At 45.8% G+C, this 229,693-nt stretch overlaps 1 protein-coding gene across 1 annotated transcript; it reads left to right on the forward strand.

Annotated features, from left to right (window-relative positions):
• Nucleotides 1-13,615: 13,615 nt before the first annotated feature.
• Nucleotides 13,616-184,280, forward strand: STAC2 (SH3 and cysteine rich domain 2). Its single transcript, XM_069237460.1, has 11 exons — nt 13,616-15,246; nt 148,412-148,715; nt 150,653-150,750; nt 156,220-156,304; nt 157,343-157,455; nt 157,549-157,621; nt 162,501-162,556; nt 162,647-162,756; nt 167,329-167,380; nt 168,565-168,702; nt 179,160-184,280. The coding sequence occupies exons 1-11, from the start codon at nt 15,157-15,159 to the stop codon at nt 179,259-179,261; spliced, it is 1,221 nt and encodes a 406-aa protein (XP_069093561.1). The 5' UTR covers nt 13,616-15,156; the 3' UTR covers nt 179,262-184,280.
• The last annotated feature ends 45,413 nt before the right edge of the window (nt 184,281-229,693 follow it).

The following is a 229,693-nucleotide window of genomic DNA, read 5'->3' on the forward strand; positions in this document are numbered from 1 at the left end:
TTAAGCAAATGGAAGCACCCAAGCCTGCAGTACCAAGAGTGCATTGATTATCACACACAAGCCCAGGGCTGAAAACAGTGCCAGCAGTGACATGGAGTGTGGTGGTAACACTAAACTTAGCCAATGTGCATGAAGCCTGTTTCTATGTTGTCTTGGGGCATGACACCCAATGACAGATCAGCCAAGAGATTTGTGACCAGCTTTCATTTTAGTAAGACAAGCGGTCCCAGATATATCAAAACTACCCATAATGTAGGGCTCAGTAAATGTTTTTCCAGCAAAGGAGTGAATAGGAGTGCTTAAAAGAACCCAGGACTCTACCTTCAGCACAGAGGGTGTCACAAATGTGTGCAATCATATGGGAGAGCGCCTAATTCCTTCAGTAGTGAGGATAGGAGCGGTTAGCCCGGGTGCTGTGTGATATTCTATGGTCCCACCACGGAATCCTTTCTCTCTCCTCTCCCACACGAGTGTGAGTCTTAGTTTTTGTGATAGGCACACTGCATATAATGCCATCAATCTTGACTTCTGTTATCGTAGCCACTGGACAAAATCCTGAGATAACACTCCAAAAGTGTCCCTGTAATCCAGGGGTGTAGGTACCGCTCTGCCTTAGCCTCTTTGACTAAAATAGATCCCCTTCTGATCTGGGAAACTTGTTTCACAAAGACACTTTCCATAGTGTTGCTGGACAGCGCTGTGAGAAAGTAGCCTCTTTCTAGCCTTGTTACCCCCACTTTTGGCCTGTTTTGAGTGTATGTCAGGGTGTTTTCACTGTCTCACTGGGATCCTGCTAGCCAGGGCCCAGTGCTCATAGTGAAAACCCTATGTTTTCAGTATGTTTGTTATGTGTCACTGGGACCCTGCTAGTCAGGACCCCAGTGCTCATACGTTTGTGGCCTATATGTATGTGTTCCCTGTGTGGTGCCTAACTGTCTCACTGAGGCTCTGCTAACCAGAACCTCAGTGGTTATGCTCTCTCTGTACAAATTGTCACTAACAGGCTAGTGACCAATTTCACCAATTTACATTGGCATACTGGAACACCCTTATAATTCCCTAGTATATGGTACTGAGGTACCCAGGGTATTGGGGTTCCAGGAGATCCCTATGGGCTGCAGCATTTCTTTTGCTACCCATAGGGAGCTCTGACAATTCTTACACAGGCCTGCCACTGCAGCCTGAGTGAAATAACGTCCACGTTATTTCACAGCCATTTTACACTGCACTTAAGTAACTTATAAGTCACCTATATGTCTAACCTTTACCTGGTAAAGGTGGGGTGCTAAGTTACTTAGTGTGTGGGCACCCTGGCACTAGCCAAGGTGCCCCCACATTGTTCAGGGCCAATTCCCCGGACTTTGTGAGTGCGGGGACACCATTACACGCGTGCACTACATATGGGTCACTACCTATATGTTGCTTCACAATGGTAACCCCAAATATGGCCATGTAACATGTCTATGATCATGGAATTGCCCCCTCTATACCATCCTGGCATAGTTGGCACAATCCCATGATCCCACGGGTCTCTAGCACAGACCCTGGTACTGCCAAACTGCCTTTCCAGGGGGTTCACTGCAGCAGCTGCTGCTGCCAACCCCTCAGACAGGTTTCTGCCCTCCTAGGGTCCAGCCAGGCTTGGCCCAGGAAGGCAGAACAAAGGACTTCCTCAGAGAGAGGGTGTTACACCCTCTCCCTTTGGAAAATGGTGTTAGGGCTGGGGAGGAGTAGCCTCCCCCAGCCTCTGGAAATTCTTTCATGGGCACACATGGTGCCCATTTCTGCATAAGCCAGTCTACACCGGTTCAGGGACCCCTCAGCCCTGCTCTGGCGTGAAACTGGACAAAGGAAAGGGGAGTGACCACTCCCCTGACCTGCACCTCCCCTGGGAGGTGCCCAGAGCCCCTCCAGTGTGCTCCAGACCTCTGCCATCTTGGAAACAGAGGTGCTGCTGGCACACTGGACTGCTCTGAGTGGCCAGTGCCAGCAGGTGACGTCAGAGACTCCTTCTGATAGGCTCCTTCAGGTGTTGCTAGCCTATCCTCTCTCCTAAGTAGCCAAACCCTCTTTTCTGACTATTTAGGGTCTCTGTCTTTGGGAATTCCTTAGATAACGAATGCAAGAGCTAGCTCATCCGAGTTCCTCTGCATCTCTCTCTTCACCTTCTGCCAAGGAATCGACTGTTGACCGCGCTGGAAGCCTGCAAAACTGCAACAAAGTAGCAAAGACGACTACTGCAACTCTGTAACGCTGATCCTGCCGCCTTCTCGACTGCGTTCCTGGTGGTGCATGCTGTGGGGGTAGTCTGCCTCCTCTCTGCACTAGAAGCTCCGAAGAAATCTCCCGTGGGTCGACGGAATCGTCCCCCTGCAACCGCAGGCACCAAAGAACTGCATCACCGGTACCCTGGGTCTCCTCTCAGCATGACGAGCGAGGTCCCTTGAATCCAGCAACTCTGCCAAAGTGACTCCCACAGTCCAGTGACTCTTCAGTCCAAGTTTGGTGGAGGTAAGTCCTTGCCTCCCCACGCCAGACTGCATTGTTGGGAACCGCGACTTTTGCAGCTACTCCGGCCTCCGTGCACTTCCGGCGGAAATCCTTTGTGCACAGTCCAGCCTGGGTCCACGGCACTCTAACCTGCATTGCACAACCTCCTAAGTTGTCCTTCGGCGGTGTGGGACTCCTTTGTGCAACTTCGGGTGAGCACCGTTTCACTCCACTTTGTAGTGCCTTTTCCAGCACTTCTGCGGGTGCTGCCTGCTTTTGAGAGGGCTCCTTGTCTTGCTCGACGCCCCCTCTGTCCCCAGACGCAATTGGCGACATCCTGGTCCCTCCTGGGCCACAGCAGCATCCAAAAACCCTAACCGCACGATTTGCAGCTAGCAAGGCTTGTTGGCGGTCTTTCTTCAGGAAAACACTTCTGCACGACTCTCCACGGCGTGAGGGATCCTTCCTCTAAAGGGGAAGTTCCTAGCCCTTGTCGTCCCTGCAGAATCTTCAGCTTCTACTGTCCAGTAGCAGCTTCTTTGCACCCACAGCTGGCATTTCCTGGGCATCTGCCCATCTCCGACTTGCTTGTGACTTTTGGACTTGGTCCCCTTGTTCCACAGGTACCCTCGTTTGGAAATCCATCGTTGTTGCATTGCTGATTTGTGTCTTTCCTGCAGAATTCCCCTATCACGACTTCTATGTCCTTTGGGGAACTTTAGTGCACTTTGCACTCACTTTTCAGGGTCTTGGGGTGGGCTATTTTTCTAACCCTAACTGTTTTCTTACAGTCCCAGCGACCCTCTACAAGGTCACATAGGTTTGGGGTCCATTTGTGGTTCGCATTCCACTTTTGGAGTATATGGTTTGTGTTGCCCCTATCCCTATGTGTCCCCATTGCATCCTATTGTAACTATACATTGTTTGCACTGTTTTCTAATACTATTACTGCGTATATTGGTATTGTGTACATATATCTTGTGTATATTTGCTATCCTCATACTGAGGGTACTCACTGAGATACTTTTGGCATATTGTCTTAAAAATAAAGTACCTTTATTTTTACTATATCTGTGTATTGTGTTTTCTTATGATATTGTGCATATGACACTAGTGGTACTGTAGGAGCTTCACTCGTCTCCTAGTTCAGCCTAAGCTTCTCCGCTAAGCTACCATTATCTATCAGCCTAAGCTGCTAGACACCCTATACACTAATAAGGGTTAACTGGGCCTGGTGCAAGGTGTAAGTACCCCTTGGTACTCACTACAAGCCAGTCCAGCCTCCTACATTGGTTGTGCAGTGGTGGGATAAGTGCTCTGTAACTACTTACCACTTTTGTCATTGTACTTTTCATAAGAGAAAAATATACAAAACAAGTTCAGTGTATGTACACCTAACCAAAAAGTTTTGCATTTCTTTTCTCACTTCTTTTCTAAAGTGCTGAAAAGTACCTCTAACTTTCTAAAAAGTTCTTAAAAAGTTTTAAAAGTTTTTTTTCTGTCTTTCTAAAAGTTCTGAAAAACTTTTTTTCTTTTTCTATCACTTAAACACTTTCTAAAAATGTCTGGCACAGGCAAAACTGTTGATCTGTCCAAACTTGCTTATGATCACCTTAGCTGGAAAGGAGCAAGGAGTCTCTGCATAGAAAGAGGTTTAAGTGTAAGGAAGAATCATTATAGAGAACTGTTAGTGAATATGCTTGTTGAACAGGATAAGGCCACAGCTGGCACTCCTGTTGAAAAGTTAGCTGATGGTTCCCACTCTGACTCTGGGGCACCCCTAGCTAAAGAAGTGGGAGGGGAACTTCCAAGCCTGCCCCCTAGCAGACAACCTAGCATAGTTGGAACTGATGTTGAGTCACATCATACAGATAGTGTGGTCTCACATCACAGTAAGAGTATTCCTTCTCATCATTGTAGAAGTGCTGTTTCTGTGAGCCAAGCTGTTAGGGTGCCATCTGTTAGGGACAGGTCAGCTTCTGTTCTATCTCAGCATACTTCTGTCTCTAGACATGCCTCACCCACCCACCCTGATGACAGAGTGTTAGAAAGGGAGCTGAATAGATTGAGAGTGGAACAAACCAGACTGAAGCTCAAGAAGCAACAGCTGGATTTGGATAGGCAGTCCTTAGAGGTGGAAAGGGAAAGACAGAAATTGGGTTTAGAAACCCATGGTGGCAGCAGCAGTATTCCCCATAGTCATCCTGCAAAAGAGCATGATTCCAGGAATCTGCACAAGATAGTTCCTCCTTATAAGGAGGGGGATGACATGAACAAGTGGTTTGTTGCACTTGAGAGGGCCTGTGTTGTACAGGATGTCCCTCAAAGGCAGTGGGCTGCTATCCTATGGCTATCATTTAGTGGAAAGGGTAGGGATAGGCTCCTTACTGAGAAAGAAAGTGATGCCAATAATTTTGCAGTTCTTAAGAATGCACTCCTAGATGGTTATGGCTTAACCACTGAACAGTACAGGATGAAGTTCAGAGAAACCAAAAAGGAGTCTTCACAAGACTGGGTAGACTTTGTTGACCATTCAGTGAAGGCCTTGGAGGGGTGGTTACATGGCAGTAAAGTGACTGACTATGAAAGCCTATATAACATAATCCTGAGAGAGCATATACTTAATAATTGTGTGTCTGATTTGTTGCACCAGTATCTAGTGGACTCAGATCTGACCTCTCCCCAAAAATTGGGAAAGAAGGCAGACAAATGGGTCAGAACAAGAGTGAACAGAAAAGTTCATACAGGTGGTGACAAGGAGGGCAAGAAGAAAGATGGTGAAAAATCTCAAGATAAGCATGGGGATAAGGGTAAAACCAAAGATCCCACTTCAAATCTTAAACACTCTTCAGAGGGTGGGGATAAAACAAATTCTTCCTCTTCTTCTCAACCTACACAATTTAAAAAGCCTTGGTGCTTTGTGTGTAAAAACAGAGGCCATAGGCCAGGGGATAAGTCCTGTCCAGGTAAACCCCCTGAGCCTACCACCACTAATACATCAAGCTCTAGTGCCCCTAGCAGTAGTGGTACTGCTGGCAACAGTCAAGTTAAGGGTGTAGTTGGGTTCACTTATGGGTCCATAATAGAAACTGGGGTAGTTAGTCCCAAGACAGTTTCTGTCACACCTAGTGGCATTGGCCTTGCCACACTGGCTGCTTGTCCCCTTACAATGGATAAGTACAGGCAGACAGTTTCAATAAATGGTGTTGAGGCCTTGGCCTACAGGGACACAGGTGCCAGTATCACTTTGGTGACTGAAAACCTAGTGCATCCTGAACAACACATCATTGGACAACAGTATACAATTATTGATGTCCATAACTCCACTAAGTTTCTTCCCTTAGCTATAATTCAGTTTAGTTGGGGTGGAGTTACTGGCCCTAAGCAGGTGGTGGTATCACCTAGCTTACCTGTAGACTGTCTCTTAGGTAATGACCTAGAGGCCTCAGGTTGGGCTGATGTAGAGTTTTATGCCCATGCAGCCATGCTGGGCATCCCTGAGGAATTGTTCCCTCTCATTTCTACTGAAATGAAAAAGCAAAGGAGAGAAGGCCTGAAAACTCAGGATCCCTCTCCATCAACAGGTAAAAAGGGTATCACAGTATCCCCTAACCACCCTACCATTCAGGATACCATTCCTGTGGTGGGAGAAACCTCTCCTGGGGTGGCACCTGTTCCAAGGGAATCATCAGCTGGCAAAGCTGGACTCCCTGAGGTAGAGGTACCTCTCTGTGGGATAACTAACATTGGTGAGAAAAAGAGCACCATTTTAGTTAACATGGAGCATCCCTCCAACCCTCCCAGAGAAACTTTAGTGCAGAAACCCTGCACTGCCTCACAACACTTAGGACAGCATCCCTGCCCTAGTGTGGAGCTCATAGGACAGCATCCCTGCCCTGCTCCAACTCAAGAGAAACAGCATTCCTGTTCTCTCTTCCAGCCATATGGACAAAGTTTTTGCCCAGCTATGGCTTTTCTGAGACAGCATCCCTGTCTGGCATTTCCATCACTACAAATAGGTTCAGTGGACAATTCCCACTGCTCTAAACTAAAACTTACTGATAGAAACTCTGAAAATACATCTTCACATTGTTGCTTAGCTAAAAAACTTCAAACAGGGTGGTTTACATCCCCACAGGGAAGTAACCATATAGTGGATGATAAAGGGAGTAACCAGTCTATTGCAGAGCTACTCTCTACTTATCACCACTTAGACAATAAAGTCTCAACTGGCCAAGGTTAGCCTTATTGTCCTTCGTTTGGGGGGGGGGGGTTGTGTGAGAAAGTAGCCTCTTTCTAGCCTTGTTACCCCCACTTTTGGCCTGTTTGTGAGTGTATGTCAGGGTGTTTTCACTGTCTCACTGGGATCCTGCTAGCCAGGGCCCAGTGCTCATAGTGAAAACCCTATGTTTTCAGTATGTTTGTTATGTGTCACTGGGACCCTGCTAGTCAGGACCCCAGTGCTCATAAGTTTGTGGCCTATATGTATGTGTTCCCTGTGTGGTGCCTAACTGTCTCACTGAGGCTCTGCTAACCAGAACCTCAGTGGTTATGCTCTCTCTGTACAAATTGTCACTAACAGGCTAGTGACCAATTTCACCAATTTACATTGGCATACTGGAACACCCTTATAATTCCCTAGTATATGGTACTGAGGTACCCAGGGTATTGGGTTTCCAGGAGATCCCTATGGGCTGCAGCATTTCTTTTGCCACCCATAGGGAGCTCTGACAATTCTTACACAGGCCTGCCACTGCAGCCTGAGTGAAATAACGTCCACGTTATTTCACAGCCATTTTACACTGCACTTAAGTAACTTATAAGTCACCTATATGTCTAACCTTTACCTGGTAAAGGTGGGGTGCTAAGTTACTTAGTGTGTGGGCACCCTGGCACTAGCCAAGGTGCCCCCACATTGTTCAGGGCCAATTCCCCGGACTTTGTGAGTGTGGGGACACCATTACACGCGTGCACTACATATAGGTCACTACCTATATGTTGCTTCACAATGGTAACCCCGAATATGGCCATGTAACATGTCTATGATCATGGAATTGCCCCCTCTATACCATCCTGGCATAGTTGGCACAATCCCATGATCCCACGGGTCTCTAGCACAGACCCTGGTACTGCCAAACTGCCTTTCCCGGGGTTTCACTGCAGCTGCTGCTGCTGCCAACCCCTCAGACAGGTTTCTGCCCTCCTGGGGTCCAGCCAGGCTTGGCCCAGGAAGGCAGAACAAAGGACTTCCTCAGAGAGAGGGTGTTACACCCTCTCCCTTTGGAAAATGGTGTTAGGGCTGGGGAGGAGTAGCCTCCCCCAGCCTCTGGAAATGCTTTCATGGGCACACATGGTGCCCATTTCTGCATAAGCCAGTCTACACTGGTTCAGGGACCCCTCAGCCCTGCTCTGGCGCGAAACTGGACAAAGGAAAGGGGAGTGACCACTCCCCTGACCTGCACCTCCCCTGGGAGGTGCCCAGAGCCCCTCCAGTGCGCTCCAGACCTCTGCCATCTTGGAAACAGAGGTGCTGGCACACTGGACTGCTCTGAGTGGCCAGTGCCAGCAGGTGACGTCAGAGACTCCTTCTGATAGGCTCCTTCAGGTGTTGCTAGCCTATCCTCTCTCCTAAGTAGCCAAACCCTCTTTTCTGGCTATTTAGGGTCTCTGTCTTTGGGAATTCCTTAGATAACGAATGCAAGAGCTCATCCGAGTTCCTCTGCATCTCTCTCTTCACCTTCTGCCAAGGAATCGACTGCTGACCGCGCTGGAAGCCTGCAAAACTGCAACAAAGTAGCAAAGACGACTACTGCAACTCTGTAACGCTGATCCTGCCGCCTTCTCGACTGCTTTCCTGGTGGTGCATGCAGTGGGGGTAGTCTGCCTCCTCTCTGCACTAGAAGCTCCGAAGAAATCTCCTGTGGGTCGACGGAATCGTCCCCCTGCAACCGCAGGCACCAAAGAACTGCATCACCAGTACCCTGGGTCTCCTCTCAGCACGACGAGCGAGGTCCCTTGAATCCAGCAACTCTGTCCAAGTGACTCCCACAGTCCAGTGACTCTTCAGTCCAAGTTTGGTGGAGGTAAGTCCTTGCCTCCCCACGCCAGACTGCATTGCTGGGAACCGCGACTTTTGCAGCTACTCCGGCCTCCGTGCACTTCCGGCGGAAATCCTTTGTGCACAGTCCAGCCTGGGTCCACGGCACTCTAACCTGCATTGCACAACCTCCTAAGTTGTCCTTCGGCGGAGTGGTACTCCTTTGTGCAACTTCGGGTGAGCACCATTTCGCTCCACTTCGTAGTGCCTGTTCCGGCACTTCTGCGGGTGCTGCCTGCTTCTGAGAGGGCTCCTTGTCTTGCTCGATGCCCCTTCTGTCCCCAGACGCAATTGGCGACATTCTGGTCCCTCCTGGGCCACAGCAGCATCCAAAAACCCTAACCGCATGATTTGCAGCTAGCAAGGCTTGTTGGAGGTCTTTCTTCAGGAAAATACTTCTGCACGATTCTCCACGGTGTGTGGTATCCGTCCTCCAAAGGGGAAGTTCCTAGCCCTTGTCGTTTGTGCAGAATCTTCAGCTTCCACTGTCCAGTAGCAGCTTCTTTGCACCCACAGCTGGCATTTCCTGGGCATCTGCCCATCTCCGACTTGCTTGTGACTTTTGGACTTGGTCCCCTTGTTCCACAGGTACCCTCGTTTGGAAATCCATCGTTGTTGCATTGCTGATTTGTGTCTTTCCTGCAGAATTCCCCTATCACGATTTCTATGTCCTTTGGGGAACTTTAGTGCACTTTGCACTCACTTTTCAGGGTCTTGGGGTGGGCTATTTTTCTAACCCTAACTGTTTTCTTACAGTCCCAGCGACCCTCTACAAGGTCACATAGGTTTGGGGTCCATTCGTGGTTCGCATTCCACTTTTGGAGTATATGGTTTGTGTTGCCCCTATCCCTATGTGTCCCCATTGCATCCTATTGTAACTATACATTGTTTGCACTGTTTTCTAATACTATTACTGCATATTTTGGTATTGTGTACATATATCTTGTGTATATTTGCTATCCTCATACTGAGGGTACTCACTGAGATACTTTTGGCATATTGTCATAAAAATAAAGTACCTTTATTTTTACTATATCTGTGTATTGTGTTTTCTTATGATATTGTGCATATGACACTAGTGGTACTGTAGGAGCTTCACTCGTCTCCTAGTTCAGCCTAAGCTGCTCTGCTAAGCTACCATTATCTATCAGCCTATGCTGCTAGACACCCTATACACTAATAAGGGATAACTGGGCCTGGTGCAAGGTGTAAGTACCCCTTGGTACTCACTACAAGCCAGTCCAGCCTCCTACAAGCGCACTCTGGAAGCCACTTAGATCTCAATTACTTTCTTGACTGATATCACTTCTGTGTGTATGTCAAAGAATTCTCCCATAGTTTCTTGCATTTTGAATTTGAGTATTGACTTGCAGTTCTTTAGAATCTTCGGTCTCGTACCTGTAGAATATATGCAGGTGGTTGTTGATGTCTATATCCGCCTCATGCTTTGATTTTTCACATTTCTTTGTGGCAGCCCATGAATGTGGATTTACTATGTTTTAAGTCCCTAGTGTACCTTTTCTGAGCGAGGCAAGCACTTTTGTGTGCTAAAATCTTCTTGAGTGCAACAGAGTTTACAAATCTCCAAAGAAGAGGAGTTTTTGAGTTAACCCATGTGTTAATCAATGACACAAAGATGACATTAGGAACGTTCTCAGGATGTGCTCAAGATCTAACTTTTGTCCCACCTCTAGATTTTCTTCCAGCGCACTGAAACCTACAAGAAATCCAGGCATAATCAGTCCTTGGCAAGAACTCCAACTCTTTGTTCTTCGAGGACACACATTCTGAGGTCAGTACCTATCTAAGACATTCCCATGTATGTGATTGGGACTTGCTAATCATTGTGTAAGTCACACAGCCACCAAATGGCTCGGAAAGGACCTAACCCTTATGTTGCAATTCTGTCAGTCCCAGGAATCACAGTCAGCCATAACCATTATGACTGATTATGCCACATTAACCAGTTTATCAGTTCTGTGGACTTATCTTCATACACAGAACTAGCTCCATTGACACATACTATCATCCAGTTACATTTTACAGCTTGGCTTGATTGATGCCCAGACATACCAACCCTAAATGAGGCTTTCCTGAAATATTGATAAAAGAATATTTTAAATGAAAAACAAATTACAATCAAGTGTTTTCATTCTCAAGCGTAGGCCTGTAACAAATAAAGTAGAACCAACCATTGTGAACATATTGTATTCTGTCAACACAGAACTAATAATCGGTTTGTAGTAGAGAATTGTGACTATTTTCTGCAGCCCTAAAATATTGTTCACTTTTACACATTATATAGTTGATGTTCTTTTGGAACCTGAGATGCATACCCTGACCACTCAAACCCTCTTTAGTGTTGTTACTCTCCGGTTACTTTGCACTATTTTAACCAGTATCAGTATTAATAATACCAATATTTCTGCTGATACCAATATTTAATTCAACGTAAGTACACTATTCGTTGTTACAGCCTACACCTTCTTTTCCCAGGTAGTGGAGGTAGTTGCGACTGTTATTCATTGGACCTTTCGAAGGACTTTGCAAATGCGACTGCAGTTGGTTCTCAGAAATTGCTCTCTCTTGAAAGCAGAGTTGTCTCTACTGCATTTGTCCTATGAGTGACCTTAGTAAATGACGCGCTACATGTTTGTGATATTAGCTAGGTTGGGTGTGGGTGTGAGAATCTGCAAAATCCAACGCTTTGCAGCTTTGTGTCAACCTTTAAAGTTCTGCTAGCTGCTCCCAATGTTATCATAACACTTGGCTGGCACTCAGGGCTGAAAGCCCCCACACTGTTGGGGTTAGTACCCCTCTCCCGAGGAACTGAACTTCCTGTTTTCTGGAAAACCGATGTGGCTCGTAATTATGGCCGCATTTCCCCAGGGCCACTCATGTCTAAGGACAGCTCGTAAGTGGAAGGGGACAGGGGAACTCGCCTCAATGGGCAGCCTGTTTCCTGCAACATGAAATCTAGCCCTTCCTAGCTGGGACAACTGGCCACAGGGGCTCACAGTCATGTAACGGTAAGCTTCACCCTGGAGAGGTGGGGCTGAGTCAGGAAACTTTACTTAACTCCAGGAAGACCAAAGGTTCACAACTCTGTGTACCAAGTTTAAGCTTTACACACTCAAAGATGAGTGTCATATGGTGAATGTGCCAGGCGCTCGTAAGAGAAATGTAAGGGTTGTACAAAGAGTACAGTTTGGAAAGGCTACATTTAAAAGTCTGAAATCTGTTACATTAAGAGTATTCCTACATTTGGAAGAAATTTCAAACTATTTCGAGATTTACAAAGGATTCCCAGAGCACACCTGAAATCTATGTGAGAGGTAGGTTTCTGGATTACTTCAGTGCATTTTATTTACTCAAGCAGAATTTCTACGAGATGGAAAATTTGACATGTGTAAACATGATACAAATCTATTTTTCTTCCGCAAATACATATTTTTTTCTAATGAAGAACCCATTGAGTGATTCTTCAAAATGAGTTATCTATCTATTATGTAAGAAGCAAACAAAACTGTTTCACTAATTTTTCTCCGATGCAAAATTTAATAACGAAGAGGAAAGAAAGATAAAATAAAAAAGATAACAAAGAAGTGAAAGGCCAAGACATGAAGACACAGATTTAAGAGGGCCTAGCGCCTCCTTGCGCCACATTAGTGTCATTTATTTTGACACTAATGTGGCCCAATGAGGCCAAAATCACTGCGCCAGATGTACAAAGTAACTCAATGCATTCATTGCGCCACTTTGTAACCCCTTGATCCACATTATGGCTGTGCCAGGGAAAATGTATGCAAGAGGCCGTTCCCCCATTAGGGGGGGGGGGGGGGCAAAAAAATGGTGCAAAGAAAACTAAAAGATTTATTTGCGCGAAATTTTCCACAATTTTTAACATCTGCTCAGGCATTAAAAGGAGGCACACCATTAGTTACAATGGGCCCCATGTACTGTTAGAGTTAGCGCCAAAATTTTGCTGCTAACCCTGGACAGTACATCAATAGCATCACAAATTCTGACCACTATTGCCCCCTACCCTGCGCCATGGTGTGCCGTATTTTAAATATAGCACACACATGGTGGTGGAAGGGGGACACTAAGGAACATAAGTAAGGTGGTTCTGCATTGGGTGCAGCACCACTTTTCTTAAATCTGCCCCGAAGTGTGGAAGAAATGATCCAAGACTGAATTAAAAATTAAAATATAGAAAAAGACAGCGAAAGTAAATAAAACAAAAATAAAGAACAGAAGAAAATACAAAAAGACAGAGTGAAAGAGGAGACAAAAGAAAACTAAGTCGTACACAAACCAAGTAATTAAGAAGCAAATGAAGGGATATTGGAAAAAAGAAAATGTGAAAGAAATATTTAAAAAAAGAAAAAATACAGAAAAGGAAATATAGCGTGAATTAAAAAATACAAGAGATCAAAGAAGAAAAAAAGGAAAAGAGAAGAAAGATGAGATTGAAAAGAATAAAAAGAACGTAAAGAAGAAAGTGAAAAAACGAAAATAAAGGAAGATAAAAAGAACACAAGAAAAAGAAGAGAACAAAAGGTAAAAGTGAATGAGATGTAACACTGGAGAGCCAATAAGAAGAGGAGCAAGAAATAGTAATGACCTATAAAGAAGAAGAACAGAAGGAAATACAACAAAAGGAAGAACAAATGAAAAAAAGCTATAGAAAGAAATGAAGAGAGAAAAAGAGGCCATAAATTGAGACAAAAAGAAAACGACGATTGCAAAAAAACACGCAAAAGAAATGGAAAGAAAAACGATTAGGAAAAAAATCCAGAGCAAATGATACAACGGAGGAATGCGGTGCAGGTGGATGAGTCCAGGGTTACGAGTGCTGCAGTGAATTTACTCTCTGTTTTACTCTCCTCTCGGAGCCCCGCCCACTCCTCCTGGGCGAGCCAATGAGAGGGCGCGGTGCGTGCGGGAACTGGTATGCGTCACGCGGAGGCTAGTGCACAGGGCGGGGCCTGACAGGCTCCTAAATCAAAGTTACAACTGATGTACAAGCCGCAGAGCCTGGAAGACGCGGCATCAGAGAGTAGAGGACCACGGAGGGGCAGCATCAGGCGCAGGCGGGGAAAGGCAGCATCAGGACCAGGGAGGCTGGGAACAGAGAACCGCAGCATCAAGGGCGCCCCCCACCCGGGTGCGAGATCACGGGTTCAGGCACCAGGAGGTGCATCCATCCGTCCTCGTTGCACAAGTACCTCAGTGAGAGCTGGGGACCCAGACAAGCGCCTAGAGCCTCTCATTTGTGAGAAGCAGCACCCTTCGCCGCTGGGAGAAAGGAGTGGCGCCCCCAGCCCACCGACCTCAGGGTGTGAGGACGGAGTGGTGGGCGCACCCACGGTGGGACTGACCCAACTGACAGGAGACAGCATTTTCTACAAGGAACCACCCACAGGATTCACTGGCCACGAAAGGAGACGAGCAGGCACTGTTCTAGCGCTTCACTGTACACATGGCGGGCACGGAAGAAGCTGGAGGCCAGGCGCTATCTCTCCAACTCGCCCGGTGCTGAAAGAGGAGAAAATCAGGCACTGCTGCTCAAACCATTGCATCTGGCACTGAAAGGAGACGGCGCTGCTATTGCAAGCCATTGTACAACTAACACGGAGCGGGGAGAGGACCAGGCATAGTACCTGCAAGTCACTGGGAACTAAACGAAGTGTGCTAGGCAGTCTGACCTCCGGACGTTGACAAAGAAGGGAACCAGGCACTGCGCTGCACACTCACTGCATACAAGGCACTGAACGAGAGGACCGCACATTGTTACTACACCTCCGTGCGCACCTGGTTCTAAGAAAGGGGAGATCCGGACTCTGTCCCTGCAACTCCGTGTGCACCGAGCACTGAAAGAAGAAAGAACAGGCACAGTCCCTACAAGTCTAGGAGGTGGGGAGCAGGCGTCCTTGCAATCTACCTGCAACTTTCGGTGTAGAGAACTGGGCACTGTCCTTGAAACTCGCCTGGTACTGAAGTAGGAGGGGGCTGGACACAGTCCTTGCAGTTTACCTGGCACTGAGGGTGAACAGAGCTTGGCACTGTCCTTAAAACTCACCTGGTACCGAAGTAGGAGGGGGCCAGACACAGTCCTCGCAGTTCACCAGGCACTGAACGAGGAAAGGGCCAGGCACTGTTCCTCGAACCTCATTGTACACCTGGCACTGCGAAGCAAGCCCCTCTGCCTTGAAAGCCATCCCACACCTGACAGTGAGTGTGGGTGGGGCCAAACGCTGCCACTGCAAATAGTTGTACTCACTCCACTGAGAGAAGGCAAGAACTCTCCAACCAGCCGTACACCTGGAACGGAGGGCTCGGAACCGGCACCGGAAGTGCCCCCTCTCCTGTAAACCGAATAGTCAGCGCGCACTACAAACCAGAGCGCCGGGTCCTACCCGAGCCAGGAGGATCGGAGGCAGCCCGCGACTCCTTGGTTTGGGCTTGAACTTACTCTACTGCATTCCTGTACGGAGAGTGCTGCTGGAAGCCTGAAGGCACTGGGATCACAGCAGACCCCCGTGGGACCCCTGGACCCGGAAGCCATGACAGAGATCACAGAGAAGGACCCCGAGCAGCAGGACGCTGAGGTGCATCGGTCGCCCGGCAACATGGGCCACCTGCCCGAGACCAAGGTAAGATGACGTTAGCCCTGCATGTGGTAATGCACATCAATACGGAACCATATAGTACATATTTTATTTATATTTATGATGGTGGGCACAGTAGAGTTCTGTATTTCTGTAGAGCGTTGAGAGACTCAATTTTAGGCCATAAAGCTCTAAAATGACTTCCAATATCCTTTTTATATATGGTTGGGGGTACTTTATTCCTTATAATACCTGGATATCCCCAATAGATAACGAAATGGATATTTCGCACATAGCGCTGTATATTTAGTGTAGCATCAACACAGTGGGGATTTTTTTTAGAATATATTACAACAAGCAATCTCACAACTATTATAGCTGCTTTTGACTAGTACATATTTTGGGGTAGAGGTTACCCAGACCATGAGGTCTACCCTTTTGCTACTTACAACATAGCTGAAATAGATATTACAGCCGTCCCGCTGCTCCTTGTGTGAACGACAAAGGTCAGTAACATCTGTGACCAGCATACATGGGTGTGGTGGGAGTAGATGTCAGGGAGCATGATAATCAGGGGGTGTTTTGGGCTCTTTGGTTACTTCTGTACCTATGTTCCGGTTTTGACAGGCTGCCTAGCAGTGCTTAATTGGTGCGTGTTGTTTCCGGTGCTGAGCACCTGCAGTTATTTTTGAGTGCCAGCACTTATTTTTCTGCCTCAAGCATTTACTGCGAGCAAAAGACACACGTGGGAAAGACGGACGAAGAGAAAATAGAAAAGGCGTCACAATAGAAGAAAGCAGAAAGCTGCAAGAGTGAGCGAAGGGGTAATTTTAAGAGGCTCGAGATTTCTTCAGGATTACTCTGCCTCAGTATTCCGTGTTCGCACATTTAATTGCAGCAGCCGCGTATTTAAGAGGAGAGCTTTGGGCACCAGCACGTTTTTATTTACAAATTAATCACTGCTGCCTAGCATCTGGGCTTGGAGGAGACAGAGGGATTTCACAGCACATAACGGTGCCTGAATTCATTATCCTTGTTTAAACAGGTTCCTTAGTCCCCCTCTGTTTTAAAATTCACAATTTGATTGGCCACCATAAGGAATTCAACGCTGGGTACTGGAAAGGGAAAGTTTTCAGATTACTCAAATCTAATGATTGTCTAAGAAGGCTCTCCAGGCAAACAACGGCGTGCAGGAGCCGCCCTTTCAAGCAAAAAAGGTGCGGGTTCTGTATTCGCCTCAAAGGAGTACATTGTTAAAACCAAGCGACCGGAGACCTCCACGTGCAACAATGTGGTTACATGTGTGCGCGAGGGCCAAACAGGTAGGATGCTGAGAAACTGACTAGACATGCAAATGCGGGGCACTGGTCGCATAGCCAGAGGCGTGGGGCCCAGGGGGCAGCAAACCAAAGAAGAAACTTTAAAACACAGGAGCATACAGGGAGACACTGAATTTAAAATAACTCAGGCTTTTGGAGCTGAATAAATGAGCCATGTTTGTCAGCTGGGAATTTACACATTTAATCATTGTTTTGAATTTCTCAGATATTCGCAGTTTCTAGGCAGAGATGTCTAGTTCAGACAGCCGGAGTTGGGATTTGATCCGGGCTCCATAGCTTGGAACTACCAACAGCTTGGCCACTAGCGCACGTCTTCCCATTGCCAGCCCCTTCCATGGACTGGCACTGCCTCCTTCCTGAATCCCGCAGCTAGAGAATGGGGCTTGAAATGCACACATGGGACCCCTCCCCCACGCTTTCTTCTAATTGGTGGTTAGGACTGGCCAGTACACCTAGAATTAAACACTACAGGCCACCCACGCAAATAATAAAAGATCTTACAATTTTCTACAGCTGGTTAAAATACCATTTACTCAACCCTTCACAAGCAAAGTGACATGCACTTCAATTGTGGTCTAGATGCTACCAGGGGCCAGCACCTACTTGTACAGATTCCTCTGATATAAAGGGGCGTGGCTGCAAAGTTATCAGATTTTTTTTTTGTAAAACTGGAATTGCGCTTTGCTGTTCCTCCCATTGGAAACAGCACCGGATTGAATTTCATGCAAGGACTGTTGGAATCAGTTGAATGGAGATCCCTGCTGAAGCCCAGCTCTGGTGGTGAAAATACATTTGTGAGCTGTGTGGGCGAACGGGCATATCCCTCACACAGTCCCGAGAATACTGACGGCAGTGCACTAGAGAAGAATACACGAGTGTTTCCTTATCTAGCAATGAGAGTGACGTCAAGGGAGGTTCACACGGCAGAGACCGATGACAGTGACTTTAAGGGATGTAGAGACCAATGAGAGTGACTTCAAAGGAAGTTCACATGGTAGAAACCACTGAGAGTGATGACAAGGGACGTTCATATGGTAGAGACCAGCAGGAGTGACAGCAAGGGACGTTCACATGGTAGAAACCACTGAGAGTGATGACAAGGGAAGTTCACATGGTAGAAACCAGCAGGAGTGACATCAAGGGCAGTTCACATGGTAGAAACCACTGAGAGTGACTTCAAAGGAAGTTCACATGGTAGAAACCACTGAGAGTGATGACAAGGGACGTTCATATGGTAGAGATCGATGACAGTGACATCAAGGGACGTTCACATGGTAGAGACCACTGAGAGTGATGACAAGGGAAGTTCATATGGTAGAGACCAATGAGAGTGACATCATGTGAACTTCATTGGTAAAGACCCATTTGAGTGGTGTCGAGGGAAGTTCACATGGTATAGACCAATGAGAGTTAGTCAAGGGAAGTTCACATAGTAGAGACCCCTGACAGTGCCATCAAGGGGTGTAGAGACCAATGAGAGTGACGTCAAAGGAAGTTCACATAGTAGAAACCAATGAGAGTGACATCAAGGGACATTCACATGGTAGAGACCAATGAGAGTGACATCAAGGGACATTCACATGGTAGACACCACTGAGAGTGACATCAAGGGACATTCACATGGTAGAGACCACTGAGAGTGACGTCAAAGGACATTCACATGGTAGACACCAATGAGAGTGGTATCAAGGGACATTCACATGGTAGAGACCAGCAGGAGTGACATCAAGGGACATTCACATGGTAGACACCAATGAGAGTGACATCAAGGGACATTCACATGGTAGAGACCACTGAGAGTGACATCAAGGGACGTTCACATGGTAGAAACCACTGAGAGTGACTTCAAAGGAAGTTCACATGGTAGAAACCACTGAGAGTGATGACAAGGGACGTTCATATGGTAGAGATCGATGAGAGTGACATCATGTGAACTTCATTGGTAAAGACCCATTAGAGTGGTGTCGAGGGAAGTTCACATGGTATAGACCAATGAGAGTTAGTCAAGGGAAGTTCACATAGTAGAAACCACTGAGAGTGACTTCAAAGGAAGTTCACATGGTAGAGACCACTGAGAGTGATGACAAGGGAAGTTCACATGGTAGAAACCAGCAGGAGTGACATCAAGGGCAGTTCACATGGTAGAAACCACTGAGAGTGACTTCAAAGGAAGTTCACATGGTAGAAACCACTGAGAGTGATGACAAGGGACGTTCATATGGTAGAGACCAGCAGGAGTGACAGCAAGGGACGTTCACATGGTAGAGATCGATGAGAGTGACATCATGTGAACTTCATTGGTAAAGACCCATTAGAGTGGTGTCGAGGGAAGTTCACATGGTATAGACCAATGAGAGTTAGTCAAGGGAAGTTCACATAGTAGAGACCCCTGACAGTGCCATCAAGGGGTGTAGAGACCAATGAGAGTGACATCAAGGGACCTTCACATGGTAGAAACCACTGAGAGTGACATCAAGGGACATTCACATGGTAGACACCAATGAGAGTGGTATCAAGGGACATTCACATGGTAGAGACCAGCAGGAGTGACATCAAGGGACGTGCACATGGTAGAGACCAATGAGAGTGACGTCAAAGGAAGTTCACATGGTAGAAACCACTGAGAGTGACATCAAGGGACATTCACATGGTAGACACCAATGAGAGTGGTATCAAGGGACATTCACATGGTAGAGACCAGCAGGAGTGACATCAAGGGACGTGCACATGGTAGAGACCAATGAGAGTGACGTCAAAGGAAGTTCACATGGTAGACACCACTGAGAGTGACATCAAGGGACATTCACATGGTAGAAACCACTGAGAGTGACATCAAGGGACATTCACATGGTAGACACCACTGAGAGTGACATCAAGGGACATTCACATGGTAGACACCAATGAGAGTGGTATCAAGGGACATTCACATGGTAGAGACCAGCAGGAGTGACATCAAGGGACGTGCACATGGTAGAGACCAATGAGAGTGACGTCAAAGGAAGTTCACATGGTAGAAACCACTGAGAGTGACATCAAGGGACATTCACATGGTAGAGACCAGCATGAGTGACAGAAAGGGACGTTCACATGGTAGAGACCAATGAGAGTGACGTCACAGGAAGTTCACATGGTAGAGACCAGCAGGAGTGACATCAAGGGACATTCACATGGTAGACACCAATGAGAGTGACATCAAGGGACATTCACATGGTAGAGACCACTGAGAGTGACATCAAGGGACATTCACATGGTAGAGACCACTGAGAGTGACGTCAAGGGACATTCACATGGTAGACACCACTGAGAGTGACATCAAGGGACATTCACATGGTAGACACCACTGAGAGTGACATCAAGGGACATTCACATGGTAGACACCAATGAGAGTGGTATCAAGGGAAGTTCACATGGTAGAGACCAGCAGGAGTGACATCAAGGGCAGTTCACATGGTAGAGACCAGCAGGAGTGACAGCAAGGGACGTTCACATGGTAGAGACCAATGAGAGTGACGTCACAGGAAGTTCACATGGTAGACACACATATGAAAAGAGAAATCTTACGTGCCTGGAAGTCACCTTCGTCTCTTTACAGCACATATCCTCCTCCCAAGAAACGCAAAGGCAAAGTCAGTGGTTACGTTTTAAACCTTTAATATGACTAACCATCTGGCCTTCAGGAGAGCCTAAGGGACGTTTCATCCAAACCTTCCGCTAATAACTCAGGTCTTCCCCTCGCCAAAATGCTCAAAGGGCGCCTGGAGGCAGCCTCACACTGCGCAAGACGCTATTAATAACTATTATAAAAACACCACCGGTAATGAACATATTATTGCTGACTGCAATTATCCTCAACCCCAGAAACATAGCACATTACAGGCAGCGACTGATAGCAAACCTAGCTTTTATTAGGATTTTACTGGCTTCATCCGTCATCAGAGCAAGGCCTTTAAAACGTTCTTACTGGGTATCTGACTCCAGAACGTTTTGATATAATGTATTATGGGCTATCTCTGACGTCAGAGCTAGCCTAATATTCTGGTACAGTAACCATCTAATGTGAGAACCACCTTGGCATCCTTATACAGGCGACCTCTGTCATCAGCCAGCCATTCAAGGCTCGAGGCTTTCCAGGGCTGAATGTCTGGCTCGGCTCCTGGCTCCGCCCTTGTCACGAGGACTCACGAGCCAGTATAGAGCTAAGCCAAGCAACCCAGGCACCCTCTTTTTACCCCATCTTAACCTGTGAGTTTTGCATTTATTGAACATAGAGTAGCATATAAGGTCGTGAACTACACGAACTCAAAGCATTACTCTTTGGTGGAAATATGACATATTCATTCAGTGGATAAACTAGGAAACCTGTGTTCAAATCCTGGCTCCCCAGTTGACAAAGATGTGTGATCCTAGACAAATCAATGAAGTGTAAACTCTGACTAGTTTGAAGGGATTTACTTCCGATTAAGAGCGTTATGAAAACCTGTCTTGTGTATGAGTTTACAGAGAACAATATCTCTCCAAATAAAGCTAGTGGTCGCCTATACAGTGCCCTTGACAAAGTAACATCTCTTGGTTTAATCACGGCATTGTTACCTGAGCATTGAGGGGAGGGGCGGGGTGGAAATGTCATGTTTAGGAACTATTACTTTTAGCAGATATCACTGGTAGTGATGGAATGCACTAAAGTGAAACTAGCATGTAAGAAATAACCTATTTGTAAACTGAAAGAGCTACATATCGTGCTCTGCAGGAGAATGGTTGTAGTGTTACCACGTCCAATCTGTTTGGCACCGAAAACTAATCTAGAACATTTGGTCGGCTCCGGCTCAGCCCTCCCTAGGAACTTCCGGGCTTGTCCACCACTAATGCAAAGCACACAATAAATTATTACAGCTTACCTTTGCCATCAAAACTAAACGCTAACAAATTACGGTTGGCTACCTCTGATGTCTGAGGCAGCATTGGAAATACCAAGAAATACTTCCTCCCCTCAGTGCTTAATTTGACCCAGTGGTTGATGGGGGGGCACTCAGTTTTGGAGACTTGAACATATTTTTCCTCAGCAGATATTGGCAGTGAGCAAGAGAGGTAAGACACCCAAACGGGATGGAGGATTAGATTAGACAGAAACACTACCACAATTAATTACAGATTAAGCACCGCGTATCCTCATTTTATAATAGCGTCCCCGCTCCTCAGTTCGGCTGGCACCAGACTTGTCAGAAGTTTTTGCGACGTCCTGGGTAAAAACGTCATGTGGGGCCTCTGGGCGCTTCTTCTCTCTCTGACAGGTGCCACAAGCACATGTTTCTAGCTAAATGAACTCCAGTCTCCAGGTGAGAGAAAACATGGTGCGTGGCGCTGCACGCGAGCTGTCCCTTTATTAATGAAGGAGTGCTTTGCTTAAAAATCAATACATAACTTTTGCTGGGGCAGATTGGGGCCCAGGGAAGACGCATTATGGCAGCCATGGGCGACACATATATGTTATGTTTCCTCTTTCATGCATACATGATGCTATGGTAAGGCAGCTCGTCCCTGGATAACCCCTCTCCAACACCTCTACCCCGTACACCCCTGGTGGTGCTCAGGCATAATATAATGTGAGTTGGTAAAGGGTTTTACGGGTACTCAATATTTGCTATAACGTTGAGCATCTATATAGTGCAATGTATTGCTTCTTGGCACTTAAATAACAAATGTTATTATTACCCAGTCCAGCTGCACTCATTAACCAATCCAGTTGCAGTTCATCGACCTCTGTAGGATGTTTACCATACTAGGACTGAAGCCTCGGGCAGGGATATTACACACAGATTGAAATTACACACAGGAGTCGCGGAACCGACTGAGCTTTTGCGGAACAAAGGCATCAAGTAGAAGGCGCTGTCTGCATTTTACTGTGCTGTGTCTTGGTCCTTGGATTTTTAAAGTGCTTTTTCGGACCCACGAGAGCACCAGGTCCCATGGTCGTCGTGCGCCTACTGCAAAGTGTGCTACGTCCAAGCGCTACAGATGCTCGTTCCTCCGCAGAGCCCAGCGAGCTCCGCAGCAGCGTTGGCAGCAGGGTCCTCGTCTCCTGCGGAGATTGCTGCATGCGGCAGGGCTGGCGCCTGGCCAAAGGGGGCGGATGGAAAGGACGGAGGGGGCTGCGGGGGCTCCAGAGGGTGGGGTGTGCTGGCATCCCCGTCACTCTGGCCTGGGCGCTCCTGCGCATCGAGAGGAGCGGTGCCAACAGGAACATGGCTCCGCTGTTCCAGCCTTTATAGCCGTCACGTAACCTCAGTTATGATGCGGATGAAACACACCCAGGCCCGTGGCCAGGCAGCGAGTGCTGCAGTGCTGGGGTAGTGCTGAACGGCGCAGTATTATGCGGCACGCCTCTCTTGCGCAAGTGTGCGGGCATCGAGGACAGAGCTGGAGGCCAGCCTGGTCCGCGGTGCGGCGCGGATGGGCTGTGCTCCTCTGCACCCCTGCGCCCGGTGTGGGGGCTGCAGTGCTTCATTTGTAAATAAAGAGGTGCCGGTGCTCAAAGCCCATCTCTTAAACACGAGGCTGCTGTAATTAAATCTGCCAGCACTGAATACTGAGGCAGCGTAATCCTGAAGCCATCTCGGGCCTCTTCAATCCATTTACGGCCACCCCTGCCCCTTCAGCTCATCCTGCAACTTTCTACTTTCTCCCTTTATGACGCTTTTTAGTTTTTCCTAATTCCGTCTTTCCCATGTGTGTCTTTTGCTCGCAGCAAATGCTTGAGGCATAAGAATAAGCCCCGGCCCTCACAATTAAGTGCCTGTGCTCAGCACTGGAAACAACAAGCACAAATTAAGCACTGGGGGGCTGTCCGGCTCGTGGGCGTCTTTACTGTGTGTTGGGCTCCAATCTGTCCCTTACTGTCCCATGGAGTGTAAAGACCCATTGCTGATGTGTGCCCTCTGCACCTCCACAGTCCCTGCCTGTCCCTTACTGTCCGTGGGGGTGTAAAGATATGCTGGTGATCAGTGGTATAACAAAGGTCCCCGCAGTTCCCGAGGTGAGGGGGAGGCTGTGGGAGGGAACAGGGACTCCATGGGGCCCCCTCAGTACAGTACACTGTGCTCGGCCGCAGGCCCCTGACTGGTTCAATGGTGGAGGAGGCCCCCCTCAAGGTACCTTGCAAGGGGGCCCCTTAAGCTTTGCTACACCAATGCTGCTGATGTGTGCCCCCCCTCTGCAGTTCCTGCCTGTCCGTTACTGTCCATAGGAGTGTAAATAAAGGATGCTGGTGTGTGCCCTCCACTCCCTCTACAGTCTCTGCCTGCCCCTTACTGTCCCATGGAGTGTAAATACATGCTGCTGATGTGTGCCCTCCGCCCCTCTACAGTCCCTGCCTGCCCCTTGCTGTCTGTGGGAGTGTAAAGAGACTCTGCTGATGTGTGCCCCCCCGCCTCTACCGTCCGTGCTTGTTCCTCACTGTCCCACGGAGTGTAAAGATACCCTGCTGCTGATCTGTGCCCCCGCCTCTCTACAGGCCCTGCCTGTCCCTTACTGTCCGTAGGAGCGTAAAGAAACGCTGCTGATGTGTTCCCTTTTCCGCTTTGCAGTCCCCACCTGTCCCTTAATGTCCCATGGAGTGTAAAGACACACTGCTGATATGTGCCCTCCGCCCTTCTGCAGTCCCTTACTCTCCATATGAGTGTAAAGAAATGCTGCACAATATGTGCCCCCGCCCCTTTCCTACTTGTCTACTCCAGTGTGCTGCCTCCTAGGTATTTAGACAGGCCCTGTCTGCTGCTCTACTCCTGTGTGCTGCCATCTCAGTCTCCTGTAAAGTTCGTGGACTACAGATCTACCCCTGTGTAATGCCTTCCTATTAGCCTGTTGTGAAGAAATTTCACACCCTCCTTATGGTGAATAAAAGAACCATCTGCATTCCATGACAACACTCCATTCAAGACTCAGGTCTGCTCTAACTACTCTCAGCATCATGTAAACTCTGAAAGGTTCCACTGACTACCACATGTCACAGCATCTTGAATTCTCCGACCTGCTCACAAAACCATATATCTACCTCCTTATGAAATAACTAAAGAACCACATAATGCTAACACAGATTAATTTTGGCATGTGATACAAAAAACATTTGATTTTATAACTACCTCTGTCAGTTCTACTTTGCTTCGATAGTTATGTTTTTTTAACGTTCTGACAGCTTTCAGGAAGATCCGCATCACGTACACTGTATTTCACAATCATCTTTATGTTGGAAATGTGAGAGCCCTCTGTTTTAATAGCATTGCTGAAAACCTCCACAACTTTCATAGGTCTACTACATTTGGAAAATGTCTCAAGACATCTGGAAGCCTTGACTCTGACTAAATCACCAACATTTACCTTAAATGTTTGTATGGCATTCCTTTGGTCTAAATATTCTTTTCTCGTCACCAGTTTCTCCTTTTCCTTCATTCTCTATGTTCCCCCTTATCAACATCATCAAAACTCTTTCCTTCGTTCATCCATAAAGGGCACAACATGGTGTTAGCTTCCTGCCCTCTAAATAATTTAAAAGAATTGAGGCCTCTGGTACCATGTGGTGTGACCTTATATGCTTCAATCCAATTTCTCATCTCTAATTTCCAGTGCATACCACCATTCGTAACTAACTGAAAATGTTTTAAAGTTCTTTCGAGCCTTTCCACCATTTCATTCGCCACTGGATGGAACAAAGAACAGCTTTTATGTATTATCCACCTCTTATTCAAAAATGTGTTATTTCCATAGAGGTAAATTGCACTTCAGTGTCAGTGAGTATTGTCTTGGGAAAACCTACCATAATAAGAGACAGAAGATTAATAACATTCTTAGTATTTATACCATTAACAATTTTGACCTCTGGCCATCTTGAAAACATATATACCAAGACCAATGTGCACTGTCCCTACTGTCCCTGAATCCTACTTCTTAAAGGTCCAACAGTCATCAAACAGCCACAACATCCCAGGTCTTAAGAAGCAAATGTCTTATAATCATGTGTTGTTCTGTTGTTCTCTATGTCTTATCAATTTGTGAACATTCTACACTCTTCCTTATAACTTTCTGAAACTGTTTGTCTAACCCTAGATACCAAAAACATAACCATACTCTTTCTTTCATCTTGCATATACCCGTATGTCCTTTTTTAGCAATTTCTCACAAATGGAGCCCAGTGGGTTTAAGCTTGTTCACCTTTATCTTAGTCCTCAACTTACTGATAATTCATTGTTTACATTCCAATACGCTGATATGCCTTCTTCCTCACACATCTTCTTCAACTTCCAGCAATTTTTAAGCAGCTGAATATTTTTGTAAAGAATACTACCCTTGTCTAGGTCGTACCACCACTCTGTGAAACCAACTCGTATAATACAATTGTTTTCATCGTATTCTTCCTCCCTAACTAGGACCTCTTCTTTTATATCTCCCACTCCCCTCTCATTAACTAATGCTGACCAGCAATCAGCTACATTACATCTCCCTGGTTTATACCTTACTTCAAACTCATAATCCTGTAATTATACAACTTATTTACTTGTTCTGCTTGATTAACTCTCAATCCCCCCTTTTTTTTTTTAGAAAAACTTCATGAAGAGGCTTATGGTCTGCATTCACTCTACATTTAGTAGTCCAAACACATTTTCTTTATATCCAAAGTCTATACTTTTCTTTCTGTCACTGAATATGTTTCCCTATATCCTTTAAACGTTGTGAAAAAACATTCTGGTATTTTCAATATTTCCATTTCTTCGAATAAGTGCAGCCAATAAACACTTTCTGCTAGTATCGGTCCATATTATGTTGTCATTATCAGGACAATAGCTCTGTAGACATTGTGCCCCTTCCATCTACCCATTCAACTCGGTAAATTATTTTCCACACTCAGCATTCCACTTAAAACCCACTTTCTTCTTAAGCAACATCCTTTTTCCAGCAGTTTTCCCTGATAACCTAATTACAAATTTAACATAAAAATGTCACCTATCCTAAGAAGGAGGAAAGCTCACCCTTATTTCAGGGAGCCAACACAGCACTATTGGTCTTAATAGGTGTGTTTGTAGATTTCATCCCACTTTTAGATAATGTGTGCTCTGTGAAACTTACATCTTGAAACTTTCTGAGTTGGACCCGTCTCCTTCAATCTGCTCAAAACAGTTCTTACCCTTGTATCATGGTCTCCAGTTGAACTACCATGTACCAAAATGTCATCTTGGTACACATGTACACCTTTATTATCTCTTAAAATATCTCTCATTGCCCTCTGAAAAACGGAAGCAGCTGAAATTAATTCAAAGGGTGTCCTTCTAAATCTAAAGGGTTCCATCGGGAGTTTTGAGTGAGTCATAGTTCATTGAACTTCATGTAAACATATCCGATAGTATGCTGATGCTAAGTTAAGGGTATAAAACCTCTTGGCATCACCCATCATGCTTAACAACTCATTAATGCCCAGATTGTGAAATCTGTCAACAGCCACACAGATCTACACATAACCCTACATCACTGTTGTTCTTGTTTGCTATCACCTCTTGTTCTAACTATTCTGTCCCTTCGCCTCTTTCAATAACTCCTGACATCTCTAGTATCCTCAATTCTGGTGTCACCACATTCCTTACCTGTATTGTTATATCAATTAATTTACCCACAAAAGGAACATCTCTTTTTTAAATCTAACTTTATGCATATACCCTTTAAGACACCATAATCTTCTGCTAAAAACCTCTGGTAACTCCTCATGAAAGTCAGCTCTAATCTCTTCTTTTTGACGATTACATTAAGATGAACTATTTTCTTCAGGATAAACTGGGGTTCAGAATTGGCACATAACACTGTTCCAATACTGCTTTGATGAAATCAACTAGTAACGGTATCACACTCTACTGCTACATACATCTTCTCGGCTGCTAGCGTTCTTTTATACTCCAATACAACATTAAAATAACCCATCATTGTTGTAGGATTGCCCCCGTATCCATTAGGCTTTCTGTCAGGTTTATGAAGAGCAACATTTTCATTGATTGCATTCATAAATGCCTTTTGTGAAATGATGGTACGTTTAGCTTTTAAATCAAATAACATTTGTATCGTCTTCTCTTCAACAAGCACCTCATTGTGAGTGCCCTCATTCGTCTTTCCAATTATCTGTAAAGCTATCCCCTCAAAACCATTTTCCGCCTTCCCAATTTCATTTTTCCCCTTTCATGTCTTTATTTTAACAAAACTTGATTACATGACCCTTGCATCCATGTACATTGCATGTATCGTTCCACCCAAAACAGTTCTTGTTGCTCTCAAGATGACCTAACATGCCACATCTATAGCAAGTCTCACCCGAAAAATTATACCAACTAGCTGTTTGTTATTTATGTAATGTGATCCACCTACTTTCTATCTATTTCTATATATTGTATTTTCCTTTTCTCATTTCTTATCAACAGCATTCACCATATCTTTGTTAATACCACTGATCCTAATTTTTCCACACGCCCTGGAGTGTGTTCTAATGTTTTTGCCAATATGATAATTTCTGTTAAGGAAGTTTCATCAAGTAATCATAATTCTTCTCTGACTACATCATTATCACAGCTCAATATAAATTGGTCCCTAATGCGTGTATCCAGTTTAGACCTAAATTTGCGTGAAGAAGCATGCTTTTTTAAATCAGTTATATAATCTTCAACAGATTCTTTTTTAATTTGCATCCTGTTTTCACAAATAAATCTGGCTAATAATGTAGACTCCTTCTTTAAATAGTCATTATCTATTTTTGTTTTAAAAAAACAAAAAAAAAGAAAGAGAAAAAGCCTCATCTTTATTTACTACTTTAGAATCCCCATCAGAGACTTCAGGTAAATCATAAAAGAATTATTGATCTTGTGTGCCCAAAAAGTGTTATAACAAAAAGACTTTTCTTTCCACACTAAGGGCCTGATTATGACCTTGGCGGATGGGATACTCCGTCACAAACCTGACAAATATCCTGCCCACCATGTTACAAGTTCCATAGGGTGGACGGGATATCAGTCAGATTTGTGACAGAGTATCCCATCTGCCAAGGTCATAATTAGGCTCTAAGGCTTGGGCCACATTCTGTCGCAAACTTTGACAATATAATTTTCCTACTTCCCCATCTAATGTTGGATTCTCATGGGGATGTCAAAAAAGGAGGGAGTGTTACATTCTGAATGACGATATCTACTAGTATAGATGCGTAATAACAACTATAAATAAATCTCAGCAGTATGTAGTCGCCTCTGACGTTAAGCCCAATGCCCAAGTGTACCTGCACAGAAAGAGAAGAACAAATACAAAAGGGAAGCAATGAATAAATAAATAAAATAATATATATATATAATTTTTAAAGATATGTGAAATGTAGGTGTGTGCTCCCTAAGCTCTTATAATTATGTCCATTTGCAGTAGAACTCTGAGTTGATTCTTGTGTTATCCTTGAAGATATAGGGCCAGATGTACAAAGCCCTTTTGCATTTCTTAACGGTCAAATCGGTATTTCGGGCTGTTAAGAAATGCAAAATGGCCTTTTCTTATGTACAAAGGCCTTTAAGAAATTGCAAATTGAGATTTCTACCCTGTAGAAATCGCAATTTGCAATTCCCAGAATAGGAAATCACAAATAGGGATTTCCTATTTGGATTCCTATTCTGGATGTACAAATCATTTTCTAAATGCGACTTGGGCGTTTAGGAGATGAAATTACCAGTGACTCGAACTCGGAGGTAACCTGGTGCAATTTAAAAAAAGCACCCCAAGGTGCATTTTTTAAATTGTAATAGAGCACACATATGCCCCTTAGGCTTATGTGTGCTCTACAGGTGCACCCCTATGTTTGGGATGCACCAAGGAGGGCCTTTTGCCCTTTGCCATCCCTGGTTTTGCATTTCTAAGTAGTAATTTCTTAATACTTTTTAGGAATCGCTATTAGGAAATCAGTATCTCTGTACATAGCATTTTGCATTTCTTAAATAGCGATTTCTATGAAGTCGCTGTGTAAGAAATGCAAAATTGCATTTTTGTACATCTGGCCGATGGTGTTATAATAATGCCAATGGCAGTTTAAACTGTGCAATGTAGCATGAGAAAATCCACTTGCTTTGTTGACACAGCAGAATAACCAATCTTCTGCAAGGAATGATCCAAAGAAGCTATCTTGCCGATAATGTGCAACCTTACAATGGGCATATGCGAGGTGAAATGGGGAGGATCGTTTATAGAGGGTGGGCCAGACCCACCCAAGGGTACTCAGAACTGCAAAACAAGTGTTTATACTTTTTTCCCATAATGTTTCACAGAGAACTGCAGCTCTGTAGGCACTTACTGGTTAACACTATTGACTTGGGCTACTTCCAGGCCTAGGGACAGGTTTAAAGTCAGCAGAGAAGGTAGCTGTTTTCATGCACAAATCAATATTGGTAAATGGGTATCCTCAACACTTTCACTGTAACTAAAGAAGCCGCAGGCTCCAAATCCAAGATACTTACCATTCGAAAACAGAGATATGATATAAATGTTTTGCAAATGATTTTGCCTTTCCAAGGAAAGTACACAAAATTTTTTATTTTCTTCTTGCTGTGAGGCCACTCCTAACATTCAGCACCCTATAAAAATACATTAATTGAAAAAAAGGGTCGTATTATTGGGATGAACAAAGAACATTATATGCATCATTCCATTAATTTACATAAAATCCATGTGTATGTAGATTCTTACTTGTGATAGAATGGTGCATTGTGCGGTTACCCATGTGTAACTACAGGATACCTTTTTGATTCCCAGCAGGGCCATCGCAGGATTTGATCCTTCTGAGGCTGATAAAATAGGTGCTACTTAGTCAACTTATTGGAACATTTGGTGCTTACAGTGCTACAAAACGGCAATTTATGCAGTAGCAGGTTCCACCTAAACAAGCACTTACAAATGTATTTTAAGATAAAAGGTTTAAACAAATGTTAGAATTACATCGGCATCAAGCTACTATACACAAATTATAAAATCTAAAAAGAACAGAAACACATCAGTTGAGATTGTTTTTAAAAGGACAACATTTTATAACACCATGCAAAATACAGTATTTATTCCTAAATTAAGAATAAGGTGCATCATATAATAGTGATTATCTTGCCCAATTAGATAAGCATTTTGTTTAACACTATTATGTTTTTTAAATCTCCTTAATTGATGCATTTCAGTGCAGTTAAGATAGATGTCTGTGTACCCTTTGTACCCATAACTGCTGTTGAAATCTGTATATTAAATAAGTGGCTAAGTAGAGCTATGTAGTGTACACTATGGTGCTGTCTAGTCTGAGCATGTATGTGTCCATGTTTGTCTAGTACAGTATAGTTTTCTTTTATTCTCAGTTCAGTTGGTACATGTTAAGTACCATTTACACAACCACAAACTATTTGCAGGTTTCAAAACACCCAGACATCTACTATTAGCCACTGTAGCACTATGTCACTTCCTGCTTTTAGGCGCTGATGGGAATGCTAGAGATGTTCCCACGAGGGGTAAGGCTAGGAGAAATTAGAAAGTCTAAAAACTCAATACTGCTGACAGTTACCACCTCAATGGTCCACACACAAAAAGAGACGGATGGGCTCAAAGCCATATGGAGAAAGGCAAAGGCCCTATAGAAAAAGGGGTATTGTAGGAAGCGTTTGCAGATACCCAACAGTTATCAGTAAGATAATGTCTCCACATGGTCCAATTAAAAATTCTCAATAGAGTTTTGAACACAGGCGTTCTGCTGCGGACAATAAGGTGAATTCATGCGAAATGTGCTTAAGATGCTTCGGCCAAGATGGCACTTTTATCCACTCATTGTGGGGTTGCTGGATTACAGATAAATACTGAGAGATCCTGCCTACTGGTCCACTCCTGTGTGCTGGCTTCCCAGTAGCCTGCACAGATCCTATCTGCTGGTCCACTCCTGTGTGCAACCGTGATAGTATCCTATGCAGATTTGGGCCCACTGGTTACTGCTCTGTGCTGCCTTTCTGGCAGCCTGTGCAGATCCTGTCTGCCGGTCTGCTCCTGTGTGCTACCGTCTCAGTAGCCTGTACATATCCTCTCTGCCAGTCTGCTCCTGTGTGCTACCGTCTCAGTAGCCTGTACATATCCTCTCTGCCGGTCTGCTCCTGTGTGCTACCGTCTCAGTAGCCTGTGCAGATCCTGTCTGCCGGTCTGCTCCTGTGTGCTACCGTCTCAGTAGCCTGGGCAGATCCTGTCTGCCGGTCTGCTCCTGTGTGCTACCGTCTCAGTAGCCTGTACATATCCTCTCTGCCGGTCTGCTCCTGTGTGCTACCGTCTCAGTAGCCTGTACATATCCTCTCTGCCGGTCTGCTCCTGTGTGCTACCGTCTCAGTAGCCTGTGCAGATCCTGTCTGCCGGTCTGCTCCTGTGTGCTACCGTCTCAGTAGCCTGGGCAGATCCTGTCTGCCGGTCTGCTCCTGTGTGCTACCGTCTCAGTAGCCTGTACATATCCTCTCTGCCGGTCTGCTCCTGTGTGCTACCGTCTCAGTAGCCTGTGCAGATCCTGTCTGCCGGTCTGCTCCTGTGTGCTACCGTCTCAGTAGCCTGTACATATCCTCTCTGCCGGTCTGCTCCTGTGTGCTACCGTCTCAGTAGCCTGTGCATATCCTCTCTGCCGGTCTGCTCCTGTGCAGTTCCTCTCTGCCGGTCTGCTCCTGTGTGCTACCGTCTCAGTAGCCTGTGCAGATCCTGTCTGCCGGTCTGCTCCTGTGTGCTACCGTCTCAGTAGCCTGTGCAGATCCTGTCTGCTCCTGTGTGCTACCGTCTCAGTAGCCTGTACATATCCTCTCTGCCGGTCTGCTCCTGTGTGCTACCGTCTCAGTAGCCTGTACATATCCTCTCTGCTGGCCTGCTCCTGTGTCCTGCAGGCCGGTTCTTAGCCGGAGCACCCTTTTGGGAAACTTTCGGCTTCTCACTTACTTTCCATTGATAATCATATCGGATGCCGTTCCCAGCGTCATCAAGATCGGGCTAATAGTGACCCTATCCTCTCTGTGAGATTATGACAGTGCCGGCATACATCTAGGAGGATGTTATACCATTTAATGCTCCCTGGAATTGTATTTTAATATACTAAAGCCAGTGCCCTGAAGAAGGTGGGCGACCTTTGTTTGGTCGTCAGTTACCGAAACGTACGTCAGCACCGTATAATACAATTGAGATAATTACTATGGCCAACATGGAAATTACTTAGTAATTCAAGACCAATCCATTCATCCTCATCAAAAGAGATTAAAGATCCCAAAGATTAAGCAGGACCTTCGAAGTTCGATAACTATTAGTACATATATATTGGACATTGTGGAACCTTTATGTTGGGCCTTTTACAACTCTGATATCATGAAATTAGTGGACCACCATATAGATATGTAATTATTGTATTTGATGAAATAGACTATTAGGCATGATTGTACATTACATCTTATAGTCCTGCATTGACTATTTATGTATTGGTTTCATGGCATCTATTTGAAACTTCAACTTGTTTTTAAATTGTGTGAATGAAGAGGTGTGATTGAGATTTTCTAGTTTTTTTATAACTTTTTTTTTTATAACTTGTTTTTTCCAGGACGCACATTTTGTATTGGTTTCACTGCAGGGTTATATATATATATATCAGCTTAAAGTATTGCTTTATAATATAATTGTAATGATGTTTATAATGAAATACATTTTGCACTGTATCTGCTTATATACATGTTTTCTTTATCCTTTTTGGGTTTGTGTCATGTTCTCTTGAGACCTCTTCTCCTTAGGGACCCCTGGGATTCCGTGTGGTACCCGGGCACCCTTGGGAGAGTTTATTTTCTTAACTGTTCTGTATGTTACCTTCTCAGTAGCCTGTGCAGTTCTATGTGCACATTCAAAGGTGTTCCAAAAAGGAGTCCCAAAATATGTTCGACCCAGGGCCCCCGAAATCCTTAAGATTTCCCTGGAGCGTCGTCCTTTTGGGCTGGAGCACCATGACAAGTACTGGCTTTTCTATCGCAGGGCCTTGTGTAGGTCTCGGGAAATCTTATAATGGGATTATACTGTGCATTTCTCTGTGTGCATTTGTGCTTTTACATGTATCCTCCTATTACGGCGCGTCTTAGTGTGTATCCACTGCCCTGTGTATTTCTGTCTTTGCTGGTATCTACGTGTGTCTTTGTGTTTGTTGTTTGAATGTCTTGATGTGGGTCTATCACTGTGTGTATTTCTGTTTCACTGACATAGAACCCGGATACCTCCAGTAGGCCCCCGCCCCAACACACGCCAAACGTAAACCGACAAAGTCTGATTGTCTTTGGCATTGGAAGAATTCATTTACAAATGACACTTGATTGAAAACCACCGTGCAGAATTAATTAAAATTATAACGTAAAAACATATCATGTAAATCAAACTTCAATGAGGTCATAAATCATGTTACCGCCCACACAACCAAGGATCCTCCCGCGTCCTGAACTTCCATTGGACCACACAGGTGAACAGTACCTCACCTGTATCTCTGGGGGTGGGGGGATGGGGAAGGTTCCCAACACCTTACTGTCCCTTGTCCTCGTGCTCTGGGTTCCATGCCCCCCCATCACCAATCTGCCATGGGGGTGCAACGGGGTGGCCAGAAGCGGGAGACCCGTGCCCACCCCAGTGATCTGGGCACCCTAATCCCCAAGCTGGTGTGTACATCCACCGGTTGGTTCATGACTGTAGGATCCTACCTTCGGTGTTATCCAGGGGACCCCTCTGTTGCTTAGGGTGAGTTTAGTATCTCATCTCACGCCTTATCCCCAATCTCATGCCTAAGGGATGGGAGGGTGGGTAATGCTGTTCCGCACCGCCGATGCCACAACTACGAAAAGGTTGAGGCCTGACCTGGGGGGCACTTAAATACCCCCCAATGGATGGAGCACTGGTGGGCGAAGTGAAGCGCCCCGCGCAATCCCCAGTTCCTGCTCTTCCGAGAAGGGCAGAAGCGATACGCCATCAAACGTATGAACAACACAGAGGGCCTGGGCCACAGTGGCCCTGGGTCCTAAGCGCCACGCCTCCCCAATTGGGGCATCGCTCTGCCATTTACATCTGTCCTTATGTCTTGTCTGTGTTTGAATGTCTTGGTGTGAATCTAGCACTGTGTGTATTTATGTTTCATTGGTTGTTACACATGCCCTTATGTCTTGTCTGTGTTTGAATGTCTTGGTGCGGGTCTAGCACTGTGTGTATTTATTTTCATTGCTATTTATGTCTGCCCTTAGGTCTTGTCTGTGTTTGAATGCCTTAGTGTGGGTCTAGCACTGTGTGTATTTATGGTGCAATGGTATTTACATCTGTCCTTAGGTCTTGTCTGTGTAAATATGTCTTGGTGTGGATTTATCGCTGTGTGTATCTGTATTTCACAGGTATGTACATCTGTCATGTCTTATCTGTGTTAGTATGTTTTGGTGCGGGCCAAGAGAGCTATGTGTATTTATGTTTCACTAGTATTTATATCTGTCTACAGGTCTTGTTTGTGTTAGAATGTCTTGTTGTGGGTCTATCGCTTGTGTATTTATGTTTCACTGGTATTTACATCTGTCATGTCTTATCTGTGAAAGTATTTTTTTATCATTGTGCAGGCCTACCGATCTGTGTATTTATGTTTCATTGGTTTTTACATCTCCTCTTATGTCTTGTTTGTATTAGTTTGTCTTGTTGTGGTTCTGTCGCTGTGTGTCTTTATCTTTTACTGGCATTTACATCTGTCCTACGGTCTTGTCTGTGTTAATATGTCTTTGGCGTGGGTCTATTTGCTGTGTAACGTCTCACTAGTATTTACATCTGTCATGTCTTCTCTACGTTAGTACGTTTTGGTCAATGCCTGGGTCCACCGCGGTATGTATTTATTTATGTTTCACGGGTATTACATCTGTCCTTATGTCTTGTCTGTGTTAGTATTTCTTTGTCTGGGTCAATCGTTGTGTGTATATTTCTGTTTCATAGGTATTTACATCTGTCATCGTATCTGTATTGCTATGTTTTGGAAAGGGTCTGCTGCTCTGTGTATTTAAGTTTCACAGATATTTATTTACATCCGTCCTTATGGCTTATCTATATTAAATGTATTGGTGTGGGTCCACCACTGTGTGTAGTTATCTTACATTGGTATTTAAATATGTCCTTATGTCTTGTCTGTGTTTCAATGTCTTGGTGTGGGTCTATCACTGTGTAAATGTATGTTTCACTGGTATTGACATCTGCCCTTACGTCTTGTCTGTGTTTGAATGTCTAAGTGGGAAACTATCAATGTGTGTATTTATGTTTCACTGGTATTTACATACGTCCGTATGTCTTGTGTCTTTTTGAATGTCCTGGTGTGGCTCTATCACTGTGCGTAGTTATGTATCACTGGTATTTACAATGGTATTTACCTCTGTCATGTCTTATCTGTGTTAGTATGTTTTGTATCTGTTAGAATGTCTTGGTGTGGGTATATCACTGTGTGTTTTATATTTCACTCGTATTTACATCTGTCCTTATGTTTTCTCTGTGTTAGAATGTCCTGGTGTGGGTCTCTCGCTGGCATTGTGTGTATTTATGTTTCACTGGTATTTACATCTGTCTTTTATGTTTCACCTCTGTCAGGATGTCCCTGGTGTGGGCCTATCGCTGTTATTGTGTGTATTTATGTTTCACTTGTATTTATATCTGTCCTTATGTTTTCCCTGTGTCAGAATGTCCTGGTGTGGGTCTGTGGCTGTCATTGTGTGTATTTATGTTTCATTGGTATTTACATCTGTTCTTATGTTTTCGCTGTGTCAGGATGTCCTGATATGTGCCTGTCGCTGTCATTGTGTGTATTTATGTTACACTTATATCCGTCCTTATGCTTTCTCTGTGTCAGAATGTTCTGATGTGGGCCTGTCGCTGTCATTGTGTGTATTTATGTTTCACTTGTATATATATCTGTCCTTACGTTTTCTCTGTGTCAGAATGCCCTGGTGTGGGTCTATCTCTGTCATTATGTGTATTTGTTTCGCTTGTATTTATATATGTCCTTATGTTTTATCTGTGTGAGATGTCCTGGTGCGGGTCTAGCACTGTGTGTATTTATGTGTCACTTGTATTTACATCTGTCCTTATGTTTTCTCTGTGTCATGATGTCCTGGTGTGGGTCTGTCGCTGTCATTGGGTGTATTTATGTTTCACTGGTATTTACATCTGTCCCTATGTTTTCTCTGTGTCATGATGTCCTGGTGTGGGTCTTTCGCTGTCATTGTGTGTATTTATGTTTCACTGGTATTTACATCTGTCCTTATGTTTTCTCTGTGCCATGATGTCCTGGTGTGGGTGTGTCGGTGTCATTGTGTGTATTTATGTTTCACTGGTATTTACATCTGTCCTTATGTTTTCTCTGTGCCATGATGTCCTGGTGTGGGTCTTTCGCTGTCATTGTGTGTATTTATGTTTCACTGGTATTTACATCTGTCCTTATGTTTTCTCTGTGCCATGATGTCCTGGTGTGGGTGTGTCGGTGCCATTGTGTGTATTTATGTTTCACTGGTATTTACATCTGTCCTTATGTTTTCTCTGTGCCATGATGTCCTGGTGTGGGTCTTTCGCTGTCATTGTGTGTATTTATGTTTCACTGGTATTTACATCTGTCCTTATGTTTTCTCTGTGCCATGATGTCCTGGTGTGGGTGTGTCGGTGTCATTGTGTGTATTTATGTTTCACTGGTATTTACATCTGTCCTTATGTTTTCTCTGTGCCATGATGTCCTGGTGTGGGTGTGTCGGTGTCATTGTGTGTATTTATGTTTCACTGGTATTTACATCTGTCCTTATGTTTTCTCTGTGCCATGATGTCCTGGTGTGGGTCTTTCGCTGTCATTGTGCGTATTTATGTTTCACTGGTATTTACATCTGTCCTTATGTTTTCTCTGTGCCATGATGTCCTGGTGTGGGTGTGTCGGTGCCATTGTGTGTATTTATGTTTCACTGGTATTTACATCTGTCCTTATGTTTTCTCTGTGCCATGATGTCCTGGTGTGGGTCTTTCGCTGTCATTGTGTGTATTTATGTTTCACTGGTATTTACATCTGTCCTTATGTTTTCTCTGTGCCATGATGTCCTGGTGTGGGTGTGTCGGTGTCATTGTGTGTATTTATGTTTCACTGGTATTTACATCTGTCCTTATGTTTTCTCTGTGCCATGATGTCCCTGGTGTGGGTCTATCTAAGTCATTGTGTGTATTTATGTTTCACTGGTATTTACATCTGTCCTTATGTTTTATCTGTGTCATGATGTCCTGGTGTGGGTCTGTCGCTGTCATTGGGTGTATTTATGTTTCACTGGTATTTACATCTGTCCTTATGTTTTCTCTGTGTCATGATGTCCCGGTGTGGGTCTGTCGCTGTCATTGGGTGTAATTATGTTTCACTGGTATTTACATCTGGTATGTACATCTGTTCTTTTGTCTGCTAGGTTATATTCGAACGGGTCTATCCCTGTGTAAAATATACCTTTGCATGCCTGTGCCTTTTTTACTACATATTTCCTTGGATCTGCCACTGTGTATATTTAAGTCTTTATGGGTATTTAGATCTGTTATTGTGTCTGTTTTATTACATATTGTTATCACATATCACTGTGTTTTCGAAGTTAAATGCCTCTAGTATCGTCTCTTTTGAGTACGTTTGGTTTGCACCCTTCGCTGTGTCTATTCGTGTCTTTAGTGGCACGTGCATCTGTTATTGTTTCCATGTTATAGATAAATCACTGTTTGTATTTATGTGTTTGATGGCATTTACATCTGTTATGGTGCCTTGGTGAGAACTGATTGCCGTGTGTTTTCTTTTCTTTGCTGATAGTCACATCTGTTGTTGTGTCCATGTGAAGAAATCTTCATATGCATACACCTGTGTGATTGCTTCTACTGGTGTTTGCATTACGTAATGTGTTGTTCACACGACTTGATGTGGATTCATCTCTATTTTTTGGTGGGTGCATCTCTTATTATATTTCTGTGTGGGAGTAAGTCTTGGGGTGAATCCACTGCTCTGTGCATTTAAGTTTTGTTGCTCTTTATGTTATTGTATCTGTAGTAAAAGGGGTTGGTGTGGGGCTACACCTCTGTGTGTTTGTGACTGCTGATAACTCCATCTGCTGTGAAGTCACTGTTAGCATGTTTAGTATGGACCTGCCTGTGTGCGTCTGTGTCTTTGCTGGTCTGTGTGCCTCTTTGTTGCAGTTTATGTCAGTGAACAGATCTGTTCTATAGTGCTACACTCAGACATTCATTCTGCAACCCGAGCAATGTGCGCAGCACTATCAGCACCAACTGAAGGCGCGACTTATAGTTTAACACAACATTTACTGGAAAGACATTTCTCTGTCCAGTGCTCCTGTTCTGCGGGTGGTTGTGGGTGGAGGGGTCCTGATCTCATTTTTGGGGACAAGCAGGTACCTTTTATCCTCTGACCCCAACCACTTCCAGATCCACACATTGCAAGGGCCAACTTGGGAGGCATCATGAAAAAAGCACTTCAAACACTATAACAAAGCACTCCTCAAACTTAAAGCACTTCACTGGGCCTAACTCAAAGTCGAAGAACACCGATTGGCTGCAGAACAGAATAGCTTTTGTCAAACAATCCCATGTGCTGCATCTAAACAACTCAACAAAGTACCAGAGGTAAATCCATAACACTGGAATGCATTGTGGCTTGAAAGTATTTGTGTATGCTGTACTGTGCAGCAAGCAAGGATAAGTAAAGGGCAAGTAAATTAAGCACTTTAGTGCCTGGATGCCCTCACAGGTGACAAGCAGCGCTTTACAAATCCAGTTTACATTACATTTAGCCTGGAGGTTGTTGATGTTATGATGTAACGAAGGATAACAAGGTTGTTGCACAAAAGACCAAATGGAACCAAAATGGATCAGAAATAGTGTTCTGAAGAGTAAGTATGTATGCCATGTCGTTTGGATAAAGCAAAGCCAGCGAGGCAGCAATGGAGCACTGACAGGGGTGAGAACCCAGGGTACAGTCGAGCCTCTGGAATTATGCAGCAGGGTTGACTAAATTATACGGCAGGAAACAGCAATTTATGTGTGTGGTGTAATGAAGCAGATTGTGTGCTTTTATTACCTCATTATTTTGGCTTTTTTATTCGCCCATTAACACACACTCTGCACTTTTTTCACCTCGTTAGTACCACTTAGAAACCCAAATATTGAAGAAAGCAACAGAAGGGTGACGGTCAACCTTTGAAAGGGCCTTCCGTTGTGCAGTCAGGCATTTTGCTGCGTTTTAGTAACTTTTGATCCACTTGAGCTTTCTTTTTTTTAATCTGGAGATTATGTACCAGATGATGGATTGTGTGGCAAACGTAGCAAATCGCTAATTATGCGGAAAACGCCACAGCAGCAAAATCGCTAAAATCCACTGGCCTTGGGTACAATACATTAGTCTACAAAAGGTAGCTGTGTTGTGAAGGGGTAATGCTCCTTGAAGAGATTTTCTTTAAGTTTCTTCTTGAATTGTTGGAGGGAAGGAGGAGCTTTGATGCCAAGTGGAATATTGTTCTTTTGGGAACTGGTGCGAGGAGTCATGCATCCAAATGCATCAATATCCGGTTTGAGTGCTAATGCTTCCCATTTCCAGGCAGAGTATGTGACCCAGTCCAGATATTTTATCTAGGTTCTTCTACTTCTAGTCCTAAATGCATAATGGGGTAAACAGGACTACAAGTACCAGAATGCAAAGCAAACACAAGTGAACTGGATGAGCCACGCACACACGGGACTGAGAACCCGAGTGCTCAATGCACATGGAATAAAATAAGTCAGAACGTGGGAAGTTGGCACTCGAGGATGGGCCTGGCACAATATGCCATGCTCTAACTATGCCACTGAACACAGGCCTCCTCTTGGCCAATGACATGGTGGCTCGCTGCATCAGAACCGCTTTATTTCCCAGTAGACACATCTGCCGGTTAATGAACTTGTCTATTACTGGATTTCCCAAGCTGTGGGTGTTATCTTGCAGAGTTCATCTGCCTGTGTGACTGAACTGGGAAATCATGCAAAGTTGATGCCATCTGCAAAGCCCATCATAGTTGGTAAAGGTACGACCCACCTCAGGAAGACAGGGCCACACCAGCAGCCAGGGCATAGCCAGGCAGAATATAAAAAGGTACAGAAAGAAAAACACACGAGTCAGGCCTTCTGCATCTACACATCCAACTGCTGGAATGGAGGGATGGGAAATATTCCCTGCAAGACTCTGTATAGCGCGTGCCCAGGCATAGCTGCCAGGTTTCCCGGGTACGTACGTGATGTGCTGCACCAGTCCATGTTTCCCCTTTGAATTCTGGGACTTATAGTATTTTTTATAATGAAATATATACAAGACTACACATTCCGTAATGGACCTGGGAAACTTGGCAGTTCTGGCTCCCGCCTTATGTCCAGCTCCTAATGTGTTCACTTAGTGCCACCAGTGTACATGGCTTGAGACCCCAGAGGTGACTTTAACTTCGGGGGGGAGGGGGGCACCCAAAGCGCACCCCTCCTTCGGAGATTGACAGCTCTCCGTCTGCTGCTTTGAAGATTGTATGCTATTAAATTGCAGAATGTCCACTTTAGCTACGTGGCATGTCACCCCGCCCCCGCCCCCTTACTGTACAAGATAACCACTGCTAACACAGATCACCCCCTCCCTGACTGCGCGGACCGCTCTGAGAATACCTCCGCCAGAAGACAGCTATTTCCGGCACATTCCGGCGATAAGCGGGCGGGGGCCCGCCGCCCCCTCCCTCCTGCAGCCGGGGCTCTCCTGCTGAGACTTCCGTGGCGAGCCGGTGGCCATTCCGACTATTCCCGGAAAGTGAGGGGGCGCTGACAGCGTAATTGCGCGTTAGGTCTCCGTGTAACGACAGTGAAAGTGCTGGTGAGGCGCCTCTCTGATCTCTGGCGGTAATTATAGCGCTGCGTGCATCTCACTGAGTCATGAACCCCACTGGGAGTCACAAACTTCGGGGGTGCGGGGGGCTGGCCCGATCTCCCGCACCTGCCGTGACACCTGTTCATCGGGGAGCTCCTGGTTCGTCCTGGCGGTATATAAGGCACCGCTGAATCGAGTGACAATAAATGGCTGCTCGCTATCAAAAGCGCAAAGAGGCCTCCATGGGGGAGTATGCGCTTAATGAATGGCCTCTTGTACTGCTGAACCAGGCATGTGTGATGGTTGTCCAGGACGTCTGGGGGCCGGGATGCAAGGGCCAGATGTACAAAGGGATTTAGTGGCCGCAAAAGGGGAAATTTGCCGTTTGCGACTGCTAAATGGCCTTATACCATGTTCCAACCCTATTTTGCGAGCCGGTAACCTATCACTGACTCGCAAAATAGGGTTTGCGACTCGCTATTAGAGGCGTCGCAGGGGGCTGTATGATTGTTTTGCGACTGGGAATGTGGTCGCAAAACAATCACAGTTACCACCAATTTCAAATTGGTGGTAACCCGTTTGCAAATGGGGAGGGGTCCCTAAGGGACCCTTTTCCTTTTGTGAATGGGGGTGCCAACATTTTTTCAGAGCAGGCAGACCACTGCCTGATCTGCAAAAATTAACAGGAAGCTCTTCCTTTTTAGGGTCGAGCCTGCGTTGCATGCGCTCGCGCATGCGTATCGCAGCGAGACGCTTTAGTATTTAGAAAAGGGCTCGGAGCCCTGTCAACTTCACATCAGTGTTTTTTATTGGTTCGTGGGCTTGCCTAATAAAATCGTCTTGCTTTCATTAGTCGAAGGCACGCATACGTCATGCCTTTTCCGGTGGCTAGCCCTCCTCGAGCACAGCGACCGAGTACAGGAAACATGCGAGGCTCGCTGTTTTCCATCGGGCTCGTGGACTTCTTTTTCTTTGAGAGCGCGATCTCGCTTGGCAGAAGTCGAGCGCTTTACATAGTTAATTTCACTTTTTCGGGTTATGTACAGAAATGCACTTTTGCCCGATAGGTGAAAAGTCGGGTTAGGAGTTTACAACGCGATCAGCTCTAACACGAGCAAACGCGAGACCCGTTGCATTGCAAATGCTTGTTTTTTATTGCAATACATCCCGACTTCCTTTAAGGTAGCAGGCCATCATCGCAAACGGGTCGCAAATTATGACGTGCCTCATGAATCTTGATGAGGCAGGTCTCTTGCGACCTATTTGTGAATCACAAACAGTATTGAAGACATTACATTAGGGATTGCACTAAAATGAGCAAATTGTGAGTCGCAATCCATAGTGATCGTGCATCACCCCCTAGACCCTTGCCTGTTTCCGGGATAACAAATGGTTATGTAAAAGAGTTCCATTTAAATTAATTTACGTTAATGTATGTTATATTGATACCCTGACAATATGGCGCTTTATTCAAGAGAAGAAACAATTGCACTGATCCAGGGCACTTGTCACCCCAGTCGAGTCATGAGTCACGGGAGCTGTTGATGGTGGTTTCAGTGCTGACTGATCTGAGGCAGGAACTCTTGCCGCATTAGTTATTATAATAGCTCATTCTATGGCTTTTGACACTATCGACAAGGAGGTGGTGAAGATTTGCCCGAAAGGGACATGGAATCAGATCACTGCATTGAATTGCATTAGCTCTTGTGTGCGTTTCTGCATTGGAAGGGTGATTCACCCATCCATCACTTCCGCATCTTGTGATGTGGCGACGTGGGGACCACCAAGGATTCACACAGCCCCATACTTCCTTCAGTGTCGATGCTCAGCCTCCTGCAATCCTCAGCGTGGGTTTAGGTTTAGATGTACAAACACTCAAACCCCTCTCAGATTGAGGGGTGTTCTCGGGCGGCTGCTGGTCCCTTTAATGCTTGCCTGACAGATCTGCATAGACGGGGGCTGCTGGATGAACTGGGCGAAAGCAGAGACTCTGGTAGAGGTAGGTAAGTCATAAGATCTGGAGCCATGGTTCTCGCTATGACTCCCCAAGTCTCCTGGAACAACATCTTCGCTGCTGGAAGTGATGCTGCGAACACAATGGGATTTGACTGAGCATCTGATGGCTTGAGGTATTTCATCAGCTTCCTGTAAGGCATAATGTGCTTTTAAAGAAGGGGTATTTGAAGTGCCAGTGTCATTTACAACTTTCCTATTTCGTCAACTGCTGGTATTTCATTTTTTTCTGCTATGTCTCTGGTGGAATACTTTTAATTTGGAAGGATATGTTCACACAGTTTGCCGAAGGGAAGTCCCACCATCTTGCACACTCCAGTTTTGAAGCCCCTTGCCTTGTTCACATCACAGACCAGACTGGGCTGGCGCTGCACCCAGTAAGTAAAGTCCTGGTTAGTGCTCCCTGTGCATCTGAAGCCTGGAGTGAGGCATGGCCCTGTCTGTACCTGTACCCCAGTCCGAAACTCCTGTTCATTGGTAGTCAGTCAGCCGGCAAAATAAAACTGGGGTGCTCCAGGAGAAAAGTAGAAACTCTTCTGTCCTAAACTCACGACTAGATCTGCATCAGTGTAAGATTGTGTATCACAAAGCGCCATGAACCTAAGGTGTAGGCACACTGACCAAACAAATCTTCTTGATTATAATAAGAATAACAATATTATTATTATTATTATTAACAATATCATCATCGTCATTCTTCTTATTATTAATATCATGCTTCTTCTTTTCTTCTTCTTATTATAATTATCATTCTTCTTCTACTTCTTCTTATTCGTATTATCATTCTTCTTCTTAATATTATCATTCTTTGTCTTCTTATCATTATTGTTTGTATCATTATTATCATTCTTCTTCTTCTTCGTATTATCATGGTTCTTCTTATTATTATTAGTATTATCATTATTATTATTTTCATTCTTATTCTTATTATTATCATTATCATTATTGTTATTATCATTCTTCTTCTTCTCAGTATTATCATTCTTCTTCTTAGCATTATCATTATTATTATCATTCTTCTTGTTCTTATCATCATTCCTCTTCTTGTTATTATAATTATTGTTATTATAATTATTATCCTTCTTCTTATTATTATCATCATTCTTTTTCTTATTATCATTCTTCTTATTATCATTATTTTCTTCTTCTTATTATTATAATAATTATCATTCTTCTACTCCTTCTTCTTTAGTATTATCATTCTTCTTCTTCTTAGTATTATCATTCTTTGTCTTCTTATCATTATTGTTATTATCATTATTGTTATTATCATTCTTCTTCGTATTATCATTCTTCTTATTATTATTAGTAGTATCATTATTATCATTCTTCTTATTATTAATATTATTATCATTATTGTTATTATAATTATTAGCTTTCGTCTTCTCAGTATTATCATTCTTCTTAGTATTACCATTATTATTATAATTCTTCCTATTATTATTATCATTATTGTTATTATAATTATTATCATTCTTCTTCTTCTTCTTCTTCTTCGTATTATCATTCTTCTTCTTCTTAGTATTATTATTAGTATTATCATTCTTTTCCTTCTTATTGTCACTGTTAGTAGTAGAGGCAGTGGAAGTACTATAATAATTAGCATGCTATTATAATATTACTACAGTTATGATTGTTCTTATGTGCCACTCCTGCTCTCATATTAACTGTACAGCAAGGCTCTGGTCAGACCCTCGGTGATCCCTAAACAATGATTAATGGTTATTGGCAGCTGACAGAGGAGCACTGCATGACTCCTACTGATGCAATAATGAAAATTATGTATCGGAGACAGCAGGTGTCAGGGGCAGCCATCATCTGTCGTGCGTCAGCAGCCAGTGCCACATGTGCACAGGCGATACTGGGACGGGGTAGGGTAGCCTTGCCCCCGACCTGCTTGTTGGGGTAGAACAAGAGCTGACTTCCAACAATGCTCAACTTCCAAAACAATGAGGAATTTCAAATAAAGGGGTTGTGTATGGCCGCCCCATCATTTATTTGGAAGTTAGAATGGAATGGCTCAACACTGTGTGCAGTTGCAGTTGCAAACCATTGATCAGATACCGATTCACTAAGACTAAGGTAAAGCTGTTCCTAGGTCAGTGGCCTCAGGGAAGCAGATAATGGTCCTCCAGAACTACCCGAATGCTGTGGAGCACTCAACAGCAACACCCACCTGTTCAGGCTTTAGTCAAAGAGTGTGAAAGAGGAGAGTGAACCGGCATGGTCTTTGCTGTGGTAGAAGGGGTCTCCCCTAACGACAGGAACCCAGCTCTGGGGGTGGTGAATGGAGAACAGCCATTTACCCCAAGGCCTGGCGTTCAGCAACCTCCCCAATGGGCTGATATAAACATCTGTCATCTGGCTTCCAGACCCTAAGAAAGGAAGCAGTGAATGTGGATAGCAAGAGCTTCACTCCCACCTGGAACCCTGAGCCACCTATCTACTTCCTTTTTCTTCAAAAAGGCATTAACTGTTCCAGACATGTGGACAATGGACAAGGTCTATCATAGGTTCGGATAAGCTGTATCCCTCGACCACGTGACCTCGAGAAGGGATCATGCAGATAAGGGAGATGGCAGGGATGTAACTGATGGGTCTCTCACACCACAGGACCCTTACCATACCTGACACAGAGAAAGACCTACGACTGACAGACAAATCCCACCTTCGCACCAGGTTACACATGCGCATCTCCCACCTGGTAACGCACAGACAACTCCCACCTGGTAATTCATAGACAACTCCCACCTGATAACGCATGTGCATCTCCCACCTGGTAATGCACAGACAACTGCCATCCACTAATGCAGAGACAACTACTGCCCAGTAATGCAAAGAAACCCCCCACCCAGCAATGCACAGACAACTCCCACCTGGTAACGCATGCACAACTCCCATCTGGTAATGCACAGATAACTCCCACCTGGTAATTCATAGATAACTCCCACCTTGTAACGCAGGCGCATCTTCCACCTGGTAATGCACAGACAACTCCCACCTAGTAATGCACAGACAACTCCCACCTGGTAATGCACAGACAACTCCCATCTGGTAACGCAGGCACATCTTCCACCTGGTAATGCACAGACAACTATCATTCAGTAATGCAGAGACAACTACCACCCAGTAATGCACAGAAAACTCCCACCCAATAATGCACAGACAACTCCCACCTTGTAACGCATACACAACTCCCACCTGGTAATGCACAGACAACTCCCACCTAGTAATGCACAGACAACTCCCACCTTGTAACACATGCACAACTCCCACCTGGTAATGCACAGACAACTCCCACCTAGTAATGCACAAACAACTCCCACCTTGTAATGCATGCACAACTCCCACCCGGTAATGCACAGACAACTCCCACCTAGTAATGCACAAACAACTCCCACCAGGTAATGCACCGACAACTACCACCCAGTAATGCACAAACAACTTCCACCTGGTCATGCATAGACAACTCCCACCTGGTACTGCATACACAACTCCCTCCTGATAATGCACAGACAACTACCACCCAGTAATGCACAGACAACTCCCACCTGGTAACACATCTCCCTCCTGATAATGCTGTTAGGGTAACGGGCATTATTATAGATCTATGCTGGTTGCTTTCTTTCTGGGCTATCTCTTTCTCATATTAGTAGGTAATATTGTAGTGAGATGAAGTGAATTGGCCCTAGAACAAGAACCCCAGAAGATGACCCTTGCAGACAAAACTAAATGACACGAAACTAAAGGTTAGCAGAAAAGAAATGTTGGACATCTGTATTAGGTCGATCACGAGGGCATTCTTGAGTTTAGGGCCAAGGCCTGGAAGGATCTTCCTCCGCGGCGCTCGCTGTTGTAACCTGGAAGTGAAAGCAGAGGAAGGGAACAGGACAAATGTAATAAGACCAACGATGACCATGATGTTGATGATGTTGCGAAGATTCGATTTTGTTGCCAAGTGCCAATGCACATCTCAGATTTGCCATGCGTGTGAGGACAGTGTCCCGTAAGTCGCCCTTATATGTAGTTCTCTCGTCAGTGGTCCCACACAGCAGGCAAGGGACAGGCTCTATATGGTCTTCTGAAGGGAGGGAATGCAGTTCCCTGCTCTGGCACTCATGTGCTGATGCTGCCCTAAAGTTATCCTTGGATCCGTCCTCACATCAGGGAACGGTCGGACCTGTCATGGTTCCAGTACGCCCCATGTAGCTTACAGCTTATATTTCTTCCCTTTGCCCTTGTTCCTCCTCCAGAAGTTACATGACGAGGACGCCAGTAGTGCCAAGTGGCGTTGCCGCCTGCCCTGGCACGAGATGAAAGGATGGGGAAGCGGGCCTGAGTGCTATGGGCACGCATCGATGTTGGAGGCGATTGGCTGATGGCGGGAGGGACTTAGTTTCTGATAAAGATTTGGCAGCAGAGGAAACAGTTGTTTGAGTCTCCGAATCACATACAAAGTTCCCAGGTCAGGGAATCATGGACAATCTAGCATCATTCATTTCTCTCAGCTTCCCCACAGTAAGCAGATCCCGGCCAATGAGACAATCGCCTGTTCTCCCAGAATTTATCCAGAGGACAGATGCCTTATTCATAAAAGTACTAGAAGGCACCAGCGGCGGCGTTGCCCCCCAGCCAGCAGTAGCAGCTACAAAACTTTAAAAATATAAACTTTGTTTCTTATCATTTTATTTTAAAGGGGGGGGGGGCATGGGGGGATGAGAGCTATGGAGGGGAGTGGTGTGTACTCCCCTAAGTGCGCATGTGTGCTTGGCCGGCCGTCTCGGGCCGGCCAAACACAAATGCGCACTGTGCTCTCTCCAACCCAGCACGGTGTTGCCCTGTTGGAGAGAGCAGACACAGGCTCCCAGTTTGCATGGGATCTCCAAGCCAGGGTGCTCCAGCCAATCCTAACGCTGCTTTCATGCACCGTTAGGATTGGCCACAGGGCAGGCTGGGAGCCGGTGCCTGCAGTGACTGGGGAAAGAGGAGCAGCGCAGCAGCGAGGCAGGTAATTATTATTATTTTTTTTTTAAATTAATGTTTATTTTGACCCCCCGCCACGTGTCGCCCCTTCACCCCACTGCGAGCCGCGACTGGAAGGTATTGTGAGAGAGTGGAAGAATGCATTACAGAATTTTGGGCACGATGTGCAAAAAAAGACCCATTTACAAGTCACTACGTGCAATTTGTAAATGTGGACACTGACTGCTTTGTGAATGGCCTTAGCACATGTGGAAAGGTCCAAAACTCCCTTCCCTAGTAATGCCAAAATATAGTAGATTAGAGTGGGAACTCAAAGTTAAGGGGTATGGACCAAAATTATCACCCTTTGTGAATGGGTAAGCAAGGTATGATGCAACTTGGTTACTCATTGGTCACATTGCAAATTATTACATTTGCAGCTGGCTGCAAAAACAATTTGCCTAATGAATATTAATTAGGCAGGTCACAATTGTGGCCCTCCTGCAAATGGCTGCTAATCCATGGACCATGGCTTACAGAGGGGAACACAAGTAGTGGTCCGCAGGACTATTATCTGCCTCCTTGAGGCCCCTGCTACAAGAACAGCGTACTCATAGTGAATGAGCATCAGATCAATGGCCTGTAACTGCAATTAAACAAAGTATTAAGACATTCAGTTCTAACTTCCAAATAGGTGATGGGGCGGCCCTTTCACACCCCCTCCTATTGGTAATTCCTAATCATTTGCAGAACTCCTTTTATGAGTCAGAAAGACTTTTTCAACTCGTAAAAGGGTTTTGTATGAACCAAAATACTCTTTTGGAGATCACAAAGCCTATTTTTTTTGCAATTCACAGGCTTTGCAACCGGAAAACAGATTTCTACGGGAGGGGCATACTTATTTTATAACATTTGTTATGTGCATGCGCGCCTCATGTAAGGTTTCTTAGCGCTACTGAATTGAGATTACTGAGTTTGCCTGTCCACTTGAAGGCTTTAGCAGTTCCACAGTGTAAAAGACAAAGGTTATTAGTCTCTTTGTGAATTTCCGAAGTGAAGACTCTCTCCTAAGCAGAAGGGAGAATGAATTCCACCCTAAGTGCTCTTCTACCCCCTTCTAATTTAGTGACTGAAGGTTCTTTGTAGGTTGACCTTGAGAATAGAAGTCACCCTACATAATACATGAACCATTTAACATAAGCCTTTCATTGGTCAGCAGTCAAGCAAACTTCAGAGAGATGATGATACATTGTCAATTTTTTTAAGCAGAAAAAATGTCTGGCTGCAGAGGCTTAAATATTTTGTAATTTCGTAATGCACTTTTTGGGAGACCAAGATATGCAAATGCAGTTCTCAAAATCAATACGGGACAGTACAATTGTATTGATCGAAACTGTAAGGGAAAGAGAGAAGAGGGAACACTTTGCTCAGCAAAAGTGCATCAGAATGACCGGAAAGGAACTTAAAGAGCCCATTGAGATGATAGAACAGGAAGCCAATGAGTGCATTGGGACGATAGGACAGGAAGTCAAGGAGTGCATTGGGACGATAGGACAGGAAGCCAATGAGTGCATTGGGACGATAGGACAGGAAGTCAACGAGTGAATTGGGACAATAGGACAGGAAGCCAATGAGTGCATTGGGACGATAGGACAGGAAGTCAACGAGTGAATTGGGACAATAGGACAGGAAGCCAATGAGTGAATTGGGACGATAGGACATTAGGTCAAGGAGTGCCTTGGGACGATAGGACAGGAAGTCAATGAGTGCATTGGGATGATAGAACAGGAAGTCAAAGAGTGCATTGGGATGATAGGACATGAAGCCAAAGAGTGCATTGGGATGCTAGGACAGGAAGCCAATGAGTGCATTGGGATGATAGGAAAGGAAGTCAACAGGAAGTCAATGAGTGCATTGGGATGATAGGACAGGAAGTCAAGGAGTGCATTTGGACGATAGGACAGGAAGTCAAGGAGTGCATTGGGACAATAGGACAGGAAGCCAATGAGTGCATTGGGATGATAGGAAAGGAAGTCAAGGAGTGCATTTGGACGATAGGACAGGAAGTCAAGGAGTGCATTGGGACAACAGGACAGGAAGCCAATGAGTGCATTGAGATGATAGAACAGGAAGCCAATGAGTGCATTGAGACGATAGGACAGGAAGTCAAGAAGTGCATTGGGACAATAGGACAGGAAGCCAATGAGTGCATTGGGACGATAGGACAGGAAGTCAACAAGTGCATTGGGACAATAGGACAGGAAGCCAATGAGTGAATTGGGACGATAGGACATTAGGTCAAGGAGTGCATTGGGACGATAGGACAGGAAGTCAATGAGTGCATTGGGATGATAGAACAGGAAGTCAAAGAGTGCATTGGGATGATAGGACATGAAGCCAAAGAGTGCATTGGGATGCTAGGACAGGAAGCCAATGAGTGCATTGGGATGATAGGAAAGGAAGTCAACAGGAAGTCAATGAGTGCATTGGGATGATAGGAAAGGAAGTCAAGGAGTGCATTTGGACGATAGGGCAGGAAGTCAAGGAGTGCATTGGGACAATAGGACAGGAAGCCAATGAGTGCATTGGGATGATAGGAAAGGAAGTCAATGAGTGCATTAGGATGATAGGACAGGAAGTCAAAGAGTGCATTGGGATGATAGGACATGAAGAAAAGAGTGCATTGGGATGATAGCACAGAAAGTCAGTCAGTGAGTGCATTTGGATGATAGAACAGGAAGTCAAAGAGTGCATTGGGATGATAGGACAGGAAGTCAAAGAGTGCATTGGGATGATAGAACAGGAAGTCAGTGAGTGCATTGGGATGATAGAACAGGAAGGCAAGGAGTGCATTGGGATGATAGGACAGGAAGTCAGTGAGTGTGTTTGGATGATACAACAGGAAGTCAAAGGGTGCAATGGGATGATAGTACAGATGTCAATGAGTGCACTGGGATGATAGGTCAGGAAGCCAAAGAGTGCATTGGGATGTTAGAAAGTGTCAGCAAGTTCATTGTTATGTTAGAAGACAACGAGTGCACTAGGATAGGGACCCAAAGGGTGCTTGGGGATGATATGACAGGAAGCCAAAAAGTGCATTGGGATGATAGGACAGGAAGTCAGTCAGTGTGTGCATTTGGATGATAGAACAGGAAGTCAAAGAGTGCATTGGGATGATAGGACAGGAAGTCAGTGAGTGCATTGGGATGACAGAACAGGAAGTCAAAGAGTGCATTGGAATGATAGGACAGGAAGTCAGTGAGTGCATTGGGATGATTGGACAGGAAGTCAAAGAGCGCATTGAGATGATAGGACAGGAAGTCAGTATGTGCATTCGGATGATAGAACAGGAAGTCAAAGAGTGCAATGGGATGATAATACAGATGTCAATGAGTGCACTGGGATGATAGGACAGGAAGCCAAAGAGTGCATTGGGATGCTAGAAAAAAAGACAGTGCACTGGGATGCCACGACAGAAAGTCCAAGTCCATGATGGGATGGCATGAGAGGAAGGCCAAGGGGTTTCAGGACAGGATGACAAATAATACATTTGAATGCTAGGACAGACCTCAGAGAGTGCACTCATCCTCCTAGACCCCTCCGCAGCCTTTGACACTGTCTGCCACCACACACTCTGCACACGCATCCACAACATAGGAATTCGCCACAAAGCCTTAAACTGGCTCACCTCCTTCCTCACCGACCGGACCCAAAGAGTCCATCTTTCCACTCCACCGCTACCAAGATCATCTGCGGAGTCCCCCAAGGGTCCCCCCTCAGCCCCACACTCTTCAACATTTACATGATCTCCCTAGCCAACATCCTCCGCCCACATAGAATCACTATCCTCTCCTACGCAGACAACACCCAACTTATCATCTCCCTCACCCTCAACTCCACCACCGCCAAAACCAACCTACACGCTACTCTCCTCGACATCGCCAACTGGATGACAACTAACCACCTCAAGCTTAACTCCAACAAAACAGAGATCATCATCTTCGGCCCCAACAAAATCATATGGGACGACTCCTGGTGGCCTACCGCCCTAGGCCCCGCACCCACCCCCGCAAACCACGCACGCAACCTCGGCATCATCCTGGGCCCCTACCTCTCCATGACACAGCAAATCAATGCACAAACATCCTCCTGCTTCCACACACTCCACACTCTAAAAAAATCCTTCCAATGGATTCCCCCAGAGACCAGGAAGCCAGTCACCCAGGCACTCATCAGCAGCAGACTAGACTACGGTAACGCCCTCTATGCCGGCACCACACTCAAACTCAAACTCCAGAGAATCCAGAACACAGCCGCACGCCTCGTCCTTGGCCTCCCCCGCCACGAACGATATCACCACACCTCAAATCCCTTCACTGGCTCCCCATAGACAAGAGAATCACTTTCAAGATCCTCATCCAAGCACACAAATCCCTCCACAACACCGGCCCGACCTACCTCAACGAAACAGTGAACTTCCACACTCCCACCAGCAACCTCCGATCAGCCGACCTCACACTAGCTACAGTCCCCCACATCCAACGAACCACCACAGGAGGCAGGGCCTTCTAGTGCCTCGCCCCCACAACCTGGAACTCCCTCCTCACCAACCTCAGCAAAACCAAAGACCTCCTACTCTTCAGAAAAAACATCAAGACCTGGTTGTTTGAACAGTAACCCCTCCTCAACCCCCCTCCCCCCACAAGCGCCTTGAGACCCTCACGGGTGAGTAGCGCGCTCTATAAAAAATGTTGATTGATGTTAGAAAGTGTCAGCGAGTTCATTGTTATGTTAGAAGACAGAGAGTGCACTAGGATAGCGAGTCAAAGAGTGCATCGGGTGAGAGGGCAGGAACTCAAAGAGTGATTTGGGACATTATGACAGAATGTCTAGGAATACTTGGGGATACCAGGATAGGAAGTCCAAGGGTGCGGGGGTGTTGGGACAGGAAGGAGCGATGTAGATGGAAAATGTCACACTACATTGGGATGGTGGAACAGGAAGTGTCATCATGCATTTGATTTGCTGGACCAGGGAGTCAGGGATTGGATTCTCATAAAATGACAGTAGTATTATGACAAAGCCGTAACCATAAAAGACTCAAGATTCTTTATGTTGCGTGATTAGTTAAAATCACTGCAAAAACAATCAATGCAATGGTAAAGATTTGGCAGCAGAGAAACGGTTGTTTGAGTCTCCTCCTCTCATAGAAAGTTCCCAGGTCCGGGAATCATGGACAATCCAGCATCTTTCTTTTCTATCAGCTTCCCCACACGACAAAAACACATCAACTAAGTATCCAGCAAATCTGACATGAACCTAGTCTCTTAGCGGCTTGCTGTATGTGAATAATGAATGAATTAATTAATATGCAAGTGCAATAAAAACCCCAAATCCCCACCCCTTCACGCTTTGCTGAGCACACCTGGATTTAGATAAAAAAGCATTTTAAATTCAAATGCTGAAAGGGCAAGAAAATCCAATTCCTCAAGAGTTCATTAAAAGCCAGTGGCTGATATGAACAGAAGAGCCGTCAAGGCGAGAGCAGCGATTTCATCGGCAACTGATCCACAATTATATAGCGGCTAGAAAATGCTGAATGCAGACGATCCACATTTAAGGCTGATACAAATGCGAAAGCTATGGTGCAACAGCGTTCAACATCGTTGTGGCAACCTTCATATGTATTAAAAATCTCGCGGACATTGGGCACGGCTCCCTCTTTAAGCATTCATACACAGCAGCGTTACAGAGTCAGGGATAATTTAAATGCGTTCTATTCATGTTAATTTGTCTTATAATACGCACTCACACTGCAAGTGGCTCCCTGCTGCTGCGGAAAGATTATAGAAAAAGCAACGCGCCTACTGCTAGGCAACATAACAGGAAGTAACAGTGTTCTCACTGGGATGGCAGGACACGAAGTCCCAGAGTAGAGTGGTTCAATAGGAAGACCTCAAAGATGCTGGGATGGCCAAGAAGGAAGTTGTAGAAGACATTCAGAGGACCATACAGAAAGTAGCGGGTGAGGACCCTTTTATAAAATCGAATAGATTCCAGGATCTCACTATTCACACCCATACCTTATAGGGGACCAAAAACATAGAATAACCCTCTCATCTTGATGGGACTCATACGGAAAGTAGTCCTATAGAACTTGTGGATGGTAGAGCATCAAGTCACGGGTTTGTTTAGATAACAGTCCAGGTCACATCATTTATTGTGCATCATTTATTGTTTGGTCCTTAGTGCCTAAAATCTCCATAGAAAATGTGTCCTGTCAAGGCCCTCTTCACTTCACATGCAATGAGTGGGTATGGCTAGCCTTGCGTGTCTGCAGTTTCAGTGTGGTGACGGCATTTTGTATTCAGAAGGAGCAGAAATGCAAGGGATGTGTCTGAGGAAGCCAGGCGTGATGGCAGGCTACGACGGAAGCATAGGGAGTGATGGAAGACGACATACCAGCATGTGCCTGCCACTTTCATTGAGTTAGCATCTTTGCAAGTGATACACCTCACTGGAAGGTGTGGCAGCGGAATGTGAATTTGATTTTCAAAGCCACAAGGCAGGAAGATTCACGCACGAAGGGGTTGATACTGTAGGAGTTTATTTTGATTTAATAAAAATGTGTGCTTAACATTGTGAACATTTCTTCATTAAACAAAAACATTGCACTTGTAAGAACTGTATTTTCCTGTGTCGGAGTAAACTAGGTCATAGTTAGACTTAGCTTCCATCTTGGAATTCAATGAAGCCTTGATGTCTATTTTAATGTCTTTGTTCACCACATGAAACCAAAATGTGCACTAATTAATGCCCTTTATTGACATGCTGTTCTTCAACAATGGCGGACGCCTTTGGCTACATTCAAGGCTCTCCAGCTTGTTCTACTGTAGGCCACTCATGTGTGAGACTTCTTCCATTGTTTTGTGTAACTAGATTTGTACTGCCACATCCAATGACATTACGTCAGAATAGGGCAAAATAATATTAATTTAGGTGCTAGTGCTAGGATGGTGGAAATAGATGACATTGTATAGTTGTGATTCATTGCCCTTAGCTCGCCTTATGCTGACTATGCGATTTCCACTGACTTCTATTGTGAATTTTTCCATAAAAGACTGTACCTTTTGGAGGTGAGCCAGTCTGTTTTGCCTCAACTTTTGAGACAGAACCTTTGTTGGTCTGTCTCATGCTTTGGACTTAGATTTTTTTTGCTTGACTTTGTGTCATTCTCGTGCTACATTTGATTGGACATTATGCTAATACCCTATATTGATTTACTATGCATTTTGACTATTATTTTTGCCTTTTGTATAGCACTCTGAATTATTTTAATAAACCTTCATGTTTATATTTTACTGTTGACTCCAGAGGACTTATTTCCTTGAAATGCTAATTATTTCATTTGTGTTTGGTACTAGTCAGGCACACACTGCCTCATGCATACTTGAGGTTCAACGCTGTCCCGGTCCTGTGTAGCGTGTAATCCTGATTATCTGAAAACATAGCTTCAACACTATTCTTACATTATGTAGGACAGGAGATCTATACATTGTTGTTGTCACTCCTTGAGAGTGGTATTGATACTCTTTGTCTATACTAATTAGCCCAATATTTTTGGGGGATTTGTGTCCTGGGGATTTTGAATAGGAAATAATGTCTGTTTCTCAGAATGATGCCTTGTCTTGAACATATTCTTTATTTTCCTGTAAAAATTGAGAGGGATATTCACCTGACAGACACAACTGGTGTGTGCTGGTTCATCTGTAAAGATACACTGGCGGACAGGATTTTTGATGTTGAGGATATTCAAAAGAAGTAGCTGCGCACATGTTGCAATTTGGGGCATGCTTGGATTATATGTTGCTGGACAGCATGACATTCCCTGGCTCTTTGGCTGGTCATTTTTTATCAGCCTGCCCTGTATTTTTAAGTCCAAGCTGATAAAAAAAAGATTGGGAAAAACAGTGAAATCTGGTATTTGTACCCTTCTGGAAAAAAATGAGTGCAGGAAGCACATAAAGAACTCAGTTAAAAAGTATTTGAGAGCCGTCTGGCTCAGCTCGAGGTCCAGTTGGAACCTCGAGCCCAGAATGAGCCGAGCTTTCATGTACTTCGGTACATTTGGGTTGTGTTTGCAATACTTAAAAACGACAGAAAAGTCCACAAATAGGTGAAAACAAAACCTTGACATAAGGAGCGAAAGATACCCATTTACTGGTTGATTTGTTCGAACTGAAACCAGAAAACCTGGTTAAATCACAGCTTTTCTACTTAAATTGTGTGATCATAGGCAAATATTTTATTTCACCCCAAAAAAGTCTTCACTATTGCGTATGAAAGCACTTTCAAATGTGTGACTTCAGGATACCAGTTTTTTAAATGTAATAGACTATAAGATTGCTCATTAATAATCTGGGTCATGTACAGGGTATTCATGACAATTGTCTTGCCTCTTATTCACTTATAGTTCATGTTTAAAAACTATCACTTTTAATAAAGTACTTCTCAGTGCAGTGCTGTAATGTGAAGAGCCAATGTCAAAGATTTCACGTATTAAAGAAATACACTTTTTGCATTTGGAAGAGACTTTATCACATTTTACATGATGTTCGGGGAATGATTTACTTAGCAAACATTTTGGTTGGGCTCCAATCATTCGTGGCTTGCTGACCTCTAAAGGGGCAAGGCGGGTGCGGCACACGGGGGGGAACATAGTGTAAAAAAAAACAAAAAAAAACTTACCTCCTCCATTTCCGCCGCACCTCTTTCCCTCGTCGTTGCTCCAGGCTGCAGGCACAGGCTCCCACCCCAGCCGCTAATCATGATGCTGCTCAGTGCAGTGTCAGGATTGGCTGGGAGCGCCCAGCCAGGGGGCTCCAAGGCAGACTGGGAGCCTGTGCAGGCTCTCTCCAGAGAGCCTACTGCGCATGTGTGTTTGGACGGCCAGAGAGGGCTGGCCAAACATAGATTCACACTGACTGAGGGGAGTACAAAGTTTATTATCATTTTCTTGTAAAGGTTTTGTTGCTTCTGCTCCTGGCGGGGGTGGGCGGGATTGGTGGGATGCTCCTCCACCCTAACAGAGCCGATCGTGCACAGGTTCTATGATCCGAGCCAGACACTTGGCTGGGCTCTCCCTGTTCATTTGTTAGCTCGCCCACCTCTACTTAAAATCTCCACAGGAAGTCATTGAACCACTCTGCACTTGACTCGGACCAGACCAGCTGATGCCATTGCTGGCGTGCGCGCCAGTCAAGCGGAATGGAGTTGAATGCAGGACCCCGCCCCTTGCTTTTAGTACTGATCGAGGCCCTTGAGGGACAGGCCTCGGAAACCCTCTCAGTGCATTTGTACTCCAGCTCTTTCCAGCATCTTAAAGTTCAGAGCGTTCCACAGACACGCGTCCCAAGAGGGTGACTTAAAAATTACACCTTTCTCCCAGCGCCACTCCGCCAGGCACTTTCAGAAAGGGCAGAACTCCGATCAGAGCCCAGGAGACGATTTAAAAGGCAGGGCTGTCGGTTTTACCGCTAACACTGTCCCGGGGGCGAAAGCAGAGAAGACACGCAACCTATTAAAAAGCTGCAGTCAAATGCCAGAGCTAAACTCAAAGGATAACTCCATTTACTCAAAGCTGCAGAGCTTCAGTCCCATCGCTTTCTCTTTTACAAATCTCAGTTTTCAGGTTTATTCAATTAGATCAACAGAAACAATCTAACACTACAACTCCCAGAATGCTTTCTGTTGTTAAAGGAAGGCCTTGATCATTGGGTCCGCAAGGAGTTATCTGTTAGTCTTTCCTAGGGCCCACTTGTTCTTGTGATTGGTACATGCCATGCCTGCCAAGGAAGCTGGGAAGGGGGTGGCAATGCATGACACCATCCTTTGTGAGGAAAGGAACTGAGTTTGTGAGACCCACTGACTTTCCTCAGGTCTGAGATCGGGGTCATTTAAGGGGTTCAATACTCAGTGATAAAGAACTCTGCCGTGATACCGCCTCCACTGCTTGAAATATGCACACTGTGTCCTGAACCAGGTAGACGACGAGTATAGTAGACAACAGGCAGAGAAAGGAGTCCAGACTAACAGTACCAAGTTCTTTGCTAAAATCCTGATCCAAATGTGATCACGGCGTACTGGTAGACAGTGCATGGATCACTTAATTTGTGGGGTCCCTCCTCACTGGCAGGGCATGCTTTAGGCTTCTCCACTGAATCACCCCTCAGAGCCGTCTTAGATTCCTAGAAAACACCCCCCTCGGTGATAGTCACGACATTTCTGGAAGGTTTCACTCCTCAGTGACCAGGCATATGTAGGTGCCTTTGTGGACGCCAGTTCCCCCTTTTTATGCACGCTTTGATGCCTCACCGGGGCTCTGCGCAGTTTCCAGTGATGGGGTGTTTGAACCTCTTTGTGGAGTTACTCTTCAGTGACAGAACACGTGTGGGCCACTCCTCACCTATAAAGCGTGTTTAGGTTCCCAGCGGGGCAATCCTTATTGATGCCAGATGTGTATGTTTCCTGTAGGGTCACTTCTCAGTGAGTGAGCATGGTTTGTTTCCTCAGTGGAGCCCTTCTCCAGTGAGAGAGTATGTTTGGGTCTGTATGAAGTGTCACTCTTCAGTGTTAGTCTGCTTTGTTTTCTCTGAAGAGTCACTCCTGAGTGATAGTCTATTTAGGTTTCATTATGTGGTCAGTTCTTAGTTATAGGGCATGTTTAGCTTACTCTCTGGGGTCACCATTGAGTGATAGAACATGTTTAAGTTTCGTTCGCGGTCACTCGTTGGTGATAGATAGCACATGCTATTTCTCCCTATAGGATCTTTCCCCAGTGACATAGCCGCTTTAATGTCCTCTATACTCATTCATCACTGATAGGGCGTGTTTAGGTTCCCGCTCTGTGCCACTCCTCGGTGATCGGGCATGTTTAGGATTCTGTGTGTCACTGCTTCGTCTCTTTGGGGTCTAGTCCACTTCTCAATGAAAGAGCATAGTTATGTCCCTCAACAGGATCAGTTCCTAGTGAAAGAGCACGTTCGAGGGCCTTATGACACCCCTTTTCAGTGATACAGCATGTTTGTGAGGTTTTATGAGGGTCCCCATCAGTGAGAGATCACATATATTTTCTTATAGGGTTAATTATCTATCACCAACCGTGTTTGAATTCCTGTACACAGTCACTCTTCAGTGCTAAATTATGTTTATTCTCCTCTCTAGTCCCTCATCAGGGAAAGAACATGTTTGGGGGATTTACGGCTTTCCTACCCAGTGAGAGGTCATTTTTAAGCTTCCTCTGTGGAGTCACTTCTTTAAGAAATTTAGGGGCATATTCATACTCTGTTTGCACCGAATTCGCATATTTTTTTCTACTCTAATTCAGTGCAAAACTAACACCATATGTATACTTTGACCCGTCTAGCACCACATTTATGGAGTTAAAGTCATTTTTTGTATGTGGAAACCTACCTTGCCTTAATGAGATGGAAGGTCGGCGTTCCCGTGCAAAAAAGGACTCTATGGCCTTAATGCCATATTTATACTCCTGTGCAAAAATTGTGCACGGGAGAGAGATCAAAAAATGGTGCAAAGCTTGCTTTGCCCCATTTTTTAACGCCTGGATCAGGGCAGGCGTTAGGTGACCTGTGGACCTATTTCCATGGTGGAACACCATGGAATAAGCCCACAGGTGCCCTCCCCAGGCCCCAGGGACACATTCACCCACACCAGAGTGACAGCGGAGAATGGGGGACCCCATCCCAGGTAAGTACAGGTAAGTAGAGGTAAGTGTTTTCTTTTTTAAAGTGCCATAGGGGGCCCTGAAATGGGCCCCCATATATGGCACAGGGTGCAATGGCCATGACCAGGGGACCCTGGTCCCCTGTGCTGGCCATTGGGGTGGTGGGCATGACTCCTGTCTTTTCTAAGACAAGAGTCATGTGATATGGATGGTTTGGCATCAGAAAATGACTCTAGGTAGGTTAGAGTCCGTTTTTTTTTTACTCTAACCTGCCTAACGTCATTTTTTGGTGCAAAACCCCCTTCCATACCGCCAGCCCCACCCAACTAACGTCATTTTTTTTACACTAGCCTACCCTTTGCACCGGCTTGCACCATTCCATAAATATAGTGCCCGGCTGGTGCACAGAAATGGGTCAAGCCAGTGCTAAACTTTTTGGTGCAAAACTGCGTTAGTACAGTTTTGCACCAAAAAGTTTAAATCAGGGCCTTAGTCTTGTTTCTTTCCTAGAGTCACTCCTCAGTGACAGAGCATTATTAGCTTCCTCTTGAGACCACTCTCATTGAAAGAGTGTGCTAGACTTGATTATTCCGTCACTCCTCCTCAGTGCTTAATTTGTGCTTGTTTCCGGTGCTGAGCACCGGCACTTATTTTTGAGGGCCGGCGCTTATTCTTCTGCCTCAAGCATTTGCTGAGAGTAAAAGACACATATGAGACAGAGAGAGGGAGGGAAAAACGAATAAGGGTCACAATGGGAGAAAGTAGAAAGCTGCAAGAGTGAGCTGAAGGGGCAGGGATTGGCTTTATATGGATTGAAGAGGCCCGAGATGGCTTCAGGATAACGCTGCCTCAGTATTCCGTGTTCAAACATTTAATTGCTGCAGCCGCAAATTTAAGAGGAGGGCTTCGGGCACCGGCACATTTTTCCTTACAAATTAAGCACTGCTCCTCCTTGATAGAGTGTGTTAGACTCCATTATTGCATCACTCCTCCTTGATAGAGTGTGTTAGACTCCATTATTGTATCACTCCTCCTTGATAGAGTGTGTTAGACTCCATTATTGTATCACTCCTCCTTGATAGAGTGTGTTAGACTACATTATTGCATCACTCCTCCTTGATAAAGTGTGTTAGACTACATTATTGCATCACTCCTCATTGATAGAGTGTGTTAGACTCCATTATGGTGTCGCTCCTCCTTGATAGAGTGTATTTAGTCTTCACTATGGAGTCAATCTTCATTGATAGAGTGTGTTTAGACTCCTCGTTGATAGAGTGTTTAGACATCTCTGTGGGGGTCACTCCTAACTAATGGAGTGTATTTAAACTCCTCTATGGGGGTCACTCCTCATTGATAGGGTGTGTTTACACTAATCTATGGAGTCGATCCTCTTAAAAAAAACATCTTTAGTTTTTTTTTATGTAGCCAATTCTCAGTGATGGGGTTTAACACCACACAAGGGTCACTGAATAATGAAGCATGTTTAGCTTTCACTATAGTATCCCTTTCCGATGAAGATACCTGCTTAGATTCTTTGTGGTCACTCCTCCGTGATTGACCTTGCTTAGCTTCCAGTATGGGATCTCAACTTAGTGACAGGGTTTGCTTGGCTTCTCGGATAGCATTACTTGTCAGTGAAAGAGCATACTTTGCGCCTTCATAGCATCATTTTATATTGATTGAACATGTTTAATTTATGTACTTCTAGGGAGCTCACTCAATGTTAGGTCCTCCATAGCATCCGTTCTCATGTATTTGGGTTCCATTCTGGAGTTATCTAACATTCTGGTGATGATATTGTATTTTCAGTCACTTCTTGGTGGTGGAGGTTTCATAAGAGATTATCCTTCAGTAACAGTGTCCCCCTCGGGGTCACTTAGTAGTTAAGAAGCACTGACTTAGGGTGCCCATTCAGAAATGAAGATTTGCTTGTGTGTCGCTTTGAAGTCATTCCTCAGTGAAGGGACCATAGTTTGAGGTCCAGCCTCAGAGAAGGAACTGTGTTCTGGGGCCTGTGCCTAGGCATGTGTCAGTTGTGTGGTCAGTGTAGATATTGGCCCTCTTTCTATGGTCACTGCAGAGACACTCTTGCCCACACAGGGACAAAATCCTGATTTAGTGTCCCTTCAGAGATAACACCTAGTTTTACACTGTTCAGGCAAACGTTTGACGGAGAATATAGTACCCCAGACACAGCAACGGGCAGTGGCAACTGCTGTGTGTGGTCAACTGGAGCTGCCACCTCTTGTGACCTGAAACCCCTCACTATGGACCACACTACGCAGAATATTAGGATGACGTCTTTGATCAATTGACTGGCAGGTTACCCCCAACATATTCGTCATGCCTCCCATGCAGCCGCCCCTGAAGTAGCTGAAGGTGGCATGTTGGCACCATATAATAAGCGAATTTCGACTTCTGTAGTAGATTTTGTACAGCACCACTACACCACGGAGGGGGTACAGTGCAATACAAAAATATAACTATTGTTGAGCTATTAGGGTCATAAATGAGGCCTCCTGCTGTATAATTTGTAGCTCATTAGTCAATCTTTAGGCTCTCAGCGTGTAATTCGTTTTACATTAGCATTCAATCAGCATCTCATTAACATATTGCATTCTCATTAGTGTGTGATTGCTACGTCATTAGCATACGAGGCTCACATATTTTTTACAGTTGCATATAGCTCATAGAGGCCTGTTCGATCTGACCAGTGGGCTCATGACTGAACTCTATAATGTTTGGGGTGTGAGTCTCAGATTGACCGGGTGGGATTGACCAGGCGGGATTGACCGGGCAACAGTAAAAATATAATAAACATAGTTTACAGTAAAAACATAATAAACAGAGTTTATTATGTTTTTACTGTAAACTTTTGCAGTTGCTGCTGCTGATGGTGGGGGGGAGGCGGTGATGCTCCTCTGCCATCGTGGGGGAGCCACCCCTTCATATGTGTGTATATATATCTATCTAGATAGATAGATAGATAGATAGATAGATAGATAGATAGATAGATAGATAGATAGATAGATAGATAGATAGATAGATAGATATGAGAGACATGGAAAAAAACACAAAGACATGCAGGTAGACATGATCATGCAAAACTCTAAATTGTATTTAGAGAGCCATATAAAACATTACATACATACATCAATTAAATAAGCATGCATACATGCACATACAAGCAAGCATACACACAGAAAAAAGACGTAGTTAGACATATTCTTACGTGTGAAGAAACACACATTACACAGAGACACATGCTTACCTACACAAGCCATATTTGCACGTTAGTGCTGACAAATTAGTACGCACCGGCATGTATGTAGATTTATATAACTAACATCTATCGCTGGCTTAATAGTATTCCACCCTTGACGCATTTTGGACATTCTTCCCAGTACTCTAGCTATTACAGCTACCCTACACACAACGGTGCCACTCTTTGCATTCATTCTTGAAATAATTGTGGATATTCATTGATCATTGCTCTGCCACAGTTCTGCCAATGCCTGAATTATTTTAACCATTTGTGACAGAATGTCTGCTATTCTGCTATACTGAAAATCTCTATATTTTTAATACTGTCAAGTTGATGCTTCAGACAAAGTGTCTGCAAGTCTGAAATATTTTAAAGCCGATATGTAAGGGCTAGTGCATGCTGAGATGTTTCGGGATATTGCGGATTTTTGTTTCTTAGTACCAGTGGGCTCTTCCTGCTATGGCTGGTATTCCATGACTTGTATTCAGGTTATCATCATCTCTCTTTTTACATCTGCCTATGGCAGTATCACTGTTGCTGTCTGAGGCCTGAGCTTGTAAGATTGGTGTTACCTCTCTGCTGCCTCTTCTTGTAACCTCTATGAAATTGAGGAGGAGAGGCATTTCCTTTTGAGCCTGTAGGACAGCTCCAGCTCTGTTGTCTTAGATTAGTGGTAACTTTTGATTTTTTCACCCTGTCTAAATGAAATAGATTGGTAGTCACAATATGTGACTGACAATCTACTTGGAAATGACAGGTTGAAGCAACTGAGTGAACGTGATGCTGTTTGCCTCTTGAAAAAATATAGACTATGTGGCATTGCATAGTCAGATTTCTTAAATTGCCTGTAACACTTTTAGCTCTTTAGCCTGTTTTTAGAGAAATTGTACAGGAATATTCAGAGTTTGCCACTATTTTGCCAAAGTTTTCAAGGCTTGCCTGGCACGCCACAAAAGTACTGGGATATGTCATTACTACCTCTTCCAAACCCTTGGATTGTAGACAATGTATCTGAAAACTGTGGTGTAAAATGCACCTCTTGGTAATGTTTTGTCCAGAGTTTCTTAGGGGAGCGGAGTCCTGAAACGCCTGAATGAAAATCATGCTTACTCACTTGACTCATTCACTAGGGTGAATTTGAAGCACGTATTTCCTCCTCAATATTCCCGAAGTTCACCATGGCCACTGATATATGTGTGTGCGTATGTGGATATATTAGTATTGCATGAAATGATTGTGTGTTGCGTTGTGTGAATGAGAGAGTTTATGAGTGGATGATTGACTGGAAGAGTGTGTGGAGGAACTGTGAGTGTCATTGTAAATGGGGGTTGGATGGAGGGTGTTTTATGAACGGTGTCTCTATCTGGATATTTGACTGAGCACAGATGTGTGCAGCTTCCCTTGCTTATAGGAATAAAGGTAGTGTGGAAACAGCAGTTAACAAATCAGGAGACACAACACAGCAGTGGTGAACAACTTTATTCCAGGTAAGAGGCGAAGGTACAACAGGAGCAGCGGAGCTTAGAGGTGCTCAGGACAACTCCAAACTTCATCCAGTTCTATTCCCTAAATCAGCGGTTCTTAACTTTTGTCTTCTGTGACCACCACTGAATACTCACTGGAATCCAAGGACCCTCACTATCTCATTCTTGGAAGCTGGGGACCCCTGGCCCAAGCAATTTCTATACTTTGAAGTCCAAAACAATACCCAATACACCAAGCAAATGTTCAAATATTGAAATATTTTGTTTAATTCACATTAAAATATGGAAAAGGTTTTCACATTTCTAATTTTGCTTCTTTATTTGATTAAACTTTAATAATTTGAATGTGTTATTTTAATATTGTTTATTTGGTAACACTGTTGCGGACCACTTGAGTAGGCCTCGCGGACCCCCAGAGGTCCTCAGACCACAGGTTAAGAACCAGTGCTCTAAATCATGACCGTTCCAAAATGGGAGGAAGGGAGCGGCGGCTGTGGTCCCAAGATTTAAGACAATGACAATAAATAGGAACTCCACGGATGGGGACAGTCCAAACCTTCAGTAAAATATATGAAGGCCTTGAAATAATATTTTCAATTATTTGTGGGGGAAGGGCAAATCTGCAAGAAAAATTGAATATGTAGAAACTACAGTGGAAATGTGTGTTAATTTTACTTAATCTAACACCAAAAGATAATAGGACACATTTCACTAAATTGCACTCACTGTACTAATTTATTTTCGGCATTGCAGAATATGTAGACAGCAAACTAAGTGAAGTATGTAGGGCTCTGTCACCTTCACAGGTATGTCTTCTCAGCCTTTCATCATACATCATGCTTTCAATGTATATGTTCTACTCTACACCGTGTCGTCTTAATGATTTGGGGGGCCCTGGGCAGGACACATTTTTGGGGCTCCTGTACAGAACAAATGGAAATTTTATTGTCCACTTACTGCTAATTCAAGCCTGAATGATGCCAAACAATACGAATTTATATTGTAAACATTAACATATATATGCATACAAATCCTTAAGATGACACTTTGTAGCTAGACAGGGAGAGAGAGGAAGAGAGCGAGAGAGTGAGGGGTTTAGATAGAGAATTAGACAATACAGAAGTCTAAAAGGGAGAAAGATAATTTTCTTTCCTAAGGAGTACTGGGCAATTGCCCACTTTACCCATGCCTTAGAATGTCACATGTCTCTCTTAGTCTTCCCAGCATGATGACACTAGGGTCTCTGTTCCATCAAACACTTTGTCAAGCCCCCTCTGTGTGTTTGTGCCTCTAGGTGGATAGATTCCCCGTGAAGGATCACTACGAAGGTGCCCACTGCCCATACCAGCATCTACCTCAGACTGAGCTGCCATTGCAATAAGTAAATAGCTCAGTCAATGCTAACAGTTTTGCTAGGCTATGTTGATAGGGTCCAGAGCAGCCTCACTTCTTGACCCCATTCAGTCATCTTTCCTTCATGATGCTCCAGCAGACTCTGTTTAGAAAAGCAAACAGAGAGAAACTTGCAAAATGTGCACCGTCTGCCTAGGGTTAAAAGTTTTTTTTTTTACCACAGCAAACATCTGTGCTGCAGATCTGGGAGATGTTAGGGCCTAATGGGGAGGATGTGGTGGTGGTATAAGCAGGTACTCATCTGCAAATAAGGAGAAAAAATGGGTTTGATTGGTGCGGAGGTAAATCTATATATAGGTACAATAATAGCATGCCCAAATATACCTGGAGACAAACGTGTATGTTTGTACATGTACAAGACAAATAATAGTACTGACTTTATTTCTACAGGGCCTTGCATGAAGACAGATTCAAAGAACTGGCTTTAGTACATGCCACAACACCGGTAGATAAAGCATTGTAATTATACACACATTAAATACACAGACATACAGCTGTAGACATAGCTATGTAGGGGTACGCAAATACAGTATCTGTACATATTTACAGAAGTAAATATATTTGGCATAAAGTGCCCTTTACTGTACATTATAAACACATGGCAAGTCACTGAGGAGTTCTATGGCCACGTAGAAGGACAAGGCCAAAGGCTGAGTTATGTTATAAGGGTATGGAACTCCAAGCTGACTTCTAATATTATTTTAATGTACAGCAGAGGGTATTTATTCCTCGTAATACATGGCCACACCACCACCCTTCTCAGAAACCACTTAAATCCTTAGTGTCTTGCTCTTTTATGTTCATTGCGGATAAAAGGAATACAAGCAGAATCTGTATTAAGAAATTAAGCACACCAAAAAGCAGTTATGTAAGGTTTTACAAAAAGATAATAGAACTGGTTTACTGTAAGTCAGTTTAAAACATGTTGTGGCTTGTATCTTGACATCTTTTTTTATGGCATCTTTTTTATATGCTTTTACTTTTAGACAATTATTTCCCAGTTGATCTTGCAAAGGGTACTCCCACTATGCTCTTGATAGTATAGGTAAGATCAGTAGGAGTATAACAACATAGTAACATTGCCATGGTCGAATTGTTTATCTTTTTTTACCATTCTCACAATGTTGGTCACAATACTTTGTTTCATTTGCCTAAGAATTAAAGTTCATTCTCTATATGCAAGAATGCAATTGTTTCAATAAATGTTTGAACAGCCATTTTCGTATTTCCTTGTTTCTTACTTTGGGCATGCACAGTGACAACGAAAGGGTAGATCAGTTTCCACGATTTCCTTGAGGAATCCTTGAAGAATCAGAGTGGTCATCTTTGAGATTGCTGATACCTTCTGGTATTCTGGTACGTTTAGGGGTTCAGATGGGGCACTGTGAGCAACCTAGGAATTGTTTCAACATTTCCTGATGATATAGATGGACCGAGTCCCTATATCCTGAAGTTTATGTTTACCTGATACACAGTCTTTCTTCATTCGTAGGAACCATTTTCTGTCTTTCCTGCAATTACCTTTCAGTGAAAAAACATAAACACTTTGCTATAAATATCTCCTTTCTGACAATCACTTTTTCTTTTTAGAAAAACATATCACAAAGAGGAATGGCCAGTTCATTTTTCCCTTGCTTAATCTGAGGCTGTAATAATACTCCATGACTTGCCTTTCACCAGGCTGCATCCTCTTGCAGCAAGCATTGTGATGTCAAACAACAGCTGTAATAACTTACTACAGTTGAGCAGTTACGTCATTTCTTTACTACAGGTGACTAGAGGCATCACAAGTTGGGGATGGGCTTTTATATAGGAAATGCAATGTGCATATAGACATGCATGTACACATGTATGCGTTACTATTTACGCACACAGTTCTTGCAGACATGCCTACATGTATAGGTCTACATCTGGGGTGTACACACTCTTACAGAGTACATATAAACATATCTGTAGACATATCTATTTGTGTGCACACGCCCAAGCAGATATGGGCACTATATTTCTGCACTCAAACACAACACACAGTACATACCAACATACCTGTAGACAACTAGTTATCTGTGTACACATACATTACATAGATATGTATGTACAGTACACGTAGCTATGTATTTGTTTAGGCATATAGACACACACATGCATAGGGACATGGCTATACATTTGTACCCATACACACTCTCTAATTGATATGAAATGCTTATAGACGTATCTGAAGGCAGATATTCATCTGTGCACACATACAATACACAGGTATGCAAAAAGACATAGCTAAATATCTGTGCTCATATCACACAAACAGACATGCCTGTAGACACATTCCTAGAGTTCTAAACAGATAGTGGATACATATGTATGCAGATATAGCTATATATTTGTGCCTAGACACACATTATGCATAGAGGCATACATATAGACATTTCTATATGTTCGTGCTGTCATCATGCAGACACAACTGTACGTTTCTACACATACAAGTACATAAATATAAATATACACGCAATTTATGTACACATACTCAGCTATGTATTTCTTTACAACCATACACACATGCATTAATGTGTACATTGGTAGATATCTATGCGTACAACATGCATGTAGACATGTATGTGGACACATCTATAAATATCTACATTAAAGTGTGTAGGTATAGCTTTAGATGTGTACACACATAGACTCACAGGGCACACACCCATGTATATGAACTTAGGTTTCTATTTGTACATAGGTAGATATCTGTGCGTACAACATGCATGTAGACATGTATGTGGACACATCTATAAATATCTACCTATACAGACATTAAAGTGTGTAGGTATAGCTTTTGATGTGTACACACATAGACTCACAGGGCACACACCCATGTATATGAACTTAGGTTTCTATTTGTACATAGGTAGATATCTGTGCGTACAACATGCATGTAGACGTGTATGTGGACACATCTATAAATATCTACCTATACAGACATTAAAGTGTGTAGGTATAGCTTTTGATGTGTACACACAGAGACTCACAGGGCACACACACATGTATATGAACTTAGGTTGTATCTGTGCACCTACCAGGCATGCGGACAATATGTATGTCGACAGACATGGATACACCGTAGCAGCGCGGCTCCTCCTGCTCCCTGGTAGTTCATCGATCTACATTGGCAGCTCATCGCCTTTTCATTGAACACCTGCGGCTCCCGATGGGTCGTTAATCCTCCGCCCCTGAGACCTCGCGCTTACTCATTGAGAGCTAATTGGCGTTTCATCAATATCTCTGCGGGCGCGGCTGCCATCGAGAACCCATCGGTTTCTGTTTATAGCCTGTGCAGTCCTATCGAGGGCTTAGGGGGTCCTGATGAGGACTCAGTGACGTCTACTCGAGAACTTACCCGTGCCTCATTGAGGTATCAGTGAAGTCTCATTTTTGGGCTCTAGGGTTTCTCAAAGAGCACTCAAGTGTGTCTTATTGAGAACCATTGGGTGTCTCATTGAGGATTCAGTGAAGCAGCACAAAGGGCCCAGTGCTGTCTCACTGAGGGCTCAGTGCTCTCTCATTGAGGGCTCATTGAGAGCTCCGTGTTTTCTTATTGAGGGTTCAGTGTTGTTGCACTGATGGCTCAGTGCTGTCTCATTAAGGGCTCATGGGTGTGTCACTGAAGGCTCAGTGTTGTCTCATTTAGGGCTCATGGGTGTGTCATTGAGAGCTCTGTGTTGTCTCGGTGAGGGCTCATGGGTGTGTCATTGTGGGCTCAGTGCTGTCTCATTAGGGGCTCATGGGTGTGTCATTGAGTGCTCAGAATTGTCTCATTGAGGGGTAATGAATGTGTCATTGGGGGCTCTGTGCTGTCTCATTGAGGGGTCATGGGTGTATCACTGAGGACTCAGTGTTGTCTCACTGAGGGTTCAGTACAGTCGTACTGAGGGTAAGTGCTGTCTCACTGAGGGCTCATGGGTGTGTCACCGAAGACTGAGTGCTGTCTCGTTAAGGGCTCATGGGTGTGTCACTGAAGGCTCAGTGTTGTCTCATTTAGGGCTCATGGGTGTGTCATTGAGGGCTCTGTGTTGTCTCGGTGAGGGCTCATGGGTGTGTCATTGTGGGCTCAGTGCTGTCTCATTAGGGGCTCATGGGTGTGTCATTGAGGGCTCAGTGCTGTCTCATTAAGGGCTCATGGGTGTGTTCTTAAAGACTCAGTGCAGTCTCGTTGAGGGTTCAGTGTTGTACTGAAGGCTGAGTGCTGTCTCGTTGAGGGCTCATGGATGTGTCACCAAAGGCTGAGTGCTGTCTCATTAAGGGTTCATGGGTGTGTCTTTGAGAGGTCATGAGTGTCTCATTGAGGGTTCAGTGTTGTCGCATTGAGGGCTCAGTGCTGTCTCATTAAAGGCTCATGGGTGTGTCACTGAAGGCTCGGGGTTGTCTCACTGAGGGCTAATGAGTGTACCATTGAGGGCTCAGTGCTGTCTCATTGAGGGGTCATGGGTGTCTTGTTGAGGGTTCAGTGTTGTCGCATTGAAAGCTCAGTGCGGTCTCATTAAAGGCTCCTGGGTGTGTCACTGAAGGCTGAGTGTTGTCTCATTGTTGAGTGTGTCATTGAGGACTCAGTGCTGTCTCATTGAGGGGTCATGGATGTCTTATTGAGGGTTCAGTTTTGTCACAATGAGGGCTCAGTGCTATCTCATTAAGGGCTCATGGGTTTGCAATTGAGGGCTTCGTGTGTCTCACTGAGCACTCATGGGTGTGTTGTTAGGGACTCAGTGCTGTCTCATTGAGGGTTCAATGTTGTTATACTGAGGGCTGAGTGCTGTCTCACTGAGGACTCATAGATATGTCACCGAAGGCTGAGTGCTGTCTCATTGAGAGTTCATGAGTGCTGTCTCATTAAGGGTTCATGGGTGTCTCATTGAGGGCTCAGTGCTGCCTCATTGAGGGTTCAGTACTGTCGTGCTGGGGGGTGAGTGCTGTCTCACTGAGGGCTCATGGGTGTGTCACCGAAGGCTGAGTGCTGTCTTATTGAAGGCTCATGGGTGTGTCATTGACTGCTCAGAGTTGTCTCATTGAGGGCTAATGAATGTGTCATTGGGGGCTCTGTGCTGTCTCATTGAGGGGTCATGGGTGTGTCATTGAGGGCTCAGTGTTGTCTCACTGAGGGTTCAGTACAGTCGTACTGAGGGTAAGTGCTGGCTCGCTGAGGGCTCATGGGTGTGTCACCGAAGACTGAGTGCTGTCTCGTTAAGGGCTCATTGGTGTGCCATTGAGAGCTCAGAGCTGTCTCATTGAGTGTTAATGATTGGGTCATTGAGGGCTCAGTGTTGTCTCATAGAGGGGTCATGGGTTAATCCTTGAGTGTTCAGTGTTGTCTCATTGAGGGCTAGTGAGTGTGTCATTGAAGGCTCAGTGCTGTCTCATTGAGGGTTCAGTGATTCCGCACGGAGGGCTCAGTGCTGTCTCATTGAGGGCTCAAGGGTGTGTCATTGAGGGCTCCGTATTGTTTCCATGTTGTGTCATTGAGTACTCAGTGCTGTCTCACTGAGGGTCCAGTTCTGTTTCATGTAAGATTCTGGGTCATTGATAAAATTCAGGGATTAAATATCAATGTGAGTGTGTGAGAGAAACATGTGACTCATTGAGGGTTCACTGATGTCTCTGTGAGAGTTGAGTAATGACCCATCGAGAGCTTAGTGTTATCTAATTAAGAGCTTAGTAATGTCCTATCAAGAGCTCAGTGATGTCTCATTCAAGGCTCAACTGAGGTCACATTTAGGGTCTAACGGTGTCTCATTTATGGCTCACTGAGGTCTCATTGAGACCTCAGTGATGTCTTTTTGAGACCTCAGTGATATCTTATTTAGGATACAGTGATGTTTCTTTAAGATCTCTGTGATGTCTCATTGGCGTCTCAGTGGAGTCCACTTTAGGCTTCAGTGATACCTCGTCGAGGTTGTGGTTGGCTCATTGTGGTCTCTCTGAAGGCTACCAAGTGTCTCATTATCATCCCATTGAGAGCTCAGTGATGTCTCACTGAGGGTTTCAGTTTTCTCATGAATGTCTCATTGAACTCCTTGTTATAACTCATTATCTTCTTGAGGATTCAGTGATACCTCAGAACTGACTGAGTTCTCATTGCAGGTTCAGTAATGTCCTATTTGGGATTCAGTGGTGTCTCATAGACGGCTCACGGGTGGCTCTTTAATGTCTAATTGATGGTACATGGATGTCCGGAAAAACGTCACTGGTGTTATGTTACATCTCACTTATCTGTCGTTACTGATTATTGGGCGCTCACTGATTCCCGCTGATGTCACATTGGGAGCCGACTGGCATGGGGTACATTCCCACGGCACCCCAAGAAAGCTTGTTAATGTTTCCTCGGGAGCTCACTCATGGCTCTCGCATGTCTCATTGCCTATTATGGACGCCTGTTTGCCTGTAAAGCTGTCACTGCTGAAGGGCTACTGGCCAGTCATGAAGAGGGGCTCCATGCTCCTCATTTAGGGGTCGCTTGCTACCCCTGGCACTACCTTTGCGACCCCAGGCGTCAGAGGTGGCAAAATCAGTGCCAGGACCAGTGGCAGTCAGTTAGGGCTTCACTCTCTTTGTTTTCTGTCAGTTTGCTATCACACTAATAGTGAATAATAATATGTTATTAGTTACTATTAGTGTAATGAAAATGGAGTACAATTAGCAGGAATATGCCCTTCCATGGCAGCAGAGTTAAGTCTACAATGTGTGTTGTGTGCGTGCTTACGGGTGAGCTAGCGTGTATGCAAGTGTGAATTTGTATATATGTGTAAGTATGGGTGAAAGTAGAGGTCAATGGACCTGTGATGTCACTTCCGCTAACCCATGGGGCTCTTTGTTACCTCACCCGACCTCTGCCCTCGAGGCACCAATCCCTCATCGAAGGCATGGCTTCCTCAGCTTTGTCCCAGCGCCCCCCACCCCCGCAGCAGAGCTGCTCTCGCGAGCCCTCGAGAAGGGGCCGAGGAGTGAGACAGAGAGGAGGGGTGTGAGCGCACTCTACCGCGGTGAAGACGGAGGGGCCACTCCCCCAGAGCTCAGGCCCGCGGAAGCGATAATCTGTGGGAGCTCGGCGGGCCTTGGCCTTCCTCCAGCCAGACTAATCAATTTGGGAACTAGAAGTGGATCCCCAGGAGAGGCGAGGACAGCGGGGACTTGTTAGTGGATGACGAACGAGACTCCAGTCAGCCTCTGGAAAACAAGAACTTGATGACGGGGAGAGCGATGAATCTTTTCTCCTGTCGGGGAAGAGATGGAGCTCAGAGAGGGCTGAGAATGAAGCGTATTCATTTACCTCATTTCCAGACCTTGAGCTTCTCAAGCTTCTAGAAGTCGCCATCCTTGTTTTCCTCTTGTCAGGACAGACTATTTACCTTCCAATAAGAGGCTTAGCACTTTATTTTTTTCAGCAACATTAGGTTAACCCAGTGCTCAATTTGTACATAAAAACGTACCGGTGCTCAAAGCCCTTTTCTTAAACACGAGGCTGATGTGGGAACACGGAATACTGAGGCAGCGTAATCCTTAAACCATCTAGAACCTCTTCAATCCATTTAAAGCCAGTCCCTTCCCCTTCAGGTCACTTTTGCAGCTTTCTGCTTTCTCACTTTGTGCCGCTTTTTCGTATTTCTCTTCCTCCCATATGTGTCTTTTGCTCGCAGCAAATGCTTGGGGCAGAAGAATAAGCTCCAGCCCTAAATAAATATAAGTGCCGGTGCTCAGCACCGAAAACAACAAGCACAAATTAAGCACTGGGTTGACCACTCTTCAAAGTCCCCCAAGGAGGTCAGACGTCAAATTTGTTCACATTCATTTGCTGCCTCTCTGTTTACGCCCTCGTCGGAAACATGCTCTTCAAAGGCCTGAAGCGGCCTGACCATTGTTATTAAGTACACCCACGTCAGAACACACGCTTTTGAAATGCCGCGAGGCAGCTTTGCCACCTTTGTTTACAAGTTCATTGAGACACAAGCTCTTCAAGACCATCTAAGTCATAATTGCTCACATCGTTGAAAGTGACAAAAGTTCTTTAAGGCCATACAGAATGCCATGAGACAGGCAGGCAAGCATCTTTATTTCAATAGGACATAAGCTCTTCAAGGCTCCAGTCAGACCACAAGCTCTCTAACAGTCGAGTAGAAGCTGGGTACCCTGCCATATTTATTGACACCGTTATGGGGGCACAACCACTTTTTGTTACTCGGTGTGACCTTTCAACTGCTGCCTGTCTGTTATCGCTTGGTAAGCTCACCACAAGCTGTACCCTAAAGACCGAAGATGATGCACCCTCTGAGAGATACTTAGATGCACTTACTTCCCATGCTGCACCCTCAAGACCGGACCTGAAGCACCCTCTGTGAGCTGTATCATTGCACCCTATATGACATGCTGCACCCTTAAGACCGGACCTGAAGCACCCTGTGTGAGCTGTATCGATGCACCCTATATGCCATGCTGCACCCTTAAGACCGTACCAGAAGCACCCTGTGGGAGCTGTGTCGATGCACCCTATATGCAATGCTGCACCCTTAAGACCGGACCTGAAGCACCCTGTGTGAGTTGTATCGATGCACCCTATATGCCATGCTGCACCCTTAAGACCGGACCTGAAGCACCCTGTGTGAGCTGTATCGATGCACCCTATATGCCATGCTGCACCCTTAAGACCGTACCAGAAGCACCCTGTGGGAGCTGTGTCGATGCACCCTATATGCAATGCTGCACCCTTAAGACCGGACCTGAAGCACCCTGTGTGAGCTGTATCGATGCACCCTATATGCAATGCTGCACCCTTAAGACCGGACCTGAAGCACCCTGTGTGAGCTGTATCAATGCTCCCCATATGCCATGCTGCACCCTTAAGACCGTACCAGAAGCACACTTTGGGAGCTGTGTTGATGCACTCTACACCACAGGCTGCACCCTTAAGAACAGATTAGAAGCACCCTGTGGGAGCTGTGTTGAAGAACCCTATATGCCATGCTGCACCCTTAAGATCGGACCAGAAGCACCATGTGTGAGCTGTATCGATGCACCCTATATGCCATGCTGCACCCTTAAGACCGTACCAGAAGCACCCTGTGGGAGCTGTGTCGATGCACCCTATATGCAATGCTGCACCCTCAAGACCGGAGCTGAAGCACCCTGTGTGAGCTGTATCGATGCACCCTATATGCAATGCTGCACCCTCAAGACCGGAGCTGAAGCACCCTGTGTGAGCTGTATCAATGCACCCCATATGCCATGCTGCACCCTTAAGACCGTACCAGAAGCACACTGTGGGAGCTGTGTTGAAGAACCCTATATGCCATGCTGCACCCTTAAGATCGGACCAGAAGCACCCTGTGAGAGCTGTGTTGATGCACCCTACTGCACCCTACCCCACCCTGCTGCAGGCATTTCCATTAATCTGGGTTTCATTAGAGAAAATATTACTTTGCTACGTGGGGAAAATGATGGTGAAATATGGAGAAAAAAAAACTCTGCTCAGGTGAAAGCGCAGTTACAACGGAAACTTTGCACGATTTGTGAAGGGCTAAACATTTCAAACCTTTACTCGCAAAAATACTATCCTTCACTTGTACCCCTGGCATCGTCAGATGCTGCACCAGTGTAGCTGTGTTCCAGACATCTGGCAGCTGCTGGGAGGATTGTAGCCTTACAGCATCAGTGTCTACATCTCCAAAGTAGTCTATCGCCTTCTAGCGCTGTTGCATCTATTACACCATCATCCTGGACCATCAAACATGCACCTCTCCGATCGTACCGGAGTCCTCGCGGCGTCTCCCTCATTAGTACAAAGAGAGGACTCATCTTGCAAAACCAGGTTGTATTGCCGGGCCAGCTCAACACTGATTCACAAAATCTTCACTAGTGGGAGAAGGTGAGATCCAGCACTGAAGCACATACTGTCACCCTATTTCTCTAATTGCAAGCTCCACTCTTTGCTAAACCCCAAGTGAACGTGAAAATATAGTGCCCGAGCCCAACCCTCACAAATGCAAGGGCAGCTGTTTGTTCGTAACTTGGACTCTTTTCTATGAGACTACATTAGGGGACACTTGAACATCGAGGACTGAAAATTGGCCATTCACAGAACTGAACATCCCTGGATAACATCATGTCAATAGCTTAGCACTGGCTGCCTAGGATACAATTATGGCATTGACTTAACATCAGCTGCTGTAAGAGAAATTTGGGCCTGATTTAGAGTATGGCGAAAGGGTCTATCACAAATGGGACGATATCCTGTCCACCTTATTACAAGTGCGTTTTATACATATGCAGAATACCCGCCAAATGTGTGACGGAGTACCCTTCTGTCAAACTCGAAATCGGACCTTTTATGCCACTGACTTAACATTGATCACTTGTAGGATAACACTCTGAATTAATTTAAGATTGGCCACTGCATGATTACATTGTGCCATTGACTTGGCATTGGCCCCTTAGGATAACATTTGCAATTAACTTAACATGGACTGCGTAGGAAAACTGTATCCTATGCCACAGGGTAGCATTGTGTCATGGATTAAAGTAGCAGTAACCATAAGAAGGTTGTACTTTTTAAAATATTCTTGGTAGGACTTGATGTTTTTCTTCAATGTACCTTTGTGCCTAAGAATCATATTATACATTATAAAAAAGATTTCTTTTTTGACTGGGCATTCATGTGGACCGGTAACATTTGCGCTTCACTGCCTAACCTCTTTATTCATCCTTCTCAACCACACCTGGGAGGGAGAGTACTCAGAACTGGTAGCTGTTTCCTAATTGCTATTCAGATTTGGGAAATGGCCCAACAGTTGGGCCAAGAACATTGTGATGATTGGGGTACTTAATCTATATATATATATGGAAACCTTTGTTAAGCAAAGCCTTCTTGCACATTCAATGGAATGTTGAGAACGAGACAGCCAATCAGGTTGTTTGGAATGCAGTACATGACTAGGAGCATGGGCCTCCATTGAAGACTTTACACAATAAAGACTAGGCGAAGGGTGCGGCTGCTTCTTTACATTTGTGTTGACTGCATCATTGTCGCAAGAGCCAGTCATTTTTATGCTCTCGTTCCTGTAATGCTAGTCCATAAGCTAGGAAACTTGGTCTGATGGGTAATCAGCAGGCTTCAGTCTCCTAGATCACAAAAATAGCTTGAGAAATCCAAATCGCTCATCCTTACCAGATACCGTTACATCAACCCAGCAGAAATAGCATATTGTACTGTATTTTATTGCAGGATTTATATAGCCCTATGTGGGGGCTGAAGCGCTTGCCTACATGAGAGCACATCACACAGTGTAGAGTGCATGGTTAAAAGGATGTTATCCGTTTTGATCCTAAGTGTTTCCGTATTGTGAGTGATGACCACCCAGGTGTAGTTATTGTGTTAGGGGACGCCGAGTACAGCAGACTGTAGGATAGTGAAGTATGAGAGACAAATGCAAAGTTTTATGGTTTTCATTATGCAGGTAGCTTTGAAACAGGTCCCTTCATGGTTTTTCATATGCTATAGTCTGGTTTTCCAATCCGAGATTTTGTGTATAGTAGTGGTCCTGGGATGGCATGGTTGGAGGGAGAAATGCAGAGATTTGTTGGGATGGACATTCTTATTACCACCCCATATCTGAGCGTCTTTGTGAGATGTAAAGAAGAGGTCACATTGTATAGATATTTGGTTCCTGCAGTAGTGCGCTATATTAAGGTCTTCCAAATTGTCCAGCAACGCGTGATAGATTTCTTCTGTTATTCCATGCCTGTTCATTTGGTGATGGCTGTTTCTTGGTTGTACAGTGCGGTGATGGACAATCCTCATAGCATATATGTCTTATGTGAATTTAAGAGGTATAATTTACAATTTGTTGATGCTCATTTTGTATTATGTTTATAGTTTTGAGAAGATTAGACATGAGGCTATCCCACACAATTAACTCCCTCAGATAGTCCAACTGAGCAAGTGGACCTATATTTGAGGACTATTGTCTGGCTGTTTGGCAGAGATTCTTAGTTACCCCTGGCAACATTTTTACTGTTGGATGAAATTCAATATGGATATTCAGACTTGTGTAGAGGCAGTGCTCAGAGATTATGGATAGCTTCGGACAGTAGATGTGCCTTCCACTGATTAGCCTGATAATTGTAAGGTTATTCCTCGAATATTAAGGTGTGCCCCCTCCAAATCCCCCCATAAAATATTACCATGGTGAGTATTTACTTTGTGCCCTGTGGGAGGTGTACAGATCGTTAGCCGGATTGCACCTAAACATGCAATATATGGCACAATACATGATGTCTAACAGATATAAAAAATAGGAGATGTAATATATGCTATTAATTACAAAACTGAAAAGACAGATATAAGAACATGTTTATTATACATTTCTTAATGTAATTATACGTATTTATGGCCAATAATTATAGACAAACTATGTGTTCCATAGCCTACATATATTGTAAATGTGAAAGAACAGTGTTAAGAGTTTGAATTTTAATTGACGATACTGAGAGTGAGTGAGCTGGGAGTGTTGGATTGTGGTGGTTTTTTTTTGGACTGAGTAGGGAGGGAAGGTGTGGGCACGTTATTCAACATAATTCAAATATGTACACTTTTAATATGAATTGGAGATAAAGTATGTAATGCACTTGATGCAACGGTTAATCTATTACACCATATAGTTAATGGAATTATATTAATATATGATGTGAAATTCTGTATACATCCAGCATGCTACGTTTTAATTACAGTTGTGATTATTCTAAACAGTCTAAGAATTCATAACTTATTAGCACACAAAAAGTTGAAGGGGTAGACCGTTTTCTTTCGTATAGTTTCAGTATTATTGTGGGCCATAACTGTTATAAATGGAAGTATGGCACGGCGAACCATAGGTCTGCACTACTTAGCTCACCTGCATATCAAAGGTAGTATGTCTGAGTGTGGCGTCAAGGTGTTACACTGCTTCAGCCATGACAGGGCTTATCCGTACAGAGCCCCGCCCACATACTGCGTATGGTTACACGGGTGCACCAACCACCTTAAAAGTTCAACTGTATCCAAATGGTGCCAAGACAAAGACCTACAAGTTTAGGTCGTAGCCTGTTTTAGCCACATTAGCCCGCTCTGTGTGACCTTGAGTTTAGAGGCCAGTTTAAACAATAACTGGTTACCCACTGAACTAAGTCGAACGCCCTCTTGTTATCTATGAGCAGAACTCAGTTGCCCATTCGCTTTCACTTAACACTCAAACTTTGACTTTTGACCACTCTCAACTTTCCAAAAACTATAACATTTTCTGGTCTGTGGAGGGGTGGTACATACCCAGTTCACTTCCAGAAGCGGGCTATTTGGGTGTTTAAACGTTGTAGTGCGTTGTGACATTTTTGGCAGGTTCTCAGCAGTGTAGGGCAAGCAGTTACCACTGGAGCGAGGACTTTGCAGCATTCTGCCTGGCACCTTCCGTTTCATTGACTATCATCTGTAAACAAAGCTATAATAAGAAACCCAGGCCTCCAATGTTTCCGAAAGCAGCCAAGAGCTCACAAGCCTGCCCACATCGGATAAAATGATATGCCAAGAAACTTTCAATGCTATTTAAATTGTAGCGCTTTACTGCATATAAGCTACAAAACTGTTTGGGTTCTATTTTGGCCAGAGAAGGTGCTAAGAAGTTCTGTTCTTTGTGTTGTTTGTCAATGGGATTACTCTGTGTGTCCTCAATGCAAAGGAAAGCCTATTGTTGTCAAAGGCATATCTTCGAACAAACAATTGTTTAACAATGTATCCTATTGTATCCGAGTTCCAAACCCACTACAACTTCCTGGAGTAAGTACTGAATGGCTGCCAGGCTCGCTCTTGCCCTCTCATTAGGTGCTCTGTCTATTGTATGCTCTGTCTTGGCACCCAGTTGCCATTTGCCCTGTTGGAAGTGCCATAGCTTCCATTTACCTCTCAGTGGGTGTTCTGGCTCCCATCTGCCTTTTCATGGGGTACCCTGGCTTCCCCTTGTCCATTCTAGGTGCACCAGCTCCCTCTTATCCTTTAATTAGATGCTTTGGCTGTGCCCTTCCCTCTCTGCAGACACCCTCATTCTCACACGCCCTCTCACGGGATGCCCAGGCTCCCAGAATCTATGCCAGGGTTGGAAATGGATCCCGGCAGTGGTAGTCATGTCTGGGTGCCAAGATTTATAAGTGCCCAGTCAGGATGTGCCAAACCACCCCTATGCCATTTTGGACACGCACTGCTCTTGTATGAGTATCAGAAGGTGGTTTCATTTTCTGAGCCATGTCTATAGGTACCTGTCTCATGTTAATGATCAAAATGTGTCTTGTCTCTCAGTGATCCTGTTAGGAGATTGCCAGGCACACAGTGGACGTGTCAGGACGTACCCTGCCTAACAAAGCCCAGATGAGTTCTTGTTCCAAGTTTCCTTTTTAGGAGAAGACATATTTCCCGATGGTTTCCTTCCATTGACCAAGTCAAAAGATTTCCTGTCTCCCTGTTATCCTGTAAAGATGATCCCTAACTACAAGGAGCCTATTCACAAATGTTAATCTACATGTAGATTTATTACTAGTAACTTTGCTACTCAGCGCTATTCACAAAATTGGAGTGTAAAGTTACTCAAATGTGTAGACTTACGTGTCTCCAACTCCTGAATCAGAGGGTGGAGCCCAGGTTACAAGTGTAAATTACTAGAGTAAACTTGCCAGAAGGAGCAGTAGTAAGTCCAGCACCACACACAGCCAAACATTGATACTGCAAGAACCTCCCATTAAAATTAATTGAGACAGGGACTTGAAATGGAACCCCATTAGGAATTATGTTAAAGTCAATCAAATGCTTTCGACTGTTTAAAAATATATTACATTAAATTAATGTTAGAAAATGAAATATAGTTAAAAATATTGTTTTAATATAAAATATTTTCATATGTTTTTTAGTTTTTAAAAAGAATGTAACTTTAATTTTAAGGAGGTGTTTTGGTTCCATAGGTACCCCAGCTCCCGCTGTCTCACAGGAGGAGGATTTGCTCCCAGTGTCTCCTTTCTCCTTCAGAAGGAGACCTCACTCCCATTCCCATTTCAGGGGTTTCCATGACTTCCAGTGTCTCTCTCAGGGGATGTTCTGGCTCCTAGTGTCAGCCTAGAAGGTTCTTGGTTCCCAATGGGTCTGTCTAGAGAGGTCTTAATTCCTGGTGTCTGTGTGTGGAGATGTGCTGACTTCTAATGGCAAGAGATGTCCTGGCTCCTAGTGTCTTAGTCTCAAGGTGTCCTGTCTGGATGTGTAGCTCCTTCAGGGGATTCCATGGTTTCCAGTGTCTCCGTCAGGAGGTTTTCTGGCTCCTGATGTGTTCTGGATCCTGATGTTTCCATCTGGAGGTGTTCTGGCTTTGTTGGTGTGGGTTCTGTCAGGAGGTATCCTTGCTCCCAGTACCCCAATCAGGTCAGACTCCCACTGTCTCCTGGTGTCTCTGCATGGAGATGTCTCCTGGCTCCTGGTGTCTCTATCTGGAGGTGTCTTGCCTCCCTGTGTCTCTGAAAGTGTGCTGCCTCCAAGTATCTCTATTCAGACGATGTCCTGAATTCCAGTGTCTCCTTCCAGACGTGTTCTGGCTTCCAAGATGTTCTGGCTCCCAGTGTCTCCACCCCAGTGTATCACAGCTTCCACAGTCTGTATGTGTCCTGGCTCCCAGGGTGCATCAGTAGGTGTCCTGGCTCCAGAGGTGTTTTGGCTCCTGGTGTTTTTGTATGGAGGTACCTTGGCTCTGGTTGTACAGGTTCTGTCAGGAGGTGTCCTGGCTACCTGTGTCTCCATCTACTGGTATCCTGGCTTCCTGTGTCTCTGTCTAGAGGTGTTTTGGCTCTCAGTGAATCCATCAGGAGGTTTTCTGGTGCCTCTATCAGGAAGTATTCTGGCTCCCAGTGTCTCTGACTGGAGGTGTCTTGGCTCCTGATGTTTCTGTCTGGAGCTGCCCTGCCTCCCTTTGTGTTCATCTGGAGGAGGGCTTCCTCCTAATGGCTCCATCAGCAGATGTACCTGCTCCCCGTGTCCTCTTTAGTAGATGTCTAGACCCACAGAAGAATCAGGTGTCTTGGTCTCTGTGTCCCTCAAGGATCCTCCCTTAGCCCACTCTCTTCAATACCTACATGACCCCATTGGCCAACATCTCCAAATTGTAAGGACTAAACATCATATCCTACACAGACGACACTCAGTTCTTCTTCTCACTCTCAGAAGATCCCACCAACACAAGAACCAACTTCCACAGGTGCATGACTAGCATTGCCAACTGGATGAAGGACAAATGCCTGAAGCTCAACACGGACAAAGCGGTAGTGCTGATCTTTGGCAACAACACCACGCTTTGGAACGACTCCTGGTGGCCCTCGGAACTGGGACTATCACTCAAACCGACCATGCCAGAAACCTTGCATAATCCTGGACAGCAAACTGACCATGAAGTCTAAGATCAACGCAGTTGCCCCTGCATGCTTTCGCACACTTTACACGTTACGAAAAGTCTTCAAATGGCTCCCCCTGAACATCAGATGTAGTCACTCTGGCTCTAATTACCAGCTGATTAGACTAGGATAACGCACTCTAGGCTTGGATCATCAAACACCTTCTGCAGAAACTCCTGGCCATACAGAACTTAACTGCCAGACTCATCCTCGACCTCCCCAGACCGACTCACATCACCCTCCACCTCAGAAAACTCCACTAGCTTCCCATGCAGAAGAGATGCTAATTCAAGCTGATCATCTATGCCGACAAAGCACTGCATAACCAAGGACTAGCCTACATCCACTGTTACTTGGACTTTCACCACCCTGCAAGACAACTACGCTCTACCACCCTCTCACTCTCCTGCATCCCCTCATCCACTGAAACAACAGCGGAGAATGCTCCTTCTACCTCACAGAAAAATCCTGGAATGACCTCCCTCTGCAGCTACAGCCCTCCCGCTCTCTACTGGAGGTCCAGAGAGCACCTAAGTCCTGACTGTTCTACTGAGTCACCTGAACGAACATGACCCTCAAGCTCCTGGATACCCTCTTGTGTGATTAGTCACTCTATATAAATACACTTGTTTGATTGATTGATTGTCAAGGTGTCCTGTCTGCTTGTGTCTTTGTCTCTCTGTACCTTTGTCTAGAGGTGTAGTGCCTGCTAGTGGCTCAGTCAGGCAGTGTCTTGACTCCCGGTGTCTCGGTCTGGAGGTGTTCTGACTCCAGTGTCTTCCTCTGGAGACGTTCTATCTCCTGTGCTCGGGTTCTGTCAGGAGATGTCCTGGCTTCCTGTATCTCTGTCTGGAGAAGTGCTGCCTCCTACTGGCTCCAACAGGAGATGTTCTGGCCCCCGAGATGCTCCGACCCTTTATGTTTCTGTTTGGAGGTGTCCTGGCTTCTCTGTCCGGAGTAGTGTTCCCTCCTAGTGGCTCCATCAGATGTCCTTGCTCGCTGGACTTCATTGATAGGTGGCCGGACCCACAGAACACCTATCAGGTGATGGCCTGGATCCCAGGTATCTTGGTTTCTGTGTCGAGGTGTCCTGATTGCCGGTGTCCTTTCTATCGTTGAGTCTGTCTGAGTGCCCCCTGTGCCTGGGTCAGGAGATGTCCTGCCAGCCAGCAAGCTGGTGCAGCTAACCCAATAAATGGCTTTTTATTATATTCCCCGGAGAGCGCTCCAGGATTGCCAGACGGCCCTCAAGAGAGCCTGAAATTCGCGTCTCCATTGTTAAGCATTAAACCTGTATTCTCAGGAGACGGCGAGAATCCCAACATTACCCTTTCTCTGCCGTTCTCTCTTCCCCTTTTCGTTTTGCTTCTCTTCTCTCGTTCCCGCCGCCTCGTTTTTCTGTCTTACCTTTCAGCTCTCACTCTTTCGTTTACCCACTCTCTCTGTGGCTCTCATTCAAACTCCGCCTGTCAGTCTCCTCTTTCACGTGCCTGATTACTTCTCTTACACGCCTCTCTCGTTCTTCCTGTCTCTCTCTTTCTTTTTCACTCTCAACTGTCTCTCATACACTCGCTTTAAGTTCGGGCTGTCTCCTTTCCGCTCTCATGCGTGCCCGATGTTGTCAGTTTCCCTTTGGGTGCTGTCAGTGTCCTTTAGTGGCTGGTTTTTAGATAATGTCAGGCTGTCTTCACGGGTAAGATGGTGTCAGGGTGTGTAACAGTGTTAGTTGACACGTGGCTCTTTTGAGTGCTGATTAAAGTCTGTATCAGTATTTTATGTCTGTTCATGCATGTTTGTCTTTCAGTATCTATTTGTGTCCATTGGAGGTTGGGTCGATGTTGGTGAACGTTGATCTTTGTGTGTAAGATAGCGTTGATTGGTCATTGGGGGTCTGATAGCGTCGGTTTTCATTTGGGTTCCTTAGTTTCTGTTGGCTTTTAAGCACCTTTTGTATATGTTTTTAGGTGATTTGTAGTGTCATTTGGGCTCTGATTTTCTGAATGTAAGTTGGCTTTGGGTTGCATGTTAGTTTTCTGCAGTACCTGTTACTATCTGTTTGACTTTAAGTCACTGGTAATGTCAGGTTAGTTTTGGATGCCTGTACGTCTCTGGTTTTATTCCCTAGGTGTCCAGTAGTATAAATGTGCCTTTGAGTATCTGATATTCTTCGGGTGTTTGACTGTATTAAATGGTATTTCTGTGCCTTGTACTGCTGTTGGTAATTTGGTGTCTACTTGTCTCTATGAGCTTTGAGTGTCTGTTGGTCTTTGTGTGTCTGATAATGTTGATTGTTTTTTGTATGTGTGACAGTGTCAGTTGGCCATTGGTTGCATGCTGTTTGCTGTTGGGTCTCTTAGCATCAGTTGTTCTTTGAGTATCTTATAAATGTCTATGGTCTTTGTTAGTGTCTGTCAGTCTTCGGGTATGTGTTGGTGTTTCTTGGGTTTTAGATCTCAGGTGTGATCATTTGGCTTTTGGGTACCTCTTGGTGTCTGCTGGAGTTTGGGTGTCCAATAGCATCAGTTGGTCTTTGAGAATCTGACAGTATGTTACAATCTTTGGGTGTTATGTATTATTGTTTACATAGTGTTGCTGCCAACAGTTGTGGCCGTGAAGCGATGTCACCTCACCCTCGCTAGTATGGGAATAGTGTAGCTTGAATATACCCACACGTAGAGCAGAATGTGAAAGAAATGGTATTGAGTAGGGACTAGGCACAAAGCAGTGTGGAGGTTGGTTGTACCTGTGTGCAGGTGTATGAGGGTGACATGTGTTAGTATTTATTGTGATCTGGGTGTGGTGAGCAGCGAGTGCACCTCAGAAGAGGTGGAAAGCTTAGGCAGTGGCTGAGGGAGCTGGGCTTAGGTTGGTGGCATGTGTATGCAGGAGTCATATGTGTATGTACCATATGTGAGGACACGAGAGACAAGCAACATTAAGAGGAAGGGAATTACTTTTGTTGCATACCTCATAGGTTTGAGGTAGTCTTAGCATCTTCTACTAGTAAAGTCCTCCAGGGTATGCTTTATGAAGTTCAGTTTTTGGGAGCAGCCTTGTCTTGAGAGCTTTAGGAAATACACGATATTCCTGAACATGTCTCGTGCTGGGGAAGGGGGTTCACTAGCTTTGTTGTTTTGTATGAAGAAATTCCAGCCTCCAAGTCATGATCTGTTTAATTTCTGAATTTGTATTTGGCCATGAGCTTCCGGGATGAGCCTTTAAGAAGAGCCTTTCTGACAGGATGAACTGTTGGGGTGAGTTTTTGGAATTAACCTTTGAGATTAGCCTTTGAATGCACATTTGGGATAAACCTTTAGGATGAGCTTTTGAGGTGATCCCTTGGGGGTGAACCTTTGGGATACGTTTTTCAACTGAACTTTTACGATGAGCCATTGGGATGTCTTTGTAATGATCCTTTGGGATGACCATTTGGAATGAACCTTTGGGATGAGCCATTGGGAAAAGTCTTTGGAAGGAACATTTGTGAGGAACCTTTAAGGTGAGTCTTTAGAATAAACCTATGCAAAGAACCAGATCATGCCTGCAGGTATCTGTGGGACTTCTAACATCAATTTATCTCTGATGCTGTCTCTACTCCTTTGGTTGTCCAATAGTGTTTGCAGTTGTCTCCTGTTGTCAGTAGATCTCTAAGTGTCTCATCATCATTGTACGGCTCTGGGCATCTGATAGTGTCTGTAGATGTTTGGGTGTCTACATGAGTGTTTGAAGTTGTCTCCTCTTGTCAGTAGATATCTGGGTGTGTGACAATGTTTGTAAGGCTCTGGGTGTTGGATCATGTCTGCAAGTGTATGGGTGTCTGATAGTGTCTGTAGATGTATGGGTGCCTATTGGTGTTTGGAAGTGTTGAGGACTGTGGGTGTATGTAGATCCTTGGGTGTCTGACAATGTCTATAGAGCTTTTCAAACCTAAAAGTGTGCTTGCAGGTTCCTGTGTGCCAATAGGTATATAGATGTCTAACAATTGAAGTGCCTGTAAATCACTTGTTGCCTGATAGTCACTAGAAATCTAGATGTCTGGTAGTGTGCTCATGTCTCCGGATGTCTAATATCACCCGTTGGTCTCTAGGTATCTGCTGGAGTGGGTGGATGTTTAGGTTTCTGGTAGTGGCAGTAGGCCTTTGGGTATCAAGCCCCCTTGCTGCGCTGCGTGAAAGGGAAAGGGCAGGAATGCGCTGTATGTAACATTTTACTGCGCATTCCTGTTCTTTCCTAGTGCTGGCTCACTTTTGGCCACCTAGTGCCAACGCAGACACCCTTGCCTTATGTTGCAAGGATGCATGCATTGTAGGTGCAGGAAGGAACACCTTACTGCACAAAAACAACCCTGAAAAACATTTCCCCTTTCTATGTGTGCTGCAGAATGGGAAAAACAAGGACAAATAAAGATATTTCTCCTTGTTATACCTCACGTGGGGAGGCATAGCATTTTGACGTATTCCAAGGTCTACCGCAAATAGTAAATCTGGGAATGTGCCAAAATCAATGGGTGGATGCGTTGGAACACCCACTCTCCAACCATGTAACGCCTCCCTCTCGCAGAGTAACGCAAGGCACCAATTTGCGCAACTTTGAGTTACTTTAGATTTATCAAGCCAGGCAGGGCCACGAAAGGTGGCCTTGCACGGTTGCTAAATATCACTTAGGTTTTGCGTCACCCTTGTGCCTCCTTGCATTGATCAAAGGCAACGCAAAACCTTGATAAATCTGGCCCATGGTCTCTAGGTGTCTGATGCAGTTCATACGTCTGTGCTCATATTCGTAGGTTTCTGACTGTGCCCATGGGTCAGCAGGTTTCTAATAATCCTTCCGGTTCCTAGGTTTCCGATGGTGCCCTCGGATCTGTAGGTTTTTGACAGAGTACACATGTCTCAGTGAGGTCACTTTCTGAGTGTTGCTGGAGGTAACAGTCTGAGTGGAGGGCAGAGCAGACATGGCACATGGAGTGCGGCTGCTGCTGAGGTCACCTTTGGCCCTGCCCCAAGTCTCTTCCCTCTTTGAGTCTTCCCAGAGCCAACGTGTCAGGTGAGTGTTTAATGCCGCCAGCCTGTGATAGGGCAGGCCTCGCTGTGTCTGCAAACACTCTGGGAACAGTCCACACCTTGGCCTGCAACCCTCCCTGCCTGTGAGCAGTGTACGACCAACCCTTTCTGTCTGTGACCACTGTACCACCATCCCTCCCTGCATGTGAGCAGTGTACGACCGACCGTCCCTGTCTGTGACCACTGTACCACCATCCCTCCCGGTCTGTGAGCAATGTATGACCAATGTTCCATGTCTGTGAGTACTATTTACCAACCCTCCCTGCCTGTGACCACTGTACAGCCAACCCTTTCTAGTTGTGAGCACTGTACCACCATCCCTCCCTGCACGTGAGCCCTGTACGACCGACTCTCCCTGTCTGTGACCACTGTACCACCAACCCCCCTGTCTGTGAGCAGTGTACGACCGACCCTCCCTGTCTGTGACCACTGTACCACCAACCCTCCCTGCACGTGAGCCCTGTACGACCGACCCTCCCTTTCTGTGACCACTGTACCACCAACCCCCCTGTCTGTGAGCAGTGTACGACCGACACTCCCTGTCTGTGACCACTGTACCACCAACCCTGGTCTATGAACCTTCCCTCACTATTAACACTGTCCGACCAGCTGTGGCCGGTGCACAGAGCTCCTTCTCAAACCCCAGAAGAAGAGTACGTTACTTTCTCCAACGGCCAGGATATGCCTGGTCTGGGGTGCCTGCAGCATGCCAGTGCCACACAAGACCTAAACTTCCTTCACATTTTACTCACCCTCACACCCTCCTTCCAGGGCTTCTGGTGGGCACCGAAGGAGCTAGCGCCACATCATCAGGTTGTGTGTGGCAGTGGTGGGCAGTCTCCTTGGGAAGAGTTCACTCCTCACTAGGTGAGGCCAGCACACTAGGAAGCAGGGGTGCACAGGTCACCCACTGCCTGTGCTCCCTGCTTCCTAGTGAGCGCTGGCCTCACCTACATGGCAGCTGTCCTTTGCTGGCTGTGTGGGATGTCCTTTCCTTGTCCCCTTAGATGTTTGCGGGATCTAAAGCACCAGAGACAGCAGCTTCCGGTGTGTCATTCAATTGTTCACAACTATTCTATTAAACTGGTAATGTTTGAATATGTCTAGACTTATTTATACATTGCAGTTAAGTTCTGATACTCTTTCAAAAGTGCCATCAAATACATGAAACCAAACATACTATTCTGGTCAGGCCGACCTTACTAACATGTTAAAGTATCCACAGTGTGATTATTGAGGGTTTTGAAGAGTATTTTGAGTCCCTTCCCTTTTGACACATACTCCCAGCTCAGATATATGTGAATAAAACATGTTAGTGACGGCCCATTACAGAGCGGTTTACTGCTGCTTTTTTCAGCTTAAAACGAAGAGTAATGCTTTTTTTGTCCAGAGCCTGGACCCCCTTGGAATCACTTGAGGCCCTCTATTTTGGAGACCCCTGGTCTAGGGACTCGTAGAGTTTGACTGAAAGATTGTCTTTCAGGAACTCGAAGGATTTGACTTACTGACTGTTTTCGAAGGTGTGAGGACCCACCAGCATCTAGGACCTGGAAGGTTTTGACTTACTGACTGCCTTAAGGTGTGAGACGCCATCAGCATCTAGACCTCGAAGGGTTTGATTTACTCACTGTTTTCGAAGGTGTGAGGCGCCATCAACATGTGATTGTCCACTTTGACTAGGGACTCTTTTAAGGTGTAAGACCCCATTAGGGGCTCCTAGATATTGACTTGGAGTGAGACCGTCTTCCACAGTATGAGATGTCACCTCACTCCGCGGTGCTACTGAGGCTTTTCTGGAGAAGCAGCCAGAGGCGTAACAAAGGACCCTCGCGGGGGAGGGGGGAGGGAAGGGGGTAGTCCTTCTTGGCGGCCCCTCAGCACAGCACCCTTTGCACGGACTGAAGGCTCCTGACTGGGTCCAGGGGAGAGAGGGTCCCTTCAAGGTACTTTGCACGGGGGCCCCCTCACGTTTCCCTACGTCACTGGAAGCGCCGCCTTTCCAGCCACGGCCCCCGGCGGTGAGAGATGAGTTGCCTACTTTGGTATTGGTGCTTGGAGGTGAAGGCGGAGGGTGATGCCGACAGACTATACTGTTTCTAAAGTCACGTCAAAGGCCCAAGGTCACCTGTTGCGTTTGCCTCTGTACTGACAAGATGCTCAACTACAACCGGGATAATGGCAGCGATTTATAAAATAGCAATCTGGCAGGCTCTTAATGCAATACCATATACCCCCGAGCCCCGCCTCCACAGGATGCCTTGCTTTTTACCAGTACTTTCCTAGTGAGTGCCCCAGGAATGAGCGACAGCCGCCCTGCAGCATGAATGACACCAGCCCAAGTAGAATGTATGCCAGTCCTGCTGTCTCTCAAGCGCTTTCCCCGCGCTCTGCGTGCAATTGACGTCCTTTTCCCCCCAACCCAACATCCAGGGCCGGCTTTAGGGCAGTGCGACTGGTGCGGCCGCACCGGGCGCCCACCTTGGGGGGAGGGAGGGGGGTGGGGGGAGGTGGAGGTTGAGGGGGGGTAGTTATAACAGATTTAAAAGGGCCTGCATCAGGGTTCCTTGCGTCCAGCTTTCAGGAGCCAATACAATTTTTAAGATAACTCTAGTGATTAATGTTCCTGCTAGAGGGAGATCCTGTTTTGTCTAGTGGAAGTTTAGAGTCCCCATAAAGTAGCTCAGTGAGTTAATATGCCTGCTGTAGATTATATATTTGTATTTTATCTGGATATCTGATTGGATTACTGCTTTTATCACAGAGATTATTTTGTTACCACAGTTCATAAGATACAACCCTAATATAGCACAGTGACTGTTATAAACTGTCATCAAAGAAGTACATGTATAAATAAGTTAAAAGGTTGTAGTTTTTAGCCCCAGTCTTCAATTATCTAATGCTGTTGTTGCTAAAAAAAAAGGGGGGGTTTGTTTGGGTAGATATTCATTCTATTAGTAAAGCCAGCCTTTACCAGTGCTTTAAGACACATGATATGTGTGTGTTAGAGGGGCTATGGAGAGATGTAGTTGTTTAAAAGCCAGAGGCAGTGAGATCGAGGCGCTGAGCCCGAGCTGCTAGAGGCAGGAAGCTCGCCTTTTAGGGTGAAGAGTGTGGAGTAAACGGTCCCGCAGCTCCAGTGAGAGCTCCTCCTTTCATCTAGATGGAGGGATAGGAGCGAATGTGCTAAGAAGAATAACAACACCGTTCTAGCTGCAGCCTGGCATCACACGGAGCCTGTGCGGGGCGAGCAGGGGCCTCATCGTCAGTCCGGAGGATTCACTCGGGGTAAGGAGGGACTGAGCGCCCGCCCTAACAATCACTCAAAGCATGCTTGCTGCCCTGACATATTATTAACTAAAGAGGCGGTGTCTGCGCTAATAAACACTCGGGAGGGGCTGCCGCCTGAAATATTCATTCGGGTAAGAAGGGACTGAGTGCGTGCTCTAACAGTCACTCAGCACGTGCTTGGTGCCCTGACATATTATTAACTAAAGAGGTAGTGTCAGCGCTAATAATCACTCAGGAGGGACTGCCTCTGGAAATATTCACTCGGGGTTAGGACGGACTGAGCGCCTGCGCTAATAATCACTCAGTGCATGCTTGGTGCCCTAACATATTAACTAAAGAGGCAGTGTCTGTGCTAATCATCACTCAGGAGGGACTGCCGTTGGAAATATTCACCCAGGAGGGGCTGCCTTGTGAAATATTGACTCAAGGAGGGTGTGCTTCCGGAAATATTTACTTGGGGTAAGGAGAGACTGTGCTAATAATCGCTCAGCGCGTGCTTGGTGCCCTAACATATTAACTCAAGAGGCAGTTTCTGCGCTAACAGGCACCCAGGAAGGTCTGCCTCTGGAAATATTCACTCAGGGGGGCTGCCTCTGGAAATATTTACTCGGGAGGGGGGGGGAGCTGCCCCGGAAATATTCACCCGGGGTAAGGAGGGACCGTGTGCTTGCACTAATAATCACTCCGCGCGGGTTTGATGCCCTAACGTCTTAACTGATGATGAGACAGTGTCTGTGCTAATAATGCCTCCGGTAATATTCACTCGGGAAGGACTGCTGAGTGCATAGCACTATCTGCGCTAACATATTACACAGCAGGGATTGCCTGCCACTGCACTAATATCACTCGGTAAAGACTGTCTGTGCTAATGTATTCATTTAGCATTGACTAACTGCGCTAATACATGCTATTAGAAGTAACTGAATGAGATAACATATTCGCATATTTCCGCTGAGTAGTGACTGTCAGTGCTGACTGTCAGGAGGGATGTCACATGCTAAAATATTAATAAGGGACTTATTTTGCTAATAGTCACTCAGGAGGGACTACCTGAGCGAATGTATCTTAATTAGTGACTGCCTGTGGTAATTTATGTGCTTCAGAGTACCTGCCTGCACTAATATATTCACTCTCGAGTGACTTCATGCGCTACCATGTTACCTAAATGACTGCCAGCGCTGATGTATTTATTCAGCAGGGACTTCACGTGCTAACATATTAGTTGAGTTGGGACTCGTTTTGTTAATATTCACTCGGGAAGGACTACCTGCACTAATTTATTCACTTAAGTAGTGACTGTCTGCAGTAATCACTGTATGGCTCAAGAGTGACTGCCTGCGCTAATATATTCACTCATGTTAACCTAGGAGGAAGTGTCTGCAGTACATTGAGGAACCACATATCCTGCACTAATATATTTACTCACGAGACACTTTTGAACTAATAACATAACGTGTATTTGTAAAGCACACATAACCCGTGGGTATCTAGGCGCTGTATAACAGATGTTTATTGTTACTCAACTCAATGGTACTCATTTTATGGACCTCAGAATTTTGGATGAAAGGCTGAGTGAACCAACCATGATTTGAATCTGTGACCATGAGGTCGAACACAAGTTTCTACAGTGGATGCATTAGTCCACTAAGCCACCAGACCCCGATTTACTGTGGAGGGGCAGTGAGTGTGGATATATTTACTCACAAGGGTCTTCTGAGCTACTATTTATTGAGGGGAGACTACCTATGTGTGTATATTCACTCAGGAGGGCATGCGTGCACTGAGAGTTACTGAGGAGGGACTGTCGTATTTGACATATTCACTCAGGAAGCACCCCTTGTACTAATTTTCACTGAGGAGTGACAGCCATATATTCGTACATATATTCACTCAGGAGAGACTTCTGAACTAGTACGCACTGAGGAGGGAATGCTTGCACCAAGGATGCTTAACTAGTATTCCCTAACCCTGATCTGCACTAGGGCTGTCACACCTGCAATAATTCACTAACAACAAATGCCTGCGCTAGTGTTCACTATGGGGAAACGCTGCCCTGCCCTGGTAACTTAAACCCTTGCAGGTTGGACCATGAGCACAGGGGATTATGGAACCATGGACTCCGCATTTCACCATCCGTAGGTAGATTCAATGGGAACCTTTGGCGCACTAGTTATAGTGTGACTTACTAAGGAGCTGGTGCTTTCGGTGACATGCTGGGGACATCCTTTGTGGGCTTTGAGGGCAGCTGCACTATTACATCTGCTTAACGTCACGTGAACATCACTCAAGCACACGCAGCCTTTTAACCAACAGCACGTTGCGCGCACTCATTGTAGTCAAAAGAACTGCACGTGCTGTGCATGCTCACAGTCTGTGGAGCAAACTGGACTGCATGCTCCTAATAAATTAGTGCATGTCTAAGTGTCTCTACGACTCTGTGTCTGTGCACAAGTGTGTGATCGCGTGCTCCTTGTCTTTGTGTCTGTATGTGTGTACGTGGGACCCACTGTAATTGTTCACGTGTGCTGCTCAATGCTGTGTATAAATATGCGTGTCTCAGTGTTAGTGCACTTTTAATGTCTGTCTGTTGTCACAGGCGGTGGACCATACCGGGACCTGTTCCAAATAACCAACTTATTCACCCTGGGTTCTCCTGAAAGGTTAGACTTTGTCCCCTTCCCCCCGCTTCCAGGAGACAAAGCAGACTGGCAAACCTTCCTGTGTTAGAGAATATAACCGTTCTCAGGCTGTATTTATCACAACTACATAAACATGACATTAAAGAACATATTAACATTTTACAGTATTCTTGCATCCTTATTTACAATATGCATCGAAAATCATTTATGGGGCAATTCAATCATGGTTTTTCCTAACACAATCTTAACGGAGTCATGGTTGACTACCCCCAGGCACCTGTGGCATTAACTATAGATTGGGGGCCGTGTTCCCCCCTAAACAAGTTACACTTTACAAGGCGAAAACTCACCTGTCCCCTCAAAATAGAGGGGGCATGGACCAGCATGAGAACTGTCCCCCAAAACAAAGCCATGCCGGAGCCAACCCTAAAAAGGGATCCCCCTGGCACCCGATGGGGATGGTCCTGGGCAACTGGGCCATACCTTGGTCCCCTGATGTGAGTCAGAATGCGTGCATGCGTGTCCAGAACATGGTCTGGACGAAGAGGAGGATGTGTGTGTAATTAATGTGGGTGGGATGTGAAGAGTGTCCAAGTGTCAGTGTTCACGCCATCTTTGAAGATTGACAAGAAGCTGTGTATCGAGAGAGTGAGAGAGAGAGATCGAGAGAGAGGGCTTGTTTTTTGTAGAAGTGGGAGTTGGAGTCCCAAGTGCCTTTGCTTGTGAGCAGTATCAGTGACGGTCTCACACCCCCAGCCTCTCTCTCTTCTTTGGATATTTCCACAGTAGGATATTCTGCATTCCAGAGGACCAATAACATTTCTCAAAGATCATGCAGACGCCACGGTTCTCTTCAAGTAAACATACGTGTATGCCCCGCCTCGGCCCTCTACATCCCCCAGTGGCTGTGGGGGTACTTGTCAGGCAGCGAGGGCACACAAATAATTAAGAGCTCTCTTTAATGAAAGCTTATAATCAATGTTCGGATAATTTATATTTCAAATCCATCAACCTGATGTTAGGGATACCGTAACAAAACATCTGTGTCACAGTGTGTGAGATATATATGGTCGTGCCATGTTTTTATTAGCGCTTGCCAGCACCATCCTGAATAATTTGGCGCTATAAGGAACTGGCATATGTGGTAAATAAAATCAAACGTATAAATGTGGAAAGAATATTTAGCAATAGTGTCCACCTTTTCTTTCTTTCTTAAAGGAATAAGTAAGTTTAGCCCACACTCACCTGAAAACATTTTAACGCAAAGGCCAACGTACTGTGGTCAGCACAGCAAAATATGTAATTTTCACCTCTTTTGACACTAAGGCGGTCATTATGAACATAGGCAGTTCGGCCCGCCATGCCGGCAGTTTTGGAAATTACTGCCACCGGCATGGCGGTCCGGACCACCATATTATGTTCATGGCACACTACTACATTCACGACGGCTCCACATGGAGCTGTCGGCAATGTAAAGCCCAGCATTCTGCTGGGCCGGCTGGCGGAAACACTGTTTCTGCCCGCCAGCCCAGCGGTATGTTATTCATTGGGCCGGCGGGGTCCTCAATAGGCTGGCGGTCTGTGTTTAGACCGCCAGCCTGAATAAGGCGGGAAATCCCGCTGTGTTCATAATGAGGGCCTAAGTAACTAATGTAGTGGCTTTGTGTGATTCCACTAAGGACTAGGTATGGATCGTGGGAATTAATGCATCTCAAAGTAGCTTTTACACGTTCTTTGGAAACAGACACCCTGGAAAAAACACTCAATAAACATGCGATAAAACAGTTTCCTTTGATGAAGCCGTTTTTTTTTGTTCTTAATTTCTGATCACCCCAGGCAAATGTGTGGGTGTCCGGGTCACAGCTTGAGTGTACCCATAAGTGTGTCTTCCCAAATATCTTATAACACCGTAGTCCATACTTAAGTTCTCTTCTAAATCGCCTGTTATCTGTGGCTGGCTTTCTGCCCCAGAATGTCCCTTTCCCCTTGGAATTACGAATACTGTGGACATCAGTAAATCTGGGGGTTGGGGAGATTACTCCTGATTACTGTGTACTGCGGGGTAGCATGCAGGAGTAAATTTTTCTGACCAGTTCTCACATGTTTTCCTCTATTTTATGCTGGATGCTTTCAGCAGGCAGTCTATGGTTAAACACCTCCTGAGCAGTGGTGCTCTTTCACTTGTAATCTCGATAGGGCCATTAACTCCCATTACAAACCCCATCAGGATTTATGAGGCATTTATAATGAGTCCCTAAGTAGTTGATTCTACCTCTTATCTATTTTTAGGTCTCGTATAAGACAGCACATACGCTGCCGCTTGCCAGACATATTTGACTACAATGGGTTAGAATCCACCCACAGCTTACTATTGGTTGGCTTTGTTGTCATTCTCATTTGCTAGCTTCTTATTTGTTAACTGTGTGGCTTTCCATCCATTTCTTGTGTTCATCCCACCCCCGGAGCATGGATACGTTAATATGTCCTTCCACTGTTTGCTTTTTCAGGTGCTACTTTTTTGCTTTTTGTTCAAACACTCTACAAGAGTGCCTGATTTTTCCAGCTGTCTCACTTATGTGCTTCTCACCCCCCTCCATTGCAGTAGGTGTTCCTCTCTCTGATCTCCGTGTCTCTCCACCACTTCCCCCTCATCATCTTCGTGCTTGTGCACTTTCTGCCCACCAGCTCTGCATTGCTGTTTTTCAGCCGTATGATTTCCCCAACCACGCCTCCGTGTTGCTTCCCCCACCTATGTCTCCATTGTGCTTCTGTCCCCATTTGCTTTCCTATGTTGCTTTTACCACACATCCCAGTGCTGCTTACCACCTGCTCTCGTCTCACATGTTGTTTCCAGCTCTTATGTTGCTTCTCCACCCGCTTTAAAAACCTGCTCCCTCCCACATTCCCGTGTTGCTTCTGCCCCTCAGACCCATGTTACTTCCTCCCCTGCCCATGTCCCCTTGTTTTACGTCTTCCCCTGCCCACGTTGCTCCCCCTAACCTGCTAAACAAAGTATGATTTTGTGCTTTTTTCTTTTTAGTGATTAAAAAAAAAATAGTTGCAACATTTTGTATGTGTGCGCATGTGTGATAAGCATGCCTACACAAATGATGCAGCCAGCAGCGTCAACATCTTTTTTTAAGTTTCTTTAGCCATGCGGCAGGGAATGCTGTTCCTTCTGGCTGAAACCATTGGCACAGCCAGTAGGCCCCTAAGGCGAGACCTATTGGCTTCACCAATGCTTGTTTACTATAAGCATTCTGTAGATTGCTGTTACAATTTCATAGTAGCAGTTTGTGCTGTTATTCCAGGAATTCTATGGTGGATTCAGCTCTTTGGAGGGTACCTGCACCCATTTCCTCGATGAGGTACAAGAATGTAAAGAGGTGCATTGAAGATAAATCCTCCCAGTTTTGCTCTACACCAGCGGAAGCTGCAAAGCTCTCGTTTAGCAAACCTGGTGAAAGCGGGAGGGTAAAAGTACATTACATATCTGCATGCCTTGCAAAGTTGTAGTTTGGAAAATCATTTTTCTATAGAGACATATACAGAAAACCAGTTTATTTTCCTTCCCAATGCCACTGTGCATAGAAAAGATTTGCAAAATGTAAACGTGCTTAGAAACATTTTGCATACTTTTTCCAACATAGAAAAAAGTTGTAAATACACAAGTAACGAGATCTGGCCCGAATGGCCAGTATTTACTGTGGTCGTGTCCATTAGTGCCAAAGTACTTTCACTATGCAGAGAATAAGTTTATAGCAGTGAAGGCCAATAAAAATGGGAAAATCCTCAAAACTTTGCATGTGAAAAAAACTACATACATGAATGATGTAGGTGGTTTCTGTGTGCACAGTGGGTGTCAGCAAACCTTAAAGTGCAATGATTGTCTGGGGGTGTCGTCCCATGATGTACATTCTTATTTGGTGTCAGACCACTTACGTCACTCCAAAGGGCTAAGATTGGGAATATTATTTTATTGTTGAGTTTCTGTGTTAATTTTAATGGTACTTTGAGCTACGCTTGTTGTTTGTTGGTGGCATAAACACCATGTGCTTTTTCTTCAAGTGCTTCTATTACTGGTTTAAGTCTTCTAGGTGGACTTGCTTGGACCCTGAGGAAAGCGTAGAGTCTGGAATGTCTGACCGCCACATCATTAAGAATACATATTAACTTGTTTATGTTGTTTGATTTTTATTCAGGGTGATATTTTGGTCTTTTTCTGGTTAATCTCTAGATCCCATGCTTTGCTGTTCTCTCCCAGGAAGCTAGGGTTGCACTAGCCCTTGTTTGGTGGGCTCTAGAATGACTAGTCCATGTGCCTACAGCAAGCATCTCATTTCTGAGCCATCCAGAATGGCTTCTGGGCCTGGCATATCTCTTGCTCTGGCAGCAGGTCATTAATATGAAGGTTGCACAAGGATGAGCTCAGATCCACCTTGGCCTGAGATGCATGTTGTTTATCTTCACCTTAGACGGGGCAGGACTTTGAGCAGCTCTGCAGTGGTTAGCATCACCCCTACACTGCAGCAAGTGAGCGAGTAGTGAACAGGTCAGGGGCGGGATCTGGGATGAGGCTTGGCGGATTTCTTTCTGAAATATCTAATTTTGCTAAATACGTTCAGAAAGTTAATTTTGTAGGAAAATTACCATGCATATTAATTAAAAACTCAAATGCCTCACCAGAAGTTTTGAACATAACCTGTCAAATTTCCCAGTTTTTCAGATAGTAGCCCCATACTTAGGGACATTACTCATCTGCAACAGCAAATCATCGTGTGCCTTTAATAAAGTCCCAACGGGACAGCTTTCAGGGCTATGTGTGCCGAAGACGACTCTGCCCTGGAAGCAGCTCAATTCCACCATCTTACCAAGGGTTCCAGTTTCCTTATTTTCATCAAAAAAAACAATTTGAAGCTTATTGAGGTATGCTTAGATTGTTGTACGTCCTACGCAGGGTTGGATTGGGGCCACAATTCGGCCCAAGCAGTCAAACAAAAGTGCCCACATTCGCAGATCGCAACCTTTCGCAAAACACTGTTTAGTTAGGAGCATGGACCTAATGTTCGTAAACATTTGCGGTACTAAAAGTCTTTTAAACCTTATAGGGCCTGTAACTTTTGTCAAGACTAGAAACAAAATTATTCCACATTATTCTCTTGGGTGTTCTTGGAATATTTCTCACCCTGAGATTCTCTGAGACTCCTCTTCATACTTAGGCCTTTTACACTCACCCATGTCTTTTTAGATATGTGCAGTACTTTTACAATACTTAAGAAAGGTCCTGTAGTGTAGTGTTCAGAGACTGGCAAAAGGCGCATTGTTATTTTTGTTTTACTTGCTGGTAGCCTCATGCGTAAATTCTAACAAATGGAATGATGCTATTGTGTAAATGCAAAAATAAATATACATAGTGTCACTTTCCTCACAGTTTTATATAGCATAAACTTGACACAGGAGTGTTGGAGAGCTTTACAGGAGCACAAAATAACAATACAGAAGTTCAGATTAATTTCTTTGGAGGCTCAGGTGAATTATGTGACTTGCGCAGGATCACAGGATGCTGAGCTGATGCTGGGACTTAAATATGGTTTCTCAGTTTCTAAGTCCGCTAAGGCCACAACCTCTCCCTGTTGACTGCAGGAACCAACATGGGGCAGGCAAAGAAGAACAGCAGAGACTAATTTAACCCACCCTGTTCCATGGAAGGGAGGGGACAAAAATCAACTGCAGAGTTCCCTCTCTCCCTCTCACCAACCCCCACCACCCAACTCTCAGGTCCTCTCTCCTGCAAAGCAAGTGGTACCTGCTTCCCATCGGGAGCTCTGTCACTCCTGGAGGGGGCATGCTGTGACAGCCGGAGCAGCCCATTGCCATTCTGCCTCTGACAATGAGCCGGCTGCCCTGACGTCATCTGATGGAGACAGGTTCAGTGTTTGTATATAAAAGCTAGAATAACAGCCTTTCATGTTGTTCACTTGGTGGTGCTCGAGAGGGCCAAAGCAGGATGCACTGTTTAACAGACCGAAAAAACGGCCCATTAACTGGCCTCAGGCACAGGGCCATCAGCTGATGCCCGATTGCCCGCCTTGCCAATCCGAGGCTGGCCCTAGGTATCCCACCAGATGAGCCCCCAGCAGATTGATGCCTGATTTAGTCAAAGCCCGCTTTTTAAGCAGTCAAAAAATCAAGCACGTGTATATCCCCTGCTCTATGGGCTTTGCGTACGTGCTCACCGTAGACACACCCTATGTCCTATGGATCAGTGTTTGGTCAGCACCATTATCTGTTCCAATACGTAACTACAAATTAGGAAGTTGGTTTTCTTTTGTTCACAGTGGTACAAAGCAGTCATTTTGCTTTTTATCGCTGCTTACATAGATTCCCCTGTAGTTTTTTAGTCAAGGGCCCCCATCTTTGAGACAGGTGTGAGAGGCCCTATGCCTGGGAAGCATCAGATTGTGTGATCTTGGTCACATTCTATAGTCGTTGAATTCGGTATGATCTATGTTTGAGCATCTCATTTAATATTTTGCATGGGCAGAGGATTTCCTTGCTTTAGATTGTGTATGTCATTATTATTAATGCATCAATTGTCACTGGTTGCTCCAAGCAGTTCTGTCTTTTGTTCTGGACTTCTGGGAAGCATTCAGCGAATATATCCCTTATACGGTTCCAAAGTGGAGGGAGTGCATGAATGGGTGAGTAGATCAGTACTCTATAGGGCATTCCACTGACCTAAGTGCTCTAGGCTCTACCCAGCGAGGTTGCTTGGATCTGGTCTACACACATCTGCCCAAGAGACCAAGAACAAGAATGTCTTGTGCTACTTACCGGAGGAGTGGAAAGACTCACATTAACACATAGACAAAAGGAAAACACACAGGGCTCCTGGATAGAACGTGTGCTGGTCTTTTAATGCCAGCCTAAAAAAAAGAGAATCAAATGCGATGATTGGCTGAGGAATTGAGAACCTTACGTAGGGTTTGGTAGATTAGAGGGAAGCTTTCAACTGGTGGTCTTCTCACCCCACCAAGCCTGCACCTTCCACGCCCTATTTACAGGTACTAATGTGGTAACACTGGCAGAGCCTCTGTTGGCTCTACTGAAGGTAGACCAGGGCCACAGGAATTATGCAGTTTTGCAGCTGCTGCTATCTGCTGCATATTGTGCAGAGTTTAACTAAAAATGCTACTTCTATCTCAGACAGTTGAAAAGGCACTAAAAGCATTGCAACATGTATTGCTGAAAAGTGGAAGGCCTTTTGCAAAGATTTGACTGGTCACCTTTATCTTGTTTATTTCTATCTTTGGGTGTCCAAGTGATACTAATAAGGTGAAACATGTGTAGAATGTCAAAATAATGAGGTAATATTAACACAAATGTGCTGCATTACTCCACATAATTTGGCTTTTCTTGCCATGTGATTTAGTCAACCCTGCCACATAATTTGGCCCTCCCTCGCCACATAATTCCAGCTGCCCTGAGCATAAAGCGACCAGCCCATCTGCTATAGCATCACTGGGTCACAGTGGCATCAAACCGCCCTATTGAGGATAGGCATCACTGGTTCTCCTGCCCATGTCTGTCATATGGGCATGGAGAATGTAGAGTGGCATCCAGGCGCAGGAAGAAAACTCCCTGCGCATTACTGTCTTTTGGTTTATGTTTAGGGGAAAGAAACGTACACATTGGGGATTGTTTTCTCTCAAAGGAAATGTAATTTGCCGAGAAGGCATCTTATGGATGGTACTTCAGTGCTGGGAAAGTAGCCAGGCTGGCTCCCTTCACACCATCGAGATCCACGCCAAGCAGGCAAGGATCTCTAAACATAGCAATTGGTCCTCAGCCGGGATGGCAGACACCCTGGCACCCTTCCCCTCGTAGTCCGCCAGGGTCTAAGTGACCCTGTGAAGGTCACCCCTGTCTCCAAAATGTACCCGCAATTCATCACTTTGTTCTGAGGGATGATGAAATTTCCAAAAAAAACAGGCTGTGTGTTCCATTTTAATGTCTGGATACCTTTTAAGACTCAGAGAAACACGGAACCTCGGCCTCTCCATCTTCCACGTTCTGGATTGCTAAATCTATTTTCTTGTTTTAAATTTCTCCAACAGTTCCCAGGAGGAATTACGGTTGATTGCATCTGTCTGAACCAATTTGTTTCTCTTGCAGTTTTTTCCTTTGTAACTGTTGGTATATATTACCTGAGTATGCTGATAAATGCTGAGCACACCTCATGGTTTATTTGATCTTTGTGTTGTAGGGGGCATACATTTAAATTTGAGCATCAGCTTTATTCCCACTCGTTTGTAGGTCATGTATCCACTTAATTATTGTAGTTTTCAGCTTGTTTACATTGTTGTATTTGTATTGCTGCCCTGAGGAGGATTTTCTTTATCTCTGCAAGGCTCCTTTGTGTGTGCTGTTCGGGTGTGGATTTGTCCCTTTAAGCCGCAGGGTTCCTGAGATTTCAGGTGTAACTTTCTGACAAACACTTTGAGGACTGCAGTGGAGAGAGTGGCAGTCTTCAGAGCAGCCTTTTAGTGTGGGAAGATCTCCTGCCATAAGGCGGATTAACTAAAGACATTTTTGTTCTTTGTGTGGCTTCAAAGAAGCAGCCAGCTCGTGAAATGGAAGACTGGAGGAAAGTTTAGATTTGAAGTTGAAGTAATTCACTTTTGAATGATGGCAACGTGACTTTGGAGGTTTACTCCGCCAGATGGGATTTATTTGGGTGGCTTAACAACAGGGGCAGCTTAACTTTAAATACAGACAAGATGTGCACCCTCTCTACTAAATTTAGAATTCCTCAGTCTGAGGAAAATCTAACTTTTTCAAGCACTACAGGACAGTCAAGAATAGCAAGGGGTGTGCTTGTGAGCCAGGAGATTATGTGTAACCTATTATGCGCTAACATTTAATTTGCCAAACTTAGGGGCATACTTACAAGCCCCTAGCGCCGCCTTACGCCACCCAGCGTAATTTTTTTTATGCTAGGGTGGCGTTAAGGAGGCCTTTCTCCTGCGCCGTATTTAGAAAGTGGCACAATGCTTGCATTCTGTCACTTTGTAAACCCTTGCGCCACAAAGCACCGCAACGGCGTAAAAAATGTTGACACTATTGTCCTAACAGCTGCCATGGTGCGCCTTATTGTAAATATGACACAACCATAGTGTCATTAGATTGGGCAGGGGAACACAAGAAAACTTTCTTTTAAATATGCCCCTTTGGTTTTTCAACTACGCAAGTGAATAGTAGGTTTTAATTGGACACACAATGGATTCGAATCCCATCCTCATTGCCAAATTACGCAGTAACTTGCACCCGGCCAGTATAATGTCGATCTTCTTTAATCACTACAGGTAAACTGCCAGCCCCTGAAATTCCCAGTGCCCTGCCAGGCTATGTTACATCATCAGTAGGAACATTCCTACAATATGGAATAAAGACCCTGCAAATATTACAAAACAAGGCAATAATAGCATATCTTTCTGTTTGGCCTTCATTTTGCATAATGAGTTCCATGTTTTTGAGGGTGGTGGCATCATACTAGCGGTTAATTACTATATATGTCTTCTGCCAGGGCACAGTGATTGTGAACATCTGGGGAATTTAACACTACTTTCAAGGGCAATGCAAGGGCAAAATGAGTGCTTGGTAGAAATGCCTCATGTATCATGATGTCTCCCCTGAGCCCCGCCCACTGGGCACACACATGACTCATTTTAATGGGTACCTGCACTTTTTTCCCATTTAAACCCTGCCCTGTTCTGCCATATTTAACACCAGAGTGGTCTCTATATATACAAACATTGAACCAAGATTAGACTATTGCAGCAGAGTATTCCTTATAAAAATATCACCCTCTGCCATTGCGATCTATTCAAAATGAAGCAGCTGGGCTGGGAGTTGGAGCAGCTAGGCTAAGGTCAAGTTCACAGTAACTCTCACCAGTGGCTTCTGATACAACAACAGACAACTTGTGAAGTTTCATGGATCGTTTTGTGCAATATCACTTTTTGTAGGATGTTATTCCAGGACTTATTTCCAGAAGAATAAAAAGATTGACTCCCTAAAGAATACTTCAGTTATCTCAATATTTAATATGTTACAAGTTACAAAATTTTAAAAAGTGTTGACTGGCTCTGGAACAATCTACCGAAACAACTACAGTTCAGTTCAACCCATCTTTCGCTCAGAACAGAATTGAAAATCTTTCTCTTTCAAAAAACCCATACAGATCTCATCTAGAGAATGTTTGGTTACGTAGGGCCAGAGGCCCTCGGGTGAGACTGTACTTTATAAATACATTTTAACATAACGTAACAACATTCACCATGAGCTGAATGGTCGACTACACACATTGGACATTTGATACACCAAGACCCATATGCAGTGCTTAATTTGTGCTTGTTGTTTCCGGTGCTGAGCACCGTCACTTATTTTTGAGGGCCGGCGCTTATTCTTCTGCCTCAAGCATTTGCTGCGAGCAAAAGACACATATGGGAAAGACGGAGGAAGAGAAAAACGAAAAAGCGTCAAAAAGGTAGAAAGCAGAAAGCTGCCAGAGTGAGCTGAAGGGACAGGGAGTGGCTGTAAATGAACTGAAAAGGCCCGAGATGGCTTCAGGGTTACGCTGCCTCAGTATTCCGTGCTCGAACATTTAAATGCAGCAGCTGCGTGTTTAAGAGGAGGGCTTCGGGCACCGGCACGAATTTATTTACAAATTAAGCACTGCCCATATGTAAGAAAAAGTGGCGCATCAGAGCTGATGTGCCACTTTTTCTACAATCCCCTACCAGCACCTAATGACACCATTGTTTCGCTGTATTTATAATACGGCGCACCATGGCGATCGTTAGCACAATACCGTCAACATTTTTTACACTATTGTGGTGCTTTGCTACACTAACAACAAAAATGTTGACGCTAGTGCAACAAAGTGCAAGGAGGCCCATAGGTTTCGATGGGAGCATCATTTTATCACCTGCTCCATGCAGCCATTAAAATTGGTTCCTCTGTCCCTTGCTTTGAAATAAGCTCTTGTCTACAACTAATTTAAAGTTACTGGCTTTTGAGATGTTATCCAGAAAGGATGTTCTGGCACCGTGGTTATGGCTCAATCCATAAGAAGCAGCGTATTCTAGACGACAAGGTAGTGAAAAGGGCCTTCATGCGAGGTTTTGCTATATGGTTAATTGAGATAAACCCTCTGCTACTGAATTATTCTTAAAACTTAGAAAATAAGAGTGGAAGATAGTTTTGAATACTTTGCCTGTGTGGTACCTAGCATTTACCCAGCCTACAACAAGAGACACCAGTATCCTGATTCCATTTTGTTTTCAGATCAAGGGGCAGAAGGCAGAGGAGAATGTGCCCTTCTCTTACTGTATCAGGCTTCCACTTTTTTTTAACCAGATTGATGAATCTGAAAAATGCCTTAAATCACTCAGCAAAGGAGTCTGGATCTAAATCATTGGTAGAAAAAAAGATCACATTGAGTTGAAGTCTTTGAAGTCCTCTGTGCGCTCTGGGGTATAATCAGGGCTGGACTGCCCTATCAGGTACTCTGTATACCCGTCCCTGGGTGTATACCAAGCAGTTGGGAGCTGATGTGTAGTTCACCTGAACCTGGTAAGGAAAGGGCTAGGTCATTCCAGGGAATGTCCCTGCTTGTTTTTTTGCTTGAAGTTTGCATTGTAGTTTTAAATTATACATCACTTTTGAGAGGAAGGGGAAATGTGTGGCTGTTGCCAAGAGTTGTTTTGCTGAATGAGTGTTTCTCAGGGTCGGACTGGCCTGCAAGGCAATCTGGCAGTGCCTCTAGGGCTGGTCTGATAGATACGTTCGTGGGCCGGTTTTGTTAACAGTTGTAGGTTGGTTTTTATGGTCAGATGGGCCAGTTTTCCTGTTGATTTTCTTGATATTGCTACTTCTTTTTTAGCTCTTTGCATCACTAATGAGGTCCACTTTCATTTTGGTGCAAGACTTATTTTTTATCCCAGTCAGGCCAAGTGTCTCCAGCACAGTATGTGGTGTAGACCACAGGTAGGAGAGGTTTTCAAAGGGTAAAAAGAACAGGTCCTTAGGAATCTGCTTCTATGTGACGAGGGTATCAAACCTTAATGCTGACAGGCTCATAAGTCTGCCAACCTCACACGAAAAGCAAGAAGTTTCAGGTCTCTGGCTAAAAAGTTGTTCTTTGCTGTCTGGGTGCCCGCACTGTCATTGTTGAGGAAGGGCTCTGACTTGTTATTGCCATTTGTATCATATGACCGCATCACTGTCTCAAGTTGTGCCCCCCTTTCATACAGTTCTGGAATGTAATTGCTGTTTTGTAGCATAACCCTAGCAGAAAGTTTGTGGAATGTTTAGTTTAGTATTGGATTGTGTTGGTGAATTTGAAAGTAATATGAATTTGATGTAGGTAAGGATGGTGATGACTGACATACATGGATGGAAGTACCATTTTTAGGTGATGTGTAACTGTGTTTGCGCTATCCATGGCAAACATATAGGATTCTGTACATACTGTGAAGGGGGTTGGCTTCAGCCTCCCAACGTATTTGGGGTCTTTGGCTCAGGGATCATTAGCCATTGGCTTGATACATTGTTAGTCACAATTTGAATAAGCCCACAGAAATATATTGGTCTTGCGTTCTTTCTCTTGGCTGTTTGGATGTATACTTCCGCCTCCAGTAAAATTCATCAGGCACTATTTTGCATCTGGAAAGTACACTTTGTAGCCACACGTTTTATTCTTCCTCTCAACCATGCATCATAGACGTACAGCAATCCTTTCTTAAACTGAGTAGCACTTAAGCAGGTATTTTTACGGGCTTTTGTCAATGCCCAAGCGCAAGCGTCACACTATTGTCTTTGACAATGCATGTTTTCTTGGGAGCTGGATTATTTCCAGTAATGCATGACAATCCAGTTAGCTAGCTTGGATTCTGTATTTTGTGCATGAACCTGTGAAGCTGGAGAATTAAAGGCTGATCCACAGATGGTTTCTTAATGAGTTTGCTACCATGGTTATTGCACACAAGTTCCTCCAGTGATGCGACAGAGCTCGCCAAGTTTCCTGAAAAAGCAACAGCACACCTGGAAGATTCTTGTGATTTATATCAAATGTCTTCTAAATTCGAGCTCTCACAGCAGTGAGATGATGTGGCTGTCAGTGTCAGGAAGAGATGTGTGCGAGCCTGACAGCATCAATTCAGGTAGTCCGCATGTGCAGTGAGCTAACCTGCTGGCAGTTTCCACGCAGTGAGCCTCTGTTTTTAACACTATCTGGAGGTGAGTCTGCAAGTCTGACTCACTTTCTAAACAAACTTTCCAGCCTTTCATGGCCAGTGATCCCAGATCATGAGCTACGGGCACCTGCCCGACCTGTTCGGGCACTTTCATCATTTTGCTATCAGATGAGACATTGGCCCATTTTTTTTACAAATATTTCATGGAACGCAGGAAGCCACCTTGCTGCTCTGCGTGAAAGGGAGAGGGTAGGAATGCACTGTATTTAACATTATATGGCACATCCCTGCTTTCTGCTGTCTGCACAAACTGTTGAGTAGCTCCAGTGCAGGCACTCGTGCACCATGGTGCAAGGGTACGTATGTTGAAGACAGGATTGTTTGTGTGCAGGAAGGGGCACGAAAGAGGAAACAACGAGGAGAAATGAAGCTAGTTCTCCTCGTTGTGCCTCTAGTGAGGAGGCATAAAATTCCGATGCATTCCCAGGTCTACCACTCTTGGTAAATCTGGGAATGTGCCAGAGTGCGTGGATGGATGCGTGAGAACACCCACCCTCCACCCATGCCATGCCTCCCTGCCACAGAGTAACACAAGGCAGCGATTTGCACTGCCCTGCGTTACTCCAGAGTTATCAACCACGCAGAGCCACGCAAGGTAGCCTTCCTTGACTTGATAAATCTCATTTAGGTTTTGTGTTGCCCTTGCATTGCGCATGAGCAACGCAAATCGTTGATATATATATGGGCCTTTGTACCTTTCCTTTTTGTGCCTTGGAGTACCTGTAAGGTTATCCGAAATGCCTTAGGGTAGCATTATTGACTGTCAGCATCAGGGCAATGAGTTGAAGTGTCAGCAAACGTCAGGGCAATGAGTCACTGTGTCAGCATCAGAGAGTTGAGTTTCTGTGTGTCACAGTATCAGGGCAAGGAATCAAGTGATGGGTCGACATGTATGCAGTCAGACTGTGTGCGTCTTTCAGTACCAGCAGCAAGACACTGCGGCCCAGATTTAAGAAAGGTGGAGCTTCATGTCACGAAGCGCCACTTTTCTTGCGGCTCATTGCGCCCCCCTCTAAGCCCACCATGTGTGCACTGTATTTAACATATGGCGCACCATGGCGCATGTTAGGGACAATAGCATCATTATTTTTGCCGCTATTGTTGTACTTTGTTGGATTAGCGCCAAAAATGTTGGTGCTAATCCTGCAAAGTACATTGAGGCCCATTATAAATAATGGTGTCCCTCTCTTTAATGCCTTCTCTGTGCAGATGTTAAAAATGCTGCTAAAATGATTATATTTGCGGCCCCCCTAACAGGAGAATGCCCCCCTTGCATACATTATGCCTGGAGCAGGCATAGCGTGGCTCAAGGGTTTACAAAGTGGCGCAATGCATGCATTGCGCCACTTTGTAAATATGGTGTGGTGTTTTTGCAAACTATCGCCACATTAGCGTAAAATAAATGAAGCTAATGTGATGATAGTTGGTGATAGGCCCTTCTTAAATGTGGGCCTGTGTCTGTCAGTGTTAGGGCAGTTAGTGTGTGTCTCAATGTTAAGGTAGGAAGTATGTATGTGACGTATCAAGATAGTGAGTCTGTCAAAACACTGAGTGAGTTTTTGTGCCTCTCAAGATAAAATTGATGTGTGTCTGTCAGTGCACTGAGAGTGTGTCTGAGTATCTTAGTATCAGGACAATGGCTCTGTGCTTCTGTCAGTGTCATGCAACTAGCCCGGGTGTCTGTCTGTGGTTGGCTAGGTAGTATGTGTTTCTGTCAGCACAAGGACAGCAAGTCTTCGTGTCTGTCAGTCTAAGAGCAGTGGCTCGGATATTCTGTCAGTATCATGCACCCAGTCTGCGTATCTATCACTCACTAGCTGGACAGTATGTGTTTCTGTCAGCACGAGGACAGCGAGTCGTGGTGTCTGTCAGTCTGGGGGCAGTAGCTGTAAGCTTTTGTAAGTATCATGCACCTAGTTTGTGTGTCTGTCCTTACCTGGCTAGGCATGTGTGTCTGTCAGCACAAGGACAGCGGGTCGTTGTGTCTGTCAGTGCCTGGCTGGGCAGTACGTGTGTCTGTCAGCACGAGGACAGCGGGTCGTCTTGCCTGTCAATCTGAAGGCAGTGGCGCTGTGCTTCTGTCAGTGTCATGCACCTCTTCTGCATGTCTGTCACTACCTGCCTGGGCAGTATGTGTGTCTGTCAGCACGAAGGCAGCGTGTCCGTCTGAGGGCAGTAGCTCTGATATTCTTCCAATATGACGCACCTAGTCTGCGTGTCTGTCAAATTACCTAGCTGGGCAGAATGTGTTTCTGTCAGCATGAGGACAGCGAGTCTGTCTGGGGGCAGTGGCTCTGTGCTTTTGATAGTATCATGCACCATGTCCACGTGTCTGTCAGACTCTGGATGGACAGTAAGTGTGCCTGTCAGCACGAGGACAGCGAGTCTGTCTGGGGGCAGTGGCTCTGTGCTTTTGATAGTATCATGCACCTTGTCCGTGTGTCTGTCAGACCCTGGATGGACAGTAAGTGTGCCTGTCAGCACGAGGACAGCGAGTCGTGGTGTCTGTCTGGGGGCAGTGGCTCTGTGCTTTTGATAGTATCATGCACCTAGTCCACGTGTCTGTCAGACCCTGGATGGACAGTAAGTGTGCCTGTCAGCACGAGGACAGCGAGTCTGTCTGGGGGCAGTGGCTCTGTGCTTTTGATAGTATCATGCACCTTGTCCACGTGTCTGTCAGACTCTGGATGGACAGTAAGTGTGCCTGTCAGCACGAGGACAGCGAGTCTGTCTGGGGGCAGTGGCTCTGTGCTTTTGATAGTATCATGCACCTTGTCCACGTGTCTGTCAGACCCTGGATGGACAGTAAGTGTGCCTGTCAGCACGAGGACAGCGAGTCGTGGTGTCTGTCAGTCTCAGGGCAGAGGCTGTATTTCTGGCAGTATCATGCACCTGGTCCGGGTGTCTGTCACTACCTGGCTGGGCAGTATGCGTGTCTGTCAGCACGAGGGCAGCGGGTCGTCGTGTCTGCCAGTCTGCAGGCAGTGGGTACGACATGGCCATGCCAGAATGTCGCCTGAGAAAAGCAAGCCGGTGAGTGGCATTGTCAGGGCAGTGAGTGAGACGTCAGGCCCGCCTTTCAGATGTGTCATAGCTCTAGTTACAAGAGACTTGCGTCACCGCTGGCCTCGCACCTCCTCGTCTGCGCGCCGAACCCCCGTCCCTGCCACCCTCACCCACTGTTCCGCATCAAAGGAGGCGCGGAAAGGAAAAACACAAAAGATGCGCACAAAGCATGCGCTGACACGGCAGCCGGCTCCTCTTCCCACACACGGGGCCCGGCTCCTTTCATCCCAGCCGCTGCGCGCCGCGCGTCTGTCTCGCGAGGATTTAATTGGTGTCAGCCAGAGAAACACGGCTAATCCTGACAGTGGGCCCCGCGTCCTCGGAGGCAGCACCTGAGGGGGAGGAGGGAACTGAGGGTCTGCTGCTGGGCCTGCTGCTGTCGGCTGGCAGGTGCCCTTCGGAGGTGAGGGCCCTCCTGCTGGCACGAGACCTTTGCTGCCCACCGCCAAGTGGTGTTGAAGGGCCCTCCTGCTGGCACGTGCCTGTGTGACGAAGTGGCCTTTTCTGTCCACTGCCAAGTGCTTGTATAAGTGCCTATTGCGGCAATAATAAAAAAAAAACATAAAAGCATAGATAACATACAGCAAATACACATTGGATTAAAACCATACTACTTATTAAAAAAAATTAAAAACACATGACTGATCAGAGATTCATACACCTATACAGGTCTACTATCAGTCCCCTGCTGAGTTCATTGTTCTCACAGCAGCCTTTGAACAAGCATTTTCGATGCAACGGGTCTCGCATTTGCTCGAGTTAGAGCTATTAGCGTTGTAAAGAAAAAAAAAACGCAGCGCGATCGCACTATGTAACAAGCATTTACAATGCAACGGGTCTCGCGTTTGCTCATGTTAGAGCTGATCGCGTTGTAAACTCTTAACCCGACTTTTCACCTATCGGGCAAAAGTGCATTTATGTACATAACCCGAAAAAGTGAAATCAAGTATGTAAAGCGCTCGACTTCTGCCAAGCGAGATCGCGCTCATAAATTAGAGAAAAAAAAGTCCACGAGCCCGATGGAAAACAGCGAGCCTCGCATGTTTTCTGTACTTGGTCGCTGCGCTCGAGGAGGGCTAGCCACCGGAAAAGGCATGACATATGCATGCCTTCGACTAATGAAAGCAAGCAGATTTTCTTAGGGAAGCCCACGAACCAATAAAAAACACTGACGTGAAGTTGACAGGGCTCCGAGCCCTTTTCTAAATACAAAAGCATCTCGCTGCGATACGCATGCGCGAGCGCATGCAACGCAGGCTCGACCCTAATAAGAAGTGCAGTCGCGCTGCGTGGAAAATAAATAGGTAAAGTAGTCCGGACCCCAGGCTGAAAACATCGAGCCTTGTATGTTTTTAGTAGTTTACCTGTGCTGTGTAGGTGGGCTAAACACTGGAAAAGGCATGACGTATGCATGCCTGTCACAAGTGAAAGCAAGCGGATTTTAAAAGGCAAGCCCATGAAGCAATGTAAGTGACTGACGTGACATGGGCGTGGTTTGAAGCCCAAAGAGATTACAGATTGGCGACATTAAAAACAATATCCACAGAGAATATTTGGGGAAACAAGAGAGCAGGGTGTGCTTGTTTAAAATCTCACTCTTTAAAAAGGGGAATTAAATAAGCCTTTCTTGGGAGCACATAGAATTTGCAGAACAATGTACAATGCATGGTATCCTGTGGACACACCAGGTCACAGCCACAGAGTGCTAGAGAGGAGGCCTCTTGCCAGTGCCGAGGAAATGCTAAAAGCTTGGGCAACAGATTTAACCTAAATCTGGTCAGCAGGACTCAAGTGTGATTAGAGGTGACATCTGTAAGATAAGGTTCCATAAACTGATTGGTTTTGAGCAACAGAAATGCTGAATCAAAACCTTCTGGAGGGCCTCAAATTCTCTCTATGGCAGTCTTCGTCTTAAAAAATTATCACTCAACCAACCCCGATTTGCCTTAACAATCTTCTCTGGACAAAGTGAAGAAACACCCCCTTCCTAGGATGGGAGACAATACCTTGATGCACTTGAGCCACGGGATTCACAGGGCAAAATCAAGGGATACGCAGTCCTGCACTATCACTCTATTTAGTGCTTCTTTGGTCCAGATGTCAACCCAACATAAAAGGGAGCGAAGAGCAACAGTGTCAACAAGATAACTTGTCCCTATCCCTTCATGCATTATATGGAAGGGGCTGCTTTGTGGGACACAAAGGAGGAGTCTCAGAAATGTCTTTTTGGACACCTGAAGAGGTTCATGGCTTATGTATGCCCGCATTTGGCTCCCATATGATGCTTTGGAGACACTTTTAGTATGGTAAACTTGTAACAGGGCACTAATCGGCTTCCTACCCAATATGGGGGCACATTTCCAGACAGCAGCACTGGTCCTAGCAAAATCAATTAAATTCCCATCTAACAAAGGGCTCCAATGTAAATCAGCATTGGACAAGACACCTCAATGGGGGAATGTTTTAACCTGCGTAAGGGTCTGTGTTCCTAACTTAAAGGGTTGTGTCTTCATATATCTTGGGACAATTATCATCAAATGGTATCACTGACGTTAGGGCTAAGATCTGATTTTCCCATAAAACCCACAAATGCATTTCTTAGTACTTGCAAGCCCTTCGCCGTTTTAGCCAGTATTACAGCGTAGTCTGAATAAACAGGACCGATCAGGGGCCAACCTTTTACTTGTGGACAATCTAATCCCTCCTTCAGAAGAGCATGTTCGAGTGTATTTATGTATAAGGTGAATAGAAAAGAAGCAATGATATACCACTGCCTAGCACCTGGCCTAGTATTAAAACTATATGGACAGTGGCAATCAGCAGTCTATCTAACTGAAGCCTCAGTGTGGGCATGGAGGTCCCTCAAAAAAGAAACTATATTCTGGTCAACCCCCCTATATCCAAGATGATCCTCAAGAGTTTGTCCCGATTAATCTGGTCAAAGGCTGAGGTTAAATCCATAAAGACCACTGAATAGATCCCTTTCGAGCCACTGTGTATTTGTTCAGAATCAAATAGAGGTTCAGACACTTGTCAATAGTATATCTTCCAGGTTTAAAATTATATTGGAGATCAGATAATTTGTTATGCTCCCGGGATCAAGCAGTTAATCCATCCAACAAGAACCCCCACCCAAGACTTTAACAACTGAGTCAAGGAGGGACATAGGCCTATAACAAAGTGGACTATTCCTGTCACCTTTTTTAAATACTGGGACAATGACTGCAGAGGCCCAAGAGTAAGGGGGGGTTAGGGGACTTCCTTCACAGCTGCATTCAAAACATTTGTTAAAATGGGGGCTCAGTTTCGATGTCACTCAGATGTAGATCAGGGGGATCCCATCAGGTCCTGGCGCCTTGTTTTTTAGTTAGGCCCAGAATTCCCGTTTTTACTTCGGCCAGGATAAACACAAGATGGGAGACCCATTCAAGCAGCTGAACAGGCCCCCCATTAAATACCCTGTTAACATGGGAAATCCAACTCCCTGCAGTAATGTGGTGTGCTAAGGAGGGAACATTGGCTTTGGCAAAAAGGCTGAATAAATCCCCCAAAACTTGGCACTGTTCCTTAGGCAGCCAGGGTCGAGCAGATTGTTCCAGGCAGTGACCCTAACCTCATTTTTATGCCATTTTACTTAGATTTTATCATTACTGTGACAGAGTACCACCAAAGAGGCATCCCTTGGAGTCATTTTAAGGGCCTTTTTTAAATCTCTCAGAGCATGTGAGCACTTTTGTCAAAACATTTCAGACCAACAGAGATTCTAGGGCCCAGTTGACAACTAAGAGACTCAGAGGGTCATTCTGACCCTGGCGGCCGGTGGCCGCCAGGGCCACCAACCACGGGAGCACCGCCAACAGGCTGGCGGTGCTCCAACGAGCATTCTGACCGCGGCGGTTCAGCCGCGGTCAGAAGCGGAAAGTCAGCGGTCTCCCGCTGACTTTCCGCTGCTCGTTTGAATCCTCCATGGCTGCGGAGCGCGCTCCGCAGCCATGAGGATTCTGACCCCCCCTACCGCCATCCTGTTCATGGCGGGAAAGCCGCCATGAACAGGATGGCGGTAGGGGGGGTCGCGGGGCCCCTGGGGGCCCCTGCCGTGCCCATGCCAATGGCATGGGCACGGCAGGGGCCCCCGTAAGAGGGCCCCACAAAGTATTTCAGTGTCTGCCTTGCAGACACTGAAATACGCGACGGGTGCCACTGCACCCGTCGCACCTTCCCACTCCGCCGGCTCGATTACGAGCCGGCATCCTCGTGGGAAGGTCGTTTTCCCCTGGGCTGGTGGGCGGTTTTTCAGCAACCGCCCGCCAGCCCAGGGGAAAACTTGTAATACCCGCCGCGGTCTTTTGACCGCGGCGCGGTATTTTGGAGGGCGGCAGGCCCTCAGTGACTACACAGGCAACTTGGGAAAAGGCCTCTAAGATCATTCAGGGGCACAAAGAACCAGTTAAACAAGTTGCAATCTCCTGAGTACTTTTGAGGGGAAAAGTATGTCTTAAGTGCTCTGCAGATACCTGAGACCACCTTATTCTTCTAGCTTGGTCAGTTGGCCTCAGAACCCTCCTGGATCCCTTCGGATTCTGCTTAGTAGCCTCACCCCAGCTGAGAGAGATATGATTAGGATTATGACCACTCTGGAGACTACACTCAATTTTAACCTGTGAAATTTGAGAAAAGATGAATGGTGACACAAAAATAAAATCCATAATTGAAGTACATCCTCTGCAGGTAAAAGTAGGAGTCCCCCTCCCCCCCACAGGGTACACAAGTTTATCCAGTGTGAAGACTAAATCATACTTGCTAAGGATAGAGTTCAGTAAATGCCCTTCTGTGGGGTGGTCCAAATGCAAACCCGCTAGTGACAGAGCCCCCACTCCAAGGTCCAAACAAATTACAATTTCCCTATTTCTCCCTAATGCTGTTTGTTCATAATTGAGCAGTTTATTGTGCTTTCCTTGGATTTTTGTGTCTTTTGGTTCCTTCTCCTTTTGTGTCTTCTTGTGTTTTTCTACAATATTTCCAAATTACTCCTTTTTATGTCGAGCCTACCTCACAGTGCAAGCTGTCTGGTTGCAAAAGCCCTGTTGTCAGGTTACCAAGATCTTACAGTGTACGTGAAACCTGTCCATAGTTTTCTATTGATATGTTTTACTGTCACTTGCATTAGCTTGTTTATTATTTAATGGGTTGCGTTGTCCATCGTGTGTTTGTCCCTCACGTGCAACATAGTCTCTTCTCTTATGTCCTTCCATTGCTCACTTGTAGAAAACTGTCTTTTTCTTTTTGTTAAAATACTCCAGAAGAGCACATGTGTTTTCCAGCTGTCTCCCTTGTGTACCTCTCCCCCTCATCCTGCTCTATGTTGCTCTCTCTGTCTCATCCGTGTGCTTCTGTGGTGTTCTTCCCTCTTATGCTTTCCCCCCACTTTAGGTGTGCCGCTTTTCTCCTTCCTTCCTCGATTACTCCTCCGTTGCCCCCAGTCTGCCCACACACAATACACACACTTTTTTTTTCATTGGCACTTTTACACTAAAAAAGTTTTCATTTTTTTTTATTTATGGTTTCAAGTGGCATTAGCCATCTTCAATTGGTAAATAGAAATGAAAAAACATGACACCCACGTCATTCCGCTGGCACGCTCATATGATCTGACGCATGGCTGCATCAGTGGAATGATGTGACCACCATTGTGTTTTTTATGTTTTTAATTTGGGCAATGTTGCACAGCGTCCTGGCTCTTTACATAAACGCCAAAAGCAATTGTTAAAGCCAGTAGATCCCAAAGGTCGTTTGCCAGTGTTTGTTTGCGTTTGCTTCCCAGATTCATGGAAAATGCATGAGGATAATCAGGCACTGCTATATGGCTGTTGGGAAGAGTGGGTTGTATTTATTGTGGTCTGGAAAATTGCATTTACTCCTGAATGTGTTAGTGTGCTAGTTCTGAGTTGTTGTTTGGGAAACGACAAGTTCTAATAGATTTCTTGAATGATACACAACTCTGGGATATGCAGATGCATTTTGGGAGGATGTTCACTATTTCTGATGGTTTAAGTGAACTATAGTTTCCTTCAACGCGTGTCTTGCTGAAGAAGGGAACAGAACTTTGATGGTCTTGAGGAGGATCTTGGACGGTGTATTGATTGGTGCATGTAGAGCTTTCTTAATAGGAACTTATATCCTACTTTATTTATAGCTTTGTGGGACATACAGTGTGATTTGAAGATTATGCTGCTCTTTATTTGAAGGCAGAGTAGAGCGATGGGGGTATGTGCTTCCACGAAAATAGGTGGAGACCTAGGGGCAGATTTACAAGCCTCTTGACCAGCCTAACGCCTCATGTTTATGATTCTAAGGAGGCGTTAAGGTGGCCATTCCCCCGCACCATATTTCCAAAGAGGCGCAATGCATGCATTGCACCACTTTGCAACCCCTGGAGCCACATTATGCCTGCCCAAGCATGATGTATGCAAACAGAGCATTCCAACGCAGGGAGGCCCAAAAAAATGGCGCAGTGAAATTTACAAGATTTCACTGCGCCATTTTATTCGTCATTTTTAACTCCCACTCTGGGCAGGCGTTAAAGTGGCACACCCATAATAATCGATGGGCCTCCCTGTGCTTTGCTGCACTAGCGCCAACATTTTTGGAGCTAGCTCAGCAAAACGCCACAACAGCGTTAAAAATGTTGATGCTGTTGTGGTAACAACCGCCATGGAGTGCCGTATTGTGAATACGGTGCAACTATGGTGTCGTTAGGGACAAGGGGGACACAAGAAAAGCACCCATTGGGACCACTGCGCCACTTTATCGTAAATATGCCCCATAAGCTGATAGTTGTTTTTGTACTCTTTAGAGCCTTAGGCCCATATTTATACTTTTATAGCGGTACATTTGCATCATTTGTTGACGCAAAAGCGGCACAAACGTACAAAATACAATTGTATTTTGTAAATTTGCGCCGCTTTTGCGCCAAAAAGCGGCGCAAATGCTGCGCTAAAAAAGTGTAAATATGGGCCTGAGTGTTTCAATGGGCCTGTTATTGTCAAATGTGATTGGTGTCCCTGAGGTATGTAAGGTGCCTCGTTCTGTCTGCTACTATCTACTTGTGAGTGAGTATATTGCTGCAGACTGTTGTCATTTGCCTGTGGGTGTGACTGTGGGGAAGTTCCCCTTTACGCTGGTATTTTCTGCTTTTTACATGTTGCAGAAGCCTAGGATTGTGTCGAAAATGTTTGTTAAGACCTTGGTAGACTTACTTTGCCACTCGTGAACATATAGCTTGCAAGAGAGATAGTAGACTTACCTTCTGCTTGTAGAAACATGGCTTGGTGGAGGGATGGTGTACATAGAGCTTGCCAGAGAGATGGTGGACTACCTGCCACTCGTGGACATAGGGCTTCCCACAGATATGGTGAACTTTCCTTCCCACTAGTGGACACAGGGCTTCCCAGACACATTGTGGACTTACCTTGCCCTTGGTGGACATAAAGATTGCCAGAGAGATAGTGATCTTACCTTGGCATTTGTGGTCATAGGGCTTGCCATAGATGTGGTGGACATTCCTTCCTACTAGTGGAGATAGAATTTGCCAGACAGTTTGTGGACTTACCTTGCCATTGGTGGACCTAGAGCTTGCGTAGGCATGAAGCATTTGTCCAACCTTGACAATCTACATGTATTCTTGTTGGGACCCTGCAAGTCACTGCCCTGAAAACAGTCCTTCTTGCACGGAAATATCATCATATATCCTATGTGTATCAGCAACTTTATTGGCTCCCACTGCCACAAATACATCCAGTTTAACTTTAAACTTGGTGTATTATTTATAAACTGCTTTACCATACTTCATAATTGCCTTTCTAGGGCCATAAGCCCTTGACGGGTGGTTTAAGTAGTGACACCAAGCACGTTTTCAGTTTCTTCTGGTCTTCCTGTCCACCAGCCTGTTACTCCACTGGAGACGCACCATGATTCTCAGACACCCACCAGAGAGCAGGTGGCACTGCCTGGCCATGTGTTGCATCTAAATGTACCTATGCACATTGACCAGGGATCCTCATTGCGGCTTATGGACACTGACCTCAGTTGAGTTCTCCATAATTGGAGTCTTTCCTAGATTAGTGGGATCTCAGGGGAATGTGCTTTCCATTAATCATGCCTTTTTTTTCTAGTTCACCAACCATCCCTAAATATTGTATTTCGAAAAAAATACATAAAGCCTGGATGTGAAATCTTTTTATCGTCTCATAACTGCTATTCAGTGTACTTTAGTTCATTATTTGTACAATTAGTTGCATTTTTTATATATTTCTTCTGTATCACTTTACAATATTTTTCAACAGTGATCTGGCACACGTCCATGCAGAGTTCACCTTAGCAAGAAGTAATACTACCTGCACGTGTGAGTTAAACTAACACTTGCAAAGTTCCTTATTTAAGAGTACAAATTCAATTAGAGAGAGGGAAAAAGGTTAACAAATTCGTTGCACTTTTGCTGCTGGTTTACTCATGAGAAAATATATTTGTATATTTTTCGCATGAAAACCAGCAACTGTTGTCGGTGTCCATCCATGCATAAAGATGTAAACTTTTGTGACAGCATAAAGTCAAAAATGTGAACCCACACGAGGTCGGAAAGCTGCGATGCAAATTTCAATCTTTTTGTTAATCATACGAGTTCTTGTTTGAAATCAGATTGCACGGTGGCTTTGGCAAAGTGGAAAAGACAGCATCCATGTTGCATTGGGGATAATTTGAGTTCTTGCTTGGAGTTTACAGAAGGCGTGGGAGACCTGTCAAACAGAAGTGCTATACATAGCAACAGAAGTACTAAATGAGCACATTTTCAGCGGGAGGACAGTTACGTATGGAAATATGATGGTAGAGGATGAGTGGGTAGGGAAGAAGGGCACATGCAGAACCATACATATAGTAAGAATGTATCCAAATGAAAGAGAATTTACATATGCTCATGTATACTAAAGAAACCTTCTGCCAACCCCAGGGACTTCAAAAATTACAGACCGATCTCCCTGCTCCCCTGCCTTGCCAAAGTGCTCAGGAAAGTCATCAACCAACAGCTCACTGACTACCTCAAACCAAACCACCTTCTCGACAAATCACAATCAGGATTCTGACCCAACCACAGCACGGATGCTGCACTGATCGTCACCACGGATGACATCAGGACCCTCCTCAACTGAGGAGAGTTGGCAGCTCTGATCCTTCTGGACCTCTCCATAGCATTTGATACAGTCTCCCACCACACTCTCCTCAACAGACTTCACAACAGAAGAATTCCACAAAACGCCCTTATGTGGGTCACCTTTTTCCTCTCAGGCCTTCCTCCCTTCACTTCTACACCCAAGAACATCACTTGCGGTGTACCCCAAGGAACCTCTCTAGGGAGTTGGCTCTGTATATACTATCTCAAAGTGAGAGATAGTGTGCACAGAGTCAAAGGGTTCCCCTTAGAGGTTGATAGTGGGAAAATTAGATAATACTAATGCTCTATTTTGTGGTAGTGTGGTTGAGCAGTAGGCTTATCAGAGTGTAGTGTTAAGCATTTGTTGTACACACACAGGCAATAAATGAGGAACTCACACTCAAAGACTTAACTCCAGGCCAATAGTTTTTATATAGAAAAATATATTTTCTTAATTTATTTTAGAACCACAAGATTCAAGATTTGGGGTAAGTACATAAAATGCAAGGTGCTTCACACAGGTAAGTATAGAACTTTGATTCAAAGCAGTAGTACACACAGTTTTAGTTAAAATGGCAATAAGCTATTTTAAAAGTGGACACTGCAAAAATCAACAGTTCCTGGGGGAGGTAAGTTTGGTTAGGTTTCTCAGGTAAGTAATGCACTTACACAGTCAGTCTCCTGGGCATAGGCAGCCCACTGTTGGGGGTTCAAGGCAACCCCAAAGTCACCGCACCTGCAACACAGGGCCGGTCAGGTGCAGAGGTCAAAGGAGGGCCCAAAACACATAGGCGCCTATGAAGAGCAGGGGTGCTCCGGTTCCAGTCTGCTAGCAGGTAAGTACCTGTGTCCTCGGGGAGCAGAACAGGGGGGTTTTGTAGAGCACTGGGGGGGACACAAACAGGCACACAAAACAAACCCGCAGCAGCACAGGGGCGGCCGGGTGCAGTGTGCAAAGCAGGCATCGGATTTCCTATTGAAAGCAATGGAGGGACCCAAGGGTCACTTAGGCGATGCAGGCATGGCACAGGGGCGCTTCTCGGGCCAGCCACCGACGGGGCTAGGAAGAGGGCCGCCTGCTGGTCACTCCTGCACTGGAGGTGGTTCCTCTCAGTCCTGGGGGCTGTGGGTGCAGTGCTTGGTCCAGGCGTTGGGTTCCTTGTTACCAGGCAGTCGCGGTCAGGGAGAGCCTCTGGTTCCTCTCTTCAGGCGCCTCTGTGGGAGTGCAGGGGGGTCAACTCAGATTATTCATATCGTCGTAGTCGCCTGGGAGTCCTGTCTGCGGTGTTAGTTCTCTGGAGCTCGAGCAGGGGGCGTCGGGTGCAGAGTGTGAAGTCTCACGCTTCCTGCGGGAAGAGGGAGTTCTTGGAAAGTTTTTTTGTTGCAAAGTTGTTGCAGATTTTGAACAGTGCCGCTGTTCTCGGGAGTTTCTTGGCCCTTCGGGTTCAGGGGCAGTCCTCTGAGTCCTCAGAGGTCGCTGGTCCCTGTCGGATGCGTCTCTGTGCAGGTTCTTTGAGTCAGGAGACAGGCCGGTAGGGCTGGGGCCAAGTCAGTTGTCGTCTCCGTCATCTCTGCGGGGCTTTCAGGTCAGCAGTCCTTCTTCTTGTTGAAGGTTGCAGGAATCTGATTTCCTGGGTTCAGGGTCGCCCCTCAATACTAAATTTAGGGGTGTGTTTAGGTTTGGGGGCAGTAGCCAATGGCTACTGTCCTGGAGGGTGTCTACACCCTCTTTGTGCCTCCTCCCTGAGGGGAAGGGGGCACATCCCTATTCCTATTGGGGGAATCCTCCAGTCTCAAGATGGAGGATTTCTTAAGGCAGGAGTCACCGCAGCTCAGGGCACCTTAGGGGCTGTCCTGACTGGTGGGTGGCTCCTCCTTGTTTTCCTCATTATCTCCTCCAGCCTTGCCACCAAAATTGGGGGCAGTGGCCGGAAAGGCAGGCATCTCCACTAGCTGGGATGCCCTGGGGTGCTGCAACAAAAAGTATGAGCCTTTGAGGCTCACCGCCAGGTGTTACAGTTCCTGCAGGGGGAGGTGAGAAGCACCTCCACCCAGTACAGGCTTTGTTCCTGGCCACAGAGTGACAAAGACACTCACCCCATGTGGCCAGAAACTCGCCTGGTTGTGGCAGGCTGGCAGAAACTGGTCAGCCTAGCACTAGGAGTCGGACTGGTATTCAGGGGGCATCTCTAAGATACCCTCTGGATGTATTTTACAATAAAACCCACACTGGCATCAGTGTGCATTTATTGTGTTGAGAAGTTTGATACCAAACTTCCTAGATTTCAGTGTAGCCATTATGGAACTGTGGAGTTTGTAATTGACGGACTCCCAGACCATATACTCTTTATGGCTACCCTGCACTTACAATGCCTAAGGTTTTGCTTAGACATTGTAGGGGCATAGTGCTCATGCACTTATGCCCTCACCTATGGTATAGTGCACCCTGCCTTAGTGCTGTAAGGCCTGCTAGAGGGGTGACCTACCTATGCCACAGGCAGTGAGAGGTGGGCATGGCAGTCTGAGGAGAATGCCATGTTGACTTAGTCATTTTCTTCCCACCAGCACTCACAAGCTGTGAGGCAGTGTGCATGTACTGAGTGAGGGGTCCCCAGGGTGGTAATAGACATGCTGCAGCCCTTAGAGACCTTCCTTGGTAACAGGGCCTTTGGTACCAGGGGTACCATTTACAAGGGACTTATCTGTGTGCCAGGGTTGTGCCAATTGTGGGAACAAAGGCACAGTTTAGGGAAAGAACACTGGTGCTGGGGCCTGGTTAGCAGGGTCCCAGCACACTTTCAATTATAACTGGCATCAGTAAAAAAAGGCAAACGTCAGGGGGTAACCATGCCAAGGAAGGCATTTCCTTACATCCTCCCTCAGCTCAACCCTGTTCAACATTTATATGACCCCCCTCCCAGACATCGTCAGATCTTACAGAGTCAATATAGCCTCCTAAGCCGACGACACTTAACTAATCCTCTTACTCACTGAAGACCCCTACAACGCCAAAGCCAACTTCCGCAACACCATGACCAACATAGCTACATGGATGAAAAACAGCTGCTTCAAACTAAACGTCAACAAAACTGAAGTACTGATCTTTGGGAAGAACACCTCCATATGGGTCCACAGCTGGTAGCCAGCAGAACGTGGTCCAACGCCCTCTCCATCAGATCATGCACAAACCCTCAGCAACATCCTCAACTGCCAACTATCTATTAATTGACAAGTTAACTCAGTCACCTCCTCCTGCTTCGGCATCCTCTGTATGCTCTGCCGAATCTTCAAATGGCTCCCTCCCTGGCGGACTTTAGAAGGAGACTCAAGACGTGGATTTTCGACATAGACACAGCACCCTCAGCACCCAGATACCCTTATGAGTGATAGTGCTGCACTTTACAAATGCTATGATTGATTGATTGATGTTTGCTTATAAAACAAAGTACAACAACGCAAGTGGTAGGAGGTTTGAAGGGTAATGTTCTGGTTAAAAGAACAATGACAGATTAATGGAAAATGGCAGATAGGGAATGAATGCAAGCTATGGAGAAGACCTGTGAGAAATGTTAGTGATGCTCTCAATTTTGACACATTTTGGGAATTTTGTGTTAGCGAGAAAATTGCAAATGTTCCCAATTTTGCACAATTTTATACTTGAGGAGACTCGTTTCAACACAAAATGGCTTGCGTTTGGCCTACAGCCATCCAGCTTGGAGATGGGAGACTGACTAAATGGTGGCATAGTATTCCCATTAAAAATATGATTAGTTTGTGAAGTGGGGAGAAAGAATAATATGAGATTGCCACCAGTTTCCATAGTTCATCCTACTCATGGCCTGAGTATCTACGCAAGACTAAGACTTTTAAACTGGAAGTGAGGACAGATGGTAGAGCTGTTAAGCAGATAGAACTTTGAAGGTGTGGTAGGTGATGCAATGAAGATGGACATCATTGGCTGGAGCAAAAGGAAGAAGCTGGACTTTACATTGCCTTGTATCATTAATGGTGTATTCGAGGAGTCACTGGGGTGTCAAACGAAGGCAGACTGTAGATTGCCCTTTATCACCAGTGCTACATTGGAGACGTCACTAGGTGTCTTAAGAATCATATGATTTAGGTCTAATCATATGATTTAGGTCTAATTTTCCAGTGTGCAGTGAGTAAGTGGTAAACTCGGTCATCAATAAGGTAACCATGAACTATAAGTCACCTAGAACTCAACAGGAAATCTGATAAACGCTAAGAGCAGTCCAGCACTCTCTGAAATGGATGCCGCTTAACTCCCAAACGGAGACATTATTGAAAGATTCTTTCAGCACACTACAGCTCGTACAAACTAAAGCTGGAGGCCGAAAACTATGGTCCATCACACATCTTTCAATGGGAGACTTGCGTTGTCGATTTAGACATAGAAGCATCCTAGAACTAAGGGGTACTATAGTGGTAGTACTGTACTTCCTAACACAGGCATGGTGGGGCTCCATGCTTACACCTTGCGGGCGGTTGGTCACCCTCCCCTCTTTAATTAATTTGTGGTCCCTCTGGCCGGAGTGATCACTTTATCCTGTAGCCGTGGTCACCTTCTCCTTGGCCAAAACCACTTTTTCATATGTGAGAGATACAGAGGCTCCCAAGGAATTTTTTAAAGGGCCATCAGGCCAGTGCCAGATAATTTTTTCTGAATTCCCAAAGACTGAGCACTGAAAAATCAGGCCCTTCCTTCCTCTGGTTTGATGATTGATGGCCTAATGACGGTGCCCACGTCTTCCGAACCAGTGGGTAAACTGGGAGTCATCTTTGTTCCTAACTCCCTGATTTCAAAAGTTTTGCAAGGGCTGGTTTCCATTTCCTGTCTTGCCCTATTCGTCATTTGTGATGTCTTTAAGTCTACTGAAGGCTGCTGGAGACGGACTCTGTCCAATGATTCATTCCCTTGAACGATCTTCAACCACTTCAAGAATGCTACCTCTGGCATCAGTAGAGACATTCCATACGTGATACCAGACTAGCATGACGGCAAAAGGCTTGTCTAAAAAGGCATTTTCTAATTATTTGTTCTCTAGTTAATAGTTCTCATTTCCCTAGGCATGTTTCTGTTCTTCAAGCAGTGCACATGTCCGAGTGCAGTTAAGGGATGCCCTACATGCAGTGCTTAATTTGAGCTGGTGGATTCCGGTGGGGGGCACCAACCCTTATTTTTGAGGGCCGGCACTTATTTTTCTGCATCAGGCATTTACTGCTAGCAAAATACACCTATGAGAAAGACGAAGGGAGAGAAAAACAAGCATTTGCAATGAAATGGGTCTTGCATTTGCTCAAGTTACAGCTGTTAATGTTGTAAATTTCTAACTGGACTTTTCTTGCCACTTAAATTGAAAATTAAAATTAAAACAGTTGACATTAGCGAGCCGATTCAAAGCACCACGGCTGCCATGAGCGCGAAGGAGAGACACAAAAGGAAAAAGATGTTCGCTCGCAGTCAAACGTATTGGCAAACTTGCAATTATCCATGTAACAGGGTCGATGTCCAAGGCGGTAACCAAACCGCCCGAGGAGGGACAAACGTAAAGCATTTACCAATGAAAACAAAGGATTTTTGAAAGGCAAGCCCATAAACGAGTGATAGTGATGGGCGTGCGGTGGGTGTGGTTAAAAGCCCAAAAATAGATTACAACAGGTCAAAGCGCTTGTGCGCTCGACCTAAAAAAGAAAAAGGTTCACAAAGAGAGACAGAAGAAAGCTGCAAGAGTGAGCTGAAGAGGCAGGGAGTTGCTGTAAATGGATTAAGAGGCCAGAGATGTCTTTAGGATTATGCTGCCTCAGTATTCTGTGCTCACATATTTTATTGCAGCAGCCCCATGTTTCAAAGGAGAGCTCTGGGAACCAGCACCTTTTTATTTACAAATTAAACACTGCCTACATGACGTCACATTTTGGAGGCTTCCCGACCCTCAACCAAGTTCATGTTAAGGACTCGCCTTGATATGCGCGCCCGGCAGGAGTGAGCCTGATATCCACTTCACCGGCAGTGATCGGCTTTGTGCGGGGATTACCGGATGAGAGGGAAAGCACGCAGTGCTAATCTGGATTAGGGTCCAGGGCTCGCGGAAACCGGCATGGCTCGAAGGGCGGCCTGCGTGGGCCTTCGGAACGGCTAATTGGATTTACAGGCCCCGAGCCTCCTCGTTAGAGGCTTCTGATGAAGGAAGGCCATTTTTAATGGGTTACCTTGTATGTTATTTATACATCCCTTATGGCAGGGCCTCATCGATGCTCTTAGCAGTGGTGAGAATAGAGCGTTTACTGAAGGGAGGCAGCTTGACTGATGAAGAGTACACTTATATCCAGTGATAACTCTACGAATGTTTATATTTAATTTTCTAGTTTCTGACCCCAGGAGTAGGCTGTAACAGGTTATATTTATGCTCCCGTGGCATTAGAACTAGCCTCTCCTGTTTTAAAACCTGCTATTTATGGCATCAGTAGCAGAGGAGTTCTTTCCTTTTTAAAATTCTTTTCACGTGAACCTCTCCGACAGTTCACAGAACTACCTGATGAAGAACCGATTAATTGGTGTCTGTATTGTTTTTCTATTCACCGTTAGAGCTCTGGACATGGGAGCAGAGACCTCCTTTCCTCATCACTTTGCAGCAGCACGCTGGCCTCCTTACACTGACGATGTGAAGCATGCATATCTTTAGTTTCACGTTCAGGATGTTTTACGTTGGGCCGGCCAAGCGACTAGAAGCTGCCAGTTTGCGTGTTAAGCACTTTATAAGCACAAGCAGAATACATTAGTCTATTGACTGAAATCTTCCAGGCTGTATTAGGTTTAGAACCTACAGTGTACCAATTTCAAATCTGAGGCCAGGATGATAATGGGTGGTCATTCTCGCTCCTGCCAAAACCAAAATACCCAAGGCGGGCCTCAAATCCACAAATAACTTGTTCAATTGTAAAGTGTTAGCCAGAATCTCAAATAGCACCAGTGCAAGTCACAGACCGTAAAGGACAATGGGTCTCATTATGACCCTGGCGATCACCAGACCGCCAGAGTCACGGTCGCGGTCGGACCGCCGCCAGAGCGGCGGTCTGATCGTGACATTACGACCGTGGTGAAAGTGCCACGGTCGGACTGCCTGCACTGCCACTTTTCGGCCACCAGACGGCTTAACGGTGCCGGCGGACCCAATCCACCAGGGCAATGCTGCAAGCAGGGCTGCCCTGGTGATTACGACCCCTCTCTCCGCCGGCGTTTACATGGTGGGTTCCCCGCCATGTAAATGCTGGCGGATATGGGGTGCCGGGGCCCTAGCACTGCCCATGCACTTGACATGGGCAGTGAGGGGCCCCCCCAGGTCCGGCCCATCACAGATTTGAGCAACGGGTTCTGGTGCAGCCGCCGCACAACAGCATTGCCGCCAGCCATATTACAAGCCGGCGTCAATGTTGTTGTGCATTACCGCTGGGCCAGCAGAAAACTCATAATAGGGCCAGCGGGAAGAAGACCACACTGGCGGTCTCCTGACCTGCGGGAGTTTGGCGGGTGGCCTTTTCTGCCCTCCAGACTCCTAATGAGGGCCTATATGTATTGCAAGAAACACAGGAGATGCTGCCACAAAGTCCTCAAAAGGACCAAAAGATCTTCCTTCACCAAATACATGTCTGAGACATTTAATCAGACGAAGGAACATCTACCAGGAGTTATCCAACCCAGATTCCTTAAAAAATGAGTTCAAACATATCTCATCAACATCATCAATACCTCATATTCTTCAAGCCCGTAACTGCCAAAATCCACAATTTCATTACCAATAGTGACGTAGAGCATCTCTAGCACCATATGTTCTCCCACTGCTACAGTCCACCTTCACCTCCTTCAAGATTTCCTAAACTGCTAATGATTTAGACCTGGTGTTCAAAACAAAAGTACCTAAATCTTCCATGAACCCTTGTTCAGCTGCATGCCTCAAATATTTCTTCCCGCTCTCTTAGCTAAAATACTAACAACAGCACCAGTTTGCTTCTCATTTGTAAACATTACAGGCCCTCTGAAAAACACCATCAACACCACCCCACTCCCTACTTCTGCTGACCCAAACAAACTGCCCCAAAATGTGTTAATCTCCAAACTCCTGTTTTTGAGCAAAATCATGAGAAGATATATGATGAGACAGCTCCAGGGTACCTGGAACATACCATCTTCAATACAACCAGCCTGTATTCTGCTCTGAGGGACAGCAAAACTATCTTGGAAGACAAGACTTTCCTCATACCCCTTAACCTGCCTGCTGCTTGCACACAGTTTCAATGCAAATCTGCTGTAAAAAGGCTCAAAGGCCAGACTAGACATATCTGGCAACAAACTGCAGTGAGTCAAAATAATTCTTTCACTAACCGCAGCCAAAAAGCTCCCATCGTTCACATGCCCAGGGTCTTGTAACATCCTGCAACAACCTTCCCACTTGTTCATCTTTTGAAAATCTATATTTGTTCCTGACACAGCTTCTTGAATAGGTGAACTTCGAAATATATGTTGACATTATAACACATCATCTTCCACTTGGGGAACATGCCTGAGAGCCTATCAATCATTACTTCCTGTTTAGGGTATGTGTATTGCTTTGTGTTCTGATAGATGAAGGCTAACTTTCTGTGCTTGAATGGTGCTTAAACTGAGATTCAGGAAGTCAGGAGGTTCAGAGCCCAATGTACAAGCCTATGCCTGGCCTTCAGGCTTGGGTATTCTTCCATCCATCTTATCAAAAGTAAGAAACATGAGTTTTCTCGTTGATGCTCATATCACCTTTGTTCCTCAAGGGAACCCAGTGGCAAAGGGTGTGTGAGTATGCTGCTCTCTGTCGTGCAAAAACAAAATCATCCCTCTCCTTACACTGACCACAGAATCCAACTGCAGCAAGGGGTCAGTATTACGTGGTATGATTGGGGGCCTTACCATGTAATACTAACACGTTACCCAGAAGTGGACCTTGGGTTCACACCAGTAAACCTTAGCTCAGCCCTGGTAGAGTGGCAAAGAGCAGTCAGGCTACTTAGAGGAACATGAGTAAAGCATTCCACAACACCCACATAGACGAAAAGTAGTTGACACAACTCAAAATAAAAGCAACACCAATTTAGAAAAATAAAGCAGATTTTTATCTCAATTTAAACACCAAAACAAACTTTGTATCTTACAAACAACTGGAGTTGTAGATTTTTAAAACATTGAAATATAGATGCACTTTTAGTTCTCAAATGGATACCATTGAAGTCAATGGTGGGAAATGCACAGTGTACAATCGGTCACTTGTTGGGGGGACGGGGAGGGGTTTGTTACCTGTAACCCACTGGGAATTAAGGTCTTATGGGTCCATAGACCAAGTCTCAACAGACAGCATCTAATTACCTTGCCCAGGGAGTCTGAGTGCAGAGGTGCTCTGGCTGTCCTTGGTTCTGACGGGATCCGCGTACACTGTCAAAACTGCAGCACTTGACAAAAACACACTTGGAGGTGGAGCTACACTCTCACTCTACCCTCAGAGAGTAGAGGCCTTTGGAGGCCCAGAACCTGGATTCCACAGCTACCATGCTACCATGTTCGGCAGCTCCGGGTGCAGAGGTAGCCTTGCAGCTGTCAATCACGGGAGGGTCGTGCCAAAGATGCTTTGCCACTTGGTCGAAGTCACCTTATTCAGGATGCAGGATCTCAGCAGTTGGGTTGTTGCCGATGTCGGTCACTATTGGTGGGAGTTGCTCTGGAGTTGCTGACGTCAGGGGATGGGTCCATTACTGGGCTGGTTACCAAAAAGCCTTGGCAGTGGCAAAAGTAATCTATGAGTACTTCATTGGCTGGAGGTCGACAGGAGTGGTGTACTGGCTCTAAACTTGGCAGGAGCCTCACTACAACACCCAGGGTGCAGGCCACTGATTTTCTGTGGGCTGACTCAAGAGGGACCTGGCGGGTTGCACTTCTTGTGACACAGAGCGCAGATTCTTCTGCGGTGTAGAGGTGACTGGTTCCACCAGTCAGGGGAGTCTGCTTCAGTTTCTGGCATCCACTGGAGTCCCTCTTGATGGGGGCAATAAGCTTTTGCAATGAACACACGTCGAGCACACAGTTCCAGTATATAGTCTCCTCAGGGCACTTAAGTGTCCTCTCTTTGAGGTGCAGCGGAGTCCAAAGTCCTGTTGTTGGTGACGGCATCTTCTTTGTGCCTCTTCTCAGATTTAAAGTCAGAACTCAGGTTCTGGTGCCAGGGGAGCCCCTTAATTCTGAGTTTAGGTGGCAGTAAGCATGCGAGGGACAGTGGCTAATGGGCAACTGGTCCCTCCAGCTAGTCCACCCCTGAGGTGATAACTTGCTGTGGCAGTACATCACTTTTCTATCCAGAACCCTCTAATTTCAAGTTTTGCCAACATGGCAGAACTTTTCCTTGGCTGTACAGACCCACTAGCCCACCCTAAAGGCGTGGCTAGCCTCTTGGAGGTGTACGCCTCCTGAATAACTAATTTTCCAGCCTGTCAACCTGGACAGGGCAGGAACGGCTTTGTCCTCGAGTGGGGGGTCAAGAAATTACATACCAAGGGGGGTGAAAGCCTTTGAGGCTCACTGCCTTTATAATTGTTAACACTAGCCATCCTGAGAAAGCGGAGGTGTGACCTCCTCTCTGCACAGGTCCTTTGTCTCCATCTTGGTGGAAGTATTAGCACAACTAGCAGGAGGATAGACTCTTGTCTTGGCAGCAAATGGCTCAGGCGAGACCATCAAGGCAAGAAAAAGCTGGCAACTTGGTAGGCATCCTCTAAGGGCACCGCCAGGGTACATGCTAGCTAATTCTGGGCATGAGAACTGTGCTCAGGACTAAGAAGCAAAGTGTTTGACACCAAAGACGGGGGGAATCAGTTGGGCCATCATGGACTGGACATCTGGGGTTTGCCAGCGTGCCAGCCTAAGTTATCCTATGGGCCGCTGGTCACTTGTGGTAGCATTACGTTTTAAATGCTATCACAGGGTCATATATGCTCGTGCATATATGTCTTCACTCATAACACAGTGCACCCAGCCTCCTGGGATATAGGTAGCCTGCCTTATGAGTGACTGACCAGTACTGTGGGTTTACAGAATCACAGTACAATTTAAAAGAAAGAACACTGGCACTGAAGTCGGATTAGCAGCCCTCAGTGTACTTTCAGATCAAAAACAACAATATCAGTAGTCTAAATGGGGGCAAAAAGTGTGGGGGGGGGCATCTGCCATGAGCCCGGTTTTGTACAGCAACTGAAGAAAAACATGTTGTGGCACATCTCTTTTACTGCAATATCACATAATCTGGTCTCCTCAAGAAATGTACTGACCTACTTCAAGTCCTTCGCAACCAGATGGCCAGAATGTGCTTAAAGATGAGCTTATGGGCTCACATCAAAAGCTGTAAAGCATTCCATTGACTAATAACATCTGTTGGGGCAAAGGCCCTCCTCACCTGCAGAAGCTGGAACCTCATTACTCCCATATAAGAGACTTTCGATTAATGTCTGCCCATCTGATTACCAATGTTTGTTCAAACGTCTGCACCAAGGAGTCAGACCTCTGGACATGCAACGATCCAGAGGACTTGGAAGCAGGATTGCTGCAGCACCCCCAAAAAACCATGCTGGTGTTCAGAATGTAGATAAACAATAAAGATGCCTTTACATTTTATTTTGTCTTAGAGGTCAAATGTCAGGCTCTGTCTTCTGACAGAATGCCACTTATTCTTTTAACATGGAGATTGGTGCTTTCTTTCTCTGATGCAAAGTGAGAGGATTTTGTAATGTGAACTATGTGACAATTTTGCTGCGGGTGAAAGGAAGCGCTGAAGGGTGATAATTTTTTGTCTAACACACAACAAAACTTCAAATGTAGAAATATTTCTAAATATATAAGCACTTAGGAAAGCACAAATGAGACTCTTTCTTTTGTAATTTTGAAGTGTGATGGAAACAAATATTTTAATAGGATCAAAACGAATCAAGCCCTTTACTTGGCGATGCGCAAATAATAAGTATTCACTGTACCCTGATTTCAACAAGTTATCATTTGCATCACAATAAAGCACATTTACGTGTGCTTTATAGTGTTATCAGTAAAACTACGTCTGTGCAAATTTAGAGGCCATTTTAATGGAAAATGTGGTCCAAAATGCACCACAGGATATATATCAACCCTTACCGCTATCCTGCTGATGGGCGTGGCTCATTTCCTACACTTGTTGTTTTTGTGATGCTAGGATTTTTTACAATCCCTCTGACTTCTGTTACGTAACACTGATAGCAGCCCCCCCAAGTCTGAAAATTGTTTTTGTACCACTGCAAGGACCTGGGCGCTCCAACAACTTCACAGTACATGTGAGATCCTAAAACAATCACACGAGCTTCGGGATACAACTGAAACTGAACCATTCAGGCTGGACTGTAACTGAACTTGTCACAGAAGAGGGGTCACAAGCCCCATATTTCAGACATGGTTCTCTTATGCAGACCAGTGAGACTCAAATCCCTCCTCTTGTTAGCAAGATGTACCTTCCGCATCTCTAGTGCTCTGAAGTAACTGAAAGAGGACATGCAGCACTTTACAGAACTCTTAATACATAAGCAGTGCAGCACAGGATACCTCTCAGTGTCAAAAGGAGAAATAGGTTCGACATCACGTCTCCTAGTTCCAAAGTCTTTGACCTAGAAACAATCTCACACCTAATTATTGAGGCAAGGAATCATTTTTAGGTCGAGCATAGCAGCGCGCAAGCTCTGATTTTCCGACGTGTTGGTATGTATCTGGGCTTTTAACCACACCCACCACACGCCCATCACTATCACTTGTTCGTGGGCTTGCCTTTCAAAAATCCTTTCTTTTCGTTTGTAAATGCATTATGTTTGTCCCTCCTAAGGGTGGTTTTCTTACCGCCTTGGGGACCGACCCTGTTACATGGTTAATTGCACATTTGTCAATAACTTTGACTGCGAGCAAACTTCTTTTTCCTGTTGCCTCTTTCTTCGCGCTAACGGCGGCACTTTGAATTGACTCACTTATGCCAACTATTTTACTTTACATTTTCAATTTATGTTACAAGAAAAGTCCACTTAGGAATTTAGAACGCTAATAGCTCTAACTCGAGCAAACCCGAAACCCATTGCATTGCAAATGCTTGTTTTACGTTGTGCTCAATATAGCCTTAGAACCCGCCGTAGCGGGCTCTACCGGCTATTAAAGGCCCGCTCCCCGCGTTAAATGCCCGAGCCGAAGGCGAGGGCATTTAACAAGGGAGAGGGACTTTAAAAGCAGGTAGAGCCCGCTACGACGGGTTCTAAGGCTATTAGAACATTCTGCCACTCAGGGCAGAATGTTCTATTAAAAATAAAAATGTTCACGGTGCCCGAGGGGATTAAAATCCCCTCGGGCTCCGTGAGGCTTTGTTCACAGCTGTTGCTGTGAACAAAGCAAACATTGGAATGTTGGCGCTGCGGGCATTTACCGGCCTGTAAAAGCCCGCAGCACTCCATTGTTTTCAATGGAGCTACCAACATTCCAATGTTCTAACATGCATGGTGTGTTGCGCCTCAACTTTGTACTACTGTTTCAAGAGGGGGCAGGGGGCAGGGGTACCTCTCCCAGAAACATTCCACAGATACTGGATTTCTGGAAATAGGTCAAAGTTAGGACAGAAGACAGATCAGATATGCACATTTTGAACATTTGATCTTTCACACAAGTGCTGGCCTTCTTAGAATTCTCCTGACAATTTGCTCTGTCTGGGTAGGAATCTGGCTCTGTATATCCTATATCAAAAAGAGATATAGGGCCTCATTACAACCCTAGCGGCCGGCGGTAAGCTGGCGGTAACACCGCCAACAGGCTGGCGGTGTTCCACCAGCTAATATGACCGTGGCGCAATAGCCACGCCCATACCGCCGGCCCCTTCACTATACCACCAGGCTTCCGCCGCTGCCCTGGGGATTATGAGTCCCCGACCGCCCGCCTGGCCATGGCTGTAAACACTGCCATAGAAAGGCTGGCGGTAAGGGGGCCTTGGGGTGCCCCTGGGGGCCCATGCACTTGTCATGGGCAGTGCAGGGGCCCCCAGGCATAGCCCCATCACGCATTTCACTGCCCGAATTTCAGGCAGTGAAAGCGTGACGGGTGCTACTGCACCTGCTGCACATCAGCATTTCAGCCGGCTCTATTACGAACCAGCAGCAATGTTGATGTGACTTTTCCACTGGGCCAGCGGACGGTAACACTGTTACTGTCCGCTGGCCCAGCGGAAAAGTCGAAATAGGGAGCCAGAAATACCACCAGCTCTGGCGGTATTCTGGTGCCCGCTGCCTCTGCGGTCTTCTGAGAAGACCGCCGAGGTTGTAATGAGGGCCATAGTGTGCACAGGGTCCAGGGGTTCCCCAGAGGCTTAACAGAGGCTGAAGTAGATAATACTAATGCTCTCTTTTGTGGTAGTGTGGTCGAGCAGTGAGGCTTATCAGAGGGTAGTGCAAAGCATTTGTTGTACAGACACAGAAAATAGAAGAAGCACACACTCAATGGCTTAACTCCAGACCAATGGTTTTTATACAGCAAAAATATATTTTCTTAATTTATTTTGAGAACCACAAGATTCAAGTTGCAGGTAAGTACCTTAAACGTTTCGTATTTCAAACAGGTATCAACAGTACTTAGTTTGAAATAGGTAAGTAATACAGTTTTTGAAATATTGGCAATAATCTGTTTTAAAAATGGACACTGCAATTTTCAGAAACAGTTCCTGGGGGGAAGAAATGTTAGGTCGTTTAACAGGTAAGTACAACACTTACAGTTTCAGTCTCCGGGTTTTAGGAAGTCCACTGGTTGGGGTTCAAGTTAACCCCATACACCCACCACCAGCAACTCTGGGCCCGCTGGGTGCAGAGGTCAAAGTTGAGCAATTTGTATCGTGGGTTCCTATGGAGGCAGAGGGTAGTTGGAATCAGGTCAGCCGACAGGTAAGTACCCGCGACTCTGAGGACAGACCAGGGGGGATTAGAAGAGCACTGGAGGGGGCACAAGAAGGCACCAAACACACAGGGGTTGCCGGGTGCAGGGTGAAAACAGGACGTCGGGTTTCCAATGCTGGTCCATGGGGAGACCCTAGGGGTCACTCAGAGGCTGCAGGCGAGGTCCAGGGGAGTGTCTCGGGCACACCACTGGTCAAGCAGGGAGGAGGGCCGCATTCTGAACTTTGAGACACCGAGGGTCGGTTTCTCCAGGGCTTGGTGGCTGCGGGTGCAGTGTGTTCTCAGGCGTCGGATATCTTCGTCCGGAGCTTTGCGGCCACGGGGGTCCTCGGGATTCCCTCTGCAGGCATCGTCGTGGAGGGGTGGAGAGGTCAACGCAGGGTGCGCACTTGCTCGCAATTGCCTGGGGACCCTCTCTTGTTGGTTGGACCACCTGGACACGGGCCGTGGGCATCTGGTGCTCAGGGGTCAGGACTCACGCATCCGGAGTGAGGTGGGAGTCCTTGGTTGTAGATTTTCTCTAGACAGAGCCGCTGTCCTCAGGAGTTCTTGGTCCTTTTGGGTGCAGGGCAGTCATCAGGAGTTGGCAGAGGTCGCTGGTCACGCTGGACACGTCGCTGGTGTTTTTGCAGGTTCTTTGAAGCAGGAGACAGGCCGGTAGGGCTGGGGCCAAGCAGTTGTCGTCTTCCTTCTTCTCTTCTGGGGGTTTCAGCTTATCAGTCCTTCTTCTTCTTGTAGGTCGCCAGGAATCTGGTGAGCTGGGTTCAGGGAGGCCCTTAAATCCTAGATTTAGGGGCATTTTAGGGGTCAGACGGCAGTAGCCAATGGCTACTGTCCCTGAGGGCGGCTACACCCTCCTTGTGCCCACTCCCTTTGGGGAGGGAGGCACATTCCTATCCCTATTGGTCCCTGTCCTCCAAACCAAGATGGAGGATTCTGCAGGGGGGGGTGTCACCTCAGCTCTGGACACCTTAGGGGTTGTCCTGGCTGGGGTGGGCACTCCTGCCTGTTTTCCTAATTTTCCCGCCGGACTTGCCACCAAAAATGGGGCTTTGTCCGGGGGGGTGGGCATCTCCAATAGCTGGAGTGCCCTGGGGCACTGTAATCCGTGGCTTGAGCCTTTAAGGCTAACCGCCAGGTGTTACAGTTCCTGTAGGGGGAGGTGTGAGGCACCTCCACCCAGGACAGGCTTTGTTTCTGACCACAGAGTGCACAAGGCACTCACCCCATGTGGTCAGAAACTTGTCTGAAAGTTGCAGGCTGGCACAGATCGGTCAGTCCTACACTAGCAGTTTGGCTAACATACAGGGGGCATCTCTAAGATGCCCTCTGTGTGCATTTTTCAATAAATCCCACACTGGCATCAGTGTGGGATTATTGTGATGAGAAGTTTGATACCAAATGTCCCACTATTCAGTGAAGCCATTATGGAGCTCTGGAGTTTGTAATGACAAACTCCCAGACCATATACTCAATATGGATACACTGCACTTACAATGTCTAAAAATGGACTTAGACACTGTAGGGGCATATTGCTCATGCAGCTATGCCCTCATCTGTGGTATAGTGCACCCTACCTTAGGGCTGTAAGGCCTGCTAGAGGGGTGACTTACCTATGCCACAGGCAGTGATCTGTGGGCATGGCACCCTGAGACGGGTGCCATGTCGACTTTGTCTTTTTCTCCTCACCAACACACACAAGCTGCAAGGCAGTGTGTATGTGCTTGTTGAGGGGGTCCCCTAGGGTGCCATAATACATGTTGCAGCCCTTAGAGACCTTCCCTGGCCACAGGGCCCTTGGTACCATAGGTACCTTTTACAAGGGACTTAACTTTGTGCCAGGGTTGTGCCAATTGTGGAAACAAAGGTACAGTTTTAGGGAAAGAACACTGGGGCTGGGGCCTGGTTAGCAGGGTCCCAGCCCACTTTCAATCAAAGTTGGCATCAACACTAGGCAAAAAGTTGGGGGTAACCATGCCAACAGTGGCACTTTCCTACACAACCCCCTCCCCCCCAAACGAAAGAGGATGAGACTAACCTTTCCCAAGAGAGTCTTTATTGTCTAAGTGGAAGAACCTGAAAGGCCATCTACATTGGCATGGGCAGTCCCAGGTCTGTGTTCCACTACACAGTCCAATCCCTGTAGGGATATGGACCACCTCAAAAGTTTAGGGTTCTCACCTTTCATTTGCATTAGCCATCTGAGAAGTCTGTGGTCAGTTTGAACAATAAAGCGAGTACCAAATAAGTATGTTCTAAGCTTTTCAGGGACCAAACCACAGCAAAGGCCTCCCTTTCAATGGCACTCCAACGCTGCTCCCTGGGGAGTAACCTCCTGCTAATGAAAGCAACAGGCTGGTCAAGGCCGTCATTATTGGTTTGGGACAGGGCGGCTCCTATCCCATGTTCAGAGGCATCTGTCTGCACAATGAACTGCCTAAAATAATCTGGAGCTTTAAGAACTGGTGCTGAGCACATTGCTTCTTTCAGGGTGTCAAAGGCCTTTTGACAGTCAAGAGTCCAGTTTCCCTTCTTTGGCATCTTCTTTGAGGTCAGTTCAGTGAGGGAAGTCATAAAGGACCCATATCCTTTCATAACCCTCCTGTAGTACCCAGTCAAGCCAAGGAATGCCCCGACTTGAGTCTGGGTTTTGGAGCTTCCCAGTCCAGTATTGGTCAATCTTACGCTGTTACTAGCGAAGAGGCTGCTGGCGAGACACTGGCTACTCCTAAAACTCCAGGCTTGTCTGGGTGGCTAAATGGCATAGAGAGAATGTGTGGTGCTGAAGAGATGAGGATGAGACTGGCAGAAGAGATGAAAAGCTGGCAGAACATTTAGAACAAAAGTCAGCATCAATTAGAAGCTTGCGGTGGCCCCTGGTGTGCACCGTCCGGGAATGAAAAGATAGCTTGCAAACAACTCCATGCAAATACTGCGCATTAAATGGGGATTAAATGGGGAACAGGGATGTAAAAAGGTAAAAGTGAAGGAAAGTAGCACTCACACAAACAGCCTGGAGAAACGGTGTGAGAATTCATGCTAGTACAAGTATTTAGCTGTAAGCCTGGGTAAAACCTGTACTGTGATACACAACTCTCATAGTTGGCACAAGTTTATCTGTGATTGTTTCTTATTTCTCATTTTCTTTTTGTCTGCAATGAAGTCTATCAATCTTTACTAAAAGGGGTATTAAAAATAGTAAATGTTGTTTAATTATGTTTTAGCACTACGTTTGGACACAGAAATATATATTTTTGTGTATGCACATTTCGTTAGTTTTTTCATGCAGATATGACAATTTTTCCTCCACAGTAATTTTGAAATATTTTTTCAGATTTGTATATATTTTTCCTAAGACTTGATTCGTTTCTTCGTGTGTCTCCATACATAATGTGTGTTTTCATACATGATACATGATACCGAGTCTGATGAAAATGCTGCTCTGCAGGCGCACCTGCCTCCTACCCCAGCACTTAGACTAACCACACAGCTCCATCAATCCACCTCAGTCCTGACCTGCAGCAGCCCCCAATTCAGAGAATTACATTGTGTTAGGGCCACCTTTACCCAACCTTCTGCATTCCGTTCTCTTTCTGTTTCCATCTCCCTGACGTGTGTCACCTGTTTCACTAAGGTGTGGTCTTGTAGCCCAGGGCGAGAGCTCCCTATCTCGTTACCATGGCCACAGGTCTCCTGTTTCCTCCTGGTGTGTATCCCATGTTGCTCCACAGTGTGAATGACCCTGTGCTTGGGTTCCTCCGTATCTCCCGTGCTAGGGCCCCCATGACAATGAGTTTGGCTTGCATGATTAGTTCTGCCATAGATCCCCTAATTAACGCTGGTGAGGGTTCCCTGTTAAGCCTGTGTGGGAGGTTGTTTCTCCAGTACACTGCCCGTAAGTGTGGTCGCCTCTTCCAGGACATGGATCCCGTTTTCCGCCGGTCAAGGTTCCTTCTTTCTGTGTGTTGGTTAGTTTTCTTCCCCCTTACACTGCCTATAGGTGTGGTCGTGTCTTCCTGTACATGGGCCCCGTTTTCTGGCAGTTTCGGTCTCAGCTGCCGGTTTCGGGTACTTTCTGGGCATGGCCTAGTCCTCAATGGTAATGGCCACCGACTTATCTGTGGCCTGTATCTTCTGTTTAGAAGTCACGTTCATCTTGGTCGTTTGTGATCTAGTTGTCCCAGTATGGCTCCCCTTTATCTTGGCATGTGTACACTTGTTCCCTTCTTGGGAGCCCTGTTTGCCCTTGGGATCCCCTATTTTCAGAGATACACGGGGTGACGGTATGAAAGGAACTGCAACCACTCTAGAGATCTCTCTCCCTGTCTATAGATGAGAGAACACCTCTTGGTTGAGAGCCATTGCTCATCTGTCGTCTTTTCCAAGATAAAACACCTCTTGCTTTGTTTTATTTCATCCATCATCAAATCGATGATTACTCAAGTAGGGTGACAGGCCAGGAGGGAGAGGAGCAGGTTCAGCCTCGAGCCTGAAGCCAGCGCGACACAATAATGGATTGATGAACAGGCCCATGGTCTGAATTAGCCACAATATTCGAATCCCCTTCAAGTTACTGCCCTTTCCCATGAAACCACTCCTTATCACTCGTTGTTTCTTTCTCGCAAAGTTTTTCAGGCAGATTTAGATATCGGAGGACAGATTTTATTCTGTCAAGGCAACAGAGTGAAATACTCCTTCTATCTGATGGAGTAATTGCACTTCAAACTTGGAGGTGTCTGCAACCCCAGCGGACAGCTCTTACATTGGGCCTGATGTAGCGGCAAATGGAGTATTATCCGTCGGCACTGGGGAGTACTTTACGACCAACATACCAAGGGTACTCTGCCCACCATATTTAGATCCATCCTTAGGGCCAGCAGACATATTTAGCATGTCTAGGAACCATTGTCATGTCAGCTCCTGGAAGTGCACTGAAAGATTGACAGATGTCTCTGTCAACAAGATGGAGCCGTATGTCAAACTTTCAAGTTTCTTTTATTTAAAAAAAGAATCATAAAGAGGGATTTTATTTTTGAAAATAAAATAAAAAATACCCCCCTCACCACAGAAGTTACCTCCCTTTGCAAGTGGGGCATTTTTTGTTTTTAACTGCCCCTTACCTCCAGGATTTGCCTGGAGGTGACGGTAGTAAAAAACTGCTTTAAATTCACTCGTCTAAATTAGGTGGGGGGTATATAGCCAACTCTCTGACGGCCCTTACTCCAACAGCCTATCAGAGAAGTTTGGCCACAGCAGAGACAGAGTAGTCTCCGCTGTGGCCAAACTATGGTCTGCCTGCATTTAAATCAGGTGGACGGACTATCATCTTGGCAGTAAGCCATTGCGACAGACTATCTTACTGCCAAATATAAAAGCAGCCCCATTGTCAGAAACCGCTGTCATGGTCGTTCCAGTCAGTGCAGTCAAAGTGTGTCATGAGCCCCGTCAGCATGAGGGTGCCATACAGCATGCTTTCAAAATATTTATTTATTTTCAAAAACAAAATCCCAAAGCAGGATTTTCTTTCTGGAAATAAAAGAAACACAACTCTCTTGCTTTGGTAGCTTTCTCCCAGGGCGTTGAGGTAATTAAAGTGTTTTTACTTTCACTTCCTGCCTCATTTTGGATGGTGGAGTGTGAAAGTAATAACTAGCCATTTGCCTCCCTAGTATAAACTGTGGACAAATGGCCAAGCATTTGATGGCCTTTTCTCCATCGGGCCATTCGTAAAGTATGTCGACGGAGGATACAGAGTAGTCTTCCTCACTGACATACTAAAGATCCACCCAGTGCTTAATTTGTAAATAAAAACGTGCCGGTGCCCAAAGCCCTCCTCTTAAACACGCGGATGCTGCAAATAAATGTGTGAACACGGAATACTGAGGCGGCGTAATCCTAAAGCCATCTCGGACCTCTTCAATCCATGTAAAGCCACTCCCTGCCCCTTCAACTCACTCTAGCAGCTTTCTACTTTCTGCCTTTGTGACACTTTTTCGTTTTTCCCTTCCTCTGTCTGTCCCATATGTGTCATTTGCTAGCAGCAAATGCTTGAGGCAGAAGAATAAGCCCCGGCCCTCAAAAATAAGTTCGGTGCTCAGCACTGGAAACAACAAGCACAAATTAAGCACTGGATCCATCCGACTCTAAGTGAAGTATGCAGAACTTTAGTTTGGCAGAGAGGGTACTCTGTAGGCTTTGCCCTGAAGTACCTTCTCTGCCAAACTCTGAATCAGGGTATTTGTCTCTTCTCCCTCTGTGTTTCTTGCTCTGTGTATCTCTCCTTCTCTTTGTCTCTCCCTTTTTTTCTTTCTCTCTTTTTCTCCCCCTCTCTATCCCTCCCGCTATCTCTAGTTCTCACACTCTTTCATTCTCTTTTTACCTGTCCCTCTCTTTCTCTCGGCCTCTATTCCTCCCTATCTTTCTTTAAACACAATCATCATGCCAACCTAATAAAAGCAAGTACAGAAAGAAAATTAGTCTACAATGAGTTAATCTCTGAATAACTGAACATCAAGTGGTTTTTGCAGCAAAGGAAAGGCTGCTCTTTGCTTGGTAGCAGATGGTCTACTGTCAAACGAAAAGCAACATACAGTCACTTATCAGAAGCAGCTTGTTTTACTTAACAGCCTATGTGTCTTCTGTAGGCATTTTTGACAACTTTCGCCTACCTTTTTAGGTCTAGCCTAGAGACAAGTTTAGCTGTCTTGTCAATCTCATGGTTTCCAAAATAGTCATACTAAAAATACACACATATATACATACCTACTGGGCTTTTCGGTCGGACCTCTTAATCTACTCGCCTGTTGAAGATTTATACACATTTTTTCCCCTTCAACCCCAGCACAGAGCTTTCATGGTGGGTCAGCCCACATCAACCATTGGCTCTCACACTCTCTGACTGACATTCTCCCTCTTCACATGTGCACAGCTGCTTAAAAAGAAGTGCACTTCATTGCAAGGCAGGTATACCTGGGCTGCAAGATCACTCCTTTACTTTTATATTTTTTATAACTTTGCCATTTTTTACATATTGCTCATGTCTGCAACAAAAATTTACATTTAACAGAGCCCAGATCTTCTGGCTTGTTTGTTACCATTGAAACGAGGAAGCTTTGCAGTAAATCAGCAAACTATCTTGTTTAACCTGTTGTCTGTAATACTATACTCCAACATATACATGATATTTGTAGTTACTTGTAGCGTTTCATTCACATGCTTTTAGAACCATATTTGTATCGAAATCCTAACATGTCTTGCAGTGGCAGCTGGTGACATATGAAAGTGGTGAGGCTTAAAAGTTGGGTATGACTTTTATGTAGTGAGTGAAGCGAGAAAGCTTAATTGACAACCGTGGGGCCCAAGGTGAGTCCTCCTCTCAAGAAAAAATATAAAAAAAGATTGACAATTGGTGCATTCAAAAGCAAATTAATCTATAGAGAAAGCAAGGTTTATAAAGCAGTGGGAACGTATTATCTTGAAATACTAAACATATTATATACTGCTCCTTATCTTACTGAATTAATACATTCAACAGTTACTTCAATGTACAAATTGTACTGCGCAACAACTTCAGGCCCTTTAAAGTGTGTTCTTGCCCAGTGTCTTGCACTGCATGCATCATCAACTTTGGAAGAAATTCTCTAACCAGACATCAGGAAGCACCCGCAGTTGCTGGCTGCAATCAATCATACAGACAGATGTGCAGACACATCTTTAAGTGTGATAAAAAAAAGTCAGGGCTCTCTAAATGGGGTCATAAAAAATAAATTTCCGTGATTCCTTTAGTGTGCCACCTGGCTTGTATTTTGGTTTTTCTCTAAGATTACTACAACTGACATATACCTAAAACCTGTCAGTACTATTGTCTTTGGCAATGCTTGTTAACTGTTTAAGATAAATGAGTAACAACAGTGATTAGTTATAAATAACTAACATTGGAAATGTTTCAATTCTAAAATTGTGAGACTGTGAATTCAATATTATTGAGGCCTATGGAAGAAGTATGACCTTCAGTTATGTGTGTTTTACGTTCAATTTGTATGCCCTTTTTCTCTTCAAATCTCATCCATCTGCACATTTTCATTCTCTTCTCTTTCCTCTTCAGTACCCTCTTTTCCCTCTCCGGTGAATGCACTCCCTAGCATCTCCCTCATTTTACCACCCCAAACATACACTGCACTCATTCATATTTAAGGACTTTATTTCATTTTGTTTTGTCTTCTAAATATTGTGACCGCCACGCAAACCTTCACGCACATTTATACTGAATTTCATTTGCAACTGGAATACATGACCATTGTTATGTGAGCTCTCCAGAGAGACCAACCCACTGTCAGGCACTTTACTTTGCTTTCAGCCTCAGCACCAGCGCTCTGAATTAAAGCCCCTCATGAACACTGGCAGAAGTCAAAGTATGCACTATGCAAGAGTAATATAATGCACAGAAACACAGCATGACAAAACAGCTAACTCTCTTGGGGAATGCAACATTAAGAAAAACATGAAATTAGAGGAACTAAATGGGTGACACACATTACACACATTTTAACATTCATTGTTCGCATATCAATCCATGTTTGTGACATTAATATTAAGGGCATGAAGATAGGGCCAGTTTTAACACCATACAGCAGATAACTGCATTACTCGGATATTTGGATCCATTTCATAAGGGAGCAAGAAACCTCCTCGTATTTTGGGACAGTTTCACGAGGAACAAATACAGTAGCTCCACCTATAAAGGAGACAGCGACCTGCTGACAGGGCATGGGGTGTCACATGGGGAAGGTTAGTATGACAAGGGGTCTCAATGCAATAAAAATAACACAAGATTAGTATTATAACACTTACCGTTACTGAAGACAATGCACTAATGTGTGAACATGCTTGCATCCACTGCTACTGTGTTACAAATGGGAAAAGGGTGGGATCTTTGCCCGTAAATGACAGATGAAGATTCTGACACCCAAAATCATGACTCTAACAGCGTCACTGGCCTATAGTGGATGCTGCCATAGACCACAATGTAAATGAAGGGCTTTACAGCAGTCAGCCCTGCGTCGTGCGTCACAGTGTAGAAAGTTGATTTACTGTCTGGCTTCTGTCTCTGCTTAAAAGCGAGGCGGGGTAGGCAGCCTGGGACAGACAGCCCAGACTTAAATGCATCGATTTGTTTAGAAATATGATTGTATCTCCAAACAAATTGATCTATTTAATATTTTTTATATGAATGTGTAGCAATTTCAGAGAGGCGCAGCTCCTCAGCCCTAAAAGAGAAACCGCCTGTGATGTCTTGTATGGTTTGTGCATATTCAGCTTTCCTCAACGACACCAACATATCTTTAACACTGTTTAAAGAAGTCACACCTTTCTGACAGTCGAGAACACCTCCCCACTTCTGTAACTACTACTCCCTTTTTCTGATTGGTGAGCTGCGAATGCCCCATCTGATCTCCAGAGACCGGACGTCCTAAAAACAGTTGATTGCATTACTTAGGGCCTTATTTAGAGATTAGTAGATGGGTTATTCCATCACAAATGTGACGGATATCCCATCCATGTATTACAAGTGCCATTGGGTATAATAGACTTGTAATATGGCAGGTGGGATATCAATCATGTTTTAGAACAATGGTAGTGCACCACCACCAATAATATAGAATGTCCAATTTTTTGATTTGAAATTATGCAAATCTTTTTTTTATTCCTCTTTTTCTTTCCTCACTCTTATCCAATAATATATGAATTCACAACAGCAACAGCCAACGTGTTTCATCCTTTCACATAGGACTTCTTCAGGGCTAAACAATTGGCCTCAAATTTGATTAATTTAATCGTTGCTCTTAAACCATTGGTACCTCCAAAATAAGCATTTCTTATTCCTCTGCAAGTTGGGCAATACAACAATATCGGCATGCATGAAGTCCGGTGTAGGAAAGTACCATCTTGCCTGGCATGTTACCCCCATATTTCACTGTATATATGTTGTTTTAGTGTATGTGTCTCTGGGACCCTGCCAGCCAGGGCCCCAGTGCTCATAAGTGTGCCCTGTATGTGTTCCCTGTGTGATGACTAACTGTCTCACTGAGGCTCTGCTAACCAGAACCTCAGTGGTTATGCTCTCTCTGCTTTCTAAATTGTCACTAACAGGCTAGTAACCAATTTCACCAATTCACATTGGCATACTGGAACACCCTTATAATTCCCTAGTATATGGTACTAAGGTACCCAGGGTATTGGGGTTCCAGGAGATCCCTATGGGCTGCAGCATTTCTTTTGCCACCCATAGGGAGCTCTGACAATTCTTACACAGGCCTGCCACTGCAGCCTGAGTGAAATAATGCCCACATTATTTCACAGCCATTTTTCACTGCACTTAAGTAACTTATAAGTCACCTATATGTCTAACCTTCACCTGTTGAAGGTTGGGTGGCAAGTTACTTAGGGGGTCATTCCGACCGGGGCCGGGGTCGGCGGGAGCACCGCCAACAGGCTGGCGGTGCTCCTGAGGGCATTCTGACCGCGGCGGTATGGCCGCGGTCAGAACCGGAAAACCGGCGGTGTCCCGCCGGTTTTCCGCTGCCCTGAGGAATCCCCCATGGCGGCGCAGCTTGCTACGCCGCCATGGGGGATTCCGACCCCCTCACCGTCATCCTGTTCCTGGCGGTTTCGACCGCCAGGAACAGGATGGCGGTGAGGGGTGTCGTGGGGCCCCTGGGGGCCCCTGCAGTGCCCATGCCAATGGCATGGGCACTGCAGGGGCCCCCATAAGAGGGCCCCACTTTGAATTTCAGTGTCTGCTTAGCAGACACTGGAATTCGCGACGGGTGCTACTGCACCCGTCGCACACCTTCCACTCCGCCGGCTCCATTCGGAGCCGGCTTCCTTGTGGAAGGGTGTTTCCCACTGGGCTGGCGGGCGGCCTTTTGGCGGTCGCCCGCCAGCCCAGTGGGAAACCCAGAATGACCGCCGTGGTCTTTTGACCGCGGGACGGTCTTCTGGCGGTCACAGCCAGGCCGGCGGCTACCGCCGCCGGCCGGGGTCAGAATGACCCCCTAAGTGTGTCGGCACCCTTGTACTAGCCAAGGTGCCCCCACATCATTCAGGGCAAATTCCCCGGACTTTGTGAGTGCGGGGACACCATTACACGCGTGCATTATACATAGGTCACTACCTATGTATAGCCTCACAATGGTAACTCCCAACATGGCCATGTAACATGTCTAAGATCATGGAATTGCCACCCCAATGCCATCCTGGCATTGGGGAGACAATTCCATGATCCCCCGGGTCTCTAGCACAGACCCGGGTACTGCCAAGCTACCTTTCCCGGGGTTTCACTGCAGCTGCTGCTGCTGCCAACCCCTCAGACAGGTTTCTGCCCTCCAGGGGTCCAGCCAAGCTTGGCCCAGGAAGGCAGAACAAAGGACTTCCTCAGAGAGAGGGTGTTACACCCTCTCCCTTTGGAAAAAGGTGTCAGGGCTGGGGAGGAGTAGCCTCCCCCAGCCTCTGGAAATGCTTTGATGGGCACAGATGGTGCCCATCTCTGCATAAGCCAGTCTACACCGGTTCAGGGATCTCCCAGCCCTGCTCTGGAGCGAAACTGGACAAAGGAAAGGGGAGTGACCACTCCCCTGACCTGCACCTCCCAGGGGAGGTGCCCAGAGCTCCTCCAGTGTGCTCCAGACCTCTGCCATCTTGGAAACAGAGGTGCTGCTGGCACACTGGACTGCTCTGAGTGGCCAGTGCCAGCAGGTGACGTCAGAGACTCCTCCTGATAGGCTCTTACGTGTGTTGCTAGCCTATCCTCCTTCCTAAGTAGCCAAACCTCCTTTTCTGGCTATTTAGGGTCAATGCTTTGGGGAATTCTTTAGATAACGAATGCAAGAGCTCATCAGAGTTCCTCTGCATCTCTCTCTTCACCTTCTGCCAAAGGATCGACCGCTGACTGCTCAGGACGCCTGCAAAACCGCAACAAAGTAGCAAAGACGACTACTGCAACCTTGTAACGCTGATCCTGCCGCCTTCTCGACTGTTTCCTGGTGGTGCATGCTCTGGGGGTAGCCTGCCTCCTCCCTGCACTAGGAGCTCTGAAGAAATCTCCCGTGGGTCGACGGAATCTTCCCCCTGCAACCGCAGGCAATAAAAGACTGCATCACCGGTCCTCTGGGTCCCCTCTCAGCACGACAGTCCAGTGACTCTTCAGTCCAGGTTTGGTGGAGGTAAGTCCTTGCCTCCCCACGCTAGACTGCATTGCTGGGTACCGCGTGATTTGCAGCTGCTCCGGCTCCTGTGCACTCTTCCAGGATTTCCTTCGTGCACAGCCAAGCCTGGGTCCCCGACACTCTAACCTGCAGTGCACAACCTCCTGAGTTGTCCTCCGGCGTCGTGGGACTCCCTTTTGTGTCTTCGGGTGAGCTCCGGTTCACTCCTCTTCCAAGTGCCTGTTCCGGTACTTCTGCGGGTGCTGCCTGTTCTGTGAGGGCTCCCTGACTTGCTGGGCGCCCCCTCTGTCTCCTCACCCAAGTGGCGACATCCTGGTCCCTCCTAGGCCACAGCAGCATCCAAAAACCCTAACCGCGACCCTTGCAGCTAGCAAGGCTTGTTTGCGGTCTTTCTGCGTGGGAGTATATGGTTTGTGTTGCCCCTATACCTATGTGCTCCTATTGCAATACATTGTAACTTTACACTGCTTGCATTACTTCCTTTTGCTATTACTGCATATTTTTGGTATTGTGTACATATATCTTGTGTATATTTGGCATCCTCATACTGAGGGTACTCACTGAGATACTTTTGGCATATTGTCATAAAAATAAAGTACCTTTATTTTTAGTATATCTGTGTATTGTGTTTTCTTATTATATTGTGCATATGACACCAGTGGTATAGGAGGAGCTTTACAAGTCTCCTAGTTCAGCCTAAGCTGCTTTGCCATAGCTACCTTCTATCAGCCTAAGCTGCTAGAAACTCCTCTTCTACACTAATAAGGGATAACTGGACCTGGTACAGAGTGTAAGTACCACTTGGTACCCACTACAAGCCAGGCCAGCCTCCTACATCCGGCATGTTTGTGACGGAGTAGCCTGTCCACTGAACTCTAAATCAGGCCCTTAGTGTCTTTGGGATAGAGGGCCTCATTTAGACTATGATGGTCATCCCGCCATCTGTCAGGCTGGCTGAGGTAATTGCCAAAGGCACCCGGGCTGGACTACTCCTGTCATATTTGGAGATTTCTGCTATCCCTAGGGCGATCTCCGTGTCTTCAGAGGAGCTGCTCTCATGGTTGCTTCTTTGAATCCACTAAAAGTTTGTAGAGCAGCATTTTTTGTTTTCTAAAAACATACTACCGCACTGTAAAAAAAAAAATGGTGACTCTGAAACCCAGTGAGTTTTCTTCCAGGTTGTGAGAGTCTTTTTTCAATCTTTATTTCAGAACCCCCAAGCTTTCCCTGGTGGTCTTGACCATTCCAAATAGGATGTAGATGTACATTCTGATATGCAGACAACTGACAGCCCCAACTTTTTTGGGCCATCGGTGTAGGGTTTTCAGCAGCAGAGCCAGCACAGTGCAGCCACTGGAAACGTCCTGATTTACCTGACTCTCAATGGAGCGGGAGGACTGTCAGTTTGTCAGACAGGTACTCAGCCACCTATGTGGAAGGGGAAGCTGTGTGCCAAACTCTAAACCAGGCCCAGAGCCTTTGAAAACAGGGACCTCTAGAGAGATATAGAAAATCTCCCATCAAACATTTTCCGTTTCCAGGCATTGTGCATTGTTTTGAGTGTACCCTATGTTTTCTCAGCGGGTTCCCTTCCTTACAGCTATGTGTCATTTCCATTTCTTGGACACGTACCCGTTTCCGGGTCTGATACCTTGTGTTAGTGCATGGTCACTCTTTCAAAGCAGGACTCTCTTGCATTCTGATTTCTCTGTTTCTCTCTTATAGCTCCAGCGGCTCAAGCGCTCCCTCTCGCTCAAGACCATCCTGCGCAGCAAGAGTGTGGAGAACTTCTTCCTGCGCTCCAACAGTGACCTCAAGATCCCTTCCGACGTCCTGCTGAGCCCTCCCGTGGCTCCTCCTCCTCCGTCACCACCTCCGGTGCCGGTGGAGACCCTGCCCTCCACTGAGCACTCCCTCAACACCTCAGGGAAACCGCTGGCCCTGCTGAAACCAATGCGGACCCACAGCTTCCAGGAACATGTCTTCAAGAAGCACTGCCAATGTGAACTGTGCCACAAGCTCATTGTAGGTGAGTACCAGGGAGCCTGGGCACTGCCCATGTCAGCTCTGCCACCAGGTGACTGTGTATGAATTCCAGGGAAACTGGGCACTGCCCATGCAAGTGACTTCTGCCAGCAGCTGATTGTGGGTGAGTAGTATCAGGGATCCCAGGCACTACCCAGGTGAGCTGTGCCACCAGCTGATTATAGGTGAGTACCATGTAGCTTCCTGGGCACTGCCCATGTGAGTTCTGCCACTAGCTGATTGTGGGTGACTACCAGGGAGCCTGGATTCTGCCCATGGGAGCTCTGCCAGGCACTGATTGTGGGTTAGAGGGAGCTCAGCGACTGCCCATGTGACCTCTGCCACCAGCTGATTGTAGGTGAGCACCAGGGAGCCCCCGCATTGCACATGTAAGCTTTTCACCAGCTGGTAGTGGGTGATTACCAGGGCATGCTGGTACTGTCAATGTGAGCCCTGCCACCAACTGATTGTGGGTAACAGGGAGCTAAGAGACCGGCCATGTGAGGAGGGCACTAGGTAACCCGGGCACTCCCATGTGAACTGTACCATCAGCTGGGTGTGTGTGAATACCAGAGAGCCCAGGGACTGCTCATGTGAGATGTGCCACCAGCTGATTGCAGGTCACTAGGAAGTCAGGGCACTGCCCCTGTGAATTTTGCCACCAACCGGTTGTTGATGAAACTCAGTCCTCACATTGTGGTCAAGTACACTGGGAGTCATTACAGTGAGATAAGTACATTGTGTATATCAGGAATGCTGTTACATCTCATTTGTGTATACCAGTAGTGTTTCTCTACTTTTATCAGCTTTCAATGTAAGTATGTGTGTGTGTGTGTGTGTGTATATATATATATATATATATATATATATATATATATATATATATATATATATATATATATATATATATGTATATATTTATGTATGGATATATATATATATATATATATATATATATATATATATATATATATATATATATATGTATATATATATATATATACATATGTGTATATATATATATATATACATATGTGTATATACACACAAAAACACACACACACACACTTTTCAGCTTTCAACCCCACAAAACCTTTTGTCTATATTTTGGTTTTATCAATGAAACAAAGAACATACTTATAAACACAAGTACACTTCAATTTTAGTAATTATACTTTTTAAATAATATCTTAAGAAAGTAAAACCAATTAATATTTGAAAATAAGTGATATTATTATATTTGTAGTCTAATCTATTTAATTTTCACAAACTTTATTTTAAGTACTTTAACTTGATTTTTAAATGTATAAAATATATATGCATATACACATATAAATATGTAAATACACACAGACACACACACACACACACCCGCATGGAAGCTCTGCTATCAAAGCCTTGAAAGCTGGGTCACCAGGGGGTCTTGGCACTGCCCTTTGTTCCTCATACCCTATCCTGGCTGAAGTTGCTTGAAGCTAGCCTTTTTAGGAATCACCAGATACTGTCCATACCTTTAACAAGAAAAGGTAGGTGGGTGCTGGAGGTTCCCAACAACTAGGAGTAACAGGATATGGAGTAGTCAGGGCACCCAAAATGGTGAACACCCTGGTGGGGGTAGTTAGAAGCTTGCTTCCCGCACACTTGGAGAAGACCCTGGCCAGGTAGCTGAAGGCCTCCTTTTTCCTAGGATGGAGCAGATCCAGGAATGGGTTGTTCAAGATTTTTTTCCTAATCAAGAGAGAGTGAAGGATGGCTGCCTTGGCCACATCTGGAGAAGTTCTATGTGTGGCTCAGTAGAGAGTCCCTCCCCACAAACCTGAAGCAGGCCCTTACAAGGTCACTGGCAGCTTTCTTTCTGGCGCCTGGCTCTGGGAAGGAATAATGGTAATTGTTTTAAAAAATAATCCCACTGCTATTCCTCATGCCTGCTCTTTCTTTTAGGAAATTCAAAGCAGGGGCTGAGATGCAAAACGTGCAAGACCAGCGTCCACCTGTGGTGTTCGGAGGAGGTGTCCCATCAGCAATGCCTAGGCAAGACGGTGAGCAGACTGGGTGTGGGCCACAGCCAGTGTCACAGGCTCATGCCTAAGTGAGCTAACAAGAATTAAGGTTCTAAAGAAATCACATGCCCAGCTTCAATGAGCTGACGATCCTGAGATATATATAGGTGTCTCATGCGGGCCTCATAGGGCTGACATTTTACAAGGATCCAAAGGTGTCCTATGCCGCACCTCAGTGATCTGCCAATACTCAGAGATCTAAAGGTGTCATCTGTCAGGCCTCAGAGAGCTGACGATTTAAAATAAATATATATATATTTACGTCTTGCAGACCTCAGCTGACAAAAACCAAGGATCTAATTGTATTCCATGCCAAGCCTCACTCTAGTCAAGGATCTAAAGGTGTGCCATACTCAGAGCTTTACAAGTGTCCAATGTCATGCCTCAGTGAGCTGGTTTGTGTGCGTGGGAAGCTTGCAGTGGTGACTCCTGGCTTGTGACTTTGTATTGTAATGGCATTTATAGGTGTTTACTACCCTTGTTGAGGCATTAAAGTGATTTTTAGAGAGTAGTGCCAGAGCCCAGTGTTAGTAGTTTAGCTACACCTTGTCTTCTCAACATCACCAACAATCTAATGCAAGCCACCCAAACCCCTGGTCTGGACCAACCACTTTGTCATCCCTATCACCCTGCTCAGCATCTTACCATTAAACCAAGGTCAACCCAAAAGAGAAGGTCAAACCTTCAAATCCTTCAAAGACATCTCCATAGACAACCTTATTGTTGAACTCTTCTCACTCTACCTACTATGTGTCCCAAGCCAACTCTCTTCTAATCAACTTCAAAACTTTTTCTTTTAGAAAACTATGAGAACATCCATGCCACAAATAAAACATGCAAGTTCCAGTCAAAGCCTTCATCAACCTGACGGAAGGCAGCAGTACGTCACTCGTCACAGAGTGGGGTGGGATCAGTGAGAGTTGCTGACGACAAAACACTCTGTGACCAGGTGTCACTGATTGACACTCGATCTTGGGCACTTCAGGGCTTAGAACTGTAGGTGAAGCTCCCCCTGATCATGAAGGGGAGGGCTTTGAGGTGCTTTGCTTGTCTGAAGATGTCACGCCCACAGGAGCTGTGACTTCTTCATCTTGGCAAAGCTCAGCTAAAGCAGCCAGGAGCCTGTGCATTTAGCACCTGTCTAGCTCTTGGCTGCCTGAGCAGTGGTGTAACAAAGATCCCTGCGGCCATTGCGGTGCGGGGGGGCCCGAGCTCCAGGGGACCCCCTCATCAAAGTACCATGACTGCAGAGCTCCAGAGTGAGTTTGGAGGAGGGCCCCTCCATGTACTTTGCAGGGGGGTCCTCAAGTTTTGTTAAACCTCTGTGCCTGAGCTGAACGAGAGGAGTGTCTGTCAGGCTGACATTTGCTGACACTCTTCTTTTCAGGCAAAAGGTGAAGGTTGTGGTCCCTTTGCCCATTAGAATGGGTTGCTGATGTTTAAGTCCCTCAGCACACCATGGTGACCGCTCATCATATCAGTCAAAGCAAAGTACTATGCCAACACTATCAATGAAGCCACCTACAGAAGCAGAATGCTTTTCAAGACAATCGAGCACTGCACCAACCTCCTGTTGGACCCACCTATTCCTCATTACACAGAAAAGTGCAAAGCTATCAATCACTTCTTCAGAGTACAGAAGATCTGACATAACATTGACAGCACCAAGCCCACTTCATCTCTTACGCCCACCCCTTCCCAAATAAATATGCAAAGGCCATCCTTCAAATCCTCAGCTCCTGCAGATCTCACAACATACTCTTCTGCAAAGCCATTTCTTATGAAGGTGGTGTCTTACACTTATCCATCACCAATGTTCGCTCTGGTGACACTCACCATTGTCAATGTCTCCCTCACTTAAGACGTCTTCCTAAAAGCTCCCAAGACAGACCACTACACTAGACTCTGACAGCCTTACCAAATACCCACCTATCACTCACTTATCTTTCATCACCAAGATCATTAAAAAACAGTCTATGTTCAATTCCACCATCATATTAATGCTATCCATTTCTGACATGACTACCAGTCTGTCTTCAGGTCACCATACTGTCTCCTGTTGTCTTTAACCCCTACGTATAGCCTCCTAATCACAGATAACAGCATCAAGATTTCCCAATATGCTGATGATACTCAAATCTACTTGAAAGTCTCCTCTCCATCAGACATCCAATGCCTCAAACATTCCCTGCACATCTTCCACACCTGGAGGTCCAGCACCTACCTGAAGCTCAACCCAACCAAGAGGAAATTCCTGTTATTTGCCAAGAACAAGAAACATGAAACAATACAAACCTGACTCAATGACATGACCCTTGGCAACTTCAAACCTTAACTTTCACTGAATACCAGGTCACTTGGATTCACCCTGGGCCCCAACTCCAACCTCAGTGTACATGTTGCCAAGAAACAGAAACAGTCTGCTCTCTTTTCTAAAGAAAGTGAAACGGTTTCTTCCAGAAAGCAACTTTAAAAATGCTGTTCGAGCCTTCATAATCTTCCACCTGGATGGTGCTAAAGCCCTACGTCATTGCCTTCCAGACTCCACACTGGCACCCATTAAGAGCATCCTACATATTGAAATGTCTCATTCAGGGCCTGAAGAAATGTGAACACATCTCCCCCAACCTGCTGGAAGTTCATTGGCTCCCCTTTCTGCTCTGCGCATCTACAAAACCAGCTGCTTCATTTACAAAACCCATCATGACTAGCACCCCGCTTTTCTTTCAGACAAGCTCACCACCTCTGGTGGCTTTCCGCACATCCTTAGCCAGGACACAATCAGCTCGAGAAGTAGAAAAAAAGAAAACATAATGCAATAGTCCATTCCATCTATGCACCTAGGTTCTGTAACAACAGGCTCATATCCATCAAGACTGCCCTAGCGTTGCTCCAATTTAGGAAAGAATTGAAGACCTTTAAAAGAAAATTGCAGATGAATGCATTAATAGTTCACTAACTAGCTGACACTTCTATCACTTGTTGACTTTACGCTTGTCTTTGACATTGTACACCACTCCGCCTGCTTTTGGCACGGTTTGTACACTGGAGAAATACAACATACACAAGAAAGAGACACGTGGAAGGAATGTTAGTGGATATTAGTTGTGTTTCCATGCCCTGTTCTGCCTTTCAATTAAAGGTATTTGAAGGTTCAAAATTGTTTAGTTTCTGTGTATTGGTTATTTTCACCCTAGAAAGTCAGTTTGTGTTGTCATGAAGTTGTTAAAACCAAACAGTTTATGGATTACAGGTGTTGATGGGAATTGATGTAACAAGATGTACCTTTATAGTATGTTTGCAGATCACGTGGTCTCTAACTAGGGTCTGTACAATTCAAGTGAGGGCAATTCAAAAAATTATAAATAGGGCATGCAAAAAGTAAATAGTAGAAAGGACAGTTTTTTAATAGATTGGATAGTCTATAGTCATGCATATCTTTTAGTTTGTTCACAGTTCTAGCCGACAGTAAATACAGTTGTAACAGGAACTGAATTCACCAAGACCACCATTGAGACTCAAGCCAGTACATAAATTATGGGCAGGCAAATAAAGTTAATAGGTAAGAACGGAGCATTTGTTCAAAGGATAGTACAATCAAGCGTGTAGTCTCTATTCATGCGTAAATCTAGTCAACAGTATATACAGTTGTAGTGTAAATGAATTTGAACAAGATTCCATTCACAGCCAGGCTGAGTAAATCAATATTTAGTACAATTACAATGTGCTGTGAAACCATGGAGTTTGGGTAGCCGACACAACCAATTGGCCAGAAGAGAATTCAGGCTTACCTTGGAGTCAGGGGAGCAACAGGCAGATTTTCTTGACCTAGGCTCTTTCCAGGACCAAACAGGAAAGACCCCACAGGATGAAGCCCTTGTTCTCTATGCCCTTGTCTTGACATGAGGGAAGCTTGCAGTGCTTCTTTCCATCCTGTGCCTGTTGCGTGTCAGAAAGGCTTCAGTGCTGATTCCTATTCTGTGCATTTGGTGTGTGTGAGTGAAGCTTTCAGCTCTTCTTCCCATGCTGTACCTTCTGTGTGTGATAGAAGCTTGCAGTAAGTATTCCTGTTCTGTGCTTATACTGTGTTCGGAGACCTTGCATTGCTGCTTCATATCCCATACCTGTTGTGTGTGAGGAAAGCTTCCAGTGTTGCTGCCAATCCTGTACGTATTATGTGTAAGGAAAGCTTACAGTGTTACTGCCAATCTGTGCTTTTTGTGTGTGTGCAGGGACCTTGCATTGCTGCTTCATACCCGATACCTCTTGTGTGTGAGGAGAGCTTGAAGTGCTACTTTCAATCCTGTACTTGTTGTGTGTGCGGGAAGCTTGAAGCGCTGTTTCCCATCCTCTGCCTTCTGTGTGTGTGAGTGAAGCTTGGAATGATGCTTCCTATTCTGTACCTTCTGTGTGTGAGTGAAGCTTGCAACACTGCTTACAGTTCTGTACCTTTGTGCGTGAGTGAAGCTTGCAGCGCTTCTTTCCATTCTGGACCTTCCATGTGTAATTGAAGCTTGCAGTGCTGCTTCCCATTCTATACCTTCTGTGTGTAATTGAAGCTTGCAGTGCTGCTTCCCGTTCTGTACCTTCTGTGTGTGAGTGAAGCATGCAGAGTTGCTTCCCATTCTGTACCTGTTGTGCGTGAGTGACGCTTGCAGCGCTGATTCCCATTCTGTACCTTCTGTGTGTGAGTATCGCTTGCAGTGATGCTTCCAGTTCTGTACCTTCTGTGTGTGAGTGAAGCTTGCAGTACTTCTTCCCATTCTGGACCTTCTGTGTGTAGATGAAGCTTGCAGTGCTGCTTCCCATTCTTCACCTTCTGTGTATGAGTGAAGCTTGCGGTGCTGCTTCCCATCCTGTACTTTCTGTGTATGAGTGAAGCTTACAGTGCTGCTTCCCATTCTTCACCTACTGTGTGGGAGTGAAGCTTGCAGTGCTGCCTCCCCTTCTGTACTTTCTGTGTATGAGTGAAGCTTGCAGTGCTGCTTCCTATCCTCAGTCTGGTGTGTGAATTAAGCTTGCAGTTCTGCTTCTTCTCCCTCCTGTACCTGTTGTTTTAGGGAAGCTTTCAGTTGTGCTTCCCATGCTGTAGTTAAGCTTGTATTGCTGCTTTCAGTCCTGTACCTGTTGTGTGAGGGAAGCTTGCAGTACTAATTCCTGTATGTGCCTTTACTGTGTGTGAAGGGAACTTGCAGTTCTGCTGGCCATCCTGTACCTGATGTGTTAGGAAAGCTTTATGTGTGCTGCTTCCTTTTCTATGTGTCTTACTTGTAGCAGAGAGGGTGGTAAATGATTGCACCTTTCAGACAGATACTGGGGTAAAATTCTAACAGAAATCTTTTACAAAAGCAAGACAAGGGGTAATTAGGTGTATACCCCTGAACTGTATCTATGTAAAAGTAACCCCACCCTCCTCTATTTTTCCCCGCTTCTCTCCTTGTCTTCCAGTCGACGTCTTTCCGGCGGAACTTCAGCTCGCCCCTCCTGCTCCATGACCCGCAAGGCAGCCCGAAGGAGACCCCGCCGGCAGCAGGTGAGCGTAATCACGTTACAAGGGGGAGGGGTGAGGGCGTGGCCACCCAGCTCTAGCTGGCTTTAACTGAGGAGCAATGTCTGGAGGAGAATTGGACTATCCAAATACCAGGGCGGGTCTTTAAGGATTTTCTAAAATTTAGAAAGTCATTTTCAAGTCTCCGCTGTAATGTTATGGAACTTCCACAGGGAGGAACCCTGAGCATGAAAAGTTAGACTTCCAGATCTCTAGTTGGCTAGTCGTCAAAAGGTATCTGTTGACAGACCTGAGGCTTTTGGTCGGTTGGTGACAGACAGTTTTGTGAGCTTTTCTGGTGATTGACCATGAAGCTCTTGTGACCCTCTGGTTTGTTTTTCTCATGTGGGCGCGTGATGTGTTCAGGTAAGGGTTGGCTTATGACCTGGTGGTGTGTTCTCCCTAGGATCCCAGGTAAAGGGTACGTTTCGAGCTTAAATGTAGGGTGACCCCCCCAAGAAATGTATGTTCCTTCCCCTGAAGGGCTCATTTAAAGGATAGCCTGTGTGACAGTGTGATGTGTTCTGTTCCTAGGGGATGGTGGGGGGTGCTCTGACTGTGTGACGTGTTCTGTTCCTGGGGAGCTCAACTAAAGGATAAACCATGCAACATCGTGATGCGTTCTGTTCCTGGAGAACTCGGGCAAGCATCAGCTCTTGTGACTGTGGTCAGTGCTTAATTTGAGCCAGTGGTTTCCGGAGCTCGGCACTGGCACTTAACTGTCAACACCGGCACTTATAACAGTTTGCCACACTGGGCACTGTTTGTCTAATTTAAAGATGAGCAAACAGCTCTTTATTCATTCAATATACTTCAAAAATGACTAATAGCTGCCACCAAAGCCATTCTTGTAGCGTTGGGGCCTTGAATAGCCTGAATTGTCACTCTCAATTGTGTCTGGCAGCTCTGGCGCGGGCAATGGGTGGTGCAAGCCGCCAAGTTGCAGAGGCCTCCTGATGAGGAGCCCAACACTTGTGTTTTTACAAATCAGTTACTGGATGTGTTCTCCTTGCGGGTCTCTAGGTCCCAGCGGGAAGGTGGACCCGGTGTATGAGGCTCTGCGCTACGGCACCTCCCTGGCTTACATGAACCGCTCCAGCTTCAGCAGCGTGTCTGAATCGCCCACCAGGAGTCTGGTAGGTCTGCTGTGGCCGGCACTGGCGCGGGCTGCGCGGGTGGGGCTCTTCTGCTTCCATGACGACTGCTGACCTCTGTCTCTCCCTCTTCAGAGCGAGAAGGATGAAGGGGTGGAAGATCCTGAGGGCAGCATCAGGAGCTCGGAGGACACCCACAGTGACAACGGTAAGGTGGGCCTGGAGGGCGAGGGGATAAGGGGGACAGGGAGGGCTCAAGGAAGAGGAATGGCAGGAACAGTAGAGGGCAGATGGGGTGGTCTGGGTTCTAGGAAGAGCAAGGTTGGGGTACAGCAGACGGAAGGAGAAGAGACTATGGACTGGGGTTGGGCCAAAAGATGACAAGGATGTAGGTGATAACCTTGAAGCGCATGAGAGCCTTGGAGAAGGGGATGATGCAGATGAACAGTAATAGTGGGATGTTGCAGGAAGCAGGAAGGGGTTAATTAAAGACAGGAGGGGGTGTGAGGAGCAGAAGCAGAGTCTCCCACATTCTCTCACTCAAAGATCCAATTCCCCGGGTGAAACACTAGTGCAGCATTTACCCAGAAGCGTCAGACCAATGCCCAAACTCTCCTGCTGTTTCACAGTTATGACATCTTTCACTGCCCATTCAGTCCATCAAAAGGGCTCATGTTACTGACTAGGAACAGCAGCCAAGGGCCCCTCTGTATGACTAATACTATCACAAAAGCTCCCACCACTGTACAGGAACTGCAAACAATGTGTTCTATTTCTGTCAAGCAACTGCACCCAAGGCCTTCGTAACTGTGCAGAAACAGCACCTCACCCAGGGCTTGAGATGTATGTACCAGGCCAGCATCCAGAGTTTAAAAAAAAGAAATATACCTTCGCCTTCTTTCTTTCAGTCTCCCCATCCTAACTCTTTCTTCTCTATATACACGTGCAAGCTCACATACAGATTATCTATCTATCTATCTATCTATCTATCTATCTATCTATCTATCTATCTATCTATCTATCTATCTATCTATCTATCTATCTATCTATCTATCTATCTTCATTTCCTTCAGTTCCACTGTTCATTATTTTCTTACATTCTTGTTTCTTTCTCTTCATTGGTTTCACCCCTCTGTTATGTTCGTCCCTTGCCATTCTACATCGAGTTCCACTTCTTTATTTTTATTGCTTTTCTCCCTCATTCTCTTTCCTTTGATGTTCTTTTTAAAGACCTTGGGTCACTATTGTTCTCCCATTAAGGGATCTTAGGTTATTAACCACATTATGAGTTGCCCTGGCTTCTGTTAGCCACTTTATGTGCTGTCCCCACTCCTGGCAGATGACTAGACTTCATGGCCACTCCATTCCAGACTTTTATGCATCTGTTGTCAAGGCCACATCTGGACCAAACCCCAGCCTTGGTCCTTAACCACCACGACAAAACATGCAGCCTTGGCACAGCCTGTGTGGGGCATCTGCATCCACAAAATCACAGCAGTTTGGAGAGTCCATATTCCTCCACAAATTCCTTCCGCTGCTATTTTAGGGGTATCTGCCCCCTCCAAACATTATGCTTCTCATGCGGATTTTTTTTTGCAGGACTGTGTGGTGAGCCCTGGCTTCCGCAAAGGGTCAGAGATTACTGCACCCCTAGAAAGCTGGCACACACCCAGAGGTTTGGGGGCCTGTCAAAATCAATGAAAGTATAGTCATTTTTCCCCCATGATCCAGGGGTGTTGTGCTTATATGTCCAAAAGACACTCATGCCTACCCGTGGCCTGTAATTGCACCTCATGTTTGTAAGGGTTCTTGTTTCTGTGAATTTCAGACTTTCAAGTCCATCTAGGAGCATAAACCACTGACCTGTACACATCTATAGATCTAGATAATGTCATAGCAGGATCCCAGCAAGATATCACAACATTCCAGAGAATCTATTCATCCGTATGTTCTGCCCATACATTGTTGAGACAGTCATTTAGAGGAAAACCATGGCTGCTTATTTACAGGAAATGAACCACTGCAAATATTACTTAGCAGCTTGACAGCACCAGCAGACATCAGTAGATGTCATGTTCAGACAGCCAGACTTACATCTGTAATGTATGTTGCACATCTGTGCATACATAATTAATTACAGGACGCCTCTGCCATTAAAGCTATCTGGCAGGAGTCCCTGATGTCACTCGGAAAGTCTAATGGGCAGTTCAAACAATTATCGCAAATTAATGTCACACTGCCCATCTTCCACACAATCTCTGAAGCAGCAGCTGCAGGGAATACATTCCAATCTGTGTCAGCCAGCTCCCTGAGGCCATAATAGCGCTAAAAATGCAGTTGAACATTTGAAACATATGTCACATGTAAAATGGCTGATCCCCCGCATTACAGAATAACACTGCCCGTACTCCAAGATAGTACTGTTCATAAATTACTTTACCTAGAAATCTTCTGTTAGACATAACACCCAAGGTTTCCATGGTTTATCACGCGCACTTCTACAACCATTTAAAAGCATCAGGCAATAAACCTTCCTCCTGTGCACCATATTTAAATGTCTTAACCGGCTGCTGATGTTTGTAGTAAATATACCCTTCAACAATTCTGTGGTTACGATGGAAACAAAAATTACTTTAAGCATGCTTTTGTTGTAAAACGTTTAGCACAAATATGCTACATTGTATGCTTGAGATTATATGTAGCAATGTGTAAGGCTTCCATTAATGTAGTTATCAATATTTATAAATCCAGAATAAAGTGGACTACTTAGATAATGGCTTTTAGTATAAAGCAAGAACATTTGAAGCCATGCATCTGTTTGTATAACCCAGAGCAGATGATCACACCTGATTATGCTTGTGTGACAAAGCAAGGCCTCAGGGGACCTAGCATGTGTGGCCTGGGGTTCACAGAGCAATATATTAATTAACAACCCTGCTTAAGCAAAGTAAATATATAGCGCCTCTCTGACAATGCGCGCTTTAGATCCAAGACCAAAGGTGATTGGCTGCACATCTCCTTTAAGTTGTGTAGAGGCTTCTGACTTTGAACCCAGACGATCCAGAAGATGTCTGCAGACTTGTTCAGGCATCCTCTGCGGGCCAGTTGTCACTTTCATGGTACAAAGCCCTACACATTCGCCACTGGCAATCTTAAGTTTCAGACTGAGGCACTACAGAAAGGCAGCAGTGGTGTCCCTCATGTGTTAAGTACCACCTCGAGCACCAGGGCTGGTGGTGGCACGTTCAAAGAGGAAACCCAAGCTCCTGAGCTGAGGGTAGCGTGTCCAATAGGAAGCCCCAAACACCAGAGCTTTAGGTAGCACGTCCAGAGAGAAAGCCCCGTGCACCAGACCTGAAGGTAGCACATCAAAAGGGGATACACCAGAGCTGTTGGTAGCACCTCTAAAGGGGATGTCCTGAGCACCAGAGATGAAGGTAGCACATCTAAAGAAGAAGCCCGAACACCAAAGTTGGAGGTAGCGCGTCCAAATGGGAAGCACGAGCACCAGAGCTGGAGGTAGAACATCCAAAGGGGAAGCACTAGCACCATAGATGAAGGTAGCACATCCAAAGAAGAAGCCCTAAGCACCAGAGATGGTGGTAGCACGTCCATAGGGAAACCCCGAGCACCAGAGCTGGAGGTAGCACGTCCAGAGAGAAAGCCCCGTACACCAGAGCTGAAGGTAGCACATCAAAAGGGGATGCACCAGAGCTGGTGGTAGCACCTCCAAAGGAGATTCCGTGAGCACCAGAGATGAAGGTAGCACATCCAAAGAAGAAGCCCTAAGCACCAGAGCTGGTGGTAGCACGTCCATAGGGGAAACCCCGAGCACCAGAGCTGGAGGTAGCACGTCCAGAGAGAAAGTCCCGTACACCAGAGCTGAAGGTAGCACATCAAAAGGGGATGCACCAGAGCTGGTGGTAGCACCTCCAAAGGAGATTCCGTGAGCACCAGAGATGAAGGTAGCACATCCAAAGAAGAAGCCCTAAGCACCAGAGCTGGTGGTAGCACGTCCATAGGGGAAACATCGAGCACCAGAGCTGGATGTAGCACGTCCAAATGGAAACCAAGGGCACCAGAGCTGGAGATAGCACGTCCAGAGAGAAAGCCCCGTACACCAGAGCTGAAGGTAGCACATCAAAAGGGGATGCACCAGAGCTGGTGGTAGCACCTCCAAAGGGGATGTCCCGAGCACCAGTGCCAGAGGTAGCACGTCCAAAGCGGAAGTCCCGATCACCAGAACTGAGGTAGCTCTTCCAAAGGGGATGTCCCGAGCACCAGAGCTGGAGGTAGCACATCCCCTGTGTCCCCATGGGCCATCTGAAGCCAAGGATTCTTCAACCCAATGCACAGTCAGGCCCTCTCCTGCTTCTGGTGATAGAGTAAAACCTCAATAGACACTCACTAGTAAATTCGAGGACCGATTCACAAAGCAGTCTAAGCTGTTTTCAAAAGTGCATGCCCACAGCTCACGCCTTTTGCCCTTCATAAGCGTGGGTCCAGTACTAAGGGACTAGCATTTGTAAGGGACTGGTCAGCTTCTGTAACGCCTATTGTGAAACATAAATTAATTATTATTCCTCTATTTGCAGTTTATACACAGTATGAAGAAACATATAAACAACATGCAAAACAATATAGTGTCCATTTATTGTTCTATAGGCAGTCCATGGTGTTCCACGTTCATACAGGTTTATTACACACGAACAACTCCTGGCACTTATTGTGCATGTCTTGTTACATGCTGATGTATTGGATACTACCTTAGTGTGCCAGAGCTGATTCTAACTAATAATTACAGTTTAAACCAACAATACGGCAGACCTGGCTGCGTTTGTATAATTTATTTTAGGCTTTGAGATTTAAAATATTGACCGAAATCTAATTTCATTTCGCAATTCTTTATCGTTGTTATTCACCTACCATACGTTCTTTTTTTCATTCCTCTCTTCTATTTTGTTTTTTCTCCATTATATTTTCTCCTATCCTTTCCCTATATTATTCTTCCGAACTTTCTCGCTCTTCCTATAGTTTTTCTCTCTTATTTTCCTCTCTCACGTTTTCTTCCTCTCTTCTTGGCACAGTGTTTGCTACCACGGAGAGCGAAGGGCCCGTCCCAGAAGAGAAGGTCAGCGAACAGGTACGGTGGGGTTCAGGGACATGTTGGGCCTTCTTATAGTATTAGTGAATACTGTAATGTGTGATCTGTGTTCTCTCTATATTCATGCAGGTCTCTCAGGCGGGTTCCAGGACTGCTCCGAGGAAAGAAATCTCCCCCATGTACTGCTATGTGGCCCTGTACAAGTTCCTACCTCAGGAGAACAATGACCTTCCCCTGCAGTAAGTCACGTGCCAGAGATCTTCCATTACAATAAGTACTCCATTAAACTAGGTACTTTGAGGTTCTCCTGCATTAAGTCAAGTGCCAGAGAACTTCCACTGGACTAGGTACTGTGAGGTTCTCCTGCAGTAACTCCTGTGCCAGGGACCTTCCACTGAACTAGGTACTGTGAGGTTCTTCTGCTGCTAGTCAAGTGCCAGAGACCTTCCACTGAACTGGGTACTGTGAGGTTCTCCTGCAGTAACTCCTGTTCCAGGGACCTTCCACTGAACTAGGTACTGTGAGGTTCTTCTTCTGCGAGTCAAGTGCCAGAGACCTTCCACTGAACTGGGTACTGTGAGGTTCTCCTACAGTGAGTCAAGTGCCAGGGACCTTCCACTGGACTAGGTACTGTGAGGTTCTCCTGCAGCGAGTCATGTGCCAGGGACCTTCCACTGAACTAGGTACTGTAAGGTTCTCCTGCAGTAACTCCTGTGCCAGGGACCTTCCACTGAACTAGGTACTGTGAGGTTCTCCTACAGTGAGTCATGTGCCAGAGACCTTCCACTGGACTAGGTACTGTGAGGTTCTCCTGCAGTGAGTCACGTGCCAGGGACCTTCCACTGGACTAGGTACTGTGAGGTTCTCCTGCAGTGACTCATGTGCCAGGGACCTTCCACTGAACTAGGTACTGTGAGGTTCTTCTGCTGCAAGTCAAGTGCCAGAGACCTTCCACTGAACTAGGTACTGTGAGGTTCTCCTACAGTGAGTCAAGTGCCAGAGACCTTCCACTGAACTAGGTACTGTGAGGTTCTCCTGCAGTGACTCATGTGCTAGGGACCTTCCACTGAACTAGGTACTGTGAGCTTCTCCTGTGGTGACTCATGTGCCAGGGACCTTCCACTGGACTAGGTACTGGGAGGTTCTCCTACAGTCGGTCATGTGCCAGAGACCTTCCACTGAACTAGGTACTGTGAGGTTCTCCTGCTGCGAGTCATGTGCCAGGGACCTTCCATGGAACTAGGTAATGTGAGGTTCTCCTGCAGTGACTCATGTGCTATGGACCTTCCACTGAACTAGGTACTGTGAGCTTCTCCTGTGGTGACTCATGTGCCAGGGACCTTCCACTGGACTAGGTACTGGGAGGTTCTCCTACAGTCGGTCATGTGCCAGAGACCTTCCACTGAACTAGGTACTGTGAGGTTCTCCTGCAGTGAGTCATGTGCCAGAGACCTTCCACTGGACTAGGTACTGTGAGGTTCTCCTGCAGCGAGTCACGTGCCAGGGACCTTCCACTGAACTAGGTACTGTGAGGTTCTCCTGCAGTGACTCATGTGCCAGGGACCTTCCACTGAACTAGGTACTGTGAGGTTCTTCTGCTGCAAGTCAAGTGCCAGAGACCTTCCACTGAACTAGGTACTGTGAGGTTCTCCTACAGTGAGTCAAGTGCCAGAGACCTTCCACTGAACTAGGTACTGTGAGGTTCTCCTGCAGTGGCTCATGTGCTAGGGACCTTCCACTGAACTAGGTACTGTGTGCTTCTCCTGTGGTGACTCATGTGCCAGGGACCTTCCACTGGACTAGGTACTGGGAGGTTCTCCTACAGTCGGTCATGTGCCAGAGACCTTCCACTGAACTAGGTACTGTGAGGTTCTCCTGCTGCGAGTCATGTGCCAGGGACCTTCCACGGAACTAGGTAATATGAGGTTCTCCTGCTGCGAGTCATGTGCCAGGGACCTTCCCCTGGACTAGGTACTGTGAGGTTCTCCTGCTGTGAGTCATGTGCCAGGGACCTTCCACGGAACTAGGTACTGTGAGGTTCTCCTGCTGCGAGTCATGTGCCAGGGACCTTCCCCTGGACTAGGTACTGTGAGGTTCTCCTGCAGGGAGTCATGTGCCAGAGACCTTCCACTGGACTAGGTACTGTGAAGTTCTCCTGCGGTGCCACTGAACTAGGTACTGAGAGGTTCTCCTACAGCAAGTCATGTGCCAGAGACCTTCCACTGGACTAGGAACTGTGAGGTTCTCCTGCAGCGAGTCATGTGCCAGGGACCTTACTCTGGACTGGGTACTGTGAGGTTCTCCTGCAGCGAGTCACGTGCCAGGGACCTTCCACTGGAATAGGAACTGTGAGGTTCTCCTGCAGCGAGTCACGTGTCAGAGCCCTTAAACTGGACTAGGTACCGTGAGGTTCTCCTGCAGTGAGTCATGTGCTAGGGACCTTCCACTGAACTAGGTACTGTGAGGTTCTCCTGCAGTGAGTCATGTGCCAGAGACCTTCCACTGGACTAGGTACTGTGAGGTTCTCCTGCAGTAAGTCGTGCAAGAGACCGCCCTCCCGGCACTAGGTGCTGTGATTTTAGCTTTCCTCCACAGTTAGTTCTTCTGGGCTATTGTCGGGCATCGCGTTCCGATATCATGCCAGTGTTTTGATTTTCTTCTGCAACAAGACAGTCGTGGAATCCTGTCCTTCCACGTGCTGAGAGAAAACACTTGACGTGCCAAGGACAGAGCTTTTTTGATTTCCAAATTAATTTCTACTGTGGGAGTTTATCTATGTGCCTAAAACCTTCCACATTTGTATTCTAGCCACATATGTAAACATTATAAAGTAAGCAATTCCTTGTAGCTCAAAGAAGTTCCCCAGTACTCTGTTGAGTAGAAAGGAGCAGGGAAATCACAGTATGATGCATTTATGAATGTACATTTAAAAAATATTCTAGGGCCATAACATATGTCAGCGTTGCCACCTACCTCAAGCATATACATGTACTGAAATAAATATTTTAAAGAACATAGCAACTTTAGCAAGAATACCAATCCTAAATAAAAGAAGCGCAGATAATGTTTCAAGGGCAGTGATGGGGTCACAAATTTAAGGAAATAAGAAACAAAAGGGATTACGGGAATATAACGTCAAGGTACATTTTTGATAATAATTGACCCACCCCAAGGTACATTTGGGATGAGAATACATTATGTGCTTTTGGACATACTTTGTAGGAGTGGGCATTTGGTTTTTAAATTATGTATCCAGAATCAATTATATTTGGGAAAGCAAAATTAGCATTCTTTTTTTAGATGTTTAATGATGGTGGAGAAGTGTGGCTCAATGGTTAGAGCAGCAAACCCTGTTGCAGAAATCTGGCCCGGGACCAGGGTTCAATTCCTGCCTCAGCGGGTCTTGGGCTCAATTTCCTCGGACCTGATAATTCTTGCATCAGTGCCTAATCTAATTCATGGGTCCCACTCTGTAACTCTGGGCAATAGCTTGCTTAATCTCCACAACGGCCCCAACAGCGCTGGGATGCCTGGCTTCACCTTGGAGGTTGCCCAGGAGTGGGCACCTCACAGGGAAAAAGCCAGGAGGGGTTCCACAGCGGTATGTGTACAGCGCCTTGAGACCCTAAAGGGTGAGTAGTGCGCTATACAAGTATGAAGTGTACAGTAGTGTCCTTACTATCAAACATGTTGCATGATGATTAAATTTCTATTAGTGCTGAAATTGCAAAAAGTTTTTCATATAAATGTTAGATAATTGGACAGTTATCAAGGATGTTTAAGGGTGATGTGAAAGATTTGCTATGGCAACTAGAAAATAAAAAATGTAAGTGAAGACAGATGGGGGTTGTTCTTTCCTTCTTATTGGTCCAGTGTGTAGTGTTGACTTCTGCTTTACACCTACACTGGGAGTGATATGATTGTAGGGCCACACAAGACACTGCTTCAGTGCATTGTGGTTTGCGCCTCCCTTCTTCCTAGTCGGATTAATACATTGTGTTATTGTACCCCCTTTGTGGTGTTTTATACTCAGTGTTCTGCCGTATATGTAAAGGGACTAAGAGATTGTGATGGTAGTCGGTGAGCACCCTGTGGTTTTGAGGTGGTACTGAAAGCCCAGACTGTCAGGACTTGACTGTGGCTCTGATTCTTCTGCAGAGGGTAGTGTGTGAGTGAGTTTCTGGAGTGTGCTGAGGGAGTCCCCTTTGTCTATTAGTCAGGAGAATGGCATGCAGTGTCTTTGGGAAGGGGCACTGGGTGGATATTGGGAAGATGGCTATTTTTGGAGGCTCTTTTTCTGGGGAAGGCTCTTCCCTTTGGTTCTGGAGGTGGACGCCTGCTTGAGGTTCTAGGGGTGGGGGAAGTCACTGTGGCTCTGGGGGGTAGAGGCACTATCTATGGCCCAGGCTAGGGACACCGACTGTATGTGTGTGTGTGAGCTGCACATACAGAGTTTCTGGGGGCGGGGCGGGCACTACCCCGGCTCTGGGACACTATACTTCTTGGGGCAGAGGCACCACCTCTCACTCTAGAGGGTGGGAGCCTGTGACTTTGAGTGGGGGGCACTGCCTGAGGTTCTGGGGGGAGGGGTCATGCCTGAGATTATGAGGGAGGGCACTGCCTGAGGTTCTGGGGGGAGGGGACAAGCCTGAGGTTCTGGGGGGAGGTGCCATGCCTGAGGTTCTGAGGGAGGGGCACTGTCTGAGGTTCTGAGGGAGGGACACTGCCTGTCACTCTAGTGGATATTGACTGCCCGCGGACACTGTCTCTGGTTTCATCTCAGCTAATGGAGTGTTCTGCTTCCCTTTCAGGCCTGGAGACAGGGTTATGGTGATAGATGACTCCAATGAGGATTGGTGGAAGGTGAGTGATGGGTGTAGTCTGCCTCAGCAACAAACATGAAATATCAATTACAGCGCACATTCTAAAAGAAGGGAAAGTGGAAGAGGCAGCAGCGGATAAAGGTGGGAGGCATGGGAGGAAGGAGGAGGGAAAAGGATGGATGGAAGAAAAAAGGAGGAAGGAGTGGAAAGAAGGAAGATGATGCAAATGGAAGGATAGGAAGGAATGGCAAGAAGGGGAACAGGCAAAAAAGGATAGTGAGAGACAATATGGCAGGAAAAGGTGAGCAAGGGAATGAGAACCGAGCAAGAAGGGAGGGGAGAGAAGTAATGCACAGCAGGGGTTAGGGAGATAAAGGGGCTTACACAAGGGGGTGAGAAGAGGATCTAGATAGAGATAACATGAGGAAGGTAAAAGTTGTAGGAACAGAACAATGGTAAAGGGGGGAAGGAGATACAGCACAAGATGAGAGGACAAAGGAAAATTAACAGAGAAAGAGGAACAGAGGGCGATTCTGGCGGTAGCCAGCAGAGTAATGGGCATAATAGGATGGGGAGAGTAGAGTTGACAGAGGGGAAATATATGGAAGAAGAAAGCATGGGAGAGACTAGAAGAGAAATGAGGGGAAAGAGAGCAAGAGAAGTGCAGACGGAAAGAAGGAGGAGCCAGGGATGAGATGGAGAATTTGTAGAGAAAAGGAGGAAAGGGAGAGAAGAAAAGAAGAAGGAAGCTGGTTATGTCTGCATAGAGGCAAGAGAAAAATAGTAGTCAGAAAAGAGGAGTAGAGGGTGTGAGGGAAGAACCAATAGAGTGATGTTGAAGAACAAGAGAGAGGGAGGCGAACAGATGTGGTGGGTGATGGCTGACCAGCATCTGAGGAGGACCAAAAGGTAGGGCAAGAGTAGTGGTGCTCCACGAAATGGGGAGGGCCCAGAGGAGGGACAAGAGAAGAGTTAAGACCAAGAGGTGAGGTTGACCAAGAAGAAGAATATGGGAGGAACCTCAGGAGGCAGAAGGTTGATGGTCATTGCTGCAGGTCAAGGGGGAGGCCATTGAACATGGCTGGGGGATAGGAGGGAATGCTGGTTGGGTATGATGAGGGACTAGAGGTGGTCAGTATCAGAGATAAAAAGGAAGATGGAAAAGAAAGCGCTATACTCTTGTGTCTGAAAGTCCCGCACTAAAAGCACCCTTTGTATCTTTAGGGGAAGTGTTCAGACAGAGTGGGGTTCTTCCCAGCCAACTTTGTACAGAGGGTGCGACCTGGAGAGAAGGTTTGGAAATGCATGAAACCATACCCGGGGAACAAGGAACAGGGCCACCTCAGCCTGAAGGAGAGCCAGGTGAGACCCGAACTGCACCCTTTCCCCATACACCGAGGGGGCGCAAACTGAAAGCAGCGCCTGCTCAGGCTGAAGGAGAGCCTGCTGAGACCACATGCATCATGACCCTGTGCCTAGAACCATCACTGACACACCATGGAATAGTCTGTTCAGCAGCTGTGAGTTCAACATAGCCCAACGTGGGTTGTGCAGACGTAGTATTTCTCAAGCAAGGCATCCTCCAAAAATTGATAACTTTAGACTAATTCCCCGCCTTACTCGCCGGACCTCAAAGCACCTATATTTTTTCAACTATTGCAAAATCACTTTTTCTGCCTCATATTTTTTAATCACATTTTTAAAGATGAAAATCATAGAAAGGCTGCCGCACAAAAACAAAAATGTGACTGCTCCTTTCAGATTCATTTTGAGCAGGGCTTTGGAACACCACCTTTTCCTTTCACAACTTTTTGTTTATAAAGCTGCCCACTTTTTAGCCTCTTTTAGGTTTTTTGACGTTTTCTGTAATTTTCTACCTTTTTGAAGAACTCTTTATTGGCAGAGTAGTAAAGTCTGAGTTTGTTTTTGAAAAATAAACAAGCATTTGCAATGCAATGGGTCTCGCATTTGCTTGAGGTAGAGCTATTAGCATTGTAAATTCCTAACTGGACTTTTCTTGTCGCACAAACTGAAAATAAAAAAGTAAAACAGTTGACATAAGTGCCGCTGTGAGCACGAAGAGAGAAACAAAAGGAAAAAGAAGTTTGCGCTCCTTCAACATTATGGGCAAAAGTGCAATTATCCATGTAACAGGGTCAATGGCCAAGGCGGTAACAAAACCGCCCTAAGGAGGGACAAACGTAAAGCAGTTACTAACGAACGCAAAGGATTTTTGAAAGGCAAGCCTATAAACGAGTGATAGTGATGGGCGTGCGGTAGGCGTGGTAAAAAGCCCAGATACATACCAACACGTCGGAAAAGTAACGCTTGCGCGCTGCTATGCTTGATCTACAAACGAATGGCCCCCTACACCCTATTTCTCCCAAGTGTGGAGGTCATTTTGAGATTTTTTTCTATCCCTCCCCGCCAGGTTTTTTCTGGTGGTGACAGGAAAAAAAGACTTTACACCATCCACCCCGTATAAGGCAGTGTAATGCCCTTCCTCCAATGGCCTGTACTCCATCAGGTCATCAGACAAAGTATTCTTCTGATAGATCCAATACAGGATCCATTGATGGAATACGTACCCGTCTTTAAATGCGGTGGGAGAACCAAGTTTGGTGGGCAGGGTACCCCATCACATTTGCTACTGAGTACCCTGCCTGCCAAATTCTAAATCAACCCCAATTCATTTGTGCAGTGCATGAATGTAAATACAGGGATTTGCTCTTGAACTGAAGGATTTGTCCTCAAGCTTTTTTCGACTTCCTCTTTTGAAAATATATCTCTGCAGAGAGCCATGACTTGTTTTATCCCGTGTGTGTCTCCGGCAATCCCTTTTTATATGCAGTTTTCTGGGTTTTCTGCCATTGTCTAAGGACATTTTACCCACACACCCTCCATGAAAATGTGTAAATTCGCCTCATGTAATACTGGGAGGTGCCCTCAGTATCTTCCAGGTGGCTCGTGATTTCACCTTGCAAAAATGTGATAGAAGCTGCAGGCAACCTTTGACCCATGCTACTGAGAGCAGGTAGGCCCCATAATCCCACTGTTTGGCCCCTCAATAGCCTCTTATCTGTGATGGCAACAACAGAAAGCAAAGAGTGTCCTTTTAACCCTGTTTATTTTCTGTTCTGGGGTGCCACCAGTCAAGCCACAAATGGCAACTGCTAGCCCAATCTGAATAAACTGGTAATGTGGGGACAAGACCACTCTTGCATGGTGACTGCACAACTGTAAAGCTAGTACAATTAAAATACAATTGAAATGTAAGATTACAAGGTACAGAGTTTGAAATTACAAAATCTAATGATCATTGGTTGAACGAGGGGGGAAACACAGAAATCATGTAAATCAAGTCTGTCATTAAAGCTATTCCACAAAGCCACGCGGGCCACAGTAAGAGAACTTGATCCAAGCGGCTGTCCCACAAGCCACAGGGAGACGATTAACGCAAATCCGTGCATGCAGCTGTTTCACAAAGCCACAGGTTCTGCAATACCATGAATCCTTCATTACCGCTCTTCCACATGACCACATGGACCACAATAAATGAGTCAATATTTGCAGCTATTTCACGAAACCACAAGAATCAAAATAACACAAAAATACTTGCAGCTTTTCCACATTATGCAGCAATCACAACACAAATCTGCTTGCAGCTTTGATACACGTTCAAAGTCAGGTCAGGTCCTGGTGAGATTGAAGACTCGTGGTTTTCTTGCTGATGATTGGAGCCAGGAGGGACCTAAAACGACACCAATGATACCACAAAGTACTACGGACAGACCACATCCAGATCAAAACAAAGGATCTCAGCTGTGAGTCACTGACCATGCTTTCCAATAGGGATAGCAGACCCCTCCACCAAGATTCAGGGAAAAGGGGCCATTGGTGGGCAATCGATTAGCAGAGCTTCAACCACAATCAGTCTCTATATACATTGATGATGGGACTGTAGCAACCATAGCAAAACCCACTGGACTTGAGATTCATGTTCACTGAGCAGTAGTACACCATGCACAATACACAGAATGAAGGTGCATTTTATGACGCCATGAAAGCCATTCAACCAAAAACTAACACAGCACAAGAATTGCGGCTTGTTGCCAGTGCTTAATTTATAAACAAAAGAAAAAGCAGTGCGGGAGACTAAAGTTTTTCTTAGAAGGCGGATGCTGAATGCTGAGGATATCTAGCTTGGATTCTGCCCCATGCCTTTTTCTTTTTCCACTCTTCACTTCCTATCTCTCTGTATTATTATTTTAAGTTTTTTTTCATTCCTGCTCTCTACCTTTTTCACTGTTTTCCTATCTTTCTCGCCTCGCCTTCTTTCTCCCTTTTCTGTCTTCTGCTCTTTTGCTCTGGTTCAAAGTCTGATGATAGAAAATGGGATCTGGCGGCCACCACCTGCAACCACTTGCTACAAATTAGTCACAGATTATAGTCAAAACCAGTTGATGATGCAGGGGGATATCTTTTCTGCAGGACAGCTGCTTCTACCAATGACGACAACCATATTAAAACGGAGAGATTTCTGAGTAGTTCCAGCAGAAAGGTACAATTCTCACAACCGCATTGAGACAACTCATTTGTCTGGTGACAGCATCCTTAGACTTTGTAAGTCTTTAAGAGTTGCTGTCGTAGGACACACTTGGGACATATAGTTTGCCTAATAGCCCAAAATGTGCAGGACTCTCCAGATCTGCGTTTATGTTCCAAGCAGGGGTATTTACTGGACCTTCACTCCCCCCCCCCTCCGTATTCTGAATGAGCCCCATCGCATTCTCCAGATGTTGGAAATGTTCTTTCAATGGGTATCCTTTGTCATGGAAACCTGATGCAACACTCAGTCTCCCAAAACATCTAATTCATAAAACTCTGAACATTTCTACGTCTAGCAATCTGCCCAGGACACACAGAATTCTTAGGGTCCAAGAGGCTGAGTACCCTCTCCGTCAAACCCTTGGTTTTTGCACCATCAAAAAGCTTGCTTTGATGGGTCCATCAGAGTAATGCCATCAGACTACCTACCTTATTAAGAGCCGATGGTCCGATGTATTGTTTTCTGTTTATCACTGCCAGGAAACAATCTGGTGGTAATGGACAGAATGAAAAGAACAAGCATTTGCAATGCAACGGGTCTCGGATTACATCGAGTTAGAGCTATTAGCATTGTAATCTCCTAACCGGACTTTTCTTGCCACATTAAATGAAAAAACAAAAAAATGAGCGCGATTGCGCTGTGTAAAACACAGCGCGGTCACTCTGCGAAATAAAGATAAAAATTAGTGCAGAAACCATACGGAAAACATGGAGCCTCGTATGTTTCCAGTAGTTTACCAGTGCTCTCAAGGAGGGCTAAACACCGGAAAACGCATGACGTATGCATGCCTTTCACGAATGAAAACAAGAGGATTTTAAAAGGCAAGCCCACGAACCAATGAAAGTGACTGACGTAAAATGGGCATGGGTAAAATCCCCCTAAAGAGAGATTAGAAGAGGGACGGAGCACTTTGCGCTTGCCCCTAAAAATGACCCTTACATCCTGGATAAAATACTCCCAGGGAAGTGGGGTCATTAGTACTTTTTGTTTTTCAATAACAAACTCCTGCTTTGGGAATTTTGTTTTTCAAAAATAAAAGAGTTTGGTGCGCACTGTAGATGCCAGCGCTGCACAACACACTTTCATACCTTCAGAGAACTTCCAGGACTGCAGTTCTTTCCGAAGGCACAGAGATTGCCACTGGTCTGGCAGTGGTCTCCAACCATGGCATGCAGTAGCCTGCCAAGTGGTGGGATAGTGACCTCTGGCAACCTGGAGGATGGACAGGCCCCATGCCATACACTAAATTGGGCCCATTGAGCCTTCAAGGCATATTTAATACAACTATACTCCAATACAAAATGCATTACTTATAGCAGAATACATAAAACTAGCTATCAGTCCCATTTAAATACAAACAGCAATACAACCTGGGACTCCACTGGGTTTCAGTATTATCTGGTGTGCTCAATTAAATGCAAAGCATATTCAGTGTGGAATAAGAGAAATAGATGAGCCAAATTGCTAAATGCCTGAACAAAAAGCATTTGCATTATTACATCGAATTGCAGTTTAGAATACTTTTGAGTTGACATTGGTTGTAAAATATCTGAATGTTTGGAGGTAGTGTATTTCAGAGTTTAGCTTTAACAACATTTAATTCTGCACTATCTCAAAATTCCTCAGTGACATCCTGCATTTTCACTGTTCCTTGTGCTCATCTGGGTTTGCTATTGGATAATCTAGTCCTAAAATCCTCTTATAACGCAATGACATTCAGATATATGCTTATTTAAATAGACAAAACAATAACTATGCACGGAGAGACAAAGACCTAGAGCTTATCAAGAGACGCTCCAACCGCCTGGCGTTGATTGATAGCTCAGAGGCTCTCATTAAGAGCAGTCCATCTGCTGCGTATCCAGAATATGGCAAATGATGCCTGGAGCACATCCTTTTAATAAAGTCACATATATGCCAGCAAAGGGCTGCTTTGCAAACACACGTAGGGCCTGATTTAGATATTGATGGACAAGTTACTCCATCACAACGGTGACAGGTATCCTGTCTGCTGAAATCTAAATCTCATAGGAAATAATGATATTTAGATTTTGGGGGGCGGAATTTCCATGACCATTGTGACTGAGTAACTCGTCTGCCAATATCTAAATCAGGCTCTTATTCCTCAGTCAGGGAGCATAATATACCCAGACTTTGGATACAGCTTTCATGTGAATTGCTCGAAGGGTAATGCATCTTTGATCAGTTGGCTACGATTGTTTATGGTTTTCCGTTAATACCATAGTTCTGAAAGTTCTCATCAATCTGAAATAATCCAGTAATAAGATGATTTTGATCACTCTATGCCTGGCTTCTGAGAGCCTCCAACATGGCTGCTTAAATCTACTGCCACCCTGTGCCGCTGTCTGAAAAGAGGTGAAATTAGTTTCTGCAAGTCATCCTATACGTTTAAGTAGAAATTATTTTACTTCCAGGACTCTGAAAAATCAGTGCATCCTAGAGTGTATATAGAAAAGAAGGTATTGCCCTATCATTTCTATTTGGTTTGCAGTTCCCTCCAGTTCAGTATTCTTGACTTCCATCACAACTTACAGAATGAGGCCTTTAAAATTCCTTTTTCACTATACCGGTGAAAACATATATCTTAAGAGGGCTTTAAAAAGTGTTCCACAGATTACAAGACTTTCACCATGAACATTAAGGCCCATATTTATACTTTTTTAGTGCTGCATTTGTGACATTTTTTGACAATTGTATTTTGTAAGTTTGCGCCATTTTTGTGTCAAAAGCGGCGCAAACACGGCGCTAAAAGAGTATAAATATGGGCCTAAATGTTTTCCTCTCAGTATTGAAGTCATCCTTTTGAACCTATTCTCAAATATTTTGTGATAATCTGATTTCTTAGTAGCAATGTTTTTAGGTCATAGGGTCAGTGAGGTTCAACCATTATGTTCCCACAAACAATATACAAAAGAATACAATTGCTCTAAGACCACAAGGTTCTTTTCTTCCTACGGTGGTTTCAGATAGCCATGTAAATTGAAATAGGAAACCCTATTTACGAGTTCCTATTTTGGCATACACAAAATGCCATCTCTACGGGGTAAAAATCACAGTTTGCAACACAACAGAGCCCTTTTGTGCATTTGGAAAGGCTGTTTTGCATTACTTATTGGGCCCGAATTGTGATTCAGCTCATTAAGAAATGCAAATTCCTTCTGTACATATGGGCTTATGATACCATCCATACTAATTATTATTCTTCTTTTAGGAAACCTTTATTGAATTCATAAACCACCCTCTCTCAATCCCAGTAGACTGTAAGGCGTGGTAAAATATTTACAAAATAGGACTTAACTAATCTGTCAAATTCAATTGGTCTCCATTGACACTGTGTTTGATTGTGAAACATTCAAACTGCTGACTCCTTTAAAATGAGTAAAATTAGTGTTTTCAATTTCCTCTTTATGTGGCTGCTGCTTAAATTCCCACATTTCTTCCCATTTTTCCAATTTATCCATTTAGAAAGTGGATTTGAATTGAGATACTTCATCCTAGATACAACGAGCACCTTTTCCCCAATTCTGAACAATTGAAAAAATAGGAAGGAAAAAGAGTATATCCAGTGAATGCTGCCATACTAAAAAAAGTTCGAACAAATAAGAATTTCTGTTAGTGAAAGTGCTTCTGAAAACTGCATAAAGGCGACGATATATAATGTTCACAATATGGATAGCTAGTACTATGAATAAGTAAACTCTCTACATTCTTTATCTTGCTAAGGAGGAGAGTTCCAATGTCTTGGAAACCAGTAGCTTAAGACACAACACCAGCTTTTCCAGGGATTACCAAAAGGGTTTTTTGCTTACTTTATCTATCAAATTTCCCAATGATTTGCGGAAACCACTAGATAAAAGGGAGGAGCCGAGCCCCTCATAGCTGCTGGGTGTCGACCCTCCTCTAGCGATCAGGGCCTATACTAGGGTCTATGGAACCTTGTGTGAAGTAGTATTTAGCTGCCAATCTCAAGTTGCATGGGGTCATTTTTGAGACTTTAAGTTGAATTTAGAACTTCCTACCTGAAGGTGTCCTCTATGACCACCTAGACTCACCTTAATTTGGCAGCAGGCAACCTATTGATGATGTTGGCATGACGGTAGACAAAACCCCCTGCTGTGCTGATGATGCCTGCTCACTGATTGGGTATCGGAACTCCAATCGGCTAGCAGAACACTAAATTCAAATTTCAGCCTATATTTATGGTTTTGTGGCACAGGGTAGTACAGCAAGTCACCTTGCTGCACTGCCCTGTGTTACAGGGAAAGGGCAGGAATGCACCATATTTATATAATGACGCACATTCCTGTCCTTTCCCCCTGCGCTGGCTCCCTTTTTGCTGCCTAGCACCAGCGCATGCACCCTCGCAACTTGGTGCAAGGGTGCCTACGATGCATGCAGGAAGGATTGTTTTGTGCAGGAAGGGGCACCTTCCTGTACAAAAACAATCCTTAGAGGCTTTTTTCTCTTTTTAAGTGTGCTGCAGAATGCAGCACGGATGGAAAGATTTAAAAACGATGAGCAATAAACATGTTACTCCTTGTTACATCTCTCTTGGCGAGGCGTATCTTTTTGGCGCATTCACAGGTTTACAAGTTCTTGCAAATATGGGAATGTGTCAAAATCCATAGATGCTACGTGGGAACACCCATGGAAACTCCACCCTGGCGCAGAGTAAAGTAACGCATTGATTTGTGCTGCGTTACATTACTCGCGATTAATTAAGCCATGCAGGGCCACGCAAGGTAGCCATCCATAGCTTCATAAATCTCACTTAAGGTTTTCGACGTTGCGTGGTGCAAGAGCGACTCAAACTTGGTCATAAAAATGGTCCTTAGTATTTCACTGCCAAGACAAAAAAAACACTGAAAATGTTCTCCTACTACTAACTTGAGCTTCCACCCTATTTTAGGAGAATTGGACTCTAGAATGTGTGCACCATTCAGTGATACTTAACGGTGAAATGTGGTTGACGATTTCTTTACTGAAGTCTTGAAAGCGTTTCACAGACACTCGTTTTAGTTATTGTTAATGGTTGAATTGCATATAATTACCCCAAAGCTAGTTATTAATGCATATAATTACTCCAAAGCTAGCCGTCCATGATGAATATTTATGCTTGTGGTCGACACTCTTAAAGGAATGTGCATGAGTAATTGGTTATATATAGAATTATGTTACGTAAATATTGTGCATAAATTTGCCTAAATTAATTTTAGAATTTAAAAGACATTTTGTGCTTATTGCTATAACATTTGCATTGTTTTAATGCAAATAGGTTCTATATCGACATTGTTGTAGTTATGCATGTTACTCTTAATAAATAAGGATTTGCAGAGCTTTTTAGCCCTCCTTTTTCCTCACAAAATAATTCATTTCCATTGCTGTTCCCTCTCCCGGGATCAGGCGTCTTTCTGTGTCCACCGCATTAGCCCACTCCACCCATCTGCATGCCTTAGTCCCTTTCATATTACCCCTCTCCCACTATGCAGTGTTGCACAATCCATCCTACTTGTTGGCATTTGATGTCATCATGCATCTATCAGGGATAACGAGACAGTGCCACCTCCTTTAGTATAAAAAGTGCTACTCCCAAATGATTTCGAAAAAAAAACAAAAAAATGAAAACCACACAAACACAACTACTATGTAGACTGGGCTGATGTTTCATGACGTAAGGCTAAGTTCGCTTTGTGCAGTTATGCTTCTCTAGCAATCACCATCAGTAGGCCCTCTAGAACATTGGTTCCCAACCTTTTGACTTCTGTGTACCCCTACTTTATCATTACAGGTACCCGGGGACACCCACTGTGTCATTATTGGAATCCAGGGACCCCCACTAAGTCATTTCTGAAAGCTGGGGACCTAATCTAATAATATTATTTAATTTTCTAAGCAGTCCTGGATCCCCTGAGGAGGCTTTGCGGTCCCCCAGGCATCCCCAGACCACAGGTTGGGAGCCCCTGCTCTAGAATGTTGCTGTCGGGTGTCAGCTGTGGGTTTTAAGATCTATTGTGAAAGGCTACTCAAGAGGAGCCATTCTGTACATGATGCATCACTAGATGGAACCCTTAAAGGCTCACTGGAGTTCCTAAAGTGATCTGCAGGAATACATCTTACAGTGCCATGTGACAAGCTCACCTTCTCAATGGTCCTAGCACCAAAGATGATCTCTGATGATCTACCAGCATGTGAAAGGTTTGCTCTCCTGGCTATAGGAGAATCTCAATCCCCTATCGTAGGAAAGAGGCATCCGTTCCTGGTAACCAAAGCCCCACCTGATCCAACATTTCCCAGAGAGATGTCATGTTCATACACTTCCCAGTGCAAGTTCCCAACCAGAGAGAGGCGTGGAACAGTGTTTCCCAATGATTAATGATGTTCCATCTAGGAATTCTCTGTCTTATCAAGAGCGCTCCTCACTTTCAGGCCAAGATCCTGCCTAACCAGGTGCCCAACTGGTGTGTGAAGAGACCTCTTGCGTCATCCAATCCTGTTCTCATGGCTGTTCTAACAGCAGGGTTGTTATTCTATTTGCGAGGCTAGGGACAAACTAGGTCCTCCGCCTTCTTTGGCTTTTAGTAAGAGAAGGGATGCCAAGAAAATACAATATTTCATTTCTTATTGACCTACAACTGAGAGTCACACCCCACTGTGACAGTGCCAACGTTATGCTTTGGTGACAGCATTGTGAGTGACAGTGCCATTGTTTCGGAATCAAGTCATCTTTGGCAACAGAACCACTGTTTGGTGACAGACCCATCAGAGCCACCTTTGAGTGACAGAGCGATCCTCGAATGATGAAGACACCTTTCTATCATAAAATCATCATTGAGAGACCAGGCCATCTTTCAGTGACAGAGCTATCGATCAATGACATAGCCATCATTGGGCATCAGAGCTATCTCTTAATGAGAGTCATCTTTGAGGGACAGTGGCATCCTTCAGTGACAGTGCTTTCCTTCTGTGGCACATCCATTCTAGGGGGGGGGGCTGAGCATTTGCATGTGGCAAATCCATCCTCTGGTGACAGAGCCATCCTTTGGTGACAGTGTTATTATGCTATTGTAATTCTTCATTTGTGTGGCCATTATTTTGGGTTGAGAACCATCTTTATAGCCATTTTTGCCTTTTCTTTGTCATTGGTAAAGATTCTCACCCAGTATATTTCTCTTTGACTCTGTTTTTACAGATCTGTGTTGGAGTCAGCAAGGCAGAAGCGGACAGCTTCATCAGGGTGGCGAGTGGGAAGAAGAAGGGCTTAGTCCCCACAGACATCCTCACTGAGATCTGAAGACAGCTCAGACATGGAGAGCAGAAATGTGAAATCGCCCCCTTCGCCCCTTCGCCTTGGGCTGAAGGGGAATGGAGCCTGTTGTTTTAATTTTACCTGCACAATATAATCTGTGAGCTGCTTCCCTGTGCTAGGAACATCACGTACACTGTCTGCACTGTACGAGAAGGGCCCTTTGGGGGGGAAGAGGGTGTGGGACCAGAAGGACTTTGGAGATTTTGAGGGGTGGGGAGATGTAGGGCTCCCCCTCCTGCCCAATGGAGACAGAGTGAGCTAGTGCTCTTTTCACGCCCTTTTTCTGTGGGAGGACTCTTTTTGCAAATGAACAGCCTGCACCACATGTCCAGGAAAGATCTTAACTAAGGAGTTGTGAGAAAGCCACCCAAGTGATTCTGCTGGAGGAAGAAGATCAGGAGATGACCCTTGAGGCGCTGTTACTTGTTGTACCTGTGATCAGGGATTGTCCGCCTCCACACAGCAGAACAGAGACATGGTGAAAAACACTCTCAGTCTATACCAATCTGCTATGTCTTCCTATGAACAAACATTGCCTCCTGGGCCTTTGTCGTCAGAACCTCAGAGTGTGCTGACCACATACCAGTGTCGGAAGATCATAGGTCTGTGCTGAGCTAGTATGGGACGAATCGTTTGAAGTTGGACAAGTACTGTGTTTTTCTGAATCTGTGGCAGGGAATCCTGTGTGCACCTGCAGCACTCAGGGCAGGACCGGCGGGGCCTGATCGGGACATCAAACAAGATTTGAATAATAGAGGCATATACTGTAGCAAGGGGCGACATTGTTGAACTGGTGACCCAGACCCCAATCCCTTCACCCCTCTGAGTAGCATCAGGGCACACATGCAGGGGTGTCCTAGCACGTGGTATGGTTGGACTGGAGCTTGGCCTCCTCTCTCAGTAGCACAGGCCCACTCTTCCCTGAAGAAGACCTCTGGTGGCCAGCAACTTTGTGTTTCGAGTCGTCTGTCAAGTGTTTTCCTCTGTTCTGCATTTTACCTTCAGCTCACTTCCAAAAACTTTCTGTGGTGGAATGGTTGTTTCAACTTTATGCCAGCCAGTGCTGAATCCGTGCAAGATGCATGGAGGGGGGAGACACAGTTTACGTAAGGAGCTCAGAAGTATCCGAAGCTTAATCAATCAATTTCTGTCCTCTAGAAAAAAAAGATTTATGAAAAGCAAGGTGTCATTGGTAGAGATAGAGCATGTCATCATTATGTAACAGTATCCTTTTCCACGTGGTAAAGCACCATAAACCACGGACCAGTCACAAGGTAGTTTTGACGCTGGGTGATGACATCACAATGTTTCCAGGTGCATTGTAAAGGAAAGAGCTGATTCATTTCCCGGGTCACGCTCCATGGCCAGAAGCACTACGGGCTGCTTGGATTTCTTTGCATTATCCTTGCACATGTGGCTACCCCTTGATATTAGAGTCCATTTGTGCGCAAGCAGCATTGTAAATAAAATTTAAAAAAACGTTGTCTTCCACAAGCACTCACTAATCCCTATTGATCCACTTGTTTCTGCTCATGTCAAATTTGTGCTTCAGAATAATACTGCAGCCGTACAACCTTACCAAAACTGGGCCCCAAATAAGCTGCAATAGTATGGTGACGTCACCATTATCCTGCATTTATAAAAGTCCATTTGAAACGGTGATGCCATCGGTGAATGGAAGCCGCCTTCTTCTCCTGGAAGGAGTTTTACCGGTTGCCTCCCTATTACCTTGATTCTTCCATTGATGCCAAATCTGAATGAAATGGATGAAAAAATGCTAACCAGATTGTGGGTAAGTGTTCCCTGGTGCTCCCTCAAACTCACTACGGTTTGTGAGTGAGAAGTGCATTCTGGGTCGCTTGAAATATGCACTGGGCCACTGTAAACACTCTTTTGCTTTACAGCTGGTTGGTGCTTTGTAAATACCATAATACATACATGTATATGTACATGTGGACTTGTAGACCCTTTCTTGTTCTGGCTCCAAAAGCCAGTCCTTGCGTTCTTCTGCTCATGTTATGATTATGAGTAGGTAAATGGGGACATCCTGAGAGAGGAGATGATTTCTTACCCTTTTGCCCCAGGAAGGAGAGGGTGCCACAATTCTGTTGCTGTTATCTAAAAGGAACACAAGTGGTGCTCATTGGTGAAAGCTCGCCTGGAGGTGAGAAGGAGGAAGTGATGTCGTTGGGGGCAGGAGCCACCTCCATGCGGCAATAAGTTCCTCTTCAGGGCTCTTTGTGCCCCATGCAGTATAAAATATAAACATTTGTCACTAGTTTGCACCAAAAGCATGCTGCCCCATACTGTAATGGAACCCCATGTCTGCCCCTGGCATCAGTGTTGTTGTCATACTCTACTCGTGTGTTACCTTAGGAAATATTAAAGGCGCAGTGGCTAATTAAGACTAACTTAGTTTCAGGCCGGAGCCCTATCCCTTGGGTTACATATAAGGTATTTCTGTGCTTTGGGTGAGAGAACTCTCTCTCAGATTACATTTAGAATATTAACACACCTGGCTGATAAGTGGTGTCTTCTCTTCTGTGATGGATGTGAACAGCACAGCCGGCTGTCACTCAACAGTTTCTATAATGACTTGTGTGCAGCAGAGATACGCTTTAGGTAGTGCTTTAGATGGGAAGGTACTGTCAGATACCTACAATTCTTAGGGCCCGATTTAGAGTTTGGCAGGCCAACATGGCGGAGTACCCTCCTCACCAAAATCTTGGTCCACCCGCCTCTGTGAGAGAGAGGCAAAACTTTGAGTATCCCGTTGGTGGAGCCCCCTTTGGATCAGTCGACAGAATACTTCCTCCAACAGCTCGACGGAGTAGGAACCATCATAGGAAGGCCATTACACCATCTGCCTTATTTACGGTGGATGGTGTAATGCCTTTTGCTTCCTGTCCATCACAGAAGGAAAAAAGCTGGCAGTGAGGGACAGGAAAAAAAAAACAATAATGACCTTCAAACCCTGGAGAAAACTTTAGGAATTTGTTTCTGAAAAGCAAAAATATGAAAAGGTTTGGTGAAAGGCCATCAAAACCAACTGCAACTATCAAAACCCACAGCGGCCGTCCATAAAAATATTTAGTACCTTTATCAGAACCTCCTTGATGGTAGTTCCCTTAAGAATACAGAGATGACCGCAGGTCCAGCACTCATCTCTAAATTTAGTGGATAGATTGCCGTCGAGATGGCGGACGTAATGTCCTCCACCATCCTGATGGATACTACTCCGTCTGTCACCCTAAATCAGGCCCTTAATTTCTATAGGGGAGCTACCAGCACTTCTCATCAATGGTGCAGTACTTTCATAGGGAGGGTACCGGCATACCTGTAGTAGTGATGCGTGGACAGCAGAGGTAACGCTCAGTGTGCACACACATGGTAGAGGCTTGTGAACAGGAGAGCTGCGCGTCGGGGAATGCATTCTGTGGTCACTTGAGAACAGCAGATGTTTTGCTCCAGGAATGCGTTGAGTAGTAACTTGTGAATCGCACATTTAGGTCTCAGGTCACTTATTCTGAGTCCACTACTGCTTTCAGGATGCTTGCTGCATATATTGTAGTGATTTAGAGTGACTTCTGAACAGCAGAGCTAGTTCTCAGGTAACATATTCCATAGCTAGCTCTATGCCACCTATTTTGGAGTGACTTTGGAACAGCGGAGCTGGCTCTCGGGTCACATATTCCATTGTGACTTGTGCACAGCACAGCTAGCTCTCTGGCCACACGTTGTGCGGTGACCTGGACAGCGGAGCTAGGTTCAGGGCCATTTATTTAACAGGAGTTTGTGGACTAAAAGTAGCAGACAGATCATGCGCTCTTTAGCAGCTTGGGAGAGCAGAGCTAGCGCTCACTTAACACTCACTGTAGTGATTTTAGAGAACAAAGCTAGAACTTGGCGCACAGATTTTACAGTTACTTGTGGAGAGCAGTTTTTGTGGGCATTTGGTATTTTGAGGTAGTTTGTGGACCGCAGGACTAGCTATCAGTGTACATTTTCTGTTGTGACTCACGGACAGCAAAACTAGACAGCAGGGACACATTCTGATGGGACGTGGGCAACCTGGCATATATTCTGTAGCCAGTTGTATACAACAGAGCTAGCTCACAGGTCACACACACTGAAAGCATTGTGCACATCAGCAGAACACGTTCTCAGTGAACACGTGATGTAGTGGCCCATGGACAGCAGAGCTATATCTCAGTGTGCACAGTCTAATGATGAAAGCTTTGGCAGCAGCACTCAGTGGGGGAGCAGGGGACTGGATAGCTTCACATTGGGGGGACCCTCTGCCAGGGCTCTGCACATCTTGCTTCAAAGAGCAGCACACGCACCTGTGCCACTGTGCCAGGCTCTGCCCCCATTGGAAGAGTTAACGTCTGGGGAGGGTACATACCTGCGCCGCTTTGCCAGAGCTTGGCACTTTTCACAGGCTGCTTCGTGTAGAGGGACAGAGGCACACACGTGCCACTCTGCCATGTTTTGCACCTGGCCGAGTGGCAGTCTCTTTACGGATAGGGCAGGCACCTGTGCCACACGGAGAGGCACGTGCGTGTGCCAGGACTCTACACTTAGTCATACCAGGCTGCTTTACAAGGGACTGAAGGAACCCTGTGCTCTCTCTGCACCCTGGCTGTTGTGTGGGCATCGAGCGGCCCGGTTCCTAAGCTCGAGTGCCAGCACCGTCTTCCTTCTTGTTGCTCAAGCCATTTCCCCTGGCATTTTTGGTATTTATTCAGACGTTTGTGTATATATAGTTGTAAACTCTTTCTGCCGAGGACAGCTAGTCTGCCGTGCTAGCTGTTAAAGGTGACCCTTTCCAGTCCTTTGAAATGGGGTATGTGGAATTCTTACAAGAGCAATAACAGCCCAGGTTCACTGGGCGCTATGTAACATTGTGCAGTTCACATCCAGTGCCCCCGTGTGCCAAGATATGCATGAGGTTGCACTGACCCAAGGAGCTTTCTGAATAAATGTTACTTACTTGTACCCAGACTTTTGCCTGTGTCTCTTTCCTGAGTCTTTGCTGGAAATGTGTGTGCTCTGCACTTTTTGGGGAGCAATCGTATGGATGTCACTTAAGCTTGAAGGGCCGGCTGTGTGTGGCCTTTTCAGGGTAATTTATCGACCCCACTTACAGCATCCTAAGTGGGTGTGCCTTTCTTGCTGAATGGAACTTTTAGCTTACTGTATGGGTTGTTTGTAGCTCTTTCTGGGAGATAGTGAGTTGGAGATCACTTTATGCCTGCTGGAAAAGTTGTGGCGGGCCTTTTTGGGTGGTCATATGGATGCCACTTTTGCCTTGTTGGTTGGCTTGTGTGTGGCCCTTTTTGGATGGAAATCATATGAATGTCACCAGCTGGGTCAGTTGTGCTGGTTCTTTTCCAAGTGGTAGTGTGGAGTACACTTTCAGCTTTTTGGCCGGGTTGTGTGCGGCCCTTACTGGGTGGTAATCATATGAATGTCACTAGTTGGATGAGTTGCACGTGGCCCTTTCTGGGTTGTATGGACATCATTTTCAGCTTGTTGGTCAGGTTCTGCATGTCCCTTTCTCGGTGATAGACGTATGAATGTACCTTGCTGAGTGAGTTGTGCATGGCCCTTTCTCAGTGGTAGTCGTATGAATGTCACTTGTTGAGTGAGTTGTGCATGGCCCTTTCTGGGTGGTAGTCGTATGAATGTCACTTGTGGGTGGTTTGTGCATGGCCCTTTCCGGCTAGTAGGTATATGAATGTCACTTGCGTTGTGGGTTCTGCTTGAACCTTTGTGGTTGGTAGTCATATGAATATCAATTTATGGGTGGTTATGCATGGTCCTTTCTGGGTAGTACTATGAACGTCACTTTCAACTTTTTGGCCAGGCTGTGCATGGCCCTTCCCGGAGAATAGTGTGGAAGTCACTTTCAGCTTGATGGCCAGGTTGTGCGTGGCCTTTCCCTGGTGGTAGTGTGGAATTCACTTTCTGCTCTTTGGTCGGGTTGTGTGTGGCCTTTTCTGGGTGGTATTTGTATGGATTTCAGTTGCTACGTTGGTTGTGTATGGCGCTTCCCGGGTGGTTGTGTGGAAGTCAGTTTCAGCTCGTTGATCGGGTTGTGCATGGCTCTTTCTGGATGATAGTGGCATTGAGTTCAATTTCAGCTTGCTTGGCTGCTCAGCACTAGGCAGCAATTATGAGTTACTTATTTGCGCATATAATGGCAGTACCCTGATCTTTTTTATTAGAGGGGTTGAAACAGTTCCATAGGTGTCAACCATCTCAGTGACAGTGAAACACAAAAGTAGGGGTGAACATCGCCCTGAAAAGGTGCAATCCGTAGCTTTGACCTTCACATTCACACTGCGCGCACAGTGGCTGATGATTAACCATCTCTCTTGTGCACTGCACACATCAGCACTCAGGTTGACTGTCTACTGGTGTACATGAACTCATTGGCACCTTCTTTGGCACATACAATGAAAGCACAGGGGATGATAGATTCACTGGTGCACACAAGGGCATGATGATGCTGACACTCTCGTTGGCATACAAGCTGCCTAGGTCACCCCTATTGGTGATATGGCACACTAGATCTCGGAAGCTGACACAATGCCAGGGATTTATGGCTTCCATGAGGTGCACTTTGGGGGGGTGGCAGAGGCTGGCCCGCTCATTGGCTCACATAATGTTGGTGCATTGAACCTCTTGTTATTGTGCTTTCCACTAGGTGGAACTGACACACTGCGCACTCTAGGGGGAGGAGCCAACCATGTCATTGGCTCATGCTGGGATGCATTTAATCTCTTGTGCATTCCCTCCATGATGCACATGCTGTGTGAGAAGCTGACTCTCTGATTGGCTCACATAAAGCTGGGACACGGAACCTCTTGTAAGCACGGTGCACTTGAGTGCGGAGAATAAAAATGTTTCTAGCTTACGCAATAAGAGGGTTCAATTCTATTAAGGACATGGAGGCGAAGATTATACTTCTCTTTCTTCACTGTTTATTTTGACATCAGCCAATTAAAACAACATTAAACTGAAAAACTACATTTCCCATGAACATATCATAACGCAGTCACATATACCAATTTTAGCACCTGCCCGTGTGTAACATCAAAATGGGAATTAACTCTTCACAACTATGGAAACCTCTTCGACGGGACCACCAGCAACTTGAAAACCATGGGACTCAACAGGAGACCAACTCGAACTACATTACCCTAAATCGTCGCAGAACCTCATCGCAAGGAGAAGGCAGTCGAAAAGGCTCTTAACTGAAACAGAGTAACTGGTCAGTGTTCTAACTCAGCCCAGTTCATGATTGCTTTTGGTCGATTCCTATGAGAAAAGGAAAAACTGAAGTTTTAATCTCCGATCACCATGAATAGTTCTCCATATTTCAGAACAGACTGACTACTCACAACCATCACACACCATGACATCCAACATCAAAATGCAGTAATATAGTAATCCTCACGTCTGAGTCCTAAATAGAATTGAAAATTTTTATCGCGCAAGCTAGAACATTTTTTATTGTATATCAGGACCAGAGGCTCCAATTATGCTTGTTTAAAGCTGTGCTACCACCACTAAAGCAACATGATATGATATGAGGCTAACTTGGATGAGCGCACAAATGCCCATAGGCGTCAAGGTGCTAAGAAATTAGTCTTGCTATACATCTCGCCAACAGGCTAGAGCCTGATTGCACAAATAGGACTAAAACTTCCCCACAGGGTAAAAAGCCAAGTCTTTAACGCTTTCCTGAAGGGAGTGTGCATCTTTAGGCGCATAAGATGACGAGGAATAGAGTTCCAGAGCCTTGCTGCCACGACTGAGAAATCTCTGCCTCTCCATCTGTATTACCGAACTCTGGGAAACAACAACCCAAATATGATTTGCCCAGCGAAGAGTTCTTGATGGTATGTATGACTGAAACATGGTTTTAATTCCATCAGGACATTACATAGGGCTTTATGCACAGTACATAATGCCTAGAACATAATGCTGTTTTTGACCAGAAGCCAGTGGAGTTCAAGTAAGCTTTCAGAGACTGACTGACGTTTAGGGATGTCCAACGTCAATCGTGCTGCTGCATTCTGCACTATTTGCAGCTTAGATTGAGTTGTCTTGTTGGTCTCAACATATAGTGCATTGCAATAGTCAATCCTAGAGGAGACAAGCACTAAGGCAACCTGTTTACAAGTTGGAGATAAACAGAAATACTTGCCTCAGCATTCGGATAATCCAGAAGCAAGTTGATGGTCCAGTGACAAGTCACTATCCAGGATTACACCTAGATTTTTTGCTGAGTCTGTTGGGGTAGGTAAAATACTTAACGTATTGGCCCTCCAGTTCCTCTTCCAGATAGTAGGTTGGCTTCCAAAAAGCAACAACTCCATCTTATCACCACTGAGCATCAAATAGTTTGTGGCCATCCACCTCACCACAGCCGTCATGCAATTATTGAAGTTGGCTGCAATGATATCCGTGTCCTTCGAAAAAAAACAATTATCTGAGTGTCGTCAGAATACGACACAGCCTGAAGTCCAAAAGAGAGTGTAAGCTTCGCAAGAGGAGAAGTGGTTTGGGGCTCAGGGACAAACCCTGTGGAACCCCACATGACAGGGAAAATGGGTCAAATTTAAATTGATTCACAATCACCATTGGGGCTCTGTCTGTGAGAAAAGAAATTACAGTTTCAAAGCCGCATCTCTAAGTCCCAGTTCCTGTAAGTGTTCGGTGAGCAGGGATGGCAAGATGGTGTCAGCGGCCGTGGATAGATCCAAAAGGATCAAACCTGTGACCTGCCATGCATCAACTAGCAGTCTAATGCAGATACCAAGGCTGTTTCTGTTCCATGATTACTTCTGAATCGGAACTACGAAACGTCTAACAGACTCTATTCTGGGGACATAGGCCATCAGGTGCTGGTTAAGATGTTTCTCCAGGACCTTGGATGGGACCAGAAGGAGGGAAATAGAGAGATAGTTCTTGAAGTCAATGTGGTCAAGATCAAGCATATGTGGAGGCCTGACCACTGCCTCCTTCCACAGACATGGGCAGCAGCCTCAATGGGTTTATAATAAAATGACTCGAAAGTGGATTCAGATGACCAGTCCGCTGCCCTAAGATTATCATCCAAGCGAGAACCTAGTGCAAAGGACTTCAAGGCCATGGCCCCTCTGGCCGAATGGGCACCAAAAAGGGAAGTATCAATCCTCACTTCAGATAAAAGCCAATGCATCCACCTGGCCAAAGATGGCAGCCGCCACCAGAGTATAGATCTTCTGTAACGCAACTGACAATTGACGCCCCATGTCAGAATGAAATTCACTAGTACTCACCTCTTAAGCCTTCAAGCACTGCACCACACAAACCTTACTATTACAAGCAAGCACAGGATAAGACACCATCTTGGAATTGGACTTCGTTCTCCTGGTAATAACAAAAGAGACACCTGGAGAGAAATATCGTATTGGGAGATCATGGCTGCCAATGGCAAGGAAGACAGAAAATTGATAAAAAGATAACAATCAGCCCCAAGAGGATCTGTACCCTGTTCACGCACCAGCCACACCAACTTCTCCATTCTGAGGCATAGCGCGTATGGGTACTAGCAGACCATGCCTATCTGATGTAGAAAGCAGCATTCTGCAAAATGCCCGGCAAACTCCATCTCTCCTGGAAACCCTCTGTGTCAACAGCGAGAGGTGTCCCAAGAGAATGAGTGGATGAAGCTGTCTCACTAGGCCAAGCAACAGGTTTCAACAGAACGAAATCAACAATGGGTGAGCACAAGCCAACACAAGAAGTACTGGGAACCAGGGCTTTACTTTCCAGAATGGAGTCACTATTTTTATCTCTGTTTTCTGATGCTGCACCTGGGAAAGAACCCTGGGAATCATCACAAATGGAGGGAACACATAACTCAGGAAAGGGGACCAGTCCTGGAGAAAAGCATCCATTGTTTGAGCTTCGGGGTTCAGATGCCCACTGAAAAATGCTGGGGTCTGGCGGTTGAGGCTAGAAGGAAACAGGTCTATCGTGCAGGGACCCCAGAGGCAATGGAGAGCGTTGAAGATCTTCTGGTGAAGTCTCCAATCGCTGTAATCCCAAAGGTGTTGAGAATGCCAATCAGCAATTGTATTGCATTGGCCAGGAAGATACTCCACCACAACTGAAATCCGGTGTTGAAGAGAGAAGTGCCAAAAGTCCTTGGCAATCTTTTCCAGGAGGCAAGATTTGGTTTCCCCCAATTTGTTGACATACCAACTGTAGAGATGTCCATCTGCTGGAGGATGCAACAGCCCGTCTTCCCTGGGGAAAGACTTTGTATCAGGAAGGAACATGCTAGGAGCAATAGACAGTTGATATGGAGACTGAGTTCCGATTCTGACCAATGACCCTCCATGGAGATTGGGTAACATCTCTCACCCCAGCCCCAACCATGGGCGTCCGACTCAATAATTATCTCTGAAGAAGATCCAAAGATGACCATGCTATTCCAAGCTTCTATGTGGTCTAACCACCAAATCATCTTAGTCCTGGCTTCTCTCGACAAACTGATCTCATCTGAGTATTTGAGAACCTTCCAGAGGCGTTGGATCTTGAGCTGTTGGAGAACCATTATTGAAGTGGGCCCGGAAATGTGGCCTGAATCAAAGAGGCCAGAAGCCCCACAATCCAGGCTGCTGATCAAAACGGTATTGTCTGGCTGCACAAAGCAGACCTCAATTCCTTAATGATAGTCCAGACTTTCTGAGGGGGAAAGATTAGTGGGGCGAAGACTGAATCTGTCTGCAAACTCAGAAATTCCAATCATTGGGCCGGAAGAAGGAACAGCTTCTGGGCATTGATAATGAACCCTAGTTCCTGAAGGAACCAGATTGTCCAATCCAGATGTGTTAATATGGTCTAAGGATCTTCTGCCATAAGAATGAGATCGTCCAGGTAAATGATCAAGCGCACGCACATTGCTCAAAGGGTTTCTACTGCAGGTCTCATAATTTTAATCAAGCACAGAGTTGCAGAAACCTGGCCACATGGGAGAACCTGGAATTTGTAACATTGCCCCAACCACAGGAACTGCAGGAAGCGGTGCTGAGAAAATATCAGGATGGTCAAATATGTGTCTTTCAGATCTAGGAGCCCATGGAGTCCCCCTTCTAGAAGATATTTCAGAAAGCTAGTTGCCTTCCATCTTGAAATGCTGGTCAATAATACAAGCATTGAAATATTTCAAGTTCAGCACTAGCCACAACCTGCCCCCTTTCCTTTGCCCAAAACAATTGGGGCTGAGAAAACCGCAAGGGTGAGGAGTAGCCCAACGTGTAGCCCCTTTTTTGTAGCAGGGTTTGTACTTCTGAAGGGATGACATCTTGCTCTTGTTCGAAAAAATACATCTCTGGGGAGGGGAAACCTGATGAGGGGTGTCATAGAACTCCAATTTGAACCCCTGCACTGTCTTGAAAAACCAGGGACCTTAAGTCAGCGTTTGCCAGTTGTGGGAGGATTCTTGCAACCCTCTGAGTTGCCCTAATTTGAAGGGTTTCCTTATGCCACTGGATCTTGAAGGGTAGAAGTTGTGTTATAGTTGTACTATCGCCAACCACCACATCCCCGCAGGGAGTAGTCACACTGTGGGCCTTGGTAGAATCCTCGGGCAGACGAATGCCCCCGGAAATGTCCAGCCCTGCCAAAAAGAGATTGGCAGAAGACCTTCTTGAGTGATAATTGGGCCTTGTCGAGTGTGTAATAAATCAACACAAACTTGGCCAGTTCCTTAACAAGGAGGGCTCCAAAAAGAAGACCAGGGGCTATAGGGCCAGCTTCGGAGGATGCTAGTTTGTTTAATTTGGGGTCTAGCCTCATGAGGATTGAGCATCTGTGTTCCATGGAAATCACACAGTTCATGTTCCCCAGAAGACACATAGTTAATTAGGCACATCCCACCAGGACATCGGGATCAATGGAGGTTGCCATATCTTTGGCCTGAAAAGACGTTTCCAGAATTTTGGTAAGAGGACCAGTGACATCTAACAACTTATCCTGGCAGTTGTGCCAGGCTCTATTTAGACCCTTCTTGGGTTCCTTGGAGTACTTTTTAAGAATTGTAACCATAGTTGGATCCACCTCAGGGGTGTCTCTCACCTTGCCAGGAAGGTCCAGCCTGGGGCTTCTGAACAGAAGCCTGCCCTTACCTCCTTGTCAAAGCCCTGGTGTATACATGAGTTTCTACATAGTCAGCCATCTCTTGCGGTGGGAGCCAGCTGATTGAGAGAGGTGGATGATGTCACCTGGCTCGAAGTCAAGAATCTTAGGGTGTTTTGGGGATTCAGTGCAGTAACCCTTGCATCTCTTCTTACTGGGACCTGGCTCAGCCTTCTGGTCAGAACTACCGGAACCAGAAGAGTCGGAGTTCTCAAGTCTGAAATGTGGTGATGAAGAGGAAACATTAAGGGGAGGGGTTCTTTATTTATGGTCTCCCGAGCATGAGTCTGCCAGCTTCTCGAAGGCCCCAGTGTGACGGCCTTTCACTGATTTGGTTTTGCCGTGTGTAAGAGGCTGGCCTGGCTTGTAGTGGGTACCAAGGGGTACTTACACTCTGTACCAGGTCCAGTTATCCCTTATTAGTGTAGAAGAGTTGTTTCTAGCAGCTTAGGCTGATAGAAGGTAGCTATAACAGAGCAGCTTAGGCTGAACTAGGAGACATGCAAAGCTCCTACCATACCACTGGTGTCATATGCACAATATCATAAGAAAACACAATACACAGATATACTAAAAATAAAGGTACTTTGGGGCATATTTATACTCCGTTTGCGCCAAATTTGCGCCGTTTTTTTCGACGCAAATTCGACGCAAAACTAACGCCATATTTATACTTTGGCGTTAGACGCGTCTAGCGCCAAAGTATGAGGAATGAGCGTCATTTTTTTGCGTGAACGCCTTCCTTGCGTTAATGAGATGCAAGGTAGGCGTTCTCGTCTAAAAAATTACTGCGACGCAAATGCGTCGTATTTATACTCCCGGGCAAAAATCACGCCCGGGAGTGGGCGGGGCAAAAAACCCCGCATTTGCGCCTCTTTTTAACGCCTGGGTCAGGGCAGGCGTTAAGGGACCTGTGGGCTCAAAATGAGCCTACAGCTGCCCTCCCATGCCCCCAGGGACCCCCCCTGCCACCCTTGCCCACCCCAGGAGGACACCCAAGGATGGAGGGACCCATCCCAGGGACATTCAGGTAAGTTCAGGTAAGTATAATTTTTTTTTTTTAAATATTTTTTTTTGGCATAGGGGGGCCTGATTTGTGCCCCCCTACATGCCACAATGCCCAATGACCATGCCCAGGGGACATAAGTCCCCTGGGCATGGCCATTGGGCAAGGGGGCATGACTCCTGTCTTTACTAAGACAGGAGTCATGTAAATGGCGTCTGGGCGTCGTTAAAAATGGCGCAAATCGGGTGGAGGCGATGTATTTGCCTCAACCTGACTTGCCCCATTTAAAGACGCCCTAACGCCATTTTTCCCTACGCCGGCGCTGCCTGGTGTACGTGGTTTTTTTCCACGCACACCAGGCAGCGCCGGTCTGCTAGCGCCGGCTAACGCCATTCAATAAATACGGTGCCCGCATGGCGCTTCAGAATGGCGTTAGCCGGCGCTAATCTTTTTGGCGCAAAACTGCGATAGCGCAGTTTTGCATCAAAAAGTATAAATATGGCCCTTTATTTTTATGACAATATACCAAAAGTATCTCAGTGAGTACCCTCAGTATGAGGATGCCAAATATACACAAGATATATGTACACACTACCAAAAATATGCAGTAATAGCAAAAGGAAGTAATGCAAGCAGTGTAAAGTTACAATAGATTGCAATAGGAGCACATAGGTATAGGGGCAACACAAACCATATACTCCAAAAGTGGAATGCGAACCACGAATGGACCCTAAACCTATGTGAGCTTGTAGAGGGTCGCTGGGACTGTAAGAAAAAAGTGAGGGTTAGAAAAATAGCCCACCCCAAGACCCTGTAAGGTAGGTGTAAAGTGCACCTACAACCCCCAGAGAGCACAGGGGGATTCTGCAAGGGGGATTCTGCAGGGAATTCTGCAAGGAAAACCAACACCAGCAAAGCAACAACAGTGGATTTCCTGACCTGAGTACCTGTGAAACAAGGGGACCAAGTCCAAGAGTCGCGACAGTGTCGAGAGTGGGCAGATGCCCAGGAAATGCCAGCTGAGGGTGCAAAGGAGCTGCCACCGGATGGAAGAAGCTTGGGGCCAGATGTAGGTAGGTTTCCGTTTGCGAGTTGCAAATTGCGAGTCCCAGCAACTCGCAACTCGCAAAAGGAAATGCAGAAAGGTGTCTCAGACACCTTCTGCGACTCGCTATGGGGTCGCAAAGACCCACCTCATGAATATTTATGAGGTGGGTCGCAGTTTGTGACCCCATAGCGAGTCTAGGCACTCACGGGGATGGTGGCCTGCTGGAGACAGCAGACCACCATGTCCGTGACTGCTTTTCAATAAATGGGGACCTCTTCCCTTTTGCAAATGAGTTACCATCCACTTCAAGTGGATGGTAACTGCGAGTTGATTTGCGACCGCTTTCGCGGTCACAAATCAACTCTACATCGTGATGTGGTCGCAAATAGGAAGGGAACACCCCTTCCTATTTGCGAGTCGGAATCACATTTTGCGAGTCGGTAACGACTAACAAAATGTGATTCTGCATTGCGTAAGGGCTTTTGCGCCTCGCAAACGGCATTTTTCGCGGTTTGCAAGGTGCAAAAGCCGTCCTACATCTGGCCCTTGGTGTTTTGCAAGAACGAAGAGGACTAGGAACTTCCCCTTTGGAGGATGGATGTCCCACGTGGTGAAGAAGCTTGCAGAGGTGTTCCCACACAGAAAGACCGCAAACAAGCCTTGCTAGCTGAAAGGGTCACGGTAGGGTTTTTGGATGCTGCTGTGGCCCAGGAGGGACCATTATGTCGCCACTTGGATGAGGAGACAGAGGGGGCGCCCAGCAAGTCAGGGAGCCCTCACAGAAGCAGGCAGCACCCGCAGAAGTACCGGATCAGGCTCTTAGAAGAGGAGTGAACCGGAGTCCACCTGAAGTCAGAAAAGGGAGTCCCACGACGCCGGAGGACAACTCAGAAGGTTGTGCACTGCACGTTAGAGTGTCGGGGACCCAGGCTTGGCTGTGCACGAAGGAAATCCTGGAAGAGTGCACAGGAGCCAGAGCAGCTGCAAATCACGCGTTACCCAGCAATGCAGTCTAGCATGGGGAGACAAGGACTTACCTCCACCAAACTTGGACTGAAGAGTCACTGGACTGTGGGAGTCACTTGGACAGAGTTGCTGAGTTCCAGGGACCACGCTCGTTGTGCTGAGAGGGAACCCAGAGGACCGGTGATGCAGTCTTTTGTTGCCTGCGGTTGCAGGGGGAAGATTCCGTCGACCCACGGGAGATTTCTTCAGAGCTCCTGCTGTAAGAAGGAGGCAGGCTACCCCCAGAGCATGCACCACCAGGAAACAGGCGAGAAAGCCGGCAGGATGAAGCGATACAAGGTTGCAGTAGTCGTCTTTGCTACTTTGTTGCGGTTTTGAAGGCGTCCTGAGCAGTCAGCGGTCAATCCTTTGGCAGAAGGTGAAGAGGGAGATGCAGAGGAACTCTGGTGAGCTCTTGCATTCAGTATTTCAAGAATTCCCCAAAGCAGAGACCCTAAATAGCCAGAAAATTAGGTTTGGCTACTTAGGAAGGAGGATAGGCGAGTAAGAAAGGTAAGAGCCTATCAGAAGGAGTCTCTGACGTTACCTGCTGGCCCTGGCCACTCAGAGCAGTCCAGTGTGCCAGCACACCTCTGAATCCAAGATGGCAGAGGTCTGGGGCACGCTGGAGGAGCTCTGGGCACCTCCACTGGGAGGTGCAGGTCAGGGGAGTGGTCACTCCCCTTTCCTTTGTCCAGTTTCACACCAGAACAGGGCTGGGGGAGCCCTGAACCGGTGTAGACTGGCTTATGCAGAGATGGGCACCATCTGTGCCCATCAAAGCATTTCCAGAGGCTGGGGGAGGCTACTCCTCCCCAGCCCTGACACCTATTTCCAAAGGGAGAGGGTGTAACACCCTCTCTCTGAGGAAGTCCTTTGTTCTGCCTTCCTGGGCCAGGCCTGGCTGGACCCCAGGAGGGCAGAAACCTGTCTGAGGAGTTGGCAGCAGCAGCTGCAGTGAAACCCCGGGAAAGGCAGTTTGGCAGTACCCGGGTTCTGTGCTAGAGACCAGGGGGATCATGGAATTGTCTTCTCCCCAAATTCCATGATCTTAGACATGTTACATGGCCATGTTCGGAGTTACCATTGTGAAGCTATACATAGGTAGTGACCTATGTATAGTGCACGCGTGAAATGGTGTCCCCGCACTCACAAATTCTGGGGAATTTGCCCTGAACGATGTGGGGGCACCTTGGCTAGTGCCAGGTTGCCCACACACTAAGTAACTTTGCACCCAACCTTCACCAGGTGAAGGTTAGACATATAGGTGACTTATAAGTTACTTAAGTGCAGTGGTAAATGGCTGTGAAATAACGTGGACGTTATTTCACTCAGGCTGCACTGGCAGGCCTGTGTAAGAATTGTCAGATCTCCCTATGGGTGGCAAAAGAAATGCTGCAGCCCATAGGGATCTCCTGGAACCCCAATACCCTGGGTACCTTAGTACCATATACTAGGGAATTATAAGGGTGTTCCAGTATGCCAATGTGAATTGGTGAAATTGGTCACTAGCCTGTTAGTGACAATTTGGAAAGCAGAGAGAGCATAACCACTGAGATTCTGGTTAGCAGAGCCTCAGTGAGACAGTTAGTCATCACACAGGGAACACATACAGGGCACACTTATGAGCACTGGGGCCCTGGCTGGCAGGGTCCCAGTGACACATACCCCCATATTTCACTGTATATATGTTGTTTTAGTGTAACAAGCCAGGCAAGATGGTACTTTCCTACACAACCCCCCCCCAAACGAAGGACAATAAGACAAGCCATGACCTGATGAGTCTTCATTGTCTAAGTGGAAATATCTGGAGAGTCCATCTGCATTGGAGTGGGTACTCCCAGGTCTATGTTCCACTGTATAGTCCATTCCCTATAGAGATATGGACAACCTCAACAATTTAGGGTTTTCACCTTTCATTTGTTTTAGCCAAAGTAGAGGTTTGTGGTCTGTCTGAACAATGAAGTGAGTGCCAAACAGGTATGGCCTCAACTTCTTCAGTGCCCAGACCACAGCAAAGGCCTCCCTCTCTATGGCAGACCAACGCTTTTCTCTAGGGGTCAACCTCCTGCTGATAAAAGCAACAGGTTGATCCTGGCCCTCAGAATTGAGTTGTGATAAGACTGACCCTACCCCTAATTCAGATGCATCAGTTTGAACAATGAATTTCTTGGAGTAACATGGGCTTTTTAGGACAGGTGCAGTGCACATGGCCTGTTTGAGCTCCTCAAAAGCTTTCTGACAGCTAGCTGTCCACAATACCTTTTTAGGCATCTTCTTGGAAGTGAGATCATTACCTAGGGCTGCAATGGAGCCATCGTTTTTAATGAATCTCCTGTAATACCCAGTGAGGCCGAGGAAGGCTCTCACCTGGGTCTGTGTCGTAGGGGGAACCCAATCCATGATTGTTTGGATTTTCCCCTGAAGTGGTGCAATCTGTTCTCCACCTACCAGGTGTCCCAGATAAACCACTTTCCCCTGCCCTATCTGGCACTTTGAAGCCTTGATAGTGAGGTCTGCCTTTTGCAGGGCCTCCATAACTTTCCACAGGTGGACCAGGTGATCATCCCAGGTGGAGCCAAAGACAGCTATATCGTCCAGATATGCTGCACTATAAACCTCCAACCCTTGCAGGACTGTATTCACCAACCTCTGAAAAGTGGCAGGTGCATTTTTCAAACCAAAGGGCATTACTGTGAATTGGTAGTGCCCTCCAATAGTCGAAAATGCAGTTTTTGCTTTAGCATCCTCTGATAACTTGATCCGCCAATACCCTGCAGTCAAATCAAAGGTGCTTAGATACTTGGCAGATGCCAGTGTATCTATGAGCTCATCTGCCCTGGGTATAGGGTGAGCATCAGTTTTTGTTACCTGGTTGAGACCTCTGTAATCTACACAAAACCCCATCTCCCTTTTTCCATCTTTTGAGTGAGGCTTTGGTACAAGCACCACAGGAGAGGCCCATTTCAGAATGTTCAACCACTCCTAAGTCAAGCATTTTCTGAACTTCTTGCTTTATGCAGTCCCTGACATGGTCAGGCTGCCTATAGATTTTACTTTTGACAGGCATGCTGTCTCCAGTATCAATTGTGTGTTCACACCAAGATGTGGTGTCTGGCACAGTTGAAAAGAATTCAGAAAACTGACCTAGGAGATTTATGCAGTTGTCTTTCTGCTCAGCAGTAAGACAGTCTGCCAAAACTACACCTTCCACTAGAGCATCCTCTTCTGCGGAAGATAAGAGATCAGGGAGAGGGTCACTCTCTTCTTCCTGTCCTTCATCTGTTGCCATGAGCAGGGTGAGATCAGCCCTGTCATTCTAGGGTTTTAGGCGATTGACATGGAGCACCCTAAGGGGACTCCTGGCAGTGCCCAGGTCAACCAAGTAGGTGACCTCGCCCTTCTTTTCAACAATGAGATGGGGTCCACTCCATTTGTCTTGGAGTGCTCTTGGGGCCACAGGCTCCAATACCCACACCTTCTGTCCTGGTTGGTACTGAATCAGAACAGCCTTCTGGTCATGCCATTGCCTTTGGAGCTCTTGGCTGGCCTGAAGGTTTTTACTGGCCTTTTTCATGTACTCCGCCATTCTGGATCTTAGGCCAAGTACATAGTCCACTATATCTTGTTTAGGAGCTTTTTAAGGTTGTTCCCAACCCTCCTTCACAAGTGTTAGAGGACCTCTTACAGGGTGCCCAAATAGGAGTTCAAAGGGGCTGAAGCCCACTCCTTTCTGGGGTACCTCCCTGTAAGCAAAAAGGAGGCAAGGTAACAGGACATCCCATCTCCTCCTGAGTTTTTCAGGGAGTCCCATTATCATTCCTTTGAGAGTTTTATTAAACCTCTCTACCAGTCCATTTGTTTGTGGATGATAAGGTGTGGTGAATTTGTATGTTACACCACATTCCTTCCACATAGCCTTCAAGTATGCAGACATAAAGTTGCTACCCTGTCTGATACAACCTCTTTTGGGAAGCCCACCCTGGAAAAGATTCCCAGGAGGGCTTTTGCCACTGCAGGTGCTGTAGTGGTCCTTAGAGAAATAGCTTCAGGATATCTTGTGGCATGGTCCACTACCACCAAGATAAACCTATTGCCTGAAGCAGTAGGAGGGTCAAGAGGGCCAACTATGTCAACCCCTACCCTTTCAAAGGGAACCCCAACCACAGGTAGTGGAATAAGGGGAGCCTTTGGTGTGCCACCAGTCTTGCCACTGGCTTGGCAGGTCACGCAAGATTTACAAAAATCTTTTGTGTCCTCTGACATCCTAGGCCAGTGAAACAGGGGGACAAGCCTTTCCCATGTTTTAATCTGACCCAGATGTCCAGCCAAAGGAACGTCATGTGCCAGAGTTAGGAGGAACTCTGGATCCTGCAGGGGAATGACCAATCTCCTGGCTGCTCCAGGTTTTGGGTCCCTTGCCTCTGTGTACAAGAGGTTGTCCTCCCAGTAAACTCTATGTGAGTCACTGACATCCCAATTTTGCTGCTTGACAGCTTGCTGTCTGAGACCCTCTAATGTGGGACAGGATTGCTGTGCCACACTCAGCTCCTCCCTGGCAGGCCCCCCTCCACCCAAAAGCTCAGCAGTGTCTGCTGCCAGCTCCTCTGGTGAAGGTTCTGCACAGGGTGGAGATTCTTCTTCCTCAGAAGTTGAATCATCTGTAGAGGGAGGGATAGTGGGTAGGGATTTACCCTTGCTAACCCTAGCTTTATGGAGAATTCGGTCCATTGTTCCAGGATCCAAGTCACCCTTGTCCTTTTTGCTTTTGGGCCTGAGCCCTTGTCAAAGCAAAAATATGCCCAGGAATGCCCAGCATTGCTGCATGAGCCTCCAACTCCACTTCTGCCCAAGCTGATGTCTCTAAATAATTTCCTAGTAGACAGTCTATAGGTAAATCTGAAACAACCACAACTTTCTTTGGACCAGTAACCCCCCCCCAGTTGAGATTCACAACAGCCCTGGGGTGGCTAAGAGTGTTGTTATGAGCATCTGTCACTTGGTACTGGTGACCAAGTAGGTGTTGTTCAGGGTGTACCAGCTTCTCTATTACCATGGTAACACTGGCACCTGTGTCCCTGTAGGCCTGAACCTAAACACAATTGATTAGGGGAAGTTGCTTGTACTTATCCATATTAAGGGGACAAGCAACCAAGATGGCCAAATCAGTGGCACCTTCAGAGACTAGCACAGCCTCTGTGGTCTCCCTAACAAGACCAACCCAACTAAATTACCAAAAGTGAGCCCAGCTACTCCCTTGGATTGGCTATTAGTAGGTTTGCTCCCACCACCACTGCTATTACTAGGGGCACTAGAGGTTGTAGTAGGGGTTGTGGTAGTGGGAGGTTTGGTGTTTTTCTTTGGACAACTGGCATCAGTTGTCCAATGGCCTTTTACTTTACATGAATAACACCAAGGCTTTTTACTTGATTAGAAGAGGATTTGGACCCACCACCCCCACCAGAGTGTTTTTGTGGGCCTGATGAAGACTCATGTTTAGATTTGTCCCCACCCTTGTCAGAAGACTTACCATCCTTCTTCTTGCCATCCTTGTCACCCCCTGTATTAACTTTTCTGTTCACTCTTGCTCTGACCCATTTGTCTGCCTTCTTTCCCAATTCTTGGGGAGAGGTCAGATCTGAGTCCATTGGATATTGGTGTAACAAGTCAGACACACAGTTATTCAGAATATGCTCTCTCAGAATTAGATTGCACAGGCTTTCATAGTCAGAAACTTTACTGTCATGTAACTACCGCTCCAAGGCCTTCACTGAACATTCAACAAACTCTATCCAGTCTTGTGAGGACTCTTTTCTGGTGTCTCTGAACTTAATCATATATTGTTCAGTGGTTAAGCCAAATCCATCCAAGAGTGCATCCTTCAAAACTGCTGCAAAATTATGGGCATCACTTTCTCTCACAGTAAGGAGACTATCCCTACCCTTTCCATTGAAAGATAGCCATAGGATAGCAGCCCACTGCCTTTGAGGGACCCCCTGTACCATACAGGCCCTCTCACGTGGAGCAAACCACTTGTTAATGTCATCCCCCTCCTTGTAAGGGGGAACTATCTTGTGCAGATTCCTGGAATAATGCTCTCTCACAGGATTGCTATCAGGAATACTGCTGCTGCCCCCATGGGGTCCAAACCCCAACCTCTGTCTCTCCTTCTCCAGATTTAGGGATTCCCTGTCTAGAGCCAGCTGTTGCTGTTTAAATTTCAGTATGGTCCCTTTCACTCTCAACTTGTTGAGTTCCCTTTCTAACAATTTGTCTTCAGGGTGGGTGGGTTGGGAATGCTTGGACACAGAAGATATATTGGATTCAACAGAGGGAGACCTGTCCCTAACAGCTTGCACTCTAACAACTTGGTTTCTGGAACAAAAACATCCCTACTATGATGGGAGCTTCTATTACTACCAGCATTGCTATGAGGTCTGCTAGGGGGCAGATTTGGAAGAGAACCCTGTACACCTCCCTCAAGGGGCTCCCCTGAGTCAGAGTGTGAGCTATCTCCTAACTTCTCAATTGAAGTGCCACCCTGGGCCTTATCATTCTCAATGAGCATGTTAGACAGAAATTCTCTAGAAGGGTTCGTTCCTACCACTAAGCCTCTATCAATGCAGAGACTCCTTAGGCTCTTAAAGTTAAGATTGTCATATGTTGTATTGACCATTTTAAGAGAAGTTCCTACATCAGACATGATAGAAGAAGGTTTAGAGACAGTTGAGAAGAGAGAAAAAGTTTCAGGACTTTTTAAAGAACAGGAAAAAAAACCTTCTCAAACTTTTTTGAAACTTTTTAGAAAGTTTAGGAGTACTTTTCAGCACTTAGCAGAAAGTGTAAGAGAAGAAAAGCAAAACTTTTTGGTTAGGTGTACATACACTGAACTTGTTTTGTATATTTTTCTCTTATGAAAAGTACAATATGACAAAGTGGTAAGTAGTTACAAGTACTTATCCCACCGCTGCACAAACAATGTAGGAGGCTGGCCTGGCTTGTAGTGGGTACCAAGGGGTACTTACACTCTGTACCAGGTCCAGTTATCCCTTATTAGTGTAGAAGAGGTGGTTCTAGCAGCTTAGGCTGATAGAAGGTAGCTATAGCAGAGCAGCTTAGGCTGAACTAGGAGACATGCAAAGCTCCTACTATACCACTGGTGTCATATGCACAATATCATAAGAAAACACAACACACAGATATACTAAAAATAAAGGTACTTTATTTTTATGACAATATGCCAAAAGTATCTCAGTGAGTACCCTCAGTATGAGGATGCCAAATACACACAAGATATATGTACACAATAATAAAAATATGCAGTAATAGCAAAAGGAAGTAATGCAAGCAGTGTAAAGTTACAATAGATTGCAATAGGAGCACATAGGTATAGGGGCAACACAAACCATATACTCCAAAAGAGGAATGCGAACCACGAATGGACCCCAAACCTATGTGAGCTTGTAGAGGGTCGCTGGGACTGTAAGAAAACAGTGAGGGTTAGAAAAATAGCCCACCCCAAGACCCTGTAAGGTAGGTGTAAAGTGCACCAGAAAGCACAGAAGTCGTGATAGGGGGATTCTGCAAGGAAAACCAACACCAGCAAAGCAACAACAGTGGATTTCTGGACCTGAGTACCTGTGAAACAAGGGGACCAAGTCCAAGAGTCGCGACAGTGTCGAGAGTGGGCAGATGCCCAGGAAATGCCAGTTGAGGGTGCAAAGGAGCTGCCACTGGATGGAAAAACCTTGGTGTTTTGCAAGAACGAAGAGGACTAGGAACTTTCCCTTTGGAGGATGGATGTCCCACGTTATGAAGACGCTTGCAGAGGTATTCCCACGCAGAAAGACCGCAAACAAGCCTTGCTAGCTGCAAGGGTCGCGTTTAGGGTTTTTGAATGCTGCTGTGGCCCAGGAGGGACCAGGATGTCGCCACTTGGATGAGGAGACAGAGGGGGTGCCCAGCAAGTCACGGAGCCCTCACAGAAGCAGGGAGCACCCGCAGAAGTACCGGATCAGGCACTTAGAAGAGGAGTGAACCGGAGTCCACCCGAAGTCAGAAAAGGGAGTCCCACGACGCCGGAGGACAACTCAGAAGGTTGTGCACTGCAGGTTAGAGTGTCGGGGACCCAGGCTTGGCTGTGCACGAAGGAAATCCTGGAAGAGTGCACAGGAGCCAGAGCAGCTGCAAATCATGCGGTACCCAGCAATGCAGTCTAGCGTGGGGAGGCAAGGACTTACCTCCACCAAACTTGGACTGAAGAGTCACTGGACTGTGGGAGTCACTTGGACAGAGTTGCTGAGTTCCAGGGACCACGCTCGTCGTGCTGAGAGGGGATCCAGAGGACCGGTGATGCAGTCTTTTGTTGCCTGCGGTTGCAGGGGGAAGATTCCGTCGACCCACGGGAGATTTCTTCAGAGCTCCTGGTGCAAGAAGGAGGCAGGCTACCCCCAGAGCATGCACCACCAGGAAACAGGCGAGAAATCCGGCAGGATAAAGCGATACAAGGTTGCAGTAGTCGTCTTTGCTACTTTGTTGCGGTTTTGCAGGCGTCCTGAGCAGTCAGCGGTCGATCCTTTGGCAGAAGGTGAAGAGGGAGATGCAGAGGAACTCTGGTGAGCTCTTGCATTCGGTATCTCAAGAATTCCCCAAAGCAGAGACCCTAAATAGCCAGAAAAGGAGGTTTGGCTACCTAGAAAGGAGGATAGGCTAGTAAGAAAGGTAAGAGCCTATCAGAAGGAGTCTCTGACGTCACCTGCTGGCACTGGCCACTCAGAGCAGTCCAGTGTGCCAGCACACCTCTGAATCCAAGATGGCATAGGTCTAGGGCACGCTGGAGGAGCTCTGGGCACCTCCCCGGGAGGTGCAGGTCAGGGGAGTGGTCACTCCCCATTCCTTTGTCCAGTTTCGCACCAGAGCAGGGCTGGGGGGATCCCTGAACTGGTGTAGACTGGTTTATGCAGAGATGGGCACCATCTGTGCCCATCAAAGCATTTCCAGAGGCTGGGGGAGGCTACTCCTCCCCAGCCATGACACCTTTTTCCAAAGGGAGAGGGTGTAGCACCCTCTCTCTGAGGAAGTCCTTTGTTCTGCCTTCCTGGGCCAGGCCTGGCTGGACCCCAGGAGGGCAGAACCCTGTCTGAGGGGTTGGCAGCAGCAGCAGCAGCAGCAGTGAAACCCTGGGAAAGGCAGTTTGGCAGTACCCGGGTTCTGTGCTAGAGACCAGGGGGATCATGAAATTGTCTCCCCAATGCCAGAATGGCATTGGGGTGACAATTCCATGATCTTAGACACGTTACATGGCCATGTTTGGAGTTACCATTGTGACGCTATACATAGGTAGTGACCTATGTATAGTGCACGCTTGAAATGGTGTCCCCGCACTCACACAGTCTGGGGAATTTGCCCTGAACAATGTGGGGGCACCTTGGCTAGTGCCAGGGTGCCCACACACTAAGTAACTTTGCACCCAACCTTCACCAGGTGAAGGTTAGACATATAGGTGACTTATAAGTTACTTAAGTGCAGTGGTAAATGGCTGTGAAATAACTTGGACGTTATTTCACTCAGGCTGCACTGGCAGGCCTGTGTAAGAATTGTCAGATCTCCCTATGGGTGGCAAAAGAAATGCTGCAGCTCATATGGATCTCCTGGAACCCCAATACCATGGGTACCTTAGTACCATATACTAGGGAATTATAAGGGTGTTCCAGTATGCCAATGTGAATTGGTGAAATTGGTCACTAGCCTGTTAGTGACAATTTGGAAAGCAGAGAGAGCATAAGCACTGAGGTTCTGGTTAGCAGAGCCTCAGTGAGACAGTTAGTCATCACACAGGGAACACATACAGGGCACACTTATGAGCACTGGGGCCCTGGCTGGCAGGGTCCCAGTGACACATACACTAAAACAACATATATACAGTGAAATATGGGGGTAACATGCCAGGCAAGATGGTACTTTCCTACATCGTGGTGATGCGCTGAGAAAACCTCCTCTTCAGTCAGAATGGGGGTGTCAGAATCCACCTATGCTGGTGGGCTTAGCCCTGGAGGTGACGGTTAATAGGGCCCAGAGCCCTAACTATGGCTTTTTTCACTGACTGCTGTACACTAGAGTCCAGTGCTTCAACCAAATCCCGCCCAAGAGAGCCCTCAGGATCATCCTGTATTGGTCCATTTCCGCCTCTAAAGGTTCAAACAGGGCCATAATGGTAGTAAGTAGTCACCATCAGTACCTCAAAGAGGGATGATAATGCTTCAGGGAAGAAAGCCCAAGGGGAAGTGCAGAATAAAAAACTCCAATCAGGCACCACATTTTTTTAGAGCATGGAGGTAGCAGCCTGAATTCACACTAGGCAGAAGCCTATAATTGCAATCCTGGAACGTAATCAAGCCTCAGGACAACACAGGGAAGCACAAGGGACCAGAGAGGCACAAGCAGAGAAGTTAGCATCGCTGATGAGTTCTGTTTAAGCTATGCTTGCTGAAGCTGGCAATTTAACAATGCACGCATGTGCGCTTAGGCCCATGGAAATGAAAAGAGGACTACACAACCGAGGAGGCCAGCGCATCCCACTTCTTTTCCACAACAAGACTCCAGTGGCAATCGCCACCAAGACTGGAGGCTGGAGCGGTCCTTAAAATACAATCATACTAAAGAAATAAAATAAAGTGCAAAATAAGGCCCACTGTGAACCATACAGGTGTTGAGTGGTGCAAAGCACCTTCTACAAAGAATATCAATGTAGGAAAACAATTCAGTGAACACGGGGCACGAAGAGCCCAAAATACAATGTCAACACAGCATGCTAGAAAAGTTCAAACAAATTAAGACAAAGCATCCATATAAGGAGAAAACGTAGTTAGGCACTTAACTGGCTGCACAGCACCACAGAAAGGACATACAATGTGGGTTTGCTGTTATATAAGGCTAGATACTTTATTATTGGTACATGTGACTGTGTTATGATAAGTTCATGGGTAATATAGTTTGGCAATTTAATGTTTTTCCATTGGCATTTGTCAAAATAAGTAAGTAAGGAAAGAGAAGCATAATTGTTAGAAATGAGGTCTCTAGTTGGCGGAGGTATACACCCTTGTCCAAGTAGGGACCACACTCCTAGTCAGAGTAAGTCACGCACAATACAAATTATACCTTGACCACCCTCTGGTAGTTTGGCACTGAGCAGTCAAGCTTAACTTAAAAGGCAATTTGTGCAATAGATCATACAGTAACACAGTGAAAACACTTCAAAAATACACCACACAGGTTTAGAAAAATAGATATTATTTATCTCAATAAAATAAAGTCAAAACGACAAAGATCCAATAAGCAGAAGTTGAAATATCACTAGAAAAGGTTTAAAAGAGTCATAATCCTAAGAAATAAACAGTTGTCTCTTTCTTACACACAGTACCTGGTATGCGTAAAAAATAACGATGCACGGAGACCGCAGAGGAGGAGATGCGTTGAAAAATAGGATGTTGCGTTGAATTTTCCAGCGCAGCACAGATGATGCGTCGTTTCATTCCACGCTGCAAGGGGTTTGCATAATTTTTTGCACAAAGTCTTGGTTCCTCACTGCAGTGCGGGGATATTTTGACACCCAGGGATGATTTGGGGAAAATCCTTGATGCACTAGAAGAAGGCACTGGCACTGTGTCAATCCAGTAGGTGATGTGTCGAATTTTCCATCACAAGGCAGGCACTGTGTAGAATTTCCAGTCGGGCAGTCGGGGATGCATCATTCTGATGAGCTGTGCGGTGATTTTTCAGTCGCAATGCAGGCTTTGCGTTGATTTCGGCAGGCGGTCTGTCGATTTTTGACACACAAGGAGTTTCCAGAAGAGATCATGTCTTTTTGGACCTGAGACTTCAGAAAACAGGAGGCAAGCTTAATCCAAGCCCTTGGAGAGCAATTTCGGAGAAGGCAGAGTCACTCTCAGCAAAGTCAGAAGCCAGCAGGGCAGCATGGCAACAGTACGTTAGCAGTCCTTCTCAGCAAAGCAGTCCAGATGAGTCCTTTGTGTAGGCAGACAGCTCATCTGACAGGGTGCAGGTGTAAGTCCAGAAGTGTCTAGTTTGGTGGGGTCAGAGACAAAAATGCGTCTGAAGTGGGAGAGACTTCAAAGAGTGGTTTTGAAATGCACAATTTCCCCTTTCAGTTCAGTCCTGTCTGTCAGGGTCCCAGTAGGGGGTTGGCAGTCCATTGTGTGAGGGCCGGCCACTGGCCTTTGAAATGTAAGTGTCAGGCCCTCCACCCATCCAGCCCAGGAAGACCCATTCAATATGCAGATGAATGCAGGTGTGACTTAGGGCCTCATTATAACCTTGGAGGTCACCAGACCGCCAGGATCACGGTCGCAATCGGACCGCCGCCAAAGTGGTGGTCCGACTGCGGCATTATGACTGTGCCGGAGCTGCCACGGTCTAACCACCAACACCGTCAGGCTGCTGACAGCCTGCAGCCTGGCAGTCCCAGTGGTTGTAATCCACCAGGGCAGCGTGGCAAGCAGCGCTGCCATGGGGATTCTGAGTCCCCAGCCGTCAGCCTGTCCATGATGGTTAGCACTGCCATGGAAAGGCTGGCGGAATGGGTGACTTGGGGGACCCCTGCACTGCCCATGCACTTGGCATGGGCAGTGCAAGAGCCCCCATGCACAGCCCCGTTGCGCATTCCACTGCCTAAATTACAGGCAGTGGAATGCGCAACGGGTGCTGCTGCACCCGCCGCACCACAATATTGCAGCTGGCTCCATTAGGAGCACCCAGGCAGACTGGGAGCCTGTGTAGGCTCTCTCCAGCCCAGCAGAGCCTACAGCGCATGTGTGTTTGACCCACCCGTGAAATGCTAGGGGTAGCGGAAGTTACATCACATGCCCTTTGATCTTTAATTTCACACACATTCTTACATATATAAATTTTAATTAACACACATACTCCTTCTCACATAATCACACACCCCGCAATAGGCAGGGACACAACATACATTTAAAACTGTGTCCCCAGCATTGATTCTACCACCTCTGAGGCCATGGGTCCCAAAGACAGTGCCTGGGGTCGAAAAAGGCAAGCGAGGGGGCGACCCCTAAATGACGTCCGTGCCCTGGAGGGGCGTTGTGGAGCGGTCTCTCTGTCTCACGTGAAGCACGGGCACTGAACCCCTTGTTCAGACGTTGCCCTCGGTGGCAGGGAGCAGGCCCTCTCTTAACCTCGGCTCCACCCTCTCACTGGCGCGTGGATGCCCGCGCGCACTCTGCACGCTCCCCCTCCCCGCTCCCTACACTGAGCGGCGGCGGCTCATCCATCATCTTGTTAGCTTGTGGCCCGGATTGTGCCGACAGAAGCCGGCTTCCTCCAGAGAGGCTCTGTCCTCATTAAACTATACAAAGGCGAACGCAAAAAACGCATAAAAACACAAACATGTCAGTGAAACAGAACTGGTGCGCACTAATTCTCCAAACCAGATGCTGCCCCCCCTCCCCACATCCCCGCCAAGTGCCCTGACATCTGTTCCACGGCATTGGGAGCATCTGAAGGGAAAAGGGTTAGACGGTAATCTCTTTGGGATTTGGTATGTGGGCCCAGATTAAGGCCTGTAGCTGGGGATTCAATTTATGATTAGGAAAAGTGTTCTAATGGACGAGCTACAGAGGGGCTAGTGCGGGCCTCCCTGCCTGCTACTCTATGACCCAAGATGGAGGCCTCTGTGTCAGCCAGCTCCCGAGATCCGCCACCAATGCACGGACTCCTCGACTAGGGGAAGAATCTAGAAGATGAGATGTACAGTAAACTCTAAACCCCTACTAGTAATAACTACCCATTGAAAATAACGGTTTTGTTCATTTAGTAGTTAGTGGAGTGCTTGAGGGAAGGCGTCATCTCACTTCTAGGAATAAACAATTTATGGAAGAAAATGTTCAGTTCATGAATTTTATACATATTGCGCCTGATTCATGAAAAAAGTGGTAAATCTTAGATTTAATGCTACGAGCAGGTGCATACTGGCTACGTAATGCCATTACCATTATTCCCAATAATGTGCCTGGAACAGTGTCGAGGTGCAGGTTTCCAGGTTTACTAATAGGACTGTGAGGTGACTCTTGCCACAGGCCCCTTTTCCCACTGTGCAGAGTTGTCCATAGAAGTCCTTATGGGGGAATGGAGCCTTCTGTGCAAATGCACACTTTTTCCTCCACAGCAACAACATTTTCGCCCCTGGATAAAGCCCGTCCATTACACACCCATCAAACAAGATCTCCTTCCCATCCTAGAGAGGGGGTGTGAGTCTCAAACCACCTTCACAGTGGGAAGTATAGTCTGAGTAGTTTAGGAATGCCCAAAAAGCATATGTGTTTGTAGGAGTTTTCAAACTTCCAAGACAAGCCACATCTTGTAAAAGCCACTTCCCATCCCTGAGTGGGGTTTACGAGTGCAGGTTTCTCTGCATTGCTGGTGGAGATGTCCGTGCTCGTAAATGGACTTACGCATATCATGAATTCCTTTGTGAATTCTGAACAGATATAAACAGAGGTAAATTTAGTCATAAACTTAAATGTGGAATGAAATTTACCTTTGCGAACTAGACACTATAGTTGTCACTGAGCTGGAAAAGAAGATTGTTTCGAGCAGGCTTCTCCAACAAGTAGCTTGTGAGCTACTGGTAGCTCTCCAGCTACCTGCAAGTTGCTCTCTCGTGTGCAGCCCAGTGAACTAAATGAGACACTTTTGTTTGGTTGAATTAATATAAGTATACCAAAATTGAAAGGCATGTATTTCTAGATAAAAATATGTGCATGTTCAAAACTCATAAGTTGATGTTTGGGATAAATGGTTGCATTTCCACAATATATTTAAAGCTAACATTTAAGTGATAAAAATCGAACCGTGTTGGGGAGACTTATTACTAATATTAATAACTAGGTTCTTGGGGCAGTGTGGCTATGGCTGTTGTGTGTCACATATGTAAAGGCATTCCACATTGACAAAGCATTTTTTTACATCACTGTTGGCAACCATCCCTGATGGACGGAGATGATCACAGCTGATAATCTTGCTCATTGTGGCCTTGTATGATTACTATTATATTTCTAATAATATTAGTAGCTCAGGAGGATTTTCATTGAACGTAAGTAGCTCTTGTCACAGAAAAAGTTGGAGAACCTCGGCTTAGAAGTCCCTGATCTGTTAAGGAGGGGTTGCTACCATAGGATGTTGGGTTCATGTGATAACGCTTCCACAGGGTCACAAGCCTTGGTGATTGTGAGAAAGTAGCCTCTTTCTAGCCTTGTTACCCCCACTTTTGGCCTGTTTGTGAGTGTATGTCAGGGTGTTTTCACTGTCTCACTGGGATCCTGCCAGCCAGGACCCAGTACTCATAGTGAAAACCCTATGTTTTCAGTATGTTTGTTATGTGTCACTGGGACCCTGCTAGCCAGACCCCCAGTGCTCATAAGTTTGTGACCTATAGGTATGTGTTCCCTGTGTGATGCCTAACTGTCATGGAATTGCCCCCTCTATGCCATCCTGGCATTGTTGGCACAATCCCATGATCCCACGGGTCTCTAGCACAGACCCGGGTACTGCCAAACAGCCTTTTCAGGGGTTTCACTGCAGCTGCTGCCAACCCCTCAGACAGGTTTCTGTCCTCCTGGGGTCCAGCCAGGCTTGGCCCAGGAAGGCAGAACAAAGGACTTCCTCAGAGAGAGGGTGTTACACCCTCTCCCTTTGGAATAAGGTGTTAAGGCAGGGGAGGAGTAGCCTCCCCCAGCCTCTGGAAATGCTTTCATGGGCACAGATGGTGCCCATTTCTGCATAAGCCAGGCTACACCGGTTCAGGGACCCCTCAGCTCTGCTCTGGCGCGAAACTGGACAAAGGAAAGGGGAGTGACCACTCCCCTGACCTGCACCTCCCCTGGGAGGTGCCCAGAGCTCCTCCAGTGTGCTCCAGACCTCTGCCATCTTGGAAACAGAGGTGCTGCTGGCACACTGGACTGCTCTGAGTGGCCAGGGCCAGCAGGTGACATCAGAGACTCCTTCTGATAGGCTCCTTCAGGTGTTGCTAGCCTATCCTCTCTCCTAAGTAGTCAACCCCTCTTTTCTGGCTATTTAGGGTCTCTGCTTTGGGGAATTCCTTAGATAACGAATGCAAGAGCTCATCAGAGTTCCTCTGCATCTCTCTCTTCACCTTCTGCCAAGGAATCGACTGCTGACCGCGCTGGAAGCCTGCAAAACTGCAACAAAGTAGCAAAGACGACTACTGCGACACTGTAACGCTGATCCTGCCACCTTCTCGACTGTTTTCCTGGTGGTGCATGCTGTGGGGGTAGTCTGCCTCCTCTCTGCACTAGCAGCTCCGAAGAAATCTCCCGTGGGTCGATGGAATCTTCCCCCTGCAACCGCAGGCACCAAAGAACTGCATCACCGGTCCTCTGTGTCTCCTCTCAGCACAACGAGCGAGGTCCCTTGAACTCAGCAACTCTGTCCAAGTGACTCCCACAGTCCAGTGACTCTTTAGTCCAAGTTTGGTGGAGGTAAGTCTTTGCCTCCCCACGCCAGACTGCATTGCTGGGAATCGCGTGTTTTGCAGCTACTCCGGCTCCTGTGCACTCCACGAAGATTTCCTTTGTGCACAGCCAAGCCTGGGTCCACGGCACTCTAACCTGCATTGCACGACCTCCTGAGTTGTCCTCCGGTGGCATGGGACTCTCTTGTGCAACTTCGGGTGAGCACCGTTTCACTCCACTTCGTAGTGCCTGTTCCGGCACTTTTGCGGGTTCTGCCTGCTTCTAAGAGGGCTCCTTGTCTTGCTGGGCGCCCCCTCTGTCCCCTGACGCAATTGGCGACATCCTGGTCCCTCCTGGGCCACAACAGCACCCAAAAACCCTAACTGCAAGCTTTGCAGCTAGCAAGGTTTGTTTGTGGTCTTTCTGCGGGGAAACACTTCTGCACAACTCTTCATGACGTGGGACATCCATCCTCCAAAGGGGAAGTTTCTAGCCCTTGTCGTTCATACAGATACCTCAGCTTCTACTGTCTAGTAGCAGCTTCTTTGCACCCACAGCTGGCATTTCCTGGGCATCTGCCCACTCTCGACTTGATCGTGACTTTTGGACTTGGTCCCCTGTTCCACAGGTACCCTCGTCTGGAAATCCATCGTTGTTGCACTGCTGGTTTTGGTCTTTCCTGCAGAATTCCCCTATCATGACTTCTGTGCTCTTTGGGGAACTTTAGTGCACTTTGCACTCACTTTTCAGGGTCTTGGGTGGGTGGGCTATTTTTCTAACCCTCACTGTTTTCTTACAGTCCCAGCGACCGTCTACAAGGTCACATAGGTTTGGGGTCCATTCGTGGTTCGCATTCCACTTTTGGAGTATATGGTTTGTGTTGCCCCCATCCCTATGTGTCCCCATTGCATCCTATTGTAACTATACATTGTTTGCACTGTTTTCTATTACTATACTGCATATTTTTGGTATTGTGTACATATATCTTGTGTATATTTGCTATCCTCATACTGAGGGTACTCACTGAGATACTTTTGGCATATTGTCATAAAAATAAAGTACCTTTATTTTTAGTATATCTGTGTATTGTGTTTTCTTATGATATTGTGCATATGACACTAGTGGTACTGTAGGAGCTTCACTCGTCTCCTAGTTCAACCTAAGCTGCTCTGCTAAGCTACCTTTTCTACCAGCCTAAGCTGCTAGACACCCCTATACATATTAAGGGATACCTGGGCCTGGTGCAAGGTGTAAGTACCCCTTGGTACTCACTACAAGCCAGTCCAGCCTCCTACAGTGATGGAGTAGATCTGTAGTTTGTCAAACCCCTCTATTTTGCCTTCTCCGTCTCTAATATCTTTCCTACTCCTCCTTCCCTTCCCCCTTTCAGGTTCATTTTGACCCACTCCACCCCTCCAGCCCCATTGTTAAATGTTTTCTGAAGCGGTTCATTAGCTCCTGTTTATAAGTATCATGGAGCATAAGTTGTATTGTTACGATTTCATGCATCATATCATTGTTTGGCTGTAAGTATAACAAAACATGGAATAAAGTTTGGGGAAAAAAGGAAAAGGAAATTGCTCTGGCGGTGAAAGCAGTTGAAAAGTAAGACGAGGAGTCAGTATAAAAGTGAGAGGATTTATTTTTCACACAGGGCTCTATAGGATCTGTGATCCACTGACCAAACAAAGGTAGTTAGTCAGACATCAAGGTTCCAAGGCACGGAGAGGGAGAGATACGAACGAGCGATGTAGGAAGCTTCTCCTACGCTACTTGCACTTGTATTCTAAGTCAAAGCACATATCCTTTTACAGTAGCACAAGCAAACATAAAGATCGAACATGCAGGCAGCATACAGCGAAAACACATGAAGAAGTAGCAATCAACAAGAGAAACAAAAAAAATTTCAAAAAAGTCCTTTGACCAAGCAAGAAACTTAGGGGCGTTTTACATGGAACTGGTGCAGCGCAGCACCAAAATTGACAGCACCGCGCTGCTTCACTTCTGAAACTCAGGGATGCACCGTATTCACAAAAATACTGTGTACCCCTGTGTTTCCCCTGCCACTGGTGCTAAATTTAGCTGGCAGCACAGGCATCCTTGCATCATTGTGCAAGGGTGTGTGCATTGAAGGGAATGATTGTTTATGTGCAGTAAGATGTCCCTTCCTGCACATAAATAATCTACAATGGTGATTTGGCACTTCTATGTCTGCTGCAGAATGCAGCAGACATAGAAGCAGCGAATCGTCATTATTGACTGATTGTTTATGTGCAGGGAGGTACACCTTCCTGCACATAAACAATCATTACTGGCCTTATGCTCGTTCTATGTTTGCTGCAGAATGATGCACACATTGAAAGAAAGCAAAAACGAGCAAAATTAAAAGCATTTCTCCTCATTGCGCCATTGTAACGCCACCCCTAAGGTTGTATTAGTTTTTTGAACTGTCTCAGATTTACAATTCTTTGTAAATCTGGGCAGCTTCAAAAGCAATTGGTGATGCTTTGTAATGCCCACAGCAACACCCATTGCATGCCCCTCCGCTGCAGAGGGGCTCATACATATTTACAAGGTGGCGTTAAGCCACAAAAAGTAACCGGAGTGCTGGGACGTGAGGCAGTGTGCTCCCAGTGACGCCTGGTAAATTTAGGAGGGAGGGGGGTGGGACACACATGCACACTCACACTCACTCAATCCTTCATTCACACACACACACGCGCACATCCATTTACAGCACTCATTATCAAATATTGCAAACAGACATGCACGCACCAAACATTCATTTTAAAAAACACACACACACTTACCTTCAGCTCTGCCTCAGAGGTCCCAGGAGGGGGGTTGGGACTGTTGCCTTCCCTCATTGGCTGATCCTAGGTCAGCCAATGAGGGAAGGCTGCAGTCTCAACTTCGTCACAGAGTGGGGTGGGGTCAGTGAGACTTCTGGCCCCACCCCACTCTGTGACGAGGTGTCACTGATTGACACTCACCCTGGGTGCTTCAGGGCTTAAACCTGAAGCACCCAGGTCGGAGTCAATGGGTGACGCTTCCCTTCATCACCAAGGAGGACGGCGTTGAGAACCTTTGCTGAGCTGAGGAGGTCACGCCCACAGTAGCTGTGACCTTTTCAGCCCAGGAAAGTTCAGCTCAGGCAGCCAGGAGCCTGCGCAAATATCTAACGCATGTGTAACTCCTGGCTGCCTGATCTGAAAATGAAGTGTCTGTCAGGCTGACCTTTGCTCAGCCTGACAGGCACTGTTCTTGAGGAGCAAAAGATGGGGGTTGGGGGGTGGCCCCTCAGCCCCAAAAGACGGGCTGCGGCTGTGTGCTCCCACTGCCCTTCCATTTGAACAAGGCTCCCTTGAACTACCTAGCTGACGAGCTTGTTTTGATGCACCTTCATCCAGTGATGGTAAAGAGACCTGAGAAGACTTTGGGCAGCATTTTCAGCATCCCCATTATGACTTGTTGCTCTCTACTGATGAAGGAATGAATCCAGAACGTGTTCAAAGTTAAACAGCACAGGTTGCACCAACAAGGGTGAAAAATTAAAGACTATTACGGAAGTAAGTATTACTATGCACTGCATTAACCATGAAGCATTGGTAGTGTGCTCTAATCCTCATTCAGGGCCCAAAGTGCTCCTTAGCTACTGTGTTGTCATTTTTGACTTTCATGATTATGCCCTACCTTCCTTGCCTCTAATAGGAGGCTGTTAACTAGCCAATGGTAGAATGATGGGTCAAACCTGGATATTATTGGGGTCAAAGTGTGCGTAATATCACCTATGATACAAGTGGCATTTTAGCCAATCAGTGCGCTGATGGAAGGGTGTACCTATCAATAGTGCAGCTCCTGATCAACTGTTTTCTACTCCTAAATCAGGAAATAGTTGGGGACATTTTTACGGGCGAGCGCAAAGCGTGCAGTCCATTCAGTAATCTCTCTTTTGGCTTGAAACCACGCCCATGTCATGTCAGTCACTTACATTGGTTCGTGGGCTTGCCTTTTAAAGTCCGCTTGCTTTCATTTGTGAAAGGTATGCATACGTCATGCCTTTTCCGGTGTTTAGCTCACCCACACAGCACTGGTAAAGTACCAAAAACATACGAGGCTCCATGTTTTCAGCCTGGAGTCCGGACTACTTTATTTGTTTATTTTCCAAGCAGCGCGATCACGCTGCATTTTACATAGCGCGATCACGCTGCATTTTTTTTTGCTTTACAACGCTAATAGCACTAACTCGAACAAATGCGAGACTCGTTGCATTGAAAATGCTTGTTCTTGCTTGTATTAGTTCCATGGAAGCCTTTCCACACCACTGCTTCCATGGTGTCTCAGCAGGCATTTTTATCCCCCATGCTTCGCCCCCACCACTGTCTGTCCCACTGGTTGAGGAATCTGTGAGGAACAGAATAAAGTTAAACCTCAAACAGGTTTTTCTGGCATGGTTTGCTTCTCTTGTGAAACACTCTGTCACCAATTTTCAGAGTAGTTAATCGTCATCCCCTTTTTCTTCACAAAAGTCCTGTGGGGTGCCACCTTCTGCCAGGTACACAGAGGGCCTCATTTAGAATTTGGAGAGAAAATCCTCGTTTCCACAGGAAAATGTAAATACAGATCTGAGTCCACAGGCTGAATATCCTCCATCCCAGCAATATCGTGGAGGAAATTTAGCCGCATTTAGAGATTCCTTCAGATACTGGAGGATTTTTGGCTCGTTCAGACTCTAAATGAGACTGGCAATGTCAGTTCTGCTGCAGCCAAATCTCACACCCCGTTTTGTTGTTCGAGAAGCTGGTGTAGTTTAGGATTTTTTTCCCCCTGCTCTGGGAGGCGAGGAGTGATCGTGCCTTCCTTGGCTTCCAATTAGCCCCAGAGGGAATAATAAACGTAAATATATACATAATTGGCCCCAAGAGGGGGTCGGCCAAGACCATCCCACTTCAAATTAGTGTGTCCATGCTCATGGATTGCGGTGTGTCAATGATCTAGAGTAGGAATCTGTTTGAAAAAGGCATGCTGGAAAGGGGAGACTCTCCCCTTTCCAGGGGTGCCTCCCTCAAGCAATGATGGGGCAGGCTGGTGGGGAGAAAAGCCACCCGCTGGACGTGCTGGGAGCTGATGATCTGCTCCTTCTTGTGCCGTGCTGCATGCTGACGTCACTAATGGGCGGGGACTGATGGAGAAGCGATTCTGCATCAGCCAGCATGCAGGGAAGCCCTTGGTGGGAGCACCGGATCTTCCATTGGAACCCTCACGAAGGTGACATGATAATGTCCTCCACAGTGCGGAGGATGTCAGAAGGTCATCCTCTGCACTATATGGGTTAAAGGATGGTGCAGGCGGGAGTCCACACCTTGCTTGAAGGACACTGTGTAGGCCTTGGTCGGCTCCACTGAGTGAGAGCTGCTGAGTGCAAGAAGAGGAATATTACAAGTAACACACTCTAGTGGTAGTCTGGGGAAATTGAAACAAAACAAGGAACTGTTCAAAGAAGAGTGATTGGTTGATTGTGACATAGAATTGAAAGGTCACTGGAGTCCTGTTTTAGTTTGAGCTTCGTATACACAGTGACACGCACACTTGTTGGCCTACACCATCTGTTCCTTGTAGAGTTATATCACCTGCATTCATGCACTCAGCCAGCCAATTCATCTGGGAGTGGGATCATGGAAGGAGTGTTTCAAGGCCTATGTGGAGGCAGCTGGACGAGGCATCTTCATGGATAACGGCAAACTCACAAAGTGAGAGAAATGTTGAACACTTGCCACAGTTGGTAGTAGAGGAAGAGGAGGAAGACGACTAACTTGATGAATATGACATTGTCATAAAAAATTAAGCTGGAAGGCCAAGAAAAGGAAAAGGCGGTAGTTGAAAGACAGAGATTCCAGAGTAGAGGACAGTTATCAGAATAATCTGTAGATTACTTTGTTGCAGCTTTAACTACATATAACTATAAAACATTTTTAGACAAGATGTTGCAGGATCAGATTACATAGACCACAGGCAGCCGATGAACACAGAAAAAACCTAAACAAAGCAATTAAAGTTGCTAGCTTTTTGAGTATGTGTTGTATGACATAAGAGGGTTGAAGGCTAATGGTAGAGATGGGGCAAATGTTCAACAGGTAAAACTGCAAGGAGGGAACTCAGAAGGGGAAACAAGTAAAGGAATGAGAAAGGGGGCAAAGTGAATACAAGAGAGTAAGAGTTTTTCCGTCATGGAATTAGGGGTAATGTGTGAGCAAAAAAAGGTACCTACCTCAAAATCTGGACACCCCCAAAATGTTTACCTTAATCAAACTTCCCACATTTACTGGATTGGAGATGGTATTGAACCTCAATTTCATGAGGCAAAGTGTCCCCACATTAACAAACCTCCCAAAACATCAAATTCAGAAATACATTACATTAATTAGATAATTGGGCCCACTTAATAATTTAGTTCTAGATCAATTCCTGGTGGCTGTTTTGGTAGGGCCATCAGTGTTGGAAGGCAGTATTCCAGCTGCTCCATGCTGCCTTCCTCCCGGCAATTCAAGTATTTAAAGCAGGCCGATACGCAGATGCGCCAAAAGTGGACCAAAGGCAAGCCCATCTGCGCCTGCCCATGCCTGGGCAGCGCCAGGGGCCAGGAATGCTGCCCCTTTGAAGAAAGACTTAGGCCCATATTTATACTTTTTGACGCAAACCAGCGCCGGCGCTGGTTTACATCAAAAAAGTTACCACCGGCTAACGCCATTCCTATGCGCCATGCAGGCGCCTTATTTAAGGATTGATGTTAGCCGGCGCTGCAGGCTGGTCAGAGTAAAAAAAAATGACAGGGGAAAATGGGGGTTGTGCATCAAAAAATGGTGCAAGTCAGGTTTGAGTAAAAAAATATGGCTCAAACCGGACTTGTGCCATTTTTTGATGCACAAACCCCATTGAAATGTCTCCTGTCATTAAGACAGGAGTCATGCCCCCTTGCCCAAGGAGGAATTTATGGTAGATAGAAAACACTGCAAAGTGTTTCAGTGAGTCTGGAGAAAGTCCTATGACGCAGTGGCCAAAACAACATGTAGGTGCACAATCAAAGTGTACCACAAATCAATAAGGAAAGCGCAATAGGAAGTCCTCTCCAATAAGATCCTAAATAGCAAAAACCCCTCAAAAGACATCTTCTCCATTGTAAACAGCTTCACAAAACCTGCCACGACAGGGCCAGTTGAGGCCTCATCTGAACACTCCAACAACATAGCTGACTTTTTAATGGAAAAGCTCAACACTGTTTGCTCCCATTTTCCGGCTAAGGTTCCCACTGACAACCAAGGTCCTGTCCGTTTAGCCAAATTTCAGCCTGGGCTAGAATTTAATGAATTAGCCCTCCTTGATCTGCCCTCTTTTTCCACTATGTGCTTCACAGTGAAATCGGGCTCCCAGAATTACCTCCTCAAACCAGACTTTGCCCTCAAGTTCCCCGAGGCTATCTTTCCCACATTTCTTTAGGTGGCCAATCTCTCCTTATCTTTGGCTACTGTCCACAGGTGTGGAAGCAGGCAAAGGTGATACCCTTGCTGAAGAAAGTTTCCCTTGACCCAAATAAACCCCCAAATTATCTCCCTATCTCCCTTACAAACTAAACCCCCAAATTATCACCCTATCTCCCTGCTCCCCTACCTATCAACATTACCATATCAACAAACTCCTAACAGGGTTTCTAGAAAGTAATCATATTTTGGATACATCCCAAAATGGTACCAGACTAACTCATAGTTCTAAATTGGCCTTGTTGTCAAGTACAGAATCCCTTCTAAGATTAGCTGATAAGGACAGCTCTTCAGACCTTACTCTTTTGGACCTGAATGCCGCCTTTGACACCGTATCACATAAGGTGCTTCGTCAGCGTCTTTGCGATACGGGTGTTGGCAGCTATCCTGGTTTGCCTCTTTTCTGAGTAACCGCTCCTTTCAGGTCATCTCCCCTCCTTTCTCTTCCTCGCTGAGACGATTGGAACATCTTGTCCCACAGGGCTCATCATTAAGCCGTACTCTTTTCAACATTTATGTCATGCCTTGGCGGAGATTGTGAAGTTTTTTAGGATTTCTATAATATCACATGCAAATGATACTCAACATATTGTCTCTTTCTCTGCTGATGCTGCTCAAGACTCTGCTAAGTTTAAGGAATGTATGCTGGCGGTGGTCACCTGGATGGATGACAACTTAAACTTAACTCCAATAAAACCGAAATCCTGATCCTGTTGTTCGGCAAGCACACCCAGAAGTGGGGTCATGACTGGTGGTCAGAGGCATTGGGGCCTCCTCCACCACCCAAAGTATCCATAAAAAACGTAGGCATTTGGTTTGACAATTCCCTTTTTTTGACACTCAAGTGAGGACTTATGCAGTTTCCTGTTTCTATCTCCTCAGAGGACTCAAACCTATCATAGGTTTTTTTCAACCCCACATTCGACACATGATTATTCAATCTCCTATCCTGTCACATCTTGACTATTGCCAAAGCTTGTATCTGGGTTGTAAGAAATCAATTTTGAAAAGGCTGCAATTGGTCCAGAATGCTGCGGCCTGACTGTTTGGCCCTCCTAAGTTCTGTTCCTCATCCGGACTCCTTCTGAAGCACCACTGGCTGCCCATTGAGAAGTGCATTCAGTTTAAAGTTCTCAGTACTGCCCTCCAGATTATGCACTCCTCAGGAGCCCCCATTCTCTCAGAACTCATGCTGCCCTATCTTCCTACCAAATAGGCATGGGTGTAGAACTCACCTCTGCAGGTAGAGTTTGCGGAATTTGGGCACTTTAACCTATGCAGAATAGTGCAGCGTTCCAAGATTCCGCACTCTGGCATGGAGCCAAGTTTGTTCGCGCTTGCGAGATTGGGTTTTGGCGCTCTCTTGCAAGCACGACGATACTCGTGGGTGGCTAGGGAGGGCATACAAGACTTTGTGTTTTCTCGCATTGTTTCTAGCTGTGCCAGTGGCCAAAACAGGGCCACTCATGAGCGCGAAGGCCCTTCTGAAGTAGATTTTCTACTCCAGAGCCTCTAAATCTACGGAAACACCCTCTACGCAGGAGCCCCGGCCAAACTCCTCAAACGACTGTAACACAAACAAAACGCCTCCGCACGCCTGATCCTCGATGCCCACCGCCACAGCCACATCACCCCCCTTCTGAGAGACCTACACTTGCTCCCCGTCAACAAAAGGATAACCTTCAAGCTCCTCACCCACGCACACAAGGCGCTCCACAACACTGGTCCAGCCTACCTCAACAGACGACTCACCTTCTACACCCCGTCCCGCCAACTCCGCTCAGCCGATCTAGCCCTCGCCACTGTCCCCCGTATCCGAAGAGCAACTACCGGAGGCAGATCCTTCTCCCACCTCGCCGCCAAGACCTGGAACACCCTTCCCTTGCCCCTACGGCAGACCGAAGACCTGCTGACTTTCAGGAAGCAGCTCAAAACCTGGCTATTTGAGCAGTAGCGGCACCCTCCCCCCTCAGCGCCTTGAGACCCTCACGGGTGGTAGTGCATTCTACAAATACACTGATTGATTGATTGAATCTAGTCAAAAAGAGATTTTGACTAGATTTTCTTCCCCAATGGATCCTGCAATTTGTTTTTCAGAATGAATTTTTTTTTTTTCAAACAGGAAGTAAGCATGTCAGAGACTCCAACTTCCTGTACCTGTCCAGCAGGCTCTTCCTAGTGCTTTGTCCATCTCCTGGTCACTTTTCAATTGGATTTTAAGGTGGAAGGATCACTCCCTTTGTCTCCTGGATATACCTTTGGATAAGGACTTTGTTTTTGTTGAATCACACAAGTAAGTTAATAAACTACTGTATAAGGGTGTTGTCTTTGTTTGCTTGGGCATGCACCAGTATTTCTTTTTACTTTAATTTGATCATTGTTTTTAAAATGTTATAGTGTTGGGTGGGATGGAGTTTAAGTATGGGCCTAGTTATTATTTATTTTGTATTTCATTGATTTTTCACCTTTTGTAAAGGAAAATTGTTGCACAGCTCAGTACCTTTTCTACATGTTTGTAACATTTGCAATATTATTTCAGTATGTTGCCTAGATTTCATTAGGGCCATTTAGCCAGTTGGCCCAGTACTAGTAGTCATCAGTGCATGAAATAAATGTTTCAGTGGTATATGTTTTTAAAACTTCATTTAGAGCAGGGATGGCATTGGATTACATTTAAAATGTTGGCTATTGTTCACATTTTTTTTGTTGTTGCAAAAAGTATATATATTGTGGGGTAATATTGATGGAATAGGAGGATGTTGTTTGACCATGTGGCTGGCAGCCATTTTGTGCATGCAGCCAGTGTCCCTTCGCCATAGGCTTGCACATGTTCTTCTTTGTTCTCATTGCTCCTTGTGGTTGTTTGACCATGTGGCTGGCAGCCATTTTCTGCATGCCGCAAGTGTCCCTCCCTTTGCCTTAGGCTTACATTTGTTCTTTGTTTGCTATGCCTCCTTGCTCCTTGTTGTTGTTGTTTGACCATGTGGTTGGCTGGCAGCAATTTTGCGAATGTAGCCAGTGTCCCTTGTCATAGGCTTGCATGTGTTCTTTGTTTGCTATGCCTCCTTGCTCTTTATTATTGTTGTTTGATCATGTTGCCAGCAGCCATTTTGTGCATGCAGCCAGTGTACCTCCCTTTGCCATAGGCTGGCATGTGTTCTTTGTTTGCCATGCCTCCTTGCTCCTTGTTGTTGATGTTTGACCATGTGGCTGGCTGGCAGTCATTTTGTCTATCCAGCCAGTGTCCCTTTTCCATAGGCTTGCATGTGTCCTTTGTTTGTCAGGCCTCCTTGTTGTTGTTATTAGACCACGTGGCTGGCTGGCTGGCAGCCATTTTGTCCATCCAGCCAGTGTCCCTTGCCATAGGCTTGCATGTGTTCTTTGCTTGCCATGCCTCTTTGCTCCTTGTTGTTTGATCATGTTTCTGGCAGCCATTTTGTGCATGCCGCCAGTATCCCTCCCTTTACCATGGGCTTGCAAGTATTCTTTGTTTGCCATGCCTCCTTGCTCCTTGTTTGTTGTTGTTGGACCCTATAGCCAGCTGGCAGCCATTTTGTGCGTGCAGCCAGTGTGTCTTTGACATAAACTTACATACAAACATCGTAATTATTGATCATTCGATCATTCGCTTTTTACGTTTATTTTTTTTTCTATTTTAATTTTTACATTTTTATTATCAATTTTAATTTTTATGCCTTCTTTATTTCATTTGCTTAGTTTGTTTTTTAATTTTTATATTTTAGTTGTATTTTTTATATATATATTTATTTTTTATTTTTTGTGTTGATTTTTGATTTAGATTTTTACATTTCTTCTTTATTTTATTTTTATACTTTTTTAAACATTTTTAAATATTTTCTTATTTTTATATTAATTTTTATTTAATACTGCCTTGCTCCATCCATTCATATCCATCTGATCCATTCCATTCCTCCATCCATCCACCCACTTATACAAAGGATTATTCCATTTACCTATGCACCTCTCAGTGACTACCCGAGGTGCCTCTTTAAAAAAGATGGCAATAAAGCAAAAAGCTAGATCTGCTTGTTGTGCTGTCTGATTTGAAATGTAATTTTTGTATGGTTTGGTGGTGTGGTTTGCCTTTACAATGTTTGATTAAATAGGTATATTACATAAGTAGCCAACCGCACTAAGATTGTATTTCTCTGTACTCTTTTCAACCTGCAACAATGGCACGTTTCATTAACTGCATGCTTTTCTTGCTTGGTTGTTTTTAGGTGCACAAGAGAAGAGACCCCACATCACCCACAGTACTGCCAAAGAGAAGGCCTTACAGTTACTTCAGTCCAGAGACACCAAACTCTTTCGCTTGTGCATCTTAGTGCCACCGCCAACCTAGAGCTTAAGATGGCCCCAGAGAAAGTTGCTCCCAAGAAAGTGGTCAGTGAGAAGAAGCAGGTTTCTGCCAGTGGCGTGCCAACCACAACCAGGGAAGCTTGTACCTGCCACACTGGCCTCTGGGGAGGAACCTGTGAGCAGCACTCCCACATCAACAGTACCACCCCAACCCAAGCCCAAAACCATGTCTGTCAGTGAGGCAGCCACTGCAATCATGGCGACGTCGATGGGCAGTGATGTTGAATTAGATTTGTTCCTTTCGCAAAGTAGTACCCAATTGTTTCAGGAAACAGAGCAAAGTGGACAGCAGCTGCAGCCAGATCTTCATGAAGGTGGAGCAGAACAGGAGGTCGAACTTCCTGCTGAACAAGAACCTCTTCTTTTAGTATCAATGGCTCCCACATCTCCAGCAAGAAAAAGGAAGTGTACTACTCCACTATCTTTTCCAAGCTCCAATTCTGATGACAATGATAGGGACATGGAGTAGACCCTGGCAGAGTCCAGGAGACGCCAGTAAAGGCAAGGGAAAAGAAAAGTTCCAGAAAGCCTTAGAATCATGGAAGGGGGTGATGATGAGGAGGATGATGACCACAAGTCAGTCATTGTGGAAGCTGGCACAGAGGAGTCCGACATTACTATCCAACCTGCTCTGAGGGATGTGACACAGGCAGCACCACCAGCTCCCATATTAGTAAGGCCCCAGCAGAGCCCTGCACCAACACGTACCTCAGTAGAAGTATTCACTGCAGAGAGGCAATCAACACACCCACCTACATCCAATTCTTCTTCAAGCATTGGCATTTGCACAATAAGAAAGTACTCCTCCCTAGTTTGGGACTTTTTTACGATTAGCAAACAGGAGGAAAACATTGCCTTATGCGCCATTTGCCACGCAAGTGTTCGTCGAGGTAAGCCTGGTTCACATTATGGTACTGGAGGCCAGATAACCCATGTGAAAAAACATCACGCAATCAGGTGGGAGGAGCACCTTAAAAAAACACCTCAACGTGGTCGGTGTGGTGAAGGTGAGGAGAGCCAGGAAACATCAAATCACGGTGGAAGGTGAGGAAGAAGAGAGTGACATCTTCAAGCAGAGCAGCCCTGTCCCCTGCAGTGCGCCAGAATCACCCGCCTCAGAGACCTCACAATGGAACAGGAAGACTCAGAATCAGATGGTGACACCACAGCATATGCTGAATGCACTACCATGACGCGCATTGAGTCTACCAGCACCTACATCTCAAACATCATCTGTGTCAGTGGCCACTTACAGAAAGAAAATCCAGGCTACAATTACGGGCATGTTTAGGATGGAGGGACCCCATGACCGCAACCACCTAATGGCACGTTTGTACAATGAGAAGCTGGCAAAAATGTTAGTGCTGGACCTCTTTCCTTTTTCTTTTGTGGAAGGAGTGGGATTCTTAGAGTTTGTGGCACCCTTCTGCCTAAAATAGAAGGTTCCAGGCCAGACCTATTTTCCCAGAATTGCTGTTCCGGCGCTGCATCACGATGTGCTGCAATTGGTTGGACATGATTTGCAGCAAAGTGTTGTCCACACTATCCACCTGATGACAGACGTGGACCAGTTATCAGGCAACTGATTACATATGCATCATTGCACACTGGATCTTTTTAATGGGGGTAAAGCAAAAGCTATCTACAGGTCTCAGCCCTGAAAACTTTTTTATGAGCGTTCAGTGGCATGCAACAGTAGCCATGTTCGCAATGGAGAAATCACAGACAGCTGCAAACATCTTGGAGGAGACCCAGAGGTCTTTGAGTTGGATTTATTGCCACGGACAATGGCAGTAACATTGTCAAGACTATGACAGACAGTGACTATTTCAGGGTTGTGTGTTTGGCACACTGCATCAACCTGGTTGTGCAAGACTTTCTTAAAAAAGGAGATATAGGCCCACATTATGACACTGGCGGTAAAACCCGCCTACCGCCGCGGCGATGGGTGCCAAAAGACCATAGCCGCGGCTATCAGACATCCAGCGTAATATGAACACTGCCAGATTTCCGCCAGAAGAATGGTGGAAATCTGGCTGTGGCCATGCCAGCAGATGGCGGTAAGGTGGCGCTGCTGCCACCAGCAGCGCCATGCTAGTAGACGGCCGCCAGCCATATTATGACCCATAATATACCCTGGCGGTGTTCTGCTGGCAGACGCTGCTGGTGGCAGCAGCATCCTGTCCCATCTCCTGCCGGAGGGCCCCCTGGGCACAGGTAAGTGGGTGCTTCGACAGGGGAGGGGTGGGGGGGTGCTGTGTGTCTGTGTCGGGTTGTGTGTGAATGTTTGTGCGAGCGTGTATGTGGGTGTGTGTTTCGTGTTGAATGCGTGTGTGCATGTATGGAGGTGTGAGTGCGTGTATGCTGTGATCTGTGAATGCGTGTCTGCGTGTATGTATGAAAGTGTGTGCCGATGTCTGTATGAATGTATGCATACATGGATGCATGTGAGAATGGGTGTGTGTGTGTGTATGAAGGGGGCATGAATGTAGGGGGGGATTTAGAGAGGAGGGGATGAGGGGGATCTAGAGAGGATGGTGGGGGTGGGAAAGACCTCTATCAGTGACAGGGAAGGGATTCCCTGTCACTGATAGTGCCTACCGCCATGGTTTTCGTGGCAGTAAGGAAGCCACGGTAACCATGGTGGTAAGCGGGGTCATAATCCCGCAGGTGAGACAGTGACGGCTGCCAGGCTGGAGATTGATATCTCCAGCCTGGCGGTTGGAGATTGATATCTCCAGCCTGGCGGCTGTTAGCGCCGTGGCGGTCGTTGTGGTGGCTTCAGGCAAACCACCAATGTCATAATATGGTGGTAAGTACCGCCAGCCTGTTGGCAGTACTTTCCGCCATATTACCGCCAACCACCAGAGTCGTAATGAGGGCAAGAGTCAGCACATACTGACCACCTGTAGACGCATCCGCACTCATTTCAGCCATTCTTTTAAAGCCCAGGAACAGTTGCAGATTATTTAGCATGATAACAGAGTACCAGCTAAAGCCCTGATACAGAAGGTGCCAACATGTTGGAAGTCAACCTATTATATGTTGCAACGTCTGTAAGAACAGTACAAGATGATCAATGAGTATGTCATTCAAAGAGGAACTGATGCAATTGGGAAAGCTATGACCATGGATATGGACAATTGGGGCCTAGTCAAATGCCTCACACAGATGCTGCTTCCTTTTGAGGTTTTCAAGGGGGGAAGTTAGCAAGGAAGACAGTACAATGGGCCAAGCGACTCTGTTATGGCATCTGCTACAGGAGCAGCTAAAGAAGGTGTCTGAAAGGTTTGCATTTGGGGGTGCGAACGAAAACCCAGAAGTGCATGCCTTGGTTAATAGCCTAAGATGTTGCTTGACTTGTAATGCAAGGCTGCAAAATGACATCATCCTGTCCAAAGAGTACATCTGTGGCAGCCTACTTGATCCACGCTACAAAAAATTATTTCCGCTATCATTTTTCTTTCTGAAGGGGATGTTTGATAATACAAGAGGTGTATTGTTGAACAATCAGGAAAACTGGAAGAACGACGGCTGGAACCCAGAGTCCCACTCCACAGTTTTGGGTACCGCCTTCAACTTCCAGAGAGGGCAGTCTTGTCTCACATCCACCAACCCCACCAACATGAAAACCGGCGACAATAGCAACAGAAGAATCAGACCCAACCTCTGCATTGGCTTGGTTTCAAATGGTAGGTTTTAAGTCCAATGCAGAGGTGAAGGAAAAAGCGGTCGAGCAGGTGGGAGCACCAATGACCATTCAGAGGATGTTCTAGGAGTATCTGGATGACCCGAAAGAGGTGTAGGTGGATCAAAACCCATTTATGTATTGGTATGGGAAGATGTGCCAATGGCCAGAACTCAGCAGCCTGGCAAAGTTTCTGGCCTGCCCGCTGAATGTGTGTTCAATGCAGCTGGTGCTATTGTTACAGTGAGAAGGCCTAGTCCCTCACCTCAAAATGTAGAGAGATTGACAATGATCAAAATGAACCAGCACTTTATACCACCTGATTACACAGTTCCCAAAACACCACAGGAGGAGGAAGAGGATGATTGGTCAGAATCAGCGTGATAGCTGACCAACATCTGGGAAAACCACCAGAGTTTGAGGACAAACTCTACTTCCCAGATTGAGTATGCTAGTGCCACCATAGAACTTTTTAATTATTTATTGTTCAGCTTCTTTTTCTCTTTCTTTCTTTAAAAGTGCAACATTATGTTAGTGTTGATTGATGTTGCCCCACCATTGATTTTATAGTCACATATAAACCCGGATTGGAGTTGGGCCCATGTGCAGTAAAGAATCCCCCACATACCCTCCTAGACATTGGAGATGATGCCTGCCTCCCTCACATGCCACTGCCTATCATATTTTTACATCACCTTGCAGGGCTGCCCTAGAAGATCATTGATTAAAAGACTGCCAGTGCCAATGCCTAATTCCATGGTGTGGATACCATCAAAGAGGAGATATTTTGTTCAACCACTGTGCTTGGATTTTAAGAGGTAACTAAGGGCCAGATGTAGGAAAGGAATTGCAACTCGCAAACGGCAAAAACTGCCGTTTGCGAGTTGCAAATCACATTTTCCTATGCAGAAATGCATTCTGCGAGTCGGACCGACTCGCAAAATGCATTTCAGAATCGCAAATAGGAAGGGGTGTTCCCTTCCTATTTGCGATTCCTAGTGGTATGCAACACCATTTGCGACCGCATATGCGGTCGCAAATGGTGTTGCAGTTACCATCCACTTCAAGTGGATGGTAACCCACTCGCAAATTGGAAGGGGTCCCCATGGGACCCCTTCCAGTTTGTGACTGGACCCAAAAACATTTTTTCAGGGCAGGGAGTGGTCCAAGGGACCACTCCCTGCCCTGAAAAAATACCGAAACTAAAGGTTTCGTTTTTTTTTTTTAAGTGCAGCTCGTTTTCCTTTAAGGAAAACGGGCTACACTTAAAAAAAAAAAACTGCTTTATTTAAAGCAGTCACGAACACGGAGGTCTGCTGACTACAGCAGGCCTCCATGTTTGCGAGTGCCCATAGTCGGTATGGGGCTGCAATTTGCGACCCACCTCATGAATATTCATGAGGTGGGTCATTGCGACCCCATACCGACTTGCAGACGGTGTCTGAGACACAGTTCTGCATAACATTTTGCGACTTGCAAACAGCGAGTCGCAATGACTCGCTATTTGCAAGTCGCAAAATGTTATTTTGCTACATCTGGCCCTATGTAACTTGCACTGATGAGTGGTGATATATTGATCGATTGTGATTGTGAATTCATAGTGATGACTGATGTATGTGGTGGCTGACAGTGAGGGAGGGAGTTCAACAAATTTGTAGAATTGTTTCTGATGATCTGCAATGTTGAGGGGCTGATGGGTGATAATTTTTTCCTGAAAGTGAATGGCCTTTCAAAAGTAGCAAAATTGACCTGCAGGGTCTACTCCTTTGTTCCTGGTTCCTCATAACAAACCAGCCACTTTAGTTACCAAACACAAATCTACACAAAAGAAATACTCCAGTTCTGTTTCTCTGTTTGTTCTTCAACAGCAGTGCACTTCACAGGTTGATCTTGCTCGATTTGGGACTGGGACGGAGTTACTCGGAATCTGGAGGAGGAAGATGGAAGGACTCAAGGTGGAACTACATCAACAGCTAGAGAGTAGAACATTTTTGACTTCAAAGAGAACCCATGATGCTGGTGAAGACTCTGAGGGCCAGTACTCACTCACCTCTGTGAACTGGAGAGAGGTGCGTTGATTTGGAAATGCTGCTGAGTATGTGTTTGCTGCATTGCTAGCTCAAACATGAAACTCCTCTTATGTTATTGTTCTGCCTCTGAGTCTTCTTGGTACACTCCTGACTCCTCATGAAGCTTACCTGGCTTTCTTTTGTCCTTTTCCTTAACTCTATAATGCAGCTACTCTTTTTTTCAATATCCAGGCTTTCTCCTAGTCCTCTCCTGCACAAACAAAACTTGAAAAGGTCAAGACTCCAGCTTACCTACCAGATCGGTTCAGTCAGGCATCAGAGTGATGGGCATTCCAAGAAGAATGAAGATGCATCACCCAATTTGGCAATACAGTATCATTTTCCTTTTAACAATCATAATTTTTAGAACTGGGTGGGTTACATTCATTCTTCAATATTTCAAAACTAGAAGACATAACACTTCTAGCGTGAGGTCTTCCAATGAATTTGCTGGACTGGTTCATACTTACTTATCTCTTTGTTTCCTTGCACAACAGATTGATGATGGTGTGCAGCTCAGAGCCTCAATGAATATTGTTGTGGTTTATTTTGTGTAGTGTTTGTCTTTGTCACACCTTTCCCCAAGTCCCCTTTCCCATCCATTCATTGAGCCCCTAACCCTCTTCTCCCAGGCTGCGTGATTTATTGCAGTGTGACCTAAATTTACACCATAAACGAATCACATACTTGCTGGGGCAGCTGTGGTGAAATCAACACCAACTCACTGCATGACCTTCTATTACCTGTGCAATATTCCACACGAGCCCCATCAACATCTTCATTCATGCCTTGTGTGTGTGTTCCGTAAATGCTTAACATGGTCCAAACACTCTTGAGTCTGAACCCACTTCGCTCTGACTCCATGATTTCATTTCTAAGTTTAGTTTTATACTATAGCTCCCCACCATTGCTCAGAAGAAATTGATATTGCTAGATTTTATTATCATATCAGGTCTTCTTTGCTGTGTGTTAAATAC

The sequence above is a fragment of the Pleurodeles waltl genome, chromosome 6 (assembly GCF_031143425.1).
Source record: "Pleurodeles waltl isolate 20211129_DDA chromosome 6, aPleWal1.hap1.20221129, whole genome shotgun sequence".
Lineage (NCBI taxonomy): Eukaryota > Metazoa > Chordata > Amphibia > Caudata > Salamandridae > Pleurodeles > Pleurodeles waltl.

What these genes read in the sequence shown, in the direction of transcription:
- STAC2 (XM_069237460.1), top strand. Translation starts at nt 15,157, where the DNA reads ATGACAGAGATCACAGAGAAGGACCCCGAGCAGCAGGACGCTGAGGTG. An exon ending in GTGCCACAAGCTCATTGTAG is followed by an intron (nt 148,716 to 150,652) that starts GTGAGTACCAGG and finishes TCTTTCTTTTAG; the next exon opens with GAAATTCAAAGCAGGGGCTG. An exon ending in AATCGCCCACCAGGAGTCTG is followed by an intron (nt 157,456 to 157,548) that starts GTAGGTCTGCTG and finishes CTCCCTCTTCAG; the next exon opens with AGCGAGAAGGATGAAGGGGT.